Source organism: Emys orbicularis, chromosome 4 (assembly GCF_028017835.1).
Source record: "Emys orbicularis isolate rEmyOrb1 chromosome 4, rEmyOrb1.hap1, whole genome shotgun sequence".
NCBI classification, from domain to species: domain Eukaryota; kingdom Metazoa; phylum Chordata; order Testudines; family Emydidae; genus Emys; species Emys orbicularis.
This window is the reverse complement of record NC_088686.1, coordinates 154,089,337-154,371,398: the sequence shown is the minus strand read 5'-3', so window position 1 is coordinate 154,371,398 and position 282,062 is coordinate 154,089,337. Positions and strand designations below refer to the sequence as shown.

Genomic DNA, 282,062 nt, shown 5'->3' with positions numbered 1-282,062 from the left:
TCCCGCCCTGGCACTGGGGTGCTGTGCCGGGGGGCCCCTGGCTGTGTCCCGCCTCCCACCCTGGCACTGGGGTGCTGTGGGGGGCCCCCGGCTGTGTCCCGCCTCCCGCGCTGGCACTGGGGTGCTGTGGGGGGCCCCGGCTGTGTCCCGCCTCCCGCCCTGGCACTGGGGTGCTGTGGAGGGCCCCTGGCTGTGTCCCGTCTCCTGCCCTGGCACTGGGGTGCTGTGGGGGGCCCCGGCTGTGTCCCGCCTCCTGCGCTGGCACTGGGGTGCTGTGGGGGCCCCCGGCTGTGTCCCGCCTCCCGCGCTGGCACTGGGGTGCTGTGCGATGTCCCCTGTGCCTGGTCTCCGCTCCCTCACACTGTACTCACCGTCTTCACTTCCTGCCGCTCCCAGGCTAGCCCGGCCAGGAACTTCTGCGGCACCATCACAAATGCCGTCACCTCTGGCTGTTGGAAACTCCCGGGCAGCAGGTTCTCCACCTGCCAAAGAGAAGCGCCGAGAGCAATGGGGACGAGGCTGCGGACCAGGCCCTTATGGCCGGGCCATGACCCGGGCCACAGGGGATGTGGGGCATTAGGGGAGGGTGGGGGAGTTAAGTCTGGCATGGGGGGCGGTAACACGGGAGGCCAGGGAGTGGGACATGGGAGATGGGCAACGCAGGAGGAGGGGAAGGGAGCTGTGGAGAGAGGGCTGTGGCAGTCTGGGGGCAGTGGTACGAGACTGGAGGGGAGGGCGCCCCCTGTCAGATCCTGGCCTTTCCCCCTGGCCAGCATGGCACCCCTCCCACCCACACCTTGCCCAGCCTCGCCCAGTCCCTCACCTGGTACACGTGCTGCACGGGCTTGATCTCTGGGTTCGGGGAGCTGGAGCTGAAACTGACGTACTGGGTGGACCCATCCACTCTGTGATGGGGAGGGACATTGGTGAGAAGAGAAAGCAGGGCTGGCCCCGACCCACAGGTCAGGGGCGCAGAGAGGGGAAGAGGGAGCTTAAGGCATGAGGATCCAGGACTCCTGGGTTCTAGCCCCAGCTCTGGGAGGGGAGAGGGGGGATGGTGTCTTACCCCTTGGTGATGATGTTTATGGGGTATAGGACTGGGATCCTATGAGAGTGTCTGTTATCCGCAAGGGTCCCGTTCATGTCATTGTCACTGGGAGGGAGAGGCAGATGGACAAGAAGGAAACATGTTACAGCCCCCTGCAGCCACCCCCAGTCCCGAATGAGTGCTGGGCTCCCTGCCCCATATGCCAGCGACATCCTCCTGGCAGGCACCGATATTTATAGCACCTTAAACCACAGACATCCCAAAGTGCTTTACAGGTTCCAGCCCTTGCTCAGCTCTGAGATGCGGCCACCTCTGGGGTGAGGCGTGGGGGCTGTTTATACAGGGATCCCTCGCCCGGGGCTGACACAGCCCAGCTTGCTTCGGGCGGTACAGCTGAGGAACAACGATGCTCCCCGTGACACAGGACATGCCCCCCCCCAACCTCTCAGTGTCCAAGCAAGGGGGGCTGGGGCCCGTGCAGCTGGGGGGGCTGTGGGCCATGCACCCAGGATCCACAGGGATGGCCCCAGAGGCAGCTTGGTCCGGTTATTGAGAGGCTAGTCCAGAGCTCCGCTCCCACCTGCTGGCCATGACGTCCAGCTCCAAATAGTCCCCCCAGGAACTGTTGGTGAGAATGTCAAACAGCAGCTGGATCAGAACCTGCCCAGGGCAAGAGAGAATAGAGTCAGCACTGACTGCGAGGGGAGAGCGCCCCCTGCTGACCACCGCCCCTTCCCCCGCTCCCTGCAGCACAGCACCCCCCGCTGAGCCCCCCGCCCGCTCCCTGCAGCACAGCGCCCCCTGCCGAGCCCCCGCCCGCTCCCTGCAGCACAGCTCCCCCTGCTGAGCCCCCGCCCGCTCCCTGCAGCACAGCGCCCCCTGCCGAGCCCCCGCCCGCTCCCCGCAGCACAGCACCCCCCGCTGAGCCCCCGCCCGCTCCCTGCAGCCCAGCGCCCCCCGCTGAGCTCCCTGCCCGCTCCCTGCAACACAGCCCCCCTACTGAGCGCTGCCCCTTCCCCGATCCCTGAAGCACAGCGCCCCCTACAGAGCGCCACCTTCTTCCCTGCTCCCCACAGCACTGTGCCCCCTACTGAGCGCCACCCCAACCCCCACCCCCTGCAGCCCAGTGCCCCCTACTGACCACCGCCCCTTCCCCTGCTCCCCGCAGCACAGCACCCCCTGCTGAGCCCTCCGCCTGATCCCTGCAGCACAGCGCCCCCTGCTGAGCCCCCTGCCTGCTCCCTGCATCACAGCGCCCCCTGCTGAGCCCCCCGCCCGCCCCCTGCAGCACAGTGCCCCCTGCTGAGTGCTGCCCCTTCCCTGATCCCTGAAGCACAGTGCCCCCTACAGAGCGCCACCTTCTTCCCTGCTCCCCACAATACTGTGCCCCTTACTGAGCGCCACCCCAACCCCCGATCTCTGCAGCACAGTGCCCCCCCTCCCTGCTGCACAGCGCCCCCTGCAGCACAATGCCCCCTGCTGAGCCCCCCCCCCCCCCACTCCCTGCTGCACAGTGCCCCCTAGTACCCTTGTGGGCCATGAGGGGCGGCACTGACTCACCCGGCTGTTCCCCCAGTAGATCGGGTGGCTGACGTTACAGGAGAGGTTCCTGGAGTTAGTGTCTGGAGTCTCCAGGCCATTGCAACTCACCCTGGCCTGGACGCTGGACTGTGGGGGGGAAACACCAATGAGAAGTAAGGGGGGGGGACCCCAATCCTGCCCAGCAGTACTTGCGAGACCAGTCAGGAAACAAGACCCCCTGAGACAGCCAGTCCCCGAACACCCTGGGGCCGGGGTGGAGCTGGTACCCCTAGATGTGAAAGGCACCATGGCCCATTCCCCGCCCGCTTGAGCCAGCCAGTCCCCTGCCTTGGGCCCAATCAGCGATGGTGCCCCTTAGAGGGGAAAGGCCCCATGTCCTGCTCCCCTTCCCCATGAGGCAACCAGGCCTCCCTGAGATTGGTCCAGATTAAAGCTGTCCCAAATGTCACCTACGCAGGGGTGTCTGCCTGAGTCTGCCGAGAGCCTGAGCCCCCCCCTACCTCCAGCACTGAGGCCTTGCGGAAGGACAGTCCTGGCAGTTGGGGCAGGTGGACAGCTGTGTGGTAAGCATCTTCCCCGCCATTGGCGAGCTCCAGCACCACCGCCAGCCTGGTGGAGGGCGACACCAACAGCTGCTGCGACCTACGGGACGAGGGCGGGGGTGAGGGTGGTGCCCAGTTAGCAGCAACTCCCTGCACTGGGCACCAAATAATGTGAGGGGCAGGGGATTGTGAAGGACCCAGGTGTCCGGGCAATGGGCGGTACATGGGAGCAGACCCCCCACTCCCTCCTCTTCCTCAAATCCGTGAGCAGGATGAGAGAGGAGCAGGGGAAGTGGCAGTGGGGGAGGAGCCACTGGGAGATGGAAGGAGCAGCCGCTGGGGTGGGTGGGGACAGCTGGGGAGGAGGAGGACGTGGTCGATGGGAGCACAACTGAGGGCAGCTCTGAGTCCCTCCATGGTGATTAAAGGGTTAACAGAGCCATGGGGTGATGGGGGAAGTATTAGGGGAAAGCTCTGATACTGGGGCATTGGGGTCGTCAATGACTGCAGGGGGAGTGTGCACACTGCTGAGCCCCCCGCCCACCTCCCAGAGCACGGTGCCCCCTGCCGAGCCCCCTGCTCATCCCCTGCAGCACGGCGCCCCCCGCCGAGCCCCCAGCCCGCCCCCTGCAGCACGGCGCCCCCTGCCGAGCCCCCCGCCCGCCCCCCGCAGCACGGTGCCCCCTGCCGAGCCCCCAGCCCGCTCCCTGCAGCCCGGCGCCCCCTGCTGAGCCCCCCGCCCGCCCCCTGCAGCACGGCGCCCCCTGCCGAGCACCCCACCCGCTCCCCGCAGCACAGCGCCCCCTGCCTTACGTATTCTGGTGGAAGCGGATTTGCAGGTCGGCGTTGCACACCCCATCCTCCCCACAGTTCTTCTGAAAGGGGATCTGCAACAGAGACCAGAGCCCGATAGTTAACACCAGATCAGCTGGCCTGGGCTGGCTTCCTCCCAGATCAGCCCCGGAGCCCAGCCAGCCCCACAGAGCCGAGCGATGCCAGGCTGGGCTCCCCTCACCTCTGTCGCTGACGATTTGTACAAGGGGTTCAGCACCGGACGCGGGGTCCTGCTGGGGCCATCGTCCTCTTGGAGGGCAAAGCGCAGTGAGACCTTGATTGCAGTGACGTAATCCTCGAGGCAGTTCTGAAGGGAGAGTGAGCGCTCTGTAAACGCTCCACCCCAGAGGCTGCAGCAGCTCAGTGCCGGGCAAGGGATCCCTGTAGAACCAGTCCCTGCCCCCCACCCTAGAGGTGGCCACATTGCGGCACTGGGCAAGGGATCCCTTGTATAGACAGCCACCGTGACCCACTCCCAAGGCAGCTGCGCTATTATCCCAATGGATTCGCCAGTTCCCACTGCGGGCCACGGTGTGGGACCTTACTGATATCTGGATCATCTCTGCTGTGCAGAGCTCCTGCTCCGAGATCTCCATGGTCCCAGACGTGTTCCTCTGCCCGTTCCCGAACACTCCTCGGCTCCTCATGCGATTGGCGTCAATCTCCAGCCAGTAGGTGAGGTTGGCAGAGAGAGGCTCTGGCAGGAGAGAAGGGGGGGAATGCATAAAGGTTGGAGTACGGGCGAGTGAGGAAGAGCTGGGAGCCAGGACTCCTGGGCTCCAGCTCCCGCTCCGGGACAGGAGTGGGACCTAATGGGTTAGAGGAAGCGGTTCAGCCCCCGTCTCTGACCTTGGTAGCGCGTGGTGGCTCGGCTGGCACTGAAGCAGACGGTGAGATTACTCTGAACACCCTGCCGGGATGAAACACTCCCTGAACACTCCACCTGCTTTACCGGGATTTCCTCTGGCGAGAACGACATCCTGGGGACCACCGTCAAGATGGGCCGGGAGCTGGGGAAACAACGGACTGTCTCAACCAGCACCCCCCTAGAGGAGAAAGGTCTGGTGGCCCATTCCCCACCCCCTGATCCAGCCAATCCCCCTGCCCTCAGGCCAGACGGGACCCAGCAGCCCCTAGAGGGGAAAGGCCCCATGTCCCACTCTCTAGGAAGAGAACCCAGGAGTCCGGTAAACAGCTTCACCTCAGCATGATCACCTCTCCTAGAGCCCCAACGCTGAGGTCTGGTAGCCCGTCCCCATTGAGGTCCATCTGTCCATGAATGGATTGGCCAAAGTATTTCACACCACGAGAGACTGTTGCGCCCTCAATTCTCTGTGGAACACGGAGCGGGGGGAAATCACGACAGTATGAGAATGTGAATGTTGGATTCCTGCAGCACGGGGCCCCTGTAGTGCCAGATGTTACATGGCCAGGACTCCCCATGGCACAGCGCCCCCTAGAACCAGACTGGGAGATGGGACATGGCTGGGACCCCTCCCCTCCACGGCACAGCGCCCCCTAGTGCCAGGCTGGGAGACGGGACATGGCTGGGACCTAGGGTGACCAGATAGCAAACGTGAAAAATCGGGACAGAGGGTGGTGGATAATAGGAGCCTATACAAGAAAAAGACTCCTACTGGGACCCCTCCCCCCCATGGCACAGTGACCCCTAGTACCAGGCTGGGATATGGGACATGACTGGGACACCCCCCCCCCCCCATGGCACAGCACCCCCTAACTCCCAACTGGAAGACATGGCACGGCTGGCTCCCCCCCAGCACAGCACCCCCTAGTGCCAGGCTGGTAGATGGGATATGGCTGGGACCCCCATGACACAGCACCCCATAGTGCCATGGTGGGAGACAGGGCATGGCCAGGACCCCCTGTGGCACAGCGCCCCCTAGTACCAGGCTGGGACATGGGGCACAGCGCCCCCTATTGCCTCTCCTGACCTGGCTGTAGTGTGTGTTGAGCTCCCTCTGGTGGCCGTTGTATATATAGACAGCGCCGCGCTCCGCGCTCTCCAGCGGTGCCCCCACGGCGACATCAGCCCAGCCGTCCCCGTTCAGGTCAGCCAGGGCAGTGATAGCTGAGCCGAAGCGGCCCAGCGGGTTCCCCAGGGCTCCCTGGAGCACCGCAGTGTTGGTGAGCCTGGCCTGGGGAGTGAGCACAGAAAGGTTAGATACAGAGTCAGCGTCCCCTGCAGGGCCCCCAGCACTGCCCTGGGAACCCCCTAGGGAGACCCCCCTGCTGGGGAGACCCCCCCCTCCTCTGCGCTCCTAGCCCCAGGGCCCCCACAGCACTGTCTATGCCCCCTTACTCACCTGGTCCCAGCGATAGATGTGGACCCTGCCCCCACTCCTCTCCTCATAGTACAGGGGGGCCCCCACTAGGAGCACGTCCGTGTCCCCATCCCCGTCCACATCCACTGAGCACAGAACTGACCCGAAATAGGAGCCAATCTGCAAACCAAAGGGGAGTGGGGGTCAGAGAGGTCGGGAGCAACCACAGTGCCCCCTAGTGAGCCTCACACTGCACCCAGCAGCACAGCGCCCCCTGCTCAGCCCCCCGCCCGCTCCCCGCAGCACAGCGCCTCCCGCCAAGCCCCCCACCCGCTCCCTGCAGCACAGCGCCCCCTGCTCAGCCCCCCGCCCGCTCCCCGCAGCACAGCGCCCCCTGCTGAGCCCCCCGCCCGCTCCCCGCAGCACAGCGCCCCCTGCTGAGCCCCCCGCCCGCTCCCCGCAGCACAGCGCCCCCTGCTCAGCCCCCCGCCCGCTCCCCGCAGCACGGCGCCCCCTGCTGAGCCCCCCGCCCCGCTCCCCGCAGCACAGCGCCCCCTGCTGAGCCCCCCGCCCGCTCCCCGCAGCACAGCGCCCCCTGCTCAGCCCCCCGCCCGCTCCCCGCAGCACGGCGCCCCCTGCTCAGCCCCCCGCCCGCTCCCCGCAGCACAGCGCCCCCTGCTGAGCCCCCCGCCCGCCCCCTGCAGCACGGCGCCCCCTGCTGAGCCCCCCGCCCGCTCCCCGCAGCACAGCGCCCCCTGCTCAGCCCCCCGCCCGCTCCCTGCAGCACAGCGCCCCCTGCTGAGCCCCCGCCCGCTCCCTGCAGCACAGCGCCCCCTGCTGAGCCCCCCGCCCGCTCCCCGCAGCACAGCGCCCCCGCTCAGCCCCTCTGCCCGCCCCCTGCAGCACAGCGCCCCCCGCCGAGCCCCCCTCCCGCTCCCCGCAACACAGCGCCCCCTGCTCAGCCTCCCGCCCGCTCCCCGCAGCACAGCGCCCCCTGCTGAGCCTCCTGCCCGCCGCCTGCAGCACAGCACCCCCTGCCGAGCCCCCCCCCGCGCCCTGCAGCACAGCGCCCCCTGCCGAGCCCCCCGCCCGCTCCCTACAGCCCAGCGCCCCCACCGAGCCCCCCGCCCGCTCCCCGCAGCACAGCGCCCCCTGCCCAGCTCCCTGCAGCACAGCGCCCCCTGCTGAGCCCCCTCCCCGCTCCCTGCAGCACGACGGTCCTGTTCTCACTTGCTCGCCCATGAGGTGCTGAGTATCTGTCCAGTTGGAGCTGTCGGGATCTATTTCAAACACGACGACCATCCCAACGTGCTGATAGCGGGGGGCTCCCGCGGCATAGAGCGTTCTGTTCTGGTGCTGCATGGACTTCACCGCATAGCCTGGGGGCAGGAAACGTCTCAGGAGGGGAGGGGGATGGGCAGGCCTCTCTAGACCTGCCCATGGAGGTGGAGCGAGGTGGCAGGGTGTGCCCCGATCAGCCCGCCAAAGCTTCAGTAGCCGGAGCACCACACAGGCCCTCACCTCAGAGCTGTCCGCACAACCCAGTAATTCCCCTCTGTGAAAACCGGGTGAGGGATCCCTGTATAAATGGCCCCCGTGCCCCACCCCAGAGGCAGCCGCATTTCAGTGCCGGGCGAGGGATCCTTGCAGAAATGACCCCCCCCCGCCCCACCCCACAGATGGGGGATGCTGGGGCAGGCTGGGAGGCTCTAGGGGCTGGGGGTAACATACCCAGGTAGGCGTCCTTTATCTGCTCATTGGCTGAGGGGCTCCCAATGAAGGTCTCCGGCGCCTGGCTGCCCCGCAGCTCAATCAGCCCCCCCGCCCAATCATCTGCCCCCACGGCCCCCAGCACCACCCGTTCCTGCAGGGGGAGAGAGAGACACACCATGGGGCAAAGGGGAGGGCAGAGGGAATGGGGAGCCCCTCAACTCCCATGCCTGGGTCCCTCCTTGACCCCCCCCGAACTCTCATAGCCCAGCCCCCCCATAGTCCAAGTCCCTCCCCCCCTGAACCCCTATAGTCCTGTCCCATCCATGACCCCTCTGAACCCCCATGGCCCAGCCTCCCGACCCTCCCAAATTCCCGTAGCCCAGGCCCCTCCCCTCCCCCTCATAGCCCAGGCCCCTCCCCAACTCCCCCAAGTTCCCAAAAGTCACCCCCCCCACCTCTGAACCCCACAGGCCTGGCCCCTCTCCCAGCCTCCCTAACCTCAATGGCTCAGACCCCTCCCCCACCCCAGGCCCCCTCCTTGAGGCTCACTTTGGACAGGTCCGCACTGAATCCGCTGGAGGAGAGCTCCAGGTGGAAGGAGCTGCGGCTGCTGGTACCTGCAAGACAGAGGGGGTGGGAGCTCGGAGCAGTGACCCCTGTATGAAGAGCCCCCACGCCTCACCCCAGAGGCAGCTGCAGCTTGATGACAGCTGACAGAATGGCTGGTTAGAGCGGGGGGGCTGGGAGTCTGGACTCCTGGGTCCTATCCCGGGCTCTGGGAAGGGAATAGGGGGGTCTAGTGGGTTAGAGAAGTGGGGGGTGGGGGGGATTCAGGACTCCTGGGTTCTGATTATGTACCTCAGCTTTTCCTCCATAGAGTAATTGCTGAGTTCTGTGTCCAGTGTGTGCTCTGGGCTGCTGTCCATGTCCAGTACATCCACCAGGAGGTGCTGGGGGGCTGTATGCATCTAGTGCATCCACCAGGGGGCGCTGGGAACTGCGTATGTCCAGTGCATGCACTGGGGGGGGGGGGGGGGGCTGTGCATATCCAGTGCATGCACCAGGGGCGCTGGGAGCTGCATATGGCCAGTGCATGCACTGGGGTGTGTGTGTGTGGGGGGGGGTGCATGTCCAGTGCATGCACCAGGGGGCGCTAGGGACTGTGCATGTCCAGTGCATGCACCAGGGGATGCTGCCAAGCTGTGTCCTCCACACTCCAGGCCACACACCAGGTGGCGCCGGTACCTTCGATGGCGTAGATCTTGGCCTGCAGCTCACTGAAGAGGCCTTTGAGCTTTTCGAAGCTGTCGAGCACCTTGACAAACTGGCTTGTGGGCTCTGAGGCGAACAGTGTCAAGAAGGCCTGGGACTCGTTCCGGTGAAAGTTATTGCCAATCTGGAGAGAGCGAGAGAGGACATTGGAGCCCATGTCAGTCCCAATGGTCCAGGACACCTGGGTTCTCTCCTCAGCTCTGGGAGGGGAGTGGGGTCTAATGGGTTAGAGCAGTGGGGGGCCGGGAGCCAGGACTCCTGGGTTCCTTACCCCAATGATGTAGCGAACAATGTTCTTCTCTTTGGCAGCGTTCACATTCCCAGAGTCAGTGGGGTCTCCGTCCGTGATAATGATCATCACTCGCGTCACATCTTCCCGGGCGCCACGCTCTGGGGTGAACACCTGGTTTCTGCAGGACACAGGGAAATGGTGCAGACGAACTCAGAAGTAGCCACTTCCAGAACTGGGCACAGGAGCTGTTTCTACAAGGGTCCCTCCCCCAGCACTGAGATGCAGCCACCTCTGGGGTGGGGCGTGGGGGGCTGGTTATCATGGGTCCATCTCTCCCTCCCGCCCCTGGTTACTCACGCAACATAGTTGATGGCTTGGAAGGTGTGTGTCAGTTTGTTCATGTGTATCACTTCCTTCAGGAGTTCCCGGGGATTTCGGTTTCGTTCGTAATCGTTAAAGTCAAATTCTGTCTTCGCGTCCTGGGAAAACTGCACTGCGGCAAACTGGCGGGGAAGAGGGGCTGTCAGAACAGCTGTACAGCTCTCCTTAGAGCCAGGCTGAGACATGGGGCATGGCCAGGACCCCCCACAACACAGCGCCCCCTAGTGCCAAGCTGGGAGATGGGGCCCGGTCAATATTGGTAGGGCAGTGCCCCCTAGCACCAGGCGGGGCAGGAGTCTCTCACATACACGTATTGTGGAGTTTCCCAGCTTCTCCATCACTTCGATCATGAAGTCCTTGATGGCTTTGAACTGGGCAGTGTTCATGCTGCCTGATCCATCGAAGAGGAACACCAGATCCACATTCCCCTTTAGGCATTCTGTGGGGAACCACCAGAGAGGGTTGGAGCGTGGAGTGGGGGCTTGGAGCCAGGACTCCTGGGTTCTATCCCCAGCTCTCAGAGGGGAGTGGGGTCTGGTGGGTTAGTGCAGGGAGCCAGGACTCCTGGGTTCTCTCCCCAGCTCTCGGAGGGGAGTGGGGTATGGTGAGTTAGAGCGGGGAGCCAGGACTCCTGGGTTCTCTCCCCAGCTCTCGGAGGGGAGTGGGGTATGGTGAGTTAGAGCGCGGAGCCAGGACTCCTGGGTTCTCTCCCCAGCTCTCGGAGGGGAGTGGGGTCTGATGGGTTTGAGTGGGGAGCCAGGACTCCTCGGCTCTGTGGGAAGGCAACGGGGTCTCAGTGCTTTGAGTTTGTCAGTTCCTTACTTTCAAACCCTGGTGTCATCTCCTTGGGCTGCTCCAGGTGTCCCTTGAAGAGGTAGCAGATCCCACTCAGGTACTGGTTCCCATCACACGTTCGGCTCAGCCCAGAGCCGCAGGCCTATGGGGAGCACCGAGCAGGGCAGTTACCAGCCATGTATGGAATGGGGGGGGGGGGGGGGGGGAGCCCATAGGACTGGAAATCAGCATGTCTATGACTGAGCCAAACCCGACAGGGAGGGGAGATGGGGACGGGACCTGGGTCTCCAGGTATGAGCCCAACAGCAGGAGAATCCAAGAGGGGATGGCAGCGAGGGAGACGCCCCATCTAGCCTGTCCCCACCTGAGGCAGGAGCGTCCCCAGCAGAGCTGGAGACGTCCCATCAGGGCCTGTCCCGCAGCCAATGCGCCCCCCCGCACACTCACGATCATCTGGGCGTCTGCGCCACTGCTCGCCAGGGACATGCCGAGATGCGCTGTTTGAGCACTCGCTGCAAGGAGAGGGAAATGGGGTCAGTGCTTCGCCCTGTCCGGTACCCCGTGTCCCCTGCCACCCCGATTTCTCCCCAGACCCACCCGGCAATGGGATGGGCTGGCAGGAGCCTTTCTTCACAGCACATTGGTACAGCTCCCCGGTGGAGTTCTGGTCACCTGGCGCTCCCACGATGATACTGTAAAACAAGGCAGATCAGACGCCGGGGATGGGACATACCCGCTTGCCAGGGACCCCACACAGGGTGGAGCTAGAAGCCAGGCGTCCTGACTCCCAGCCCCCTCCCGGCTCTAACCCGTGATGAGTCCCCACCTCCTTCCTGATTTCTGGGTTCCAGTTAGTCCTTCATTGGGTCACACACACACACCCAGTGCTGCCAGCTGTGGCCCCTGACATGCTCTCACTTCCCAATTAGCCCTAGCGGGTGCCGCCTGCTTTCGGGTAGTGAAAGCGGAAGAGGGAGTCAGCATCATGGTTGGTGCATGATCCAGTGTGGACCATACACAGGCTGGGGGGATCCCACCGGGAACGAGCGGGCAGGGGCCTGGCCGTCCTGGACACTGAAATGCACCACAGTCTGGGGCCTAGTTACAGAACGGTGCCTCCTACGTCATAAACTAAACCTCACTGGCCTCCCAGAGCTGGGGCTAGAACCCAGAGTCCTGATTCCCAGCCCCCGCTAATCCATTAGATCCCACTCCTCCCTTCACCGGACGCCGGGTCTCTCTTGCAGTGCCGGGGGGGGGGGGGGGGGCACTTACCTTGCATCTTTGAACTGCAGCACCTGGTACCCAAAATTCCTACTCGCATTGGAGGCTAGCACCTCCGGGTGGACGGTGTCAATGTTGTACCCCAGGGTGGGGGCTGGTCCTACAGGGGAATGGGGTATTGAAGGAAACTGGGTCAGAGCAGCTTTCACCGAGCATCCTCCTGCGCAGCCACCTCCCCCTCCAGAGTGGGGACGCGGTTACTCAACCCCTCTAACCATAACCCTGCCCTAAGGCTTTGACCCCAACATCCCCCGTAGAGGCGACGCCTGGCTGCCAAGAACCCTGACCTGCTGCCATATCCTTTCGCTCTGCCTTTCACATGCACACCCGCTCTCTTGCATGGGAACCCTGCCCTGCTTATGTCAGCTGCGTCGTGTGGTTAGTGACTTGTGGGCTGAGGCCAGCCCCACTCCTGGCCTGGTCCTCCCGGTGTCGTTTAACACCTCTCCACCCTGCTTGCATCATGCTACAGTCAGTGTGTGACTAGCTGACAGGAGAGCTCCCAGGTCGCTGGGGGGCCCAGGGAGAGCTCCCCACATAGGCAGCCCTCACCCCAGATCCAGCCCCTCAGCGAGCAAGGGGGACTGGTCAGTGAAACTTGCAGGACAGGAAATTTGTGCAGAGACCCAACAAACTCACCTCACCCAGGGAACCACTGAACAGGTGTCTGCCCTGAGCCAGCCGCTCCCCTGTCTATTCCTGCCCCAGCCCATTCCTCCCCCCGACCTTGGATCTGGCACCCCCCAGCCTAGAGGGTCCCATTCCCTGTTCCCTGGGGCTGGATCAGAGCTGGGGCACCCTCAAGGGGAGGGGGAAAAAGGTGCCATGTCCCATCCCTAGGAGTAGGTTCCAGCCAGAGTAGTTTTTCAACCCAGATCGGACATGAACCCACAATCCCTGGCTTAGGAAGCCAATGCCTTATCCATTAGGTCACTGGGGCTGCTTACAAGGAATGACTCTGTGAACATGCTGTTGTCTGTACCTGCTCTATGCTAGGGCCAGCTGGATTGGCTAGGCAGGTAGGTTGCACCGTGATAGGAGGAGAGGGGCATCTGTCCCCAGGGTGATCAGGGACCCCTTGTTCCTGGGCTGATCTATGTGGTTTGTGAAGGGAGGGGAACGCAGTTGCCTCTTCTTGCTGTGGGGATGAGAAGATACGTGACCATGCACTGCAAGGCAGGGGGGAGTGAAGGGGTGCTCCCAGAGGCTCCAGAGGTTGGGGCATCTGGCGGGTCTGGGGTGGCCTGCACAGAGCAGGCGAAGTGGTCGGGCCCAGGCTGGGCTTAGCCAGCTGCTATTCACTAAGCCTGAACGTGGCCCACAGTGCTCCGTGCCAGCTGGGAGGAGAGCAGCACCACGTCTGCCAGGGGTGGGTTGGGGCATCGCTCCGTGGGGGCAGAGTTAAGGTTGCATTCGGGGGGGGGAGGGTGGCACGTCCCTTACTGCTGCGTGTCCCATGTGCAGAGGGTTACATTTAGCTGCTCTCCATTTCTGGGAAGCGCACGAGGGCAACCAGAACTCTGCCTTAAAGTATTTGAGCGGGAATTTCCCTTGTTTTTTGAGGAAGTTGTTTATAGGGCTTGGACACCAGAGATCACACCGCAGCTGCTTGGCTACCAACTCTAGCCCTTTCCTGGCCTCTACAAGCCCCCAGTGGGGTCATTTCCTCTAGAATTTGACATTTCTGTCAGATCTCCTTTCACCTGGAACCACAGGGGTGAAACTGATCAGTGGTGCAGACTGGCTCCGTTGCCGCAGGACGCTGAGTGCCGTTCCGTGTTCAAAGCTACCGGGTCGACCAAGGGCAGTAGCCTGGCAGTGCGTTGGTGATGTGGACTTCACAGCAGTTCTGAGAGCTGGGCTCTCTGCTGCGGGTTGATCCCTGATGTCGGCGGCCCCCTTCCCAGCCCGCCCGTGATGAGAGTCTCCCGGCCATTTGCTTTGTTTGATTGCACTCTGCCGCTGCTCAGAAAATGGACAAGGAGCCAGCAGCAGGAGCGCATGGGGCTAACGCTGGGGCAGCTCCGATGGAGCTAAGGTTGAGAACTCTTTTCTGTCTGAAGGCTGACTTTTCTCAGTGCTCTAAAACCTTTCCAGACGACTGGACCCCTCTCAGGAGTCGGATTTGTCTTGCGTACCCCCAAGTTACACCTCACTTCAAAACGACTGGCTTACACAACCACACATAAAAACACAAACGTGTCCCAGCCACACTAGGACTGAACAATTGCTGCCTTTCTCGTTTTTACCATGTAATTATGAAATAAATCAATTGGGATATAAATATTGTACTTACTTTTCAGTGTATAGTGCACAGAGCAATATAAACAAGCCGTTGCCTGTATGAAATTTTAGTTTGGACTGACTTCGCTAGAGCTTTGTCTGTAGCCTGTTATAAAACTAGGCAACTATCCAGATGAGCTGATGTACCCCCGGAAGGCCTCTGTGTACCCCTCGTTGGGAACCACTGCTCTAAAATCCATATGCTTATTCGTACTGCTTTGAAATCCGGTGCGCCTCATGGGCGTGCTGGGTAGAGTTAGTGATCCAAATCTGGAGTCATTTGAGCAAGAAGTTTCCGAGGTGCCACCCGCCCCCAAACCCAGCATTCCTTATGGTTGAAAGATTCTGCCGAAGTTTTTTGCACAGACCTGGGGCTCAAACCATGTGTCTGATTGTGCTCCAAATGGTCTTAATCGCTTGACATTTAACCCAACTACTACATAGGGCGACCAGATGTCCCGATTTTATAGGGACAGTCCCGATTTTAGGGTCTTTTTCTTATATGGGCACCTATTACCCCCCACCCCCATCCCGATTTTTCACATGTACTGTCTGGTCACCCTACTACTGAATGACATCCTCTGCCCCTACGGGGAATCCAAATGGAATCTGAAACAGAGTCTGGCTCTTTAGGTGGGCGTGTGCCTAACAGCTGTGAACCAATCGGATTCCACAGACTTGTGAAGAGGCTTGTCAGAGAGAAATTAGTCCCAGGCCCTGATTGGCCCCTGGGGGATCTGCTGAGGTCATTGATCTCCTGCCCTGCGCCCCGGCCCTATCGAGTCACACCCAACCCTTGGCAAGAAGATGAGCTGCAGGCGTGTGGCCCCTGTCCACGGGCTGTTGTTAGTTGGGGGACGGGCACTCTTGAGTTCAGCAGGGGCTCAAACTATTTTTTTTTTTTAAAGAAAAAGATGAAATATGTGAATGTTTGCTGGGAGGGGAGGGGGAAATAGGGGTAAAGGCATGGGGAGGAGGGGCTGTGGCAAGGAGTGGGGGGATTATGGGAAGGGGACCACAAGGGGTCGGGGAAGGGGGTGAGGACTGGAGAAGTGACATAGGGCTGGGTGGCAAAGTGAGTGAAGGGATTAGGAGAGGGGGCGCGCCTGCCCCATATTCTCCCCTCCTGTTTGTGGTCTGGGGTCTGGGGGTGTCTGAGCCATTCTAGGTGGTCTGAGGCGCTTTCTCTGCACACCCCCCCCCCCCCCCCCCGTGAGCTGCCATCCGGGGAAGCTCTGCTCTACCTTGTAAGTCTGAGCCCCTCTCCCTGATGCTCCCATATGAACCAGCCTCTGGGGCAGCCCTGCACCTCTGTGTGGCAGCTGAGAACAGGCCTATGGGGACCCTGCACCAGGACCACGCTGCTAGGGGCGTGGCTACACTGCCACCTTAAGTCGCCGTACAGCCACCACAGCAATTAAAGCGGCATTTCACGGCCACGCTAGCTCCGTCCATCGTCCTCACCAGGAGCGCATCCAATGACATTGTGGGGCACTGACCGCTGAAGCCCCCCTCCCCCGCACGGGGCTGACAGCCAACAGGCCAGGCAATGCAAGTAGCTGCAGTGGGCGACTTACGTCGGTGGGAGCTACATTTCAGTGCAGACGCTTACAGGGTTAGGTTGACATCAACGCCTTATGCCGACCTAACTCTATAGTGTCGACTAGGCCTGAGACGGGGTGAGGAGCTGAGAACAGGCACGCTCGATGCATATCACAGGCTCCCCAGCAGTGTGTGTGGGGGAACATCCACTGACATGAATGGGGCAGTTCACACTTCTCAGAGCTTATGTTTCAGGCTGGATTCATCTCCATGGGCTATTCTCCTTCAGCTGAGATGCCACTTCGCACCTCTCTGAGGTGCGTACCGCCCCTTCCCTCTAGCCTTCCCCCTTGCAGCATTATCCTGGGCTGCGGATCTGGATATAGCAAAGCACTTGCTGATTGAAGGGCCATGATCCATTTAATGGGTATGTAAAAGCTTAACCACAGTTTCTGTTAAAAACTTTTTACATAGGCCCAAATTCCACAGCTTGGTTTAAGGCAGGGGTCTCAAACACGTGGCCCGCAGGGTTATTTTCTGCGGCCCGCGAGCCCCTCACGGCCCTCCCGTCCTCCCCCAGTGTTTACCTAGAGCTGCTCCGGCCGGATGTGCACCGGGGACAGGGCAGGCTCCCTGCCTGCCCTGCCCCGCGCTGCTCCGGGAAGAGGCTGGAATGTGGGAAAGGGGGGGCAGAGGGGCTGTGTGTTGCTGTTGCTTCAGGCACCGCCCCCAGCAGTTCCCATTGGCTGGGAACTGGGAACCGCGGCCAATGGGAGCTGCTGGGAGTGGTGCCTGAAGCAACAGCAACACACACCCCTGCACCCCCCCTTCCCCACGTTCCTGCCTCTTCCCGGAGCAGCACGGGGGCAGGGCAGGCAGGTAGGGAGCCTGCCCTGCCCCCGGTACGCGCTGGGCCAGATCCTGCCCCCCGAACTCCTCCTGCAGCCGAACCCCTTGCCCTGAGCCCCCTGCCGCACCCTGCACCCCGACCCCCTGCCCTGAACCCCCTGCCTCGCCCCGCACCCCTCCTGCATCCCAACCCACTGCCCTGAGCCCCATGCCGCACCCCTCCTGCACCCCGACCCCCTGCCGTACCCTGCACCCCTCCTGCACCCTGACCCCCTGCCCTGAGCCCCCTGCCGCACCCTGCACCCCGACCCCCTGCCCTGAACCCCCTGCCTCACCTCGCACCCCTCCTGCATCCCAACCCACTGCCCTGAACCCCATGCCGCACCCCTCCTGCACCCTGACCCCCTGCCCTGAGCCCCCGCCGCACCCTGCACCCCGACCCCCTGCCCTGAACCCGCTGCCTCACCTCACACCCCTCCTGCATCCCAACCCACTGCCCTGATCCCCCTGCCGCACCCCACACCCCTCTTGCACCCCAAACCCCTGCCCTGAGCCCCCTGCCGCACCCTGCACTCTGACCCCCTGCTGTACCCCTCACTCCTCCTGCAACCCACACCCCAACTCCCTGCCCTGAGCCCCGCCACACCCCACACCCCTCCTGCACCCTCTGGGGGCAGGGAGTGGGCAGAGTTGGGGTGGGGATTTCGGGGAAGGGGTTGGAATGGGGGCAGGGAAGGGGTGGGAAGAGGCGGGGCAGGGGCAGGGCCTCATGGAAGGGGTGGAGTGGGGGCGGGGCCGAGGGTGGCGCGGGGGAGGTGTCAGCAATGCGGCCCTCGGGCCAATGTACTAGTCCTCATGTGGCCCTCATGGTCATTTGAGTTTGAGACCCCTGGTTTAAGGCCTAGCGAACTATGAACAATAAGGGTTAAGAAAACCTGGATAATAAAAAGAACAGGAGTACTTGTGGCACCTTAGAGACTAACAAAACTAAGGTGCCACAAGTATGCCTGTTCTTTTTGTAGATACAGACTAACATGGCTGCTACTCTGAAACCGGGATAATCATAGAATACCAGGGTTAGAAGGGACCTCAGGAGGTCATCTAGTCCAACCCCCAGACAGCTTTTTGCCCCAGATCCTTAAATGGCCCCTTCAAAGATTGAACTCACAACCCTGGGTTTAGTAGGCAAATGCTCAAACCACTGATCTACACCCCCCCTTCATAAACAAGAGACAACCTTGCTTTGTTACTAGATAAGCAAAGTCAGCAAATGGGGAGCAGTAATTGGTGTCCTTATCAGAGTTACAGACAGCATTGAGAGAGGCCTCAGTGTCTACTCCCCAGTTCCGGAAGGAGATAGCAAATACCCACCTAGAGGTTAGGGAGAGGTCCAACATGTCAGTATGAGATATGACATCCTCCCCCGTCACAGACGTATTCTACTTCATAGATGCCAACGCTAGTTTTTAAAACCACAATGGTAAACAATTTCTATTACCATGTACTTTTTAATGTCTTTTTGCTTTAACCCCCAGGAATGTACCTGTTGGCCAACCGGAAGAGCTACCTCATTCCTATGAACCCCAAATCAGGATTCAACTTATACCTTTAAAACAGTTTAAGGAAAAACACCTGTGTATTAGCAATATGTTGCATGTTAACCTGAACCATGGGCGGAGCCATTATGAATCTTTTAGACAATTGGCTTATTGTCTTGCTGCTAAAACCTATCCAGGGGCTCGGAACCTCCTACCCCATTGCTTCCCTCCGCCCACAAGCACCCCTATATAATCAATTGTTTAGCAGAGCCTAATAAGCAAAGTAACACTCCACCAGCGCTGTGCGTCATAAACCCTCGTGCTTGACTCTACGCGGTATCCATTTCTGTTCCTTCACTGATGACTAATTTCATACAATATTTGGGACATGACCTATGTCTGAGGTTTCTCTCACCCGCCCCGTTAGCAACTACACACGGCAAACATTTCAAAGCAGGACCATTAACCCCAGCGCTCCACACAGGGCCAGATTAACTTTTTATCGGCCCAGGCACCCAGACGATGGCCCTGCCCCCTGCTCCGCCCATGCCCCGCCCTGAGGCCCTGCCCCCACTCAGCCTCTTTCCCCCAAGGCCTCACCCATGTTCCCCCCCCCCCAAGACCCTGTCCCCAGCTTGGCTTCTTCCCCACAAGGCCCTGCTGACACTGCACCCCCAAGGCCTGGGGGAGGGGGTAGAGAGGAGTGAGGAGTGGGCGGGGCCTCAGGGGGAGGAGGCGGAGTGTGGCCGGGGCCTTGGGGCGCAGCATGGCCAGAGTGGGGTGGGGGTGGGGTCACAGTCTGGGTGCCAGGGCCCTTTCTGAGTGTGGGCCCAGCGCCCCGGTGCCATTGTAAACCCGATACTGCCCCCACAACAAACCATATGGGATGGGAATCACACAGCAACTGTGTGGCTGTGCAGTGAGACCCGTGGGCCTCAGGAGTCATGGGGCCCAGTCCCGGCTTGGCTGCTGAGTGACCTTGACCAGGTCACTTCACCTCTTTGTCCCTCAATTTTCCCACCTCTAATACGGGGCTAAAGATATTTACCTCCTTTCTAAAGCACTTTGCAATTGACCGAGCTAAAGCACCATGCGTGAGCTAGGTGGTGTCATTACATTCATTAACCACAGTAGTGTTACAACTGCCTAAATGACCACCAGCTCCTATTTATAATGCTTTTTTCTGTTCAAAAAACTTCATAAACACAGAGGAAAGGTCGCCGGAGGCTCTCTCGTGGCCTCCCAGAATGTCACGTTCAGCAAAACTTGAACCGCTACAAACCAGGAAATGCAAAGTGAAGGCAAATCATAGAATCATAGCATATCAGGGTTGGAAGGGACCTCAGGAGGTCATCTAGTCCAACCCCCTGCTCAAAGCAGGACCAATCCCCAACTAAATCATCCCAGCCAGGGCTTTGTCAAGCCGGGCCTTAAAAACCTCTAAGGAAGGAGATTCCACCACCTCCCGAGGTAACCCATTCCAGTGCTTCCCCACCCTCCTAGTGAAAAAGTTTTTCCTAATATCCAACCTAAACCTCCCCCACTGCAACTTGAGACCATTGCTCCTTGTTCTGTCATCTGCTACCACTGGGAACAGTCTAGATCCATCTTCTTTGGAACCCCCTTGTGCCCTCCCAGGGCTGGCAAGAGCCACTGGGAATTATTTAGTTGGGGATTGGTCCTGCTTTGAGCAGGAGGTTGGACTGGATGACCTCCTGAGGTCCCTTCCAACCCTAATATTGTATGATTCTATGATTCTAAGTCCCCTCAGATACCAGCATGCTTTACAGAAAGCACTAGAGACAAAACAAAATGTTCCTGACCTTATTCTATACACACTTCTCCTCATCAGTGCAACGAGATAAGATCAAGTTATGTCAAAACAAGAGCACACATTAACTTTGAAGTAACATTACAAGTAGGAACAGGCCCAGTGTTAGGATCACCTTGCCCCCATGCTGCTAGCCAACTAAGCATGAGCTGCTTTCAGGTTAGAGGGTGGATAGCATCTCCCAAACGTCCCGATGACTCTCCAAGAGACAGGCCTCTCACTCAGTAAAGTCACCAAGACGAGTCTCATTGGCAGAGGAGAATATGCTGCAGTCTATGATTCTATGATCTGCAGGCACTGCATTCCCTGTACTAGGAGTAGCTATGCTGAGTGATGGAGGGATTAGTTGGAGCAGCTTGGCAGAGCTGTGATGGTATACGCTGATCTGGTGGGGGGAGGAATTGTGCGCCCCTCTCCCTGACCCCCGTGTATGTGTGTCTTGGGAGAGCCAGTCGTTTCAGCCCTGTGGGGTGTAGTCTGTGTCAGTAGCAGGGCACAGGGGTCTCCTTGCCCTCGGGCTTGTCAGCAGCGAGGTGGGAGGTGAGTGAGCTCTGTGGGTTTAACGGAGGCTAAGTGAAAGCAGAGTGCTGGACGGCACCATGCGCATGAAGGTGACGGGGGTGCTACAGGGGTTGCAAAATGTAGCAGATGGGGGGATTCTTTCTGTGTTCGAGGCTAAGTGAGCATAGGGCAGGTGTAGGGAGCTCCTGGTCAGTACGGCACAAAGGCAGTGGGTCAGTGTGTGTGTTATGAGCACGTTGGGCATGGGCGACAGGTGAATGCACCGTTGGGGGAGGCTAGCCACAGTCCCCTCCCCCTCTGCTGGAGGCCCCACCCCTCCCACCCTTCTTCCCCCCTCCCCCGGAGCCAGGAGCACAGACCCCCCACGGCCGCTGCTCCCCCAACACGCCCCCAGCCCTGGAGTGCCAGGTGGGCGGCACGGACAGAGTTCCCTCAGCCAGAGCACTGGGTGGGTGGGTGGCGCAGCCGGAGCACCCCCAGCCCAAACCCGGAGCTCCCCCAGCCCTGGGCATTGTGTGCACCAGCCCCAGCCTGCCTGCCCCAGCCTCTCCTCCACAGAAGAGCACCAGAGGGAAGGTAACTGAAACAGGCAGGAGGGAGCCTGGGGGAGGAGCGTGGGCGGGGCCATGCCAGGCTGTTTGGGGAGGCACAGCCTTCCCATGCCTATGCTACCCGCCGCCCATGACGTTGGGGCATCACTCAAAGAGGGCAGAGTTAAGGTTATGTATTAACTCTGTATTTCCTGGTTTTCGGAGGTTGTGCTTTGCTGAACTCAGCATTCTGAAAGGGCATGAGACAGCCCCGGGCCACCTTAACCCTGAGCTCATGAAGGCGGTTGTCAGTGAATTTACTGGAATAAAATATCAATCTGCTTGTGGACTTTGAAATACCAGCTCTTAAACAGAAGCCAAACTTCCATTAGGCGCCTCCCCCTCAGACTGAGAACAGCTAGTGCACACACCATGTATTGCTCAGTCTGCTCCCCCAGGCCCGGCTCAGGCTCCGGCTACCCTAGAGAGCTCATAGTGGCGCAGCTCCACCGCTGTAATCTCTCTAATCTAGCTGCTCTAAACTGCTCTCCCGTCTGCTTCACTGCTCCAGCCCCCGCAGTGACGTGAGCTACACCGACACACGCTGTAGTGTGCAAAGAGCCTCCAACTCACAACCCGTGAGCTTCAAAAAGCTTCAAAAGCCACAAGGCAGCAAATACCTTGTACTGATGGTCTCAAGGGATTAAAGAGCTGGCTTTTACCCAGCATGCTGGCGGAGATCACGGCTCCAGATGCACTCAGTTTGGGGAGCGTTCAAGCCCTCAAAACATTAGAACCCCCCTCTCACATCTGGACCATTATCCCTACCCCGCAGCCCTCGGAGCAGAGCAGTTTTCAAGCCAAATCCAGTCGGTCTGGGGATTTTAGCGCATTTAGAGAAATCAGCTGCCAAATGCAGGCTCTCTGCTGAGCTCTCTTAGCTCCAGTGGTCCTACCGCCCCACTATATTCCGTCTTTCTAACCCCCCTACGCTCCCTCGCATTTCTAAGTGCTCTCCTCTGCGTTAACCACATGTCCCCAGCCCCAGGTGGTTTCCTAGCTGCAGGTGACAATAACTGAAAGAGGAAGAGGCCCTGCTATGTTGAAAGCCGGCGTGCGAAATAAACAACTGGCTAGTCTACGGTGGAAGCGCTGTCTACACTACAGCCTCAGTTGGCATCACTTATGTCACTTAGGGGTGCGAGTCTGCCGCTTGCAGCGGTGGGCTTTTTATGACAACGGGACAGTGGTGCTCAACCAGGGGTACGCATGCCCCTGAGGGTACACAGAGGTCTTCCAGGGGGTACATCACCTCATCTGGAGCTTTGCCTAGTTTTACAAGAGGCTACCTAAAAAACACTAGCGAAATCAGTACAAACTAAAACGTCATACAGACAATGGCTTGTCTATACCACGCTATACCCTGAAATGTAAGGGCAATAGTTATACCCCGATGGCTTTATTTTATAATTATATGGTAAAAATGAGCAAGGCAGCCGTTGTTCAGTACTAGTGTGGCTACGACACTTTTGTAGGTTTATGTCTGGTTTTGTAAGCCAGTCGTTTTTAGGTGGAGGTGAAACGTGGGGTACACAAGAGAAATCCGACTCCTGAGAGGGGTCCAGAAGCCTGGAAAGGCTGTAGAGCCGCTGGGCTTGAGCATCTTCACCAGTGCATTGGTACAACTGCGCTGCTGCGCGGAGAGATGTGGCCTTGCAGGCCGTGAAAGGCATTTTCATTCCATCGCAGGCCAATGGGAGACAAAACAGGGGTAGAACTCAGAACCCCTGCCCACTAGAGCCCACTCCCTCTCCAGAGCTGGGGACAGAACCCACGAGTCCTGACTCCCAGCCCCTCTGGCTACAACCCACTAGGCCCCACTCCCTCTCCAGAGCTGGGGACAGAACCCAGGAGTCCTGACTCCCAGCCCCCCTGGCTTCGACCCACTAGAGCCCACTCCCTCTCCAGAGCTGGGGACAGAACCCAGGAGTCCTGACTCCCAGCCCCCCTGGCTTCGACCCACTAGAGCCCACTCCCTCTCCAGAGCTGGGGACAGAACCCAGGAGTCCTGACTCCCAGCCCCCCTGGCTACAACCTACTAGGCCCCACTCCCTCTCCAGAGCTGGGGACAGAACCCAGGAGTCCTGACTCCCAGCCCCTCTGGCTACGACCCACTAGAGCCCACTCCCTCTCCAGAGCTGGGGACAGAACCCAGGAGTCCTGGCTCCCAGCCCCTCTGGCTACGACCCACTAGGCCCCACTCCCTCTCCAGAGCTGGGGACAGAACCCAGGAGTCCTGACTCCCAGCCCCCCTGGCTACAACCTACTAGGCCCCACTCCCTCTCCAGAGCTGGGGACAGAACCCAGGAGTCCTGACTCCCAGCCCCCCTGGCTTCGACCCACTAGAGCCCACTCCCTCTCCAGAGCTGGGGACAGAACCCAGGAGTCCTGACTCCCAGCCCCCCTGGCTTCGACCCACTAGAGCCCACTCCCTCTCCAGAGCTGGGGACAGAACCCAGGAGTCCTGGCTCCCAGCCCCCCTGGCTACAACCCACTAGAGCCCACTCCCTCTCCAGAGCTGGGGACAGAACCCAGGAGTCCTGACTCCCAGCCCCCCTGGCTACAACCCACTAGAGCCCACTCCCTCTCCAGAGCTGGGGACAGAACCCAGGAGTCCTGGCTCCCAGCCCCCCTGGCTCCAACCCATTAGCCCTCCCACCTGGTTTGCCCCAGTGCTGTTACAGGAAGTAAGTGTGGAGAAAGCAGCGGTTCTGCTTGTGCGCTTTCTTCACACGCTGCAAACCACAGGCCACAAGGAAATAACTGTTTGTAATTATCTGAGTACAGTCTGACAGAAAGCTGGGGTTGTTTTTTTTGTTTTAACCTCTAGGGCCCCGCCGCCGTATTGCCATTCCCAAGCATTCAAAAATCAGACACCAAGTCCCCTGAAATCGTAAGATTGGCTTCAAATATCTTGGGTGGGTATTTGTTTTACAGTGATAAATTTGTGGTTTTCCTTATTTGATTTCTAAGCTGGCAAGAGTTCCTGTTGCGCGTGTCTCTCCCCAAGACAAGGGCTGGAGAGCTGCCCTGTGTTTTAAAATACGACGGGGCCATTCGCATCGAAACACGGCTTCGGCCGCTGGGGCTTTATGTGAAATGCCAAATATTGTGAGTTGACAACATGGCCTAGCTCTCGGCCTGAGGGCACGAAGAACCCAGGTGTCCTGAAGGCTGGAGAGGTAAGATTCTCAGGGCTTGTCTCCACTGGCACTTTAGGGCACTGCAACTTTCTCACTCGGGGTGGGGGGGAGGGAAACACCCCTCCAAGCGCTGCACGTTTCAGCGTTGTAACGCGTCAGTGGAGACAGGAGCTATGCCCCTCGCGGAGGTGGGTTTTTTAGAGCGCTGTGAGATCTCGCTCCCAGCGCTCGGCCGCGACCACTCAAGCCATGTTAAAGCGCTGCTGAAGCATGGGGGCCGCGACCGCACTTTAACGTTGCCAGTGAAGACGTGTCCTTAGAGGGGGACTGGAGGAGGGCTCCCCGCAATGGGGGGGGATCACAGATAGGGGGTGCTAGTCGGGGTGGTGGGAGAGGGGTCCCCGCAATGGGGGGGATCACAGATAGGGGGTGCTAGTTGGGGGGCAGGGGGAGGGGTTTCTGCAATGGGGAGGAATCACAGATTGGGGTGCTAGTGGGTGGCGGGGGAGGGGTTCTTGCAATGGGGAGGGATCACAGATTGGGGTGCTAGTCGGGGTGGCAGGGGGGAGGGGTTCCCGCAATGGGGAGGGGTTCCCGCAATGGGGAGGGAGCACCGGTGGGGGCACACGTGGGAGCAGGATTGGGGGTGGACGCCGTGCAGCAGGGAGGCCAGTGGGGCTTGTGGCACGCAGGAGAGCTAGGCGGGGACTGGACCTTTTGGAAGAGGAGTCCATTCATCAGCTTAACCCGCTGACTCACCAGGGTAGATTCAGGGTGTGGGAAGGATTTGCTCTTGTGCCCCATGATTCCTGCGGTTCACAGGCTGCTCATGGCCGGGCACCCCTGCCTAGAGGGAGCCGCACACACTCAGAGGCCTGAGAGACACCCAGCCTGAGATCTGAGCTGTCCCCAGGTGTAGCTGTTTCCCCTCTGAACAGCCGCAGTGGCTAGGCTGGAGGTTTTGCTGGCAGGAGGGGAGCCCCCAGCCCCAAACACACACTAAAAAAGGATTGAAAAGTTGGGCCATGTTTAGGGGAAAACGGATTGGGAACAATGACAAAGTTGCAGGTGTCCAGCCTGGGGCATCACTAATGATTGAGGGCATCCAGCTGAAATTAACAAGGGTGTCTGGCCTAGGCTGTCTCTAATGACCAAGGGCACCCAGCCCAGGGTGTCTCTAACAATCGAGGGTGTCCAGGCCGGGGTATCTCTATCGACCAAGGGCATCCAGTTTGGGGCAACGCTGACAACTGAGGGCATCTGGCTGGGGGCTGTGACAGAACGTACCCCTATGCCCACCCCCTACACCCTATTGTAATAAGCTTTGTGCAACGTATGCCTTGTGAGGTATTTGAAATCTCATAATTTTCTGGTTATTGTCCTGATAAAATGTGTGTGGCAAAATTGTAAGTGAAGGTATAAGATTCCACTGTATGGCGTTCTTAACACGTATTGCAAACTGAGGTTGGCAAACAGGCCTGTCTCAGACAAAGGAAAGGGTGCTCGGCTTAATTTGCATTTATGCAGTAAACAGAGACATCAAGCAGGAAGGGAAACAAACCTCAGAGACATCAAGCAGGAAGGGAAATTCCTACCCCTGGAGGGTAGAGATAGGACACAGAGGGACCTAGACAAATTACAGGATTGGGCCAAAAGAAATCTGATGAGGTTCAACAAGGACAAGTGCAGAGTCCTAAGTGGCTAAGCAGCAGTTCTGCAGAAAAGGACCTAGGGGTTACAGTGGACGAGAAGCTGGATATGAGTCAACAGTGTGCTCTTGTTGCCAAGAAGGCTAACAGCATTTTGGGCTGTAGAAGTAGGGGCATTGCCAGCAGACCAAGGGACGTGATCATTCCCCTCTATTCGGCATTGGTGAGGCCTCATCTGGAGTACTGTGTCCAGTTTTGGGCCCCACACTACAAGAAGGCTGTGGAAAAATTGGAGGGAGTCCAGCGGAGGGCAACAAAAATGATTAGGGGGCTGGAGCACATGACTTACGAGGAGAGGCTGAGGGAACTGGGCTTGTTTAGTCTGCAGAAGAGAAGAATGAGGGGGTGTAGCGGGGTGGTCACCCGCTCCTGCCCTGAAGGGCTTGAAATCAGCCCTGGGAGAGGGCTGAGACTGCGAGAGGGCTGCTGCTAGGAAAGCAGCAAGCCTTGGCTGATTGGGGAAGTGGTCGCAGCTGGGCCACACCCCAGTCAGGCCAGAGCTGGCCTGTATAAAAAGGCTGGGAGCCAGGAACTCAGCAGTTTCTCTCTGCATTCAGAGAGAGAAGGGCCTGGCTGCAGAGAGCTAGAGACAGGGTACCTGAGTGGAGCAGGGCTGGGGAAAGGCAGAGGAGCTGGGGAGCTCCAGCCTGGAAAGCCCCAGGCTGTGGCCTAGCAGAAGGCCAAGGGGTACTGGGGGTTGCAGAGGGCAGCCCAGGGGTAGGCCAAGGCAGCAAGTCCAAACCCAACCTTGCCAGTGATGAGTGGCCTATACTGCAGTCTGCCCCAGAGCATGGGGCTAAACGATGACTGGCAGCAGCCTTATACTGAGGCGAGGTGGGGATAGTGGGTGGGGGTTCCCTGGGGAGGGGAGACCCTAAGATAACAGGGCACCAGGTCTGGGAGGGACACGGGGAGCCAAGCGGTAGCGAGACACCGGCCTGCAGATGGCGCTCCAATGGCTGGAGAGCTCATTCCCATGGATGACCAGCAGGAGGTGCCGCAGGGGTGAGCCCACACCATTACAGGGGGGATTTGAGCTTTGTTTCTTGTAACCATTTCTGATGTTTATGCTTCATTACTAGGGCCCTACCAAATTCACAGCTATGAAAAATGTGTCCTGGACTGTGAAATCTGGTCTTCCCCCATTTCAACTACCTGAAGCGGGGTTACAAAGAGGATGTAGCTCGGCTGTTCTCAGTGGTGCCAGATGACAGAACAAGGAGCAATGGTCTCAAGTTGCAGTGGGGGAGGTTTAGGTTGGATATTAGGAAAAACTTTTTCACTAGGAGGGTGGTGAAGCACTGGAATGGGTTACCTAGGGAGGTGGTGGAATCTCCTTCCTTAGAGGTTTTTAAGGTCAGGCTTGACAAAGCCCTGGCTGGGATGATTTAGTTGGGGATTGGTCCTGATTTGAGCTGGGGGTTGGACTAGATGACCTCCTGAGGTCCCTTCCAACCCTGATATTCTATGATTCTATGAAAAGAAGCTCCAACGGGTGAGGAAAAGCAGCAGGGAGCATCCTTCCACCCCCCCCCCCCCCCCCCACACACACACATTTTCCAAGTGGGGGACGGACACTGACACTCTCTACATCCATTGATTCACTGCACCAGAAGGCCATTGAACTGTAGAAGGGGTCCTGACCTAAGAAGTTTGGTCAGCAAGACTGCTGAGAGCATGTGATGAGAAAACTCTGCTTTGAATTTAACATAGTGTGTTAAGTTAGGCACCAGTTGCATTTGAGCTTTGTTTCTTGTAACTATTTCTGATGTTTATGCCTCATTACTTGAGTTCTACCAAATTCACAGCTATGAAAAATGCGTCACAGACTGTGAAATCTGATCTCCCCCTGTGAAATCTGTTTGGGTTTTTTGTGTGTGCTTTTTACCCTGTACTACACAGATTTCATGGGGGGAGACAAGTGTTTCTCAAATTGGGGGTCCTACATAAGAACGGCCGTACTGGGTCAGACCAAAGGTCCATCCAGCCCAGTATCCTGTCTACCGACAGTGGCCAATGCCAGGTACCCCAGAGGGAGTGAATCTAACAGGCAATGATCAAGTGATCTCTCTCCTGCCATCCATCTCCACCCTCTGACAAACAGAGGCTAGGGACACCATTCCTTACCCGTCCTGGCTAATAGCCATTAATGGACTTAACCTCCATGAATTTATCCAGTTCTCTTTTAAATGCTGTTATAGTCCTAGACTTCACAACCTCCTCAGGCAAGGAGTTCCACAGGTTGACTGTGCGCTGTGTGAAGAAGAACTTCCTTTTATTTGTTTTAAACCTGCTGCCTATTAATTTCATTTCGTGGCCCCTAGTTTTTATATTATGGGAACAAGTAAATAACATTTCCTTATTCACTTTCTCCACACCACTCATGATTTTATATACCTCTATCATATCCCCCCTTAGTCTCCTCTTTTCCAAGCTGAAAAGTCCTAGCCTCTTTAATCTCTCCTCATATGGGACCCATTCCAAACCCCTAATCATTTTTGTTGCCCTTCTCTGAACCTTTTCGAATGCCAGTATATCTTTTTTGAGATGAGGAGACCACATCTGTACGCAGTATTCAAGATGTGGGCGTACCATGGATTTATATAAGGGCAATAAGATATTCTCCCTCTTATTCTCTATCCCTTTTTTAATGATTCCTAACATCCTGTTTGCTTTTTTGACTGCCACTGCGCACTGCGTGGACGTCTTCAGAAAACTATCTACGATGACTCCAAGATTTCTTTCCTGATTTGTTGTAGCTAAATTAGTCCCCATCATATTGTATGTATAGTTGGGGTTATTTTTTCCAATGTGCATTACTTTACATTTATCCACATTAAATTTCATTTGCCATTTTGTTGCCCAATCACTTAGTTTTGTGAGATCTTTTTGAAGTTCTTCACAGTCTGCTTTGGTCTTAACTATCTTGAGCAGTTTAGTATCATCTGCAAACTTTGCCCCCTCACTGTTTACCTCTTTCTCCAGATCATTTATGAATAAGTTGAATAGGATTGGTCCTAGGACTGACCCTTGGGGAACACCACTAGTTACCCCTCTCCATTCTGAAAATTTACCATTTATTCCTACCCTTTGTTCCCTGTCTTTTAACCAGTTCTCAGTCCATGAAAGGATCTTCCCTCTTATCCCATGACAACTTAATTTACGTAAGAGCCTTTGGTGAGGGACCTGGTCGAAGGCTTTCTGGAAATCTAAGTACACTATGTCCACTGGATTCCTCTTGTCCATATGTTTGTTGACCCCTTCAAAGAACTCTAATATATTAGTAAGACACGATTTCCCTTTACAGAAACCATGTGGACTTTTGCCCAACAATTTATGTTCTTCTATGTGTCTGACAATTTTATTCTTTACTGTTGTTTCAACTAATTTTGCCGGTACTGACGTTAGACTTACTGGTCTGTAATTGCCAGGATCACCTCTAGAGCCCTTTTTAAATATTGGCGTTACATTAGCTATCTTCCAGTCATTGGGTACAGAAGCTGATTTAAAGGACAGGTTACAAACCAAAGTTAATAGTTCCGTAATTTCACATTTGAGTTCTTTCAGAACTCTTGGGTGAATGCCATCTGGTCCCGCTGACTTGTCACTGTTAAGTTTATCAATTAAGTCCAAAACCTCCTCTAATGACACTTCAGTCTGTGACAATTCCTCAGATTTGTCACCGACAAAGGAAGGCTCAGGTTTGGGAATCTCCCTAACATCCTCAGCCATGAAGACTGAAGCAAAGAATTCATTTAGTTTCTCCGCAATGACTTTATCATCTTTAAGTGCTCCTTTTGTATCTCTATCATCCAGGGGCCCCACTGGTGGTTTCGCAGGCTTCCTGCTTCTGATGTACTTAAAAAACATTTTTATTACCTTTTGAGTTTTTAGCTAGCTGTTCTTCAAACTCCTTTTTGGCTTTTCTTATTACATTTTTACACTTAATTTGGCAGTGTTTATGCTCCTTTCTATTTACCTCACTAGGATTTGACTTCCACTTTTTAAAAGATGCCTTTTTATCTCACTGCTTCTTTTACATGGTTGTTAAGCCACGGTGGCTCTTTTTTAGTTCTTTTACTGTGTTTTTAATTTGGGGTATACATTGACGTTGGGCCTCTATTATGGTATCTTTGAAAAGTGTCCATGCAGCTTGCAGGGATTTCACTCTAGTCACTGGACCTTTTCCCTTCTGTTGAACTAACCTCCTCATTTTTGCCCCAAAAGGGCATTGCAGGGGGGTCACAAGGTTATTTTTGGGAGGGTCGCGGTATTGCCACCTTTACTTCTGTGCTGCTGCCTTCAGAGCTGGGCAGCCAAAGAGCGGTGGCTGTTGTTCGGCCACCTAGCTCTGAAGGCGGTGCCCCGCCAGCAGCAACGCAGAAGTAGGGGTGGCAATACCGTACCAGAGCGGCGGCTGCAGACCGAGGGCCCAACTCTGCCGGCAGCAGCGCAGAAGTAAGGGTGGCAATACCATACCCTGCCTTCCTTACTTCTGCACTGCTGCTGGCAGCAGCGCTGCCTTCAGAGCTGGGCTCCCGGCCAGCAGCTGCTGCTCTCCGGACACCCAGCTCTGAAGGCAGCGCTGCTGGCAGCAGCAGCAGCGCAGAAGTAAGGATAGCAGTAAAGCAAGCCCCCTTGGAATAACCTTGTGACACACACACACACACACACACACACACACACACACACACACACACACACACACACACACACACAGAGCCCTAGGTTTTTGGCCGCCCCAAGCAAAAAAAATTTTGGCTGCCCCCCGTCCCAGCCCTGGGCTGCTCGCCTCACCCCCCTGCTGCCCCAGTCCTGGGCTCTCCCCCCCCCCACACACACCTCCTGCCGTCCCAGCTCTGGGCTCCCACATTCCCCCCCACACACACCTCCTGCCGTCCCAGCCCTGGGCTCTCTCCCACCCCCACCTGCACCCTCCTTCCGCCGCAGCCCTGGGTCACTGGTAACTCACTCCCATGGCAGGTCATTCAGCAGGAATTTTAGATGTGCACAGAACACAGACAGGATTGGTTCCCATATGGTTACAGAACTGCAGTAAAGTGGAACGATTTTCAGCTTGTGTGATTGGAGGATAGCTGGATGCATATTATAAGACTGTCCTACATAAATGAGGAAAAGTTGAGGTGCCTTTATTATTCTTTTGTTCCACTCTTTCTTTCTATGGGGAATTTGCCAATGCAATATCACTGTCTTCCTTTTAAACAAACAAACAAAAAAAGGCAATGGCTGTTGAAAATAGCAATTCCAGTCCTAATAACCACTGGGAAGCATTTCTTGCTCAATTTTATCCTACTTTTTCTACAGCAAGTTACAGTGGATCAGTATATTTGATTTGGGAGAAATGAAGTAACAGCTGCCCAAACTGAGCTTGAGCACTGGAAGGCAGGTGCTTGGGGGGGGGGGGGAGTCTGAGTGGCACGGTAAAGGGGCTGGGGGGTTGGATGGGGCGGAGGTTCGGGGGGCTGTCAGGGGCAGGGAGAAGGGGGGGATAGATGGGTCAGGGGTTTGGGGGGGCAGTCAGGGGATAGCAGTTGGATAGGCAGTGGTTGGATAGGCATGGGAGTCCCGGGGGTTTGGCAGGGGACAGGTAGGGGGTGGAGTCCTAGGGGGGAAGTTGGGGGGTCTCAGGAGGGGTCAGTTGGGGACAAGGAGAAGGAAGGCTTAGATAGGAGGTGGGATCCCTAGGGGCAGGGGTCCCGGGAGGGGGCAATCAGGGGACAAGGAGCAGTGGTGCTTAGATAGGGGGTGGGGTCCTGGGGGGCAGTTAGGGCAGGGGTCCCGGGAGGGGGCAATCAGGGGACAAGGAGCAGTGGTGCTTAGATAGGGGGTGGGGTCCTGGGGGGCAGTTAGGGCAGGGGTCCCGGGAGGGGGTGATCAGGGGACAGGGAGCAGGGGGGGTTGGATGGGTTGGAGTTTCTGTGGGGGGCAGTTGGAGGGAGTGGATGGTGGCAAGGTGGGGCTACCCTCCCTCCCTGTGGAGTGTCCTATTTTTTAATGTTAAAATATGGTATCCCTGCTCTTCCCAGTGCAGCTCTCCATTCAGGGCAGGCTGCAGCATGAGGTCTCAGCTACCTCACTCCCTCCCCCTCTTTCCTGTTGGTAGTGGTCAAGGGAATGCTGGGAAATGTAGTTCTTTCCCTGCTCCAGGGCTGGCTCTATAGGCAGGGAGCTAACCAAGGAACTACAGTTCCCAGGGCCCCCTGTTCGTTCTCAGCTCCCAGGCTGGATTCCTGCCGCCCCTGCAAATGGGCTGCCCCAAGCACGTGCTTGCTTTGCTGGTGCCTAGAGCCGCCCCTGCACACATACCGTTCCTTTTTGGGTCGGGACTCCTACAATTACAACACTGTGAAATTTCAGAGTTAAATATTTTCAATCCTATGACCATGAAATTGACCAAAATGGGTCGTGAATTTGGTATGGCCCTACTCATTACTTGTACTCACTTAAAATCTCTCTTTGTAGTTAATAAACTTGTTTTAGTGCTTTATCCAATCCAGTGTGTTTAAATTGAAGTGTCAGGGAAACTCCATTTAGGATAATAAGATGTGTGTAAATTATTTCTATTAATAAACTGACAGACTTTATATAAACTCGTATTGTCCAGGAGAGGGCTGGGCAGTACAGGACATAGATTTCTGGGGGGAAATCGGAGACTGGGAGTGAGTTGGAATCACCCTGCAGTATAACCAAGGCTGGTAAGAGCCAGGGTGTGGCTGGCTGGCTACAGCAAACACAGACCCAGCTGGGAGTGATTTGCATGCTGGAGGCTGTTTGTGAGCAGTGTTCAGGCTAGCAGGAAAGCATTGTAAAGGGCACTCTAGATTACAGGGCAGGGGTGACACAGCTACTCATTAGTCTAGATTGTACCCTGGGTCGGTCACAGGGGCATCGCTAAGGACAAAGGGCATCTGATCTGGGGTGACACTGACAACTGAGGGCATCTGGCTCAGGACATCGCTCATGGCCGAAGGCACCCAGCCCGGGGCGACTCTCACGATCAAGGGGATCCAGCCTGGGGCGTGTCTAACAACTGGAGTTTGGCATCAACCCCACTGCCCTCCCTTTATAGACACACCAGATGCTGCCCGGCAGCCATGACATTGCTAAGGGGTCTGCTTCTCTCTCGTTGCCCCTTCCTTTCCAATCAGTGCAGCCCCCCACCCTCCCGAGGCCAGCTGCTGGAGTGAGAGGAATCCACACACCAATTGCGGTGCCCAGGGTTGGTCCTTCCCATCCCCATTACCGTCTTCACCAAACCTACGCCATCCCCTGGGGCTGGTGCCAAACCAACCTCTCAGCCCGGCTGCCTCCCGCTTCAATCCGCTGCCCCACCAGGTGCTTTCAGTCCAGACACCCTCCAACCCCTGGGCCGTCCACGTGCACGGGGCTCCCTCAATTCAACCCACCTTTCAGAGGCGGCCCGAGCAGCAGCAGCAGCCACAGAGGGACGGCACATGGGGTCCCGGCCATGTCAGGATCGGGAGCGTGATGGATGCCCGGGGATCTGGGTTGTTAGATGGCGCGGGGCATGATGGCAAAGGAAGAAATCCGGCCGGGCGGGCTCGCCAGCCCGCTGGGGAGACAGCAACCGGGCGGAGGGGGGAGCAGCCGGCTCGAGGTGCTGGAAACAGAGTTTTGGGGAAATGATTATGCAGATTTCTATCACCCGCTTTTCCCACGGGGGTGGAGTCAGCAGCGGGCCTGCGGGGGAGGGGGAGAGGAGCGCAGAAGCATCTGCGGAGCGAGAGCATTTCCTTCCGCTCTTCGGGCTCGTTTCCAGTGACAAAATTCGAAACATCTGGTGGGGGAGGCGGGGGAGTGTCAGAAAATCCTGCCTTGTTCGGTCAGGTGTCTTCCGAGCAGCAGGTTCGGGGGGGAGGGTCATGTCAGGGGACCCCGACTGGAAAAGGGGGGCTACGTGTAAACTGTGGTACTGGGCTGCCCTTGCTTTGGGAGTAGGGGTTGTGCCTGTTGACGCCAAGAGATCCCACTGTGATGGGCTGAATGGAAGAAACTGAGCCCAGACCTTTCCCCCCAGGATCGGGGCGTGACCCCGCAGCCTGCTGGCACCAGGAGGGGGCCAGGTGCCTGTGCTGGAGACTTGCGTTCATTTCCTGGCTCCGCTATTAGCTCCTGGGTAACCTTGGTCAGGTCACCGAGCCTCTGAGCCTTAGTCTCCCCGTCTGAAAAACACTCCGTGCTCTGCTGAGAGCCTTTAAGTTCGCGGGGGACAGTGTGTGTCTGGACAGCACAATGGGGTTCTGAGCTCAGATAAAGCATCCGGCAGCTACTGTGATACACACAGCAATAAAAACAGCACCCCAGTTGGGTAACTGCGTTTCATTTCCCGCTATCCCCCATACCCCCCACCCCCAGTTGTGGCTTCAACTGCAGGATTCTCTTTCACTTCCCTCCTAAAGCACTGTGCAGTGTTCCTGTTAAACACCCCCACACTGCACTCCAGAAGCTGCTGCATCTCAGCGCCAGGCGAGAGATCCATGTATAAACAGCCCTCAACCCCCACCCCCACCAGCGGTGTCTCACAAGGAATCTACTGTAGACTTCAAGTTAGAATCTCCCAACCCCCTCACTTCCCCAGAGCAGGCCTGTAACCGTGCAGCCAGCCCCACTAACAGCACCTGCTGCTGGATTTCCCTTGCGGGATGGTCAGTAACCCCCTCCCCAACCCCAAGGGAATAATTCCCTACCCCCTCTGCACTGCCACAGAGGGCCAATGGCATAGGCGCCAACTTTCCCTGGCACCGGTGGGTGCTCGCGCCCCCTGGCCCCGCCGCTGCCCTGACTCCACCCTTTCCCCGCCCCTGCCCCGCCCCCATTCCAACCCCTTCCCCAAAGTCCCCGCCCCAACTCCGCCCCTTCCCTGCCCCTATTGGACCCCTTCCCCAAATCCCCGCCCCAGCCCCGCCTCTTCCCCGAGCGCGCCGCGATCCCCCTACCTCCCAGTCACGTGAAACAGCTGTTTTGCGGCGCAAGCGCTGGGAGCTGGGGGGGAAAGCGGGCACGCAGCATGCTCAGGGGAGGAGGCGGAGGCAAGCTGGGGCGGGGGGGCGGGGAGCTGCCAGTGGGTGCAGAGCACCCACCAATTTTTCCCCGTGGGTGCTCCAGCCCCGGAGCACCCACGGAGTCGGTGCCTATGACCAATGGAATGATTGAACCCTGGGCCTTGTCGATCTAACACAGAGTTGGGTCTTGTCTACACTAGAAAGAGCCTTCCGTGTAGCTTATGCAGTGTTGTGGTAGCCGGGCTGGTCCCAGGATATCAGAGACCAGGTGGGTGAGGTACTGTAATACCTTTTATTGGACCAACTTCTGTTGATAAGAGAGATGCGCTTACACTGAGCTTTTCTTCGGGTTTGGGAAACATGTAGTTTATAGCACAGAGTTTCTCAAACTGGGGGTCCTGGCCCAAAAGGGGGTCACAAGACTATTGTAGGGGGGTCGCGAGAGTGGCGGCTGCAGGCCTGGCGCCCAGCTCTGAAGGCAGCGCTGTTGCCAGCAGCAGCGCAGAAGTAAGGATGGCATGGTATGGGGGAGCATCACTTTTTTTGGGGAGGTCATCACAGCCTGAAATATTTTCAAAGGGGGTCCCTGTCCCAGCAAAAAAAGTTTGAGAACCCCGGTTATAGCAGGATAGTTATATTAGCAAGCCCCCTAGTGGTGACATAGCTTATACCACCAAAAGAGTTCTTCTAGCTTGGCTTATATCAGTTCCCCGGCCAGAATAAGCTATTCCAGCAACAGCCTTTTTCACCAGTATTACTGTGTCTCCCTAGGTCTTTTACCAGCAGAGCTTTGTTGGTCAGGGTGTGATTTACTTTTTTTTACTGATACAGTTACATTGCATAACAGGATCTAATGGCTGGAGGTTGCAGCTAGACAAATTCAGGCTGGAAATAAGGGGCAAAGTTTTGTGAGGATAATAATTAAGCATAAGAACAACTCTCCAAGAGTCATAAGAACAACTCTCCAAGGGTCATGGTGGACTCTCCATCACTGACCATTTTTCAATCCAGATTGGATTAACATTTTCGAACCAGCCCCTTTGTGCTTTCTTCCATGCTGAACCCTCACGCCGGGGAGGGGTTCCCCCTTCAACATCCTCCTCCTTCAAATCCCTCCTATGCCATCAGTCCTACCAAAAACTTGACAGTGGTGAGACTGCTGGTGCTGAGACCACAGTCAGTCATGCTGACCAGTAGTGTCCCATTGTTTCCTTGTACTCCACCATCATTCCGTCTGTATCCATCTGTGGTCTCTTGTTTTGGACTTAGATTGTACGGTTTCTGGGGCAGGGACTGACGTCTTGTTCCATGTTTGTACAGCACCACACACCTTGGGGTTTTGGTCCACAACAAGGATTCCTAGGCACTATGGTAAATAGAAATGAACAGCAATAATACAAAAAGGTCCCTTCCTAACAGTATAACTGAGCCCACACTACTGTAACTAGACCGGTGTAGTGAAAGAGCTACAAATGTTGTGTGTAGACATGGCTTTACTGCGGGACACACCCAAACCAAGCAGAATTTTTTAAAAAATAAAACGGCCAGACTTTTTTCATAAAAGATAAAGAAAAGGGGCCCAAACCCAGCCTTAATTTCCCCTCCTCCCCCTCTGCAGGTCACTTTAAACACTGACATTTGGTCCATTTACACGGCAGAAATGATGAGGTCTTGTTTTGGGAAATGCTGTTTCACCTTGTTAAATACCATGTCAAACAGACCTTGAAAAAGACAATTCGTACAGAGACAGGAAAGTACAATTACCACTGAGCAGATTCCGCACCTCCTGAATGTCAGTATATCATTGTGGTAGGCACAAGGACAGGCTGGGTGATAGTAATGGTCCCTTCTGGCCTTCCACATCTATGGTTGGGATTTCCAAGGGGGGATTTTGAATCTGGTCACTTGACACCATTAGGGTCATTTGAAAATTCCAGTCAATTTATCTCTGACAGTCCAGCCACATTCTCACACCAAAACCACGTTGACATTGGCCAATGGTTGATCTTCTCCTTGGGTTGATTTATCTACGATAATCCAGCCACATTCTCACACCAAAACCATGTTGACATTGGCCAATGGTTGACCTCCTCCGGTTGATTAATTTATGATCATTCAGACACACTTCTCACACCAAAGCCATGTTGACATTGGCCAGTTGTTGACATTCTCATCCATCTGATGAATCTATGATATTCCAGACACAAATGCACAATAACACCATGGTGATATTGGTCAATAGTTGATGCTCTCCTCCAGCCAATTAATCTACGATGTTCCAGCCATGCTGTCATGCCAATGCCACGTTGACATTGGCCAATGGTTGATGTTTCCTCCCGCCAATTAATCCATGATATTCCAGGCACCTGCTCCTACCAGCACCACTTTGATACTGCCCAATGGTTGACTTCCAACGGATGCACTCCCCTAGTAGCCTCTGTCACGTGTGACTTCTCTGATGCTGGATCAGGGCTGAGCTCTCGATGAAGCTTTTCCCACACTGGGGACACTTGTAGGGCCTTTCGCCTGTGTGGATCCTCCGGTGTCGGAAGAGGGTGGAGCTCTGGCTGAAGCTCTTCCCGCACTCAGAGCAGGTGTAGGGCCGCTCCCCGGTGTGAATTCTCTGATGCCTAATGAGGGTGGCGCTCTGGCTGAAACCCTTCCCACACTGGGTGCACTGGTATGTCTTAGCTTTCAGGTGGGACCCCTCGTGCTGAGCCAGGCCCGAGCCATCCCGGAAGCTCCGCCCGCACTGGGGGCACTTGAAGGGCTGCTCCCTGGCATGGAGGCGCTGATGCCGGAGGAGGTTGGAGCTGCGGCTGAAGCTACGCCCGCACTCGGGGCACCTGTAGGGTTTCTCTCCGGTGTGGATGCGCTGGTGGATGATCAGAGAGGAACTGTCCAAGAAGCTCTTCCCACAGTCAGGGCACTGGAAGGGCCTGACGCCCAGGTGAGCCCGGCAGTGGGCGGAGAGCTGGGAGCTCTGGTGGAAGCTCCTCCCGCAATCGGAGCAGGTGTAGGGCCGCTCCCCCAGGTGGGTGCGGCGGTGGGCCAGGAGGACGGAGCGGTGGCGGAAGCTCTTCCCGCAGTCAGGGCAGACGTAGGGGCGCTCGCCTGCGTGGGAGTGCCGGTGCTGCAGGAAGCAGGAGGCCTCGGCGAACCTCTTCCCGCAGTCGGGGCACTGGTGGGGCCGCAGTCCCCGGTGGGTGCGCTGGTGCCGGATCAGGTTGGAGCTGCGGCTGAAGCTCCGGCCACAGTCGGCACAGCGGTAGGGCTGCTCCCCGGTGTGGACACGCCGGTGCGTGAGCAGGGCCGAGCTGTCCACGAAGCTCTTCCCACACTCGTCGCACTTGAAGGGTTTTTCACGGACGTGGGTCTGCTGGTGCCGCAGGAACTGGGTGCTCAGGCGGTAGCTCTTCCCGCACTGGCTGCAGATGGTCAGCGGCTCCCCCAGCTCGGGTGGCAAGAGGGACATTTGGGGGGTTCCGGCTCCTCCTCGTTCTCACGCCCGTCCCCAGCACCTGCTGGGAGAGAGAGAATGAACCACACACAATATGACTCAGATCCAAGCTCTGATCTCCCCTGCAGCTTTACAGACACAGCCCTTTTCCAGCACTGCCCAGTCCTCTCTTCCCCCCGCTGCCATCCCGCCCTGCCCTGCCATCTGCCGGCATCTCCCCACTTGAGGCTCTGGGACCTCCCCTGCCACTCTGCTCCTGCAGGCCCTTCCTGCTGGGAGAGAGAATCCAGCTGGGGCTTCTTCCCTGTGCTGGGGAGAGAGGGGGAGGCAAAGGAGTTTGTCCCCGAGCAGAAAACCTCATGGGCAGGAAGTGAAACCACCCAAACCCTACCCTGAGGGGAGAGGAGGAGCCGGTTTTGCTGCAGTGGCCTATCTGAGCCCTGAGAGAAATGCTGGGGGAGGGGAGGGCTCTGGCCAGGGGTCAGGCAGGAGGGATGGGAGTCAGGAGTGATGCACGCTCTGAGTACAGGGCCCCAGCTGCAAATCGATGGCTAACTAGCATTTACTGGTTGTTGTTCCACTTCCTCGGGCTCATCTAAATGGCCAGGCTTGCGGCTCAGACGCTAGGCTGTGACTCAGGAAAGCTGGGTTCAATTCTGAACTCTGCTACAGACTGTCTGGGAGAGTCACTGCATCTCTCTGGGCCTCAGTTTCCCCATCTGTAAAATGGGGATAATAATCCTGTCTTTGTCTATTTAGACTGTGAGCTCTTCAGAGCAGGGAGGGTCTTTCGCTGTGGGTCTGTGCAGCTCTTTAGTGGAATGGGGGCCCTGATCTCGGTCAGGGTCTATGCAGCCCCCGCCACAATGCGGGACCCTGATCTTGGTTGGGGTCTGTGTGGTGTCTGGTACAATGGGGCTTGATCTCAGACTGGGTCTGGGCACAATGGGGGCCCAGATCTTAGTCAGGATCTGTGCACCACCCAGCACAATTCATAGATTCCAAGGCCAAAAGAGGCTGTTGGGATCATCTGTTGTGAACTCCCGCTTAACACAGGCCAAAGAACTTTCCTAAAATAATTCCTAGAGCGGCTCTTTTAGACAAAAACATCCCATCGATTTTAAAATTGCCTGTGATGGAGAATCCACCACGACCCTTGGTAAAATCGTCCAGTTAATTACCCTCCCTGTAAAAACGGACGTCTTATTTCCAGTCTGAATTTGTCTAGCTTCAACTTGCAGTCATGGGATTGTCTTATATATTTGTCCGCTCCATTGAAAAACCCATTATCAAATATTTGTTCCCCCTGCAGGTGCTTAACGATTGTAATCAAGTCACCCCCTTAACCTTCTCTTTGTTAAACTAAATAGACTGAGCTCCTTGAATCTATCACCATAAAGCCTGTTTTCTAATCCTTTAAGCATTCTTGTGGCTCTTTTCTGAACCCTCTCTCCAATGTATCAACATCCTTCTTGAATTGTGGACACAAGAATGGAACACACAGTGCTCCGGCAGTGGTCACACCAGTGCCAAATATAGAAGTAAAATAACCACCCTACTCCTACTCAAGATACCGCCGCGTATGCATCCGCTTATGCATAGAATCATAGAAGATTAGGGTGGGAAGAGACCTCAAGAGGTCATCTAGTACAACCCCCTGCTCAAAGCAGGACCAACACCAACTAAATGATGTCTTATCCCTTTCGGCCACCGCATCACATGGGGAGCTCATGGTCAGCTGATTATCTGCCATGACCCCCAAGTCTTCAGAGGCATTGCTTCCCAGGGTAAAGTTGTAAGCATCATCTACATTCTTTGTTTCTATACATTCACATTTAGCCAGGGTAAAGTAAGCTGGTACGGGCCGAGGTACGGCGTATTGGTAAAAAGTGGCTGTTGGTACCAGCCCGTATGCAGCCGACATTAAAGCGCTGCTGCAGCAAAGGACCCTGCTTTGAAGGCAAAAGGAGCAGCTGCCCCGGGGCCGGCGACCTAAATTGCCCCAGGCGGCACGGGCCAGGCAGCGTGGATGGGCTGGCTGGGGGACGCTGATCCCCCAGCCCCGCCCCTTCCGCCCCTGGCCCCGCCTCCTACTCCAGTAAGTGTTGAATGTTACTTTCACCCCATTTAGCCATATTAAAACACAGATTGTTCGCTTCCACCCAGTCTACCAAGCAATCTAGCTCGCTCCGCATCAGTGACTTGTCCTCCTCATTATCCATCGCTCCTCCCATTTTGTGTGTTGTCTGCAAACTTTATCAATGACGATTTTCTGTTTTCTTCCAGGCCATTGATAAAAATGTTAAATAGTGGGAGGCCATGAACCGATCCCTGTGGTGGAAAACCGCTAGAAATACACCCACTTGATGATGATTTTATAGTTACATTTTCAGACCCATCACTTAGCCAGCTTTTGGTCCCTCTCATGTGCGTCAGGTTCATTGTACATCATCTAGGTTTTATTCAACATGTCATGCAGTACCAATGCAAATACCTCCCAGAAGTCTGTCTTACATCAACACTAGTGCCTCTGTCATCTACATTTATAATCTCATCCAACCCCCCCCAACCCAAGTTCTGGCACAGCAAGGCCTCCTGCCCCCTGCCCCGTAGGGGAACCCCACTCCAGGGCTGTTAACGTGTTACTGATCTGACCTATGACACAGGGAAGAGGTGTTTTGACAAATGAGTCACACTTCGCAGTAGAACTTATTTTGCAAAGATCACCTAAGGGCCTTGAAACTACACAGTGTGTTAACCCTTTTCGCGCCATGTCCGTGCAGCACACAGCCGCCTAAACGTGCAGAGCGGCTGGGACTAGGGAGTGGTTTCTAGCAGATCCGGGGTTGACAGTTTGGTTCAATGGCTCACACACAAATTGTCTTCAGCGCACGTCTCCCCTTCACTGCCTGGGGTCAGTAACTTTGCTCCAAGGAAATGGTACAAACCTCAACCTCCAGTGGTGTCCCGGGGGCTCGCTGCTGGGCTGCGGGGGGGGGGGGGGGGGGGAGCCTGCTGGACTCAGCTGCACAGACCCACCTCCCCCACTACTGCCCTAGAGCTGGCTGTGTGTGGGGGGGGGTCCTCCGGTCCCAGCCCCCCTTCGGCACCGACCCCCCGGCCCTGCGGCCGCTTCCTCCAGGCAGCGATTTCCTGCCTCGGCTGCTGTTTCCCTCCCTCCCCTGCGCCCCCACTCACCGCCCGGCTGCAGCGCACGGGGTGGGGCGGGTTATTGGTTGGTTCCCTGGGGGAGGGGGGGGGGGTCTCATTGCAGACAGGGGATCCGGCCCCGTGGGCAGTCTCCAGCCCAGGCAGGGGGTTGGACAGGAAGGTCCCTGCGCTATTGCAACCCCGCTGACGGCACGGGCGGCTCCGCTCTGGGAAGATCCGCTTTGGGTAGCCCGGCCTGGCGGCTCCAGGAGCCGGGAAAGGCTCTACACGGGGCGGAAGGATGCAGGGTCCCCCGGGGGCGGCTGGGCTGGAGAGAGGGGGGTATAGATCCCTCCTGTGGAGGATGCACCATTCCCCACACCTTCAGGGGAAACCCCTGGTCCCCATTCCGGGCATACCCACATGCCCATCCGTTGGCTCCTCTTGCCCCATCTTTGGATCCCCCAGTCTCGCCGGGACGGTGGCCCTGCCCAGCTGCCCCAGTGCCCATCCAAGCCCGCCCTGGCACCAAGTCTTGGTTTGGGGGTTCAGCTGGGACCCCAAGGAGCCAGCGTGGGGGGAGATCAGCTGACTGGTGCAGATTCCCTGGGGCGGATAACACAGACACCCCAGCTAGGGCTGTGTGGGGCAGGGGATCCGGACCCTGCAGGCTCACAGTCCCAGAGAGAACTCACAGCAGGAGCAGATATTGGGGGACCCATTATTGGCCTGGCTGAACTTTAATGCAGCACCCCACAAAATCTACTGGGAATTTTGCCCCCCACAGGATGTTCCTAACGAGGGAACCATGCTCCCTCCCAAAGAACCCCCCGCTCGGCTCTTTCTCTGATGTATCCAAGGCCATTATAACTGGGGCTCCAGGACCAGAGCCAGGAGAGTGCAAAGCATTGGGGGGGGGGGTTAATTCCCTAGGGGCCACAGCGATCACAGCCAGCTGGGAACTAGAGCCTCACCAGGGGAGCAGGGGCCAGAGCTTGGGGCAGGGCCGCAGAATGCCTGGGAGCCTCCAGCATCTCCAGGCCCGGGAGGGGACTGTCTTCTGTAAGGAACAGGCCAAAACAGTGTCCCTCTATGATCTGGTCTGTAACCACTGCTCTAGACTCCACGCCCCTCCCAGCACTGCAGATAGAACCCAGGAGTCCGGGCTCCCAGCCCAGCCTGCTCTACCCCACCAGGCCCCACATCCCTCCCAGAGCTAGGGAGAGAACTCAGGAAAGCTGATCCGACATTCAGCGGTTGTCGACCAATTAATTATCAGGGGGTAGCCGTGTTAATCTGTATCCACACAAACAACAAGGAGTCCGGTGGCACCTTAAAGACTAACCGATTTATTTGGGCATAAGCTTAGAAGTGAGGGTTTTTTACCCACAAAAGCTTATGCCCAAATAAATCGGTTAGTCTTTAAGGTGCCACCGGACCAATTAATTGTGGGTCTTGTGGGCTAAAAGCGTTGCCACATCCCCCTCTAGTGGCTGGTCCACAGAACAAAAGGGGCTCAGGCCACGCCAGTCACCTATGTGATAAGAGTCTTAGGGTGGCACACGATGGAATTGTTTTTCCTAGTTTCCTTTAAAAAAATAATCCTGGTTTATTTAAGTCACACAGTGAGAAACCGCCCTGCAAAGACCAGGTTTGGCACTGAAAAGCCCATTGGAATCTGACAATGCTGGGGTGACGTGCAACCAGTCATGGATTCCCCTCCCCCCACATCACCCATTTTAGATTGAGATGGGGTGAGGCCGGATGCCTGTGAGCTTCTCGGGCTGCTCTGGGCCCCGGGGAACTAGCAGCTTGGTAAGCTCTGTGGAGAGAGGAGCTGGGTGCCAGAGATGCCTTATGGAAGAGATGGCTGCCCCCCACCTGGGAACATCTGTCTGGCCTCTCAGGGAGCAGCCCCTCCTGTTCCCAGCAGCCTATTGTGTTCACACACTCCATGACTCCCAAATGTGGCTGGGTCACTCTGCTGCTCAGATCTCCTGTGCTGCCCTGAAACTTGCTGGGGGAGGGGGGGGGTGGAGAACCCTTCTAGGCTCAGCGGCACAGACCCCGCCTCCCTCCATGCAGCTCCCAGGGCTGGCTGGGGGGATCTCTCTGGTCCCAGCTGTGGTTCAGGTTCCCATCCCCTTGTCCCTGCGGCCGCTTCCTCCAGGCAGGGATCTCCTGTCTCTGCTGCTGTTTCCCTCCCTCCCCTGAGACTCTTCTCTGCATCTCCCCTGTGCCCGGCGCCCCCACTCACAGCTCCAGCTAGGAGGGGTCTGTGGCAGTTGGAACTTTGAGGCTCAGGAGGTTCCAGGGTAAGTGGAGCATTGGGGCCTGGAACCTGTGACAGATGGAATCTTGGGGTCAGGAATGTTCCATGGCCATGGGGGCAGATGGAACACTGAGGCTTGGAAAGTTCCGTGACTGTTGTACATGGGAGCAGACTGGGTGCAGTTGGGATGGGGTTAGGGTGACCAGACAGCAAGTATGAAAAATCAGGACGGGGGTGGGGGGTAATAGGTGCCTATATAACATTAAATCCCAAATATCAGGACTGTCCCTATAAAATCAGGACCTCTGGTCACCCTAGATGAGGTTGTGTCCTTTGGGGTCTGCTGAGGAGAGGGAGGGACCCCAGCTGGCTTTCCCCACCACCACTCTAGAGATAGAAGCATTCACCTCCCTCAGATCCTTTTTCGAGATCCTCACTGTGGTGAGATGGGACCAATGCCAGCCCTTGCAGACTGAAGTCCCCTCACCCCGGGCAAGGGAGAGCAGCAAACAGAGAATGCTGGGAGAGATGGGGTTAAATAACAGGAACCTCCCACTAAGCAAAGGAAATCTTGCTGTGAACTTACACCCCTTCAACTTGCCCTGGTTATTCAGTATCTGCCATTGGCTGGGTGTGACACAGCCATAGGAGAAAGACTCCTACCCTCTGGACCATAATTCCTGAGCTGGCTGGGCAGGGTCAGGGGGGATCTTGATGGGTTTAGCCGAACTGACCTGTCCCCTAGACATAGCCCAGGGAGTGACACACCATAATTCACAAGCAGTTAGGTCCCATTCACCCACCCCTCCCGAAAGGTTGATGGCTCATTTATCCTTCTGGGAAATTCCTGAGAGTCCCAGGCAATGTGGATCTTACTGAAACAAGATTTGTTAGGAAAAACAAAGAGACAACAAAGGTATCCAAGATCAAGGTGTCCAAATTAGCCAAGTCTAAGGCACCCCACCCTTGCCCAAACTGGGCCACACAACTCTGTTGTGGTAGTAAAGAAATAGTAAGGTCTCCCACTCCCATTTCTTTGTTTGTATTACAGTAGCATCTTGGGGCCCTGTTGTGCTGGGTGTTGCAAAAACACAAAGTCAGAAACAGCCCCTGGCCTGAAGAAATTACAAACTAAACAGAGAAAGGGACAGATAGGGACATTGAGACAAAGATGCCCACGATCTCATGAAGAGGCTGGGGCAGAACCAGGAACCAAACCCAGATTTGTAGAGCTCTAGCCCAGTGACTTTCATGTAAACACTGTCTCTGAGCGCCTGGATAACTCATTCCCAGACTTACCATTGGGGACCCTGTTCTTCGGTAGTCACGTCTTTCAGCTCTACCAGTCCATCTCCTGCGGGGTTCCAATGATCACACCAGTTAGCCCTACAACCTGCCTCATAGACTCAAGGAGATCAGTCACTATCTATTTAGCTTAGCAAAGAGAAGGTTATAGACTTGATCACAGTCTAAGTACCTACATGGGAAACAAATACGTGATAATGGGCTCTTCCGTCTAGCAGAAGAAGCTATAACAACTTCCAAAGGCCGGAAGTTGAAGCTAGACAAATTCAGACTGGGAATAAGGTGTCAGTTTTTAACATTGAGAATAATTAACCTTTGGAACAATTTACGAAGTGATGGATTCTCCATCACTGGCAATTTTTAAATCAAGATTGTATGTTTTTCAAAAAAGCTCTGCTCTTGGAATTTTTTGGGGGAAGTTCTATGACCTGTGTTCTGCAGGAGGTCAGGTTGGCTGATGACAATGGTCCTTCTGGCCTTGGAATCTATGAATATTACTTTATCATTTTCACTTTTACTCTATATTAAAATTTATAATATAATACTGCCACACTCTTATATACAGTGCTTTCCTTCAAGTAGATCTCAAAGTGCTTTACAAAGGTCAAGTATCATCACCTCCATTTTACAGATGGGCATGTCATGTCACCCTTTCGTGCCTCAGTTTCCCCAAGGTCACTCAGCAGGCCAGTGGCAGAGCTGGGAATAGAACCCATGTCTCAGTGCAGTGTGCGATCCACTAGACCAGGGGTTTTCACAACTAATTTTTTGGGGACCTCAGAGTGCGACCACCAACTCTTGCAGGTGACCGCGCTGACAATTTTTCCTAAAATATTGAATTACTTTAGGAAAAACAAATAAATATGCACATATGTCCAAGTCATTGTAATTTATTTATGTAGGGTTTTTTCAGACTCAGTAATAAAAATAATTTACAGTTGTCTCTATTCTTTACTGGACATAAACAATAGAAACACAAATAAGGTGCTTCGCATGTTCTTGTCTTTTTTGTTGTTTCTTTTGCTTTTTTGGTTGCGCTTTTTCCCCCCCTAAGACTTGCTAGCTGGTAAGTCTTCTGCTGTGAAAGTGATCTTTGCATATTTGTTAATATCACTTTTCACAGCAGACTTACTCAGTCCGGGCAAGCCCTGGGACAGATAAAGCCCTGGATGGGGAAGGGGCAGGGAGGCTGTAGGGCCCAGGGATAATAGCGGGGGGGATGTAGGGGATGGTGAGCCTGGGGCCAGAGCCTGAACCAGAGCCTGCCACGGCGTGGATGGAGACCGAAGCCCCATGGCTGAAGCCTGCCCCCCCCACCCCTGGGAAAGTGGGGAATTCACCAGCTGCCTGTACCTCCAGCGTGTCTCCAGAGGGGGGCAGAGACCAACCACTGCTGGCGGCCCTGGCAATGGGGCCACTGCTTTGCGCCTCTCTGCCCCCATCACAGCCCAGGAGGCTGTGGCCACAAGAAAAGGCCTTGGTGGCGAAACACTGCCCAAGAGCACACTGCCTCTCGTATCATAGAAGATATAATTAGTCAAAGCAATAAATCCGATGAAATATTTTGCCCAATAATAATATTTTGTGAAAAATTCTGAGCTTTCAACAAATTGGGACGAAAAATCAATTTTTTAAAATCTCTGAATTTCAAAGTTTTCGTCCCATGGGAAATTCAATCAGTTTAGGGGTTAGCAGCAGACTCACAGAGTCATAGAAATGTAGGGCTGGAAGGGTCCTTGAGAAGTCATCTAGTCCTCCCCTCCGCATTGAGGCAGGATCAACTATACCTAGACCATCAATGAGAGGTGGGACCTGTCCGAGATCTGGAACTGTTCTTAAAAACCTCCAGGGCCACAAATTCCACCTAAATTCTGATACACGCTCCAGTCACCAGAGGGAAGGCAAGAGGACATCTCTGTGCAAGCAGGGGGTGCATACCCACTTCAGAAAGGTACCCACAATGCCCCTGTGCGGGCAGGGCAGGCCCCCCCCGCTGGCGTCCCTAGGCCGTGTGCATTTTCTGGTGCCTGGCGAGGTAGGAGCTGAGGCTGAAGCTCTTGCAGCAGTTGGGGCATTTGTAGGGTTTCTCTTCCGAGTGGATCTTCTGGTGCTGGATGAGGGTGCAGCTCTCGCGGAAGCCCTTCCCGCAGTCCGCGCAGCGGAAGGGCCGCTCCTCCGAGTGGGTCCGGCGATGCTTGATGAACGCTGAGCTCCAGTTGAAGTCCTTGCCACACTGGGCGCAGTGGTAGGGCCGCTCCCCGGTGTGGGTGCGCTGGTGCTTGATGAGAGTGGAGCGGTGGCTGAAGCTGCGCCCGCAGTCAGGGCACCTGTAGGGTCGCTCCCCCGTGTGGACGCGCCGGTGCTGAGCCAGCTGGAAGCCGTGGCTGAAGCCCTTCCCGCAGTCAGGGCAGGGGTGGGGTTTCTCGCCGGTGTGGATGTGCTGGTGCGAGCGGAGGTGGGAGCTGCGGCCGAAGCTCTGCCCGCAGTCGGGGCATCGGTAGGGCCGCTCCCCGGTGTGGATCCGCTGGTGTTGGATAAGCAGCCGGCTCAACTTGAAGCTCTTCCCACATTCAGCGCACTCATAGGGCCGCTCCTCGCTGTGCACTTTCTGGTGCCGGCTCAGGGCCAGCTTGGTGCCAAAGCTCTTCCCGCACTGGGGACATGGGTAAGGCCTCTCCTCCGCACCCATCCCACCGGCCAGGCCGGGGCTTTCCCCAGTGTGGGTGTGCTGGTGCTGGATCAGGTAGGAGCTGTCCCCAAAGCTCTTCCCACAGGCCGCACACCTGTAGGGCCGCTCCCCGGTGTGGGTGCGCTGGTGCTTGGCCAGGTGGGAGCTCTGGCTGAAGCCCTTCCCGCAGTCAGGGCATTTGTAGGGGCGCTCCCCCGTGTGGACCCGCTGGTGGACAACGAGGTGAGAGCTGACCCCAAAGCCCTTCCCGCAGTCGGGGCACTGGAAGGGTCTCTCGCCAGTGTGGGTGCGCTGGTGCTGGAGGAGGTGGGAGCTGCAGGTGAAACCCTTCCCGCAGTCAGGGCATTGATGGGGTCTCTCCCCTCTATGGGATCTCTGGTGCTCAGCGAGGTCTTTGTATTGAGAGAAGCTCTCCCCACACTGCCCACATATGGCCAGTCTCCCCTCCTGATGCCCAGAGGAGTCGTGGAGCTGCCAGGGATCTCCTTCCCGCTCAGCAGAGCTCTCCCTCGGGAGGTCTCCTCGCTGCCGTCCTGCCCCACCAACGTCTCCATGCTCAGGGCTCCAGGACGTCCCGTGTTGCTCTGGTTCTGCAGGCCCTTTGTACTGGGTATTCTCCTCCTCATTCTCACTGGTTGTCCCGGCACCTACTGGGAGAGAGAGAGAATCCAGCCAGGGCTTGTTCCCTGTGCTGGCGAGAGAAGGGAGGCAAAGGGGTTTGTCACGGAGCAGAAAACCTGATGGGCAGGAAGCGAATTCCCACAAACCCTTCCCTGAAGGGAGAGGAGGGGCAGGTTCTGCTCCATTGGCCCAGCTGAGCCCTCAGAGAAAGGCTATGGGGAGGGAGGGTTCCTGCCAGGCGTTAGGCAGGACAGGTGGGAGCTGGGAGTGACCTGCTAGGGATGATATTGAGACGAGACGATTAGGGAATTATTTATATTTGTATGAGACGAAGGGTAGGAGCGAAAACTCAAGAGCCTTGGATAATGAGGATAGATCTGAAACTCATTGCAATGCTCATTTAATCTTTTCTAACACGGACGAAGGAAGCGGGGAGTACCAGCTGGTATTTAAGGTGCAGATCAAGCTAGATCCCATGCTTGTGTAAATGGGCATCACTCCGATGGAGTCAATGGGGCCTGATCCCGAGCTGGTGCGAATCACCCGTAGCTCCACCGGAGTCAATGGGGCTGGTGGGAATCAACGAGCAACACTGATTGACATTAGCTGTGGATCTGGCCATACATTGCTAGGGCCCAATACTGGGAGATATGTCAAGCCAAACCCTTGTATGTTGCATCTCCTTCCAGCCCAGCACCCTTTGCCTTTTAAGAGTGAAAGTTCTTCGGGTCAGATGCCAGGTCTCTGTTTGTGCAGCACCTGGCGCAGTGGGGCACCGAACCTGAGCAAGGCGTGTACGTGCTGCCACACGAGCGGAGACAGACCTGGGGGGCTCCCAGCGGCTTTGCTGGGATCCCAGCTTTTCCCTTCGTTCCTGGATGGTCTCCAAGCTGGTGTCACTCATTCCTCACCTGCACCAGCGCCTCTCAAGATCGTCTTTTCCTCAGAGCCCTGGAGATCTGGGACCCTGGGCTCTTCCCCTCGCTCCATCTGGGGAATCGTGGCCAGGTCGAGGATGGGGATTTCTGTTCAGGAGAAGAAACAGGTGAGATGGGGCTCAGTGAAAGCTCCCCCCAGGGCTTGGTGTAGAGAATGCGCCCAGGCTTGGACCCCGGCCCAGCTCTCTGCTGGGGGGGGGGGGGGGGGAATGTTCCCAGGGGCCCTTGAGGCAGGGAGACCCCTGGGGGCAGCTGGGCCGCGCCCCCTGCAGGGGAATCGGGGATCTCCAGGCACACGGGGGGAGCTGGCCCCTTGTAGCGATGGGTCCGGACACAGCCGCGGGAAGAGCTGCACGTGGACCTAAGCACGGGAGGTTTATTGAACGTGCAGGCGGAGGGCAGGGCAGGCAATACCCCAGGGCTGGAGCAGGGACCCTGCCGGGCTCAGCCCCACAGACCCCGGGGCTGGCTGCGGAGAGGGGCGGGGGGGTTTCTCCGGTTCCAGTTCGGCTCTGATCCCCCCCCCCACCGGGCAGCGATTTCCTGCCTCTGCGGCTGCGGCTGCGTCTCCCCGGGGCCCCGCCGCCTCTCCCCGCTCCCGCCGCACGTGGGCCGGGGCAGCGCCGGCCGCTCCCTTCCGGCCCGGGGCTCGGAGCTCGCTGGTTTTAACTCTGAGCTCGCCAGGCAGCCGGCAAGCGGGAGACGGCTCAGCTGGGCCCCCACCCCCCGCCCGCCTAGAGCCGCTGATCTCCCCCAGCCAGGGCCTCCCGCACCCCCCGCCCCGACCAGACACAATAGACCCCCGGGGAGGAGCCGGTGTCTGAGCCCCCGCCGCAGGCAGATGGGGGATACTCTGCACCCCACTTGCAATGCGGGAACCTCGCGCCCTCCCGGGAACCCCGCATCCCCCGGGCCGGGCCCTGGCATATCCTGGGCTGTTGTAACCCCTGCCCCTGTAGTGGGGGCTCCAGGCAGGGCCAGATTGACACCTTACCCGCCCCTAGGCACAGCCTCTTCAGCCTCCACCCCCGCCCATGCCTACAGCCGACCTTCAGGTTTTCCATAAAAATATGAAACTTTTAACCCACTTTTGATTTTTAGGCGCCCCGAGAACGCCGGCAGCGCCCCTAGGCACGTGCCTCCTGTCCCTAACTGGAAATCCGGCCCTGGCTCCAGGAGTGTGGGAGTGGGATCTGGGTACACACTGGGAACTGATACTGGGGGTGGGGATGGTCAGACGTCTGGGAGCCTCCGGGCACAGAGGGGACATTCCCCAGCTGTCACTGGCTCCTGAACTAGCATTGAGGAGCCAGGCGCTGGAGAGGCCAGGAGGCGATGGTCTGGCCTCGCAGGGAGCTCTGGTTTTTAGCGGCCTTTGGGACTTGCGCCCCAACCTGAAGAATAACCCACACAGGGTGACTCGTGTGTCCCCATCTAGTGGCCAGACTATTTATGGACGTTTATGAGCTTCCTACAGCCTCTCAGCTGAGGGCTCTGATCCCATCACTCAGGCAGCCGTGCCTTCAGCTTTTAGATCCAGACCTCCTGGGTTCAATCCATGCAGATGTCCTGGCCAGAGGCATCATTAGAAGAGCCCGCAGCATTTGGATTCCAAATCCCGAAGCTGGGAATGGGCGACAGGGGATGGATCACTTGATGATTCTGGTTCTGTTCATTCCCTCTGAAGCACCTGGCATTGGCCACTGTCGGAGGACAGGATACTGGGCAACATAGGCGCCGACTCCATGGGTGTTCCAGGGCTGGAGCACTCTCGGGGAAAAATTAGTGGGTGCTCTGCACCCACTGGCACCCAAGCTCCCCACGCCCCACCTCCTCTCTCCCCCCCCAGTGCTTCCCACCGCCAAACAGCTGTTTGGAGGTGCTTAGGACTTTCCAGGAGGGAGGGGGGAGGAGCAGGGACGAGGCAAGCTGAGGGGAGGAGGCGGAGGAGATGCGGGGACTTGGGGAAAGGGGGTGGGGACTTTGGGGAAGGGCTGGAATAGGGGCAGGGCGAGGGCGGTGCAGGGGTGGGGGCAGGGGTGGGGTCAAGCACCCACCGGGAACAGTGGAAGTCGGTGCCTATGCTGGGCTAGATGGACCTTTGGTCTGACCCAATATGGCCGTTCTTATGTTCTTAATTGGGGACAGGCATAGATCTCTAGGTTACAGGCTGGGCCCGGGGGTTAATGATTCCTGCTGAGCAGGGGAGGGGAAAGTAACTCACTCTAATGCCGATAATTCCAGAACTCAGTTCCCTTTCAGCCTGGCTGAGAGAACCCTGTCTCTAAAACAGATTGCCAAATAATGTCAGCCCGTACACCTGGTCCCCTGCCATATCAGCCCGTCCCCTGGCACCCCACACGTGAAGGTTATAAGACATCTTAATGAGCAAGGGCACTGGCTTCTACCACGTATGGAAGAAAATGGAGGAGACCCAATGCGGTCAGACTCTCAGCTGGTGTAAAGTGGCATCACTCCAGTGATTTCAATGAAACTCTAGAGCCCATTATGTCTAGGCTCTGACCCTTCTCCCCCACCCCATGTAATTCAGGGACAGGGTCTCTCTCAACATGGTTTTCTTGGCATCCGATAAGATTCAAGCTCCCACCAAAGCATCTCCACACACATCACTACACTCAACTTTGATGACATTTCTCTGTTGGTCTGTAACGTGATCACTGTTGAATACCATGGCCGATCAATTCCGCAATTTCAGGCCATTTTCTAGGCGTCAATGGGCAGAACCCCATGGATGTGGCCAAAAAAAAAAAAAAATAAACCAGAATGGGGAAATGTGGGGTGCACACAGCCCTTGGTCTTTGGTTAGCGGAGCTACAGCTTCCACCATCTCTGTAATTGTCCATAGTTCAAAGAAGAGGTTGATGACAGCCGTTCACACCTTGCTGTGTCCCAGTACCCCCAGCTCAGTTTAAAAGGTTGACATCCTGCATGACTTAGCTGCCAGACAGAAAGAAAATAAAAACAGGGGGAAGGGGCAAAGGGGGGTGTGAGGGGGCATACAGCGCCCCTGGCATGAGGAGGAGAATGAGGGACCCTGGTAGAGGGGGATAGGAGCACAGAGACCTGGGAATGGGGGAATAGAGAACCCCTGGTAGAAGGAAAATGAGGGACCCGGATATGGGGGAAGTGGGGATACATAGAAGGGGAGAATAGGGGATGGGGAGGCAGATAGAGCCCCGGGAATGGGAGGTGAACAGGGGATAATTGTATGGGGGATGGAGTCAGCCGGGGCACACAGAGCCCCAGGCATAGGGCAGGGTGTGGTGAGGAGGGGAGTCCCAGAAACAGAAAGGGATGAGAGGGTGGCCCACCGGAGCTAGTAGGGGAAGTAGAGGAATGCAAGGAGCCCCGGGCTTGTGCAACGGACTCCGCCTGCAGAAGCAACAAAGCGTGAGACTCTCTAGTTTAAAGGCGATTTTAAGGCCAGAAGGGACCGTTGGCATCCTCTAGTTTGATCTCCGTAACACAGGCCAGAGACTCACCCAGAGATCTCTGCATGAAGCCCACAGCTCGTGGCAGGGCTACAGCATGTCTTCGAGGACAACCGTCCAGTTGCCATCTAAAGACCCCAAGGGATGGAGAATCCACCATGTCCCTTGGGAAGACTGCCCCAGTGGCTGCTTCCCCGCACCGTCAAAAATGTGCACCTTGGTTCCGGTCTGCTGCAGCTCCCAGCTGTGGATCTCGTTCAGACTTTGTCGATGACAGAGCCATCTGCCACCAGGAATCTCCTTCCCATGCAGGGGCGTGTAAACCCGAATCAAGTTACCCCTGAGCCTTCCCTTGGAGAAACCAAAGAGATCGAGCTTCTTCCGTCTTCCACTACAAGGAAGGTTTTTCCAGACCTGGCATCCTTCTTGTGGCATGGACTTCAGGCCACTATGCTCCGTTACAGTCCAGGCTGAGACCTAATGTGCGGGGCAGATTACCCCACATGTGCTACTGTAGGGTTCTCACACCTTTCTCTGCAGCAGCTGGGACACTGTCAGAGTTGGAATATGGCACTGGATGGTGCTAGGATCTGAGCCAGTCTGGCAAGGCCTATGAACCCACTCCAATGTGCCACCAGAAGCTGGGAGTGGACAACAGGGGATGGATCACTCAATGATTGCTTGTGCTGTTCATTCCCCAAAGCACCTGGCATTGGCCACTGTCGGAAGACAGGATACTGGGCTAGATGGACCTTTGGTCTGACCCAGTACGGCTGTCATTATGTACCATCCAGTTTGAACTGTGGGCACCAGAACTGGATATAGTCTCTGGGGATGGTCTCCTGGTTCCTATTCAACATTCCCAGGACCCTGGCCAGCCTTCACAGCCACCGCAGCACACTGGGAACTCACTTGATGGCAGAGGCTGAGTTACCATGTCAGTTTCTTTCCCACATAGCCTGTGGGTCAATTGCAAGGGCTTTCTTGGATGGGGATTCCCTGGTGCTGAATCACGACTGAACCCCTCTCCCCCAGGTGGGTCCATGGCAGGGCCCCTCTGAGCTGATTTCCTGGGGTCTAACTGTAGTCAATCTTCCACCCAAACTTCCCACCCTTCTCCCGCCCCATGTCATTGGCTGGCAGGGGTCCCCTCACTGTGGATCCTCTGGTGCCGGATCAGGTTGGAGCTGCGGCTAAAGCCCTTCCCGCAGCTGGCACAGCGGAAGGGCCGCTCTCCCGTGTGGCCGCGCTGGTGGTAGGTGTAGTGGGAGCTCTGGCTGAAGCCCTTCCCACACTGGGGGCACTGGTAGGGCTTCTGGCCGGCGTGGACCCGGCAGTGCTGGGTGTAGCAGCTGCTCTGGGTGAAGCCCTTCCCGCAGTCAGGGCATTTGAAGGGCTTGGCGTCCAAGTGGGTGCGCTGGTGGTGGATCAGGTTGGAGTGGCGGCCGAACCTTTTCCCGCACCGGGGGCACTTGTAGGGCCGCTCCCCCGAGTGCACCCGCTGGTGCTTGATGAGGTTGGAGCTCTCCCCAAAGCGCCGCCCGCACTCGGCACAGGCGTAGGGCCACTCCCCGGTGTGGGTGCGCTGGTGCTGGGCCAGGTGGGAGGCCTGGCTGAAGCCCTGCCCACAGTCAGGGCACCGGTAGGGGTGCTCGCTGGTATGGGTGTGTTGGTGCTGGATCAGGGCGGAGCTCTCCCCAAAGCGCTTGCCGCACTGGGCGCAGCGGTAGGGCTGCTCCCCAGTGTGGGTGCGCCGGTGCCGTACCAGGTTGGAGCTGCGGCAGAAGCCGCGCCCGCACTCCCCGCACCGGTAGGGCCGCTCCCCGGTGTGGATGCGTTGGTGGACCACGAGCGCAGAGCTCACCCCAAAGCCCTTCCCGCACTCTAGGCACGTGTAGGGCCGCTCCCCGGTGTGGCTGCGGCAGTGCTGGCGCAGGGAGGCACTCACGGCGAAGGCCTTCCCGCACTGGGGGCACCGGAAGGGGCGCTCCCCAGCGTGGATCCGGCTGTGCTCCGTGAGGTTTCCGCACTGCGTGAAGCCCTTCCCACACACGGTGCATCGAAACGGCTTTTCACCCGTGTGGGAGCGCTGGTGACGGAGCAGACTGGAGCTGCGGCTGAAGCATTTGTGGCACTGGGTGCACTGGTAGGGTTTCTCCCCCAGGCCGGCTTCGTTCTCCTCTAGGTGCTCTCTCTGCTGCTGTCCTGCCCCTCCCGGGCTCTCGCTGGCTCCTCCCCGCTGTATGGCTGACGTCCTGTGCAGCTCTGTTCCCGCAGACCCTTCCTGCTGGAGATTCTCCTCCTCGTTCTCACTCGCTGTCCTGGCACCTTCTGGGGGAGAGCGAGAGAAAGAGATGCAGCTGATGGGCAGGAAGCGAATCCCCCCAAGGCTGGAGGAGGCGAGGGCTCCTGCCAGGGGTCAGGTGGGAGCCGGGAGTGATGCCTGCCATGAGGCCAGGGCACCTGCAGGGGACAAGACAAGACAGACTGGGGAGCTCCCAGTGGCTTTGCTGGGATCCCAGCTTTTCCCTGCTCTCCCAGACAATCTCTGAGCTGGTGTCACTCATTCCTCACCTCTCAGGCCCTCCCTTTCCTTGGAGACCTGGAGAATCAGGATGCTTGGCTCCTCCCCTCGCTCCAGCCGGGAGATCATGGCAGGTTTGACTGAGGGTGTGAAAGCAGAGAGGAGCTGGAGTGTCGTACTGCAACAACTGGCCCCTGAATTCAGCTGATGGAGAATTTTCCATGGAGGTTTGCTCAAGGCTGTGGGGAGAGATTGGCAGACGTTCGTAGATTCTAGTCTGATCTCCTGCGTAACGCAGGCCAGGGAAACCAGCATAGATCTGGGTGAATAATTGAGGTTTTCTTGGTTCAGTGGGTGACCTGAGCCTGACTGCAGCGTTTAGTGCCGCTATTCTACCAACAATAGCAAGTGGCTGTTTCACCCAGCGAGACCCTGTAACGCACTCCTTACAGGGGGACACAATTAAATACTGTGCAAATGCTCTCCTGACTGTTGGGCTCAGCCCCGCCCGTGCTGCCTGGGTGGGTTCCCTCTGGCCCCAGCCACAGTTCAGCTACGCTCCCCTAGTCCTGGCAGCCTTTTCCTCCAGACAGCGATTTCCTGCCTCTGCCTGTTTCTCTCCCTCCCCTGGAGCCGCCTCTCCCTGTAATTCCCCTTTAGCCCAGAGACTCACCGCTTGGAAGCGTTATTCCCAAAGGTGTTCCCAGGAGAGCTCATCAATTGGATTCAACCCCTCAATGCACAAGGTACTGAGAGACTCCAGCCTGATACTTCCAGAGGAAACAGTTGAGAGCAGGAAGTTCCTGTCTTTATTAAGTTCCCCCCCTTATAGCATTGCCTGGTCCTCTCTAGACCTGGGGAAGGCTTAGGAGCTCTATGGTTATTTCTTTCAATTCCCCAGATACACTGAAAGGAGCACTGCCATTCAGCATATTAAATGCAAAGTGCCTGCATCCCTGCCTGGACAAGTCTAAGAAATTAACCATGCAAAGGAGCTAAATAAAAATCCACATAGCGAATGTTTGCCCAGCCAGGTCATTCCACCCTATTTCACACAGGTGTCTGGTTGCAGGTTAGGCTCTTAAATGTAGGTCTGAATGTCAGAGTCATCAGAGTTCATCAACTGGTTCCTAATCGATTTGAGCCGGCACCCGGCCGATCAACATGTAGGGCAAACTCCAGCTGCTGAATACGCAGAGCGTGGGAATTTCAAAAGCACTCGGTGCTGGACTTGTTCTTCCCCCATTGAAATCAAAGGTAAACCTCCCCTTGACTTCAAAGGCTATTTCGACACTACACACCTTACAGCGGCACAGCTTCTATCTCTCGCGAGCCTCCTGAGAGCCGAGTGATAAATGTTATAGTCTTGGCCTTCACAACATCCTCTGGCAAGGCTGCTGATAGTCATGTCTTGACTAATGATTATATGTTCAAGGAATATTATTTTGTTAACTGAAATGATATTTAGTGATATTAACTCTGATTTCATTTTCTCATCTCTTACTTATCAAAGGTCCAGTGTGCCCTGCCTTCCAGAGGAAATCAATGAGATTTCTGACTAAATGAGAAGAAAAAGTACAGGCTGCACAAAATGTGCATAGTTCAGTTGTTTATAAAAGATGTACATTGTGCAATTGTTTTGTAAAGAGAAATATTTTGGTTTTCTTGGAATAACACAGCTGGAATATAAAGGAGTAATAGAGAAGTTTAATTTGAATGTACATTTCAGTTAAGAACAAAAAACGTGTTACCTCTGTATAGTAAATATGTTTAGGTGCTTGTTTTTGAAGGGACCATTATGATCATCTAGTCTGACCTCCTGCACAACGCAGGCCACAGAATCTCACCCACCCACTCCTGTATCAAACCTGTGCCTGAGCCACTGAAGTCCTCAAATCATGGTTTAAAGACTTCAAGGTGCAGAGAATCTTCCAGCAAATGACCCGTGCCCCATGCTGCGGAGGAAGGCGAAAACCCCCCCAGGGTCTCTGCCAATCTGCCCTGGAGGAAAATTCCTTCCCGACCCCAAATATGGTGATCAGCTAAACCCTGAGCATGTGGCCAAGACTCACCAGCCAGACACCCAGGAAAGAATTCTCTGTAATAACTCAGATCCCACCCCATCTAACGTCCCATCACAAGCCATTGGGCATATTTACCGCTAGTAGTCAAAGACAAATTAATTGCCAAAATTAGGCTATCCCATCATACCATCCCCTCCATAAACTTATATTGCCACCCGTTTTCCCAATCTCTTCGGAGGGCACTGTTTTTTCAATCTCATCCAGAGCAGTTTCCATTTCCGTGTTTTCCTCTGATCTGTTTTCAGCCCCTAATGTTGGTGGCTCTTTAAATGGTTTTAAGTGGGAGACACAGTAAATAGATCCTAACAGTTTCCCTGAGATGGTTCCCAATTTAACTCTTTACCCACAACAGCGGTAACTTTGTATGGGCCATGATAGCCAGGTTGCAGCAGTCCTCCTTTTCTTGTTTTCCTTCTTGTATTCAGTAACATAACAGTCCCCAACCTCAAATGTTATTTCCCCATATTTAGAACGCTTTCCTTTAGCATACCGTTTGGTTTTGGTTTTTTCTGCTGCTTTAGCACTATTACTAAGAGCCAGTGCAACGTCAGCATCCTTTCGCATTTTCAAATTTATGCAGCACTCTTTGTAGAATTGTTCATCGTGTTCCTCGAAATCTGGTAGCTTTGAAACAAACGGAGACGGGGTTGTATTTGTGAAATGAAGATTCACAGAATAAGATATTGACGTGAAAGCTGACGGTACTGAAATACATGTACCGTATAATTCTCTGAGACTTGGTCTGGAAATCTTGCTTCAAAGCCATACAGCAGTCGAAAGGGTGACATTTTGGTGGTCATGTTCACTTGAGATCGCAAAGAAAAGAAAATGTCACCAAGAAATTCATCCCAGTTACTCCCAGTGTCATCAACCAACTTCTGCAATGCTCTGTAACAAATGGTGATGGATTAGTTTGTGGGGAAAAAAGTAAACGACTGAGACAGATTATATGGAATCAAAAAGGCACCAGGAGGAGGTCATCCCAGGGCACTGCTGTGCTTATTCTTCATTTCACATGTGATATGGTAAAAAGACTTGCAAAGTAATAAATTGACTTGCAAGATTTAGAACCTTCTGGCATGGTGCATTCTACTTGCCTTTAGTACTGTAATTTTCCCACCCCTAAAATTACCTTTTGATGGATTTGGTAGTGCTGTGAGCAAATCCGTTGGTTAGTGGGTGGCCTGGGCTGGTGAAGATACATTCTATTCCCCACTTTTTGCATATTTCCAGATTATACTGAAAGAAAATAAGTTACACCATAAGCTTTCCTTTGGACAAGTCTGTATTTATGTTCCTTCCCCTATTTGCCATTGATTGTGTGTGTGATTACTGTGGTTTACTTTTCGTTTACTACCTGGAATAATATGTTGGGGGTTATTTTGGTGGGTAAGAAAACACACACACACACACACACACACACACACAGACATGTTATAGCTAGCCTGATGGGGTGACCAACTACAGTGTTTGCAAAAATAGGGCGAGTGTTCAGAAAAAAACTCGTCAGCAACAATTTACATTAAAAAACAAAACAAAAACAAAACACCTCACAAGAGCAACGAAGCCCATGTTCACTATTGACTATCCATGACCTGATAGTGTGATTGAAGAAATAGTAAAAATAACCTCAAAAATAAATCTTTACCTCATTATTGAATTCAGGACCGCGATCTGTCAGTATCCGCTGTACATATCCATGCTGTATAATTATCTTGTGTATTTTCTTTACTACCTCATAGGCTGACTTAGTTCGAAGTGGAAATGCTTCCACCCATCTTGTAACATAATCCGTGGCTGTCAGTATGTACTGGTATCCCTTCTTTGTCGCTGGTAGTGACCCTGTTAAATGCATTCCCACCAGTTCCCAGGGCTGACTGACCTATGTGCAGGGGTACAGGTTAGTCAGACTTTGGATCTTTCTTATTAAATGGTCTCAATAAGCCCATATGTAGTAAGCAGAGGAAACACTATAATGTGGTTTCCACAACCACACAATCAGAATCTAACTTCCGTTTTTAAAAAATGGAACAAAAAGAAAGAAAGAAAGAAGCAAACAAATGAAAAAGAAATACAAGAATAGGGGTAGGAAAAATGATACAAGGCTAAACCTGCAGAAATAGACCATGCCAGTGCAAGGAGCTAGAGAGGTCATTGTTGCACTCCATTGTGCCACTCACCTGCACTGCATTCATTGTGGCAAATTCAAGGCCTCATTGTGTAGCAATAATCAAAATGAATAATGATAAATTATCTCTGACTCTCTCTTTCAAAGATTTCTTACTGCCTTTGAAGGAAGTGACTAAGACTCTATATCACGTATACGCAGTCTGCACTGAGAACATTCCTCATGCATTGACAATGGAAAAGCTGTAAAAGAAGATACGTAGCAGATGTCTCAGAGTCCAACATTTACCTTTAGGTTTTCCAAGGTGGCATCTTGATTTAATTCCTTTCCTGCCTTCTGGCAATGCAGACATTGCTCAACCTAGTTTGGACGGAATAACATGACGACATGAACATTCTTGTATGAAAACATTATTGCAAGGGAACGGAGTTCACGCTTTCACACCAACTGTATTAATATCATTCTTTGCACTGAACATTTCAAATCTGTATTTAAATTCTAAATCACCTATTTCAGGATTTTGTTTCATTACTTTACATACCCAGCCTGTGATGTCCTTTGTCATCCCTGGCCAATAGTATCTTGAGGTCAGCGCAATTCTCGTTTTGACTTTTCCTTCATGTCCACCCTGGGGACTGTCATGATACTGTTTAAAAAGTTGTAGGGCTTGATCCATGGTGTGAACAATGACCACCTTTCTCTCTTTGGCAGAATAGAAATGCGTCCCCTCTGCAAATCAGAACAGATGGAGACGTGATGATGACATCAAGTGTTGAACTTAAGCAATTATCAGATATTTTCAAAGTCACAGATTCATTATAAGGCATATGCATAGAAAAGATATCTGTATGCATAGGGGTCACCTTAACGTGAGTACAAGGGGGGAATTTCACTATATGGTTACAGGTCTGTCGCATCTTACGCACATTTAACATGCGCGATTTCAACTTTACGCGGTCGGCAAAAAAAAAAAAAAGAGAGAAAAAAATAACAATTTTAATACTATACCTGTAGTGCGGGCGATTTCGCCCGCCATTGAACTCAATGGAATTTTGACTATACGCGGTTTTCGCTTTACGCGCTAACCGCGGAACGGAACCCCAGCGTAAGATGAGACAGACCTGTATAATTAAATGTTGAAAATTTTTTAAAAACTAGAAATCATTGCTCAGTGAACATATATGGATTGTTGTTGTTGGATACACTGGATAACATACTTGAGAAATAAAGTTAAATCATAGGGAAATATTTATACTTTATACTCATTTGTCATGTAACTGACACATATGTTTGTTACACTGCCTATATATGTAGCAAGGAGATTTTCTGGGAAATTTGAAGAAAACTAGGGATACTAAACATGGTCCTATTGAAGGTAAGGTTAACACTCTTATATGCTGAAGATTCCACTGTATTCTGTGTCTTTATTACATGAAAAAAACAAGTATTGCTTGCCTTCCAAGGAAAAGTTGGCAGAAAATCGACGCAGGTTACGTCCGCCTGTTTTATTCATTCCTTCAGGATACATGTTACTCCTCTTATAGGCCAAAACGTGGGCAACTTTGTCCTCAAAAGCTGTCCCTGAGTATTGTTCACAGAAGAAAACATTTCACACTGTTAACATTTACACAATTGCAAACACGAAGTATCTACCTGTATAACAATCAGACTTTGTTTTGTAGGTGAGGTGTGACATGTGAATTGCAGACATGTAAGCAAGGTAAGGCAAACCCAACACTGCAGCATTCATAGACCAATCGCAAGAGTGACATAAGTAAATCTGAGTTATGTGCATAAGTTTGAAGTATTTGTGGCTTGCTCAAATACAGCCAGATTTTGTAATGAGATCAAATTGTATTTGATATAATTAGATCACATCTATAAGATTTTAACCACGTAAGATCATAGTGTGACGTGGTGGGAATAAGGGGATGTGACTTTTGTGGGGGCTGCTCCAGCTGCCCGCACAGATGCTATTGCCACCCCTTTGTACCCTGAGACCCAGGAGGGGGATGCGACCAGGTGACTCTTGGCCTGGGAAGCGAGACATGGCCAGAGGAGGAGCAACGGGCAGGGTAGGGGCCAGGCGGCTGGAAGCGAGTCAGTCTCAGCTGGCTTGGGGTGCAAGGGGAGGGCCAGAGCCCTAGCTCTGGGCTCCCCTCCCCCCAAGATGGACTTGGCTGAAAGTCACTGATTTCTGTGCTAACCAGTTCTGTCCTACGCTGTGTTCCCGTCAACTAATAAACCTTCTGTTTTACCGGCTGGCTGAGAGTCACGTCTGACTCCGGAGTTGGGGTGCTGGGCCCTCTGGCTTCCCCAGGAGCCCCGTCCGGGCGGACTCGCTGTGGGAAGCGCATGGTGTGGACGGGGATGCTGAATGCTCCGAGGTCAGACCCAGGAAGGTCAAAGCTGTGTAAGCTTCTTGCCCTGGAGACAGTCTGCTCAGAGAGAGGAGGCTTCCCCAGAGTCCTGACTGGCTTCATATTGAGTAGTTCCAGAGCATCGCCCCGGTGACTCCATGACACATAGTCACTCAGGACAGGAAATGTAACAGCACTAAAATGTGAATTTCAAAAAATAGCACAAGCCGGGGCGTTTGAAGATACTGTATAATATATTCATAAAACAACAAACTATGTATGGAAAGGAAACTCTCTCCTTACCTGCCAGACTGATGTTTATTACAGTGAATTTTTTGCCCAGTACAGCTTTTTTTGGGGGGAAAAAAAGAGTTTTCTGTAATTCTGAAGAATCTGAAATAAAGAAACCCATATAACAGACACATTTCAGTATCAGGATGATCACAGGCATGAACAAACATTTTAAAAGCCCAAAGTGACTTGAGAGTTTTTGTGAAAGTCCTTGACTATCACGCACTCAGCCAGGAGACCCGAAATCTTCGGGTGGTATGACTTCTATTGAAGGCTGCAAAGTGCTGAAGGGTAAGTGGTCATGGTAGGATAGTTATTACCTCACTGGAGAATGAGAAGTGGAGACATTGAGGTGTTTACCACAAGTAAGGAAGGTCAGTAGGTGCACTCTTGGATGGGTTCACCAGCCCTGTGTTATCTCCTAGTAAAACTAACCTGATGTCCATGATACGTATAGCTCACAAATCGTAAGTGATACTTGATCTTGCCTAGGTAGCTTGTCATAAAGCTAATCACAATACCTGCTAGAAACAGCTGATAAAACACAAGTTTGGGGAGCAGAGAGGACCCAGCCCACATGTCTGTGTTTTCGGGACATTTTAGAAAGTGTTCTACAGAGTTGAACTTCAGGACTATTGTCTGTAAAACCCTGATTGAAAGTCTGAATAGTTCTTTATTAGCCCCTTTCCACTGCCGAGTCAGTCACACAGCGTATTAGTAAAGAAACACCGAATGCCCACAAAACACTGAAAATAGTATAAGCCACTGGAAATAGCATTTGAAATACTTACAAATCTCCTTTTGAAAACAAGCTACTCGGCAGAAAACCTACCACGGTGCTTTATACAGACCCCCCAACCCTCCCTTGTGTCACTGTTACACAGACTGAGCAACAAGGTTTCAGCACAAAAATGACCCTTCTGTCCCATGGCACACGCACGTCAGCGCATTGCTCTGCGATCTTATTGTAAAGACGTTCTCTGGAGCCTTTTCCCTCACTGCTAAAAGGCAAGTGCCTTGTCCTCATTGTGTTGTTATTTCAGAATGGCTCAAACCCCCTTGTTACTGCAAGGTGGCAAAAAAAAAAAAATCAAACTTGTTTGGCAGTGAGGAAAAGGCCCATATCTCTATAATGTGGGCATATCTACTGTACACACCTGGCTTCTTCAGTTGTTGTTAACAGCACCAGCTCCTCCTCCTTTTCAAAATACCTCCCTGTTGTCACCAAGTGCAGCTCTCACACCAGACACCTACTTGCTCCTGCAGGGAAGAAGAGCCATGAATGGGACATGGCTCTGTTAAGGTGACTTATTTAGAACATTTCCCCCCTTGAGACCTGATTGGCTCAGCTATCAGGTGAATACACAGGGAATGACCTGCCAGAGGGATCGCTCACAACAGAAACTGTCTCTGCAAAGACAAAGAAAAGAAAAGAAAAAAAGAGAGAGGGGCCTGGCTAGTAACTCCAGCTCCCCCCTCCCGGCTTCTGGCTGTTTCTGGGGTATTGATTGCCCTGCATTCCGCTCATGTGCAGACACACATCACAGAGTTATGAGTTGAAAACATCCCCTTTGGGTCTATGGCCTCATCAACTCAGAAACACTGCTGTGGTAATTTAAGAAAGTTGTAAGAGACAAACCCGTCTGCAGCCCACTCACACTGCCTTGTTGTCCTATGATTGGAGAGGTGTGAACAGGCCATTTACCGTGGAATGGGCCCTAACAATATGGGTTAACTACTCAGAATAAAGAAATCTGCTCCACTTGTATGTAGCTGAGAGACCACTGCTCTAAGTGACTGGTAGCAATCTAGTGTTGCAAGTTTCCACAATGCAATCTAGAATCCCTTCTCCACGGTCAGAGCAGGGCTCATTTTGGCAAGTTTGGCACAGATCCAGGAATCTGCGCATCCAAAAGTTCTGCAGCTGCTGCTCGTCATCCCAAACCTGCATTATGCTGCCACCCCACCAAATTGCACCAACTGGAGCTTGTTTCTCAGGTCCAGAACGGCTATTCCACCATCTGCAGCCGCTCTGCGAGTGTCACCTACAAGTTTGAATTGGTTGTCACTATGTCCCACAGCGATCTGTGCTGCACACCAACAGCATCTCCTCCCCCACGTCTATCCTTGCAGCTTTGCAAATATGGCAGGATTTTGCACCCTGACCTTGCAAATTTCACACCAACAGTGCAAAGCAGTGCAGGCTCCGTGCTTCTGTCAGAGATAGCAGACAGCGAGGGGGGCCACGCAGGTTTGTGGGATTTAGGTGCAAAAATTATGTGTAATTTTACATATGGGATACACGGGAGTCCATGCACACAAGTGACATATTGTGGTGATTCTATGCTGACATAACTTGAGTTAACATAAGTTTGTGGTGTAGATCTGGCCTTAGGTGTATGAAATGTTTGGGAGAGTTAACAGGGAGAGTATGAGGCTAGGCCAAGATTCATTCAGGCATTTGTGGAAGTGGGCCTGCCCTACACAGCACAGCACAGACCCCTCCCTGCTCCCAGCTCTCCTCCACACAAACCCCCAGCTCCCCGCCCCGCCAGCACAGACCCCTCCATGTCCCCAGCTCCCTGCCCCGCCCCACCGCTCCCTGCCCCCCAGCAAAACCCCTCCCTGCCCCCAGCTCCCCCCGCACAGACCCCTCCATGCCCCCAGCTCCCCAGCAGAGACCCCTCAATACCCCCAGCTCCCTGCCCCCCACCGGCAGAGACCCCTCCATACCGCCAGCTCCCTGCCCCCCCCCCACAGACCCTTTCGTAGCCCCCAGCTCTCTGCCCCCCAAGCAGAGACCCCTCCATGTCCCCAGCTCCCTGCCCCACCCCACCGCTCCCTGCCCCCAGCAAAACTCCTCCCTGCCCCCCAGCAGAGACCCCTGCATGTCCTCAGCGCCCTGCCCCCCCAACACAGACCTCTCCGTGTCCTCAGCTCCCTGCCCGCACCCAGCACAGACCCCTCCATGCCCTCCCCACACAGACACCTCCATGTCCTCAGCTCCCTGCCCCCCCTTCGCACAGACCCCTCCCTGCCCCCCGCTCCCAACCCCCCCGCACAGACCCCTCCGTGCCCCCAGCTCCCTGCCCTGGGCTGCTGCAGCTCAGCTCCCTCCTGCGCTCTGTGCCGGGGCCCTGGGCTCGGGCTGAGGCTGCTCTGCCCCCAGCCCCACCCGGGAGCAGCCGGGCCCAGCCCCAGACACAGAGCAGGGGGCAGTCTGGGGGCTGAGCCCCTTCCCCCGGCGCGTTACCTAGAGGCCAGCCCGTCCCGTCCCGCAGCAGGCTCTGGGGTCGGAACAGCTGGTCCTGGGAGCGCCACGTGCTGGGTCCTGGGGGATCTCAGCGCCTGGCTCCACCTGGGTCTGCGCCACGGTCCTACCCCAGCTAGGAGGAGCCAGGGGGCGTTAGGTGGGGCCGGGAGCTGCCCTGCACAGCCCCCGGCACTGGGAAGGCAGGTGAGTCGGGGGCGGGAGGCAGCTGCTGCCCCAGCTACACCAGGGCTGGACTCCCAGGGCTGCTGCCGCTGTGAGATCTGGGGGTCCCTGTAAATCCCCAGCCGCTGGAGTCACGTGAGCCTGGGAGACTCACAGCCTGCCTTGAAAAAATATCAACTTTTTAGGGGAAACTAGAAACTTCCAGGGTGCTGCTGCTGGTGCATGGAGAGCCAGGCTTACCGCACACCCCTGAGCTGATTGTGCTGGGGAGAGGGGATCGCAGCAGGGCAGCTCTCTGTCAGGAGGGTTGGAGGGGCCTTTCCCATTTGTATGGGGGGTGGGGACGGACACTCTTGTGCATGTCTGGTTGAATTATGATCCCGACACAAATGCACACATGGGTGGGGGTTCCTGGGAGAAGTTTGAAAATCAGAAAACAGAGCCCCTCGCTCTGCAACCCGTCCCCTGACTACCACGTACATTAAAAAAAAATCTATGATCCTTCTGTAAACATGATTGTTTATGGTGGGAAGGGCCATACTCAACACCTGTATTGGGTACTGCCCTGGGGTAGGAAGGGCTTTCATGAGCTGGGGCTAGGGCTGGCTGTGTCTAAGAGGGGAGAATGTGTGTGTGGAGAGGAAACAATTCCCAGCTGCCTCTCCCCACCTAGGGATCCCACTCGCCCACCTTCTATAGCCTGAACAGTCCAGGCGTCGGGGCCATGGGCTCGGGCTGAGGCTGTTCTGCCCCCAGCCCCGCCGCAGGGGGCAGCGTGTGGGACTGTTTAGCCACTCTGCCCTAATCCTCCCTCCCCCATTAAGAATGGTCATGATTATGAGGTGTTTTGTTCCAATGCATGCTTTGGATTTTACAAGGTTTTCATGCCTGTTATCATTGAGATACGTAAATGTGTGTGTTACATGGTTTAAGTATTTCAGATTCTCCAGTTTCAGAAAACGGATTTTTTCACAGACACCTTGGCTAGGAAAGGAACTCCCTGTTCTAAACATCAGTATGGCAGATAAGGCAGGTAGGAAGAGGGTTTCCATATATATATAGTCTGTTGTTTTCCACAGTGTCTGCAAATACCCCGGCTTGTGCTTTTTAAAAAAATTCTCATTCTTGTGCTGTTCCATGTCCTATCCCGAGTGCCTATGATGTTACTGTGTTAAAATATTACAGGCGATCTCATTAGTTCTCACGAAATGTGGTCACCCTGGATCTAATGCTGCCAGACTTCGTAAGCTGGAAATACTCTGAACTTATGCACACAGCTCCAATGTACTTATGGAGCCCTTGTGATTGGCCCATGACGGATGTGGCATTGAGGGTTTTGCTGAGTTCGGCTTTCCCTGCTTATTTGTCTGCTAGTTTCATGTCATGCCTACACCACAACCACTGATTATTATGTGCATTGATATTTGGTGGTTGCAATTTTCTCAATGTTAACAGCGTGTAATGTTCTGTGATCAATACTCAGTGAAATCTTTCAAGGAAAAAATCGCACAGGTATTGGCCTATAAAAGGACTAACACGTATCCAGAAGGAATGAATAAAGCAGGCAGACTCAACCTGCGTCGATTTGCTGCCAAATTCTCCTTGGAAGGTAAGCAATTGTTTTTCTTCAATGGAAATCTTCAGCATATACATGATGTTCCTGATCTCCCAACACAGGCTTGACCTGAAGTGTTAAATTTACCTTCACTGGGACCAGGATTAGGATCACTAGTTTTCTTCACATTTCCAAGAAAATCTCCTTTGCCTACTGCAAGAGGATCTCCTCAGTCCCACTTGTGTATCAGTATACAAACCCCGCAGCAATCCTTGTTCTGCTTCAACACCCTGTGCAATTTATTGATCATTGAGTCCCACCTATGGTTGTCAGCTGTCCAGTTTTTGACAGGAACACCTGGTAGAAAAGGGACCCCGGCAGCTCCAATGTTGACCGGGCTGGTAAAAGTCCAGTTGGCGGCGCAGCAGGGCTAAGGCAGACTCCAAGCCTCCTGTGGCTCTGCGCACCTCTTGGAAGCAGTGCCATGTCCCCCCGTCCAGCTCCCTGGCTCACGGCCAGGTGGCTCTGTGTGCTGTGCTTTCCCTTCTGCAGTCACCGACTCCGAAGTTCCCATTGGCTGTGAACCATGACCAATGGGAGCTGCAGTGGAGGCACCTGTGGATGGGGCAGCGCGCAGAGCTGTCTGGATGCACCTCCGAGTAGGAGCTGGAGGGGGGCATGCCGCTGCTTCCAGGAGGCACCTGAGGTACGCGCTACCCAAAGCCTGCACCCCTCATCCCTTCCCATGACCGACCCCCAGCCCCAGCCCTGATCCTCCTCCTGTCCTCCAAACCCCTTGGCTCCAGCCCAGAGCACCCTCCTGCACGCCAAGCCCCTTATCTCCAGCCCCCCTGAGCCTGACCCCCCCAGACATCTCACTCTCTGCCCCAGAGATTCCTCCTGCACCCTGAACCCTTCATTTCTGGCACCACTCTGGAACCCACATCCTTAGCCCAGAGCTCACACCCCCTCCTGCACACCGACCCCCTGAGCCAGCCCAGTGCAAAGAGTGAGTGAGGGTGGGGGAGTGCGAGCCACAGAGGGAGGAGCCTTGGCAAAGGGTCCAGCAGGGGTGAGGCTGCGGTCTCAGAGCAGGGGCAGAGCGGGGCAAGTGTGTTTGGTTTTCCAGCGTACCTAGTGCCTTTACAAGCAAGGGGAGAGCAATCTCTCCCTCCCTCTCACTGCCCGCTTCCCCCCCATTCACCTCCTTCCTGGGCCTATCTGTGAGCCCTGACAAAGGGCTTAGACTTTCCGCCCCACCCCGCCCCACCCCACCCACAAACTAGGCACAGGGCTGCCTCCTCAGCTCCAATCTGCTCTGCCTGATTGGCGGGGCTGTGAACAGAGTGCGACTCTGGGTGCCTCGTGCCTTACCCAGCACTCTGCCGCACCTACATACGTCGGCACTGTAACAGCGTATTTCTCAGTGACACGACAAAAGAGTGTGAAATAAAGATAAAAATTAGGCTTTTTTCGCTAATATTTCTATTTCTCAAGTACGTTATCCAGTGTATCCTACAAACCACAGCCCATAAATGTTCATTGAGCAATGACTTGTGTGAAAATAGAATGAATTATATTGTAAAAATAGAATGGATTAAAGAAATGCTATATGTACCTTTAAGCAGAAATAAGGAATGTTGAAATACAGGTGTCAGGAAAAGAAACATTAAGGCATAAACAATGAGTCCACTTAAGCTAATGGTGGAACATTAACCGGAGATCTGTAAAAGTTAGTAAGGAAATTGAACATGTTCCCTTGCAATACTTTCATACAAGAAATGTAATGTCATCCTATTATTCTGTCTACACCACGTAGGTTTTGCAATGTCTGCGTTGCCAGAAAGTGCGAAAAGAAATAAATCTGGATACCACCTTGAAAAGCAAAAAGGTGAGTTTTGGACACTGACACATCTACATACTTTCTTCAGAATTTCCTTTTACCTTCCTTCTAGTGTCAAAGCATTAGGAATGTTCTTAGTGTGGACTGCTTATACATAATAGAAAGTCTCATTCTCTGCCCTGGAAAACCATTAAGAAATCTTATAAATAGAGAGTATCAGGGGGTAGCCGTGTTAGTCTGTATCTACAAAAACAACAAGGAGTCTGGTGGCACCTTAAAGCCTAACAGATTTATTTGGGCATAAGCTTTCATGGGTAAAAACCTCACTTCTTTAGATGCATGGAGTGAAAGTTACAGATGCAGGCATTATATAATGACACATGAAGAGAAGGGAGTATCTCGCAAGTGGAGAACCAGTGTTGACAGGGCCAATTCAATCAGGGTGGATGTGGTCCACTCCCAAAAATAGATGAGGAGGTGTCAATTCCAGGAGAGGCAAAGCTGCTTCTGTAATGAGCCAGCCACTCCCAGTCCCTATTCAAACCCAGATTAATGGTGTTAAATTTGCAAATGAATTTTAGTTCTGCTGTTTCTCTTTGAAGTCTGTTTCTGAAGTTTTTTTGTTCAAGAATAGTGACTTTTAAATCTGTTATAGAATGACCAGGGAGATTGAAGTGTTCACCTACTGGCTTTTGTATGTTACCATTCCTGATGTCCGATTTGTGTCCATTTGTTCTTTTACGTAGGGACTGTCCAGTTTGGCCAGTGTACATGGCAGAGGGGCATTGCTGGCACATGATGGCACATATCACATTAGTAGACATGCAGGTGAATGAGCCCTTGATGGTGTGGCTTATGTGGTTGGGTTCCTATAAACTGCATAATTTGTAACTGTCCATATAATTTCTGTGAAACCATCACACAAAAATGGCCGTCTTGGGTCACACCAAAGGCGTAGGACTTTTGTCAGTGTAGTTAGGGTGATGCAGTGCCCGTGTGGACACTGTGTGTTACTTACATTGGCTGGTGGTGTCATACTGGTCAATTTCCTGGGCTCCTGGCTCCACCGAGTCTCCCCGAGCATTGGGAACTGCCCATGAGCGGTGGGTATAATAGGCCGAGTTCAGCCGGTGCCGCAGGACCCTGGTTGTGGGCTTGGCGGGGAAAATTTTTGCTTTTTATTATGGGCCGGGGCAGAGCAAAAGCACAGGTTCTTCTTCTGGGAGAGACAAGAAGAGAAGAGCTTTTGATTTTTCACGGGGCGGCTTGAGGCCTACAGAGGGGAGGCGCGAGTGCGGGGGCTCTGGGCAGCCTGGGGCTCCTCCACGCAGGTTGGGTGGGGGGGGGAGGGCTATGGCTGGCGGGTGGGGGAAAGGGGCTCGGGTTATGGGGGCGGGTGTCTTGGGGCCACGGACTGGGGCCAAAGCATCTTCGGACTCTGGCCGCGGAGAGGAGGCAGGGGGACTCGGGCCTTGGGGGGGGGAGGAGGTCTCGGGGCTCCAGCCATGGGAGTGGGAGAGGGGCTCGGGCAGGGAAGGGGGACTAGGGGTTCCGGCCATGGGTGTGGGAGAGGGGCTTGGGCCACAGCGGGGAAGGGGGACTCGGGGTTCTGGCCACGGAGGTTGGAGGGGGGCTCGTGCTGCGAGGGGGCAGGAGTTCTCGGGGCTCCGGCTGTGGGTGGGGGCAGGGGATCTGGGGCTGCGAGGGGGTCAGGGGGTCTTATGGCTCCAGCTGCAGAGTGAGGCCAGCGGGTCTTGGGGCTCTGGCTGTGGGGTGGTGCAGGCGGGCTCTGGCTGCGGACCGGGGAGCAGAGGGCTGTGGCTGTGGGATGGACGGGGGCCTCTGGCCATGGGGGGGAAGGGGGAGGAGCTCGGACCGTAGGGGAGGGGCGGGCAGAAGGGGCAGAGTCGGGGTCTAGCCTCCCCAAAGTGGGGTTCCACCTGTTGCCCATGGACCCGCCCAGCGGGGAGCCAAGAGCCCAGAGAGCAGCCCCTGGACTCCTGAACGGGACCTGGGAGCCTCGGGGCAGCACCTGGGCTGCTGGTGGGGAGCGGGGAGCCTTGGTGCAGCTGGGCTCCCGGCAGAGAATGGGGAGTTGTCAGCCCGGCTGGGAGCAGGGAGCCGGGAACCCAGGCAACAGCCCGGCTGGGAGCGGGAAGCCCGGGCAGCTCTCAGCCCCCCCACCCCACCCCCATAGTGCTCCTGGTGAGTCCATGCACCACCGACAGAAAAAGGCCATGTGGACATGAACTGCCGCGGGAATTACTGCGGTACCTGTACATTGACCTAACATAGGTCGGCTTAAGTTTTTAATGTAGACATCTCCTCTGTAATCAAGACACCTCTGCTGACGGGGAATCTGCACCAAGACAAAGGGTCTTCTGGTTAACACACACGTGCACCGGGCGAACGTCAAAGCAAAGCAATTTCCCCAACACGATTGTTAGTCACTGTTGGACAGTGGGTATCACAATGCATAAGAGGGACGGCTACTTGAGGCTTGATTGTTACTTTGTATTATGGTGGCACAACCGAGATAGTAGCCCCATTGCGCCAGGTGCTGCACAAAAAACAGAGCAAGAGATTGTCTCTTTAGAATACAAGGTAGGGACAAAAGGTGGAAAAGGAATTTTAGGTAAAGTAACTTGCTATTGTAACAAGTTACTGGAATTGTCAGCTGAGCTGTAAAAACTGGGAGAAAGTTTCTAGGGTGTTACAACAACCTCATACAATAAATGCTGGTGGGAAAAGGTGTAAAATGCAAACTAAAAGACTGAACGAGGTGTCAACCGCCCACTTCAATTTAAGTGGTCCCCTGCAACCTGTGTGAATCCTTTGTTTAATCTGTCTCACCTAAATTGTATCACTGGACATTCAGGTTCCCTTCTCCAGAGAGCAGACATGAAAGAAGAGCTCTGTGAAGCTTGAAAGCTTGTCCCATCCACCAACAGAAGCAGGTCCAATAAAAGATACTACCTCACCCACCCCGTCTCTCTCATATCCTAGGACCAGCACGGCTACAACTACAGGGCAAACAAATGGGTGTTGTGACGGGTTGGATCACAGAAACCCCCTTGGGAGCTTCCACCTGACATACCAAGACTACCCCTGCTTCTGTTTTCCCTGCCAGCTCAGGACTCCAGCACCCTGTCTTGCTGAGCCAGACACACCCGTCTGCTCCAACACAGACCCAGGGTCTGAATCACTTGCCCCAAAGCTGCAAGTTTACCTGAAAACAGCTCACAGAAGTGTGCTTGTCTTTAGCACTCCAATGCCCAACTCCCAATGGGGTCTAAACCCAAATAAATCCGTTTTACCTTGTATAAAGCTTATGCAGGGTAAACTCATAAATTGTTCGCCCTCTATAACACTGATAGAGAGAGATGCACAGTTGTTTGCTCCCCCAGGTATTAATACATACTCTGAGTTAATTACTAAGTAGAAAGTGATTTTATTAAATACAGAAAGTAGGATTTAAGTGGTCCCAAGTAGCAACAGACAGAACAAAGTAAGTCACCAAGCAAAATAAAATAAAATGCGCAAATCTATGTCTAATCAAACTGAATACAGATAATCTTACCCTCAGAGATGCTTCAGTAAGTTTTTTCCTCAGACTGGACACCTTCCAGGCCTGGGCACAATTCTTTCCCCTGGTACAGCTCTTGTTCCAGCTCAGGTGATAGCTAGGGGATTCTTCATGATGGCTCCTCCCCGCCTTGTTCTCTTCCACCCCTTTATATATCTTTTGCATAAGGCGGGAACCCTTTGTCCCTCTGGGTTTCCACACCCCCCCCCCCACTGGAAAAGCATCAGATTACAAATGGATTCCAGGTCAGGTGACATGATCACATGTCACTGCAAGACTTCATTACCCACTTGCCAGCACACACATATACAGGAAGACTAACAGGTAAACACACCCATCTGCAGACAATGGTCCTGGTTAACGGGAGTCATCAAGATTCCAAACCACTATTAATGGCCCACACTTTGCATAATTACAAAAGGCCCTCAGAGTTATATTTCATATTTCTAGTTTTAGATACAAGAGTGGTACATTTATACAAATAGGATGATCACACTCAGTAGATTATAAGCTTTGTAATGATACCTTACCAGAGACCTTTTGCATGAAGCATATTCCAGTTACATTATATTCACTTATTATCATATTTTTATAAAACTATTCCAGTTACACTATATTCACTTCTTATTATGTTTTTATAAAACCATATAGACTGCACAACGTCACACCCTCCTCCTGAACTTACTCCCAGAGACTTGGACACTGACCATGGCGGAGGCAGTATACCTAAAATTCGTTTTTGGGCTCCCCTATGGGGCAGACACTCCTGTGTCCCCCAAAAGGGAAAGAGACCCTGATCCAGCTGTAGGCTCACAGCTACCAGCTATGAGAGGCCTTTCGCTGGCCAGCAAAATCCCCCCCCCCCCCGCCTTTTACTCAGGTTGGGTTTGCTTCCAGCTAGAGTCCTTGGGGTTTGTTCCCACCGCAGCAGTCACCAGGACCCCAACTTCCAGCTCCAGGATACATGTCTCTGGGCACCTCTTCCACTCCATTACAGCCAGGTCATGCTTCTGGGTCTTACTTGCTTTGTCTCTTAAGTCCAGGCTGGTGGGCAGCCTTTTCTTTTTCCAGGTCAGCCTTTTCCCAGGCAAATTGTACATCAGTTTCCATTTGTCTTCCCTTGAGACCATCACTGGATGAGCTGGGATACCACAGAGAACACCCTCCTGCCAGAACAGGCACCCCTCCCCTCCTGTCTTGCTAGGTTAGACACTCCAGTCAGCTTCAGCACAGACAGAGGTTGGGCCACACCCATCTGCAGTTCACTGAAACTGAGATGCACTCAGCTCAGGGGCTTCTTAGTTAACAGAGACTTTCCCAGCGCCCATTGTTCAGGCTTTCTGGGCAATTTGCAACTTGTGTAGTTTTAGCTTCTTTTGATCTTCATTCTTATTTATTTTGCTTCCTTTTCTGTCCCTACTTCCCTTTCCCGAAATAAGCAAACAGAAAATAACAAACCAGTAACCACTTTGTCTGTTTTCTGGCCACCACACTTAAAACTCACTTAAAATCACTACCAGTATCTCAAAGCAATCAGCTGTGCACAGATCCTGCCAACTACGCCACTGGGACGGGTTGGTTCACAGAAACTCCCTTGGAAGCTGCCACCTGATGTACCAAAATTACCCCTGCTTCTGTTTTCCCTGGCAGCTCAGGACTCCAGCACCCTGTCTTGCTGAGCCAGACACTCCCGTCTGCTCCAACACAGACCCAGGGTCTGAATCACTTGCCCCAAAGCTGCAAGTTTACCTGAAAACAGCTCACAGAAGTGTGCTTGTCTTTAGCACTCAGATGCCCAACTCCCAATGGGGTCTAAACCCAAATAAATCCATTTTACCTTGTATAAAGCGTATACAGGGTAAACTCATAAATTGTTCGCCCTCTATAACACTGATAGAGAGATATGCACAGTTGTTTGCTCCCCCAGGTATTAATTCATACTCTAAGTTAATTACTAAGTAGAAAGTGATTTTATTAAATACAGAAAGTAGGATTTAAGTGGTCCCAAGTAGGAACAGACAGAACAAAGTAAGTCACCAAGCAAAATAAAATAAAATGCGCAAATCTATGTCTAATCAAACTAAATACAGATGAGATCCTCACCAGTTCCAGAATGCTTCCTTTGACAGGCTAATCTCCTTTTAGCCTGGGTCCAGCAATCACTCACACCCCCTGTAGTTACTGTCCTTTGTTCCAGTTTCCTTCCAGTATCCTGCGGGGTGGAGAAGCTCCTTCTTTAGCCAGCTGAAGACAAAATGGAGGGGTCTCCCACGGGTTTAAATAGACTCTCTTGTGGGTGGAGAACCCCCTCCTCACTCCTATGCAAAGTCCAGCTCCAAGATGGAGTTCTGGAGTCACCTGGGCAAGTCACATGTCCATGCATGACTCAGTCTTTACAGGCAGAAGCCATTGTCCACATGGTATCTTGTATGACGGCAGGAAGACTTCTTATGTGGATTGGGGCATTCCAAGATGCATTGTTCCCCAAGTGTTTCCTGATTGGGTACTTAACCTTGTGAATTCCTTCCTAAAGAAGCTGCCCAAATGCCTCACAAAGCTTACTTAGAAATCAAGCCAGTATACATAACTTTGAACACACAAATGGTGCCTACATACAACTAGGATGAACATAACCAGTAGATCCTAACCGTTACATAGATATGTTACATGGCATATGTAGCAAAACCCTATTCCAGTTATATCATACATACATTTATAAGCACCCCGCCATAAAGCCTTATGGGGTACACTGTCACAGGCGTGTCAGAAATTAGGCCTAATTGGTGAAAACTATTACCAGGAGATGGGCTATTTTGCACTTTATTTTCTCTTGGGGGGGTTTAAAAAGAAAAAAAGTTTGGGGACAAAGTAGAGGAGTGGGAGTGAAGGCAACAACTCCTGACGGAAAGAAGCCGCAGTAGCAGCTGTCTGCCAACAACTGCTCCAGTGAACTTTACCACCACGACTGCGACCTCCCCCCTCACTTGAGACCCCAGATCTTCTTCATCTTAACCGCTAAGAAATTTCCTAATCAGAGCAGGCCGCAGAGAGGGAGCCAGAGGAAACTGACACCTTTACCAGCACTGGCTAAAGCCCAAAAACAACAGGGAATGTGAGACTTTCTCACATGCCCTCTCTCTCTGTGTTTTTCCTTCCCTACCTTATTTCTTCTCTGTCCTGTCCCTCTCCTTCTACCTTCTCTTTAATAAAAGTCTGTCTTAGCTGGACAAACTGTCATAGTTTGCAACATTGCTGTAAGCCTGTGATCACAGAGGCAGCCAAAAGCACTGCCCAGAACAGCCCAACACTGGTACACGTTTGCTAGTGTAGGGCTGATCAGACCATGTGCCAGGCCTGTGTTTTTCCAGCTGCTGCGGCTGCAAGTAAGAGTCCGCCAGAGACCGAAGCCGCATGTTCTATCTTTGCTGTTCTTTTCTCTTCCCTCTTGTGTGGGTTTGTCTTGTTTCGTCTCCTAGGAAACAGGATTGGACTTTATTAACAACAGCAACAACATTTCAACTAACTGCTTCTCTTTTCCCCAAAAGGACAGTTATTACCATCTTCAATACCATCTAAAAGCTGGTTAAACAGGGGGTTTCTTTCTAAAGACTCTCTCCAGCTAAAGGGAAAGGGAACAAGAGACATTGTTCAAATAGGAGCCTTATTTAATATTTCACGTTTCAAAGGCTGTTTTTCCTTCTTTTTCTGTATCTCTAATAAAATGTTAGAAAGAATTTTTTATGGTGTTTGCCATGGTACTAAGCAGGCTGAGATCTCCACATACCAAACGCCAAACCTTATTTAGCAGTGCTTAATGTCGGCCAGTGAAGGCTTATGTTAATACCATTGACTCCTTGGACTCAGACACTCTACCTGAATTAATACAACATTGCCCAAGTTCATAGAGCAGTTCAGTTAATATGAATAAGTTAAACCAGGAGTTACCTACTAATCAGGATGGATGAATCACTGGGTGAGATTCTCTGGCCTCGGTTATGTGGGAGGTCAGATTGATTGGTCAGAATGGCCTTAAAATTTTGGCCATTGTGATGCCCCTAGTGCTGTCTCATTTGATCGGTGTCAGCATGTTAACCAGCCAGGACAGCTTCAGGGAGAGAGTGTATAGAACAGGGCAATTCTGGAGATATCCACCCAGTCCCCTCCCAGCTTCTGGCAGTCAGAGATCTATTGTCACCCTGAGCATGGGATTACATCCCTGACCATCTTGGCTAATAGCCATTGATGGACCGATCCTCCATGAACTGATCTAGTTCATTTTTAATGCAGTTTACTTTCGGCCATCAGAACATCCTATGGCAATGAGTTCCAAAGGTTATCTGTGTGTTATGTGAAAAAATACGTCCTTTTGTTTGTATTAAACCTGCTGCCTATTAATTTCTTTGGGAGCCTCTGGTTTTTATACTGTGGGAAAGGGCAAATAACACTTTTATATTCACTTTTTCCACACCAGTTATGATTTTATAGATCTCTATCGTGTCCCCCCTTAGTCGTCTCTTTTCTAAGTTGAACAGTCCTAATCTTTTTAGTCTCTCCTCATAGGGAAGCTGTTCCATAGCTTTGATCATCTTTATTACCCTTCTCTGAAACTTTGCCAGGTCCACTATCTCCTTTTTGAGATGGGGCGACCAGAAAGAGATACCGTAGTCAAGGCATGGGAGCACCATGGATTTATATAGTGGCATTATGATATTTTTTGTCTTAATTTCTATCCCTTTCCTAATAGTTCCTAACATTCTGGTATGATTTTTGACTGCTGTTTCAGAGAACTATCCACGACGACTCCAAGATATCTTACTTGAGTGGAACAGCTAATTGAGACCCCATCATTATGTATATGTAGTTGGGATTATTTTTTCTAATTTGCATTATTTAGCACTTATTAACAATGAATTTCACCTCCCATTTTTGTTGCTCAGCCACTCAGTTTTGTGAGTTCCCTCTGTAACTCTACACAGCCTGCTTTGGGCTCAGCTGCAGCACCCCCACGTTTCACTGTGAAAAGTTTGCTGGTGTTATCAGAACAAACCTGGCATTATTTTTCAATTCTTGAGAATCCCGGAGCTATGCTGCACCCCTGTGGCGGGAGCAGGAATTGCACTTTTTCACATTGCGTTGGAACACACATGGTTTACAGGTTTCAGAGTTTCCTTAGCTGCAGGGCCGGCTCTAGGCACCAGCAAAACAAGCTGGTGCTTGGGGCGGCACATTTCTAGGGGCGGCATTCTGGTGCCGGCCATGCCGCCCCTAAAAATGTGCCCCGGCCACCCTAGCTCACCTCCGCTGCTGCCGCTCGCGCGCCACGGCGCACGAAACAGCTGATTCGCGCGCCGCTGCTCGCCCTCCCTCCCTCCCAGGCTCTCAAACCTGGGAGGGAGGGGGAGATCCCGAGCGGCCGTGGCGCGCGAAACAGCTGATTCGCGCGCCGCTGCTCACCCTCCCTCCCAGGTTTGAAAGCCTGGGAGGGAGGGGGAGACCCCGAGTGGCCGCGGCACGCGTGCTGCTTCTCCCCCTCCCTCCCTCCCTCCTAGGCTTGAGAGCCTGGGGGGAGGAGGCAGGGCTGGGGATTTGGGGAAGGGGCGGAGTTGAGGCAGGGCCGGGGGTGGGATAAGAAAAAAACGGGGGGGCGGCCAAAATTGTTTTTGCTTGGGGCGGCAAAAATCCTAGAGCCGGCCCTGCTTAGCTGACTTTCTGCACCCCCACTATAAAAAGTGTTCTAGCGCCACGGGGCTCGTTTCAGCGATAGGTTACATACTACAGATAGTAGTTCTGCAATTTCATATTTGAGTTCCTTCAGAATTCTTAGGGGAATACCAGCTGGTCCTGGTGGTGCCTTATTACTGTTTAACTTATCCGTTTGTTCTAAAACCTCTTCTACTGACACATCAGGGTGGGACAGTACTTCAGAACTGTCACCCACATCAGAGCTGTTCTTTTGGGGTATCTCCCCCATATCCTGCGCAGTGAATACCGATGCAAAGAATTCATTTAGCTTCTCTGCAGTGGCCTTGTCTTCCTGGAGTGCTCCTTTACCACCTTTGTTATCTAGTGGCCCACTGGCTATTCCACAGGCTTCCTGTTTCTGACAAATGTAAAAAAAATTCTTATTGGTAGTTTTTGCATCTTTAGCAAATTTGCTTCTCAAATTATTTCTTGGCCTGCCTAATTATACTCTGACACTTCACCTGCCAGCATTTGTCCTCCTTCCTGTTATCCTCACTAGGTTTTGACTTCCAAATTTTAAAGGTTTTACTTTGTTTTGTTTTTTGGGAGGGGTTGTTTGTTTGTTTTGCCTCTAACCACCTCCATTACTCTGCTGTGGAGCCAGGGTGGCATTCTTTTGGTCTTATTGTCTTTTCTGGTTTGGGGGATACATTTAATCTGAGCCTCTGTAATGGTGTTTGTAAATAGTCCCCAGGCTGTTTGCAGGCCTTGAACCTTGTGACAGCGCCTTTTAATTGCCATCTAACAAGAGTCCTCATTTTTTTGTAGTTCCCCTTTTTAAAGTTACATGTTACCACAGTGGGGTTTTGGTATTTCTCCCCCTACAAGGACGTTACATTTAAATACATTATAGTCACTATTATCGAATGGTTCATCTAGTTACCTCTTTGACCATTCAGTCTGGATTTGAAAATATCAAAAGATGGAAAATCTACCACTTCCCCTGGTAGTTTGTTCTAACAGTTAATCAGCCTCTTTGCTAAAAAAAAATGTGCTTTGTTTCTAATTTGAATCTGTCTGGCTTTAACTTCCAGCCATTGGTTCTTCTTATGCCTTTCTCCACTACATTAAAAAGAGCCCTTTAGTACCTGGTATTTTCTCCCCATGAATGTTCTTAGACTAAGGATATGTCTACACTACGGGATTACTCCGAATTTACAGAATTCGATTTTGGGCAACCGATTGTATAAAGTTGAGTGCATGCGGCCACACTAAGCACATTAATTCGGCGGTGTGCATCCATGTACCAAGGCTAGCGTTGACTTCCGGACTGTTGCACTGTGGGTAGCTATCCCATAGCTATCCCATAGTTCCTGCAGTCTCCTCCGCCCATTGGAATTCTGGGTTGAGATCCCAATGCCTGATGGGGCAAAAAACATTGTCGCTGGTGATTCTGGGTACAGCCTCACCCCTCCCTCCATGAAAGCAACCGTTTCGCGCCTTTTTTCCTGGGTGAACACTGCAGACGCCATACCACGGCAAGCATGGAGCCCGCTCAGCTCAAGACAGCAGTCGTGAACATTGTAAACACCTCGCGCGTTATCGTGCAGTTTATGCTGAAGCAGGACCTGAAAAACCAGGTGAGGAGGAGGCGGCGACGGCAGCGCAGCGACGAGAGTGATGAGGACACGGACACAGAATTCTCTCAAACCGCGGGCCCTGGCGCTTTGGAGATCATGTTGTTAATGGGGCAGGTTCTAGCCGTGGAACGCCGATTCTGGGCCCGGGAAACAAGCACAGACTGGTGGGACCGCATAGTGTTGCAGGTCTGGGATGATTCCCAGTGGCTGCGAAACTTTCACATGCATAAGGGCACTTTCATGGAACTTTGTGACTTGCTTTCCCCTGCCCTGAAGCGCCAGAATACCAAGATGAGAGCAGCCCTCACAGTTGGGAAGCGAGTGGCGATAGCCCTGTGGAAGCTTGCAACGCCAGACAGCTACCGGTCAGTCGGGAATCAATTTGGAGTGGGCAAATCTACTGTGGGGGCTGCTGTGATGCAAGTAGCCAAAGTAATCACTGAGCTGCTGCTACCAAAAGTAGTGACTCTGGGAAATGTGCAGGTCATAGTGGATGGCTTTGCTGCAATGGGATTCCCTAACTGTGGTGGGGCGATAGATGGAACCCATATCCCTATCTTGGCACTGGAGCACCAGGGCAGCCAGTACATAAACCCCAAGGAGTACTTTTCAATGGTGCTGCAAGCACTGGTGGATCACAAGGGACATTTCACCAACATCAACGTGGGATGGCTGGGAAAGGTTCATGACGCTCGCGTCTTCAGGAACACTACTCTGTTTAAATGGCTGCAGCAAGGAATTTACTTCCCAGACCAGAAAATAACCATTGGGGATGTTGAAATGCCTATAGTTATTCTTGGGGACCCAGCCTACCCCTTAATGCCATGGCTCATGAAGCCATACACAGGCAGCCTGGACAGTAGTCAGGAGCTGTTCAACTACAGGCTGAGCAAGTGCAGAATGGTGGTAGAATGTGCATTTGGACGTTTAAAGGGTCGCTGGCGCACGTTACTGACTCGCTCAGACCTCAGCCAAACCAATATTCCCATTGTTATTGCTGCTTGCTGTGTGCTCCACAATCTCTGTGAGAGTAAGGGGGAGACCTTTATGGCGGGGTGGGAGGCTGAGGCAAATTGCCTGGCCGCTGATTACGCGCAGCCAGACACCAGGGAGATTAGAAGAGCACACCAGGAAGCGCTGCGCATCAGAGAAGCTTTGAAAACCAGTTTCATGACTGGCCAGGCTACGATGTGAAAGTTCTGTTTGTTTCTCCTTGATGAAAACCCGCCGCCTTGACTGACTCATTCTCTGTAAGCAACCCACCCTCCCCCTTCCTTGCTTTCAAAGGAAATAAAGTCACTATCGTTTAAAAATCATGTATTCTTTATTAATTGATTATCAAAAGAGGGAGAGAACTGACAAGGTAGCCCGGGTGGGGTTTGGGAGGAGGATAGGAGGGAAGGAAAAGGCCACTAAAAAAGTTGAAAATAATGACAGCCTTTTGCTTGGGCTGTCCACTGGGGTGGAGTGGGAGGGTGCACGGAGCCTCCCCCCCCCCCCGCGTTCTTACACGTCTGGGTGAGGAGGCTATGGAACATGGTGAGGGGGAAGGGTAGTTATACAGGCGCTGCAACGGCAGTCTGTGATCCTGCTGCCGTTCCTGAAGCTCCACCAGACGCCGGAGCATGTCCATTTGCTCACGCAGCAGCCCCAGTGTTGCATCCTGCCTCCTCTGATCTTCCTGCCGCCACCTCTCATCTTGAGCATCTCTCCTCTCCTCACGTTGGTCCCTTCTGTCCTCACGTTGGTCCCTCCTGTCCTCATGTTCACTGGCATCTTTCCTGTACTTTGATACCGTGTCCTTCCACTCATTCAGATGAGCTCTTTCATTGCGGGTCGATTCCATGATTTCAGAGAACATTTCGTCTCGTGTCCTTTTTTTTTGCTGCCTTATCTGAGATAGCCTTCGGGACGGAGGAGGGAGGCTTGAAAAATTTGCAGCTGTGGAAGGCAGGGAAAAAAGGGAGAAGTATTTAAAAAGATACATTTTACAGAACCATGCTTATACTCTTTCACGGTGAACAACACTATTCACATTACATAGCACATGTGATTTCAGTACAAGGTCACATTTTGCATCTTAATATTGAGTGCCTGCGGCTTTGGTGTTAGAGATCACAGACGCAGGTCCGGGCAACAGAATTCGGCTTGCATGCGGCCATGGTAAACCATTGTCTTTCTGCTTCTGGGAGCTACTTGAGGTAAGCGCCGCTCAGAGCCTGCACCCCCTGAGCCTCTCCCCACATCCCAACCCCCTGCCCCAGCCCTGATCCCCCTCCCACTCTCCAAACCCCTCAATCCCAGCACAGAGCACCCTCCTGCACACCAAACCTCTCATCCTCAGCCCCACCCCCTAAGCTTATTTCTACCAGCTGACGTTAAAAACTTCCCCCAGCACAAATCCTCTCTTTGTCCTTGGACGGTATTGCTGCCACCACCAAGTGATTTAGACAAAGATTCAGGAAAAAGACCACTTGGAGTCCCTATTCCCCTCAAATAGTCCCCCAAGCCCCTTCACCCCCTTTCCTGGGGATGCTTGAGAATAATATACTAATCAATAGATTAACAAAGTGAGCACAGACCAATCCCTTTGGTTTTTAGGATACTAAAAACCAATCAGATCTTAAAAGAAGAACTTTATTATAAAGAAAAAAGTAAAAGAATCACATCTGCAAAATCAGGAAAGAAGGTAACTTTACAGGGTAATAAAAGATTTAAAACACAGAGGTTTCCCGTCTAGGCTCAACTTTAAAGTTACAAAAACATAGGGAAAATTCACAAGCTAAAACAAAAGATAATCTAATGCATTTCCTTGCTATTACTTACAATTTCTGTAATTTTAAATGTATAATTTCAGGATCTTTTTAGGAGCTGGGTTACCTGCTTGGTCTTTCTCTTTGTCCCGAGAGGGAACCAACAAAGAGCACAAACAAAACCTCTCCCGCACTCCCCGAGATTTGAAAGTATCTTCTTTCCTTATTGGTCCTTTTGGTCATGTGCCAACCAGGTTATTTGACTTTCTTAACCCCTTACAGGTAAAGGAGGGATTTTATGCTACCCTTAGCTGTATGTTTATGACAGCACAGATGAAGAGTTCTCCAAGTAATTTGAAAAGTAAAGGGTATTAAGCAAAGCCACACTACTACTGTGCAACTCTCCCAGCAACATTAAAGACTGGTTTAACTAGTTGTAGTGTGTGAGGGAATAGGGTAGTATCCCTCTAAGTTATTTGTGATTCCTTTAATGGTGCTCACTGTGATCTGTGTTTTAGAAGCCATCTGAAATCAGTCTGAGCACAGTGTACACTAAGCAAGGTCTTGTGTGTTTGTACATAAATAAACATGGTTTTGGGGGGCCATCTGTGCCTGTGTAGTTTCTTCATATAATTTTTGTTGTGCACCAAGCAAAAGACATGACACTAATCATAACATTTTAAAAAATATTTATAACACAATGAAACAAGTTCTGATAAATGTAGCCATTTCCCCTGCTCTTAATTTGTCTAAGAACCAATCAGGGTTAGTCCTATAAGAACGGCCATACCGGGTCAGATCAAAGGTCCATCTAGCCCAGTATCCTGTCTACCAACAGTGGCCAATGCCAGGTGCCCCAGAGGGAGTGAACCTAACAGGCAATGATCAAGTGATCTCTCTCCTGCCATCCATCTCCACCCTCTGACAAACAGAGACTAGGGACACCATTCCTTACCCATCCTGGCTAATAGCCATTAACGGACTTAATCACCATGAATTTATCCAGTTCTCTTTTAAACGCTGTTATAGTCCTAGCCTTCACAACCTCCTCAGGTAAGGAGTTCCAAAAGTTGACTGCGCTGTGTGAAGAAGAACTTCCTTTTATTTGTTTAAAACCTGCTGCCTGTCAATTTCATTTGGTGACCCCTAGTTCTTGTATTATGGGAATAAGTAAATAACTTTTCCTTATCCACTTTCTCCACATCACTCATGATTTTATATACCTATAGATTTCTTAAATTGTAACTGTCCATATAATTTCTGTGAAAACATTACCTCTGGATCTGTAACAATTTGGTTGACCATTGCTTTTGGTTGATTCCCCCCCTCCCCCCCATGCATGTGGTATGACTACTGTCAAATAGATACAAAATGGGGGTATGATATTTGGCAGAGTGTAGCCCAGAGAGGGAATTTCAGCTCCGGGTATGGTATATTCTTGTCTCACCACAGTGGCACTTACAGGCACTCTGATCCCGGATCCAGGTTTGAATAATTATTAAATAATGTATTAATTTACTAATAGACACTGTTATGACTCTCAATCCATATTGATTCTGGTAAAATGTTTGAAAAGGCATCTCACTCTGATGAATTACTAAGAAATGTTCTGTGAACGGGGGGGGCTGGAACTCAGGGTGCTGGGGGGGCAGATGCAGCAGCACCCCCTGGTTTGACGTGGTTTCCATCCTACACATGGTATCCAGCCCCCCCACTGTAACATAGTTCCAATACCCGCCCTTGCAGCAGGGATGGGAGGGACCGGGAGCCACCAACAAACGGGGAACCGACTTCACCTCGTCTCCCCTAGTGGCTCCCTCTGCAACTCGCTTCCCCGACCGAGATGCTTAAGGGTTAAACCCACAGAGCTCCGAGTCCTCCCCAGCCTAGACACGCCCAGTAATTGCTGCGGGGGCGGGGCGGGCAGAGGGAGGGAGCGTCTCGTGCCCGCCGCGGAGACCCGGGGGCCGAGCCCGGCCCGAGCTGCGCGTGCGGAGCGAGCCCCCTCTGCAGGCTGCAGCCCCAGCGCCCGGCGCGGTGAGCGGGGCCCGGGGCGGGAGGGAAACAGCCGCCGAGGCTGGAAATCGCCGCCTGGGGAGGGAGCTGCTGGGGGCGGAGAGACCCCCCCGGGGGCCGGTTTGTGCAGCGGAGCCCGGCAGGGTCCGCGCCCCAGCCCGCGAGAGCCCGACCGACCCTCTCCTCGCTCCTGGGGGCGGGCGGGCCCCTTCCCCGGGGCGGTGCTCCGGGGGCTGCCGGGTTCTTCCCCCTTCCCGCAGAGCAGGCACCGGCCGGGGCTGGAGGCGGGGCTGGGGGGGCAGGTCCTGGCTGACAGGTCCTCTGGCCTGTGCTCCTGGGGCTGTGAGCAGCCTGCTCGGGAGACCGGGTTCGGGGCCAGGCTGGGGCCGCTGCACACACTGGCAATGGGAGGCGCTGGGGGAGGCTGAACTCAGTCCCTGGGTACCGCGGGGGCGGGGGGAGGTTCCTTGTCTGACTGCCCCATCGGCCAGCGTGTTGGGGATTCAACCAGAGCCCTCCGGAGCTAAAAGCCTGGGCTGCTACTGCTTGAGCCACAGCTCTCTGGCTGGGGCTCCCAGGGTCTGTCTAGGCAGCAACTAAAAGCCTGTGGCTGGCCCGTGCCAGCTGACACCGGCTTGTGGGGCCAGGGGCTCATGGGCTGTTTAATTGCGGTGCAGACATTTGTACACAGGCTGGAGCCTGGCTCTAGGTCCCTGCTCTGCGTAGCTCAGGCACTTCTCTCTTTCACCAACAGAAGTTGGTCCAGTAAGAGATATTACCTCCACCCCCTTGTCTCTCTAATATCCTGGGACCGACAAGGCTACAACAATGTAACCTTAATTCCTGCCCAATGCAGATGGGAAAGCCCGGGGAGGGAGTGACTGGAGAGCGAAGCCACCCTGTACTCACCCCACAGTGCAGCTCCAGCAGCTCCTGTGTTCGGTACGGCTGAGTCCAGATCCCCACTCTCACCCCGCAGCAGTGGCTCCAGCAGGGTCTTGAGGAGCTGGGCCCAGTGCCCTGTTCTGGGCATTACATTGTGGCATGTGAGGTTGCAGTGCTGCCCAGGTTTGATCTGCCCAGCCCTCCAGCATGGTGACAGAGGGTCGGGTGTGCCGGCTAAATGTAAGTGGGGCTGTGACCCGGTTGCTCTGGGTCGCAGCAACACTCACTGAAGTTTGACCTGCCTGCTCCATCATGACAGAGGGTCAGGAGGACTAACCCTCAGCAGTGGTGCAACTCTTTGTGCCAGGATACAACACTCAGAGCAGGGGGGCGGGCTCACTGTGGGGTGAGTCACAGACAGAAAAAAAATCACAGGAAAACACTGTCCATTACTTTTTCCACACTGTGGCAAACCTGAACCCATAATAATGGTATGAACTTTCAAGCCTCCCTGGGCCCTCCCAGTTGCGTGGACCACTTGTACATCTGCATCACCTGCAACAGCTATTCCTCTATCGGTGTGTAAACTTTGCCATGCTGAGTTGGGTTGTTTGTCCTTTCAGATGTCGGTGACGTTTGAGGATGTGGCCATGTATTTCTCCCCAGCGGAGTGGGCGTTGCTGGGCAAGGAGCAAAGGCAACTTTACAGACACGTCATGTGGGAAAATTACCAGACTCTGGTCTCGTTAGGTGAGGAGCTGTGTCTGTGAGATCAGGGCCCCAGTGCATTGGGTGCTGCACAGAGACACAGTAACTGAGATGGAACATTGGTATGAGTGGTTGGGTGGAGAGGTGTCTGTGGGGTTGGAAGGAGGGGTGCATGGGTGTGGAGGGATAGAGGTGTGTTTAATGGAGCAGAGCAACCCTTTCATGGTGAGACAAGGTGAGTGTGAGAAGCTTTTGAGCCACACAGAGCTCTTCTTCAGGGCTGGGAAAGAAGTTGGTCCAATAAAAGATATTACCTCACCCACCTGGTCTCTCCAATATCCTTGGACTGATACGGCTACAACTACACTGCATAGCTTCAAGAGGATGCAGTTTCACCCATGGTCACTAGGGCTCCACAGTTTAAGGCAAGAGAATTCTGGCCCCAGACAGCATGTGAGCATTGGGTTGTGTGTTCTGCAGGTCTACAGGATGAAAGGCCAGCCAACACCACAGTTAAGGTGAAAGACAGACTGGGTTCATCTATGCTGGAATAAACGACCCACGGCACGGCCATGGCTGGCCTGGATCAGTTGACTCAGGACGTGGGGGTCAGGTTGTGGGGCTAAAAATTGCAGTGTAGATGTTCAGGCTCGGGCTGCAGTTCATGTTTCCATAGAAAACAAATGCAAATATGTAGATCAGCTCATTGCCTAATTGCCACATTGCATATGGAGCTGCGCAAAGTGCAAGAATTCTGTGGGTAGAAGTGCTCAGCTTAGATCTAATGGGTGGTGACGCTTTTCTCTAAGCAGGAATCCAAACTCCCAAGCCAGTGGTGATCTCCAGCATAGAGCGAGGGGAAGAGCTGTGGGCCCAGGGTCCCGCAGAAGATGGGGACATCCTGAGAGGCACCCGCCCAGGTGAGGAAGGAGTTAAAGTGATGTTCAAGGATCAAACGAGTAGCTTGAAGGCAGCTGAAATCCTGATAGATTGTGGCCAAAGTGACAATACATCCCAGAATGTTAGTCTTTTAGTCCAATGGTGTTAGGCTTTTTTGCAACAGTATCACATTGTCGGCTCTCATTCAATTCATGATCCACGGAAACCACCACATTCTTTTCTGCTGCACTGCTGCCAAACCAGTTATTCCCCATTTTCTAGTTGTGCATCTGATTTTTCCTTCCTAAGCAAACTACTTTGTACTTGTCTCTTGAATTTCATCTTGCTGATTTCAGACCAGTTCTCCACTTTGTGAAGATAATTTTGAATTCGAATCCCGTCCTTCAAAGTATTTGTAACCCCTTCCTGGCTGTCTGAATCATTGGCCGAGCAGCAATTGGGAATCTCCCTTCCCACTTCAGGCCCAACATCGGTCCATCGTTTTTTTTGGGCTCTCAGTTGACATTAATAAGGGATTTCCTTATTACTCCCCAGGACTGTCTGATCAGCCAATTAGAGGCCTACCTGGCAAACGTGTACCAGCATTGGGCTGTTCTGGGCAGTGCTTTTGGCTGCCTCTTTGATCACAGGCTTACAGCAAGGTTGCAAACTATGACAGTTTTGGCCAGCTAAGCCAGACTCTTATTTAATATAAAGCAAAGGGAGAAGAATAGGAAAGAGAAGAAATATGTTGGGGAACGAAAAGAAGTCACGGTGCTTGAGGGGGTAGGGGACAAAATCTCACATTCCAGGTGATTTGGGGGAGTTAGCCAGAACTGGTAACAGTGGCTGTATTCTCTGGATCCCTCTCTCTGGTCCAGTCTTGTTAGGACGTTTCTTAGGATAAGGATGAAGAAGATCTGGGGTCCCAAAAGAAGTTCAGCGTGGCAACATGATGGTATCGGTTGCTGCAGCAGTTTTTCACACACACCTGCTGTTGCTGCTTCTTTCAAGGGTTGCATTCAGTTCCCCTCCTTTATTCCCCCCCCCCAAAAAATGTTTTATTTTGAAACCCCCCAAAAGGAAGCCAGGGGCAAAATAGCTCAGCCCCTCATTGGGTTTTCCTCCAGTTAGGCCTAAATTCTGACATTCATTTTGGTTCATTAATTTCCAGTTCCACACTTGTCTTGTTTACCAGCCATAATTTTAACACTGTCCTTGATTTATATTAGTAGCTCTTTTTTGTTTGGACTAATTCCGTCATTTTGTTTATATTTTGCACCTTTTCCCATCGACATTTATTGTTGTAGGATATTGTAACACTTATAAACTTTCTCACAGTTTTTACAATTAAACTGCCAATTAGGGTAAATTTGTGGGCCCAATTATTACAACAGCAAGTTACTCCTTTGGCTCAGGTTCTCTCCCACCCTTTGTGTATTTAGTATATAAGCTCTTCAACATCAGGGCGATCTCTCTGTAATTTTGTGCAGCACCTGGTGCTATGGAACCGCAAACTCAGTTGTGCTACCACAATAGAAATTGAAAATCAAGCCCCCATTTTACGCATCATTTATGATGTTGATTTTCCAGATGCAGAGGAGACCTGGGACTGGCCAGCAATTGAAAGCTCCTTGGGCTTCTTCCTCACACAAAGCTCTTCCCCTGGAGCAGGTAGGGAACCAGCTCTGCCCTGTCCACCAGTGGGAGCCGGAGAGATCATTTCAGGAATCGTCCATCAGCTGCAAACTCTCCCCTCACAGAGCATTACAATAGGGATTGAAGCCCAAACACGAGAAGTGCTACAGCTCCTCTCTCCCCTTCTCTCCTCCATCTCTCCCCTTCTCTCCTCCATCTCTCCCCCATTTTCCATAGAACATGGAGACGTTGGGATCCCATCACAGTGTGAGTGTTCCCTGTAAAAAGCAACAGAGGGTCCTGTGGCACCTTTAAGACTAACAGAAGTATTGGGAGCATAAGCTTTCGTGGGTAAGAACCTCACTTCTTCAGATGCAAGTAAGGGAAATCTTCAGAGGCAGGTATAAATCAGTATGGAGATAACAAGGTTAGTTCAATCAGGGAGGGTGAGGTGCTATGCTAGCAGTTGAGGTGTGAACACCAAGGGAGGAGAAACTGCTTCTGTAGTTGGCTAGCCATTCACAGTCTTTGTTTAATCCTGATCTGATGGTGTCAAATTTGCAAATGAACTGGAGCTCAGCAGTTTCTCTTTGGAGTCTGGTCCTGAAGTTTTTTTGCTGTAAGATGGCTACCTTTACATCTGCTATTGTGTGGCCAGGGAGGTTGAAGTGTTCTCCTACAGGTTTTTATATATTGCCATTCCTGATATCTGATATCACTTCAACCTCCCTGGCCACACAATAGCAGATGTAAAGGTAGCCATTTTACAGCAAAAAAACTTCAGGACCAGACTCCAAAGAGAAACTGCTGAGCTTCAGTTCATTTGCAAATTTGACACCATCAGATCAGGATTAAACAAAGACTGTGAATGGCTAGCCAACTACAGAAGCAGTTTCTCCTCCCTTGGTGTTCACACCTCAACTGCTAGCATAGCACCTCACCCTCCCTGAATGAACTAACCTCATTATCTCCCTACTGATTTATACCTGCCTCTGGAGATTTCCATTACTTGCATCTGAAGAAGTGAGGTTCTTACCCACGAAAGCTTATGCTCCCAATACTTCTGTTAGTCTTAAAGGTGCCACAGGACCCTCTGTTGCTTTTTACAGATTCAGACTAACACGGCTACCCCTCTGATAGTGTTCCCTGTGTGACCCTCGGGAGAGGGGTGTCACTGCTGGTGTGTGGTGATGCTGTTCTCCCCACTGAGATGGGACTCAGAGTAGGGAGAGAATTGTGGGGGCTGATTCTCATGTTCATTGACTTGAGGGGCTATTATCAGGGCCTACAGGACACTGACCTCCTCCTCCTTCCCCAGCACTGGGGCCCCTGGGAGTTTGGCCTCTTGCACTCAACCGCCGATGGCCAGCCCTGTTCTGAGGGGAGAGGCATGGGGCTGCCTCAGGTACATCCCCCTGCTGGGAATGTTAGTGTTTTCCCTTTGTGAGCAGCACAAGAAATAACATCTAGATTCTCTTCCCCACCCAGCAGGGGCGAGGAACCTGAGCAGGGCTGAGGGGCAGACTCCTGAGGAAGGGCGTGGCAACCTGGAGTCACCCAGGCCTTTCCCAGGGACATCAGGGAAGAACCATTCCCAGAAATCTGAGCGGGGAAGGCACCACAAGAGGCAGGGGAGGCCACAAAGGCAGAGGAAGAACCTGACCAGGAAGGAGCCAGCAACCCCAAAAAGCCAGCAGAGGAGATCCAGGTCACATCAAAAGCCTCCTGCAGAGGGACAGTCTGAGCCCAGAAAGACCCTATATACCTGCCGTGTGTGCAGGGAAGAATTCAAAGTGCAGAGAGACTTGATAAGCCACCACTGGACGGTTCATAGGAGACATAAATTGTATCACTGTAGCGAGTGTGGGGAGAGCTTCAGGAGAAAGAAGGCATTCAAAGCCCATGGGAAAATCCACAGAAAGGAGAGAGCCCATCCCTGTTCTGAATGTGGGAAAATATTCAACCGGGCATCCCATCTCATTGCCCACCAGAGAATCCACACTGGAGAGAGACCCTATTGCTGTGCTGAGTGTGGAAAAAGATTCTTCCAAATATCAGCTCTTACCATGCACAAGAGAATCCACTCAGGAGAGAGACCCTATGCCTGCGCTGAGTGCGGGAAGTGCTTTATGTATTCGTCCACCCTTAACAGACACCAGAGAATCCACTCAGAAAAGAGACCCCATTGCTGTAACCAGTGTGGGAAAGGCTTCAAACTTACATCAAGTCTTACTAGACACTTGAGAATCCACAGTGGAGAGAGACCTTTCCTGTGCCACGAGTGTGGGAAAAGATTCAACCTGCAAGAACATCTCATTAGACACCAGACAATACACACGGGGGAGCGACCCCATCGCTGTGCTGAGTGCGGGAAAAGTTTCAGTCTCCTTCAAAGTCTCCGGAGACACCAGAGAATCCACAGTGGGGGGATCCCTCATCACTGCGCCGAGTGTGGGAAAACATTCAGTTGTCTAGAAAATCTCACTAGACACCAGAGAGTCCACACGGGGGAGAAACTGCATCGCTGCGCTGACTGTGGGAAAGGCTTTGTCCGGCTACATCATCTCACTAGCCACCAGAGGATCCACACTGGGGAGAGACCCCATTGCTGCACTGAGTGCGGGAAAAGATTCACCCAGTTGTCAGGCCTCACCACCCACCTGAGAATCCACACGGGAGAGCGACCCTATCCCTGCACTCAGTGTGAGAAGCGCTTTGCTCACTCGTTGTCTCTTGCGAAACACCAGAGAACCCATGGGGCGGGGACTCCTGACCCTTGAGTTTGATGGGGGGAAACCTCTGCCTGCTCTCACCTCACTCTTCTCCCCACAGCCAGTGCACAGGAGGGAGATCCTGCACCTGCCCTAAAATGCTCCCACCTCCCCATTAACCAGATACTAGATTAGAGTTTTATTGGAATGGATATTTCAGTTTTCCCAGAGGTGGTTCTGGACTTAACTGAAACCCAGGAAGGAAGTGTTCCTAAGCTTGTGTGTGGTAACCTTCATATTGCCAGTGAGGAAAGTTGCCGAGGGAAAGAGAGGGCCTCCAACCCGGCTTTAACCACGGAATGTAGCAGATTGCCAGAAAGGGGGTTCTGTGAAAATCCTCTTCATGTTCCAGGGATGATTCTGGGTGTAAGTGAAACTCCAAAGCAGTTTGTTGTGGCTCCACAGAACAACGCTTCTGTAGAGCAGAAAAAAGCTGGGTTGTTGCTTAGAGAAGCTCCTAGGGAGAAGAATCCTCATGGTAGTTTTTTCCAAACAGTTTGCTGCAACTGATGGGTGTAAAAGTGATTTGGGTGAGTTAACTCAGGGTGAATCACTATATAGAGAAAGCAACAGTTTGTTTGGGAGACTGGTTTCAGTTCCCAACTGCCAAAGTCTTTCTGAGGTGTCTACATCCACTGACCTTGCTTTAGAAAGACCCACTGTGGCTAGCTTAGAGGAGGTTTCAGATTGGGGTGGGGGAATTATTAGAGAAATTGAACGGCCCTGTAGCCAAGTGGCTGGGCTGGGCCATCATGTTCTCCAGGCTGATTCTTTGAGTAAGCAGTCTGGGCCGCAGAGTCTGAGGAAAGAGTGGGTTACTGGTTTTTCAGAGCAGAACAGCCTTATGACTGAACCTACAAGGATGCAGGGGAGAGCAGGCAAACTCTCATCTCTAGGCACTTGGGATTTGTTTGGTATCTCTTTAAAACAGAGTTCAGTCTCTAAGCTGGTGGTGGTGGATCCACAAGCAAGCATGCAGGAGAGTGTCTGTGTAGATCAGGGGTCGGCAACCTTTCAGAAGTGGTGTGCCGAGTCTTCATTTATTCACTATAATTTAAGGTTTCGCGTGCCAGGAATACGTTTTAATGTTTTTAGAAGGTCTCTTTCTATAAGGGTACGTCTTCACTACCTGCCGTACTGGTGGGTAGCAATCGATTTATCCGGGATCGATATATCGCGTCTCGTAAAGACGCGATATATCGATCCCCGAACGCGCTTACCGTCGACTCCAGAACTCCACCAGAGCAGGGAGGTTCAGTTCCCAACCTTCTAGGAGAAGGGGAAGGTGGGGGTGGGGAAGGGCCCAATCCTGCTCAGGGGAAGAATGAGTGTCCAGCTTGAAATTGGCAGCAGGTGAGAATTTGAAAGCTAGTGTCTGGGTTGATACAATCTACCTGGCTAGCAAGGGAGGGGGGAGATTTGCCCCATAGCAGGTAGCATTGAGGACACACCTGGCCAGCCAAGGGATCCAGTGAGACAAGAACCATGGTATGACCAAGATACTTATAAACACTGACTTATAACAAATGTGGTGCTACTGTTAAGGTTTAGCCTTCTAATGTATTTGATTTTGACGTCAACCCTGGTCAAAAGGTACAATGTGTGTGACTTTGATAAAAAGCTTGTAAACATATTGGGGATAATACCTAAAAACATACTGTATACTAGAGAGCTGTATAATAGTGAAATGTTACAACTGATACCTGTAAGCAATTGTAAAACTTGGCACAGCAGAGAAACCTTTACAAATCTAGTCTGCTGGATAGAAAGGGAAACTGAGGCACACTACCACATTGCTGTCATGGCTAAATGCCAAGGTAATTACACCCTTGAGAGCATTAATGCTCTCTACTAAAGTAACATCAGATGAGAATCAGAGGGGTAGTCATGTTAGTCTGGATCTGTAAAAAGCAACAAGGAGTCCTGTGGCACCTTATAGACTAACAGATGTATTGGAGCATAAGCTTTCGTGGGTGAATACCCACTTCGTCAGACGCATGTTTCTCCTCCCTTGGTGTTTGAGGTGTGAACACCAAGGGAGGAGAAACATGTGTCTGACGAAGTGGGTATTCACCCATGAAAGCTTATGCTCCAATACATCTGTTAGTCTATAAGGTGCCACAGGACTCTTTATTAGATGAGAAGACTTTCAGAAAATGAAGGTAGCTGTATATAAAGAGCCGGATTTAATCAGGCATGATTTTGATAAACTATTTCTGTTGTACACTAATACTTGTGATGTAAACCAGAAGTGTAATAATATAGGACCAAGAATGGAAAATTTTTGTGCTGCATTCAGCAGTGTCTAGGAACACCCCTTTCTGCATCAATTTTACGTGGGGTGTGTGATGCTGAATGGAATTTAGGGGACACTTTAGGATATTATGAATATCAATATTGTAGAATGGCAATGAATTATGCCAGATAGGCCATGTAAGATAGCTGAAAAAATGTCATCATTTGCCAGATATGATGATCTCATTTATGCGTTTGTATCGCCTTTGTATTATGAGTTACAGACATACCTACATATCTATATTTCAAACTTGTGCTATACTTCTGAGCGACACCCCCAGACAGTTTGGCATCAGCACTGCCTAGCCTGCTTGATGGCCCATTGAGGACCAACAGCTATACAATTGACACATTGAGAGAAGGCAGATATGCCTTATGACTCAGCAAGGCATGCGGGGACATGCCTATGAAGGGAACTGGGCTTTCAAGCCATGTACTGGGCAACTTGTGTTTGGAACAAAAGAAGCACAGGCTGCATGGCAAAATACTATAAAAGGCAGCTGCATCTTCTTCATGTTGTCTTCAGTCCTGCTTCTTACCTCTGGAGGAACTTTGCTACAAACTGAAGCTCTGAAGGACTGAATGACCCGTCCAAGCTGTGTGAATGTGCTCCAGAGGGACTTTCAAGCCAATAAACTCACCAGTCCTGCTAGGAACCTGATATATGGACTTTGAAGTCTTTGTATATATGTAACTGTTTTACCATTTAACATCTCTTTTTGTTCTTTCTTTTTTCTTTATAATAAATCTTTAGTTTTAGATACTAAAGGATCGGCTGGCAGCGTAGTATTTTGAGTAAGACCAGAAAATAACTGTTGGGGATGTTGAAATGCCTATAGTTATCCTTGGGGACCCAGCCTACCCCTTAATGCCATGGCTCATGAAGCCATACATAGGCACCCTGGACAGTAGTCAGGACCTGTTCAACTATAGGCTGAGCAAGTGCAGAATGGTGGTAGAATGTGCATTTGGACGTTTAAAAGCGCGCTGGTGCAGTTTATTGACTCGGATAGACCTCAGCAAAACCAATATCCCCATTGTTATTACTGCTTGCTGTGCGCTCCACAATATCTGTGAGAGTAAGGGAGAGACGTTTATGGCGGGGTGGGAGGTTGAGGCAAATCGCTTGGCCGCTGATTACGCGCAGCCAGACACCAGGGCGGTTAGAAGAGTACAGGAGGGCGCGGTGCGCATCAGAGAAGCTTTGAAAAACAGTTTCATGACTGGCCAGGCTACAGTCTGTTTGTACAGTGAAAGTTCTGTTTGTTTCTCCTTAATGGAACACCCCCCCCCCCCCGCTTGGTTCACTCTATTTCCCTGTAAGCTAACCACCCTCCCCTCCCCCCTTCGATTAACGCTTGCAGAGGCAATAAAGTAATTGTTGCTTCACATTCATGCATTCTTTATTAATTCATCACACAAATAGGGGGATAACTGCCAAGGTAGCCTGGGAGGGGTGGGGGAGGCGGGAAGCACTGGGTGGGGTGGGGGAGGAGGGAAGGACAAGGCCACACTGCACTTTAAAACTTTAAAACTTAAAATCTTTAAAACTTATTGAATACCAGCCTTCTGTTGCTTGGGCAATCCTCTGGGGTGGAGTGGCTGGGTGGCCGGAGGACCCCCCACCGTGTTCTTGGGCGTCTGGTTGAGGAGGATATGGAACTTGGGGAGGAGGGCTGTTGGTTACACAGGGGCTGTAGCGGCGGTCTATGCTCCTGCTGCCTTTCCTGCAGCTCAACCATACGCTGGAGCATATGAGTTTGATGCTCCAGCGGCCTGAGCATTGACTCCTGCCTTCTGTCAGCAAGCTGACGCCACCTATCCTCTTCAGCCTGCCACTTATTCTCTTCAGCCTGCCACCTCTCCTCGTGTTCATATTGTGCTTTCCTGCACTCTGACATTGCCTCCACGCATTCTGCTGTGCTCTGTCAGTGTGGGAGGACAGCATGAGCTCAGAGAACATTTCACCCCGAGTGCATTTTTTTCGCCTTCTAATCTTCGCTAGCCTTTGGGAAGAAGAAACATATGCAGCTGATGGAGGAAAAAAAAGGGAGAGTGGTAGTTAGACACATTTTATAGAACAATGGGTATTCTCTTTCACGATAAACCTTGCTGTTAACGTTACATAGCACATGTGCTTTCGTTACAAGGTCGCATTTTGATGGGTTCACCCCTCCCCCCACCGTGTGGCTAACAGCGGGGAACATTTCTGTTCAGCCACAGGCAAACAGCCCAGCAGGAATGGGCACCTCTGAATGTCCGCTTAATAAAACCACCCTTTTTCAACCAGGTGACCATGAATGATATCACTCTCCTGAGGATAACACAGAGAGATAAAGAACGGATGTTGTTTGAATGCCAGCAAACACCGGGACCATACGCTGCAATGCTTTGTTCTGCAATGATTCCCAACTACGTGCTGCTGGCCTCGCGTGGTAAAGTGTCCTACCGTGGAGGACGGAATAAGGCTGCCCTCCCCAGAAACCTTTTGCAAAGGCTTTGGGAGTACATCCAGGAGAGCTTTATGGAGATGTCCTTGGAGGATTTCCGCTCCATCCCCGGACATGTTAACAGACTTTTCCAGTAGCTGTACTGGCCGCGAATGCCAGGGCAAATTAATCATTAAACACGCTTGCTTTTAAACCATGTCTAATATTTACACTTACCAGAGGTCCCTTCTCCGCCTTCAGGGTCCGGGAGCCCGCCTTGGGTGGGTTCTGGGGTTACTGGCTCCAGGTCCAGGGTGAGAAACAGATCCTAGCTGTTGGGGAAACCGGCTTCTCCGCTTCCTTGCTGTGAGCTATCTTCAACCTCCTCCTCATCATCTTCCTCATCCCCAAAACCCGCTTCCGTGTTGCGTTCTACTCCATTGACGGAGTCAAAGCACAGGGTTGAGGTACTGGTGGTTGCACCCCCTAGAATGGCATGCAGCTCATCATAGAAGTGGCATGTTTGGGGCTGTGACCCGGAGCGGCCGTTTGCCTCTCTGTTTTTTTGGTAGGCTTGCCTGAGCTCCTTAATTTTCACGCGGCACTGCCGCGAGTCCCTGTTATAGCCTCTGTCCTTCATGCCCTTGGAGCTTTTTCAACTGTTTTGGCATTTCGTTTACTGGAATGGAGTTCAGCTAGCACGGATTCGTCTCCCCATACAGCGATGAGATCCCGTACCTCCCGTTCGGTCCATGCTGGAACGCTTTTGCGATTCTGGGACTCCATGGTCACCTCTGCTGATGAGCTCTGCATGGTCACCTGTGCTGATCAGCTCGCCACGCTGGCCAAACAGGAAATGAAATTCAAAAGTTTGCGGGCCTTTTCCTGTCTACCTGGCCAGTGCATCTGAGTTGAGAGCGCTGTCCAGAGCGATCACAATGGAGCACTCTGGGGTAGCTCCCGGAGGCCAATACCATCAAATTGCATCCACACTACCCCAAATTTGACCCGGCAAGGCCGATTTCAGCGCTAATTCCCTCGTCGAAGGTGGAGTAAAGAAATCGATTTAAAGAGCTCTTTAAGTCGAAAAAATGGGCTTCGTCGTATGGACGGGTCCAGGGTTAAATAGAGGTAACGCTGCTAAATTCGACCTAAAATCGTAGTGTAGACCAGGCCTTAGGGTTTGGCTGTAGACAATGGATTGTGTGATGTGTCCTGGATGGAAGCTGGAGGCATGTAGGTAATTATAGTGGGAGTGGCTGGCTCACTACAAAAGCAACTTTTCCTCTCCTGGAATTGACACCTCCTCATCAATTATTGGGAGTGGACTACATCCACCCTGATTGTATTGGCCTTGTCAACAAGGGTTCTCCACTTGTGAGGTAACTCCCTTCTCTTCATGTGTCAGTATAATAATGCCTGCATCTGTAATTTTCACTCCATTGCATCTGAAGAAGTGGGTTTTTTACCCACGAAAGCTTATGCCCAAATAAATCTGTTAGTCTTTATGGTGCCACCAGACTCCTTGTTGTTTTAATTTTATCCTTATCCTACATACAGTTTTACTTATAAATGTTTGACTACAGATTTTTTTCTCCCACTGCTGTAAAAGTTTATGCCCTTTCTGATTAACTGAAAACTTTATCCCCAAATTCCTCTCTGGGTGGGGGAGAATTTCCATGGAAAGGAGCTTTTTTTGAGAGAAATAGATGTTCAAAATCAACAATGTTTCCAACTGTAGTGTATAGGATTAGGGTTGTGTCCCTTTCAGGGCCGAAATGATAGTGTTCACTGTGTACTAGGTTTAGAAGTTGCCGGAAACCAGTCAGAGCAGCAGGTATCTGTAGTGAGGTCTGGCATGTATGTGTATATTCAGCAAACATGATTATTTGCCATCCAACTGTGCCTGTGTGGTTGGTTCATACTACTTTTGTTGTGTAAAGAGCAAAAGACACAACACCAGCTCTTGTGATTTTAATCACAACTCCTGTGATATGTGGGGATTTCCTTAAAGCGCCAGCTCCTGTAGTCATTTGATGATGTGAGAATCCCAGGTTTCCATTGAAGAAAAATGTCAATTTCCAGCTGTTGTGGTTGAGGAAAAAAGCTTGAAAACGTGACCCTCTGAAGGCTCAAAATATTTAAAAAACCCAACCAAACATGACGTTTCTTATTTTTTAAAATCTCATTATTTTTCAGTCAATCTTGTTATTTTGGGGTATTGACTCCTGAACAGTTGGGGCTGTCAATACTGGATGGGGAAGAAGAAACTCAAGCAAACAGGATTAGGGGAAAAGCTAAAGGAAAGCCTTGGGTGGGAGACAGTTGATAAATGATCCCATGTCTTGTTTTAGGTCCAGTGAATGCTGTCTGACACCCTGGGCCCCAGCCCTGCAAACACTTACACACCTGAGTGACTTTACGCATATGAGCTGTCTCAGTGAGCGCAGTGGGGCTGTTCATGCACATAAAGTTAAACACGTGTGTAAGCGTCAGCAGGAACAGGGCCACAGCCCTTTCTAAAGTGATGTGAGCAAACACCATGTGGCGAAGAAGCAACCTCCTAATAGCTCACTGAGCAAAAACAAATGTCACAGGGGTCCCAAGCTCCACCAACAACCCTTGGAAAACAGGGGGCCTGCGCTCTCCAGAATGGAACCTCTTCCCATTACTTCTGGCTCCAATCTCAGGCAGTGGAGATTCCATCCAGAAAAGACAATAGGCTGTTTGATAAAATAAGAAAATGGTATGAACTCCTTCCAGAAACGGCTCCAGAAAAAAGCCTGCTTTGAGTTCAAGCAGATGGAATGTGAATCCAGACGGGATGAGAGCCTAGGCCTCCGGCCAAGTATCCTGTCTCCAACAGTGGCCAGCACCAGATGCTGCAAAGGAAGGTGTAAGAGCCTTGCAATGTCGGGCCATGGGGGAACTTCCCTCCTCACCCTGAAGCAGGAAGGTCAGATCCCTGTCCAAGCTCTTCTTTATTTTTTTACCTTGACTATCCCAACTCTGGACTTTCCTCTTGTCATATAAATGTCCAATTTTTTCTTGAATCCTGCTGAGCTCTTGGGCTCATTGATATCTTGTAACAATGAGTTCCACTGGCTAACTATGTGTTTGTTTCCTTTTCCCAGTTTTGAATTTGCCCCCTTTCAGTTTCATTGACTGTTCCTTTTTTCTTGTGTTGTGAGATGGGGAGAACAGATGTTCCTGGTCTATTTTCTCCATCCCATTCATTATTTTGTATACATTCACCATGCCCCCTCTAATGTATTTCCACTCTAAGATTTCTGACTTTTCAATCTCTCTGCATAGGAAAGATGTATATAAAATAAATGTCCTGAATTGGTAGGTTAATAATAAAAAGGGTCTAATTCGAGGTAGCTTAGTAGAAATGAACTTTATTAAAAATCACATTAGAAAAGAAGCAGTTTCAAATAGCTCTTCTTTAGCTGATTGCCTAACAATCCACTTATTTTCTATAATTAATAGGAAAATCTTCCAGTAATCAATGGAACAATCAAAAAGAGGTGCTAGGTGATAGCTGCTAAGCAAAAGATTCTGCGCGCTGATAATTGTGATCATCTCCATTGTGGGTGAACGACTCCTTTCATTGTCTTGCTCTTTCTTCACAAGTCAAACTACAATAAGTAGATAAAGAAACAACCTTTAAATATAATTACGGGTGTAGTACTGTATCGCTGGATGATGTATCTGCAATTCTATAGCCTAATCTCATCATCCAGGTTCTAAGCATCTCATGTCTCGATTACTGCAACAGCACCTCTGGCTTCAAGAAATACCATCTTAATCTGCTCAGATCTACTGTGACTGCTGCAGCAAAGATCATTCTCCCGGCCTGTTGCTTTGACAGGTCACCACTCTCTTTGCACCCCTCCCCTGGCTCCCCCTTCTCTGTCGCATCAAACATAAGCTGCTTGTCTTCACCTTCAGGGCCCTTCAGAGCCTATCCCCTCCTACTTTTCCTCTCTCATTTACTATTGAGATACTAGTCCTACCTCCTATCAGTCCATGATCCCAGTCTCCATTGCCCTCCACTCCCTCTCCTCCCTCTATTTCCTGCTCCCTCTCCCTGTGCCTCTAGCTCTATTCCCTGCTCCCCTCCCTATGCATCCTCCTCTCCTTCTGTTTCTGCTTTCCTTTTCTTGTGCCCCCACCTTTCCCTGTATTCCCTCTTACACCTGCTCATGCCTCCTCCCCTCCCCCTATTCCCTCCTGCCCCTCCAGGTGCAAACATTGACAGCACTGAAATCCAACAAGTGCATCTCTCTTCACCCCTCCCCAGCCTGTCCTGCAGTTTCCATTGTGAGGTCTCAGCACTGTACCTCTTCCCAAGATGTGCTGAGGTCAGCAGGGAGGGTGAAGAGGAGCACTGTCAGGCCCAGTCGAGGAATGTTGTGGGTTTAACATGCTCAGATCTCTGCTGTCTGAAACCCCCCCATTACCTAGCGTTACCATACGCAGAGTCAGGTCAGTCAACTCACTGCTGATCAATGACCCTGATCAATGGTGCTGAACAAAGAATGGTGGGGGTGCATGGGCATGTGTCAATAGCAGTGCTGATGTGGAGTTATTGCGGGCACTGACAAACTGGTTGTTATATTCCAAGAGCCATATCCCCAGGGGCAGAGTTAAGGTTGTATGGGGGTGCTGGAGACATGACCCTACATCTGAATTTCCTGATTGTCAGAGGTTTAAGTTTAGCCACTTTCCATGTTCGGGAAGGGCACGAGGCAGTGCCGGCTTCCTATTTGTGAACATCTTTTTTGAAATGCGGACACCAGAACTGGACACAGTCTTCACTAACAGTCTCACCAATGCCGAATACAGAGGTGACCGCCCCCCTTTGCTCCACCAGCGATGCCAGGCCCCGGCAGCCTGTTTGTCTGCTTTGCTCACCGATGGCTTCTCATTTTCTTCTCTGCCACCACCCATAATGCTTGAAATTCCTCCCTGACATGATCCATAAGGGCGCTGTCTTCCAACTCCCGCCTGCCTCTGCTGTCATGCCTATGACATCAGCTGACAATGGCTAGACAGGTAGCCAACATGGGTAGCGGAGATTTATCTGTTTAGTTATATATATATTACACACACTCACATACACTTTTAAATGATGGCTTGGAACCATAAAGCCAGGCATGTCGCTGGCATATAGAACTACCTATTCCTGTTACTATTGCCCTCATTCCCATCCCCTCTTCCCTCCTCCTGTGCAGCAGATGCACCTGTTCTAGCTCAGCAGGAATTACACGTCACTGTGAGCTCTTTGCTCAGGGACTCTCTCGCTACGTCTGTGCAGGGCCGAGTGCAAAGAGGGCCCAGATCGTGGCACAGGCCTCTAGGTGCTTCTGATACATAAATGGGCACAGCCGGCTGAGCAAAGGGAGGCCCTGCCCGCAGCTGGAAGGCATTTCTTTGTCTGATCGGACGTAATGCGAAAACTTTTGAACACGGCAGCTGATCAAAACTGGGGCTACACAGAGCTTCAGGCATCTGCTTAGCAGAGCCAGCAGCTTCCTCCACCTCTGTAGCGGTCGGTAGCACCACAAAGAATGCAGCGATGGCACCAGTAACACCTTCTCGCGTAGCACCCCCCTCACCTCTGCCTAGCCTCCCATGCTGCCACCCTGAACGACTTCTGTCCCAGACGGAAAGGAAAGAAATAAGGGTATGTCTTCACTGCAGAGTTTAACAGGTCTGGGCACCCAAGTATGGACGGGGAGAACGGGGAGCACAGAGCGCCCCTGGCATGGGGGGGAGAATGGAGGAGAATAGTGTAGGGAAGGGAAAAATGGGGGACACAAAGTCTCTGGAGAGAGGGGCACAAAGAGACTCTGGTGGGGTGGAGAATGGGGTATCCAGGTATGGAGGGACTAGAGGACACACAAAGCTCATGGCATGTGGCACAGAAGAAGAAGGGGGGGCTGGCTGTGATGAAGCAGAGAAACTGCCCACCAGCATGGAAGGGGTTAAAGAGCCTTCGGGCCCCAGTTAGCCTCACCCTGTTATACCTGCAGCCAGTCCCAGGCCTGGAGGGGAGAGAAAAGGACAGAGCCTGGCTCAGTTTGGGGCTGACTGGCTCCGAGACAGGAGCTACCTGCCTCCCCACCAGAGGGGAAGGAGCACTAGCCAGGCAGCCACCAGGAAACAAGCGCTGTCTGCCTGGTCAAAGGAGACTGAGGAAAAGGCTTTGGCACCCCCGGCCAATGTGGTAACCAAATGTGGAGACCTTGTGGGGTTCAGACCCCTACCAAGCTTACACTGCCCTGCCTGGAGAAACCTGGGACTGCAACAGGACCCCGCCACGGGACCATGAGGGGGCTGCGAGAAATAAACCACCACAGCGACTTGGACTATAGGGACCATGCCCCGAACTGAAGGGATAGTGGTAGGAAGTGGCGCAGGGCAATGGATATAGATTCCCCGCTGGGAGGTCCCCTACTCAGGGGTTGTCTTACACAGGGTCCGGGGCTGGGACCCCCTACCCTTCCACCTCCGCTTTAAAGACTGAGATACCTTGACCAAGCTGGGGCCCAGAAATCAAGTGCTCCAACCACTCATCTGCCCAGCCCTCCAAGCCCCGTTACAGGGGCACACAGAGCTATAGCATAAGTGGGGAGGTGGGGTGGGGGTTGCAGGTAATTCTGGAAATAAAGGGGGATGGGAGCATTGCACACAGAGAGTGGGGGAGGGGGGGATGGAGGGATACGGAGCCACTGGGATATGCAATGAGCTTAGCTAACAGAAGCTGCAAAGGGCATTACCCCTAGTTCTGTAGCTTGGCCATTTTTGAATGATTGATTTCTTCCCATGGCGGTGCAGTGGGCTCAGGCAGCAGCAGCTACAGGGGTGAGAGGGAACGATGGGCTCAGGAGGATCAAACAGCTCCTGAATTTCTAAGGTTCCCAGTGAATGTTTCCTGAGGGGCCACAACGGGCTGCCCCGGCCTCAGCCCCTGAGAGGTCACTGCCCCCCCTACATCCTATGGGGCTGATCACACTTCACAGGGATTTATGAGATCACCCCCATTTCCTTTCCTGCCCATTTTCACCATTTTTGGCCAGGCAGCCCTACCCCATCTCGGTGGAGGGGCACCCCAGCTGAAGCTCCAGGGGCAGAGAAGCCTGTGACTCAGGATCAGGTTCCTAATAAATGATTCTGTCTGAGGAGTAAATAAAAAGGGCCATAATGATAAACTGACCCTGGAGCCCATGCTGATCACTCAGCAACTGTCACGTGAGCCCAGATACACACCAGGAGAGTCTGTCTGCTCAGGAAATTGCCAAAGCTGGTCGAGGGGAGGGATGGGGATGGCACTTAAGGGGTGGGAGGGGAGCAGGGGTTCAGGTTGTTTCCACTGTATTGCATGAGAATTTCAGCTTTCATTACAAAAGGTAAGTTTCTAGCCCTCATCGTAGCGGAGAAAACCTTGAAAACTTGAAACCAGTGCACCCTAACAGCTCAGAAACCTAAAGCAAGAAAAAACTTTTATTATTTTAGAAAAATCTCATGAGTTTTAATCATTAGGGGCTGAAAAACTGTTTCCCTAGCATGTACCCCTGGGGCAGTTCAGTCTCAGTACAGCTCAGAGTCACTAAGGGGAGAGAGAGACACAATAATTGCTATAAGCAATTAGAGTTTGATAGTGAGTCAAGATGTCAGATAACCAAACTCAACCGATTTATTGATTGGAAGTAAAATGAATGTAATACAGAAAGGTCAGTACATACCCAATCTGGAGACCTGTCTTGCAGCAGTTTACATCTTCACTCTGTTCCAAACTATGAGTTCAGTTTTGCTCATATTTGGATTCTCCTCATTTAGAAGACAGAAAATTCCAGATTCCACAGACCTTACACACCTTTTCTTATCTAATTATGCACACAACAGTTTAGCTGGCCGTAGACCATAGCACACAAGTAGCATTAGATCAAGGAAACATTTGCACTAACTGTACCTAGCACACAGTTCATATTTGGCAAACTTTAACAGAGTATACATCTTACGTCTGACATTCTGCATATACTATGAACAAAGATAAGAACAATTTAACAACTAGTAAATTTGCACAATAAATCTTAGCATGAGCACAAAGTATTCTGGGAGATTTTAACTAATTCAGTGCTCTAACACCCCCATTTTTAGAGTGCAGATAATGATTTAAAGCAGATAGCAACTGAGCTGAACTGCATGTGGCATAGCCAGCTCCAGTAAGAAAGGCAAGATGGCTGCTTCTCCCCAACATCATCTCCCAAGAGTGACTGGAACATGGCAAAGTCAGCACTGCACGGAAGATTGCAGGTCTTCACCTACACACATGGCAGCAGCTATTTCAGACTCATAATTCCATTGTATTATTTTATTCCCTCCAGGAATGATGACACAACAGTGAGATAAAGTTGCATCTCATCATCACCCTCCAAAAGAGAGGCACGGCCACGGATTTCCCCAGTTGGACGAACGAGGAGACACTGGCCCTGTGCTGCTGCTCAGTTTCATCTGTGAACATTGCTGGGACTAGTTTCTTTCCCTCTCTATTTAAAACTCCCTCTCCTCAAACAGTGCTCTCTGGCCTGTCTGTTCTCACACAGGATCCCATCTCTGTCCCTGCCCTATGACCCCTGGCTGTTTCACACCCATGTCACACTCTGGGCTGGGACTGCAACTCCACAAGTTGTTTATTGAAAACACCTACAACTAGCAGCAAACAAGTCCCAGCCTGGAAAGTAGAGCAAAGGTGCTCAGAGATAATTTCCCTCACTCCTTGGCATTACGTGTCAGGGTTGAGATCCAGGTACCTCTCAGTGTTAGTGGACTTAAAGTGCCACTTCCTCTTCCAGGAACACAAACTCAAATTATTCAGAAAACAAACCATTATAACAGGAAGCAGCTCTCTGAAACCTCTACTATATCAATCCCTCATCCCTGCCCTTGCCTTTTTTCTGGCGTATGGCTTCTGATGGCACAAACAATGAATTAGATGTTGGGTAAGTGATGTAGTCACACTATCATGGCAGCAGCATCCGGAGACATCAAGGGCATGCATCTACCATCAAGATGATAAAGGTGGCAGTCCATAACCAAATAGCATACTGTTTGTTCTTGAGTGCCACAGGAACAGGATGGGGAACTGAAGAAGCCCCAGTGGGTAAAGATGTAAGTTAAACCACCTGCCACCACAATGTATCCTGTTGTAATGAAGAAGGATCTTTCATTTCATATGGCTATTCCGAGGAGCATGTGAGAGCTGATTCAGAAAGACTAGGACAGTGGTTCTCAACATTTCCAGAATACTGGACCCCTTTCAGTAGTCAGATCTGTCTTGCATACCCCAAGTTTCACCTCACTTAAAAAATACTTGCTTACAAAACCAGACATAAAAATACAAAAAAAAGTGTCAGAGCACATTATTACTGAAAAATTGCTTACTTTCTCATTCTTACCATATAATTATCAAATAAATAAAATGGAATATAAATATTGTACTTACATGTCAGTGTATAGTATATAGAGCAATATAAACAAGTCATTGTCTGTATGAAATTTTAGTTTGTAACTTTCCTAGTGCTTTTTATGTAACCTGCTGTAAAACTAGGCAAATATCTAGATGAGAAGATGTACCCCCTGGAAGGCCTCTGCCTACCCTCAGGGGTACACGTACCCCTGGTTGAGAACGACTGGACTAGGGGATGCAAATCTGACTTGTCTATCCATCAAGAAGTGCATCATCAAAATAAAATATTATCCCACACCACCTGTTGCCGCTGTTTCTAAGAAATGTTGTGTCTGATGTACTGTCTGACAGGTTCAACTATTTCAGAAAAGTGGTGTCTTGACGTTAGCCGTATTATCATTGGTGTGACCCAGAAAGTCCAGTCTCCAACCTTCTGGTCCTAGCTGGTATTGCTTGCCTGGCAATTAGGTGTGAAGACAGGGCCCTGGCTGCATTATGCATACAGCCAACTATCACAACAGCTTGCGTCATAATTTTATCTCAAAGCCAAATCAAAATGCCCTTCCTTTTGATTCAGTAAATGCGGGGGATGTCACAGCCTTTCATTAACGCAGGAGAAGAAAGCTCCTTTTCAGTCTGTGCCAGAATCTTTGTCCATTTTTCCATTTTCCAAGGGGAAAAGAAAGAGGAAATAAAACAATAAATTCCATTAGCAGAGCCCGAGAGGATGGGAGCCGCAGTGAGTGAATGGCCTGGGCCTCTAAAGCACAGTCCCGACTCCAGTCATCCCTGTCCCAGCTGCAACCCACAATGATTGTTTCGGTGCCTCTAGGGTGAAATTCTCCCATCTCCAGGGCCACACAAATTATTTTAACAAACCCAGCACTGATCCTAATGTCTGGTTAGTGAGGAGGTGGGAGCAGTTCAGAGTGGGAGCAGGTTCCCTCTTTTACAGGCTTTGGGAAAAGAGTGAAATGAGAGATTGAAGAGGTTTCTCCAATCAAACACAAGAGTCAGGAGTCTCTATCCTATGTGGGTGCTCCGGTGTTTAGTGAGAGATGATGAGCGAGCAAAGCGCTTCCCACACTGAGTGCAGGAATATGGTCGCTCTCCTGAGTGGGTGCTCCGGTGTTTAGTAAGAGATGATGAGCGAGCAAAGCGCTTCCCACACCGAGCGCAGCAGTATGGCTTCTTTTCCAAATGGATTTTCTGATGTTTGGTAAGAGACGATGAGTGAGCAAAGACCTTCCCGCAATGAGTGCAGGGATAGGGTCGCTCTCCTGAATGGATTCTCTGGTGATTGATAAGACCTGATGATTGGGTGAATCTTTTCCCGCACTCAGTGCAGTAATAGGGTCTCTCCCCAGTATGGATTCTTTGGTGGACTCTGAGTTGTACTAGACGGACAAACTTTTTCCCGCATTCACCACAGTGATGGAGTCTTTCCCCAGTGTGGATCCTCTGGTGCAGAGTGAGACTTTCTGGATGACCGAATATTTTCCCACACTCAGCGCATCGATGCGGTCCCCCAGTACGATGGATTCCTTGGTGTCTCCTGAGACTTTGAAGGAGACTGAATTTTTTCCCACACTCAGCACAGCAATGGGGCTGCTCCCCAGTGTGGATCCTCTGATGTCTAATGAGATGTTCTCGTAGGCAGAATTGTTTCCCACACTCATGGCACAGGAAGGGTTTCTCTCCACTATGGATTTTCTGGTGTCTAGTAAGACTTGATGTAAGTTTGAAGCCTTTCCCACATTGGCTACAGCGATGGGGTCTCTTTTCTGAGTGGATTCTCTGGTGATTACGAAATGTTGATGAATCCATAAATCTCTTTCCACACTCAGCACAGGCATAGGGTCTCTCTCCTGAGTGGATTCTTTTGTGGATGGTAAGAGCTGTTATTTGGAAGAATCTTTTTCCGCACTCAGCACAGCGATAGGGTCTCTCTCCCGTATGTATTCTCTGGTGGGCAGTGAGCAGTGATAACTGGTTGAATATCTTCCCACACTCAGAACAGGGATGGGCTCTCTCCTTTCTGTGGGTTTTCCCATGTGCTTTGAATGCTTTCTTTCTCCTGAAGCTCTCCCCACATTCGCTACATTGATACAGTTTCTGTCTTCTATGAACTGTCCAGTGGTGGCTTATCAGGTCTCTCTGCACCTTGAATTCTTCACTGCACACACGGCAGGTATATAGGCTCTTTCTGGGCTCAGATTGTCCCTTTTCAGGCGGCTTTAGATGTGACCTGGATCTCCTCTGATGACTTCTTGGGGTTGCTGGCTCCTTCCTGGTCAGGTTCTTCCTCTGCTTTTGTGGCTTGCACTGCCTCTTGTGGTGTCTTCCCCACTCAGTTTTCTGGGAATGGTTCTCCCCTGATGTCCCTGGGAAAGGCCTGAGTGGCTCCAGGTTGCCAGACCCTTCCTCAGGAGTCTGCCCCTCAGCTCTGCTCAGGGTCCTGGCACCTGCTGGGTGGGGAAAAGAATCCAAATGTTATTTTCTGTGCTGCTCACAAAGGGAGGCCACTAGTATTCCCAGCAGGGGGATGTGCCTGAGTCAGCCCCACGCCCCTCCCCTCAGAGCAGGGCTAGCCATCGACACTTGAGTGCAAGAGGCCAAACTCCCAGGGGCCCCAGTGCTGGGGAACGAGGAGAAGATCAACGTCCCATAGGCACTGATAATAGTCCCCCAAGTCAATGAACATGAGAACCAGCCCCCACGATTCTCTCCCTACTCTGAGGCCTATCTCACTGGGGAGAACAGCATCACCACACACCAGCAGTGACACCCCTCTCCCGAGGGACACACACGGAACACTCACACTGTGATGGGATCCCAACGTCTCCATGTTCTATGGAAAATGGGAGAGGGGGAGAGACTGGGGGAATCTGCGTAAGGGGAGAGATGGAGTTTCTAGGGGGATATCAGGGTGAGGAGCTGTAGCACTTCTCGTGTTTGGGCTTCAATCCCTATTGTAATGCTCTGTGAGGGGAGAGTTTGCAGCTGATGGACGATTCCTGAAATGAGCTCTCCGGCTCCCACTGGTGGACAGGGCAGAGCTGGTTCCCTACCTGCTCCAGGGGAAGAGCTTTGTGTGAGGAAGAAGCCCAAGGAGCTTTCAATTGCTGGCCAGTCCCAGGTCTCTTCTGCATCTGGAAACCCTGCACGAAGACAAAAGGTCTTTGGTTGACAGCACATGGACCGAATGAATATCACTGAGAGAAGCCCTTTCCTCAACATCATAAATGATGCATAAAATGGGGGCTTGATTTTCAATTTCTATTGTGGTAGCACAACCGAGTTCGCGGTTCCATAGCACCAGGTGCTGCACAAAATTACAGAGAGATCGTCCTGATGTTGAAGAGCTTATATACTAAATACACAAAGGGTGGGAGAGAACCTGAGCCAAAGGAGGAACTGGCTGTTGTAATAATTGGGCCCACAAAATTACCCTAAGTAGCAGTATAATTATAAACTTTCTCACAGTTTTTATAAGTGTTACAATATCCTACAACAATAAATGTCAATGGGAAAAGGTGCACAATATGTACAAGACGACGGAATTAGTCCAAATAAAAAAGGCCTATAATGCAATTCAAGAACAGTGTTAAAATGATGGCTGTAAACAAGAGAAATGCGGAACTGGACATTAACGAACCAAACTGAATAAGTTATAATTTAGGCCTAACTGGAGGAAAACCCAGTGAGGGGCTGGGCTAGTTTGCCTATTACTTCCTTTTGGGGTTTTTCAAAAGAAAACACTTTCAGGGGGGAGTAAAAGAGCGGGACTGAATGCAACTCTTGCTGACTGAAAAAACAGCAACAGCAGGTGTGTGCCAACAACTGCTGCAGCGAGCGATACCATGATGTTGCCACCCTGAACCTCTTTTGGGACCTCAGATCATCTTCATCCTTATCCTAAGAGATCTCCTAACAAGACTGGACCAGAGAGAGGGAGCCGGAGGATATTACCACCGTTTCCAGTTCTGGCTAACTCCCCAAAATCACCTGGAATGTGAGATGTTGTCCCCTTCTCTCCTCCCCCCCCCCCCCCCCCCCCGCCCGCCAAGCACCATGAGTTCTTTTCCTTCCCCAACTTATTTCTTCTCTTTCCTATTCTTCTCCCTTTGCTTTATATTAAATAAGAGTCTGGCTTAGGTGGCCAAAACTGCCATAGTTTGCAACATTGCTGTAAGCCTGTGATCAAAGAAGCAGCCAAAAGCACTGCCCAGAACAGCCTAACGCTGGTACACATTTGCTAGATAGGTCTGATCAGACCACATGCCATGCCTGTGTTTCTCCGTTGCAAGGCTGCAGGTAAGAGTCAGCCAGAGACAGAAGCCGCATGTTCTATCTTCGCTGTTCTTTTCTCTTCCCTCTTGTGTGGGTTTGTCTTGTTTTGTCTTCTAAAAAACAGGATCAGATTTTAACATCAACAACAGCTCCAGCCCATTTCAACTAACTGCTTCTCTTTTCCCCAGAAGGACAGTTATTACCCTCTTTAATACCATCTAAAAGACTAGACAAAAAGCCTCTGTTTGAAAAAGACTCTCTTCAGCTAAAGGGCAAGGAAACAAGGGATGTTGTTAAAATAAAAGTCACACTTAACAGTTGACATTTCAGATGTCTTAACTCTTTTCCTTCTTTTTCTATATCTTTAATAAAAGGTTAGAAAGAATATGTCATGGTGTTTGCATGGTACTAAGCAGGCTACAGTCTCTGTATTCCAACCCCCAAACCTTATTTAACACTCTTTAATGTTGGCCATAACAGTGTCATGTTAACACCTTTGTCTCTTTGGGCCCATGTCGTCTATATGAATTAATACAACATTGTCCAAGCTCAGCCAGCAGCTCAGTGGCAGAATGAGGAATACAGTCCAGGTCTCCTCACTCCCACAACATGATGTTGCCTCCCAAGCAGTCCTGGAGAGTAATAAGGAAATCCCTTATTAATGTCAACTGAGAGCCCACAAAAGCGATGGGACAATGTTGGGTCCCTACAAAACTGGGCCTGAAGTGGGAAGGGAGATTCCCAAGTGCTGCTCGGTCAATGATTCAGACAGCCAGGGAGGGGTTACAAACACTCTGGTGGGCGGGATTAGAATTCAAAATGATCTTGACAAAGTGGAGAATTGGTCTGAAATCAACAAGATGAAATTCAAGAAACACAAGTACAAAGTAGTTTGCTTAGGAAGAAAATATCAGATGCACAACTAGAAAATGGGGAATCACTGGCTTGGCAGCAGTACGGCAGAAAAGAATGTGGTGGTTACCGTGGATCATGAATTGAATGAGAGCCGACAATGTGATACTGTTGCAAAAAAGCCTAACACCATTGGACTAAAAGACTAACATTCTGGGATGTATTGTCACTTTGGCCACAATGTATCAGGATTTCAGCTGTCTTCAAGCTACTCATTCCTTCCCTGCACATCACTTTAACTTCTTCCTCACCTGGGTGGGTGCCTCTCAGGATGTCTCCATCTTCTGTGGGACCCTGGACACACAGCTCTTCCCCTCGCTCTATGCTGGAGATCACCACTGGCTTGGGGGTCTGGATTCCTGCTTAGAGAAAAGCATCACCGCTAAGAACTTGTAGTGAAAGATCTGCTGCACTTTGCACAGCTCCATATGCAATGTTTGTGCCAATTAGGCAATGAACTAATCTATGTATTTGAATTTTTTTTCCATGGAAACATGAACTGCAGCTTATGGTCAGCACTCCCAGCGCCTGGCAGTGGCAGGATATTGAATTGCAAACAACCTGGCACCTGTGGAAAGGGGAGCTGGAGAGGACTGCGGTGTCTGAGGGGATTGGGGGGGACGGGACAGATGTGGCACATGGTGTATATTTCTCCTTGACCTAGGAGAGTTACTCTACTATGGCCCAGCATCCTCCTCCCTCCTGCGGATATATTTAAATAGGAATTAAACACCTGTAGCTGGCTTGGGTCAGATGACTTGGGCTTGAGAGACTTGGGCTGTGGGACTGTAAAATTGCTGAGTGGATATTTGGGAGGGGGGGAGGGTACGAGTGCCCAGGCTCCAGCCCGAGCCTGAACATCTGCACTGCAATTTTTAGCCCTGCAGCCTGAGCCCTGCCATGGGTCGTTTATTCCAGCATAGATGAACCCAGTCTGTCTCTCTCCTTAACTGTGGTGTTGGCTGGCCTTTCATCCTGTAGACGTGCAGAACACACAGCCCTTTTCTGCTCATGTGTTCTGTCTGGGGAACTACAAGAGACAGAATTCTCTTGCCTGTGAAGCCCTAGTGACCATGGGTGGAAGTGCATCCTCTTGAAGCTATGAAGTGTAGTTGTAGACGTATCAGTCCCAGGATATTAGAAAGACCATGTGAGTGAGGTAATATCTTTTACTGGACCAACTTCTGTTGGTGAGAGAGAGAAGCTTTCCTTTCCCAGACCTGAAGAAGAGCTCTGTGTGGCTCAAAAGCTTGTCTCTCTCACCAACAGAAGTTGGACTAGTAAAAGATATTACCTCACCCACCTGGTCTCCCCATGAAAGGGCTGCTCTGCTCCATTAAACATGCCTGTATCCATCCACACCCATGCACCCCTCCTTCAAACCCCATAGACACCTCTCCACCCAACCACTCATACCAATGCTCCATCTCAGTTACTGTGTCTCTGTGCAGCACTCAGTGCACTGTGGCCCTGATCTCAGGGAAACAGCTCCTCACCTAACGAGACCAGAGTCTGGTAATTTTCCCACATGACGTGTCTGTAAAGTTGCCTTTGCTCTTCGCCCAGCAGCGCCCACTCCGCTGGGGAGAAATACATGGCCACATCCTCAAACGTCACCGACATCTGAAAGGACAAACAACCCAACTCAGCATGGCAAAGTTAAAAACAGTGGTAGAGGAATAGCTGTTGCAGGTGATGCGGATGTACAAGTGGTCCACGCAACTGGGAGGGCCCAGGGTGGCTTGAAAGTTCGTACCATTATTATGGGTTCAGGTTTGTCACTGTGTGAAATAAGTAGTGTACAGCATCTTCCTGTGACTTTTTTTCTGTGTGTGTGACACCCCCCACAGTCGTGGCTCTGGCAGCTGGACCTGGCCCCCTGCTGTGGTGTTGTATCCTGGCGCAAAGAGTTGTATCACTGCTGAGGGTTAGTCCTCCTGACCCTCTGTTATGAAGGGGCAGGCCTCAGTGAGTGTCACAGCAACCTGGAGCTCCAGATCACAGCCCCACTTACATTTAGCCGGCACACCTGACCCTCTGTCACCATGCTGGAGGGCTGGGCAGACCAAACCTGGGCAGCACTGCAACCTCACATGCCATGAGGCAATGCCCAGAACAGGGCACCAGGCCCAGCTCCTCAAGACCCTGCTGGAGCCACTGCTGCGAGGTGAGAGTGGGGATCTGGACTCAGCCATACAAAATACACGAGCTGCTTGAGCTGCACTGTGGGGTGAACACATGGTGGATTCACTCTCCAGTCGCTCCCTTCCTGGGCTTGCCCTCTGTACTGGGCAGGAATTAGGGTTACACTGTTGTAGCCTTGTCGGTCCCAGGATATTAGAGAGACAAGGGGGTGGAGGTAATATCTCTTACTGGACCAACTTCTGTTGGTGAAAGAGAGAAGTGCCTGAGCTAGCAGAGCAGGGACCTAGAGCCAGGCTCCAGCCTGTGTACAAATGTCTGCACCGCAATTAAACAGCCCATGAGCCCGAGTCAGTTGGCACGGCCCGGCTGCAGATTTTGAGTTGCCCTCTAGACAGACCCCGGGAGCCCCAGCCACAGAGCTGTGGCTCAAGCAGTAGCAGCCCAGGCTTTTAGCTCCAGAGGGCTCTGGTTGAAGCCCCAACACGCTGCCCGATGGGGCAGTCAGACAAGGAACCTCCCCCCGCCCCCGCGGTAGCCAGGGACTGAGTTCAGCCTCCCCCAGCGCCTCCCATTGCCAGTGTGTGCAGCGGCCCCAGCCTGGCCCCGAACCCGGTCTCCCGAGCAGGCTGCTCACAGCCCCAGGAGCACAGGCCAGAGGAACCTGTCAGCCAGGACCTGCCCCCCCCAGCCCCGCCTCCAGCCCCGGCCGGTGCCTGCTCTGCGGGAAGGGGGAAGAACCCGGCAGCCCCCGGAGCACCGCCCCGGGGAAGGGTCCCGCCGGCCCCAGTAGCGAGGAGAGGGTCGGTCGGGCTCTCGCGGGCTGGGGCGCGGACCCTGCCGGGCTCCGCTGCACAAACCGGCCCCCGGGGGGGTCTCTCCGCCCCCAGCAGCTCCCTCCCCAGGCGGCGATTTCCAGCCTCGGCGGCTGTTTCCCTCCCGCGCCGGGCCCCGCTCACCGCGCCGGGCGCTGGGGCTGCAGCCTGCAGAGGGGGCTCGCTCCGCACGCGCAGCTCGGGCCGGGCTCGGCCCCCGGGTCTCCGCGGCGGGCGCGAGAAGCTCCCTCCCTCTGCCCGCCCCGCCCCCGCAGCAATTACTGGGCGTGTCTAGGCTGGGGAGGACTCGGCGCTCTGTGGGTTTAACCCTTAAGCATCTCGGTCGGGGAAGCGAGTTGCAGAGGGAGCCACTAGGGGAGACGAGGTGAAGTCGGTTCCCTCTTTGTTGGTGGCTCCCGGTCCCTCCCATCCCTGCTGCAAGGGCGGGTATTGGAACTATGTTATAGTGGGGGGGGCTGGACACCATGTGTAGGATGGAAACCACTTCCAGCCAAGGGGGGCTGCCGCTCCTGCCCCCCAGCACCCTGAGTTCCAGCCCCCCTGTTCACAGAACATTTCTTAGTAATTCATCAGGGCGAGAGACGCCTTTTCAAACATTTCACCAGAATAAATATGGATTGAGATTCATAACAGTATCAATTAGTAAATTAATACATTATTTAATAATTATTCAGATCCCGAACTGGGATGTGAATCAGTAGCGTAGCTAGCAGGGTTCAGGGGAAGCGGCTGCTTCCCCTGACCCCACATTCCCCAAAAGTGGCACTCCAGCCGGTCGGCGGAACGGGGCCACGGGGTGGCCGGCTCCCGGCGCTCCCGCCGGGACTCCGGCCCTGAAAGCATTGCCGGGGGTCTCGGTGCCCCGGACAGTGCTCTGGATGGGGAAGCGGGGCGGCCCTGCGCATGCGCCGCTCCATCTTTCGGTGGCATTTCGACGCATGCGCAGGGCCACCAAAGGACCAGCGCCTTTTTTCGCCGCCACTCCTCCTCGGCTGCAACCCTGGCTACGCCACTGATGTGAATGGCTGTAAGTAAGAAAATACTTTTCGGGATATTCTAAGTGCCATTAAGGTGAGAGAAGATAATTCCCAGAGGTGAAATTCCATGTCTGGGCTACGCTCTGCTAAATATCATACCCGAGTTTCTATTCTGTATCTGATTTGACAGTAGCGATACTACATACATGAAAAAAAAAATCAACCCAAAGCAATGGTCAACCAAATTGTTGCAGATCCAGATTTAATGTTTTTACATAGTTTATATGGACAACAGTTACAATTTAAGAAGTCTGTAGGACTAACCCTGCTTCCTTCTTAGACAAATTAAGAACAGGCAAAATGGCTACATTGATCAGAACTTATTTCATAGTTGTATAAATATCTAAAATGTTATCATTAGTGTCATGTCTTTTGCATGGTGCACAACAAAAATTATATGAAGAAACTATCAGATACAATTGGCCCCCAAAAATATGTTTATTATTTATATACAAACATACAAGAACTAGCTTAGTGCACACTGTGGTCAGACTGATTTCAGATACCTTCTAAAACATCGACGACAGTAAGTACCATCAGAAGGCTCACAAACAACTTAAAGGGATAATTCAACCCTATTCCCACACACACTACAATTAGTTAAACCAGTCTTTAATGTTGCTGGGAGAGTTGCACAGTAGTAGTGTGGCTTGGTATACATTACTTTTCAAGTTACTTGGAGAACTCTTCATCTGTGCTATAATATCTCCAATTCCGTTCCTTTTAAATTCCAGATTTCCATCACAGAAATGCCAACTCTCAGTTTGATCAAGTTTTTGGAAACGTACAAAATGGTTCCCAGTGTTGTATGTCATCCTACCAGTTTTGTGCCTGTAATGACAGCACCTTTGCTTTAATAAGTGCTAATGTTTATTCAAATCACTTTGATGTTCTCTACTGAACTAATCAATATTTGGAACACTACTTTTAATATTAATCTTATATCCAAGTTACATGGAAAGGAGTTAAAGAAAGGGCAGGCAAAGGATTTATCTGGCCTAGGCATATTTCTTTCTCTGAACAGTCAATGCACGTATCTGAAAAGATGCAGTACAGTACTTTAATATAACACCCCAAATGCATTTTGTTTTCTCTCAACTTACATGCACAGAAATTGCTGGTGGAAACAGCTGAAGGTCACATTTTAGAATTTTTCTGTGATTGGACTTAATCTCCAGTGTAATGAATAAGATGCATGGTTCACCATTAATGAGATGACACTTACTCAATTGACATATGTTGCACTTGTTCACTTCGACTCTGAAATTGTAAAATAAGCAAAAAAGCTGCTAGTTATTATACTACAGATATTTTAACTAACGAATTTATGCTTTTGTTGTTAATGCTGAACACTAGTGACACCTGTATTTACTCATTCCAAGGGGTTTTATTATAAGATGCAGTTTTGTGCAGAAGGGAATTTTCTTCACCAATTACGGCAGAGAATTCCTGCATAATTTGATGCTGTGTCTGCCTCTCCATAAAACGTTCTCCTGGTCTGTAATCTTGACACAACCAACTACTGCACCAAACATCCACATGGAGAGGGAACGTTGGTAAAGGTGCAGAAAGGTCAGGAAATGGCTTCAGAAATTCATAGATATTAAGGCCAGAAGAGACCAGTCAATCATCTATATCATCTGCATAACACAGGCCATGATATTGCAATGTATTACCCCAATATGGAGCCCAACAACTTGTGTTTGGCTAAAGCATCTTCCATAAAGGTGACCCGACAGGTTTTGAAGACATCGGGAGCTGGAGAATCCATCACTTCCCTTGGGAGTTTGTCCCAATAGTTGATCACCCTCACTGTAGAAAATCTGTTCTTATTTTCAGTTTGAATTAGTCTTTCTTCCACTTCCAGCCATCGGTTCTTTTTCTGCCTTTGTAGGAGGAATATTTCAAGGGGGGAGAAAGTAGGTTTTCAGGCACTGACCCTGGATACAAATGTTTATTAGCCAAGCTACTTTATGTGGGAGCCATTTCCCCCCCACCCCTCCTCCGCATACAGGGCTGTATTTATTTCCCAACTCCACATCCAACTACCATAACTGCCAATACAGGGTTACTGTTACCCCAAAAAATGGCTTTTGGGGCACTTCTTTATAAGCCGCCTATTCCCCCCTTAGTCTGTTATTAGTGAGGTAAAAGTTCCTGGGGTTGTTAAGGAAACACTAAAGCTCACGGCTATAACCTTCTGATAATGTAATTGGCATAGGCAGTATTCTTTTCAAAACAAAGTATCTGATTAATATAACTAATATTAATTAATATAAATAATCCCTAATAAAGTGTATCCTAAAACTCCTAATTAAGGCAGAAAAATCCTCGAGGCACAAATCCCATATTGCAAATTAAAGAGCAGTTAAACTACAATAGCATATAGTTCAAATGATTCTAAGCAAAGCAATTCATTGCATGTAGCCAGTTTGCAACAAATCACTGACAACAGGTCTTCAATTACTTTAAAGTTTATATATCTATACACTGGCGCTGCATGGGGGTCGTACCGAGGGCCACGTGCTGCCCCTGGCCAACTGCCTGAGCTCCGGGGACGGGGACAACCAGAGCACACAGACGCGTGGGCGCACAGCCTGGCCGAGCTCAGGGGTCAGACTTGGGATACCTCCCCGGCCCCAGGTATGGTAGGATGGGGCCGGGGCAGGGGAAGGGCAGGATGGGGAAAGCGTGGGGGTCCTGGGCTAGGGATGGGGCTGGGAGGAGTCACGTGGGGAGATCCTGGTCCCCAGGCTAGGGGTGAGGCGGGGAGGGGTCACGTGGGGAGGTCACGTGGCACCCTTAGGGTGGTGCCCCTTTAGCCTCCCTCCCCACTAGCTGCTGCTGTAAGTATACTTAAAACACACACACACACTTAAAGCATACACATACTAACTCTATATACTGCCCTATGCACTAAACCATCATTAAAAGAATATTAAGCTTACGCTATAAATCTGTTGCTGTTTTCTTTTAAAAGTCAAATCACTGCTGTCCAATTCCTGGTCAGTCAGCTCAGCCCTGCTCCAGCTTTCTTTTCTATCTCTGCCGCAGTTCTTCTTTGGCTTCTCTCGCTGGTTTCCCGGCTCTTCCTGCACGCCTCTCTCCTTTTCAGACGTAGCCTCCAGACTTCGAAACTATTGCTGGCAACTGGCCTTTATGGTTATGCTACATTGTACCTCTTTCTTTATGTATCTTCCTATTCTTAGAAACAGTTCCCTTACTTGCACATGCTCAGTCTTGACCACTACCCCAGAATTTGGATTGACCTTTAAAACAAGGTATGACCAGGACGAGTGGCTTCCGACCAACCAGCTGCTTAACTGACTGGCCTGTCTGTTACCCCCTACTGCACATGCTCCATAGCTGCCGATCACGCACATGCTCCCTGTTGTCCTTTACCCCCCCCCCCCCAGCTGTGATTCTGCAGAGACACATCCACACACACTTGGCTCTTTGCCAGCAGCCAGGGCAACTTTTTTTTCCTTTTTTCTGAAGAAATCCAAAGTTCTTATTGAGCCTGCTCAGGGCCCACAGCAGCCGTCGCAGGGAGCAGTGACTTCTCCTTATTCAGAATGGAGATCAGAGCTACAAAGCAGAGACTGGAGAATTGTCTCTAGTCACACACACACACACCCCTCTCTCCAACCTAAATCCCTGCTCCACCCCTACCCCCTGAGTCCTTCCCTACACACACACACACACACACACACCACTGTAAGGCAGGAGAATTTCAGCTCTCATTACAAAAGTTTCTACCTTGAAAACATGAAACCAGTGCACCCAAACTGCTCAGAAACCTAAAGCAACTTTCCAACTTTCATTTTTTTTAGAACAGTCTCATGAGTTGTAACCATTTGGGGCTGGCAAACTGTTTAGCTAACATGTACTCCTCAGGCAGGTTAGTCATAGTACAGCTTAGGTTCACCAGCAGGAGAGAGGGGCACAATAACTCCTATCTGCTTTAAAGTTTCATAGTGAGTCAAAATGTCAGATAACCAGACTCAACAGATTTATTGATTGGAAGTGATTTGAGTTTGAAATCCCTGGTCTAGATGGAAACCTTAAGCTGTTCCTTTGTTAAAATGCAGATTTCTCACTCACAACCTTTCCCCTACCCAAACAGCAGCCACTTAACCAGGTGATAGTCCATTAGATTTTGCTGATATTTGGCTGAGAGGTCAGTCTGCCTTTTTGTCTCTGAGGAACTGGTCCGTGGGTTTTCTCCAGAACTGTGACATGTCTAAGTAACATCATACGGTAGAATCATATAACTTTGCATAGAATGTTGCCTCCCATATTTTCACAAGATAATAATGTTCAACACATTAGGAGTTTTCAAATGATACTTCAAAAGGCTTTGTACAAAACTGATCATTATCCTGATAAGGGGTGAACATAGAGGTACAGACTGTCACAGTAATACAGAAAAGTAAGTATGTACCCACTCTGGAGAAATGCTTTGCAGCAGATATCTCTTCACTCTGTTCCAAACTATGAGCTCAGTTTTACTCATATTTGTATTCTTCTGATTTCGAAGACAGAAAATTCCAGACTCCGCAGACCTTACACACCTTTTCTTATCTAATTATGCACACAACAGTTTAGCTGGCAGTAGACCATAGCACACAAGTAGCATAAAACCATAGAAATATTTGCACCAACTGTACCTAGCACATAGTTCATATTTGGCAAACCTTAACAGAGTATACATCTTGCGTCTGACAGATTCCACATATACAATGAAAAAAGATTAGAACAACTGAACTACTAGTAAATTTGTATAATAAAGCTTAGCATGAGCACAGAGTATTCTGGATGATTTTCACTAGTTTAGAGTCCTAACACCCCCATTTCTTGAGTAGAAATAATTGTTAAAAGCAGACTACAACTGAGCTGAACTGCAGCTGGCATAACCAGCTCCAGAAAGGAAGGCAAGATGGCTGCTTCTCCCCAACATCATCTCCCAAGAGTGACTGGAACATAACAGAGTCAGCACTGCAGGGAAGATTGCAGGTCTTCACTTACACATATGACAGCGCAGCCATTTCAGACTCATATTTCTCTTGTATTATTTCATTCCCTCCAGGAACGATGAGACAACAGTGACAGAAAGTCCCATCTCATCATCGCCCTCCGACAGAGAGGCATGGCCACAGATTACTCCAGCTTGAGGAATGGGGAGACAATGCTGCTCAGTTTGATCTGTGGATGTTGCTGGGATTAGGTTCTCTCCCTCTCCATTTAGGAGTCTCTCTCCTGAAACAGTGCTCTCTGGGCTGCCTGTTCCCATGCAGGATCCCATCTCTGTGCCTGCCCCATGACCTCTGGATGTTTTATGCCCATGTCACACTCTGGGCTGGGACAGCAACTCTACAAGTTGTTTACAGAAAACACTTACAACAAGCAGCAAACCCGAGTCCCAGCCTGCAAAGTAGAGCAAAGTAGCCCAGAGAGATTTTCCTGCACTCCTTGCCACTTGGTGTCAAGGCTGAGATCCGGGTACATGTCAGGGCTTGTCTACACTACCGCGCAGGGTCGATCTAAGATACCACAACTTCAACTACATGAACAGCGTAGCTGAAGTCAGCGTACTTAGATCTACTTACCGAAGTGAAGACACCGCGGTAAGTCTATAGCTGATGCTCTCCCGTCAACTGCGCTTGCGCTCCTCATTCTGGTGGAGTACCGGTGTCAACCCCCGCTGGATCGATTGCTGCCCGACGATCCAGCGGGCAGTGTAGACAAGCCCTAAGTGTTAGGGCGAATGTACACTAGAAGTGCTACAGCTCCCGCTAGTGTTCAAGACACCAAGCTAGCATACAAGACACTCTAACCCAATGGGAGAGAGCTTGCCTGTCAGCATAACACCTCCACCTCTATGAGAGGCGGTAGCTATGTTGGCAGGGAAGCTCTCCCATCAACATAGCTCAGTTTACACCAGTGCTTAGGACGGTATATTCCACATACCTGCGCAATGTAAATGAGTGTTCTGGTAAGTGATAAGTTCTAGTGTAGACAAGCCCTAGGTGGCATTAAAGTGCCACTAACTCATCCAGGAACACAAATTTGAATTATTAAAAAAAAAAAGTGCCATTATAACAGGAAGTAACTGACATCTCTCATCCCTGCCCTTGCCTTTTTTCTGGTGTATGACTTCTGATGGCACAATGAATTAGATGATGGGTAAGTGATGTAGTCACGCTAATCATGACAGCAGCATCCATAGATGTCAAGCATTTGCATGTACCATCAAGATGATAAAGAAGGCAGTCCATAACCAAACGGCATGCTGTTTGTTGATCCGGAAACTCCAATCTCCAACCTTCCGGTCCTAGCTGGTATTGCTTGCCTGGCAATTAGCTGTGAAGACAGGGCACTGGCTGCATTATGCATGAAGCCAACTATCAGGACAGCTTGCTTCATAATTTTCTCTCAAAGCAAAATCAAACCAACCTTCCTTTTGATTCACTACTATGAGGGGCACACAGGGGATGTCACAGCCTTTCATTACCTCAGGAGACGAAAGCTCCTTTTCAGTCTCTGCCAGACTCTTTCCCCATTATTCCTTTTTCCAAATAGAAAAAATAAAATAATTAATTCAATTTGTGGACCCTACGAGGATGGGAGCCGCAGTGAACAAACAGCTTGGGAGAAACCAGGACCTCCAAAGTGTAGTCTTGGCTCTAGTCATCTCTCTCTTAGCTGCAGCCCATAATGCCCACAATGGAATGTTTCAGTACCTCTAGGGTTAATGCTCCCATCTCCAGGACCATGCAAATTATTTTAACAAATCCAGCACCTAAACTCATGTCTCCTTAGTGAAGGGTGGGAACATTTCAGAGTGGGAGCAAGTTCTCCCTCTTTTACAGGCTTTGGGAACAGGGTGAAGTGAGAGGTTGAAGAGGTTCCCTCCATCGAACACCAAGGTCAGGAGTCTCTATACTGAGTGGGTGCTCTGGTGTTTAGTAAGATATGATGAGCGAGCAAAGCACTTCCCACACTGAGCGCAGGAATATGGTCGCTCTCCTGGGTGGGTTCTCTGATGCTGAGTAAGAGATGATGAGCGAGCAAAGTGCTTCCCACACTGAATGCAGGAATATGGTCGTTCTCCTGAATGGATTTTCAGATGTTCAGTGAGAGATGATGAGTGAGCAAAGCACTTCCCACACTGTGTGCAGGGATAGGGTCGCTCTCCTGAATGGATTCTCAGGTGGTTGGTGAGGCCTGACAATTGGGTGAAACTTTTCCCGCACTCAGTGCAGCAATAGGGTTTCTCTCCAGTGTGGATTCTCTGGTGGCTCTTGAGATGATGTATATAGACAAAGCCTTTTCCACAGTCAGTGCAGCGATGGAGTTTCCCAGTGTGGACTCTCTGGTGTCTAGAGAGATTTTCTGGATGACGGAATATTTTCCCACACTCAGCACAGCGATGGAGTCTCCCTGTACTATGGGTTTCCTGGTGTCTCCTGAGACTTTGAAGGAGACTGAATTTTTTCCCACACTCAGCACAGGAATACGGCTGCTCCCCAGTGTGGATCCTCTGATGTCTAATGAGATGTTCTCGTAGGCAAAATTTTTTACCACACTCGTGGCACAAGAAGGGTCTCTCTTTGCTGTGGATTTTAAGGTGTCTAGTAAGACTTGATATAACTTTGAAGCCTTTCCCACATTGGTTACAGCGATGGGGTCTCTTTTCTGAGTGGATTGCCTGATGATTACGAAATGTTGATGAATCCATAAATCGCTTTCCACACTCAGCGCAGGCAAAGGGTCTCTCTCCTGAGTGGACTCTCTTGTGGATGTTAAGAGCTGATATATGGAAGAATCTTTTTCCGCACTCAGCACAGTGATAGGGTCTCTCTCCTGTATGTATTCTCTGGTGGGCAATGAGATGTGATAACTGGTGGAATATCTTCCCACATTCAATACAGGGATGGTCTCGCTTCTTTCTGTGAGCTTTCCCATGTGCTCTGAACTCCTTCTTTCTCCTAAAGCTCTCCCCACACTCGCTACAGTGATACAGGTCCTGTCCCTTATGAACCATCCAGTGGTGGCTTATCAGGTCTCTCTGCACCTTGAATTCTTCCCTGCACACATGGCAGGTATATAGGGTCTTTCTGGGCTCAGCTTTTCCCTCTGCAGGAGGCTTTAGATATGACCTGGATCTCCTCTGATGGCCTCTTGAGGTTTCTGGCTCCTTCCTGGTCAGATTTTTCCTCTGCCTTTGTGGCGTGCACTGCCTCTTGTGGTGTCTTCCCCGTTCAGATTTCTTGGAATGGTTCTTTCCTGATGTCCCTGGGAAAGGCCTGAGTGGCTCCAGGTTGCCACGCCCTTCCTCAGGAGTCTGCCCCTCAGCCCTGATCAGGTTCCTCGCCCCTGCTTGGTGGGGAAGAGAGTACAGATGTTATTTCTTGTGCTGCTCACAAAGGGAAAACACTAACATTCCCAGCAGGGGGATGTGCCTGAGAACGCTCCACACCCCTCCCCTTAGAACAGGGCTGACCATGGTCACTTGAGTGCAAGAGGCCAAACTCCCAGGGGTCCCAGCACTGGGGAAGGAGGAGAAGGTCAGTGTCCCATAGGCCCTGACAATAGCCCCCCAAGTAAATGTGAAAATCAGCCCCCACAATTCTCTCCCTACTCTGAGGCCCATCTCAGTGGGGAGAACAGTATCACCACACACCAGCACTGACTCCCCTCTCCCGAGGGACACACATGGAAAACGCACACTGTGATGGGATCCCAACGTCTCCATGTTCTATGGAAAATGGGAGAGGGGGAGAGACTGGAGGAATCTGCGTAAGGGGAGAGATGGGGTTTCTAGGGGGATATCAGGGTGAGGAGCTGTAGCACTTCTCATGTTTGGGCTTCAATCCCTATTGTAATGCTCTGTGAGGGGAGAGTTTGCAGCTGATGGACGATTCCTGAAATGAGCTCTCCGGCTCCCACTGGTGGACAGGGCAGAGCTGGTTCCCTACCTGCTCCAGGGGAAGAGCTTTGTGTGAGGAAGAAGCCCAAGGAGCTTTCAATTGCTGGCCAGTCCCAGGTCTCTTCTGCATCTGGAAACCCTGCACGAAGACAAAAGGTCTTTGGTTGACAGCACATGGACCGAATGAATATCACTGAGAGAAGCCCTTCCCCCTGCACTGTAAATTACTCATTTATGGTCACTGTTGGACAGTGGGTTCCACAATGCACAAGAGGGGAAGCTATTTGGGGCTCGACAGTTACTTTGTACTGTGGTAGCGCAACTGAGATCACGGTACCATAGCACCAGGTGCTGCACAAAATTACAGAGAGATCGCCCTGATGTTGAAGAGCTTATATACTAAATACACAAAGGGAGGGAGAGAGCCTGAGCCAAAGGAGTAACTGGCTGTTGTAATAATTGGGCCCACAAATTTACCCTAATTGGCTGTCCAACTGCAAAAACTGTGAGAAAGTTTATAAAGTGTTACAATATCCTACAACACTAAATGTTGATGGGAAAAGGTGCAAAATATAAACAAAAAGACAGAATTGGTCCAAATAAAAAAGGCCTATAATGCAATTCAAGGACAGTGTTAAAATGATGGCTGTAACAAGAGAAGTGTGGAACTGGACATTAAAGAACCAAAATGACCGAGTTAGAATTTAGGCCTGACAGAAAAACAATGAGTGGCTGGGCTATTTTGTCCATTACTTCCTTTTGGGGATTCTCAAAATAAAACACTTTCTGGGGAAAATAAAGGAGCGGAACTGAATGCATCCCTTGCTGACTGAAAAAACAGCAACAGCAGGTGTGTGCCAACAACTGCTGTGGTGAGCGATACCATCATGCTGCCACCCTGAACCTCTTTTGGGATCCCAGATCTTCTTCATCCTTATCCTAAGAGATCTCCTAACAAGACTGCACCAGAGAGAGGGAGCCAGAGGATATTGCCACCGTTACCAGTTCTGGCTAACTCCCCAAAATCACCTGGAATGTGAGATTTTTGTCCCCCTGTCCCTCTTAACTCCCATGAATCCTTTTCATTCCCTACCATATTTCTTCTCTTTCTTATTTTTCTCCCTTTGCCTTCTAGCAAATAAGAGTCTGGCTTAGGTGGCCAAAACTACCATAGTTTGCAACCTTGCTGTAAGCCTGTGATCAAAGAGGCAGCCAAACGCATTGTCCAGAACAGACCAACGCTGGACAGGTTTGCCAGGCAGGTCTCCAATTGGCTGATCAGACCGTGTGCTGTGCCTGTGTTTCTCCAGACATGAAGCGGCAAGTAAGAGTAAACCCGAGTCAAAAGTCACATGTTCTATCTTTGCTGTTCTTTTTTCTTCCATCTTGAGTGGGTTTTGTCTCCAAGGAAACGGGATCGAATTTTAATAACAACTCCAGCCCATTTCAACTAGCTGCTTCTCTTTTCCCCAAAAGGACAGCTATTACCATCTTTAATACCATCTAAAAGACTTTCAAACAGAGGCCTTTTGTCTAAAAATTAAGGGTAAAGAGAAAGGCAACAAGGGACATTGTCAAAATAAGAGTCCTTAGGTCATACCTGACATTTCAAATGCCTTAACTCTTTTTCCTTCTTTTTCTGTATCTTTAATAAAAGAATAGACAGAAATTTTTGTGGTGTTTTCCATGGTACTACGTAGGCTTCTGTCTCTATATTCCAAACCCCAAACCTGATTTAACACTCTTTAATGTTGGCCATAACAGTGTCATGTTAACACCTTTGTCTCTTTGGGCCCATGTCGTCTATATGAATTAATACATTGTCCAAGGTCTGCCAGCAGCTCAGTGGCAGAATGAGGAATAGAGTCCAGGTCTCCTCACTCCCACAACACGATGTTGTCTCCCAACCAGTCCTGGGGAGTAATAAGGAAATCCCTTATTAATGTCAACTGAGAGCCCACAAAAGCGATGGGACAATGTTGGGTCCCTACAAAACTGGGCCTGAAGTGGGAAGGGAGATTCCCAAGTGCTGCTCGGTCATTGATTCAGACAGCCAGGGAGGGGTTACAAACACTCTGGTGGACGGGGTTAGAATTCAAAATGATCTTGACAAAGTGGAGAATTGGTCTGAAATCAACAAGCTGAAATTCAAGAGACACAAGTAGAAAGTAGTTCGCTTAGGAAGAAAATATCAGATGCACAACTAGAAAATGGGGGATCACTGGCTTGGCAGCAGTGCAGCAGAAAAGAATGTGATGGTTATAGTGGATCACGAATTAAATGCGATACTGTTCTAAAAAAGCCTACCACCATTAGACTAAAAAACTAACATTCCCGGATGTATTGTCACTTTGGCCAAAATTTATCAGGATTCCAGCTGCCTTCAAGCTACTCATTTGTTCCCTGTACAACACTTTAACTCCTTCCTCCCCTGGGCTGGTACCTCTCAGGATGTCCTCATCTTCATCTTCTGTGGGACCCTGGGCCCACAGCTCTTCCCCTCGCTCTATGCTGGAGATCACCACTGGCTTGGAGATTTGGATTCCTGTTTAGAGAAAAGCATCACCGCTAAGAACTTATAAGAACACTGTGCAGCTCCATATGCAATGTTTGTGCCAATTAGGCTATGAGCTAATTATGAAGGCTAATAGGCAATTGTTTTCCATGGAAACATGAACTGCAGCTTATGGTCAAAACTCCTGGTGCCCGGCAGTGGCGGGATATTGAGTTGAAAACAACCTGGCACCTGTGGAAAGGGCAAATGGAGAGGACTGGGATGTCTGACGGGATTGGGGGGAAACATGTGGCAAAAGCTGGATATTTCTCCTTGTCCTAGGAAAGTTACTGTACTAGGGCCCAGCACCACTCTCCCTCCTGTGGATATGTTTACATAGGAATTAAACACCTGTACCTGGCCCGGATCAGATGACTTGGGCTTGAGGGGCCTGCGCTGTGGGATTGCAAAATTGCTGAGTGGATATTTCGAGGGAGGGTCCCAGATGGGGCCATCCCTACCTATATGCAAAGTACACAGCTGCATAGGGCACCAGGAAATTTCCAGCCCCTGCTCTGCCTCTTCCCCCGCTCATGCTCTACCGTAGGCCCGCCTCTTCCCCCCTGCTCCACCCCAGCCCCACTCCACTCCGTCCTCAAAGCCCCCATCCCTGCTCCACCCCCACCATGCCCAAGCCCCGCCCCCACTCCCCTGATCACTGCAGCAGGGTCAGGCTCCAACCCGAGCATGAACATATACACTGCAATTTTTAGCCCCCCAGTCTGAGTCCCATGTCCTGAGTCAACTGACCCAGGCAAACCACGGCCATGCCATGGGTCTTTTATACCAGCATAGATGAACCCAGTCTGTCTTTCTCCTTAACTGTGGTGTTGGCTGGCCTTTCATCCCGTAGACCTGCAGAACACATGGCTCTTTTCTGCTCATGTGCTCAGTCTGGGGAACTACAAGAGCCAGAATTCTCTTGCCTTAAACTGTGGAGCAGTAGTGACTATGGGTGGAAGGATCTCCTCTTGAAGATATGCAGTGTAGTTGTAGACGTATCAGTCCCAGGATATTAGAGACCAGGTGAGTGAGGTAATATCTTTTACTGGACCAACTTCTGTTGGTGAGAGAGAGAAGCTTTCCTTTCCCAGACCTGAAGAAGTGCTCTGCGTGGCTCAAAAGCTTGTCTCTCTCACCAACAGAAGTTGGACCAATAAAAGATATTGCCTAACCAACCTTGTCTCCCCCTGAAAGGGCTGCTCTGCTCAATTAAACATGCCTGTATCCATCCACACCCACACACCCCTCCTTCCAGCCCCATAGACATCTCTCCACCCAACCACTCATACCAATGCTCCATCTCAGTTACTGTGTCTCTGTGCAGCACTCAGTGCACTGGGGCCCTGATCTCAGGGAAACAGCTCCTCACCTAATGAGACCAGAGTCTGGTAATTTTCCCACATGACGTGTCTGTAAAGTTGCCTTTGCTCCTCGCCCAGCAGCGCCCACTCCGCTGGGGAGAAATACATGGCCACATCCTCAAACGTCACCGACATCTGAAAGGACAAACAACCCAACTCAGCATGGCAAAGTTAAAAACACTGGTGGAGGAATAGCTGTTGCCGGTAAGGCAGATGTACAGTGGTTCATGGACTGGGAGGGCCCTGGGGGGTTTGAAAGTTTGTACCATTACTATGGGTGCAGGTTTGTCGCAGTGTAAAAGAAGTAATGGACAGTGTTTTCTGTGTCTGTGACTCACCCCACAGTGGTGGCTCTGGGAGCTGAGCCTGGCCCCCTGCTGTGGGTGTTGTATCCTGTCACAAAGAGTTGTACCACTGCTGAAGTCCAAACCTCAGTGAGTGTCGCAGCAACCCGGAGCACCAGATCACAGCCTGACTTACATTTAGCCTGTACACCTGACCCTCTGTCACCATGCTGGAGGGCTGGGCATATCAAACCTGAGTAGCACTGCAGCCCCTCCAGCCATAATGCAATGCCCAGAGCAGGGCACTGGGCCCAGCCAGCCCCATAGGACCCTGCTGGAGCCACTACTGCGGGGTGTGTGTGGGGCACTGGAGTGGCATTGTGGGGTAAGTACAGGGTTGGTTTGCTCCCCAGTCACTCCCTCCCTGGGCTTGCCCTCTTTCTTGGGCGGAAATTAGGGTTACACTGTTTTGTTCCCAGGATATGACAGAGACAAGGTGGAGGAGGTAATATCTCTTATTGGACCAAATGTATTTGTTCTTGAGCTACACAGAACAGGGTCGTAAAGCCCAGGTTCCAGCAGGAGCCCAGATGTCTGCACCGCAATTAAAAGAGCTGAGCGCCATGAGCCGGTGTCAGCCTGCACAGCCCAGCTGCAGATTTTGAGGGTTGTTTTTTTTTCCCTTCGAAAACAAAAGAATGATTCATTTAAAGGAAACAAGTGATTATAATGTAGTGAGTGAAGCAAGAAAGGATACATAGAACATAGTAAAATGAACAGAGTTACATTAAAGAATTAAAGCGCCACAGCAAAATAAAAGACAAAGATTACATTGAATATTTTTAACACACAAGAAATACAGTGGTTTCAATTTAACAAGCACGAAGGGGTCCTGCCTACACAAAGGCTTTTACACTTAATGTTACAATTCATGTCGTACTTAATACTGACATCTAGGCCTGGTCTACACTACGAGTTTAGGTCGACTTTAGCAGCGTTAAATCGAATTAAGCCTGGACACGTTCACACGACGAAGCCCTTTCTTTCGACTTAAAGGGCCCTTTAAACCGGTTTCTTTACTCCACCTCCGACGAGGGGATTAGCGATAAAATCGGCCTTAGCGGGTCAGAATTGGGGTAGTGTGGACGGAATTCGACGTTATTGGCCTCCGGGAGCTATCCCACAGTGCTTCATTGTGACCGCTCTGGACAGCACTCTCAACTCAGATGCACTGACCAGGTAGACAGGAAAAGCCCCGCGAACGTTTGAATTTCATTTCCTGTTTGCTCAGCGTGGAGAGCACAGGTGACCACGCAGAGCTCATCAGCACAGGTAACCGTGATGGAGTCCCAGGATCGCAAAAGAGCTCCAGCATGGACAGAACGGGAGGTACGGGATCTGCTCGCCATATGGGGAGATGAATCAGTGCTAGCTGAACTCCATAGCAGTAAACGAAATGGCAAAATATTAGAAAAAGGTCTCCAAGGCCATGAAGGACAGAGGCCATAACAGGGACGTACAGCAGTGCCGTGTGAAAATTAAGGAGCTAAGGCAAGCCTACCACAAAGCCAGAGAAGCAAACGGAAGGTCCGGGGCAGAGCCGCAAACATGCCGCTTCTACGCGGAGCTGCATGCCATTCTAGGGGGTGCAGCCACCACTACCCCAACCGTGTGCTATGAGTCCCTCACTGGAGAAACACACAGGGAAGTGGGTTCGGGGTACGAGGAAGATGAGGATGGAGATAATGTAGATAGCTCACAGCAGCAAGGAAGCGGAGAAACCGGTTTCCCCAACAGCCAGGATATGTTTATCACCCTGGACCTGGAACCAGTAACCCCCGAACTCACCCAAGGCATGCTCCCATCCCCTGAGGGCACACAGGGGACCTCTGGTGAGTGTACCTTTGTAAATATTACACATGGTTTAAAAGCAAGCGTGTTTAATGATTAATGATTAATTTGCCCTGGCAATCGCGGCCAGTACAGCTACTGGAAAAGTCTGTTAATGTGTATGGGGATGGAGCGGAAATCCTCCAGGGACATCTCCAGAAAACTCTCCTGGATGTACTCCCAAAGCCTTTGCAAAAGGTTTCTGGGGAGGGCTGCCTTATCCCGTCCGCCATGGTAGGACACTTTACCACGCCAGGCCAGTCGCACGTAGTCTGGAATCATTGCATAACAAAGCATGGCAGCGTATGGTCCCGGTGTTTGCTGGCATGCAGACAACATCCATTCCTTATCGCTCTTTGTTATCCTCAGGAGAGTGATATAATTCACGGTCACCTGGTTGAAATGGGGCGATTTTATTAAGGGGACATTCAGAGGTGCCCCTTCCTGCTCTGCTGAACAGAAATATTCCCCGCTGTTAGCCACGCGGTGGGGGGGAGGGGTGAAGTGATCATCCCAGAGAATTGGGTGTGGGGGGGGAGGGGAGTTAGTTGGGTTTGTACTGCATGTTAACCCGGAAACCGCAGCCCCTCCTTTTACATTGCAAACCCATTTTAAATGGCCAACCTAACGGGTGCTTGGTATGGGAAATGAGAGCGCTACTGTTTGAAACCATTCCCACATGCTAACAAGGTTAAAAAAGCCAAAAGACTGTGTCTTATCATGGCTGCCTGCAAGCCGAAATCTGTGGCCTGGCACTGCGTGAGTGATCTCTCACACCAAACCGGCAGGCCCTCAATATAAGAGGAAAAATGCGACCTTGTAACGAAAGCACATGTGCTGTGTAATGTGAACAGCAAAATTTAACATGAAAGAGTGTACCCATTGTTCTCTAAAATGTGTCTTTTTTAACCACCTCTCCCTTGTCCTCCACCAGCTGCAAATGTTTCTCCTTCACAGAGGCTAGTGAAGATTAGAAAGAGAAAACGAAGGACGCGGGATGATATGTTCACGGAACTCCAGATGTCCTCCCACGCTGACAGAGCACAGCAGAATGCGTGGAGGCAGTCAATGTCAGACTACAGAAAAGCACAATATGAACGAGAGGAGAGGTGGCGGGCTGAATCGCGGGATGAACAGAGCAAGTTGCGGGCTGAAGATGATAGGTGGCGTCAGCTTGCAGACAGAAGGCAAGAGTCGATGCTCCGGCTGCTGGAGCATCAAACTGATATGCTCCAGCATATGGTTGAGCTGCAGGAAAGGCAGCAGGAGCAGAGACCGCTGCTACAGTCCCTGTGTAACCAACAGCCCTCCTCCCCAAGTTCCAAAGCCTCCTCACCCAGACGCCCAAGAACACGGTGAGGGGGCCTCCGGCCACCCAGTCACTCCACCCCAGATGATTGCCCTAGCATCAGAAGGCTGGCCTTCAATAAGAGTTACAGTTTTAAACTGCAGTGTGTCCTTTTCCTTCCCTCCTCCCCCACCCATCCCGGGATACCTTGGCAATTATCCCCCTAGTTGTGTGATGAATTAATAAAGAATGCATGAATGTGAAGTAACAATGACTTTATTTCCTCTGCAAGCGGTGCTCGAAGGGGGGAGGGGAGGGTGGGGTGGTTGGCTTACAGGGAAGTAGAGTGAACCGGGTGGGAGGGAGGGGGCGGAGGGTTCATCAAGGAGAAACAAACAGAAGTTTCACACCGTAGCCTGGCCAGTCACAAAACTGGTTTTCAAAGCTTCTCTGATGCGCACCACGCCCTGCTGTGCTCCTCTAACCCCCCTGGTGTCTGGCTGCGCGTAATCAGCGGCCAGGCGATTTGCCTCAACCTCCCACCCCGCCATAAATGTCTCCCCCTTACTCTCACAGAGATTGTGGAGTGCACAGCAAGCAGCAATAACAATGGGGATATTCTTTTCGCTGAGGTCTGAGCAAGTCAGTAAGCTGCGCCAGTGCGCTTTTAAACGTCCAAATGCACATTCCACCACCATTCGGCACTTGCTCAGCCTGTAGTTGAACAGGTCCTGACTCCTGTCCAGGCTGCCTGTGTATGGCTTCATGAGCCATGGCATTAAGGGGTAGGCTGGGTCCCCAAGGATCACGATAGGCATTTCAACATCCCCAACAGTTATTTTCTGGTCTGGGAAGAAAGTCCCTTCCTCCAGCTTTCGAAACAGAGCAGAGTGCCTGAAGACGCGAGCATCATGTACCTTTCCCGGCCATCCCACGTTGATGTTGGTGAAACATCCCTTGTGATCCACCAGGGCTTGCAGCAGCATTGAAAAGTACCCCTTGCGGTTTATGTACTCGGTGGCTTGGTGCTCCGGTGCCAAGATAGGGATATGGGTTCCGTCTATGGCCCCACCACAGTTTGGGAATCCCATTGCAGCAAAGCCATCCACTATGACCTGCACGTTTCCCAGAGTCACTACCCTTGATATCACCAGGTCTTTCATTGCCCTGGCAACTTGGATCACAGCAGCCCCCACAGTAGATTTGCCCACTCCAAATTGATTCCCGAATGACCGGTAGCTGTCTGGCGTTGCAAGCTTCCACAGGGCTATCGCCACTCGCTTCTCAACTGTGAGGGCTGCTCTCATCCTGGTATTCTGGCGCTTCAGGGCAGGGGAAAGCAACTCACAAAGTTCCATGAAAGTGCCCTTACGCATGCGAAAGTTTCGCAGCCACTGGGAATCGTCCCACACCTGCAGCACGATGCGGTCCCACCAGTCTGTGCTTGTTTCCCGGGCCCAGAAAATTGGCGTTCCACGACATGAACCTGCCCCAGTAACACCATGATTTCCACATTGCTGGGGCCTGTGCCTTGTGAGAGGTCTATGTCCATGTCAATTTCCTCATCACTCTCGTCGCCGCGCTGCAATCGCCTCCTCGGCTGGTCCTGGTTTTGCTTTGGCATGTTCTGGCTCTGCATATACTCCAGGACAATGCGCGTGGTGTTCATAGTGCTCATAATTGCCACGGTGATCTGAGCGGGCTCCATGATCCCAGGGCTAGCTATGGCGTCTGGTCTGAAAAAAGGCACGAAACTAGTATCTGACGGACCAGGGGAAGGAGGGAGGGAGGGTGGGGCGAGTGACGACATGGCGTACAGGTACAGGGAATTAAAATCAACAAAGGTGGCTGTGCATCAGGGAGAAACACAAACAACTGTCACACAGAATGGCCACCCCCAAAGATTGAACTCAAAACCCTGGGTTTAGCAGGCCGTTGATTTCACGGAGGAAGGGGGAAGCAAATGAATACAGAACAAATCTATTTTTTACATCTTAAGCTGGCAGACGACGCTGCAGCATGACTGATAGCCCTCGGCATTTTCTGGGTGCTTGGCAGCAAATACTGGGCGCTTGACAGTTAGTGTACTAAGACTGATAACCACTGCAGTATGACGACAATGGATACCAGTCATAATATACTATCTACTGCCAAAAGGCAAGGGGCTGCTGCTGTGTAGCAATGCAGCCCCACGTCTGCCAGCCCCCAGATCGCCCTCGGCCTCTTCTGGGTGCTTAGCAGAAAATACTGGGCGCTTGGCAGAAAATAGCATACTACGACTGATAGCCATCATCGTCAAGACAGTTCGATAGGACTGAGCATGTCTGCCCAGGTGCCCATGATTGACAGCCACTGCAGTATGACGACGACGGATACCAGTCGTAATAAATCATCTACTGCCAAAAGGCAAAAGGCAAGGGGCTGGTGCAATGCAGCCCTACGGCTGCCAGCACCCAGATCGCCAATGAAGGCTACCAATCATGCTGCACCGTCTACCACCAAAAGGCAGTTAGCAGCTGCTGCTGTGTAGCAATGCAGTCCCACGTCTGCCGGCACCCAAATGACATATGGTGACGGTGAGTTGAGCTGAGCGGGCTCCATGCTTGCCGTGGTATGTTGTCTGCACAGGTAACCCAGGTAAAAAGGCGTGAATCGATTGTCTGCCATTGCTCTGACGGAGGGGGAGGGGCCTGACGACATGTACCCAGAACCCCCCGCGACACTGTTTTGCATCATTCGGGCATTGGGATCGCAACCCAGAATTCCAATGGGTGGCGGACACTGCGGGAACTGTGGGATAGCTACCCATAGTGCAATGCTCTGGAAGTCGACGCTAGCCTCGGTACTGTGGACGCGGTCCGCCGACTAGAGCACTTAGAGCATTTTATGTGGGGACACACACAATCGGCTATATACAATCGATTTCTATAAAACCGGCTTCTATAAATTCGACCTAATTTCATAGTGTAGACATACCCTTAGACAGACCCTGGGAGCCCCAGCCAGAGAGCTGCGGCTCAAGCAGTAGCAGCCCAGGCTTTTAGCTCCGGAGGGCTCTGGTTGAAGCCCCAACACGCTGCCCGATGGGGCAGTCAGACAAGGAACCTCCCCCCGCCCCCGCGGTATCCAGGGACTCAGTTCAGCCTCCCCCAGCGCCTCCCATTGCCAGTGTGTGCAGCGGCCCCAGCCTGGCCCCGAACCCGGTCTCCCGAGCAGGCTGCTCACAGCCCCAGGAGCACAGGCCAGAGGACCTGTCAGCCAGGACCTGCCCCCCCAGCCCCGCCTCCAGCCCCGGCCGGTGCCCGCTCTGCGGGAAGGGGGAAGGACCCGGCAGCCCCCGGAGCACCGCCCCGGGGAAGGGGCCCGCCCGCCCCCAGGAGCGAGGAGAGGGTCGGTCGGGCTCTCGCGGGCTGGGGCGCGGACCCTGCCGGGCTCCGCTGCACAAACCGGCCCCCGGGGGGGTCTCTCCGCCCCCAGCAGCTCCCTCCCCAGGCGGCGATTTCCAGCCTCGGCGGCTGTTTCCCTCCCGCCCCGGGCCCCGCTCACCGCGCCGGGCGCTGGGGCTGCAGCCTGCAGAGGGGGCTCGCTCCGCACGCGCAGCTCGGGCCGGGCTCGGCCCCCGGGTCTCCGCGGCGGGCACGAGAAGCTCCCTCCCTCTGCCCGCCCCGCCCCCGCAGCAATTACTGGGCGTGTCTAGGCTGGGGAGGACTCGGAGCTCTGTGGGTTTAACCCTTAAGCATCGCGGTCGGGGAAGCGAGTTGCAGAGGGAGCCACTAGGGGAGACGAGGTGAAGTCGGTTCCCTCTTTGTTGGTGGCTCCCGGTCCCTCCCATCCCTGCTGCAAGGGCGGGTATTGGAACTATGTTACAGTGGGGGGGCTGGACACCATGTGTAGGATGGAAACCACTTCCAGCCAAGGGGGGCTGCCCCTCCTGCCCCCCCAGCGCCCTGAGTTCCAGCCCCCCTGTTCACAGAACATTTCTTAGTAATTCATCAGGGCGAGAGACGCCTTTTCAAACATTTCACCAGAATAAATATGGATTGAGATTCATAACAGTGTCTATTAGTAAATTAATAGATTGTTTATTTAATTAGTCAGATCTGGAACTGGGATGTGAAGGGCTGTAAGTAATAGAATATCCTGAGAGTATTTTAAGTGCCATTAAGGTGAGACAAGAAAATTTCCAGAGGTAAAATTCTCTGTCTGGGCTACATGCTGCAAATATCATACAAAATAGAAACTGGGGTATCTGATTTGACAATAGTCATACCACATGTATGGAAGAAAAAGAAAAAAATCAGCCAAAAACAATGGTCAACTAAATTGTGGCAGATCCAGATGTAATGTTTTTACATTGTTTATATGGACAACAGTTACAATTTAAGAAGTCTGTAGGACTAACCCTGCTTTATTCTTAGACAAATTAAGAACAAGAGAAAAGCTAAGTGTATCAGAACTTATCTAATTGTTGTATAAATATCTAAAATGTTATAATTAGTGTCACATCTTTTGCATGGTGCACAAGAATTCTATGAAGAAACTATCACACAATTGTTCCCCAAAACCATGTTTATTATTTACATACAAACATATAAGGCCTAGCTCAGTGTACACTATGGTTAGACTGATTTCAGATGGCTTCTAACACACCGATCACAGTAAGTACCATCAGAGGTCTCACAAACAACTTAAAGGGATAATACAACCCTATTGCCACACACACACACACACACACCCCCAGTTAAACCACTCTTTAATATTGCTTAGGGTGACCAGATGTCCTGATTTTATAGGGAAAGTCCTGATTTTGGGGTCTTTTTCTTATATAGGCTCCTATTACCCCCCACCCCATGTAGCGATTTTTCACATTTGCTGTCTGGTCACCCTAATATTGCTGTGGGAGTTGCACAGTAATAGTGTGGCTTGGTATACATTACTTTGCAAGTTACTTAGAGAACTCTTCATCTGTGCTATAATATCTCCACTTCCTTTCCTTTTTAATTCCAGAATTCCATCACAGAAATGCCAACTCTTGGTTTGATCAAGTTTTTGGAAAGGTACAACACTGGAAACCATTTTGTATGTCATCTTAACAGTTTTGTACCTGTAATGACAGCACCTTTGCTTTAGTAAGTGCTAATGTCTATGTTTATTCAAATCACTTTGATGTTCTCTACTGAGAACACTATTTTAAGTATTAATCTTATATCCAAGTTACATGGAAAGGAGTTAAAGAGAGGGCAGACAAAGGATTTATCTGGCCTAGGGATATTTCTTTCTCTGAACAGTCAATGCACTTATAAGATACAGTACAGTACTATAATATACACCCCAAATACATTTTGTTTTCTCTCAAATTTAATGCCATCATGCACAGAAATCCCTGTGGAAACAGCTGAGGATCACACTTTAGAAATTTTCTGTGAATGGACTTTACCTCCAGTGTAATGAATAAGATCCATAGTTCACCGTTAGTGAGATGACATTTACTCAATTGATATATGTTGCATTTGTTCACTTTGATTCTGAAACTGTAAAATAAGCAAAAAAGCTGTTAATTATACCACAAATATTTTAACTAAGCAATTTATGCTTTTGTTGTTAGTGCTGAACACTAGTGACACCTGTATTTACTCATTCCTAAGGGTTTTTATTGTAAGATGCCATTTTGTGCAGAAGGGAATTTTCTTCACCAATTAGTGCAGAGAATTCCTGTATAATTTGATGTTGTGTCTGCCTCGCCATAAAAAGCTCTCCTGGTCTGTAAACTTGACACAACCAGTTATTGCATCAAACATCCATGTGAAGGGGAAAGTTGGTAAAGATGAATGTGGAGAGGGATCATGTAACAAGGTTGGGACTCACCACCACGGCACCTCCTACTGGTTACTCTGGGAATTAGCTCAGTCCAGTGGAGCATCCCCTCTCGGTGGTATCCTACCCGAGGTCTTGCCCTCAGTTGGCTTCTGAGCCCACGTCGCTCACCAACTTGCGGCGTCCTCTTCTGGACCACTGCCCTCCAGCAGTGCCCCTTAGTCCTTCCACACCCCCTTCGGGGGGGGGGGGGGGGGCGGTGCACGGGGGTCAATCAGCAGTCTCTATGTCCAGCCACCGTAGTCAACCACACACCCCAAAGTCTAATCCCTCCTGTCAGGGATCTGACGTGGTCTATACTAGCCACTCCCTACGGCCAATGGCTGGGTGTACTACAAGGGAGGAAGGGTGGGACCCAGGCCCACCCTCTACTCTGGGTCCCGGCCCAGGGACCCTCTGGCGGCAGCCTTGCTGTCCTCCTTCTCTCCCCTCTGTCTGTCCACTTCCCTGGGCCGCTTTCTCTACAGCCCCTTGCACCCGCTAGGCCCTTCCCTTCAGGAACTGGCAGACCTCAGGCTAGAACTCCCTTTTTGCTCCCTGAACCTGGCCAGCACTGCGCTGTCCACAGTGCTAGTCTCCCCACTCTGGAGACAGACCTTCCCCTGTCAAAGGCCTGGGACAGACTGACTGCTTTCTCCCTGAGCAGCCTTCTTATAGGGCTGAGCCTGGCCCCGATTGGCTGTCTCCAACCTGGACCCTGATTGGCTCTCAATAAGCTCTTCTCCCATTGGCTGTGCGTCTGCACAGGCCCACTGGGCCTGCCGCAGCCCATACTCTCAGGGAGTGGGGCAGCCGCCCCACTACAGATCAGAAAAGGGCTTCAGAAATTCATAGATATTAAGGCCAGAAGAGACCAGTCAATCATCTATAACATGTGCATAACACAGGCCATGACATTTCAATGTATTACCTCTGTATAGAGCCCAACAACTTGTGTTTGGCTAAAGCATCTTCCATGATGGTGTCCCTGAGACACAAATCCCATATTGCAAATTAAAGAGCACTTAAACTACAATAGCATATATAGTTCAAGTGATTTTAAGCAAAGCAATTCATTGCAAGTAGGCAGTTTGCAACAAATTGCTGACAACAGATCTTAAATTACTTTAAAGTTTATATATGTATACACTTGCGCCACATAGGGGTCTCATCAAAGGCCACGTGCTGCCCCCAGCCCGTTGCCTGAGCTCCGGGGGCAGGGCTGGCCAAAGTACGCAGCTGCATAGCCGTGCTGCCTGGCCCAGTGCCAGATCTCAGGGCCCGGACCTGGAATAACTCCCCGGCCTCGGATAAGGAAGGATGGGGTCGGGGGGAAACATGCAGGATGGGGAGAGCGTGGGGGTCCCGGGCTAGGGATGGGGTGGGGAGAAGTCATGTGGGAGGTCACGGCCCCTGGGCTAGGGGTCTGGCAGGGACAGGTAATGTGGGGAGGTCACGTGGCCCCCTTAGGGTGGTGCCCACTTAGCCTCCCTCCCCACTAGCTGCTGCTGTAAGTATACTTAAAACACACATGTCGGAGAATAACAGAGTTCTCACTCTTTGTTTGGGTACAGCAAATCAGATACTTTATTCTCTTTAACAGCTGTGTAAAGGAAGAGAGTGCACTAGGACACAGGGTCTCCCCCTCCTAGGCAGGTCTCTTCTCAGGTAAACAATTACAGCAAGCATTTATACCTTTTGTTACAGACAATGAAAAGCAACGGCAGCATTTTGTTTATACATAAGTCATTCTGATATCTTGTTTTTCTCACTAATATAGACTCTTAGTCTACATTCCATATTGTTTACACATTATCTACACAAGGTCGAAACACTTCTCACACAGTTCTTTCCCACTCGCCTCACACAATCCTCGCTTCTACAAATCTCGCGTTATTAGGGTAACAGTTAGCCTGACTCTTGCTAACAAACTGTCATGCATTGCAATCCCCTTCCTATCAGTTCTTTCTCTGCTTCCACACACACACACTTAAAGCATACACATACTAACCCTATATACTGCCCTATGCACTAAACCATCATTAAAAGAACATTAAGCGTACGCTATAAATCTGTTGCTGTTTTCTTTTAAAAGTCAAATCACTGCTGTGGCTGCTCTCCAATTCCTGGTCAGTCAGCTCAGCCCTGCTCCAGCTTTCTTTTCTATCTCTGCCGCAGTTCTTCTTTGGCTTCTCTCGCTGGTTTCCTGGCTCTTCCTGCACGCCTCTCTCCTTTTCAGACGTAGCCTCCGGATTTCGAAACTATTGCTGGCAAGTGGCCTTTATGGTTATGCTACATTGTACCTCTTTCTTTATGTATCTTCCTATTCTTAGGCCTGGTCTACACAATGAGGTTAGGTCAACTTTAGCCTCATTAGGTCGATTTTATAATGAATGCGTCTACACAACCAACCCCGTTCCACTGACCTAAAGGTCTCTGAAAATCGACTGCTGTACTCCTCCCTGAGGGGAGTAGCGCTAAAATCGACCTTCCCCTGGGTCGAATTTGGGGTAGTGTAGATGCAGCACTGTGCAATTAGATGTTCTTGGCCTCCGGGAGCTATCCCAGAGTGCTCCAATGTGACCGCTCTGGACAGCACTTTCCACTCCGATGCACTAGCCAAATACACAGGAAAAGCCCTGGGAATTTTTGATTTTTCCTTATTCAGGATGGAGAACAGAGCTACAAAGCAGAGACTGGAGAATTATCTCTAGTGACACCATGTTTCCTCCACACCCCCTCCCCTATCCGCCCCCATGGGCAGGACAACAGGGAGCTGCCCCCCTGGGCTGGGGAGGGACCATTCTACCCTGAGACGGGGGGGATGGCAAATTATCCCGACTCAGGATTTTTAATCCCCAGATTAAAAGGAGCCAATAATGTAACCAGAGAAATTTTTCTTTAAAAATTCCTGACAGCAAAATAAAAACAAAAATAAAATGGGCTCCCCCGTTACTTTATCGCCCCTGCTCCTGCCACCAGCGAGATGGCCCTAAACTCCCGACTCATAGGACGAACCATTTCCCTTTTGGGCAGAGGGGCTCATGCTGCATAAAATGCCCAAGGTTCAGAATTGACCTGTTTAATTTTGTTCCTCTACATTTTTAAATTCGGAGCCTTTAAAAGGTTTCTCTTCTCTTTAGTGACAGGGGGAGTATTTACCAAGTCAATAGGTTTGAAGATTTTATTAGTGATCCCGCCCCCCTTTCCAGCTGAGAATGGGCCCCGCCAAAGTGGCAGTTATGGCAGTTGGACTGACCCTTCCCCCCGCCCCTCCCCAACTGCCCGCCCCAATGGGAAATGGCTCAGAAGCCATGGTCAGGCCTGGCCTGGGGGGACTTTAATCCCTTCAGTCTATGGCAGAGTAGAGGTTAATTCGGTCTGTCTGTCCTGTCTCCACTGGGGAGTTAAGGGCTGAGGAGGGGGAATCCACCGTAGACAGGGAAACCCCAGGCTGGTCAAGGCTGCTGATCCCCTTCACCCTCTCAGGGGGCAGTTGGGGGTGGGAAAGGGGGCTGGCCAACTGCCATAACTGCCACTTTGGAAGGTCCCACTCTCCCAGCTGGCAGGGGGTTATCCTTACACAATCCCCAAATCTATCACTGTGGTAAAAATCCCCCTTTGCTAAGGGGAACAGGGAAAATGAAAAGGATGTGATTGTTCAGAAACCCCAAACCAACATTAAACAGGTGAAATGTCAGCCTTTGCCACTTAATCCCCCTGTGACGTTGCACTCCATATGCTTTCTGAAAATATGCTTATGAATGTGAATATGACATTACTGGAATATGCTTTATGCTAAGTATGCCATGTAGCATATCTTTCAAAGGTTATGATCTACTGAATATATTCATCCTATTTGTATGCCTGTATCATTTTTATATCTGAAGTTATGAGCATTGGCTCTATTGTATTTTAAGTGTTTGCTGTGGGAAACACCTAAGGGAGGTTTGGCCAACCTATTATGAAGGGATTATTCAAGTAATTGGAAGTACTTGACTGACAATGGATTTAGGGAGGCACCAATCCACATCTGCTGAGCTAACATGTAAACAATGGCCTTGGCCTGCAAGAAGCTGTATCATTCATGGACATGTGACTTGCCCATGTGGCTACAAACGCCATCTTGCTGCTGTGATTTTGCACCAGAAGAACAAAGGGGTTTCCCCCTACAAGAGAGAGAATATAAAAGGTCCTGGAAGCCTCTCCATTTTGTCTTCAGCTGGCTCAAGAGGCTGCCAGTCAGGAGAACATCCCTGTTTATCACCTGAGATGTAAGCTGAAACTAACAAGGACTGTACCAGAGAAAAGGATCGGGCCCAGGCTAGGAAAGAATCCAGTCTGTGAAGAGCGGTGGCTCCAGGCACCAGCGCTCCAAGCGAGTGCCTCGGGTGGCAAGCCATGGGGGGTGCCCTGCCGGTCCCTGCGAGGGTGGCAGTCAGGCACCCTTCGGCAGCAAGCTTGTGGGAGGTCCTCCGGTCCCATGGCTTCGGCGGCAATTCGGCGGCTGGTACGCCGAAGCCGCGGGACCGGAGGACCTCCCGCAGGCTTGCCACCGAATCCACGGGCCCGGGGACCTCCCGCAGGCAAGCCGCCGAAGGCAACCTGCCTGCCGTGCTTGGGGCGGCGGAATAGCTAGAGCCACCCGTCTGTGAAGCATGTTTATTGGAACATCTCTGAGGATGAGATATTACTTGTAACTAGATCCTCAGTGTATTAAGTTAGCCTTGTGTATTTTATTTTACTTAGTAACTTACCTTGTGCTGTCTGTTATTACTTGAAACCACTTAAATTCTACTTTTTAATAATTTACTTAATAAAATCACTTTTGTTTACAAGTCTGTCTCATCTTACGCTGGGGTTACGTTCCGCAGTCAGCGCCTAAAACGAAAATCGCCTGTAGTCAAAATTACATTGAGTGTAATGGCGGGCGGAATCGCCCACACTACAGAAACAGTATTTAAATTGTTATTTTTCTCTTTTTTATTGTTTTTTGTTTTGCCGACCGTGTAAAGCTGAAATCGCACATGTTAAATGCGCCTAAGATGCAACAGACCTGTATTAATAAACGCAGAGTAAGTGATTAATACCTGGGGGAGCAAACAGCTGTGCATCTCTCTCTATCAGTTTTATAGAGGGCGGTCAATTTACTAATTTACCCTGTATAAGCTTTATACACAGTAAAACAGATTTATTTGGGGTTTGGATCCATTGGGAGCTGGGTGTCTGAGTACTGGGGACAGGTAACTTGCTGGGCTGTTTTCAGTGAAGCCTGCAGCTTTGGGGGCATGGCCCAGATGCTGGGTCTGTGTTGGGCAGGCTAGCGTGTCACAAGACAGGAGTCTGGGGGCCCCAGGCTGGCAGGGACTCAGAGGCAATTCCTGCACATCAGGTGACAGTCCCAAGGGGATCTCTGTGACCCAACCGCCCCCCCCCCCATAGTGAAATGGTTCAACCCCTCGGCTGGGAGCTTTTATCCTGAGTCTGGGGATAAGTCCTCTCCTCCCCCCTGCGTGGGTGAGAATGGTCCTTCCCCAGCCCAGAGTGGCAGTTGGTAATTAGGGGCAGGGGCGGGGTTGTGCAGTTTGAAAGTGGAGGGTGAATTGCCCACAGAAGAACCATCTGGGCCTGTATTGGCTCCATCCCACAATCCAAACCCCAGATGCCCTTTGCCCATCACTGCAGCATTAACCCTTGGGAGCAGCAACTGCAGGGGGTGAGAGGGGAAAATAGGCTCAGGAGGATCAAACAGTTCCTGAATTTCTAAGGTTCCCAGTGAATGTTCCCTGAGGGGCCACAACGGGCTGCCCCGGCCTCAGCCCCTGAGAGGTCACTGCCCCCCTGCATCCTATGGGGCTGATCACACTTCACAGGGATTTATGAGATCACCCCCATTTCCTTTCCTTGCCCATCTTCACACTTATGGCCAAGCAGCCCTACCCCATCTCGGTGGAGGGGCACCCCAGATGAAGCACCAGGAGCAGAGCAACCTGTGACTGCACATCAGGTTCCTATTAAATGATTCTGTCTGAGTAGTACATAAAAAGGGTCATAATGATAAACTGACCCTGGAGCCCATGCTGATCACTCAGCAACTGTCACGTGAGCCCAGATACACACAAGGAGAGTCTGTTTGCTCAGGAAATTGCCAAAGCTGGTCGAGGGGAGGGATAGGGATAGCACTCAGGGAGTAGAGGTGGAGTATGGTTTCAGGTTGTCTCCACTGTATTGCAGGAGAATTTCAGCTTTCATTACAAAAGTTTCTAACCCTCATGGTAGCAGAGAAAACCTTGAAAACATGAAACCAGTGCACCCAAACTGCTCAGAAACCTAAAGCAAGTAAAAACCTCCAACTTTCATTTTTTAGAACTGTCTCATGAGTTGTAACCATTTGGGGCTGGCGAACTGTTTAGCTAACGTACTCCTCAGGCAGCGTAGTCATAGTACAGCTCAGGTTCTCTAGCAGGAGAGCGAGGAACAATAACTCCAATCTGCTTTGGGGTTTGATAGTGAGTTGAGATGTCAGGCAACCAGACTCCACCGATTTATTGATTGGAAGATAAGTCAGTATCATTGTGACTTTAACCACGGTTCCATCTGAAATGTTGAACAGCTGTGTCCCATCTGTTCTCCACTCAGGGGTGCCTTTTACACTGCTTAGCTGTGAAAGCAACCACTCCTGGTCTGCTCTCACACAGCCTTCAGCATGTAAATTACTCCCAGCAATACTATGAGTCCTATAGCCAGTGACTCCTGAATTACACTGCAGAGCAACACCAGCAACTTCCTAGTTCCAGACCTTTCCCCCAGAAATGTACATGTACTGTCCAGCCTTCTCCTGATGCCATGAGCAGAGAGAAAGAGAGGACTATTTGGTGGAACCTCTTCCCCTTTCTTATAGTTCATTCTCTTGTGAAAGAATCATCCCCAGCCAAGTTTTAGGAGACATAAGGTCTGTCTAGACCAGGGGTCTCCAACATGCGGCTCATGGGGATATTTCCTGTGGCCTGCCAAGCTCCCTGCGCCTCTTTCCCCCCCCCCCCCCCCGAGTTATTTCCTGCAGCCACCAGGCTTCCCTTCCCCCGCTCCCCAGCGCCCCACATCCCCTGCTCCTCTGCCGACCTACAGGCACTTTTCCACCAAACAGCTGTTTGGTGGAACTTAGCCCTTTCCAGGAGGTAGGAGCAGGGAGCCGCACGCTCAGGGGACGAGGTGGAGAAGAGGTGGGGCAGGGGTGGGGAGTTGGGGAAGGGGTTGGAATGGGGGCGGGGAAAGGGTTGGAATGGGGGCGGGGCCTCACGGAAGGGGTGGAGTGGGGGCGGGGCCAGGGGCAACGGGGGGGAGTGTGTGGAGTGGGGTGTCAGTGATTTGGCCTTCAGGCCAATGTATTAGTCCTCATATGGCCCTCCTGGTGATTTGAGTTTGAGATCCCTGGACCTTAAGCTGTTCCTTTGTTAAAATGCAGATTTCTCATTCACAACCATTCCCCTACCCAAATAACAGCCACTTAACCAGGTGATACTCCATTAGATTTTGCTGATATTTGGCTGAGGGGTCAGTCTGCCTTTTTGTCTCTGAGGAACTGGTCTGTGGGTTTTCTTCAGAACTGTGACATGTCTAAGTAACATCATACAGTATACTTTACAGAGACTGTTGCCTCTCATGTTGAAACAGGACAATAATGTTCAGCGCATTATCAGTTTTCAAATGATACTTTAAAAAACATACTTTGTACAAAATTGATCATTATCCCGATACGAACAAAGAGGTACAGACTGTCGCAGTAATACAGAAAGGTTAGTATGTACCCACTCTGGGGAAATATTTTGCAGCAGATACATCTTCACTCTGTTCCAAACTGTGAGCTCATTTTTGCTCGCATGTGTATTCTCCTCATTTAGAAGACAGAAAATTCCAGATTCCGCACACCTTTTCTTATCTAATTATGCACACAACAGTTTAGCTGGCAGTAGACCATAGCACACAGGTAGCATAAAACCACAGAAATAGTTGCACCAACTGTACCTAGCACACAGTTCATATTTGGCAAAACTTAACAGAGTATACATCTTGCGTCTGACAGATTCCACATATACAATGAACAAAGGTTAGAACAATTGGACTACTAGTAAATTTGTACAATAAATCTTAGCATGAGCACTGAGTATTCTGGATGATTTTCACTAGTTTAGAGTCCTAACACCCCCATTTCTTGAGTAGAAAGAATAGTTTAAAGCCGATTACAATTCAGCTGAACACCAGCTGGCATAACCAACTCCAGAAAGAAAGGCAAGATGGCTGCTTCTCCCCAACATCATCTCCCAAGGGTGACTGGAATGTAACAAAGTCAGCACTGCAGGGAAGATTGCAGGTCTTCACTTACACATATGACAGTGCAGCCATTTCAGACTCATATTTCTCTTGTATTATTTCATTCCCTCCAGGAACGATGAGACAACAGTGACAGAAAGTCTCATCTCATCATCGCCCTCTGACAGAGAAGAATGGCCACAGATTACCCCAGCTTGAGGAATGGGGAGACAATTGGGAGACAATGCTGCTCAGTTTGATCTGTGGATGTTGCTGGGACTAGTTTCTCTCCCTCTTTATTTCGGAGTGTCTCTCCTGAAACAGTGCTCTCTGGGCTGCCTGTTCCCATGCAGGATCCCATCTCTGTCCCTGCTCCATGACCTCTGGATGTTTTATGCCCATGTCACACTCTGGGCTGGGACAGCAACTCTACAAGTTGTTTACAGAAAACACCTACAACAAGCAGCAAACCTGAGTCCCAGCCTGCACAGCAGAACAAAGTTGCCCAGAGAGATTTTCCTGCACTCCTTGCCACTTGGTGTCAAGGCTGAGATCCGGGTACATGTCAGGGCTTGTCTAAACTACCACGCAGGGTCGATCTAAGATACCGCAACTTCAACTACGTGAATAGCGTAGCTGAAGTCGACGTACTTAGATCTACTTACCGAAGTGAAGACACCGCGGTAAGTCTACAGCTGATGATCTCCCGTCACCTGCGCTTGTGCTCCTCGTACTGGTGGAGTACCGGTGTTGACCCTGCTGGATTGATTGCTGCCCGCCGATCCAGCAGGCAGCGTAGACAAGCCCTAAGTGTTAGGGCTAATGTACACTAGATGTGCTACAGCTCCTGCTAGTGTTCAAGACACCAAGCTAGCATACAAGATGCTCCAGTCTAACCCAATGGGAGAGAGCTTGTCTGTCAGCATAACACCTCCATCTCTATGAGAGGCGGTAGCTATGTTGGCAGGGAAGCTCTCCCATCAAAATAGGTCAGTTTACGCCAGTGCTTAGGATGGTATATTTTACATCGTGCAGGGATGTGGATGAGTGTTCTGGTAAGTGATAAGTTCTATGTAGACAAGCCCTAGGTGGCATTAAAGTGCCACTAACTCATCCAGGAACACAAATTTGATTTAAAAAAAAAAAAAAAAGCCATTATAACAGGAAGTAACTGACATCTCTCATCCCTGCCCTTGCCTTTTTTCTGGTGTATGACTTCTGATGGCACAATGATTTAGATGATGAGTAAGTGATGTAGTCACGCTAATCATGACAGCAGCATCCATAGATGTCAAGCATTTGCATGTACCATCAAGATGATAAAGAAGGCAGTCCATAACCAAACGGCATGTTCCGTTTGTTGATCCGGAAACTCCAGTCTCCAATCTTCCGGTCCTAGCTGGTATTGCTTGCCTGGCAATTAGGTGTGAAGACAGGGCCCTGGCTGCATTATGCATGAAGCCAACTATCAGGACAGTTTGCTTCATAATTTTCTCTCAAAGCCAAATCAAAACAACCTTCCTTTTGATTCAGTACTATGAGAGACACACAGGGGATGTCACAACCTTTCATTAACTCAGAAGACAAAAGCTACTTTTCAGTCTCTGCCAGAATCTTTAACCATTATTCCTTTTTCCAAACAGAAAAATCCCAGAGGAAATAAAAGAATTAATTCCATTTGTAGAGCTTGAGAGGATGGGAGCTGCAGTGAGCAAATGGCCTGAGAGAAACCAGGGCCTCTAAAGTACAGTCTTGGCTCCAGTCATCCCTGTCCCACCTGCAGCCCATAATGCCCACAATGGAATGTTTCAGTACCTCTAAGGTTAAATGCTCCCATCTCAAGGACCACACAAATTATTTTAACAAACCCAGCACCTAAACTCGTGTCTGTTTAGTGAAGAGGTGGGAACATTTCAGAGTGGGAGCAAGTTCTCCCTCTTTTACAGGCTTTGGGAACAGGGTGAAGTGAGAGGTTGAAGAGGTTCCCTCCATCGAACACAAGGGTCAGGAGTCTCTATTCTGAGTGGGTTCTCTGATGCTTAGTAAGAGTTGATGAGCGAGCAAAGTGCTTCCCACACTGAATGCAGGAATATGGTCGCTCTCCTGAATGGATTTTCAGATGTTCAGTGAGAGATGATGAGTAAGCAAAGCACTTCCCACACTGAGTGCAAGGATAGGGTCGCTCTCCTGAATGGATTCTCAGGTGGTTGGTGAGAGATGATGAGTGAGCAAAGCACTTCCCACACTGAGTGCAGGGATAGGGTCGCTCTCCTGAATGGATTCTCAGGTGGTTGGTGAGGCCTGACATGTGGGTGAAACTTTTCCCGCACTCAGTGCAGCAATAGGGTTTCTCTCCAGTGTGGATTCTCTGGTGGCTCTTGAGATGATGTATATAGACAAAGCCTTTTCCGCAGTCAGTGCAGCGATGGAGTTTCCCAGTGTGGACTCTCTTGTGTCTAGAGAGACTTCCGGGATGAAGGAATTTTTTCCCACAGTCAGCACAGCAATGGAGTCTCCTCGGAGTATGGGTTTCCTGGTGTCTCCTGAGACTTTGAAGGAGACTGAATTTTTTCCCACACTCAGCACAGGAATGGGGCTGCTCCCCAGTGTGGATCCTCTGATGTCTAATGAGATGTTCTCGTAGGAAGAACTTTTTCCCACACTCATGACACAAGAAGGGTCTCTCTTCACTGTGGATTTTCCGGTGTCTAGTAAGATTTGATGTAACTTTGAAGCTTTTCCCACATTGGTTACAGCGATGGGGTCTCTTTTCTGAGTGACTGCTCTGGTGCTTACGAAGTGTTGACAAATCCATAAATTGCTTTCCACACTCAGCACAGGCATAGGGTCTCTCTCCTGAGTGGATTCTCTTGTGGACGGTAAGACCTATTATATGGAAGAATCTTTTTCCGCACTCAGCACAGCAATAGGGTCTCTCTCCCGTATGTATTCTCCGGTGGGTAGTGAGCGATGATAACCGGTTGAATATCTTCCCACACTCAGAACAGGAATGGACTCTCTTCTTTCTGTGAGCTTTCCCATGTGCCCTGAACTCCTCCTTCTTCCTAAAGCTCTCCCCACACTCACTACAGTGATACAGTTCCTGTTTCCTATGAACCATCCAGTGGTGGCTCATCAGGTCTCTCTGAACCTTGAATTCTTCTCTGCACACACTGCAGGTATATAGGGTCTTTCTGGGCTCAGCTTTTGCCTCTGCAGGAGGCTTTAGATATTGCCTGGATCTCCTCTGATGGCCTCTTGAGGTTACTGACTCCTTCCTGGTCAGATTTTTCCTCTGCCTTTGTGGCCTGCCCTGCCTCTTGTGGTGTCTTCTCCATTCAGTTTTCTGGGAGTGGTTCTTTCCTGATGTCCCTGGGAAAGGCCTGAGTGGCTCCAGGTTGCCACGCCCTTCCTCAGGAGTCTGCCCCTCAGCCCTGCTCAGGTTCCTCGCCCCTGCTTGGTGGGGAAGAGAGTACAGATGTTATTTCTTGTGCTGCTCACAAAGGGAAAACACTAACATGCCTAAGAACGCTCCACACCCCTCCCCTTAGAACAGGGCTGACCATGGTCACTTGAGTGCAAGAGGCCAAACTCCCAGGGGTCCCAGCACTGGGGAAGGAGGAGAAGGTCAGTGTCCCATAGGGCCTGCTAATAGTCCCCAAAGTCAATGAACATGAGAATCAGCACCCACGATTCTCTCCCTACTCTGAGGCCCATCTGACTGGGGAGAACAGCATCACCACACACCAGCACTGACACCACTCTCCTGAGGACACACAAGGATGGGGGGGGAAGAGATAGCTCAGTGGTTTGGCCTGCTAAACCCAGGGTTGTGAGCTCAATCCTTGAGGGGGCCACTTAGGGATCTGGGGCAAAATCAGTACTTGGTCCTGCTAGGGAAGGCAGGGGGCTGGACTCAATGACCCTTTAGGGTCCCTTCCAGTTCTATGAGATAAAATAAATATATGGAGATATACCTATTTTATTTAACACTCACAGTGTGATGGATCCCAACAGCTCCATGTTCTATGGAAAATGGGGGAGGGGGAGAGACTGAGGGAATCTGCGTAAGGGGAGAGATGGAGTTTCTAGGGGAATGTCAGGATGAGGAGCTGTAGCACTTCTCATGTTTGGGCTTCAATCCCTATTGTAAAGCTCTGTGAGGGGAGAGTTTGCAGCTGAAGGACAATTCGTGAAATGAGCTCTCCGGCTCCCACTGGTGTTTTCCATGGTACTACGTAGGCTTCTGTCTCTGTATTCCAACCCCCCAACCTGATTTAACACTCTTTAATGTTGGCCATAACAGTGTCATGTTAACACCTTTGTCTCTTTGGGCCCATGTCGTCTATATGAATTAATACAATATTGTCCAAGCTCAGCCAGCAGCTCAGTGGCAGAATGAGGAATAGAGTCCAGGTCTCCTCAGTCCCACAACATGATGTTGTCTCCCAACCAGTCCTGGAGAGTAATAAGGAAATCCCTTATTAATGTCAACTGAGAGCCCAAAAATGCGAAGGAACGACGTTGGGTCCCTACAAAACTGGGCCTGAACTTGGAAGGGAGATTCCCAAGTGCTGCTCAGCCATTGATTCAGACAGCCAGCATAGGATTACAAACACTCTGGTGGACAGGATTAGAATTCTGAATGATCTTGAGAAACAGGAGAATTGGTGTGAAATCAACAAGGTGAAATTCAAGAAACACAAGTACAAAGTAGTTCACCTAGGAAGGAAAAATGAAATGCACAATAGAAAATAGGGAATAACTGTCTTGGCAGCAGTGCAGCAGAAAAGAATATGGTGGTTACAATGGAACATGAATAGAATGAGAGCTGACAATGCGATAATGTTCTAAAAAAGCCTACCACCATTAGACTAAAAGACTAACATTCCAGGATGTATTGTCACTTTGGTAAAAATGTATCAGGATTCCAGCTGCCTTCAAGCTACTGGTTGGATCCCTCCACATCATTTTAACTCCTTCCTCACCTGGGTGGGTGCCTCTTAGGATGTCTCCATCTTCTGTGAGACCCTGGACACACAGATCTTCCCCTCGCTCTATGCTGGAGATCACCACTGGCTTGGGGGTCTGGATTCCTGCTTAGAGAAAAGCATCACCCCTAAGAACTTGTAGCGAAAGATCTGCTGCACTTTGTGCAGATCCATATGCAATGTTTGTGCCAATTAGGCTATAAACTAATTGTGAAGGCTAATAGGCAACTGTTTTCCATGGAAACATGAACTGCAGCTTATGGTCTGCCATTTCCACAGGTGCCAGGTTGTTTGCAACTCAATATCCTGCCACTAACTGACAGTGGCGGGATATTGAGTTGCAAAAAAATCTGGCACCTGTGGAAATGGCAGACGGAGAGGACTGCGGTGTCTGAGGGGATTGGGGGGAACAATGTTGCAAAAGCTGGATATTTCTTCTTGTCCTAGGAGAATAGAGTTTTACTCTACTATGGCCCAGCACCCCTCTCCCTCCTGTGGATATGTTTACATAGGAATTAAACACCTGTAGCTGGCCTGGGTCAGATGACTTGGGCTTGGGCTGCGGGACTGCAAAACTGCTGAGTTGCTATTCGGAGGGAGGGACCCAGAGCCCAGGCTCCAACCCCAGCCTGAACATATACACTGCCATTTTTAGCCCCCCAGCCTGAGTTCCACGTCCTGAGTCAACTGACCCGGGCAAACCACGGCCGTGGTGTTTGTCTTTTATACCAGCATAGATGAACCCAGTCTGTCTCTCTCCTTAACTGTGGTGTTGGCTGGCCTTTCATCCTGTAGACCTGCAAAACACACGGCCCTTTTCTGCTCATGTGCTCTGTCTGGGGAACTACAAGAGCCAGGATTCTCTTGCATTAAACTGTGGAGCAGTAGTGACTATGGGTGGAAGGATCTCCTCTTGAAGATATGAAGTGTAGTTGTAGCCCTATCAGTCCCAGGATATTAGAGAGACCAGGTGAGTGAGGTAATATCTTTTACTGGACCAACTTCTGTTGGTGAGAGAGAGAAGCTTTCCTTTCCCAGACCTGAAGAAGAGCTCTGAGTGGCTCAAAAGCTTGTCTCTCTCACCAACAGAAGTTGGACCAGTAAAAGATATTACCTCACCCACCTGGTCTCCCCATGAACTGGTTGCTCTGCTCAATTAAACATGTCTCTATCGATCCACACCCATGCGCCCCTCCTTCAAACCCCATAGACACCTCTCCACCCAACCACTCATACCAATGCGCCATCTCAGTTACTGTGTCTCTGTGCAGCACCCAGTGCACTGGGGCCCTGATCTCACAGACGCAGCTCCTCACCTAGTGAGACCAGAGTCTGGTAATTTTCCCACATGACGTGTTTGTAAAGTTGCCTTTGCTCCTCGCCCAGCAGGGCCCACTCCGCTGGGGAGAAATACATGGCCACATCCTCAAACGTCACCGACATCTGAAAGGACAAACAACCCAATTCAGCATGGCAAAGTTTACACACTGGTACAGGAACAGCTGTTGCAGGTGATGCAGATGTACAGTGGTCCACGCAACTGGGAGGGCCCTGGGAGCTTTGAAAGTTTGTACCATTACTATTGGTGCAAGTTTGTCACACTGTAAAAAAGGTAATGGACAGTGTTGTGTGTTTCTGTGACTCAGCCCACAGGGGTGGCTCCGGCAGCTGGGCCCCCTGCTGTGGGTGTTGTATACTGGCACAAAGAGTTGTACCTCCTCCTGACCCTCTGTCATGATGGGACAGGCAGGCCAAACGTCAGTGAGTGTCACAGCAACCTGGAGCACCAGGTCACAGCCCCACTTACATTTAGCCGGCACACCCGACCCTCTGTCACCATGCTGGAGGGCTGGGCCGACCAAACCTGAGTAGCACTGCAGCCCCTCAAGCCATGATGCAATGCCCAGCCAGCCCCACTGGACCCTGCTGGAGCCACTATTGCAGGGTGAGAGTGGGGCACATTGTGGGGTGAGTACAGGGTTGGCTCACTCCCCAGTCGCTCCCTCCCTGGGCTTGCCCTCTTTATTGGGCGGGGACCAGGGTTTCACTATTGTAGCTGTTTTGTTCCCAGGATATTACAGAGACAAGGTGGGGGAGGGAATCTCTCTTACTGGAACAAATGTATTCGTTCTTGAGCTACAGAGCAGGGTCCTAGAGCCAGGTCCAGCAGGAGCCCAAATGTCTGCACTGCAATTAAACTGCCCCTGGGCTGAGTTCCATGAACCGGTGTCAGCTGGCACAGCCCGGCGGCAGGTTTTGAGTTGCCCTCTAGACCAGTGTCCCCAACCTTTGCCGTGTGGCGGGCACCGGACAAGCAGCCGCCAAAAAATCCCATCATCAAGAGGCGTCGCCGCCGAAAATCAGAGGCATTTCGGCGGCGACGCCCCTTGATGACGCTGCATTTCGGCGGCCGCTTGACCGGGAACCCCTGGGAGCCCCAGCCAGAGAGCTGTGGCTCAAGCAGTAGCAGCCCAGGCTTTTAGCTCCGGAGGGCTCTGGTTGAAGCCCCAACACGCTGCCCCATGGGGCAGTCAGACAAGAACCTCCCTCCCCCCCGCGGTACCCAGGGACTGAGTTCAGCCTCCCCCAGCGCCTCCCATTGCCAGTGTGTGCAGCGGCCCCAGCCTGGCCCCGAACCCGGTCTCCCGAGCAGGCTGCTCACAGCCCCAGGAGCACAGGCCAGAGGACCTGTCAGCCAGGACCTGCCCCCCCAGCCCCGCCTCCAGCCGCGGCCGGTGCCTGCTCTGCGGGAAGGGGGAAGAACCCGGCAGCCCCCGGAGCACCGCCCCGGGGAAGGGGCCCGCCGGCCCCAGGAGCGAGGAGAGGGTCGGTCGGGCTCTCGCGGGCTGGGGCGCGGACCCTGCCGGGCTCCGCTGCACAAACCGGCCCCCGGGGGGGTCTCTCCGGTCCCAGCAGCTCCCTCCCCAGGCGGCGATTTCCAGCCTCGGCGGCTGTTTCCCTCCCGCCCCGGGCCCCGCTCACCGCGCTGGGGCTGCAGCCTGCAGAGGGGGCTCGCTCCGCACGCGCAGCTCGGGCCGGGCTCGGCCCCCGGGTCTCCGCGGCGGGCACGAGAAGCTCCCTCCCTCTGCCCGCCCCGCCCCCGCAGCAATTACTGGGCGTGTCTAGGCTGGGGAGGACTCGGCGCTCTGTGGGTTTAACCCTTAAGCATCTCGGTCGGGGAAGCGAGTTGCAGAGGGAGCCACTAGGGGAGACGAGGTGAAGTCGGTTCCCTCTTTGTTGGTGGCTCCCGGTCCCTCCCATCCCTGCTGCAAGGGCGGGTATTGGAACTATGTTATAGTGGGGGGGGCTGGACACCATGTGTAGGATGGAAACCACTTCCAGCCAAGGGGGGCTGCCGCTCCTGCCCCCCCAGCGCCCTGAGTTCCAGCCCCCCCATTCAAAAAACATTTCTTAGTAATTCATCAGGGCGAGAGACGCTTTTTCAAATATTTCACCAGAATAAATATGGATTGAGATTCATAACACTATTAGTAAATTAATAGGTTATTTAATAATTATTCAAATCTGGAACTGGGATGTGAGTGGCCGTAAGTAATAAAATACTTTTGGGGGCATTGTAACTTGTGCCATTAAGGTGAGACAAGAAAATTTCCAGAGGTGAAACTCCGTGTCTGGGCTACACGCTGCTAAATATCATCCCCGAGTTTCTATTCTGAATCTATTGCACAGTAGCCATACCACCTGTATGAAAAAAAAAAAATCAACCAAAAGCAATAGTCAACCAAATTGTGGCAGATCCAGATGTAATGTTTTTACATAGTTTATATGGAGAACAGTTACAATTTAAGAAGCACTTTACAATAGTTAGCTAATGGTACAAACAATATTTGGAAAGACCGTTAAGTGGTCCGCCGAGACCCCCAGCGATTTTCAAGTGGTCTGTGGAAAAATAAGTTAGACTACAAGAACAATCAAGGTACCTCACTTTACTTTCATTTAGTTACTCCACTAACTCTAAATCTGCCACTGGGGCTGACCCCTCCCCCACAGCTCCCCACTCCACAGTCAGGGTCTGACCCCCCATTCCCTGAGCTCTGCATGCTGCTGCCAGGACAGGGGCTGACTCCTCCCTCGCCCCAGCTCCCCGCACCACTGCCAGGAGCTGGGGCTGACACCGTCCCCACACTGCTGCCAGGGGCTGGTCCCTAAGCCGCCCCCCCCAGCTCCATTCTACCTGGGGCTGACCCCCCCCAAGCCCTGCTGCCTGACACCTCGCGTTGCCACCCCCCCCCCACACACGTTCCTCTACACCCCACTAGGGGGCGTGCACCAGACTTTTTTGGTAAACTGGGCATTTGTTCATTTGCTCTTGCCAACTGATCTTCTGGACAATACAAGTTCATATAAAGTTTATTAATAGAAAATGATAGGCATAAATCCTGTTATCTGATATGGAGATTCTCAAACCCTTCAATCCAAACCCACTGGCTTAGATGAAACAATATTACAAGTTAAGTACAAGTTAAAACTACAGAGAATTTAAGTGATTTACAAGTAATGAGGGATTGTTCATGGGGAATAAAGAAAAATTCAGAGAGGCCCGTGACTCGTCCCTGACTTTTATAAAAATACCCATGATAAAATAGGAAGGGACTGGGCAGCTGTGGAGTGGCTTGGAGCTCTGGGGCCCCCGCCACTGGTGGGGGTTCAGAACTCCAGGGCCCTCCTGCCACCAGCAGCGGAGGGAAGCTGCAGGGTCCTCCTGCCCCCTCCCCAGCAGTGGAGAGCAGGGAATCCCCCTGCCATCGCTGCAGTGGGGAGCTGCGGGGGTCCACATGCCCCCCAAGGTGGGTCAGGAGCTGCAGGGTACCCCACCCTCGCGGCAGCGGCTACAAACTGCAGGATACCCCGCTGCCCATGGTGGCAGAGAGCTTGGGGGCCCACTGACTCAGGCAGTGGGTGTATCTCACATCCCTGCTGCTATGGCAGGCAATGGGACCCGGCCGCTCCCAGACGCCAGGGCTGAAGTCATGGAGGTCTTTGGAAGTCACAGATTCTGAGACTTTTGCAACTTCAGTGAAAAAAACGTAGCCTTAGTTATAAGAAAATAATAGGTAAAACACAACTAATAACTAACTTTACAAACTAAATGGATTCAAAGCAAAAGTCTCTCTCACCGCATGCTGTATTAGTTTTATTGGTGGGAATCCTTTCAGCTAGGGACCCTCCCCAAGTGCAGTTACTTTCCTTGTCTTTCAGATGTTATTGATGCCATGAGCAGAGAGAGAGGGAGGAACATTTTGGGGCACCTCTTCTTCCTTCTTATAGTTCATTCTCTTCTGCAAGAATCATCTCCAGCTGAATTTCAGAATCCATATACATCATTTCGGTATCCATCGCCCTTTTCAAGAATGCAACCCCGATGTATACAGGAGACCCCCTGCATTCTCATTTAGAAGACAGAAAATTCCAGATTCTGCAGACCTTACACACCTTTAATTATGCACACAACAGTTTAGCTGGCAGTAGACCATAGCACACAAGTAGCACAAAAACCAAAGATACATGTACACTAACTGTACCTAGCACACAGCTCATATTTGGCAAACCTTAAGAGAGCATACATCTTGCGTCTGACAGATTCTGCATATATTATGAACAAAGGTTAGAACAATTTAACTACTACTACATTTGTACAATAAAGCTTAGCATGAGCACGAAGTATTCTGGGAGATTTTAACTAATTCAGTGCTCTAACCCCCCCATTTTTAGAATACAGATAATGATTTAAAGCAGAGAGCAACTGAGCTGAACTGCATGTGGCATAGCCAGCTCCAGTAAGAAAGGCAAGATGGCTGCTTCTCCCCAACATCATCTCCCAAGAGTGACTGGAACATGGCAAAGTCAGCACTGCACGGAAGATTGCAGGTCTTCACCTACACACATGGCAGCGCAGCCATTTCAGACTCATATTTCTCTTGTATTATTTTATTCCCTCCAGGAATGATGACACAACAGTGACAAAGTCACATCTCATCATCACCCTCTGACAGAGAGGCACGGCCACGGATTTCCCCACTTGAGGAATGGGGAGAAAATGGCCCGGTACTGCTGCTCAGTTTGATCTGTGGATGTTGCTGGGACTGGTTTCTCTCCCTCTCTATTTAGGATTCTCTCTCCTGAAACAGTGCTCCCTGGGCTGTCTGTTCCCCATGCAGGATCCCATCTCTGTCCCTGCCCCATGACCGCTGGAGGTTTTATACCCACGTCACACTCTGGGCTGGGACTGCAACTCCACAAGTTGTTTATAGAAAACACTGACAACAAGCAGCAAACCTGAGTCCCAGCTGGCAAAGTGGAGCAAAGTTGCCCACAGATTTTCCTGCACTCCTTGCCACTTGGTGTCAAGGCTGAGCTCCAGGTACATCTCAGTGTTAGGGGTAATCTATACTAGAAGTGCTACAGCTCCCGCTAATGTTCAAGACACCAAACTAACATTCAAGATGCTCTAGTCTAAGCCATGGGAGAGAGCTTGCCTGTCAGCATAACACCTCAACCTCTATGAGAAGCGAAAGCTCTCCCGCCAACATCGCTCGGTCTACACCAGCGCTTAGGTTGGTATATTTTACATCTCTCAGGGATGTGGATTAGTGTTCTGGTAAGTGATAAGTTCTAGTGTAGACAAGCCCTGGGTGGTATTAAAGTGCCACTTACTTGTCCAGGGACACAAATTTGATTTTTTTTTTTTTTAAAAGGCATTTTAACAGGAAGCAACTGACATCTCTCATCCCTGCTGTGTTAAATGAAGGGGTTGGGGGGTAGCTCTTTTTTATGGACACCCAGCCAGCCAGTTAGCTATAAAGTCCCTCTTGGTGGCTGTTCTCTGCTTGCTTTACCTGTAAAGGGTTAACAAAGTCCCCCAGGTAAAAGAAAGGGAGTGGGCACTTGACCAAAAGAGCCAGTGGGAAGGCTAGAACTTTTTAAAATGGGGAAAAAACTTCCCCTTTGTCTCTGTTGTTGTTCTCCGGGAAAGAGGGAAACAGGGAGCAGTTATGCTATGAGAAGCTTTAAGCCAGGTATGATCATCAGATCATACTTAGAACTACTTATTTGGAACCCCCAAATGTGTAAGCGAATCAGGAATGTTTAGAAAGACGCAATTAGGTTTATTTCTGTTTTTCTTCTGGCTAGTGGACTCCTCTATGCTAACCGCAGATGCTTTTGTTTGCTTCTAAACTTTAAGCTGAACCCCCCAAAAAGCTATTTTGGGTGCTTAATTTCTGGAATTGCTTTTTTAAAATCTAGCAAAAGCCTAAGTTCCAGATGTATGTTCTTTCTTTTTGTTTTTAATAAAATTTACCTTTTTTTAAGAACAGGATTGGATTTTTGGTGTCCTAAAAGGTTTATGCATATGTTGTTTAATTACCTGGGGGCAACAGCTAATTTCCTTTGTTTTCTTTCTCAGCTCCTCCCCGGAGGGTGTGTGTGTGTGAAGGGGCTTGAGGGTACCCCAGGAAAGGAAATCCTAACTGCGCTTTCCTGGGTTCCCAGGGGTTTGCATTTGGGTGGTGGCAACATCTACCCATCCAAGGTCAGAGAGAAGTTGTAACCTTGGGAGTTTAATACAAGCCTGGAGTGGCCAGTATTAATTTTTTTAATCCTTGCGGGTCCCCACCTTCTGCACTCGAAGTGCCCGAGTAGGGAATCAGCCTGAACATAAGAACGGCCGTACTGGGTCAGATCAAAGGTCCATCTAGCCCAGTATCCTGTCTACCAACAGTGGCCAGTGCCAGGTGCCCCAGAGGGAGTGAACCTAACAGGCAATGATCAAGTGATATCTCTCCTGCCATCCATCTCCACCCTCTGACAAACAGTCTAGGGACACCATTCCTTACCCATCCTAGCTAATAGCCATTAATGGACTTAACCTCCATGAATTTATCCAGTTCTCTTTTAAATGCTGTTATAGTCCTAGCCTTCACAACCTCCTCAGGCAAGGAGTTCCACAAGTTGACTGTGCACTGTGTGAAGAAGAACTTCCTTTTATTTGTTTTAAACCTGCTGCCTATTAATTTCATTTGGTGACCCCTAGTTCTTGTATTATGGGAATAAGTAAATAACTTTTCCTTATCTACTTTCTCCACATCACTCATGATTTTATATACCTCTATCAGATCCTCCCTTAGTCTCCTCTTTTCCAAGCTGAAAAGTCCTAGCCTCCTTAATCTCTCCTCATATGGGACCCGTTCCAAACCCCCTAATCATTTTAGTTGCCCTTCTCAGAACCAGTATATCTTTTTTGAGATGAGGAGACCACATCTGTACGCAGTATTCAAGATGTGGGCGTATCATCGATTTATATAAGGGCAATAATATATTCTCCTTCTTATTCTCTATCCCCTTTTTAATGATTCCTAACACCCTGTTTGCTTTTTTGACCGCCTCTGCACACTGCGTGGACATCTTCAAAGAACTATCCACAATGACTCCAAGATCTTTTTCCTGATTTGTTGTAGCTAAATTAGCCCCCATCATATTGTATGTATAGCTGGGGTTATTTTTTCCAATGTGCATTACTTTACGTTTATCCACATTAAATTTCATTTGCCATTTTGTTGCCCAATCACTTAGTTTTGTGAGATCTTTTTGAAGTTCTTCACAGTCTGCTTTGGTCTTAACTATCCTGAGCAGTTTAGTATCATCTGCAAACTTTGCCACCTCACTTTTTACCCCTTTCTCCAGATCATTTATGAATAAGTTGAATAGGATTGGTCCTAGGACTGACTGTTGGGGAACACCACTAGTTACCCCTCTCCATTCTGAGAATTTACCATTAATTCCTACCCTTTATTTCCTGTCTTTTAACCAGTTCTCAATCCATGAAAGGATCTTCCCTTTTATCCCATGACAGCTTAATTTACATAAGAGCCTTTGGTGAGGGACCTTGTCAAAGGCTTTCTGGAAATCTAAGTACACTATGTCCACTGGATCCCCCTTGTCCACATGTTTGTTGACCCCTTCAAAGAACTCTAATAGATTAGTAAGACATGATTTTCCTTTACAGAAACCATGTTGACTTTTGCCCAACAATTTATGTTCTTCTATGTGTCTGACAATTTTATTCGTTACTATTGTTTCGACTAATTTGCCTGGTACCGACGTTAGACTTACTGGCCTGGGATCACCTCTAGAGCCCTTTTAAAAAATTGCTGGGATCACCTCTAGAGCCCTTTTAAAATATTGGCATTACATTAGCTATCTTCCAGTCATTGGGTACAGAAGCCGATTTAAAGGACAGGTTACAAACCTTAGTTAATAGTTCCGCAACTTCACATTTGAGTTCTTTCAGAACTCTTGGGTGAATGCCATCTGGTCCCGGTGACTTGTTAATGTTAAGTTTATCAATTAATTCCAAAACCTCCTCTAGTGACACTTCAATCTGTGACAGTTCCTCAGATTTGTCACCTACAAAAGCCAGCTCAGGTTTGGGAATCTCCCTAACATCCTCAGCCGTGAAGACTGAAGCAAAGAATTCGTTTAGTTTCTCCGCAATGACTTTATCGTCTTTAAGTGCTCATTTTGTCTCGATCATCGAGGGGCCCCACTGGTTGTTTGGCAGGCTTCCTGCTTCTGATGTACTTAAAAAACATTTTGTTATTACCTTTTGAGTTTTTGGCTAACCGTTCTTCAAACTCCTCTTTGGCTTTTCTTATTACATTTTTACACTTAATTTGGCAGCGTTTATGCTCCTTTCTATTTACCTCACTAGGATTTGACTTCCACTTTTTAAAGCAAGTCTTTTTTATCTCTCACTGCTTCTTTTACAGGGTTGTTAAGCCACGGTGGCTCTTTTTTAGTTCTTTTACTGCCTTGACACCTGCCCTTGCCTTTTTTTCTGGTGTATGACTTCTGATGGCACAATGAATTAGATGATGGGTAAGTGATGTAGTCACGCTAATCATGACAGCAGCATCCATAGAGGTCAAGCATTTGCATCTACCATCAAGATGATAAAGAAGGTAGTCCATAACCAAACGGCATGCTGTTTGTTCTTGAGCCCCACAGCAACAGGATGCGGAGCTCAAGAAGCCCCAATGGGTAGAGATGTAAGTTAAAGCACCTGTCACCACAATGTATCCTGTTGTAATGAAGAAGGATCTTTCACTTAATACGGTTATTCCGAGGAAGATGTGAGAGCTGATTCGCAGAGAGTAGGGGATGGAAATCTGACTTGTCTATCCACCAAGAAATGCAGCATCAAACCAAAGTACAGTCCCACACCACCTGTTGGTGCGGTTCCTTAGAAATGTTGTCTCTGATATATTGTCTGACAGGCTCACTATTTCAGAGAAGGAGTGTCTTGACTTTAGCTGTATCATCGTTGTGTGACCCGGAAACTCCGATCTCCAAACCTCTGGTCCTATCTGGTATTGCTTGCCTGGCAATTAGGTGTGAAGACAGGGCCCTGGCTTCATTATGCATGAAGCCAACTATCAAGACAGTTTGATTCATAATTTTCTCTCAAAGCCAAATCAAAAACAACCTTCCTTTTGATTCAGTACTATGAGGGGCACACAGGGGATGTCAAGCCTTTCAGTAACTCAGGAGACGAAAGCTCCTTTTCAGTCTCTGCCCATTTTTCCAAACCCCAAAATCCCAGAAGAAATAAAACAATTAATTCCATTTGTGGAGCCTGAGAGGATGGGAGCCACAGTGAGCAAACGGCTTGGGAGAAACCAGGGCCTCCAAAGTGCAGTCCTGACTCCAGTCATCTCTGTCCCACCTGCAGCCCATTATGCCCACTATGGAACGTTTCAGTACCTCTCGAGGACCATACAAATTATTTTAACAAACCCAGCACCTAAACTCGTGTCTGCTTAGTGAAGAGGTGGGAACATTTCAGAGTGGGAGCAAGTTCTCCCTCTTTTACAGGCTTTGGGAACAGGATGAAGTGAGAGAAAGAAGAGGTTCCCTCCATCAAACACCAGGGTCAGGAGTCTCTATCCTGAGTGGATGCTCTGGTGTTTAGTAAGATATGATGAGCGAGCAAAGCGCTTCCCACACTGAGCGCAGGAATATGGTTGCTCTCCTGAGTGGGTTCTCTGATGCTGAGTAAGAGATGATGAGCGAGCAAAGTGCTTCCCACACTCAATGCAGGAATATGGTCGTTCTCCTGAATGGATTTTCAGATGTTCAGTGAGAGATGATGAGTGAGCAAAGCACTTCCCACACTGAGTGCAGGGATAGGGTCGCTCTCCTGAATGGATTCTCAGGTGGTTGGTGAGGCCTGACAATTGGGTGAAACTTTTCCCACACTCAGTGCAGCAATAGGGTTTCTCTCCAGTGTGGATTCTCTGGTGGCGAGTGAGATGATGTATATAGACAAAGCCTTTTCCACAGTCAGTGCAGCGATGGAGTTTCCCATTGTGGACTCTCTGGTGTTTAGAGAGACTGTCTGGATGACGGAATATTTTCCCACACTCAGCACAGCGATGGAGTCTCCCTGTACTATGGGTTTCCTGGTGTCTCCTGAGACTTTGAAGGAGACTGAATTTTTTCCCACACTCAGCACAGCAATGGGGCTGCTCCCCAGTGTGGATCCTCTGATGTCTGATCAGATGTTCTCGTAGGCAGAACTTTTTCCCACACTCATGACACAAGAAGGGTCTCTCTTCGCTGTGGATTTTCTGGTGCCTCGTAAGATTTGATGTAAGTTTGAAGCCTTTCCCACATTGGTTACAGCGATGGGGTCTCTTTTCTGAGTGGATTCTCTGATGATTACGAAATGTTGACGAATCCATAAATTGCTTTCCACACTCAGCGCACGCATAGGGTCTCTCTCCCGAGTGGATTCTCTTGTGGATGGTAAAAGCTGACAAGTATAAGAATCTTTTTCCGCACTCAGCACAGTGATAGGGTCTCTCTCCAGTGTGGATTCTCTGGTGGGCAGTGAGCAGTGATAACTGATTGAATATCTTCCCACATTCAGAACAGGGATGGTCTCTCTTCTTTCTGTGAGCTTTCCCATGTGCTCTGAACTCCTTCTTTCTCCTAAAGCTCTCCCCACACTCGCTACAGTGATACAGTTCCTGTCCCTTATGAACCATCCAGTGGTGGCTTATCAGTTCTCTCTGCACCTTGAATTCTTCTCTGCACACACGGCAGGTATATAGGGTCTTTCTGGGCTCAGCTTTTCCCTCTGCAGGAGGCTTTAGATATGGCCTGGATCTCCTCTGATGGCCTCTTGAGGTTGCCTGCTCCTTCCTGATCAGATTTTTCCTCTGCCTTTGAGGCCTGCCCTGCCTCTTGTGATGTCTTCCCCATTCAGATTTCTTGGAATGGTTCTTCCCTGATGTCCCTCGGAAAGGCCTGAGTGGCTCCAGGTTACCAGGTCCTTCCTCAGGAGTCTGCCCCTCAGCTCTGTTCAGGTTCTTTGCCCCTGCTTGGTGGGGAAGAGAATCCAGATGTTATTTCTTGTGCTGCTCACAAAGGGAAAACACTAACATTCCCAGCAGGGGGATGTACCTGAGGCAGCCCTATGCCTCTCCCCTTAGAGCAGGGCTGCCCATCGGCAGTTGAGTGCAAGAGGCCAAACTCCCAGGGGCCCCAGTGGTAGGGAAGGAGGAGGAGGTCAGTGTCCCATAGGCCCTGATAATAGCCCCCCAAATAAACCTGGAAATCAGCCCCCACAATTCTCTCCCTACTCTGAGGCCCATCTCAGTGAGGAGAACAGCATCACCACACACCAGCACTGACACCCCTCTCCTGAGGGTCACACACAGGGAACACTAATACTGTGATGGATCTCCATGTTCTATGGAAAATGGGGAAGGGGGACAGACTGGGGGAATCTGCGTAAGGGGAGAGATGGAGTTTCTAGGGGGATGGCAGGGTGAGGAGCTGTAGCACTTCTCATGTTTGGGCTTCAATCCCTATTGTAATGCTCTGTGAGGGGAGTGTTTGCAGCTGATGGACGATTCCTGAAATGAGCTCTCCAGCTCCTACTGGTGGAAAAGACAGAACTGGTTCCCTACCTGCTCCAGGGGAAGAGCTTTGTGTGAGGAAGAAGCCCAAGGAGCTTTCAATTGCTGGCCAGTCCCAGGTCTCCTCTGCATCTGAAAAATCTGCACCAAGACAAAAGGTCTTTGGTTGACAACACATAGACCGAATGAATATCACTGAGAGAAGCCCTTCCCCCTGCACTGTAAATTACTCATTTATGGTCACTGTTGGACTGTGGTTCCACAATGCACGAGAGGGGAAGCTATTTGGGTCTGGACACTTATTTTGTACTGTGGTAGCACAACTGAGATCACGGTAACATAGCACCAGGTGCTGCACAAAATTACAGAGAGATCACCCTGATGTTGAAGAGCTTATATACTAAATACACAAAGGGTGGGAGAGAGCCTGAGTCAAAGGAGTAACTTGCTGTTGTAATAATTGGGCCCACAAATTTACCCTAATTGGCCATTTAATTGTAAAAACTGTGAGAAAGTTTATAAAGTGTTACAATATCCTACAACAATAAATGTTGACGGGAAAAGGTGCAAAATATAAAAGGGACGACAGAATTAGTCCAAATATAAAAGGCCTATAATGCAATTCAAGGACAGTGTTAAAATGATGGCTGTAAGCAAGAGAAGTGTGGAACTGGACATTAAAGAACCAAAATGACTGAGTTTAATTTAGGCCTAACTGGCAGAAAAACAATGAGGGGCTGGGCTATTTTGCCCACTACTTCCTTTAAGGGTTTCTCAAAAGAAAACATTTTCGGGGGACAATAAAGGAGAGGAACTGAATGCAACCCTTGCTGACTGAAAAAACAGCAACAGCAGGTGTGTGCCAACAACTGCTGCAGTGAGCGATACCATCATGCTGCCACCCTGATCCTGATTTTGGGACCCCAGATCATCTTTGTCCTAATCCTAAGAGATGTCTAAACAAGACTGGACCAGAGAGGGGGAGCCAGAGGATATTGCCACCATTATCAGTTCTGGCTAACACCCCAAAATCACCTGGAATGTGAGATTTTTGTCCCCCTGTCCCTCTTAACTCCCATGAGTTCTTTTCATTCCCCACATATTTCTTCTCTTTCTTATTCTTCTCCCTTTGCCTTCTGGTAAATAAGAGTCTGGCTTAGCCTGCGAAAACTGCCATAGTTTGCAACCTTGCTGTAAGCCTGTGATCAAAGAGGCAGCCAAACGCATTGTCCAGAACAGACCAACGCTGGACAGGTTTGCCAGGCAGGTCTCCAATTGGCTGATCAGACCGTGTGCCGTGCCTGTGTTTCTCCAGCCGTGAAGCAGCAAGTAAGAGTAAACCCGAGATATAAGCCGTAGGTTCTATTTTCCTGTTCTTTTCTCTTCCCTGTTGAGTGGGTTTGTGGTTTTTTGTCTCCTAGGAAACGGGATCGGATTTTAATAATATCAAAAACAGCGCCAACAGCTTCAACATTTCAAAGGGACAGTTATTACTGTGTTTAATACCATCTAAAAGACTTTCAAACAGAGGCCTTTTGTCTAAAGGCTCTCTGCAGCTAAAGGGAAAGGCAACAAGGGACACTGTCAAAATAAAAGTCTTACATCATCCCTGACATTTCAAATGCCTTAACTCTTTTACCTTCTTTTTCTGTATCTTTAATAAAAGATTAGAAAGAATTTTTCATGGTGTTTCCCATGGTACTACGCAGGCTACTCTCTCTCTATTCCAAACCCCAAACCTTATTTAACATTCTTTAATGTTGCCCATGACAGTGTCATGTTAACACCTTTGTCTCTTTGGGCCCATGTCGTCTATATGAATTAATACAACATTGTCCAAGGTCTGCCAGCAGCTCAGTGGCAGAACGAGGAATAGAGTCCAGGTCTCCTCACTCCCACAACACGATGTTGTCTCCCAACCAGTCCTGGGGAGTAATAAGGAAATCCCTTATTAATGTCAACTGAGAACCCAAAAAAGCGATGGAACGATGCTGAGTACCTACAATATTGGGCCTGAACTTGGAAGGGAGATACGCAAGTGCTGTTCGGACAATGATTCAGACAGCCAGGGAAGAGTTACAAACACTTTGATAGACGGAATTAGAATTCTAAAGGATGTTGACAAACTGGAGAACTGGTCTGAAATCAACAAGGTGACATTCAAGAAACACAAGTACGAAATAGTTCACTTAGGAAGGAAAAATGAAATGCACAACTAGAAAATAGGGAATAACTGACTTGGCAGCAGTACAGGAGAAAAGAATGTGGTGGTTATAGTGGATCACGAATTGAATGGTAGCCGACAATATGATACTGTTCTAAAAAAGCCTAATATTAGACTAAAAGACTAACATTCTGGGATGTATTGTCACTTTGGCCAAAACATATCAGGATTCCAGCTGCCATCAGCTACTCCTTCAATCCCTCCACATCACTTTAACTCCTTCCTCACCTGGGTGGGTTCCTCTAAGAATGTCCCCATCTTCATCTTCTGTAGGACCCTGCACACACAGATCTTCCCCTTGCTCTATGCTGGAGATCACCACTGGCTTGGGAGTTTTGATTCCTGCTTAGAGAAAAGCGTCACTGCTAAGCATTTCTAGGCACAAAAGTGCTGCACTTTCCACAGGTGTTTGTGCCAATTAGGCAATGAGCTAATTGTGAAGGTTAATAGGCAATTGTTTTCCATGGAAACATGAACTGCAACTTATGGTCAACACTCCTGGTGCCCGGCAGTGGCGAGATATTGAGTTGCAAACAACCTGGCACCTGTGGAAAGGGCAGACGGACATGACTGCGGTGTCTGAAGGGATTGAGGGGCACAGATGTGGCAAATGCTGGATATTTCTCCTTAGCCTAGGAGATCTGGGGTCCTCCTTAACTCTACTATGGCCCAGCACCCCTCTCCCTCTGACGGATATGTTTACATAGGAATTAAACAGCTGTAGCTGGCCTGGGTCAGATGTCTTGGGCTTGAGGGGCTCGGGCTGTGGGACTGTAAAATTGCTGAGTGGATATCTGGGGGGAGGGTCCCAGAGCAGAGGCCCAACCCAAGCCTGAACATCTACACTGCAATTTTTAGCGCCGCAGCCTGAGTCCCACATCCTGAGTCAACTGACCCAGGACAGCCAGAGCAGCATAGATGAACCCAGTATACACCAGCTTAGATGAACCCAGTCTGCCTTTCTCCTTAACTGTGGTGTTGGCTGGTCTTTCATCCTGTAGACCTGCAGAACACACAACCCAATGCTCATGTGCTGTCTGGGGAACTACAAGAGCCAGAATTCTCTTGCCTTAAACTGTGGAGCAGTAGTGACTATGGGTGGAAGGATCTCCTCTTGAAGATATGCAGTGTAGTTGTAGCCCTATCAGTCCCAGGATATTAGAGAGACCAGGTGAGTGAGGTAATATCTTTTACTGGACCAACTTCTGTTGGTGAGAGAGAGAAGCTTTCCTTTCCCAGACCTGAAGAAGAGCTCTGAGTGGCTCAAAAACTTGTCTCTCTCACCAACAGAAGTTGGACCAATGAAAGATATTACCTCACCCACCTTGTCTCCCCATGAACTGGCTCCTCTGCTCAATGAAACATGCCTCTATCCATCCACACCCATGCACCCCTCCTTCCAACCCCATAGACACCTCTCCACCCAACCACTCATACCAATGCTCCATCTCAGTAACTGTGTCTCTGTGCAGCACCCAGTGGACTGGGGCCCTGATCTCACAGACACAGCTCCTCACCTAATGAGACCAGAGTCTGGTAATTTTCCCACATGACGTGTCTGTAAAGTTGCTTTTGCTCCTCGCCCAGCAGCGCCCACTCCGCTGGGGAGAAATACATGGCCACATCCTCAAACGTCACCGACATCTGAAAGGACAAACAACCCAACTCAGCATGGCAAAGTTTACACACTGGTACAGGAACAGCTGTTGCAGGTGATGCAGATGTACAGTGGTCCACGCAACTGGGAGGGCCCTGGGAGGCTTGAAAGTTTGTACCATTACTATGGTTGCAGGTTTGTCGCAGTGAAAAAAATTAATGGACAGAGTTTTCCTGGAGCGGCATTCTAGGGTGTGTACAGGGTTGGTTCACTCCCCAGTCGCTCCCTCCCTGGCCGTGCCCGCTCTCTTGGGCGGAAATTAGGGTTACACTGTTGTAGCGGTGTTAGTCCCAGGATATTAGAGAGACAAGGTGGAGGAGATAATATCTCTTACTGCACCAAACTTATTTGTTCTTGAGCTACACAGAGCAGGGTCCTAAAGTCCAGGCTCCAGCAGAAGCCCAAATGTCTGCACCGCACTTAAACTGCCCCTAGGCTGAGCCATATCAGTTGGCACGGCCCGGCTGCAGATTTTGAGTTGCCCTCTAGACAGACCCTGGGAGCCCCAGCCAAAGAGCTGTGGCTCAAGCAGTAGCAGCCCAGGCTTTTAGCTCCAGAGGGCTCTGGTTGAATCCCCAACACGCTGCCCCATGGGGCAGTCAGACAAGGAACCTCCCCCCGCCCCCGCGGTACCCAGGGACTGAGTTCAGCCTCCCGCAGCGCCTCCCATTGCCAGTGTGTGCAGCGGCCCCAGCCTGGCCCCGAACCCGGTCTCCCGAGCAGGCTGCTCACAGCCCCAGGAGCACAGGCCAGAGGACCTGTCAGCCAGGACCTGCCCCCCCAGCCCCGCCTCCAGCCCCGGCCGGTACCTGCTCTGCGGGAAGGGGGAAGAACCCGGCAGCCCCCGGAGCACCGCCCCGGGGAAGGGTCCCGCCCGCCCCCAGGAGCGAGGAGAGGGTCGGTCGGGCTCTCGCGGGCTGGGGCGCGGACCCTGCCGGGCTCCGCTGCACAAACCGGCCCCCGGGGGGTCTCTCCGCCCCCAGCAGCTCCCTCCCCAGGCGGCGATTTCCAGCCTCGGCGGCTGTTTCCCTCCCGCGCCGGGCCCCGCTCACCGCGCCGGGCGCTGGGGCTGCAGCCTGCAGAGGGGGCTCGCTCCGCACGCGCAGCTCGGGCCGGGCTCGGCCCCCGGGTCTCCGCGGCGGGCACGAGAAGCTCCCTCCCTCTGCCCGCCCCGCCCCCGCAGCAATTACTGGGCGTGTCTAGGCTGGGGAGGACTCGGAGCTCTGTGGGTTTAACCCTTAAGCATCGCGGTCGGGGAAGCGAGTTGCAGAGGGAGCCACTAGGGGAGACGAGGTGAAGTCGGTTCCCTCTTTGTTGGTGGCTCCCGGTCCCTCCCATCCCTGCTGCAAGGGCGGGTATTGGAACTATGTTATAGTGGGGGGGGGGGGGGCTGGATACCATGTGTAGGATGGAAACCACTTCAAACCAGGAGGTGCTGCCTCTCCTGCCCCCCCAGCACCCTGAGTTCCAGCCCCCCTGTTCAAAGAACATTTCTTAGTAATTCATCAGAGTGAGATGCCTTTTCAAACATTTTACCACAAGAAATGTGACTGAGGTTCATAACAGTGTATATTAGTAAATACATACATTATTTAATAATTATTCAAATCTGGATCTGGGATGAGAGTGGCTGTAAGTGATAAAATACTTCTCGGGGCAGCCTAAGTGCCACTGTGGTGAGACAAGAATATGCCATTCCCAGAGCTGACACTGCGTGTCTAGGTTACATTCTGCCAAATATCATACCCCTGTTTCTATTTTGTATTGAATTTGACAGTAGCCATACCACATGCATGGGGAAAAAAATCAACCAAAAGCAATAGTCAACCAAATTGTTGCAGATCCAGAGGTAATGTTTTCACATAAATTATATGGACAGTTACAATTCAAGAAACCTCTATGACTAACCTTTCTTGGTTCTTAGACAAATTAAGAACAGGAAAAATGGCTAATCTAGAGAACTGTCTTGCGGGGGGGGGGGGGGAAAGAGGAGTCCTTGTGGCACTTTAGAGACTAACAAATTTATTTGGGCATAAGCTTTCATGGGCTATGACCCGCTTCATCAGATGCGTGGAGTGAAAGATACAGTAGGCAGGTATAAATAGACAGCACATGAAAAGATGGGAGTTGCTTTACCAAGTGGGGGATCAGTGCTAATGAGGTTAATACAATCAGGGTGGATGTGGCCCATTCTCAACAGTTGATAAGAAGGTATGATTTGTGTCCATTTATTCTTTTTCACAGAGACTGTCTGGTTTGGTCAATGTACATGGCAGAGGGGCATTGCTGGCACCCTGACTGAATTGGCCTCGTTAGCACTACAATAAATATTTTTTTCCTCTGCTGATATTCACGCCTTCTTGTCAACTGTTGGGAATGGGCCACATCCACCCTGACTGTATTACCTGATACAGACTAACACAGCAACCCTCTGAAACCTGTCTTGCAGCAGTTACATCTTCACTCTGTTTCAAACTATGAGCACAGTTTAGCTGATATTTGTATTCTCCTCATTTAGGAGACAGAAAATTCCAAATTCCACAGACCTTACATACCTTTTCTTATCTAATTATGCACACTGCAGTTTAGCTGGCAATAGACCATAGCACACAAGTAGCATTAGATCAAGGACACATTTGCACTAACTGTACCTAGCACACAGTTCATATCTGGCAAACCTTAAGAGAGCATACATCTTGCGTCTGACAGATGTCGCATATACAATTAACAAAGGTTAGAACAATTGAACTACTAGTAAATTAGCACAATAAAGCTTAGCATGAGCACAGAGTATTCTGGGAGATTTTTACTAGTTCAAAGCCTAACACCCCCATTTCTAGAGTGGGAATAACAGTTTAGAGAATATTACAACTGAACTGAAATGCAGCTGGCATTGCCTTTCTTTTTGGAGCAGGTTGTCATGGATAAAGTCAGCACTGCAGGGAAAATTGCAGGTCTTCACCTACACACATGGCAGCGCAGCCATTTCAGACTCATCATTCTCTTGTATTATTTTATTCCCTCCAAGAACGATGAGACAACAGTGACATAAAGTCGCATCTCATCATCGCCCTCCGACAGACAGGCACAGCCACAGATTTCCCCACTTGAGGAACAGGGAGACACTGGCCTGGTACTGCTGATCAATTTGTTTTGTGGCTGTTTGATTGATTTGTGAACTCCAAAGTGCAGTCCTGACACCAATCATCTCTGTCCCAGTTGCAGCCCATAATGCCCACAAGGGAATGTTTCGGTACCTCTAGGGTTAAATGCTTCCATCTCCAGGACTACACAAAATAATTTTAACAAACCCAGCACCTAAGCTTGTGTCTACTTAGTGAAGAGGTGGGAACATTTCAGAGTGGGAGCAAGTTCTCCCTCTTTTACAGGCTTTGGGAACAGGGTGAAGTGAGAGATTGAAGAAGTTCCCTCCATCAAAAACAAGGGTCAGGAGTCTCTATACTGAGTGGGTGCTCTGGTGTTTAGTAAGATATGATGAGCGAGCAAAGCGCTTCCCACATTGAGCGCAGGAATATGGTTGCTCTCCTGGGTGGGTTCTTCGATGCTGAGTAAGAGATGATGAGCGAGCAAAGTGCTTCCCACACTGTATGCAGGAATATGGTCGCTCTCCTGAATGGATTTTCAGATGTTCAGTGAGAGATGATGAGTGAGCAAAGCACTTCCCACACTGTGTGCAGGGATAGGGTCGCTCTCCTGAATGGATTCTCTGGTGGTTGATAAGGCCTGACAATTGGGTGAAACTTTTCCCACACTCAGTGCAGCAATAGGGTTTCTCTCCAGTGTGGATTCTCTGGTGGCGAGTGAGATGTTGTAGACGGACAAAGCCTTTTCCACAGTCAGTGCAGCGATAGAGTTCCCCAGTGTGTACTCTCTTGTGTCTAGTGAGACTGTTTGGATGACCGAATATTTTCCCACACTCATCACAGCGATGGAGTCTCTCCGTGCTATGGATTTCCCAGTGTCTCCTGAGACTTTGAAGGAGACTGAATTTTTTCCCACACTCAGCACAGCAATGGGGCTGCTCCCCAGTGTGGATCATCTGATGTCTAATGAGATGTTCTCGTAGGCAAAATTTTTTCCCACACTCGTGGCACAAGAAGCGTCTCTCTTTGCTGTGGATTTTCAGGTGTCTAGTAAGACCTGAAGCAACTTTGAAGCCTTTCCCACATTGGTTACAGCGATGGGGTCTCTTTTCTGAGTGGATTGCCTGATGATTACGAAATCCTGAAGAATTCATAAATCGCTTTCCACACTCAGCGCAGGTATAGGGTCTCTCTCCTGAGTGGACTCTCTTGTGGCTGTTAAGAGCTGATATATGGACGAATCTTTTTCCGCACTCAGCACAGCAATAGGGTCTCTCTCCCGTATGTATTCTCTGGTGGGCAATGAGATGTGATAACCGGTTGAATATCTTCCCACATTCAGAACAGGGATGGTCTCTCTTCTTTCTGTGAGCTTTCCCATGTGCTCTGAAATCTTTCTTTCTCCTAAAGCTCTCTCCACACTCGCTACAGTGATACAGTTTGTGTCTCCTATGAACCGTCCAGTGGTGGCTTATCAGGTCTCTCTGCACCTTGAATTCTTCCCTGCACACACGGCAGGTATATAGGGTCTTTCTGGGCTCAGCTTTTCCCTCTGCAGGAGGCTTTAGATGTGGCCTGGATCTCCTCTGATGGCCTCTTCGGGTTCCTGACTCCTTTCTAGTCAGGTGCTTCCTCTGCCTTTGGAGCCTGCACTGCCTCTTGCGGTGCCTTCCCCGCTCAGTTTTCTGGGAATGGCTCTCCACTGATGTTCCTGGGAAAGGGCTGGGTGACTCCAGGTTGCCAGAGTCTTCCTCAGGAGTCTGCCCCTCAGCCCTGCTCAGGTTCCTTGCCCCTGCTTGGTGGGGAAGAGAATTCAGATGTTATTTCTTGTGCTGCTCAGAAATGGAAACCACTAACATTCCCAGGAGGAGGATGTGCCTAAGGGAGCCCCATGCCTCTCCCCTCAGAGCAGGGCTAGCCATCGGCAGTTGAGCGCAAGAGGCCAATCTCCCAGAGGCCCCAGCGCTGGGGAAGGAGGAGAAGATCAGCGTCTCATAGGCCCTGATAATAGCCCCCCAAGCAAACGTGAAAATCAGCCCCCACAATTCTCTCCCTACTCTGAGGCCTGTCTCATTGGGGACAACAGCATCACCACACACCAGCAGTGACACCCCTCTCCCAAGGGACACACACGGAACACTCACACTGTGATGGATCCCAACGTCTCCATGTTCTATGGAAAATGGGAGAGGGGGAGAGACTGGGGGAATCTGTGTAAGGGGAGAGATGGGGTTTCTAGGGGGATGTCAGGGTGAGGAGCTGTAGCACTTCTCATGTTTGGGCTTCAATCCCTATTGTAATGCTCTGTGAGGGGAGAGTTTGCAGCTGATGGACGATTCCTGAAATGAGCTCTCCGGCTTCCACTGCTGGAGAGGACAGGTTCCCTACCTGCTCCAGGGAAAGAGCTTTGTGTGAGGAAGAAGCCCAAGGAGCTTTCAATTGCTGACCAGTCCCAGGTCTCCTCTGCATCTGGAAAATCTGCACCAAGACAAAAGGCCATTGATTGACATTATATGGACTAAACGAACATCACTGAGAGAAGCCCTTTCTCCTGCACTGTAAAGCACTAATTTATAATCACTGTTGGACAGTGGGTTCCACATAGGGTGACCAGATGTCCCGATTTTATAGGGACAGTCCTGATTTTGGGGGCTTTTTCTTATATAGGCACCTATTATCTTCCACCCCCAGTCCCGATTTTTTTTTTCTTTTTTTTTTTTTTACACTTGCTATCTGGTCACCCTAGTTCCACAACACACAAGAGGGAAAGCTATTTGGGGCTTGACTGTTACTTTGTATTGTAGTAGCACAACTGAGCTTGTGGTTTCATAGCACCAAGTGCTACATAGAGAGATCACCCTGATGTTGAAGAGCTTATATACCAAATAGATAAAGGGGGGAGAAACCTGAGACAAAGGAGTAACTGGCTGTTGTAATAATTGGGCCCACAAATTTACCCTAATTGGCAGTTTAATTGTAAAAACTGTGAGAAAGTTTATAAAGTGTTACAATATCCTACAACACTAAATGCTGATGGGAAAAAGTGCAAAATATAAACAAGACAACGGAATTGGTCCAAACAAAAGAGGCCTATAATGCAATTCAAGGACAGTGATAAAATGATGGCTGTAAACAAGAGAAATATGGAAATGGACATTAATGAACCAAAATGAATAAGTTAGAATTTAAGCCTAACTGACAGAAAAAGAATGAGGGGATGGGCTAGTTTGCCCATTACTTCCTTTAAGGGTTTCTCAAAAGAAAACACTTTCGGGAGGAAATAAAGGAGCGGAACTGAATGCATCCCTTGCTGACTGAAAAAACAGCAACAGCAGGTGTGTGCCAACAACTGCTGTGGTGAGCGATACCATCATGCTGCCACCCTGAACCTCTTTTGGGATCCCAGATCTTCTTCATCCTTATCCTAAGAGATCTCCTAACAAGACTGGACCAGAGAGAGGGAGCCAGAGGATATTGCCACCGTTACCAGTTCTGGCTAACTCCCCAAAATCACCTGGAATGTGAGATTTTTGTCTCCCTGTCCCTCTTAACTCCCATGAATTCTTTTCATTCCCCACATGTTTCTTCTCTTTCTTACTCTTCTCCCTTTGCCTTCTAGTAAATAAGAATCTGGCTTAGCTGGCCAAAACTGCCATAGTTTGCAACATTGCTGTAAGCCTGTGATCAAAGAGGCAGGCAAACGCATTGTCCAGAACAGACCAACACTGTTACAGGTTTGCCAAGCAGGTCTCCAATTGGCTGATCAGACTGTGTTTGCCTGTGTTTCTCCAGCAGTGAAGCAGCAAGTAAGAGTAAACCCGAGACAGAAGCCGCATGTTCTATCTTTGTTATTCTTTTCTCTTCCCTCTTGTGTGGGTTCGTTCTGTTTTGTCTCCTAGGAAAAGGGATCGGATTTTAATAATATCAACAACAGCTCCAGTCCATTTCAACTAACTGCTTCTCTTTTCCCCAAAAGGACAGTTATTACCATCTTTAATGCCATCTAAAAGACTTTCAAACAGAGGCCTTTTGTCTAAAGACTCTCTCCAGCTAAAGGGAAAGGCAACAAGGGACACTGTCAAAATAAAAGTCTTACATAATACCTACAATGACTCAACTCTTTTTCCTTCTTTTTCTGTATATTTAATAAAAGATTAGAAAGAATTTTTCATGGTGTTTCCACGGCATAGAGCAGGCTACTCTCTCTGTATTCCAAACCCCAAACCTTATTTAACACTCTTTAATGTTGGCCATCACAGTGTCATGTTAACACCTTTGTCTTTTTGGGCCCATGTCGTCTATATGAATTAATACAACATTGTCCAAGGTCTGCCAGCAGCTCAGTGGCAGAATGAGGAATACAGTCCAGGTCTCCTCACTCCCACAATATGATGTTGCCTCCCAACCAGTCCTGGAGAGTAATAAGGAAATCTCTTATTAATGTCAACTGAGAGCCCAAAAATGCGATGGAACGATGTTGGGTCCCTACAAAACTGGGCCTGAACTTGGAAGGGAGATTCCCAAGTGCTGTTCAGCCAATAACTCAGACAGCCAGCGTAGGATTACAAACACTTTGGTGGACAGGATTAGAATTCTAAATGATCTTGACAAACTGGAGAACTGGTCTGAAATCAACAAGGTGACATTCAAGAAACACAAGTTAAAATGAGTTCACCTAGAAAGGAAAATGAAATGTACAACAGAAAATGGGGGATAACTGGCTTGGCAGAGGTGCAACAGAAAAGAATGTGGTGGTTATAGTGGATCATGAATTGAATGAGAGCTGACAGTGTGATACTGTTCTAAAAAAGCCTAACAACAATACACTAAAAGACTAACATTCTGGGAAGTATTGTCACTTTGGCCACAATCTATCAGGATTCCAGCTGCCTTCCTTCAATCCCTGCACATCAGTTTAACTCCTTCCTCACCTGGGTGGGTTCCTCTCAGGATGTCCCCATCTTCATCTTCTATAGGACCCGGCCCACACAGATTTTCTCCTCGCTCTATGCTGGAGATCACCACTGGCTTGGGGGCTTGGATTCCTGCTTAGAGAAAAGCATCACCACCCACTAGATCTAAGCTGAGCACTTCTACCCACAGAATTCTTGCACTTTGCACAGCTCCATATGCAATGTTTGTTAATTAGGCAATGAGCTAAATGTGAAGGCTAATAGGCAATTGTTTTCTATGGAAACATGTACTGCAACTTATGGTCAACACTCCTGGTGCCCGGCAGTGGCGGGATATTGAGTTGCAAACAACCTGGCACCCGTGGAAAGTGCAGATGGAGAGGACTGCGGTGTCTAAAGGGATTGAGGGGAACAGATGGGGCAAATGCTGGCTATTTCTCCTTGGCCTAGGAGAGTTACTCAGTTACCCAGCACCCCCTCTCTCCTGTGGATATGTTTACATAGGAATAAAACACATGTAGCTGGCCTGGGTCAGATGACTTGGGCTTGAGCTGCAGGACTGCAAAATTGCTGAGTGGCTATTTGGAGGGAGGGTCCCAGAGCCCAGGCTCCAACCCCAGCATGAATATCTACACTGCAATCTTTAGCCCCGCAGCCTGAGCTCTATGTCATGAGTCAACTGACCCAGGCCACCCATAACCATGCCGGGGGTCTTTTATACCAGCACAGATGAACCCAGTCTGTCTTTCTCCTTAACTGTGGTGTTGGCTGGCCTCTCATCCCGTAGGCCTGCAAAACACATGACCCTTTTCTGCTCATGTGCTCTGTCTGGGGAACTACAAGAGCCAGGATTCTCTTGCATTAAACTGTGGAGCAGTCGTGACTATGGGTGGAAGGATCTCCTCTTGAAGATATGAAGTGTAGTTATAGACGTATCAGTCCCAGGATATTAGAGAGACCAGGTGAGTGAAGTAATATCTTTTACTGGACCAACTTCTGTTGGTGAGAGAGAGAAGCTTTCCTTTCCCAGACCTGAAGAAGAGCTCTGTGTGGCTCAAAAGCTTGTCTCTCTCACCAACAGAAGTTGGACCAATGAAAGATATTACCTCACCCACCTTGTCTCCCCATGAACTGGCTGCTCTGCTCAATGAAACATGCCTCTATCCATCCATCCACACCCATGCACCCCTCCTTCAAACCCCATAAACACCTTTCTGTGTCTCTGTGAAGCACCCAGTGCACTGGGGCCCTGATCTCACAGACACAGCTCCTCACCTAATGAGACCAGAGTCTGGTAATTTTCCCACATGACGTGTCTGTAAAGTTGCTTTTGCTCCTCGCCCAGCAGCACCCATTCTGCTGGGGAGAAATACATGGCCACATCCTCAAACGTCACCGACATCTGAAAGGACAAACAACCCAACTCAGCATGGCAAAGTTTACACAATGATAAAGGAATAGTTATTGCAGGTGAGGCAGATGTACAGTGGTCCACGGAACTGGGAGGTTTGAAAGTTTGTACCATTATTATGGGTGTGGGTTTGCGCCGTGTAAAAAAAGTAATGGACAGTGTTTTCTGTGTCTGTGATTCACCCCACAGTGGTGGCTCGGGAGCTGAGCCTGGCCCCCTGCTGTGGGTGTTGTATCCTGGCACAAAGAGTAGCACCACTTCTGCAGCGTCATCCTCCTGACCCTCTGTCATGATGGGACAGGCAGGCCAAACTTCAGTTAGTGTCGCAGCAACCTGGAGCACCAGGTCACAGTCCCACTCACATTTAGCCAGCACTCCTGACCCTGTGTCACCATGCCGGAGGGCTGGGCAGACCAAACCTGAGTAGCACTGCAGCCCCTCCAGCCATGATGCAATGTCCAGAGCAGGACACTGGGCCCAGCCAGCCCCAATGGACCCTGCTGGAGCCACTACTACGGGGTGAATGTGGGGCACTGGAGTAGCATTGTGGGGTGAGTACAGGGTTGGTTCACTCTCCAGTCGCTCCCTCCGTGGGCTTGCCCTCTTTATTAGGCAGGAATTAGGGTTACATTGTTGTAGCCGTGTTGGTCCCAGGATATTAGAGAGACAAGGTAGGGGAGATAATATCTCTTACTGGACCAAGAGCTACATAGAGCAGAGTCCTAAAGCCCAGACTCCAGCAGAAGCCCAAACGTCTGCACCGCAATTAAACTGCCCCTAGGCTGAGCCCCATCAGCTGGAACAGCCCAGCTGCAGGTTTTAATTGTCCCCTACACAGACCCTGGGAGCCCCAGCCAGAGAGCTGTGGCTCAAGAGTAGCAGCCCAGGCTTTTAGCTCCGGAGGGCTCTGGTTGAATCCCCAACACGCTGCCCGATGGGGCAGTCAGACAAAGAACCTCCCTCCCCCCCCCGCGGTAGCCAGGGACTGAGTTCAGCCTCCCGCAGCGCCTCCCATTGCCAGTGTGTGCAGCGGCCCCAGCCTGGCCCCGAACCCGGTCTCCCGAGCAGGCTGGTCACGGCCCCAGGAGCACAGGCCAGAGGACCTGTCAGCCAGGACCTGCCCCCCCAGCCCCGCCTCCAGCCCCGGCCGGTGCCTGCTCTGCGGGAAGGGGGAAGAACCCGGCAGCCCCCGGAGCACCGCCCCGGGGAAGGGGCCCGCCCGCCCGCCCCCAGGAGCGAGGAGAGGGTCGGTCGGGCTCTCGCGGGCTGGGGCGCGGACCCTGCCGGGCTCCGCTGCACAAACCGGCCCCCGGGGGGGTCTCTCCGCCCCCAGCAGCTCCCTCCCCAGGCGGCGATTTCCAGCCTCGGCGGCTGTTTCCCTCCCGCCCCGGGCCCCGCTTACCGCGCCGGGCGCTGGGGCTGCAGCCTGCAGAGGGGGCTCGCTCCGCACGCGCAGCTCGGGCCGGGCTCGGCCCCCGGGTCTCCGCGGCGGGCACGAGAAGCTCCCTCCCTCTGCCCGCCCCGCCCCCGCAGCAATTACTGGGCGTGTCTAGGCTGGGGAGGACTCGGAGCTCTGTGGGTTTAACCCTTAAGCATCTCGTTCGGGGAAGTTTTGTTACTGGCCCAGCCAGCGGTGAACACGAAGTGAAATCGGTTCCCTGTTGATGGTTCCCATTCTTTATTCAAAAGAGCATTTTGTAGTAATTCATCAGTGTGCGATGCCTTTTCAAACATTTTACCATAAGAAATCTGATTGAATTTCATAACAAAAACAACAAGGAGTCCTGTGGCACCTTAGAGACTAACAAATTTATTTGGGCATATGCTTTCGTGGGCTATAACCCACTGGTTCATAACAATGTATATACATAATTATACATTATTTAATAATGCAATATTCAAATCTGGAATTGGAGTGGCTGAAAGTGACAAAATATTTCTGGGAGTGCCCAGAGTGCCATTGTGGTGAGACAAGACTATGCCATTCCCAGAGCTGAAATTCCCTGTCTGGGCTACTCTCTATCAAATATTACACCCCTGTTTCTGTTTTGTATCTCATCTGGCAGTAGCTATAGCACATGCACAAAATAATTAACCAAGAGCAATAGTCAAATCAAATTGTTGCAGATCCAGAGGTAATGTTTTCACATAAATTATATGGACAGTTACAAATTAAGAAGTCTATGGGACTAACACTGCTTGCTTTTTGGATAATAAATCAATAAATTAATAAATCAGACAAATTAAGAACAAGAGCAATGGCTAAGGAACTTTTGTATTGTGTTATAATTAGGAAAAATTGTTATAGTGTGTATATTTTGCTTGGTGCATAACAAAAAATATATGAAGAAACTATCAGGCACACCTGGCCACCAAATAATCATGTTTATTATTGATATAGAAACAAACAAGAACGAGCTGAATGCAGACTATGCTCAGACTGATTTCTGATGGCTTCTAAAACACAGATCACAGTGAGCATCATTAGAGGACTCTCAAACAACTTATAGGGATACTCCCGTATTCCCAAACACACTACACTACTAGTTAAACCCTTCTTTAATGTTGCTGTGAGAGTTGCACAGTAGTAGTGTGGCTCTTGGTATACTTTTCAAGTTACTTGGAGAACTCTTCATCTGTGCTGGAATATCTCTCCACTTCCTTTCCTTTTAAATTCCAGAATTCCATCTCTCCATTTGGAAACATATAAAATGGTTCCCAGTGTTCTATGTCATCCTAACAGTTTGTACATATAATGTCAGCACCTTTGCTTTAATAAGTGCTAATGTTTATTTAGATAACTTTGATGTTCTCTACTGAACTAATCAACATTTGGAACATTATTTTAAATATGAATATTATATACAAGTAACACTGAAAAGAGCTAAAGAGAGGGCAGACGAAGGATTTATCTGGCCTAGGAACATTTCTTTCTTTGAACAGCCATAGAATGTATCTGAAAAGATGCAGTACTGTACAGTACTTCAATATAATACCCCAAATGCATTTTGTTTTCTGTCAACTTACTTGCCACCATACACAGAAATCTCTGATGGAAATAGCTGAGGGTCACATTTTAGAATTTTTCTGTGATTGGACTTAACCTCCAGTGTAATTAGTAAGATGTATGGTTCACCACTAGTGAAATGACATTTACTCAATTGATATATCTGTTGCACTTGTTCACTTTGACTCTGAAATTGTAAAATAAGCAAAAAAAAGTTGCTAATTATTATAACACAAATATTTTAATTAATGAAGGAATTCCTGCTTTTGTTGTTAGTGCTGTTCACCAGTGAAACCTTATTTACTCATTCTTAAAGGTTTGAATTATAAGACCCTATTTGGTACAGAAGGGAATTTTCTTCACAAATTACTACAGAGAATTCCTGTATAATTTGGTGCTGTGTCTGCCTCTCCATAACAACTTTCATGCTCCATAATCTTGACGCAACCAACTACTGCACCAAACATCCATGTGGAAGGGGAACATTGAGGAAGGTCTACACTGGCAGCGCTTTAATGTGCCTTGTGTGGTCACGGCGCAGCGCTGGGAGAGAGCTAGTCAGTTGAAAGACCGATTTCACCTGTTCTTAATTTATATTTACAGTGTCTTCCTTCCTTTCTAATCATTCAAATATATATATTTTTAATCTTATTGAAGGGAAATTTCATAAAAGGAGTATCTCAGTTGAGGAAGGAGTATGTGCAGAAGGATAGGAAAAGGGCTTCAGACATTCATATATTTTAAGGCCAGAAAGGATCAGTAGATCATCTAGGGCTTGTCTACACTACCCACTAGATCGGCAGGCAGCAATCAATCCAGCGGGGGTTGAGTTATCGTGTCTATTATAGACGTGATAAATCGACCGCTGAGTGCTTTCTCATCGACTCCGGTACTCCACCAGAATGAGGAGCGCAAGCGAAGTCAACGGGAGAATGTCAGCTGTCGACTTACCGCAGTGAAGACACCACGGTAAGTAGATCTAAGTACGTCGACTTCAGCTACGCTATTCACATTGCTGAAGTTGCGTATCTTAGATCAACCCCACGCGGTAGTGTAGACAAGCCCTTAGTCTGACCCCTGTGTAAGACAGGCCATTAAATTTCACCTAGTTACTCCTGTATTGAGCACAATATCTTGTATTTGGCTAAAGCATCTTCCATAACAGTGTCCCAACAGGTTTTGAAGACACCAGGAGCTGGAGAATCCACCACTTCCCTTGGGAGTTTGTCTTAATGTTTAATCACTCTCACAGTGGAAAACTGGTACCTTATTTCTAATCTGAATTCATCTTTCTTCAGCTTCCAACCATCGGTTCTTGTTCTGCCTTTGTAGAAGGAGCATTTTGGGGGGAAGAAAGCGGGTTCTCAGGCACTGACCCTGAGAAAGCCCCACTCCTGTGGTACAAATATCTATTAGCCGGGGACACCTGAGTCTACTTCATGTTGGGGCCATTCATGCTAACCCCCCATTCCATGCAATATAAGACTGTGTTTATTTCTAACTTCCTCTTTGGAAGGTCCCATTTCACCCTCACCCCTAATATAGAGCTTTGTTTAAGTGGAAGGGAAACAACTAACTGCCACTGGAGGCTGGGGAAGGCCCATTCTTACCCTGAGAGGGAGGATGGAAAATTATCCCCAGACATAGGAATTTTAACTTCCATATTGAAAAGGAGTCACTAATACAAGGGGAGGGGTTTTTCTTTTAAAATTCCTGACAGGGCAACAAAAACAAAAATAAAATGGGCTCCCCAGATACTTTATTAACATCTGCACCACCAGCAGCAAGATGGTTCCATTCGGAGCAAAGCAAGACACTAACATGTCAATGAACCATTTCAGTGGTGGGTGGAGAGAAGAGAGGGATAAAATGCCAAAGGCTCAAAATTGACCTGCTTAATTTTTCTTTTCCACATTTTTAAATGCACAGATTCATAGATTCCAAGGCCAGAAGGGACCAGTGTGACCATCTAGTCTGACCTCCTGTGTAACACAGGCCAGAGAACAGCCCCCAAATCATTCCTAGAGCAGAGCTTTTAGGAAAACATCCAAACTTGATTTTAAAAAAAATCGATAGATTTGAGGGTTTGGTGAGAGATTCCCTCCCCCCCACCCCCCATGAGAATGGGACCTTCCAAAGCGGCAGTTATGGCACTTGGCCAGACCCCTCCCCTGCCCCCACAATGTCGGGGGAGGGCTCAGCAGCCCCGGCCATGCCTGAACTGGGGGTAATTTAATCCCCACAGTCTATGGCAGGGTGGGGTTTAATTGGTGTGACTGAATGCACTCCTGTATTCACACCCTAAACACTACTGAAATTACCTTTGTATAATATATGTCTTGTAAGCTATCATTTAAAATCTAATATCTTGCTGATCAATAACATCTTGGTAAAATGTATGTATGTAACAATGTTATATGTAAAGTTATGAACATAAGCTGGAATCATGTGTTTACCGGACAAGTCTGGGAAGTGGGCAAACCTATCTTTTAAAGACAAAGAGCAAGCTGATGTCCCAGCCAGGTGCCATCAAAAGTGATAGTCCATCACCTACCAAGTGGCCATTCTTTGGCAAGGATAGGGGTAGGAACAAACAGATCTGATCTGGGCAAACGATAGCGTAAAATGTCCCCCTCATGAAACTCCATGTCTCCTTTCTTTCAGCTGCAAAGAACTTTATGTAGGGGTCATTCTCAGGGAAATGCATTTCAAAGGGTGACTGAAGTATAAAAGTGAGGGGCAAAACCACTCCAAGTTGTCTCTCCCTGACCTTCTCTCTCTTTTCCACCTGAGAAGACAAAAGAATTCAGCTCTTTAACTTTGGGAGGAATCCTAACCTGAAGATTGGTCAGTAAGGCAGCTGGAAGCATGTAGTACAAATTTTACCTTAAACCAAACCTACTTTGTAAAGATTTAGTACTACAAAGCATTTTATTTTTATTTTTCTTCTAACAATTTCTGACTTTAATACTTGTACTCACTTAAAACCTATCTCTTTATAGTTAAATAAACTTTTTTGTTCTTTAATCAAAATTAATCCGGTGTTGTCAGTTGGTCTGCTTGTCTGTCCTGAATCCATTGGGGTGAGGTGGGGCATTATTCTGGGGACCAGCTCAGGGACAAGGAACAGGGCCGGCTCCAGGTTTTCTGCCGTCCCAAGCGGCAAAAAAAATAAAGCCAATCAGCGGAACTTCGGCAGCAGTTCGGTGGCGAGTCCTTCACTCCCTCTCTTCCTCTTCGGCAGCACTTCGGCGGCAGCTCAAAGAGGAAGAGAGGGACCCGCCACTGAATTACCATCGACGATCCGGACATGCCGCCCCAATAGTGGACGGAATGCCGCCCCTTTGTATTGGCCGCCCCAAGCACCTGCTTCCTTAGCTGGTGCCTGGAGCTGGTCCTGGCGAAGAGGGGGAATCCCCCATTGACAGGAAAATGAGCAGTCAGGCCCAGAGCGAACTCTTCCCAGGTGATAACTCCCCTTTAAATCACTGCACAGACTGAGATGGTCCCCAGCATCAGGGATTGGTCAACTGCATCTCCATGTGCAAAACATTCCTTGCACCCAGTGTGAGCTCACAGCATCCCTGTCCCCAGCACTGAGAGCTCTCTGATGGGCATGTCTCATCGTCCTCCTCAGACACAGAGATGGGGCCCATGAGCCTGAATTTTTTGTACATAAAAATGTCATTAGGACTATGGTGAGGCAGAGTGGCCTCTCATTGAGCCAGAGGGGGAGGAGCCACTCTCTGATCCTTGGTGGGTGGAGCCTGGCCAGGCCCACTTCTCCTGCCATGCCCTGCCCCTACAGGAGACTGACCCTGGGGAAGAGTTGCCAGGACTGCTGCTTACTGTATACCCCAAGAAGACAAAGGACCCCTGGACTACCCCTTGCCCAGACCATAGTAGGAAGTAGCCCAGGGGAACCAGTCCATGGTCCGGTTTTGCTGTTAGACCCCAAGTCAGCGTGTTGCAGTAGGATCCCTGCTGACCCAGTGGCGGAACACTCTGCCACTGTTAGAGCCCTGGGCTGGGACCCAGTGGAGTAGGTTGGGCCTGGGTCCCCCTACCCCCTGCTGCCAACTCCACCTTTTGGTGGCAGGCTCCCCACCTTAGGCCAAGAGGCTTGCATTTGTCTGCTGTCTGTCAGGCAATAGACTGTCCGTTTGCTCTGCCCTGCCTAAGGACCTGAGGGGCCTAGACCATGTTATTGCTCAGCCCTGTCCAACCACTGAGGTCACAGATTCTCATGCTCGATTGGCTAATTCCCCAGTAGTGGGCAGTGCCCCAGTGACGTAGTGAGGTGGAGTGGCCTCCCACTGAGCCAGAGAGGGAGGGATGACCACTAATCCACTATAAGGACAAGCTAAGGGTACGTCTTCACTTACATCCGGGTCCGGATGTAAGCAATCGGTTTTCTGAGTTCGATTTATCGCGTCTGGTTAAGACGCGATAAATCGATCCCGGATCGATCCCGGAAGTGCCCCGGATCGATCCCGGAAGTGCTCGCCTTCGACGCTCGTACTCCAGCTCGGCGAGCGGAGTACACAGCATCGACGGGGGAGCCTTCCTGCCGCGTCTGGACCGCGGTAACTTCGGACTAAGGTACTTCGAATTCAGCTACGTTATTAACGTAGCTGAATTTGCGTACCTTAGTCCGAAGTGGGGGGGTTAGTGTAGACCTGGCCTAAGAATACCAGGCCCTGAAGCAGAGTGAGGTGCCTGGAGACAATGTCCCCACTCCCTGCTGCTAAATGTCAGAGCTGAGACCCTAGAATATCTCAGTGTTAGTGGCATTCAAGTGTTGCTTCCGCTTCCAGGGACAAAGACTTGAGATATTCAGAAAAAGAGCCATTATAACAGGAAGCAGCTCTCTGACCCGCTGTAATGTATCAGTCCTTCATCCCTGCCCTTCCCTGTGATCAGTGCAGTGAGGGGCACGGAGGAGGCATCACAGTCTTTCGGTTACTCAGGAGAAGGAAGCTCCTTGTCAGTCTCTTTACCAGAAACTTTCCTCATTTTTCCATTTTGCAAACTGAAAAAACCCAGAGGAAATAAAATAATACATTGCATCTGTGGGGGCTGAGGGGAAGGGGCTGCAGTGAGTGACTGGCCTGGGAGAAACCAGGCAGCTCTCACTCCAGTTGTCTCCTCTGTCCTAGCTACAGCCCATAATGCCCACTCAATGGGATGTTCAGATGGTTCCTGGGTTAATGCTCCATTTTAATGCTCCCAAATCATTTTAACAAACTCCGTGCTGCCTGGTTAAAATGGGGAGGTGGGAGCATTTCAAGGCAGGTTCAGGGTCTAGCTCCTGTCTAAAGGCTTTGGGGAGAAGGATGAGGTGAGAGTTAGCAGAGGTTCCCCCTTATCACATACAAGGGCCAGGTCTCTCTCCCCTGTGCATTCTCTGAACAGATTACTTTTGGGAGCGAAGGCATATTTAAGCCTGACAGAAGCCTGTTGTGGATTTTACAAGCCTGTTCTGATAATGCTTAACAGCCTATGCATAAGTAGAACTGTGTATGTGTAAAAAAATGCAGAGTAATCATGTCTGTGAGAATAAGAAAACATAAAGTAATTAAAAAGCCAGAAAAGACCAGTTTTAACTAACACTAAACCTGTACTGATGGGGTAAGGGGTGAGGAATTAACATGGAAATGAGATTAATACATATATATATAAGAAAAGATACCAAAAAGTAATTAATAAGTTTGTGTAACAAAGGGAGGTTGAAATTGTATTGTCCAGTGCTGGAGGTGATGATGATGAGATCGTCCTAATGAACTTCTCACTTGTAAGTAATTGATCACAGCTTGCTGAGTGCTTTGCTTGAATAAATATTTGTTAGATCCATCTGCTTCGTAAATGAACCTCAATACAACATTCTGGTGAGCCAGCCAAGCACTCTGCAGATTGGGCTAACAGCCAATATCCCAGGAACCACAACCTACGGCTATTGAGGGGTGTGACAGAATGTATCTCTATGTCTACACCCTATACACTATTATTGTAATAATCTTTGTACAAAGTATGCATTGAGAGGTATCATTTGAAATCTCATAATTTGCTGGTGATTGTCCTGATAAAATGTGTGTGGCAAAATTGTAAGTGAAGTTATAAGATTCCACCGTATGGTGTTCTTAACACATATTGCAAACTGAGGTTGGCAAACAGGCCTGTCTCAAACAAAGGAATGGGTGCTTGGCTTAATTTACATTTTAAGCAGTAAACAGAGTCATCAAGCAGAAAGGGAAACAAAAGAAGCTCCAACAGGTAAGGAAAAAGCAGCAGGGAGCATCCTTCCCTATAAACTCTCTCTCTCCTAAATCTCATCTGCAAATGTTTTCCAAGAGGGTGACTGACACTATAAAATGAAGGGACAAACACCCAAGGCCCCCCACTCCTCCTTTCTCTCTACATCAATTGATTCACTACACCAGGAGGGAAAAAGGAAGCGGCCATTGAACTGGAGAAGGGGTCCTGACCTAAGAAGTTTGGTCAGCAAGACTGCTGAGAGCATGTGGTGAGAAATCTTTGCTTTAAATTTAGCATAAGTTAGGCATCAGTTGCATTTTATTTTTATTTTTTTGTAACCATTTCTGATGTTCATGCCTCATTATTTGGACTCATGTAAAACCTCTCTCTTTGTAGTAATTAAACTTCTCATATTGTTTTATCCAATCCAGTGCATTTAAATTGAAGTGTTTGGGAAACTCCTTTTGGGATAACAAGATGTGTGCATATTATTTCTATTGATGAAATGACAGACTTTATATAAACTTCTATTGTCCAGGAGAGGGCTGGGCAGAACAGGACATAGATTTCTGGGGGAAAATCTGAAATTGGGAGTAAGTTGAAATCACCCTGCAGTATAACCAAGGCTGGTAAGAGCCAAGGAGTGGCTGGCTGGCTGCAGCAAACACAGGCCTAGCTGGGAGTGATATGCATGCTGGAGGCCATTTGTGAGTAGTCCAGGCTGGAGGCTACAGCAGCAAAGCAGTGTAAAGGGCACCCTAGGTTAGAGATCAGGGGTGACACAGGTATTCATTAGTCTGGACATAGCGCTGATTTCCCCTCTAGCCAGGGGGTGCTTGATCCTCCCCTCTGCCCCATGCTCTGCCCCCTCCAGCCCTTCCCCCAAGCTCACATCCCTACTTGATCCCTTCCCCTAAACGCCCTCCCCTGCCCGCCTCTTCTCACCCCGCCTTTTCCCCATCTCTTTCTCCCGCCTCCTCCGAGCGCACCCCCACCCCGCTCCCCGGAGCCTTGACTGCCACGAAACAGTGTTTATGGTGGGCAGGAGGCGCTGGGAGGGAGGGGGAGGAGTTGAGGAGCGGGGATGCCAGCAGGCAAGAGGCACAGGGGGAAGGGGGTGTTGGCTGCCAGTGGGTGCTAAGCACCCACTAATTTTACTCCCTTGGTGCTCCAGCCCCAGAGCACCCACGGAGTCAGCGCTTATGAATCTGGATTGTACTGTGGGTCTGCCAAAAGGGGTTTAAGGCATTTTTCAGGGACAATGGAGTTGCTGGGGAGATCTGCAGATAAGTATCTAGCCAGACATGGTGGGGGTCCCCTTAAGGAGGAAGACAGCCTCACAAGCCAGAATCCACTTGCACTGGTGACTAATCTGTTGGAAAGCAATTTTTTTTTGGCAACAGAAGGTTGCTAAGAAAAAGACAAAAGCCACAGTTGTTCAGAGTTTGATAGTAGCAGTCAGAGCTTTTGTGAAACAATGAAGCATTGAAATGGGAATGTAGAAAATACAAAATGTCTGAATTCAAGGATGTGCAGGAGGGTGGAATGCAAGGTCACAGAGCTAGGGGCACAGTGTGTTACAAGGTCTGAGGCTTTGATTGAGAAGCCCCAGGAATGCGAGTCTGTTGTGGAGCAGAATGACATTCTGCAAACACAGCTAGAAGCAATACAATGGTAGAATACAGAAATGACAGGGCTTTTAATTAGACAGTGAAACGTTTGAAAGGAAAAAGCATTAATGTGTAGAGTGTTGTAGTGTCTAAAGAAGTTCCATTTCTTTATAGTCCACTTTATCCTTCCTTGACCCCTCTGGATTCTAAAGCCCCTACAGCACCTGTTCCTGTGAACCCTATAATCATGTCGACAGTCCAAAACAATCAGAGTGGTACATGTGCAGAAGTGAAAGTTAAAAACCTTTTACCAGAGGAGATATCAGCCAAAATGAAAGAAATAGATCCTTGTCCCAAAGAGCAGAGGTACGGAGGAAGTATTAAAGTGGTTTATGACAAGTAGGGAGCAGGTTGAATTTTGTGATCTGACTAGAGGGAATTGGGAGGGAATTTTGAAGAAGGAACTTGGCTCTGGGTTTGGCTGCATTCTCCACAGGGCTATAGAGGTCAGGGACAGTGGCAGTTCTTGTGTTCAGAGATTATCCAAACTTTATTAGGGTCTGACACAGCAATCACCATTGTCAGTACTGTTAAGCAGAAACCTAAGGAGCCCCATGGATAATATGAAGGGCAACTATTTTTGCTTAATCTCTAATAATATTGATATAGGCTACCAAAAACTTGTAGATGGGCTACTTCCATAGATTAACAAGGCAGTTAAAATTATGTTTGATAGGGATTGTACTAATGTTCAGACTTTGGGTGAAAAAGCAGAATGGGTTTTTGCCATGCCCCCTTGAGGTAAGGCTAGGGACCCATTGGAGGAGGCTAAAGCATTCAGGGTTGAAAGTGGCCTGCCAGAAACCCAATTCAGAGGGTAGTCCAGAGACCTCTGAATATTGGAGAGGGTACAGCTGAGGGAAAGGCGATGGCCGTGAGCGTCCATGGCTCACATTCTAGGAGATACAGAGGCATCATGAGTAACTGGAGGAAGATGTGCAGAGGCTTAAGGAGCTGATTTTGGAGGCAAGGAGCTGTGCTCCAACTGGAACTGCTTCCTTCGTCCCCCACTTTTCCTGGATTGTTACCTGCATTCCCTTGGATAAGTGGGGATGCCCCGCTCTGTCATGGGTTATAGAAGGCATTCACAAGCAAGCTTTGCTTGATAGTGGATGTCTGTCTCTTTAACATCTAGAATTCAGATGGGGGACATCACACAAGACAACAGTGTATACTATGACTGGAGTTACAGGGCAAGGAGATACTCACTGGCGTAAACCCTTAGATGTCCCAGTAGGGAGCTTTTCTGTTACTCATGTCTTTCTGGCTGATGCTTCTTGGGAATTTTAGGAGCAGATTGGGGGTCGTATGGTTAATCTTTGGCTATGGCATACCTCACAGGTTGAGAACATGTCTATACCAATAGCTTTCAGTGTTTACAATTCATTCTTTATACTGGAGGGAGTATGTGACAGATGCTGAGGTTTTGGAGCTGTGTTTACCATTTGCCCAAGTTTTTGCAAAGTCTAAACATGAGTATGAGACCCTGGATGTAAGTATCAGGTTCAGAGAATGGATCCTAGAGAGGCAGTGGACTCAATGCGTGTAGCTTCAGAGAACAATTTAAAAAAAATTTTTTTTGGAGAGGGGGTGTATGTAAAATATTTCACGAAATCAAGTTTGTTTTAGTAACTTGATACAGCATATCAGATAGGGAAGAGCTGCCTTTTCTAGGCATTGGGATGCACTGTGCCTTTAAGAAAGAACACAGCTCTGGGACTCCTTCTGCTCTTCCCCCCCACCCCCCCATTTTTGCAGCCACAGATGGTTTGGCTTGGCCTCTGACACTGTCTGACAGCACCTTAGCCCTGTTCTCAACCCAAGCTCCTACCCCATCCCTGATTTTGCCCCTTCCTTGGCCTATCTCCTTCCTCTGCCTTCAGCTGTTTGACGCTCCTGTGCAATGTGCATTCAGTTTCCACCCTGCACAGACTGTTCCCCTCCCTCCCCCGTGCACCCCAGAGCAGCAGGGAGTCCAGGGAGCATGTTGTATGGGCCGAGTAGGGCAGCGGCTTCAGCAGATGTTACTGAGGCTGCTCAGTACCAGCACAGCGGCAGATTCTGACGGGCAGCAGCATTTGTGACAATTAGGTGTCCAGGGGCCCACAGCCCCACGAGCAGCCCCCCGCCCTGTGTCCAGGAGCTAGGCCCAGGCCCCAGCCTCCACTCCAGAGTGGGGCTGGGGGCAGCGGTGCAAGAGCAGCCTGAGCCTGAGCCCATGGGTCCAGCCTGGCAGCTGAGTGCAGGAGAGAGTGGAAGGGAGCTGAGCTGCAGCAGCATTGCCCTACCCTGAGCGGGCAGGGAGCTGGGGACATGCAGGGGCCAAAGGGGATGGGCAGGGGGTCAGGGACGGGCCTGTCTGTATTGAGCACACACGTATACAGGAAGACTTACAGGTAAAACACAGCCATCTGCAGACAATTGTCCTGGTTAATGGGAGTCATCAAGATTCCAAACCACCATTAATGGCCCACACTTTGCATAATTGCAATAGGCCCTCAGAGTTATATTTCATATTTCTAGTTTCAGATACAAGAGTGGTACATTTATACAAATAGGATGATCACACTCAGTAGATTATAAGCTTTGTAATGATACCTTAGAAGAGACCTTTTGCATGAAGCATATTCCAGTTACATTATATTCACTCATTAGCATATTTTTATAAAACCATATAGACTGCAACATCACAATCCCCTGGTCCAGACACTCCAGCGGAGCACACTCCCTCTCAAAGGCAGGGGGAGCGGACGTGAGGGCCTGGTTGTAATTTCCAGCTGTGGGAGAGAGTGTGCAGCAGTGGTTAGCGAAGGGGCCTGGAAATAAGGACTGCTGGGTCCCATCCATACTTCTGACACTCGGTGTGACCCTGAGCCAGTAGCTTCCCGTCCCCAGGCCTGTTTCTCATCAGTGGGATTGGAGTCGCAGTCCCGACAGCCCAGGGGGGTTGGGAGGCTCCAGGAAGGTGTGTAAAGTGCTGGGATGTCAGGATCCTGGAGGCACTGTCACCCCCGCACTAGGGCAGTGTCCTGCACCCCCTGCTGCTGGCCGAGTTTCTCCGTCCCTTGGCAATAAGACAGATTCTTGTTTTCACAGCCAGGCGATCGCCTAGTGTCATCACCCTGCCTGCTGGCTGGGCAGGGTAACTCCTCAGGTCACCACCACCCTCTCCAGCCTGCCTTGGGCTTAGAGAGTGAGGAGAAGGACGAGGGACGACCCTGAACATCCTCCATCCATTGCTCCGTCACCAGAGCAAGTGAGTGGCATTAGGGTTCCTCGGTGGTGTTCCCTGTCTGTCTGGGGAGAGGGAGAAAGAGGGGGAGAGAATCTCTCCCGAAGGAGATTGGATTTGCAAACAGCCCCCAGGAGCCCCTCACTCTCAGACCGGGGAGGGGTTTCTCCAGAGCCATCTGCAGTGTGTTTGGAAAGGTCCCAGCAATGGGGCTCCCAGCCCTTCCCTTGTGGGAGACTGTTCCCCAGGCTGAGAGTCTCTGAGGTAGGTCAGACCCTGTGAGCTGCTGAGCATGGAAATCAATGGGAAATTAGGGGGCCCTGGCCTTGCTATGCCTAGGGACTTTGAAGTGGGGAATGGTTTCCCAGGAGAAATCCGGACTCCTGGGTTCTGTTCCTTCTCTAGCCTGGGCGGGAGGGAGGGGGTGTTGAGTGTGGCCTGGGCTGGCAGGAGGGAGCTGCTTGTCCAAAGTGACGATGGTCTTTGTGACTGACCCCAGTGCTCGAAAAGGACGAGACTCCCCGGTTATTGCAGCCCCAGGGATGACGAGGGGGAACATTGAGGGGGAGCAGATCATGCAATGAATTCCTGCCAGTGTGTGTAGCTTGCCCTCCCTGTACCCCTGTGGGGGGAGGAGGAGCTGCTCTGGCTGGGGCAGGGATGGGGAGGGAGCAAACAGGCTGGTTAGTGAGAGGCTGCCTTGACCGCAGACTCACGCCTACTCCCCGCTGGGTTCCAGGATGGCCAGGCTCTTGAGGATGTTCAGGAAGAAGGCTCTGCAGGTGGCCCCAGAGCCTGAGGGAAGCAGCTGCCATCTTCCCCAGGAGCAGAGCAGCCCCTCCATCCCCGCTGGCGGGGAAGGAGCTCCCGGCCGGGCCAGGAGGTGGAAGTGCCCAGCCTTCTGGCACAGGAAACCCGTTCCCAGCGCAGGCGCCGAGGTGGGAGAGGCAGTGGCCAGGCCAAAATGGAGCTGGGCCAGGATGCGGCTGGGCAGGCAGGACCCAGCCCAGGAGTGGAAACGGGCAGGGTGGCTCTGGGGCTTGTTGTGTGGGCAACAGCGGCCGCAGGAGCCCAGCCCTGATTTCCAGCAGGAGACATCGCCCTGCCCGGTCACTGAGGAACTTCCAGCCTTTCCAGGGCAGGAGGTGGAGGATCCCTCTCCCAGCCCCAGCAGCTCGGCCCGCTCCCCATGGGACAGCAGCAGTGCCTGGGACTCAAGCAGCTTCGTGGCCGATGGACGCTTCTGCTTTGTTCCAGGTGAGGAGCCAGGCTGGGCTCAGGGAGGGGTGAGGAGGGGGCTGTGAACACCCTGGGCCCAGGCCCTCGACCAGTGCTATGGGGGTGGGTTGCTAGCCCAGGTTTCTGGCCTGAGCCACGTGAACCCCACTGACACTAGATGCTGCCACTTTGGTCCTTGGTGCTCCATTGGGCGGGGGGTCTCCCAGGGAGTCCAGGACAGTGTGGGGGGTCTCTTTGCTATGGGCTCCTGAAGGAGTTGGGGGCTGAAGGCATCACTAAGAGGGGGGAGTGTGCGGCCCGATCTGCCCTAGGTCCCGGAGGTGGGAAGGGGGCACATTGCCCCACCATGCCCCTGTCCTTCGCCTGAGTGGCAGCAGGAGTCACCCTGTCCCCTTCTCTCCCTGGTGCAGGGACCGCCAGGGACTCAGAGGAGGAGGAGGAATGGGTAGACGTGGTAACAGAGGAGGCTGCTCTCAAAAACATCCGAGAGCAGCTCCATGGCCGAGAAAAGGTACAAATGTTTCCCAGCTGTGCTGGAACCGAGATTGTCCTGCCCCTTCCCAGCACCCTGACCCCCGGCAGAGGGTCTTGGCCCTCATGAGCCACCACCCCTAATGGGAACCTTTCTCCTCCATGATCTGGGACCCCCAAGATGGGGGTGTTTGTCACACACCAGCCGGGGTCTCCTCTCCACACAGGCACTGTCCCAGTTCCTGACCCTGCTTGTGTAGGAGTTGTGGGTGATTTGGACAATGGGTAGGTCCCCACTATCCCACATTCAGGCCTAAGTCCTGCAGCTGGTGTGGCTGGGGCAGGGAGGTCCCTGGCTAACTGTCTCTCTCTCCCCTAACCCCACGCCTGGTGGGCGCAGGACGAGGCCCAGCAGCTAGTGTTCCTGCACGCCATCCACCCTGCGTGTCTCGCTGCACAGCAGAGGGGGCAGGACACACTGGAGCCGCACTGCTCCAAGGCAGCTGTGGTGGAGAGGATTGTGGTGAGCGAGACACGGCGCCCGGCAGCTGGAGGGTGGACAGAGACATAGGAGGGGCAGGGGTCTCCCCGGACTGATGGTTGGGGGATGGCTGGTGCTGGAGGGCAGCTGAGGGCAGGGATTGCTGGGGCTGAAGATTGGGGAGAAGAGACGGGAGAAATAGTGGGCAGAAATCAGAGGAGCGGGAGGCAGGTGGGGGGATTCTGCTGGCTGTGTGGGGTGCTGGCTGTGTAATCTCCTCATTGGGAAGTGTCAGTGAGGCCCAAATTTCACACACTCCTTTGTCTCCTTTGTGTCTCACAGGAGCTCATTGAGGAGCTTCCTGATGACTCTCCACCCGGCGCCGTCCTGGCCAACTCCCTCATTGCTGTGGCCAACCTCAGGTACCGAGACCCTCTTGCCCGGTTCCCCTAACCCCGGTGCTGCTCAGGCCCATGGCTGGGAGTCACTGCCCCTCCCACTCCCAGGATACTTCTCAAGGGTGGATCCTCTGGCAATGGTGGCAGGAAGGTTCACTCCCTCTCCTGGCTGCTCTGTTCTTTTCACTCCAGTCACATTGCAATGGCTTTGGGGAGAGGCTGACTCCCAGGATCAGATACAGGAGGGTCAGCAGGGTCCAGGGAACAGGCGCCATTCCTGCCCTGCCACTGTCTGTCTGGGAAACCTTCGCCTTATCATTCCCTGGCTCGGTGCCTCAGTTTCCATTCTCGCCAGCCTCTGCCTATTTTCCTGCAGTTTCACGTCTGTGTCGGTGCCAGTCCCACCCCCGCACTGCACAGTCTAATACCGGCCCCTCTCTCTTGCCAGCACCATGACACCTGCCCTGGAACCAGAACTGGAGACCCACCTCCTCCGAGCTACCCTGCACGCCGTCTTCATCCTGGGCACGCAGATGGACACCAACCAAGTCCAGGTAGATCAGCTAAATCATGGATTGAAGAGCCAGCTGTCATCCTGCCCGAATCCTTGCTAATTGCCTACAGTGGGATGTGAATGAGAGAGGCCAGGATACGTGTTTGGGGGTCTCACCAGTGCTTCCCAGAGACCCCTCTTCCCATCCTGTGGCAGGTGTAGCCCCAGTTTCCCTAACTCTGACCCATGACTCTCCCTTGCTTTGCAGGATCTGCAGAGGGTCATACCAGACCTCCTGGACGCCAAGCTGGGGAACCTGCTGGCAAAGTCCCCAGACACCGACAAGCTCCACTACATCTTGGAGGTGAGCCTGATGAGAAGGGTGGGGGCAATTTTACCTTAACTCTTAGATCCCCTGGGGATGGGGAGGGGCTCATTAGCACAACACATGCACCCACCCATCAATCCTGAGCTGCCTCCTTTCCCCACAGCACATTAACTACTGGACCGTGTCCAGGGTGCCACAAGAGAGAGCCAGGGCCATCAGGAGCAGCGCGGCCCTGCTCACATCCACCATCACCGTCCCTGAGTTCGACGGAAATGGCCTCTGAGCCCAGCTTCCTGACTCCAGGCGTAGGCGGGCTGGCTCCAACAGCCAGGGCCGGCTTTAGGCCGATTCAGCCGATTCGGCTGAATTGGGCCCCGCGCCTAAGAGGGCCCCGCAGCTGTCCACCCCGCCCCCAGCTCACTTCCCCCTCCTCCCCGCCCCTGAACGCTCCGCCCCCTGTTCCTCCCCCTCCCCTGCTTCCCGCGAATCAGATGTTCGCGGGAAGCCTGAAAAGCAGGGGCAGGCGGCGGCAGCAACAGGTAAGCTGGGGGGGGGGGGGGCGCGAGGAGGGCTCCGGGGAGGGGAGGCGCGGCCCAGTCCAGCCCTGGCCGAGCACCCCCAGCCCCGGCCCCAGCAGCTCTGGCTCCAGCCCGGCACGGGCCCCGGGGCAGCGGCCCCGGTTCCAGCCAAGCGGCTCTGGCTCCAGCCCGGCTCGGGCCCCGGGGCAGTGGCCCCAGTTCCGGCCGAGCACCCCCAGCAGGGCCCCACGGCTCCGGCCCCGGCCGAGCACCCCCGGCCCCGGCTCGGGCCCCGGGGCGCCGGCCCGAACACCTCAGGCCCTGGCGGCTCTGGCTCAGGCCCCGGGGCGCCGGCCCGGCCCGAACACCTCAGGTCCCGGCGGCTCTGGCTCAGGCCCCGGGGCGCCGGCCCCGGCCCCGGCCGAGCGGTGCTGGCCGAGCACCCCCGGCCCGGCTCAGGCCCCACGGCTCCGGCCCCGGCCGAGCACCCCTGGCCCGGCTCGGGCCCCGGGGCGCCGGCCCGAGCGGCCCCGGCCCGAGCCCCTCCGGCCCCGGCGGCTCGGGCTCGGGCCCCGGGGCGCCGGCCGCGTCCCTAGCCGAGCGACTCCGGCCCGGACCCAAACCCCGCGACCCCAGCCCGAGCGGGGCTGGCAAGCCCCGCCCCCAGGAATCAGGCCCCGCTCTCGCTAAGGCCGGCCCTGCCAACAGCTGTAGGATCTGCTGCTGCAGGGGCTGTGGGTTAGGAGTGTTCCTCTTGGGGAGGCAGAGTCAAAGCAGAGAATAAGCCTGGCTTGAGTAAAGTTCTTCTTATCCTGGTTAAGTGGCAACTCTCGCTTTTAAGGGGAGCATGCTCCAGATTCCTGCCTTCCTGTCATCCTGCAGCAGCTGGGGAAGCAAATCCTCATGGAGGGCCCTGCCCGCATCCCTGTGCTCCAGGCTCCCTTGCGGGCAGAGAAAATTAAGGATCCAGCTCTAGCTCCTATCCTCTAGCATCTCCTGCAGAGGGGCTGAGGGGAAGGAGAGTCCTGGCCCGGGGGGGACTGGGAGCTGACAGGAAAATGCTGATGGAGTCCCCTCTCCCTCTCCCTTCCATTAGAACTCAGCCGAATTCCCCACAATGGGTCACCACGTGGCACAGCTGGCTCTGTTCGTTGGTGACCCAGCCAAGGACATCAGCCGGCAGGACAGGGAGGGGGTTTACCGGCTCTACCAGCTGCTGCTGCACCAGAGGGGTAAGGAACCCAGCTGGGAAATGGCACCCGCTAGACGAGTGAGACTGGGACCCCAGCCAATTTCTCTCAGACTGAGCCCAGCTGGAGGATGAGTCTCTCTCTATCTCTTTCTGTGTTCTCCACCACCCCCGCAATTCTGTTGGGCCGGGCACACAGCGAGGACTCTGCCCACTGTGCAGCCACTAATGGGATTGGAAGGACACAAGCCCTGCAACCAGAATGACAAATGTGTGTGTCTCTCTTTCCCAGAGCTGACCATCCACGAAGCCGAAGACCTGTGGGTGTGCGACTGGCACCAGGACAGCAGGCTCCTGGCGTACAAAAACACAGCCAGGGTCGGGGAGGTAAGGACACTCTGCCAGGGCATGGCACAGCTCTGGCAGTGCGGGTGGCTGCCTCCTGGAGCCACTCGACGGAGATGCCGTTCTAGGCCAGGATTTGGAACATGGTCCTGGGCAATCTGCTGAAGCCTCACATCCGGTTGGTTTCAGGTCTTTGGCAAATTCTTCTCGGAGGGGCAGAGAAGATTCTTCCTCCGGACAGCAGTGCTGGCCATGCACGACCCCCTGCTGCGTGTCAGCCAGGCTGGGCTGCTCCTCACCTACTCCCTCCTGGGGGAAGCTCAGCAGCTGATGGGGGACAAGGTAAGCAGCTGCATTAGACTCAGGAGATTGGGGCGGGGCCCAGGCCTCATTCCCATCGTATGGCCATTCACTGGCCTGGCAGCAAGGCGACTGGTGGGGAATGAGAGTAAGAGCAGGTGCTACTGGGAAGGGAGATGAATTCACCTCCATGAGCAGGAGGGAGCCAGCTTCTCCCCGGAGCAGCTCCAACCCAGCTTGTGAGCAAGGGTAATTAATGACAAGCATTGCCTCAGCACGGACTTATGTTCTTGGGAAGGGCAGCAAAGTCCTCTAAGTGCCCTCTGCGAGCCTCTCCTGTCACCCAAGCCACCACCCAGAGTTGTTCCCATCATTGGCAGCCCGGGAGGCCAAGGACTGACGGGTGAAAGCGACTGACGGGGCAGTTCTGAGGCACATGGGTGGGGGAAGCTTGTCCTGCTGCCGGCAGGGCTGGACCCGCTCTAGAGAGAACGGGAGGATTCAGTCAGCAGGGGCTGCTGATCTGCCCCATTCACCAGGGCTGCCATCCTGCGGCTTCAGCATTAGTGGCTGGGATGACTTGGGGAAAGGTCTCAACCTCCCCACATCCCACTTCACTGCTGCCAGAATCCCTCCTGCCCCCCCCCACCCCGCTAGAGCCTCCTCCCTGCCCAACCTGGGTGGGGGTGGAGGAGAGGGGTCTGAGAACTTGAGCTGTGGATTGGAGGTGGAACAGCTGTCAGGGGCACTGGGGGGGAGGTAGCAGGAGCTCACCCTACAAGTAGGGGGGGTTGGCACTGGAGGTCACTAGAAAGGACAACAAGACTCAATTCTGGGGGTTAGGAGGGGGAATCCATCCCTCAGAGGTGGGCAGGTGCTGGGTGGAAATGCTGCTGGTTCCAGGTGCCCTTAATGCCCCCTGATTCCGTGGGGGCGTCTGAGTCTCTGACAGGTCCTCATTCCTTTGCAGCAGGAGGACGTCACGGCCAACATCATGCAACAACTTCACATCATCCGGCACTTGCGCCAGGTGCCTGAGGCGCTGCAGGGGCTCTGCCTCTGAGGCCACCAGCAACTCCCGCTCCCTGTAAACAGGGAGTGTAGTGAGGCTGAGTGGCCTCCCTCTGAGCAGGAGAGCGAGGGCCCCCCACACGCCCCTTGGACGGCGGAGCCTATATTGCCCCGCCCCCCTCGCCTGTAGGACTGTTTGTTGGCTGGCAACCAGGGCTTCTAGGAGACTGTGTTGACACTGAGTGGCCTCCGTCCAAGCGGGAGAGCCAGGGACCCCCTACACGCCCCATTGGAGGGCGGAGCCTATATTGCCCCGCCCCCCTCTCCATAAGGACTGGGGTGTGGCCGGAAGTATAAAAAGCCAGCCCTGCAGCACAGTTGGGGGAGAGCCTGCAATAGAGGAGGATGCTCAGCCTGTTCTCCAGAGGCCCCGAGAGGAACCTGCTCCTGGCTGTTCCCAATCCCCAGGCGTGGACGAGGACTGGCCTGGAGTATCCGCTGCGGTTTACCCCGAGGAGCCGGAAGAGGCCTGGAGGCCGCAGGTACCAAACTCCGGGGAGGCAGGAAGTAGCCCAGGGGCAGCCCCGGAGCAGCTGGCTGCAGAGCCCGGCGTGGCTCAGTCGGTGTGTTGCGGCTGGATCCCTGCCAACGCAGAGGCAGCCAATCCTGCCCCTGCCAGGGCCCTGGGCTGGGACGCAGTGGAGTAGGGTGGGCCCGTGTCCCCCTGCCACCCCATCCCGGGTGGCTGACCCCCTACACGGTGCAAGGAGGCTCTAGCCCAGGACAGGAGCTCCCTTATCACTCACCTGGAGGACTGTTTGTTTGCTGGCTGCCTGAGCCCTACTTAGGCTAGAGCCAGCCCTGTCAAGACTATTTGTTTGTGGGCTGCTTGGGCCCCACCCAGGCCGGAGCCACTCCTGATAGACTGTATTGAGGGGCTGACCAGTTGAGCGACCCTAGCCCAGGTCACAGCCTGGTAGCAACAGCTGATCGCCCAGCCCTATTGTGGGCCCCCGGCTACCCTGCAGACTCTAGTCTGGACCAGACTGGACCAGCCGGAGTGGCCTCCCTCTGAGCGGGAGAGCAAGGGACCCCTACAGGGAGCTAGTGGAAGGGGAAATGGAGCCTCTGGAACTCACAGAAACTCTCTCTCCCCTCTCTGTGGAGCAGGGTCCTTCCCTCTGCCCCCCCCAAATTCCTTCATCTGGGGCAGGAGCTCTTTCCCTCACACCCACTCCCCTCCCCCCTTTCCTTGATCTACCCCATCCCATTCCCCTGTGCCCAGGCAGAGCTCTCCCTGCCCCATATGGTGCAGAAAGGCCCTTGTGTCAGGGCCACAGCTCCAGCCCCACTGAAGCTCGGAAAGCTCCACTTTTGAGGAGGGGCTCATTAGCACAACACATGCACCCACCCATGTGGAGGTGGGGGTGGGACAGAGGCTCAGGGCTAGCTTCACCTCCTGCCCTTTATTCTCCCCTTGGCCCTTCTATGGGGTCTCTGGGTGTGAAAGGAATAGGAGCCTCCTTCCCAGCTGTCTTCCAGGCCCTGGGATCTGGCACAGCTTCCCAGATGGGCGCATCTTGTAACGGAGCCACGTCAGGGAGCAGTGGGGACAGGTCACCTCGTCCCATCCAAGCAAGCAACGCTGGCTCTCAAATAGGCTTAGATGGAAGACCCCACTCCCTCATGGAGGTAAGAGCCATTTACTCCTTGGGGCCTGTGGGTCTCTTGGGGAAGAAATGTATAGGATGATAAAAAAGCAACTCACAGAAAGCAGCGGTGCCCTTTCAGATTGCAATGGGGAGGGGCAGGAGTTCAGCAGGAGTCCAGAGGCTGTTTAGGTCCCTGGAAGCTCTTGGATTATTTGAAGAATAAAAGTGTAAAAACGAGTCTATTTCAAGAGCATTTGTTGTGATTATTTCCTATACATTTAATAATTCATGAAGGTTTACTACAACAAAATGACCAACACAGGACAAACAGGAAACTTTGGGTACGTCTACACTTACCTCCGGGTCCGACGGCAGGCAATCAATGTTCTGGGATCGATCCCGGAAGTGCTCGCCGTCGACGCCGGTACTCCAGCTCGGCGAGAGGAGTACGCGGCATCGACGGGGGAGCCTGCCTGCAGCGTCTGGACCAGCGGTAAGTTCGGACTAAGGTACTTTGAATTCAGCTACGTTATTAACGTAGCTGAATTTGCGTACCTTAGTCCGAAGTGGGGGGGTAGTGTGGACCAGGCCTAAGCAAGCTAAGCCATCTGCACCTGTGGCACGTAGATCCAGCATCAAATAACACCTAATTTCAATTTCAGAAAAAAACAAGCATCGGAGCACACAGAATTTCTTCCATAGGAATGACACTCAAAGCAGACATCCCAAACCAATAACTAACAAACAAAGTCAACTAATAAAATCTAAAAGAAAACCCTCCAAAAACAACCACTCTCCCCCAAGCAGAGTTTTGATGCTGAAAAGGGTGAAGTGCCAGATTGTCCATATAATTCACTAGGGACTGCGCTAATGCTCTTAATTTTATGTGGAAGGCGCTCAGATATTACGGTGAAGGGCGGCAGTATAAAACCGATACGTAGGAACACAGACAGGTGTTACCAGTAGTCATACTGAACAGAAAACTGTGTTTAGTCCAAAATGCTTTTGTGCATAATGAGCAGAGAATTCTGAATCATTGCTTGTTTGGAAAGTCCCTAACGTTCATTCGTGGGCTGGCCCTTGTCAAACATATTCAGCTTAACCACGAGATCTTGCATGATCTACAAAATAAAAAGGAGTCATATAAAAAATGGAAACTAGGACAGATTACAACGGATGAATATAGGCAAACAACACAGGAATGCAGGGGCAAGATTAGAAAGGCAAAGGCACAAAATGAGCTCAAACTAGCTACAGGAATAAAGGGAAACAAGAAGACTTTTTATCAATACATTAGAAGCAAGAGGAAGACCAAAGACAGGGTAGGCCCACTGCTCAGTGAGGAGGGAGAAACAGTAACAGGAAACTTGGAAATGGCAGAGATGCTTAATGACTTCTTTGTTTCGGTCTTCACCGAGAAGTCTGAAGGAATGCCTAACATAGTGAATGCTAATGGGAAGGGGGTAGGTTTAGCAGATAAAATAAAAAAAGAACAAGTTAAAAATCACTTAGAAAAGTTAGATGCCTGCAAGTCACCAGGGCCTGATGAAATGCATCCTAGAATACTCAAGGAGCTAATAGAGGAGGTATCTGAGCCTCTAGCTATTATCTTTGGAAAATCATGGGAGACGGGAGAGATTCCAGAAGACTGGAAAAGGGCAAATATAGTGCCCATCTATAAAAAGGGAAATAAAAACAACCCAGGAAACTACAGACCAGTTAGTTTAACTTCTGTGCCAGGGAAGATAATGGAGCAAGTAATTAAGGAAATCATCTGCAAACACTTGGAAGGTGGTAAGGTGATAGGGAACAGCCAGCATGGATTTGTAAAGAACAAATCATGTCAAACCAATCTGATAGCTTTCTTTGATAGGATAACGAGTCTTGTGGATAAGGGAGAAGCTGTGGATGTGGTATACCTAGACTTTAGTAAGGCATTTGATACGGTCTCGCATGATATTCTTATCGATAAACTAGGCAAATACAATTTAGATGGGGCTACTATAAGGTGGGTGCATAACTGGCTGGATAACCGTACTCAGAGAGTTGTTATTAATGGTTCCCAATCCTGCTGGAAAGGCATAACGAGTGGGGTTCCGCAGGGGTCTGTTTTGGGACCGGCTCTGTTCAATATCTTCATTAACGACTTAGATATTGGCATAGAAAGTACGCTTATTAAGTTTGCGGATGATACCAAACTGGGAGGGATTGCAACTGCTTTGGAGGACAGGGTCATAATTCAAAATGATCTGGACAAATTGGAGAAATGGTCTGAGTTAAACAGGATGAAGTTTAACAAAGACAAATGCAAAGTGCTCCACTTAGGAAGAAAAAATCAGTTTCACACATACAGAATGGGAAGAGACTGTCTAGGAAGGAGTACGGCAGAAAGGGATCTAGGGGTTATAGTGGACCACAAGCTAAATATGAGTCAACAGTGTGATGCTGTTGCAAAAAAAGCAAACATGATTCTGGGATGTATTAACAGGTGTGTTGTGAGCAAGACACGAGAAGTCATTCTTCCGCTCTACTCTGCTCTGGTTAGGCCTCAGCTGGAGTATTGTGTCCAGTTCTGGGCACCGCATTTCAAGAAAGATGTGGAGAAATTGGAAAGGGTCCAGAGAAGAGCAACAAGAATGATTAAAGGTCTTGAGAACATGACCTATGAAGGAAGGCTGAAAGAATTGGGTTTGTTTAGTTTGGAAAAGAGAAGACTGAGAGGGGACATGATAGCAGTTTTCAGGTATCTAAAAGGGTGTCATAAGGAGGAGGGAGAAAACTTGTTCACCTTAGCCTCTAAGGATAGAACAAGAAGCAATGGGCTTAAACTGCAGCAAGGGAGGTCTAGGTTGGACATTAGGAAAAAGTTCCTAACTGTCAGGGTGGTTAAACACTGGAATAAATTGCCTAGGGAGGTTGTGGAATCTCCATCTCTGGAGATATTTAAGAGTAGGTTAGATAAATGTCTATCAGGGATGGTCTAGACCGTATTTGGTCCTGCCATGCGGGCAGGGGACTGGACTCGATGACCTCTCGAGGTCCCTTCCAGTCCTAGAATCTATGAATCTATAAAACATGATGATCATCTTGTGCCCGGCGGGGTTCTGTGGCATGACCCTCAAGGCCGGGGCCACTGTAGCTGCTGTCTACATGATCCTAGTGACCAACATCTACCTGATCTTTGAGGTTGGCCACTTGGAACGAGCAATGACGGACATGGCACAGATCAAGCCCTTCAACTTAACCGAAGTGGGGAAGATGCTACCGTATTGCTACTATACAGCCATCACGCTGGCTGTCAGGACCTACTTGGTGTGTGTCTTCCTCATCTACTCAGTCCAGAAGCGGCTCTACATAGGCATGTTCGCCTATGTCGCATGGATCACCTTCTATGACCTCGCTAACTGCCTCATCGTGGCCCTGGCTTACCGGGTCTCGAAAGAAGCCTGGTTTTCCCTCAGCCCCCTGGAGTGGTTTGGGCTGGCCATCAGGATCCCCATGGATTGTTTCTGGCTCTCCTTCGCTGTCACATATGCCCTGATGGTTATTGAAAGCAAAGGGCAAGGAAGGCTGTCGCTCAGGATGAGGCGGAGCTCTAGGAACGTGTCAGAACCACCCAGGTTTAGGTTGGGCTCCACTGCTAGGAAAGGCGTGTGAGGGGAGGTATTGGAGCAGTACGTTGGGCCCCATTTTCACGTGTTTCCTACTGATGGAGATGAGAGACCATTACCTGTGTAATCTCCTTCCTCTGTTGTGTAATTCAGTGTTTCTCTTGCTGTTGCTGCATTTTCCAGGCTCTGAGTTCAAGTCCTGAATAAATACCCCAAAAGCCCATGATTTATATTTGTGTTTTAGGTTTTCCCCCTGGCTTTTATTTTGCATCAGGAAGCCACAGGACATGGGAGTCAGCAGAACTGGGTCTATCCAGTTCTGCTACCGAGTCACCAAATGACCTTGAGCAAGTCATGTCATCTCCCCCTACCTCAGTTTTCTCATCCGTAAAATGGAGAGAAAGATATTGTTGTATAGTATATATGTAAGGCACTTGAAGCTCGAGGGATGAAAAGCCTGACATAAGGCCAGATTTTGAAAGATATTTAGGCATTGCGGTGCTCAGCGTTGAAACACCTAACTGATTTAGGAGCCTAGCTCTCATTTTCAAAAGGGATTTAGGTGCTTGGGACAGCTGTAAGTTATGATCAGGGTATCGTAAGAGCACTGTAGCAGATGCTGCTGAGAGGATGCATTCAAGTAGACCATGCTGCATATCTTTGGCATCCAGCCTAACTAAATCATTGCATGGTTGCCATGTAAGAGTAAACAAATACAGCATCACGCTACTGATGTAACTACAGCAGCTCCTCTATATAGGACGTAGGCTGCCACAAAGCTATTTACATCACTTCCCAGGAAGCACTCGCTTTTGAGCAGCACCTCCTGTGGGACAGTGTAGGAACTGGAGCTTAGCAGCGCAATTGCACATCGTGGGCAATAGCCAGGCAGAGTGAGGTTAGCAAACACAGGTGCAAGCCCAGACTGCGGGTGCCCCTTGCTTTGCGGAATAACCTATCTCATAAAGCACAGGAACCTCCGGTGCTGCCGAAGTGGAGAATAGTGCCAATAGGTTTTGTTGCATCTCTGTTGCCCATCAGGGCTCTTGACACTGTGTTGGGGACGTTCCCCACCTAGATGCCAAGATTTTGGGACAACTGAAGAAGAGACCGGCTTCCAGAAAATCCAGTCCAGTGCATGCTGGGGCAGGACTTTGGAATTTTTACCTGGTGCTGGCAGAGGCTCCAGCTAGCCACCTAAGCTCAAGCCCATTCTACCCCCGGGGTCTAAGATCGTGTGGCTAACGCTGGCCTCCACCGGTACCAAGACATCCACACTGCTATTTTCTAGGGTGCTCCCAGCTGCAGTGTAAACATACCCATTTAGGTGCCATTGACTTCCCAGGGCTTCAGCACATGTTTAAATGTTTTTCTGAACCAGGATCTTAGATGGCTTTAACTCCCAACCTCAGTGAGAGTTATGCCTACCTGACAAATGGCCGTATTAGGCTGTGTGCTCTCCTTGGTACTTTGTGCCATTTGGATGTCATGTCTCCCTGACAGCATTTCCCTCCTACTGAGCTGGCCTGGCCGGGAAATAGACATAAGCTGCAGCAGGAAGCATAGTGACTATCACTGCATCGGTCCCTGCGGGGCTTGACACTCTGATCTTACTTGGCCTTTCTGTGGTGAGGTTTCTAAGAAGTGGAGTAGCAGTTGAGCAGTGTTTATGGGAACGAGGGAGAGCCTGCACTCAGTGGGGAGCAGTTTGCTGTGATACTGTAACTGCGCCCGGCTAAATTTCACTCGCTGCGAGAGACTCATTTGCTGCTATAAATGTGTGAGATGGACTTTCTCGAAATAAGGAGCTATAAAGTTTGTTTTGGTCCAGCACAAGAGCCTGCGGTTGAACGAAAACCACAGAGCGGAGTAGCCCCCAGCCTTTGAAGACGTGGAGCTGAGCTTTCTTGTTCAGCCCACCTACAAAGGAAAATTAACTCACTAATGCCTTTCCTCAAAGGGACCTGCAAGGGCTGTACAGAGGGGCTCTTTACGGATGGGGAATCTGAGGCATAGAGCAGCAAATGACTTGGGCCAGGGCACACAGCAAGGAAGTTGTGGCGCAGGAATAGAACTCCTATATCCTGCTGCTCATGCTAGTACTCCAGACCCATACCTAGAAGTCTCTAGGCAACTCCAGCACCTTGCTGGAGATTAGCAGCAGCAAATAGGTAGTGCACCGAGAGGGTAAAATATTTCCCCGGGAGGCTACAACCAACAGGGTTTTAAAAAGAAATGCACTGTGCAAACAATGCTTGCAGTCACTGCTCTATCTCTTAACATTACACAGCCCCACACTTGAACCAACAGCCTAGGTTTTAGACAACGCCATGAATATTACAGCCAAGTGGAGCACGCTGTTCCATTCAACCCGCAGGCAGACACCCTGAAACGTAACAGTTAAAGAATAGATCCTCCACCAGGGTAAAGCAGAGTTTGCCTCTCAGTATGAACAGTAACTTGTGCAGCACTGAATCTAACAGCAGTCGCGTGCAACATGTGGGCGCTTTAGTTTAATGAGGGGAAGCCCACGGAAGGTCCCGCCCCAGAAATGCTGCTCCCGACAGAGGCGGTGGAAGGTCCCACCCCCGAAATACCGCCGACGACCAGAGTGGCAGAAGATCCAGCCTCCGCAGTCACCGCCCCCCAAAGGTTAGCGCCCTAGGCAACCGCCTAGGTTGCCTAATGGGTTGCGCCGGCCCTGGGTTTGGGGCATGTAATTCAGACCCTGGGTCTGTGTTGGAGCAGATGGGAGTGTCTGGCTCAGCAAAACAGGGTGTTGGAGTCCTGAGCTGGCAGGGAAAGCAGAGGGATAGAAGTAGTCTTGGCACATCGGGTGGCAGCTCCCAAGGGGGTTTCTGTGATCCAACCCATCCCAGTGGCATAGTTGAGCAGGATCTGTGCACATCTGATTGCTTTGAGATACTGATAGTGATTTTAAGTGAGTTTTAAGTGTGGTGGCTGGAGAACAGACAAAGTGGTTACTGGTTTGTTATATTCTGTTTGCTTATTTCGGGTAAGGGAAGTAGGGACAGAAAAGGAAGCAAAATAAGTAAGAAGGAAGATTAGAAGAAACTAAAACTGCACAGGGTGCAAATTGCCCAGAAAGGCTGAACACTGGGCACTGTGAAAGTCTCTGTTAACTAAGAAGTCCCTGAGCTGAGTGCATCCCAGTTTCAGTGAACTGCAGATGGGTGTGGCCCAACCTCTGTGTCTGTGCTGAAGCTGACTGGAGTGTCTAACTTAGCAAGGCAGGAGTGGAGGGGTGCCTGTTCTGGCAGGAGGGGTTCTCTATGGTATCCCAGCTCATCGAGTGACGGTCTCAAGGGAAGACAAATGGAAATTGATGTGCAATTTGCCTAGGAAAAGGCTGCCCACCAGCAAACCCTGGACTTAAAAGACAAAGCGATTAAGACCCAGAAACATGAACTGGCTGTAATGGAGTGGAAGAGGTGCCCAGAGACATGTATCCTGGAGCTGGAAGTTGGGGTCCTGGTGACTGCTGCGGTGGGAACAAACCCCAAGGACTCTAGCTGGAAGCAAACCCAACCTGAGTGAAAGGGGGGGGGGATTTTGCTGGCCAGCAAAAGGTCTGTCATAGCTGGTAGCTGTGAGCCTACAGCTGGATCAGGGTCTTTCCCTTTTGGGGGACACAGGAGTGTCTGCCCCACAGGGGAGCCCAAAAACAAATTTTAGGTGTACTGCCTCCGCCACGGTCAGTGTCCAAGTCTCTGGCAATAAGTTCAGAAAGAGGGTGTGACGTTGTGCAGTCTATATGGTTTTATAAAAATATGGTAATGAGTGAATATAATGTAACTGGAATATGCTTCATGTAAAAGGTCTCTTGTAAAGTATCATTACAAAACTTATAATCTACTGAGTGTGATCATCCTATTTGTATAAATGTACCACTCTTGTATCTGGGACTAGAAATAGGAAATATAACTGAGGGCCTATTGTAATTATGCAAAGTGTGGGCCATTAATGGTGGTTTGGAATCTTAAAGGCTCCCATCAATCAGGACAATTGACTGGGGCTCTGTTTTCAAGCAAGCCTTCCTGTGAGTCAGGCTGGGAGGAATGAAGGCTTGGGGGTCTTACAGTGACATGTGATCATGTCACAAGAACTGGAATCCATCTTTAACCTGGTGCTTTTCCAGTGGGGGTGTGTGTGTGGAAACCCAGAGACAGACAAAGGATTCCTGCCTTATGCAAAAGATATATAAAAGGTGGAACAGAACAAAAGAGAGAGGAGCCATCATGAAGAATCCCCTAGCTACCACTTGAGCTGGAACAAGAGTTGTACCAAGGGAAAGAATTGTGCCCAGGCCTGGAAGGTGTCCAGTCTGAGGAAAAAACTTACTGAAGCCTCTCTGAGGGTGAAATTATCTGTATTCAGTTTGGTTAGACATAGATTTGCACATTTTATTTTATTTTGTTTGGTGACTTACTTTGTTCTGTCTGTTACTACTTGGAACCACTTAAATCCTACTTTCTGTATTTAATAAAATCACTTTTTACTTATTAATTAACTCAGTATGTATTAATACCTGGGGGAGCAAACAACTGTGCATATCTCTCTATCAGTGTTCTAGAGGGCGAACAATTTGAGTTTACCCTGCATAAGCTTTATACAAGGTAAAACGGATTTATTTGAGTTTAGACCCTATTGGGAGTTGGGCACCTGCGTGCTAAAGACAGGAACACTTCTGTTAGCTGTTTTCAGGTAAACCTGCAGCTTTGGGGCACGTAATTCAGACCCTGGGTCTGTGTTGGAGCAGACGGGAGTGTCTGACTCAGCAAGACAGGGTGCTGGAGTCCTGAGCTGGCAGGTAAAGCAGAGGGATAGAAGTAGTCTTGGCACATTGGGTGGCAGCTCCCAAGGGGGTTTCTGTGATCCAACCCGTCACAACCTCCTCTAATGAGACCTTGCTCTGAGACAGTTCCTCAGATTTGTCACCTAAAAAGAATGGCTCAGGTTTGGGAATCTCCCTCCCATCCTCAGCCGTGAAGACAGATGCAAAGAATTCATTTAGTTTCTCCTCAATGGCCTTATCGTCCCTGAGTGCTCCTTTAGCATCTCGATCGTCCAGTGGCCCCACCGGATGTTTTGCTGGCTTCCAGCTTCCAATGTACTTAAATTTTTTTTTTGCTATTCCATATTATTTTTGAGTTTTAGGGCTGTTCTTCAAATTCTGTTTTGGCCTTCCTAATTATATTTTTACACTTCATTTGCCAGATTTTATGCTCCTTTCTATTTTCCTCAATAAGATTTAACTTCCACTTTTTAAAGGATGCCTTTTTGCCTCTCCCTGTCCAAAAGAAGGAACATCCTGCAGCCCAGCCAGTGAGCCGAGCAGTGATGGTCCCTGAGGCCGTGACAGGACCAGTTTAAATCCCTGTCCAATTGTTGGTGTCACTAGGCATAGCTACCAGGTAACTCGGGGGGGTGGAAGGCCATAAGTGCCGATGAAACCCCCCTGCTCTGGGTCTAAGTGAGCTAAAGCAACTCTATCTTCTGTTGCCCCCTCGGGCCCTCTGGGCCGGCAACACAATGAAGCTCCTTAGTTTTTAATTGTGGGGCCGTTAATCATGGGGCCATTGATCAAGTTGAGTTATTTGCTAATAATGTCCCAGGATGTCTGATGGCTCATGGGGGAAGCAGGGATGGGTGTCGCCATCTGTGACTTTCTGTGACAGAATTGGGGGATAAAGGGGCTTTTCAGCAGTAGCTGGGGGGGACAGGACTGTCCCCTGTTGCCCTTATGAAGGGGGGGGTTCTTCCCCCAGAGCTGCTTCCAGAATCACCCCCACCTGCCCCAATAGAGACAGGACAAACAGACCTGAATAACCCCCACCCTCCCCTACCCCACCAGAGACTGAGGGGAGTAAAGTACTGCCTGGCCAGGGCTGTTCAGCCACCTGCCCCTGGGCCAACTGCCATAACTGCCACTGTGGAAGGACCCATTCTCACTGGTGGAACAGGGGACGGCATGTTTGACACAATTCCCAAATCTGGTGCTTTAGTAAAAATCCCCCCTTCATTAAGAGAGCAGAAAAAAATAAAAGGTTTTCAGTGACCAGGCAACAAAAATGAAACTTCAAATCGGAGCCTGTTGCCCTCTCCCTCCCCAATACTGAAGTGGTTTGTCCCATCAGCTGGGCGTTTTTATGCTTTTTTTCCCCCCCTGCCACTGGGAGAAACCATTTCCCTGTGTGGGGGCTGTTAAAATATCTGGGGAGCTTGTTTAATTTGGGATTTTTTCCTGTCAGGAATTTTAAAATAAAATCTCTCCCCTCACAACATTAGCTCCTTTTCAATCTGGAGGATAAAAATCCTGAGTCAGATGTATACTGTCCTCCCAGAGCATTCCATCATAGGATCGTGTCTTCCTGATGGAATATATGGGTCTGATGGAGAATTTATGGCCTATTCATGCCGAGCAAATTTGAAACTTCCCAGATCCACAGATAATTGGCATAGATGGCATTTCTCTGTGGGGGCCTGACACTTTCCCCCCAAAGTTTGTGCCTATGAGCAGCTCAGAGATGGGATTTGTTCCTTAGTGGCCCCTTCCCTCCCTGCCATGAAGCTTTTACTGCCCCAGTGAATTCCCTGTATTTGGGATATTTCCAACCCCTTGCTTTGGTTCCCCTCTAAATGCTCCTGCAGCATCCCCCACAGGATCCTTTTTCATAGAGCACCCAGCACTGCTCTCATGGGGGAGGGCACTTGCTGTGCTTGAGGCAGATGCTGTCCTGCCTGTTGGGACTGTTTCTGGCCTGGGTGAGTGACTTCTGAATAAAAAAATTTCTGAGATGCAAAAAGTGGTTCAGCAGGCTCCAGCCCAGAAGAATCCTATGCAGAAACTAGGATAAAATATGAAACTCCCAGATTAAATTACTGAGGAGTAAATGTATTGGTGAGTAAATGTGTGGCAAGGAGTAAGATGATGGAGATGGGCTGGATGCCTCAGCTGGATGGGATACAGAGCCTTTCACTTCTGGGGCATCAGTTCAACTTCAACCCCGGCCTAGTCAGCAGCACCCAATTTAATTTGATTGTGTGTGAGGCTATGAATGACTTGGTGGGGGTCCATCCATTTGCTAGTGGGCAGGTATCCCTGTCCCCTCCCAAACCCATCAGCACTAATAGCCCATTGCTGGGTTCAGTAGAGAATCCAGGGGGCTGAATGGGCCGCGGAGACTGAACTCTCCCCTCACTCCTCGGGGCCGCGTGATGAGCCCATCACAGCTGGGGGAGCCCACAAAAGAGCCCATGGCCAAGGGAGAGTTTAGACACCAGCAGGGAGTGAGTCGCTAACAGCCAAGGGGAGATAACCAGACTTGCCCCTATAAAGACAAGACTGCCCCAGCCACAGGCCAAAGGGAAAGGGCTAAACTGGGGCATGTTTGAGCCCAGCCCTTTGGTGCCAATCTCCAGTGTAGCCCCCTCCCCGGTGTGGCAGCACGAGCGCTCCAGCTAGGGTGACCAGATAGCAAATGTGAAAAAATCGGGACGGGGGTGGAGGGTAATAGGAACCTATATAAGAAAAAGACCCAAATATCAGGACTGTCCCTATAAAATCGGGACATCTGGTCACCCTAGCTCCAGTCCCTGGGGTCTGCCCCTTGCTGTGCTACTCAGACCCCAGCCCCAAACAGTCTCTCCCTCCCCTAGTGTGTGTGGGGAGGAATTTATGCCCCAGAGCTGCCCAGCCCTGACCCAGAGGGAGCCACTGCAGAGGGCAGACACAGAGCTGTGTCTACTGCCCCTCCTCCTGCCTGCCTGAGGGGAAGAGAAACAACCAACTGCAGTTCTGGGCTTGGAAAAACCATTCTCAAGCGGGGGGGGGGGGGGGGAAGGGAAATTATCCTCAGACTCAAGATTTTTATCCCCCAGATTGAAAAGGAGCTAATACTGTGAGGGGAGGGGTTGTATTTTAAAATTCCTGACAGGAAAAAATCCCAAATTAAACAAGCTCCCCAGATATTTTAACAACCCCCACACAGGGAAATGGTTTCTCCCAGTGGCGGGGGGGGGGGGGGGGAAAGGCCCCAAAACACCCAGCTGATGGGACAAACCACTTCAGTATTGGGGAGGGAGGGGGCAACAAAGGCTCAGATTTGAAGTTTCATTTTTGTTGCCTGGTCACTGAAAACCTTTTATTTTTTTCTGCTCTCTTAATGAAGGGGGGATTTTTACTAAAGCACCAGATTTGGGAATTGTGTCAAACATGCCGTCCCCTGTTCCACCAGTGAGAATGGGTCCTTCCACAGTGGCAGTTATGGCAGTTGGCCCAGGGGGAGGTGGCTGAGCAGCCCTGGCCAGGGGGCTCTTTACTCCCCTCAGTCTCTGGTGGGGCGGGGGAGGGTGGGGGTTATTCAGGTCTGTCTGTCCTGTCTCTATTGGGGCAGGTGGGGGTGATTCTGGAAGCAGCTCTGGGGGGAGAACCCCCCCCCCTTCATAAGGGCAACAGGGGGCAGTTCCCCCCCCCCCCCCCCCCGCTACTGCTGAAAGGCCCCTTTATCCCCCAATTCTGTCACAGATGGCGACACCCATCCCTGCTCCCCGACGAGCTATCAGACACCCAGGGACATTATTAGCAAATAACTCAACTTGATCAATGGCCCCAGGATTAACAGCCCCACAATTAAAAACCAAGGAGCTTCATTGAACAGGGATTAAAACTGGTCCAGCCGTGGACTCAGAGTCCATTGCTGCTCAACTCACTGGCTGGGCTGCAGGACGTTCCTTCTCTTGGACAGGGAGAGGCAAAAAGGCATCCTTTAAAAAGTGGAAGTTAAATCCTATTGAGGAAAATAGAAAGGAGCATAAAGTCTGGCAAATGAAGTGTAAAAATATAATTAGGAAGGCCAAAACAGAATTTGAAGAACAGCTAGCCAGACTCAAAAAGTAATAGCAAAACTTTTTTAAAGTATATCGGAAGCAGGAAGCCAGCTAAACATCCGGTGGGGCCACTGGACGATCGAGATGCTAAAGGAGCACCCAGGGACGATAAGGCCATTGAGGAGAAACTAAATGAATTCTTTGCATCTGTCTTCACGGCTGAGGATGGGAGGGAGATTCCCAAACCTGAGCCATTCTTTTTAGGTGACAAATCTGAGGAACTGTCTCAGAGCAAGGTCTCATTAGAGGGGGTTGTGACGGGTTGGATCACAGAAACCCCCTTGGGAGCTGCCACCCAATGTGCCAAGACTACTTCTATCCCTCTGCTTTACCTGCCAGCTCAGGACTCCAGCACCCTGTCTTGCTGAGTCATACACTCCCGTCTGCTCCAACACAGACCCAGGGTCTGAATTACGTGCCCCAAAGCTGCAGGTTTACCTGAAAACAGCTAACAGAAGTGTTCCTGTCTTTAGCACGCAGGTGCCCAACTCCCAATAGGGTCTAAACTCAAATAAATCCGTTTTACCTTGTATAAAGCTTATGCAGGGTAAACTCAAATTGTTCGCCCTCGAGAACACTGATAGAGAGATATGCACAGTTGTTTGCTCCCCCAGGTATTAATACATACTGAGTTAATTAATAAGTAAAAAGTGATTTTATTAAATACAGAAAGTAGGATTTAAGTGGTTCCAAGTAGTAACAGACAGAACAAAGTAAGTCACCAAACAAAATAAAATAAAATGTGCAAATCTATGTCTAATCAAACTGAATACAGATAATTTCACCCTCAGAGATGCTTCAGTAAGTTTTTTCCTCAGACTGGACACCTTCCAGGCCTGGGCACAATTGTTTCCCCTGGTACAGCTCTTGTTCCAGCTCAGGTGGTAGCTAGGGGATTCTTCATGATGGCTCTTTCTCTCTGGTAGTCCCATCTCCAAAAGATATATTGGAATTGGAAGAAGTACAGAAAAGGTCAACATAACGTTTAGGGGTATGAAACAGCTTTCATAGGAGGAGAAATTAATAAGACTGGGACTTTTCACCCTAGAAAAGGGATGACTAAGGGGGGGGGGGGATATGATAGAAGTCTATAAAATCATGACTGGTGTGGAGAAAGTAAATAAGAATGTGTTATTTACTCCTTCTTATAACACAAGAACTAGGGATCACCAAATTAAATTCATACGCAGCAGGTTTCAAACAAACAAAGTCAGTATTTCTTCACACAGCGCACAGTCGACTTGTGAAACTCTTTGCCAGAGGGTGTTGTGAAAGCCGAGACTATAACAGGGTTCAAAAAATAACTTTATAAATTCATGAAGGACAGGTCCATCAAAGACTGTTGGCCAGGATGGGCAGGGATGGTGGCTGTAACCTGTTTGCCAGAAGCTGGGAAAGGGCTACAGGAAATGATCACTTGATGATTATCTGTCTGTTCATTCCCTCTGAAGCACCTGGCATTAGCCACTGTTGGAAGACAAGATACTGGGGGAGATGAACCTCTGGTCTGACCCAGTTTGGCCATTCTTATGACCCTTGTTGGCCCCAGGCTCGTTGGCTCCAGCTGCCTCCATCCCATAGCCAGTTGCTGTGTCCCTGGCTCTGCCTTGGCTTTTCGTTTCTTTCCCCCACATGATTTGTTGTTGGCCAGTGCAGCTTCCCTATGGGGACTGTTGGCTGCAGCACATCAGGATCTTTGCTCTGGCCCTGTGTGGAGAGTATGACACATTGGCCCTTTGCTCTCAGAGCTTCAGAGTCTCATTTCCCCAAGGCAGCACAACTAGCAATCTCAGCATTTCCCTCTCACTATGCACATATCCCAAACCCATCAACACTTTCATAAGAACCTGGTTACAGCATGGGTCAATGTTCCAGTGCAGAGAAGAGCCATGTCCTTGTGACCTTGGCTGGGCCGAGATTGTAACCCTGTTACATGGATACAGTTAGGACTAGGCTACAGTGCAGCGTTTAGCAGTTACCAGGACAAAGCCAAGATGTAATGGGTCCTCGTGACTAAGATCTGATCTACACCTAAAAAATTTGATTGACCTAGATACATCACTAAAGGCCGTGAAAAAATCTGTGCCTTGTGTGACGTAGTTAGATTAATCTAACCTCCAGTGTTAGATCAATTCTTCCATCGCATTAGCTACTGCCACTCGGAGAGGTGGATAAATATTGATGGAAAAACCCATTCTGTCGATGTAGGAAGTGTCTACTATGTTACTGTGCCATTGTAGTGTAGATATGGCCTGGGAGCTGCAGGGTAGCAGAGTCCCAAGTGAGGATAGAAATGGGGCAGATGCAATGTAAAGCTGTGGGGAGCTCCAGGCTGGGAGCTGGGGAAGAAGCTTTAGAAGAGACAAGGGAGCTCCTACCACAGTTAAAGCAGCATTTGCATTTTCACTGCTCTGGCTGCTCCCTCCCAGCAGCCGAAGCACAAACACCTGCAAAGGGAGTGTCTGGAATAGAATGAACCCCTGATTTGGGGCCTTGTTTACAGGGAATTCAGGGTTCCAAGGCAGGTTCCCAGCAGCCAGGCAAAAGGAAAACACATGATACTGCTACCCCTAAAGCCCAAACAAGCAGAAAGGAGCCTGCAGGGCCAAGTGCAAGACACAGAGGAGTTCAGGGCCTGGAAGTCTATATTTACAGCCCAGGGATGTTCCTTTAGATCTAGTTGCTCAGCACCTGCGGGTGAGATGGAGAGAGCTGTGGGGCGTTGAACCCTTCTGCCCTGCTGGGTCCCCAAACCCATGGGGTGCTCAATTAGAAATGGACTTCAATTCTCTGTTGATCTCAGGCACTTCTCCTCCCATCTTGAGTCATCACCTCTGTATCAAGCCACCTATTGGCTGCAAATACATCCCTGTCCTTGAGCCCCTGTTTACTTTTCACTACTTAACAGTGTTTCCACCCAGGGAGCCAAAAGCCTTTTACAAATAGAGGGTGTGGGCATGGGGAGAAAACATATCTGTAGCCTCAAAAACAGACCTCAGGATCTCCCAACTGACAGTCCTGCTCCAACTCTAGATGTCACACTTCTCCGGGAGCTGGGAACAGAACCCAGGAGTCCTGATTCCCAGCTTACCCTCGCCCCAACCTCTTAGTATGCAAGACCATATCTGCTTTTCACTATGATCACCCATCACAATCCCTCCTCGCAGAATTCAGTCACCCCAAGAAAATGCTCCCTAAACTTCTCCCCAACCCTTTCCCATTCTATATCTGTGAGACCAGGGCAGAGGCCCAGATACCTGACACATGCTAGGCCACAAGACCCCCTGCCATGGGGCTGCTCTGGGGCAGTGGCTGCTCAGGACCTGCTGTGCAGCTGTGCCCATGGTTATGAGACGTGTGGGTCCTCTGATGTCTCGTGAGATGTGAGCTCTGGCTGAAGCGTCTCCCGCAGACGGTGCAGATATAGGGTCTCTGGCCCACATGGGTTCTCTGGTGCCGAGTGAGGTTGGAGCTGTCGCTGAAGCGTCGCCCACACTCCGTGCAGATGTAAGGTCTCTCCCCGGTGTGAGTTCTCTGGTGCGTCATGAGGACCGAGCTCTGGCTGAAGCTCCTACCACAGGCAGTGCAGACAAAAGGTTTCTGGCCGGCGTGCATCCTCCGGTGTTTTGTGAGAGCCGAGCTGTCGCCAAGTCTTTTCCCACACTCATCACAGGTCCAGCGTTTCTTGCTCGCGTGGACTCTTTGTGGTGTAATAAGGGCAGAGCCGACACTGATGCCCTTCCCACTCTTGGTGCGCTTATGAGCTTGTTCTGCTGGGTTGTGTTCCCCAGGGCGATGCTGCCCATTCTTTGACTTGTGTTTTGGTTGCTCTCCTGAGTGACACGTTTCGCCTTTGTCGTCACCACTGGCCTTGCCATCGGCTGGAACGAGAGAAGAAGGTGGGATTAATTCCCTGAGCAGGAGAAGGAGTTTGGGGCAGGGGAACCACAAAGGGCTCCTCACCTGCTCACCCCATCAACAGGGCTGGGGATCAAGGTTTAGGTCCCCCAAACCCTCCCCCAGGGGGGGCTGGTTCTGTCTCAGTCTCCTCAGGTGAGAAGAAGGGTCATTGAGAATGGGAGGGAGCATGAGTAACATGCACCCTGATGGGATGACGCCTGCTGGGGGGTGACACTGAGCCAGGGATGCAGGAAATGGCCCAGGAAATATCTGACCCCCCCCCCCGAACCTTCCAGAGACATTTGCCCCCCAGCAAAGCTGCCACAAGCTCACCCTCCCTCCCTACCCCTACCCCTCTCATCCTGCCTCTCCCTCAACAAACCAGATGCCCTACCAGAGAGAACACCTTCTGGGAAAGCAGCTGCCCTCTCTGAGTTTCCCCCATCCTCCCCAACGTGCACATGAGTTAATTAACTTCCCACTAGCCCTGCGAGGGGCCTGACACGTCTGATGGCACCAGGCCTCATTGTGACCCACCCCTCTCACAGGATACATCTAATCTGACCTCCTGGCCATTACATTTCACCCAGTTACCCCATTCTCAACACAATAACTTGTGTTTGACTAAAGCATCTTCCAGAAAGGGGTCCCTCTGGATTTGAAGACATCGAGAGAGGGAGACTCCATCTCTTCCATTGGGAGTTTGTTCCAATGGTTAATCATCCTCACTGTTAAGAATTTGCAAAAATAACAGGAGTACTTGTGGCACCTTAGAGACTAACAAATTTCATTACAATCTACATATCACACAGACTATGCTGAGAGACTGTGTCACACACTCTCAAAGAAACTGCGAAACCACCTGATCAGCATCCTATACAACAAACAGGGAAAGATTAAGAATGAGCTCTCAAAACTGGATACTCTCATAAAATTTGTTAGTCTCTAAGGTGCCACAAGTACTCCTGTTATTTTTGCGGATACAGACTAACACGGCTGCTACTCTGAAACCTGTTAAGAATTTGTGCCTTATTTCTAACTAGAATTTGCCAGGGTTCACCTTCCAGCCATTGGCTCTTGTTCTGCCATTCTCTGTTACATTAAAGAGCCCTTTAGAACCCAGTATTTTCTTCCCAAGAAGGTACTTGCACACTTTAATCAAGTCACCTCTCAATCTTCTTTTATACAGGGAGTCCTCGGACTTACGACACAATTCGTTCCTCAAAATTGCATTGCAAGTCGAAACCGTTTTCCCCATAGGAATCAATGGTATAAAGGGGGGATTGGTTTCTGAACCAAGGCTTGATACACTATTTTCACCACAATCATCCAGATGTTTGTACTAAATGAATTATAGATGACTAATGTTGCAACATCAATGTATTTACTGTACGCTGTATTTTGTAAACAGCATTAAAATAAACATATAAATTCACATATGCTTTGACCCAGAATATCCGCAACACAGGCTCAGAAAGCCAGGGAGATCGGCACACATGCTGAGCCTCAGCCAATCACCAGTGATTGACTGAGCCCGGGGCCAGGAGCCAATCAAAAACAAGCGGCAACCCTGCCAAGCCACAAGCTACCCTGCTGCCTTAAAGCCAATCAGAAGTGACCCCTTCCAGCTCCGCACCAGTACTGTATAACAGCAACCAGGAAGTGATTTCAAGAGAACTTTATGCAACGTAAGGGCGAAACAAGTGTTGTAGGGGCGAAACGGGTCAGTCAATTGAAAAGCGGCATAAGTGGCGTCCGACAAAAGTTGGGTATCGTAAGTCCAAGGACTCCCTCTATACGTTAAACACTGAGCTCTCACGGTCAGGCATTTTGAATAACTTTTCAGAGTGGTAGCCGTGTTAGTCTGTATCAGCAAAAAGAACGAGGAGTACTTGTGGCTTTTTGAATAACTTTTGTGGCTCTTCTCTACACTCTCTCCAATTTGTCAACATTCTTTTTCCAATGTGAACATCAGATCTGGCCGCTGTATACCAGCATCAGTCTCACCATTCCCTGCTCCTACTTGTTACTCCCATTTATACATCCACGGATCATATTAGCCCTCAGGAGGAAATGGGAGACACATAGAGCCCCTGGCATCTGGTTGGCAGAGCTTCAAGCCACCTCTGTAACGGTTAATAGTTGAACGAACCTACAGTCACTAACACTCTGCTCAGCATAAACCCCTCCCCCTCCCCCACCAGTATTCTGCAGAGCAGCCCCCTCAGCTCTGCCCATCCTCCCAGTACAGTTCAAAATGCTGACACCCTGAATGACTTCTTTCCCAGACCAAAAAGAAATAAATAAATAAAGGGAATAGGGGTCTCAGAGAGAAAAGGAAGGAAGATGCAGGAGGCACAGATCCCATGGCATGAGGGGAAGAAGAATCTAGGGGGGCACACAGAGCCCTCAGCATGGGATTGGGGGGTTCAGATGGCCCCAGACATGGGGCTGCAGACAGTCTCTAAAATAGAGGGGGATGGGAGAGCGGCATCCAGGGAGCTTGTTGAGGGGAATGGGGAGGGCTGCAAGGAGCCATTGCTCTCCCCTGAGCGAGCCAGCAACCCCATTCCTCAAACATGCTCTGCCCTGGGCCTTCCCCTTTCTGCCTCCCCATCAGTGACCCATAGCCCACCATGCCCTGTACCCAACTTATTACCTATTTCCTGGAGGGGCTGGTGCTCCTCTTTGGGGATATGAGGCAGCTTGTACAGGGATCCTGAAGCTTCATTCCATCCCCCGTCCTGGGATGCACACCCGGGATGGGGCTGTGGCTGCTCTAGTCTGGAGCCAGCAGATTCCCATAGTGCCCCAGGGGACGCCTTTTCTTCTGAGGCCACTTCCTCAACCTTTACACGCACCATGACCTGGGTATGAATCAAACATGTAATGAGAGAGCCAGGGCCTGGGGCCTGCTGTGGAGAGTGGGGTCTGAGAGGGGAGACACCAGGGAATGTCCCCCAAGGACACAGCGACAGGGGAGGGGAGCACAGATCCACCCACAAACCCATGGGTTGACAAGAAGTGCTGCAGGGGCTAATGGGGATGAGTGGCCAATAGTCCTGGCTCTGCTACTCCATGCTTAGCAGCTCCCATAGGGCTGGGCCGGCAACACAGGGGGAACAGGGACCACAGAAGTGAGCCCCATGGTCCTGGTCCATACACAGATGTAGCATAGTCTGTCTCCCACCCCCCATCCCCTCAGTGGAATAATCAGGGTTAAATGCTCTCACCTGTAGCCCTGGCCCCTCAAACTCTGGCTGCCTCAGCTGGAACCCCTCTGCCAGGGCCACCGCCTGGGCACAGGTTTCAGGGCCACGTTCCCAGACCCAGCTCTGCATTTCCTCTGGCAGTATGGTTAGTAACTGCTCCAGGATCAGCAGCTCCAGGATCTGCTCCTTGGTGCGGCTCTGCGGCTCCAGCCAGCCATGGCAGAGCTCCTGGAGGTGGCTGTAAGCCTCCTGGGGCCCCTTGGCCTCCTGGTAGTGGAACTGCCTGAAGCGCCGACGCCGCGTCTCTATGTGGGTGTCATCCCCACGGAGGGTGGCTGGCTCTTTCTGTGGCTCCTGCTTGACCCATCGTGGTGCTGCCCATCTCAGTAGCCCCCCAATGGTACCAGCCTGGATGACACAAAGGGCTTTTTCTGCCCCTTCCGCTCTCTCCCCTGGCTTGGGGCTGACTGGGTTCTGCTCTTCCATTTTCACTGGGGGCTGCATTCCCTGCTGTAGTGGTGCCTGGAGCTGGAAACCCAAAGCTGCACTTGCACCCAGCTCAGCAGCCATTGTCTGTCCTTGGAACGACTGCAATTCCAACTCAGGAACAAACCCTGTCGCTCACTTGTAGGGCCTGTAGGAACATCCGGTTCTCCAGGCAGCCTGCAGCAAAGGATCCAACATGGATTTTTCTGTGTGATGGAAGAATGAGAGCCGACCCATAACCCCAGGTCCCTGCTCTTGCTCAGAACAGACAGGCCCCTCTCTGACCACCCTGGCCCATTCCCCCACATAACCCAAGCTCCCTGGCCCCACTCAGCATGACAGGCCCCTCCCTGAACCTCTTGCAGAGTGGGGTGCATTTGGGTCCCTCCCCCAGAGCCAATCCATCAATTTTGTTTTGTGTCTCATCACAGTGATGAGCATGTGAGATCTCAGGGGGATGTTGGGCTGCTTGCCGGGGGTCCTGACAAGGTGGTAGGTCACCCGCTGAATTTATTAGTAAGTCTTATAGGGAGCACCGGGAGGACGCTCCTGAACCATTTGCCTTCCCTGACGGGTATTCCTGCAAGAGGTGACGATTTGGCCCCTTTAGGAAAACCAGGCACTGAACCTTACATTTAGCCACAGAGGTCAGGCAAAAGGCCTTGTGGTCTTGACCATTTTCACTTCCTCTTTATTCTTCTTTTGTTTAGTGTTTACACAGCCCCTAGCACAACATGGTCCTGGTCCATGACTGGGGCTCCTCATAGTGCTACTTCAATACAAATAATAATACTTACAAAAAACACATGAAAAGAACTTTATTTAGGTTCCAAAGTTGAGTACTCAGGGTTAGGAAATGCTGGGTTGTACGAACAGCCTGAACTTCATCCTCTTTGTGTGCCGGATGAGGCAGGGGGTCCTGTGGAATAAATAGCACGTGATCATGTACCATAAAGAAGATTGCACCATCACGCCCACGGCTTGGGAACAACCACCCATCATGACCACCTGGGCTCAGTCTGAGAGGAAAGTGTGCTCCCAGCTGGGTTTCGCCATGATGAAACGTGGTAATATACACAAGTCAAATAAGGCCTGGAGTTGCAGTGGTTTAACTAGTGGTAAGACTCCCAGCTCAGATACTGCCCCAGTCTTCCCCTGGAGTGCTGGCAGCAGCCCCTCTGAATCATTTGGTGCTACTTCAGACGCCATGGGACACAGAGGGGGCAGAGTGCCAACTCACTGCCCCAACTCACAGCCCCCGTGCTCTCTGGCTCTCCAGACCAGAGGTTGGTCTCACCCAGAGAGGAGCAAGGACAGAGCAGGAACTAGCATCTGGGGACTGGGCCCTGCACCCACAGTGCCACGCTCAGTCTCCGAGTTCCTCCACCTACCTAACCACAGGGATGTGCCAGGCTCTGCTCCAGGGTGAAAAGTCCCCTAGGGCCTCCGGAGAATCAGAGCCAATCCACAAGGAGCTTTTGCAATGGAGGGCACCCAGTTCTGTTGCTGTGGCAGAAACTGTCTGTCCAGGCAGATTGTAATCAGCAGCTGAATGTGCTCCTCCCCTCTGCAGCCAGCACTGGCGAGGGGAATGTGAAAGTGAAAGAGCAGAGAGAGGCCGGAGAAATGGAATGATAACAGGATGTTCCTGGCAGGAAGGGGAAGTCTCGTGTGTCTAGACACGCCTCTGTAGGATTGGTCCCCAATCCCCATCAGCACCAGTAAACCCCTAGTTTGATAATCTAGCTGGGATCATTGTAGTGTCTCAGAATGATACAATGTAGAAGCAAATCCTCTCCCTGGGATGGTTGGTGTCTCTGCTTCTGTCCCACAGAGGCAGGATTTCCCCACCCTCCTATTTCTCGAATTGACTCAAACTGCCCCATGGCCACTTTTTAGCTAATTGTCCAGAAGGAAAATACTTTAAATTCTGTTATGCTCTTTGTGCTTTGTTTCTGATAAATAGTAGGACGAAGCTGTTACATAGAGAGATTAAACTGAAACACAATTCCCCCCATGTGGTACTCAAAACCAGCGCCCTTAAGGTGCCTATTCTACCAACTGAGCTAGCCACGCTGCTACTTACCAGCCTATCAGCCAAAAGATGACATCTGACAATGGTTTGTGAGCACCACTTTCCCTCTTGCCACATCTCCCAAGATCACTGATTTTTGCATGTCAGACACTTTAGCAAACACAGGTCCAGGGCCGGGTTACTCCCAGACTCTGCTGTGACGAGGTCTTTGCTGGTTTGTGCTGTGAGATTTATCTTTGGGGCAATGTGTGTGACTAAAACTGTACTAAAGAGGGCAAAAGTCTGGCCAGTTTCCCCAGTGTGGGGGATGTTACCAGCGACAGGCTGGAGTGTAGAGACTGGGACATAGTTTCTGAAACAGGGATGTTTATGTCTCTTGATGCTGTTATTTAGAGGAAACAGTGATTTTTTAGAAACAAAATTTAAAAAAATCACTGAACCTTCTTTGATCAGCCATAAAAATTTACTGTCACCTTATTTTTGCCTCAGTAAGGAAAAAAACCCTGACCTTTTGGCTGGTTATGTTCTCCCAACTGAAGTAGCAGAGTGAGCTGGAATAGCCGGCAGCTTCAGCTCAGGTTGCAGGGCTGTCAGCAGAGTGGGGTGTGTGGAAGAGCCCAACATCTGAATGTGTCTGACCCTCCCTGAGATTCACTAACTTGAGACCCGGGGGAGGTGGCCCTAGCTCTGGGCTAAAGCTCAACAGAGCAATGTTTATATAGAGGGACATTTTAGGTCTATTTCATAAAGTGCTGAGTCACCGCTAGGCATGAGCACAAAGCACTGTCTTGGGGGAAGATGGGAACATTCCCACATGAATGGAAGGCCAGCAGAGAGGTGTGGGCCATTTGTGCCCTGATCTCAGGATGTAAAGAAACAATCAGCCGCCAATGACAGGAATCAAAACAAGCATTTTCAGAAGAGGGCAGGGATTGAAACCCAGCAGCTTCTTACAGACAAAACAGGCACTCTGCCACTGAGCTATATCCCCACATTGCCTGAAGTGCTCAGATCCTTAAAACAAGAGCGAAGCAGACACCTGTTCACCCTGTGTCAAGCTGGGATTGAAATCACTCCTCCATCAGTAGATGATACATACAGTCTGCCATAGCATCATGTACCCGTTCATCGCATCAGCCCTTTTACTAGCAGTGCTGGGCCAGGCACTATGCCCCCTGAAATACTCCCAAATTCCCTTTCATCTGCCCTTGAAATGTGTTTAAATTTAAGTTTCCCTACTGGAGAAATAAATGAATCTCTCTATGAACAGAGGAGAGTGAGTCCATCCCTTTTCATAATCAATGTGCAGACTAGCAGCCTGTTGTTTCCCATTCCTGGTGTTCTGGTGCCGTCATGTAGCTATTTCATGTCACTCCTTTTTTTATTCAAAAATGGTGTTTTTCACAGAAAACATTATTTTCCTTTTAGAAATACAGATGCAGTTTATTTAATGTACAAAAGTAAAGCAAATTCCTGCTTCTGATGCCACAATTCTGGAGAGAGGCGGGAACACATGCACGGAGTGGCACAACTTTCAGCATTACTGACAGAGCCCAGGGTGGTACATCACTCTCAGAGAGGGCAGTGCTTTCCTTTTTCTCCGAGGCAAAAAGGGGATTTCTCCATCTTTCCCACAAATAATCCCCAGCAAAATAGGTAGGAAACAGCTCTCTGCTATGTGGAATAAAAAAGTTTCCAGTTCCATCCCTTAGTGGGAGTTTGTATCTGCTTAAAAAAATTAAGGAATATCCCAATGGGAGCGTGGGGGAGCCCTCAAACCAACAGGCCTGAGAGTAAAAGTCTCATGTGCTACCAGCTGTGCTACCCAGGGACTACAGCACATATTACGATAGGAAAACATTGATCTGAAAAAACCCTTTTTAATGCTAAAGGGCTATGGTTCAAACTGGACAGAGGGAATCAGTTCTCCTCAGCATTTTGCCACTTTTCCCCTTCTCAAATTAGCCCAGAACACTCTTGAGGTTTTATAAATTAATTTCTTTTTTCAAATTCTGTCACCCTCCAGGCCAGTCACAGATCCTTTAATGGGCCACCTGTGTAATTCATCTTCTTAGCCCCTGGCTGCTCCTTTTGCTCCCTGCATGCCTGGGGAGAGTCATTATTATCAATGGTTCATTCCAGGAGACTGGAGTGAAATCAGTTCTCAGCCTGGGTGCTGTTCTGAGTCCTTCACCCTCATTCCTTAGGTTATCGTGCCACCAGGTGGTCATTTCATGTCCCTCCTGGATTTTACACAGAAATACAATTTTCCGTGCACAGATCAATGGACAGCATATCTCAGATGGCTGCCCTCGGAGCTGGCGCAGGGATGTTGGTGGGAGGTGACTGTTGTCTCCATGACAGGGACATCTTTGCCCTATCCAGCACCCTCATCCCCCAGGAACCAGCCAAGTCATACACCTTTTGATGACCATAACAGGGGGCAGGGTGGTAAAAACCCATCCAAACCCAGGTCCCTTTATAACATGCCCAGAAACGATGGCTTCTAAATCAGCCCTCAGCTCAGTTATCAGCATATGGGAAAGAATGGTCTGAAATTGGTAAGATCTTGTTATTTTTACAACATATTCACTGCATGCTAAGGGGCATTAACACAGCAGGATGGACTTCTCCATGCTACTTCATGGAGGGAAATCTGACAAAATATTGGCTCTACTGAGATTTGAATATTTCAATCTTTCTCTGTTTTTGGAGGGGTGAGGGGGTAGATTAAATGAATGTTAGTCTCTCCCAAAGAAGTAACGTTTCTGTGGAAATCACTAACATTTTAAAAGAAAGGAGTGAAACCAAATGGCCACACATTGCATCAGAACCTAAGAAATGAAAAACAACACACATCTTTAATACACCAAACTTGTTGATATGGAACTCAACTCAACAATGCGCATCATCACAGGAACTCTCCAACCAACTCATCTTCCATGGCTTCCAGTTCTGAGCCACATCGCCCCCCCATACCTCAGGAGGGAGATTGCAGCTGGCAAGGTGCTTGGGAAGGTATGTGCCAACCCAAGCTTGCCCTTGTTCAACAATCTTTTTAACCCACCTGCCACACGTCTTTCATCACAACACCCACTGTGGTCGAGGCTGCCATGCCAGGAAGTGACAGAGTCCCTGTGGTGGGAAGAGCAGTGCTTAACACCAACCACCAATCAGTTCCTCATCACAAACCCTACTGCTCGCCTGCTCAGCTTCAACCTGCCATGTCATCACTGGGTCCTTCTAATCAATTCCAGACTGGACAAGGCTTATGTGCAGCCAACCAGCACTGTTGGGGTCTTCAAGACAATCCAAGCTGCAGCTGAGGCACAGATCAAACAACGATACACGTTGTTGAGGAATGCCCACCTACCAAATTCAGCAGTGGGCTCCGAGAGCTCCACTTGGCCACTGAGAATGTTATTGCTTGGCTCGGCGGACACACAAATGCTAAATAAATAAATAACTATTGACTCTGAAAAGTGATTTAACTTGACTCCTTTATATTTAAAGACATATTTATTTCTATGCTAGGCAAACTATAAGGATAAAGCAATTTCAGTTATTGTGACACTAGGTTGAAGGATTATTGAATCTTATACCAATTGTAAAAATGTATTCCTAACTTGAGCTTCCTGTTATTAAAGGCCAGGTTTCCAAGTTCAGGTCCAAATGTTAGCAGTTTATTCCTTCCAAAGATGGGGGATGTTGGTCATCTGAGAATGTCACTGTGGGAATACGACCCGGAAACATTATCTACAGTCACCTATCAGGATCACTCAGCTTGCTACCGGCCACTATAAAAGCATAAGCTGAGCAAGGTGGACTAATGTATTGTCCATCCATTTAGGATAGTCGTGACACTTCCCATCTGTGAATATGATTTTTTATCTTAATGAGCTGGGGGAAAAATAAATGAAAAGACTACATTTAAAACAAGAGCAATTGAAAAAAATAAGGAAAATTTATCATCTCTGCTTTGTTTCAAACCAGGGACCTGTCAGATGTTAGACCAAGATGCTAATCACTACATTAGAGAAACCATCTGTGAGTTTATGTCCCTTGTGCTGCACAAAAATATCGATCATGAAGTCTCATTCTCCCATAGAACTGGAGAAAACAATGTTTTAAAATTTGAATGAAATCTGATTATACAAAATACTTCCTGTCTCCATTTTTATTTCATTCCAGATAAACTTTCGTTGCCAATTCTTTGATTTGATCTCCCCTTCTCATATTATGATCTTTCTTTTCCTTCAAAGGAGTTGTGTGGTTAGAGGGATTGGCTGCTAAACTAACCAGATCCCTTCTTGTGTCATTGGGACAGATTTGGCATGTGACCCTACACTATAGCAATGCCCCTTAAAAACCTGGACTGTAATTTGCTCTAGCTCTGAAACTGAAAGACAGGAAAAACAAACAAAAATTGTAGACTCCTCACATCTCCACAAAACCATCTGTGATTTCTCTTCTCTTTCTCTTTCTTTTCTAGTGGGTGCCACTTCGATCTAGCCTCAGGGCAGGGGATTGGTAGGCTGATGGGGGTGGGGAGTAGGACATGGGGCCTTTCCTTTCTAGGGGGCGACAGCTTCGTTCCAGCCCCAGGGTGGGAGATTGGCTGGCTCAGGATGGTGGGAGATGGGGTTGGTGGAGGGGACAGTAGTGGAGGGCACAGGGGTTCCCTCCTCTGTCATTGTCCCATCGATATCCAAATCTTCGTCATTGTCTGTGTCCCCTGCTTTGCCACAAGCCTGCTTGAACTCGAGGACAGGGCTCCCGTGGTGTCTGTGGAGCGCATCGCACACGGGGCTCTGGGGATCATTCTTGGTCAGTAGACCGTCTGGCCCCTGCTCCTCAATGTAGATGCTGTCTCTGTTCTCAGCGATCCAGCCCCGCAGATAGGCCAGGCCACAGTCACAGCGCCAGGGGTCCCTGCCAGGAAGATGAAGGCAAACATGTGCTCCTCGGGGAAGAAGCCGCTGGGCAGAGTGCGGAGCTGGTTTCCAGACAGCCTCAGTGTGTCCAGCTCCAGCCCAGCCAACAGCCCCTGCGGCAGCTCCTCCAGGGCGTTATCAGACAGGTCCAGGTCCTTCAACATGGCCAGGCCCTCAAAGGCCTCTTCTGGCAGCGTCCGCAGCTGGTTCCCCCGTAGATTCAGCTCCTGCAGCTGCCCCACATCCCGGAAGGCCCCTGGCAGCAGCCCTGAAATGTTGTTGTGAGCCAGGGCCAGGCGGGTGAGGGCAGGCAGGCCCTGCAGTGTGGGCAGCACCCCCAGGGCATTGTGGGACAGGACCAGCTCCTGCAGCAAGGGCAGGGGGGCCCAGTGTGCAGCGCACCCAGTCCATTGCCTGACAGGTCCAGCTCAGCCAGCTCAGGGAGGTGCTGGAAGGAGGCAGTGGAGACGGACGCCAGGCGGTTGGTGCTGAGCAGCAGGATGCCGGTGTTCCTGGGCAGGGCAAGTGGCACCACGCTGAGCCCCCGCCCAGAGCAGTTCACCCGCAGTCGGTCCTTGATCAGGTTCATCTCGGACGGGCATGGCTCCCCTGGACCCACAGCGCCAGCCACAGAGAGCAGGGCCAGGATGGCTAGGTGAGGTGAGGTGGGGCACAGCATGGTCTGCAGGGGAGACAAGAGCATGCTCAGGACACAGACATCACAGGGCATGTCTACACTAACCACCTCAGACTACAACTGAGACTTGTGACTCCCCAGTCTGGAGTGCTGGGGACAACTCCTGGTGGGATATCCCACAATGGTCCCATCTACACCAACCCAGCTGGTGCTGCAACAGAGTTGGGTCCCCTGAGCAGATACTAGCTCTAATAACAAGGGCTCCCTAGCTCCCCAGTGCCCTCTGGCCCATCAGGCACCTGCACCCTGACCATGCTGGGGACCAGCTACACTAACCCCGCTGGTGCTGTAACAGTGTCAGGGAGCTGCCATTAGCACCACGTACAAGGAGTTGACTCCCCCACACCTCCAGGCTGGACTAAACTCAAAAGGTTTGGATCAATCCCTGTAGTTTCCCTTCCTCCCAAACCCGGAACTTCTGCTCCCTTATAGCCACGGCAGCTGGTCCAGTTCTCAGGGTTAGGAATGCTGGGTTGTACGAACAGCCTAAACTTCACCCTCTTTGTGTGCCGTATGAGGCAGGGGGTCCTGTGGAATAAATAGGACGTGATCATGTACCATAATAAAGATTGCACCATCGCGCCCACAGCTTGGGAACAGCCACCCATCATGACCACCTGGGCTCAGTCTGAGAGGAAAGTGTGCTCCCAGCTGAGTTAGGCCATGATTAAACTTTGTAATATGCACAAGCGAAATGAGGCCTGGTGTACCCACAGAGCTGCAGTAGTTTAACTAATGGTAAGACTCCCACCTCAGACACTTCTCCAATCTTCCCCTGGAGTGCTGGCAGCAGCCCCTCTGAATCATTTGATGCTACTACAGACCACCACCATGGGGCACAGAGGGGACAGAGTCCCTGTTGCAGAGCTGCTGCCCCAACTCCCAGCCCCCATGCTGAGATGGAGTTTGGGGTGGGAGGGTTGCTCTGGCTCTCCAGACCAGAGGTTGGTCTCACCCAGAGAGGAGCAAGGACAGACCAGGAACTAGCATCTCGGGACAGGGCCCCTGCACCCACAGTGCCACACTCAGTCTCCGAGGTCCTCCACCTACCTAACCGCAGGGATGTGCCAGGCTCTGCTCCGCCGTGAAAGGCTCCCTAGGACCTCCTGAGAATCAGAGTCAATCCACAAGGAGCTTTTGCAATGGAGGGCACCCAGTTCTGTTGCTGTGGCAGAAACTGTCTGTCCGGGCAGATTGTAATCAGCAGCTGAATGTGCTCCTCCCCCCTGCAGCCAGCCAGCAATAGGGAGGGGAATGTGAAAGTAAAGAGCAGCCCCGAGAAATGGAATGATAACAGGATGTTCCTGGCAGGAACGGGAAGTCTAGTGCAGCGGTTCTCGCAACAAATTTTTTGGTGGCATCAGAGTGCGGCCACCAGCTCTTGCTGCTGGCCGCACTGACACTTTTTCCTAAAATTATTGATTTTTCCTAAAGTTAATAAAGTAATATGCACATACAGTATGTACATCCAAATCATTGTAGTTTATTTATGTAAGGTTTGGGGTTTTTTTGCAGACTCAATAATAAAAATCATGCACAATTATCTCTATTCTTTACTGGACCTAACAGAATAGAAACACAAATAAGGTGCTTTGCATGTTCCTGTCTTTTTTATTATTGTTTCTTTAGCTTTTTTGGTAAAAGTGGTTGTCTATATAACAATTTTGAAGTAAATTTAAAAATGCTTTGACATAATAGAAGTCCAAATAATAATGAAAAACATATCTGGGTGGCTTGGGTCTGGGGAGGGGAGGATAGGTACGGTTGCGGCTGCAGCTGGCCCAGGGCTCCTCCGGGCAGGTGTGTGTGTGTGACAGGGTGGTCTTGGGGCCTTGGCCAGCTGCTCTGGCTGCCGGGGGGGCTGGGGAACGCAGGCAGAAGGGTTCGAGTCGGGGACTAGCCTCCCCAAAGGGGGGCTCCACTAGGGTTACCATCCGTCCGTATTTCCCCAGACATGTCCGGTTTTTGTGTCTTTAAATAGCCGTCCGGGAGGAATTGGTAACAAAGTTAAAATGTCCAGGGTTTTTTTCTCCCTCACCTCCCTCCCTCCCTTCCATGCAGAGTGCGGCTGCTGTTTGGGCGGCTGTGCCGATTGAGCCGCTCCCATTGGCCTCTAGCAGCCAGAGCCCTCCCCTGCTCCCCCCTCCCTCTGTCTGCAGCCCTGTGTAACACACAAACCGACCCACCGGGCAGCGTGTTTTGCAAACATGTGGAGCCAGAATGGTAAGGGGAGTCCGGGGGGGGGGCAGTCAGGGAGCGGGGGAGTGTTGGATGCGTCCCCGGCCTCCACCTGCCACCCCCCTCCGCGCGTCCCCCCCCCCGTGGACCCCCCCTCCCTGCCTGCCTCTCCCTTGCCTGCTTGTGCTGCCAGAGCCAGCAGCAACTGCTGTCTGCTGCCCCCGGGTCCTAGCGTCCCCCATCCACTAATGGGAAGACAGGCTGCCCTTGCCCTGCCCTTCCACCCTAGCCCTGAGCCTCTCCAATGCCCCAAACCCCTCAGCCCCAGCTCTCATCCCCCCGCATCCTAATCCTCTGCCCCAGCCCTGAGCCTCCTCCTGCATCATGAACCCCTCATCCTCAGCCCCAACCAGAGCCCTCATCCCCCCGCACCCTAATCCTCTGCCCCAGCCCTGAGCCTCCTCCTGCATCATGAACCCCTCATCCCCAGCCAGAGCCCCCATCCCCCCACACCCTAATCCTCTGCTCCATCCCTGAGCCCCCTCCTGCATCATGAACCCCTCATCCTCAGCCCCACAGCCCTCACCCCTGCATCCCCTCCTATCCCCAAACTCCCTCCCCCTTCCCACACCCCCCCTCCTGCCCACAAACTCCCTCCCAAAGCCTGCACCCCTCACCCCCTCCTGCACACCCACCCCCTGCCCCAGCCCGGAGCCTGCACCCAGCACCCCAATGCCCAGCCCAGGACCTGCGCCCCAGACCTCCTCCCCGCACCCAACCCCCCCTCCCAGAGCCTTAGGTAGGTGGGGGTGGGGTTCTGGGCACCACCAAAATTTCTACAACCCTGCCTCCCATGTGAGTGGATAAGGGTCGGGGCAGTCAGGGGACAAGAAGCGGGGGGGGTTTGGGGTTCTGAGGGGGGCAGTCAGGGGGTGGGAAGTGGGAGGGAGTGGATGGGGGGCGGGGCTAGGGCGGGGCTTCCCCCCCCCCAGTGTCCTCTTTTTTGATTGTGGAAATATGGTAACCCTAGGCTCCACCCGCTGCCCATGCGCCCGCTGCTCACCTTCTCACCCGCACCCACCGCTCGTCTCCTGCATCCATCCGCAGTCCCCCACCTGCTGCTCATCTACTCTCACCCCCCCAACCTGCCGCTCGCCTCCTCACTCCCCTGCCACAGACACCCCCCTGCCTGCCACGAGAACTTCCGCTCGCTGGTGACTCACCGCTCACCTCCACACTCCCCTGCTCGCAGCCAGACCTCCTCCCGCCTCCTCACCCTGCTGCTGGCTCGCCGCTCACCTCCTTACTCCTCCGCCAGGCTCCCCCTGCCTGCCTCACCACTCACCCCCCCACCCACTGCTCACCTCGCCGCTCGCCTTCTCACCCCCTCCTTGCTGCCTCACCTTGTTCCTTAAGCACTGTATGCCCCACCTATGTGTCCCACTTGTGTCTCCAGAGAAGCAGCGCATGCAGGAGCAACAGAGAGGGAGGGAGGGATGGGAGGGGCTGATGTTTGCACCCACTGCCCAGGCAGGGAAACCCCGTGGTGGCCGCATTTGAGAAACAGTGGTCTAGTGTGTCTAGACACGCTTCTGTAGGACTGATCCCCATCAGTAGCAAAAACTCCCCAGTCGGATCATCTAGCTGGGACCATTCTTGTGTCTCAGAATGATATAAGGTGGCAGCAGACTACTGAAACGGAAAGACAGGAAAAACAAACAAAAATTGTAGACTCCCTGCCTGCCTGCCTGCCCTGCCCTGCCCCCGCAAGAGGCTGGAACGTGGGGAAGGGGGGGCGGAGGGGCTGTGTGTTTCTGTTGCTTGAGGCACCGCCCCCAGCAGCTCCCATTGGCTGCGGTTACCCGTTCCCGGCCAATTGGAGCTGCTGGGGGCGCTGCCTGAAGCAACAGCCACACACAGCCCCTCCGCCCCCCCTTCCCCACGTTCCAGCCTTTTCCTGGAGCTGCGCAGGGCAGGGCAGGCAGGCAGGGAGCATGCCCTGCCCCCGGTGCATGTCCGGCCGGAGCCGCTCTGGTAAACACTGGGGGAGGGCGGGGGGGCTCGCGGGCCACAGAAAATCACCCTGCAGGCCACGTGTTTGAGACCCCTGCTCTAGAGCATGCTGTCTCTGATCCACCTACAAGGCAGGGGAACTGGCTGGCCCAGACAGGTCAGGGAATAGGATATGGGGCCTTTCCCATCTGGGGGAGCATGCAAAACTGAGCATCATTATTCACCTCCAGCAAAGACCACAAACAGCCTAGTGTTTTTGAACTGTGACCTAGTTGCATCCAGGGAAGGTCTTTATTCTGTGATTAGCCAATGGAACTACCTGCCACAGGATTCAAAGTAGGATCAACATTTATGTGGATTATAAGAACAGCCAGAGACTTGATACAGAGAGGAGGAAATATCGACAAGGCTCTGCCAGGGCACAAGCCAGCCCTGAACTGCCTGGTTTTAAGGGGAAACTGCCCCTCTGGACAGTTATTCCAGATCTGGCCTCTGCAACAGGTGTGTGCATGGGGGAGCTCTACAGGGTTAGAAGAGCCCATTGGTCTGAGGCAGGAGGGGCATCTGGGAGCCAGAATATATGGGTTCTACATATATTAAGGGAGCCTCCCAGCTACTGCAGCAGTGGGAGGAATCTTATCCCCGGTGCACAGTGGGTGAGATCACAGCAACAGAACTGGAACTAGAACCCAGGCATCCTGGCGAGCAGCACCCCCTGCCTTAGCCCACAGGACCCTGCTCCCCAGCCCCAGCAATAGAACCCAGGTGTCCTGCCCCCCTTAGAGGGTGGTGGTTGAATATTTCACCCTGACAGCCCCGATAGCTGCTTCCCCCCTGTCTAGGCTGTAGGCGGAGGGAGCTCGCCAGGGGCCCAGCCCCCCCACACTCAGCAGCCTCCTGGTAACACGTCGGAAGGAGGGCACAGGGGGGTCGCGGTGGATCCGCAGCTCCTTGGTGGTGCAGAAGGTTGGGGGCTCTATGAGGCTCTTGAAGCTGCTAAGATGCATCATGGGGGGTGCTGCCCCCTCCCCCTTTCTCAGCAGCTGGTACCGCACCAGCCGTGCCCCCGGGGGACTCCTCAGAGCTGGGCGATACCAGCCCAGATATACCCAGCCCATCCAGCCCAAGAGAGCCAGCATGGGCAGCAGCAGCAGCAGCAAGGAGGCCAGGTAGAGCGCCAGGTGCAGCAGGCAGCAATGGGCTAGCACCCAGTGGCCCCACTGTGGGCCCTCCCTGCCCTGCTGACGCCCAGCCACGGGCATCGCTGGGGGTGGGGTGGGGCATGTGCAGAGGCGGGGAGCCCCATTCGGAGGGGGTGGCTGGTGGCAGGGGGTGATGTGGAGAGGGCTGGTATGGAAGGGAGGCGAGGGGATAAGGGAGGTGGTGGGAGTCATGGGGGTGCTGGGGAGCCGTGGGGGTGCAAGTTCTGGGGCAGTAGTGGGGGGCATGGTGGTGGTTGGGGGCAGGGTGGTGGAGGAAGAAGTAGTGGGGGGCACAGGAGTGGTTGGGGGCTGGGTGGTGGAGGGGGCAATAGTGGGGGGCACAGGAGTGGTTGGGGGCTGGGTGGTGGAGGGGGCTGTAGAGGGAGGCACAGGGGTGGTTGAGGGCTGGGTGGTGGAGGGGGCAGTAGTGGGGGGCACGGGAGTGGTTGGGGGCTGGGTGGTGGAGGGGGCAATAGTGGGGGGCACGGGAGTGGTTGGGGGTTGGGTGGAGGAGGGGGCAGTAGTGTGGGGCACGGGAGTGGTTGGGGGCAGGGTGGTGGAGGAGGCAGTAGTGGGGGGTATAGGGGTGGTTGGGGGCAGGGTGGTGGAGGGGACAGTAGCAGAGGGCACTGGGGTTCCCTCCTCTGTCATTGTCCCATCGATATCCAAGTCTGTGTCCCCTGCTTTGCCGCAGGCCTGCTTGAACTCGAGGACAGGGCTCCCGTGGTGTCTGAGGGGCTCATCGCACACGGGGCTCTGGGGATCATTCTCAGTCAGCACCCCATCTGACCTCTGCTCCTGGATGTAGATGCTGAAGTCGTTGTCTGCGATCCAGCCCCGCAGATAGGCCAGGCCACAGTCACAGCGCCAGGGGTTCCCTGCTAGGTAGACATAGGCTATGGGCTCCTTGGGGAAGAAGTTGCTGGGCAGAGTGCGGAGCTGGTTCCCTGACAGCCACAGCTTATCCAGCTTCAGCCCAGCCAACAGCCCCTGCGGCAGCTCCTCCAGGGCGTTATCAGACAGATCCAGGTCCTTCAACATGGCCAGGCCCTCAAAGGCCTCTTCTGGCAGCGTCCGCAGCTGGTTCCCCCGTAGATTCAGATCCTTCAGCAGCTGCACATCCCGGAAGGCCCCTGGCAGCAGCCCTGAAATGTTGTTGTGAGCCAGGGCCAGGTGGGTGAGGGCAGGCAGGCCCTGCAGTGTGGGCAGCACCCCCAGGGCATTGTGGGACAGGACCAGCTCCTGCAGCAAGGGCAGGGGGGGCCCAGTGTGCAGCGCACCCAGTCCATTGCCTGACAGGTCCAGCTCAGCCAACTCAGGGAGGTGCTGGAAGGAGGCAGTGGAGACGGACGCCAGGCGGTTGGAGCTGAGCAGCAGGATGCCGGTGTTCCTGGGCAGGGCAAGTGGCACCACGCTGAGCCCCTTTCCGGAGCAGTTCACCCGCAGTCGGTCCTTGATCAGGTTCATCTCGGACGGGCATGGCTCCCCTGGACCCACAGCGCCAGCCACAGAGAGCAGGGCCAGGAGGGCTAGGTGAGGTGAGGTGGGGCACAGCATGGTCTGCAGGGGAGACAAGAGCATGCTCAGGACACAGACATCACAGGGCATGTCTACACTAACCACCTCAGACTGCAACTGAGACTTGTGACTCCCCAGTCTGGAGTCCTGGGGACAACTCCTGGTGGGATATCCCACAATGGTCCCATCTACACCAACCCAGCTGGTGCTGCAACAGAGTTGGGTTCCCTGAGCAGATACTAGCTCTAATAACAAGGGCTCCCTAGCTCCCCAGTGCCCTCTGTCCCATCAGGCACCTGCACCCTGACCACGCTGGGGACCAGCTACACTAACCCCGCTGGTGCTGTAACAGTGTCAGGGAGCTGTCATTAGCACCACGTACAAGGAGTTGACTCCCCCACACCTCCAGGCTGGACTAAACTCAAAAGGTTTGAATCTATCCCTGTAGTTTCCTTTTCATCTAATCCCGTACCTTCTGCTCCCCTTATAGCCAAGGCAGCTGGTCCAGCCAGGAGACCCCCCCTCCACCGCCAGGTAATTACCACATCCAGTCCCCACCTGCCTGTATCACCTGCCTTTGCTTCAACCACTTCCCCCAGTGGCATCTGCGTGAGGGGAGCACGATTAAAGCATCTGGCATTTAGTGCCTTCAGCACCAGGTGAGGGATCACTGTGTAAACAGTCCCTGTGCCCCACTCCAGAAGTGGTACATCCCTGGATTAAACAGCTTCCCCCCACCCGGAGTTTCCTGTACAAACAGCTGCCCCACCCCAGAGGTGGCTGCATCTCACTGATGCTTACCCGTCCCTATGGACTCACCTGGGGTCTCTGCTGGGGTTGCTCTCCCACCTGTGTCGCCCTCACTCCCAGCTGTGGATTGAGAGGTTGCTCTGGGTGTAGCTTTTCCCACTGTGCTGACTGACTGCATCAGGCATCCTGAGCCCAACCCCTCATATCAGCCTCTGCAGCTGCTGGGTGGTGGGTATGTGGTTTCCTGTGACATCAAACAGAGACACTGATCCCGCCTCCCCCATTCCTACCCTCAAGGCATTAAAAGCCCCCATAGAAGTCACATCAGAGTCCAGCCAGATTACACACTGCTTTCTGATCCACTCCATAAACTATTACCCCACTCCAGAAACTGTATCTCAGAAGCGGGCAAGGGATCCCCATACAAATAGCAGGTATACTCCAGAAGGGGACGTATCTTAGTGCGAGGCAAATGATGGTTGTACAACCAGCTGTCCCACCCCAGAGGCAACTGCATTACAGCACTGGGCAAGAGCTCCTTTTATAAACAGCCTTTGTGCCTTTCCCCAGAGGCGGTTGTATCTAGATTAATAAATTCCAAGGCCAGAAGGGACCACTGTGATTATTTAGTCTGACCTCCTGGCTAACACAGGCCAGAGACCTGCTCCCAAATAATCCCTAGAGCAGAGCTTTTAGAAAAATATCCAATCTTGATTTATAAATTGTCAGTGATGGAGAATCCACCACTACCTTTGGTAAATGGTTCCAGTGGTTAATTACTCTCCCCCTGCAAAATTGAGGCCTTATTTCCAGTCTGAATTTGTCTAGCTTCCACTTCTAGCCATTGGATCTTGTTCTACCTTTCTCTGCTAGTTTGAAGAACACATGATCAAAGATTTGCTGCCCATACAGATACATATAGAGGGAACCAAGTCACCCCTTAACCGTCTCTTTGTGTGAGGTGAGGGACCCTATGTAAATAGCCCCGGACACCCACACCAGAGGAAGCTGCATCTCAGTGGTGGGGGACGGATTCCCTTATAAAATAGCCCTCATTCCGCACACCAGATCCAGCTTCCAGGTCCGTGTCAGTGGCAGACAGTGATCCCAGTAGAAACAGCCCCCACCACCCACTGGAGAAGCAGCTCTTTCTCAGTGCTGGGTGAGGGATCTCAGCTCTACAGCTTCTCAGCATGGCATGGGTTAACTGCATCAGGAGATTGTGGAGGTTATTATTAACTGCGGAAGGAGTGACTGGGGTCTGGGCAAGGAGATAAATAGGAGCAGGAAGGGATTGTCCTTTGTCATCCCTACCACTCTTGGTTCCTCTAGCAACGTCCCCGTCCCACAGGGATGTTAGAAGCACACGCAGTCCAGTGGCTACAGTCCTGGGGTCCTGTGAGTGATCCCACTGGGGTTAGCTGTCTCCTCCCCACTAGATGTGCTCTCTGGCCTGTCAATGCTTTGATGTTTTGGGAGTAGGTGTTGGAGAGTTGCAGGGGTGTATCGGGGTCAGCAGGGACCTCCTGATTCCAACTCACATAAAGGGTTAGTAAGAGGGGTTCAGGCCCTTCCAGACCGGCTATGTGGGGGAGTGAACAGGGAGGGTCAGGCTCTCATAAATGGGCAAGGGGCCCCAGATCCTGGCACACATACACAGGGGGAGGGAGCAGGACTCAGGTACCCCCAGAGAGGCCAGGCCCCCTATATCCCAACTAACATGTGGGGGCAGGAAAGGGGCTTAGACTCCGTTGCTGGGGCAGAGGGCTCCCAGATCCTGCCAGATCCTCCCAGATACCTCGTAAAGGTAGGAAGAGGGGCTAGCCCCCCCCCCCAGGTCTTAGCATACACACAGAAGGGGGGGAATATGGGGCTGACTTGATAGGCACTCCGGCTGCTATTCTCTTCCAGCCCTCCTGCCACTCACCCCATAGTCCCTCTTCCCTGTGTCCTTCCTCCTCACCTGAGTCCCCCAACCTTCTCGCCACCCCATCCCCATTTATCCCCTTCCCACAATCCCCACTCCCCTCAGTGCAGCCCCCAAACTCTCCCCCTATTCCCCCCACTCCTCCACCTAATGCACATCAATCTTTTTACAAAAATACTTTGATTACTTTGCCTCCAAATAAAATAATAAAAATCCTAGACAGCGACAGATTTTTTTCTCCAACATTTTCTAGATTTCTGCCAAGTGTGGGACTTAAATGGACAGGGAGAGGTGGGTCTTGTTTAAAGGCTTACCTACAAGTAGCCTTGTGCTATCCTGCTGCAATTAAATCTATAGTCTATAATCACTGTCTGTGCATGCTCAGTGTACTCTATTTGGCGTGTGAGCCAAGGCATGGTGACACACCTAACAGAAGAACCAAACTCTTTGGCTGATAACACTGTAATTTGATTTCCCCCAAAGGGCTGGTGTGTAACATGCATTGGGGTAACTTTCAAATGACAGAGCCTGGTGCGATGACCTCAGCAATGTTTTGATCTCAATCCCTGTGCAAAAAATCATTGCCAAAACATGTCAACTTTAGTCTGTTTTGTGTGTGTGGAGGGCCAGTATCTTGTGAGCCGCTTGTTCAAATGGCCCTAAATTTGGGTCACTAACCAAACCCCATGCCACCATGAGGAACACAAAATGTCATAGAATCATAGAAGATTAGGGTTGGAAGAGACCTCAGGAGGTCATCTAGTCCAATCCCCTGCTCAAAGCAGGACCAATCCCAACTAAATCATCCCAGCCAGGGCTCCATCTTCTAGTCCCTATTGCAACAAACTATCCCTGGCTAGCTCACCAAATCTGTTACCTGGGATTATCTGAACCTGAATCTGTAGTAATTTACAATTTTCTCTCAAGGCAATTTCAATCAAGGGGGGAGGGGTGTCACAGTGCCAGTGGTTGATAAATGAGTGGTTGTTGCGGTGCGTGCAGGGTTTAAGGGTGGAGGGGCACCGCCTAAAAGTCCACTCCCCGGCTTCTCAGACAACTGGGTCGGGGTCTGAGGCCTGAAACACAAGTGATGTCCCCTGGGGTCAGGGCAGCAGGGCCGGCTTTAGGCCGATTCGCCCGATTCCCAGGAATCGGGCCCCGCGCACTCACCCCGGTGGTGGTCGTCTTCGGGGCTCCCGCTCCCCTGGCCAGAGCGCCGGCTGGGGCGTGGCAAGCCCCGCGGCCCCGCTCTCCTGGTTGGAGCTCCGGCCGGAGTGTGGCAAGCCCCGTGGCCCCGCGACCCCGGCCGGAGCGCCGGCCGGAGCACGGCAAGCCCCGCGGCCCTCCCACCCCCAGCCGACAATCGGAAGTGCCGCCCCAGGAATCAGGCCCCGCACTTGCTAAAGCCGGCCCTGCAGGGCAGCGTGGCCTATCGGCCAGAGTCCAATAGAATAGCCCTTTGGGTCAGGGCAGCATGGCCTAGAGGCCAGAATCCCATAGGTGGGGTTCACTCACACAGGAATGTGGTGGCCCCAGTAGGGGGGCCCAGGCCCACCCAACTCCACCAGGCCCCAACCCGGGGCCCTAACAGTGGCCAAGCAATTTGCCACTGGCTCAGCTGAGCGTTCTCGAGTGTGAAGTACCACTCCTTCACCCTCCCTCGGTCACTTCCTAGCAGTATCTGCATGGAGGTCCCCCATGAGGCTTTGGCTCCTCCATGGTCCACTGTGCTGGTCGCCTCCAGAGACTCCTCCGATCACAGGGGTTCAAGCAGGTCTCAGGAGGCTCTGGTCCCCAGCACATACAGGGTCTGTGGCTGGTCCTCCCCAGTAGCTTCCAAGACCAGTCCTTCCCCTGCAGCCACAAGCCCAGAATGAGCTGGGCTTCCTCCCTTTATACTGCTAGAGCATTTGGAGCATGCCCAGTCCCACCTGGGAGGTGGGACTTCTGCTGTCAATAATATGGGCTTAACCCTGTCTGAGCTAGTGCAGGGTAAGCAGACCCTGTCACAGTGGTACAAAAAAGAGTGCTTTCAACCAAAGCTCCTTCTTTATTGAGTTTTAAGCACATATGCAATAGCAATAGTCTAGAGCACCCCAGATATAGTTACCCAAAGTCTGAGATGGTTTTGAGTGGCAATAGAATATTTCAGGTGATCAGCCTTCCTCCTAGCTGCTGGGGAGTAAGATGTTAGCCCCTTGCTTGTAGAAAAACTTCTCTGAACTCATCTACATTACATACTCTTACTTATCTTTTTATAGATTATTCAAACAAAGCACATAACTTCTAGTTACCCCAGTGGGCTAACTATTCTCCTAGCATTAGCAAAAACAACTCATCATTTTATTTGTCAGCAAAACAACTTTTAGTCATAGCAACAGCATGGAACTCATAATCAGAGGCATCCAGCTCCAAGGTCAGTTATCCACAATCCTTCCCATTGTCATGAATCTGTTACTTTCTCTATTCTTATTAGCAGAGCTGCAGCTGTTTTAGCTGCTCATGAGATCACAAATCCTTTCTGACTTTGTGGTGTTCCCACTTAAATGGTCAGTGGTGGCTGTATACCCAAAATGGCTGCAATTACATCAAGTCCAGTTCCCTCATAACAGGGAGACCGGGGCTCAGTTGTTTGCTCTGCACAAGACTCCCTTTGTGGCACTGGGCAGGTCACCTGGGCTTTCTGTGCCTTAAGTCCCCATCTGTATAGGACTCTGAGGATAAATACACTAAAGAGTGTGAGGCACTGAGATACTCAGAAAAAGGGATGGGTATTGTCAAGGCTGATTCCCCACTCTGGCACTTCGAGTGCAGAAGGTGGGGGCCCGCAAGGATTCTAAAAATTAATACTGGCCACTCCAGGCTTGTATTAAACTCCCAAGGTTACAGATCCCCCTGGCCTTGGGTTGGTAAATGCTGCAACCACCCAAGAGCAGAACCTTTTTGAGCACCCAGGAAGGCGCATTTGGGAATTCCTTCCTGTGGGGTACCCCCAAACTCTTTCACCCCTTCTCCAGGGAAGAGCTGAGAAAAGGGAAGAAAAAGAAATCACCTGTTTCCACCAGCTATCTGAAAACATATGCCCAGACCTCTTACCTCCTAAGAGACAGGACTCCAGTCATGTTCTTAAAAAAGGTAAATTTATTTAAAAAACGGGGAAAGAAAATACATCTGGAAAATCAGGTTGTTGCTAGATATTAAAAGAACTGAAAGGATTAAACACCAGGAAGGGCTTTCTTGGGGTCCAGCTTAAAGGTTACAAAAGCACCTGTGTTAGCACAGAAGAATCCACAAGCCCAAAATAAAGAGATAAACCTGATCACGTCTAACTAAACATTTCCTGACCTACTTACATATCTGTGGTTCCAAATGAGTAGTTTCTAGGTATAATGCTGATGATTTTTCATACCTGGCCCAAGCCTTACAGCATACCTGCTCGCTCTCTCCCCGAGAGAACAACAACAGACAGACAAAAGGGAAGTTTTTTTTCTCAATTTTAAAAAGGTCTAGTCTTCCCATTGGCTCTTTTGGCCAGGTGCCAACTCACTTTCTCTTACTTAAGCATTTCAGTGAGACTTCTTAACCCTTTACAGGTAAGGCAAGTAGAGAACAGCTACTAAGAATGATTTTTATAGCTAACTGACTGGCTGGGTGTCCACAAAAGGGTGCTACCTTGGCCCCTCCATTCCCCTTGCACCTGGAAGCCCTCAATGAGCTTCTGTACATCCTAATCCCCCCTGCATCCAGAAACCCCCACTGAGCCACTTGCACCCAAATTGCCCCACACAGAACTCTCTCACTCCACGCTAAGCCCCTCCACACTTGGATCCTGCTGGGCTGAGCTTGTCTGCCCCACACCTGGATTGGGGGCCAGGGCTAGACTCTGTCCCTCTCACTTGCTATCTTGGTGTGCCTGGCGTGGTGGGGCAGGGCCCGAGGGTGCTTCTGGGGCAGGCCCGGCCCTTGCACTGTGTCAAGATCAGGTGCAGCCTCACTGGTAAGTCCGTGTCCTGGGGAGGGGTGGTGCTGCAGGGTGATCTCCCACCTCTGTGCAGCCAGTGGCCTGTGCTTCCCCAATGCCATGTTGTGGGGATTTATTGATTGATTGACAAATAAAATATGCAGAATTTTTCAGAATTTTAAAATATTGTGTGCATAATTCTTTTTGGCACAGAACTCCTTCAGGAGTACTTTTACAAGAGGAGGCTGGAAGAGCTTGTTGTGTTTAGCCTAATAAACTGCAAGCAGAGAGGCGATCTGCTCTCTATCAATACACTGGGGAGGGAGAAGAGCTATGGAAGCTAAAGGACAATGTTGGCTCAGGAAGAAATGGGGCTAAACTGGCCATGACTAAATGTAAATTAAAAGGTTTCTCACCATCAGAGGAGTGATGTTTTGGAACAGCCTCCCAGTAGGAGCAGCAGGGACTAGAAACTGAGCTGGTTTTAAGCTGGCCTTTGGATTATATGACAGGGTTGCCTGAGAGAGCTGAGGACTGAACCTGATGACACACAAGCTCCTTTCTAGTCCTTTGTTTGTCCCTGCACTGAGCCTGGGATAAGGCTCCTGTTAACAGACTAGCACCAACCTCCACGTACAGCGGAGATGAGCACAGAGGGGTGATTCTGCAAACTGGGCTGAAGCTATTGGAGATGGCTCTTGTGTTCCATTGGACATAGCATTCCCGGTGTGTTAACAGGAAGAGGCACTAGTCAATGGGGCCCCAGTACCAAGGGTGTGTGGATACACTGTCATGGAAAGGGGATTATGGTGGGGAGGAGGGAAATAAGCATGGTGGTTGTTGGTGCCTTGCATTGGATGGCTGGGCCTGGCACATGTGTTTGAAATTCTCCAAGGTATGCAGGAGCGGGCAACGGATGAGACTTTTCCATTGCACCCATGTGAATTAGGAACACAATTCCCAATGAAAGTGGACATGGCCTGTGCACCTAACTCAGGGCAGGTCTACACTACCCGCCTGAATCGGCGGGTAGAAATCGATCTCTCGGGGATCGAATTATCGCGTCTCGTCGGGACGCGACAATCGATCCCCGCATCGACGCTTCTACTCCACCAGCGGAGGTAGGAGTAAGCGTCATCGACGGGGGAGCCGCGGAGGTCGATTTGCTGCTGTCCTCACAGCGGGGTAAGTCAGCTCCGATATGTCGAATTCAGCTACGCTATTCACGTAGCTGAATTTGCGTATCTTAAATTGACCCCCCTCCCCCCCCCCGTAGTGAGGACGTAGCCAAAGGCTTGTCTATGCAGGTACATTTAAAGGCATTATTAATCCAGTATAATTATACTGGAATAGTTAAACCAGATTAAACCCTTGTGTGGATGAACCTCATTCAGAATAAGGGTACGTCTAGACTACCCGCCGTATCGGCAGGTAGCGATCGATTTATCGGGGATCGATATATTGCGTCTTGTTAAGACGAGATATATCAATCCCCGAACGCGCTCTCTGTCGACTCCGGAACTCCACCGGAGCTAGCGGCGGTAGCGGAGTCGACGGGGGAGCCGCGGCCGTCGATCCCGCGCCGTGTGGACCCCAGGTAAATCGATCTAAGATACTTCGACTTCAGCTACGTTATTCACGTAGCTGAAGTTGCGTATCTTAGATCGATCCCCCACCCTAGTGTAGACCAGCCCTAAATGTGGCCTTAATTAGATTGATCTTAATTCACACAGGAGTTTAGTCCAATTCAGCTAATCCAGTTTAAATTAATCTCTAGTTAATTTTGATTAATTAATTTTCCTGAGTGTAGACAAAGCCTTCAGAACTTTGGACAATCCCACCCACATGGATGAGAGCAGTGCCACTGTGTTGCTCAGGGCTGGGGGGGGCAGGGCAGGGGCTCTTGCTCTACTTCATATGGCCCTAGCTATGAACTCAGTCCTGGGTGTCTGCCAGCCAGAGAGAAGGGTTTCGGCAGCCTCTGAACAGAGGCAGGGAGGTAGCTGGGCGCTCCATGGGGAAGCCAAGAGATGCCACACTCAGAGCATGCTGCCAGAGCCCCAGACATTCGCTCTAGGCAGCAGGAGCATGGGATTGGAAACACTTCATTCACACAGGTGCTAGCTGCATACAGGAAGCACGGGGGCTACATACAGCACCTTTGTCCTTGTGAAAGTAAACTGCTGAATTAGTTGTTGTGTGTTTAGAGTTGTGGGAAGTAAAACCTGTGGGTGGATGAGACAGTGATGTCACATCTGAGGACTCTGAAGGCCCACGGGGTTGCTAGAAGCCACCATGGGACAAGGACTGGCAGAAGAGAGAGTTGAGGTGCTCTGGCCCTATGGGGTTGTTCTGGGGTCTCAATGAAGGTGCCAGGAATGGACTTTCAAGAGTTGTCCATCAGGGACTGTATGGTTCCAGCTACTTTGTCTCACTGTCTCTTTACCAGTTCGGAGCATACAGGACTCAGCAGCTTCTGAGAAGGAAGTTGGGCTGGGATTGGTAGTAAGACTTTCCTGTGCTTGGGAGGGTAAAGGGGCCACCTCTAGTTGAATAGTAACTGAGTTCATTCACCGGTTTACTGGTACGTAAGAGTTTGTCCAGAGGGGAGTTATGGTGACTGGGGGTTTCTGGCAGTGGCCTCCAGAAAGCACCTACTATATATATCAGCGAGCCCCCTGCTTATTGGGACAGGGCCCTCAGAATAGGGGAGCTGAGTGAGGGGTGATCTGAGGTAAAATTTACAAATGCAAAACTCAGAGTTGGCAGCAGCTGCCCAAGCCTGGGGCGTAGGAACCCTGGGGCCGTACAAGTTCTCATCACCCCTGCCTGATCTGTTATTCAGGAGGCTGTTGGGTTTGGATACAGCATAAAACTTTCCTCATTACATTTTTTTTTTCTAAATTACCAGTTTTGCTGTTTGCATGTAACCACTGCGTCTTAAAGCACAAGCCTCTCCAACCTGAGCTAAAAGGCCTCCCTGTTAACCAAGTCTGTAGCCGGTTCATCAGCCGCTGTATGGGTCAGTTACCACTAGAGGGGGCCAGTGTGCTGCACTGAGCAGGTGTCGGGGGGGAAGTCACACTTTTTTGAAAAGCTAAACATCCCTGGGAGTCTGTCAGTGGAGATGGGGCGTCTCTCTCAAAGCTCCGCTCCAGCTCTGGGTCAGAGGCAGGAATCACTGGGGGAGATTCTCTGGCCTGGATTAGGCAGGAGGCTGGGCTGGATGGGCACAACGGGCCCTGCTGGCCTTAAAATTTACAAATCTGTGAAGTGTGGGGTTTTCTTGTACCTTCTTCTGCAGTATCAAGTGCTGGGCATTGTCAGCGAGAAGAGACTGGGCTAGACGGACCACGGTGCTGAGCCAGTCCAGTAATCCCAATGGGCCAATTTATTTGCATCAAACAACTCATTCACCCCCGTGTTGCCAGCTCTGGTGATTTTTACTACGAGCTTTGTGATACTTAACTATTTTTTCCCTTAAAGCCCCAGCACTTGGGGCCATGTATATATGGGAGAATCTCAGCTTTTATGTTTGGGGAAAATAATAGTATGTTTCCAGCCCTAGAGGTTGGGGGGGGAAAGGTAAGTGCTAAAGATTAAAACAACAGAATTTAAAAAATGTATTTAAAATAATCTCATTTTTAAGCTGCTCTGATATTCATCGTTTGTTAACTTTTTGGGTTGGCAAAATTATGGGCCAATTTATTTGCAGCCATCAATTTGTTCCTCCCCGTTATTCTCTGTCCCAATCTCTGGAATTTGTTCCTTGTTGTTCCAGCACCGCAGGCCGTGTGGGAACCCCACCCTGTGCGGTTAGTGCAAAGGAGTTGGTTAGCGCCACCTTGTCCAAGGCGCGGAGTTAAAGAGCCAGAATCTCTTCAGTCATCTTGGAATTTAGGGCCAGGCCAAAGCAGCCTCCCAGCTCAGGGATCAATGCTCATCATAAGGCACTTGCTGTTAAGTGCTCTGTGGGACAATCTACCCCCTGCCCTCCATCCCGGCTAGACAGACGCCTTCTATTTGCACTGATGGAGTCTACTTAGAAGCAGAGTTAAATTGGTGCAAATCTTGGTGGTTTATGGAAACAACTTGTTCCCTGGTTTACATGGGAGATTTGCACCAGGGCTGGAATTGGGGCTTAATCCCCAATATAGCTAAAGCCTGAGTCACAGAGGATGGGCTCTAATCTACATGTGTGGGCCCTGATCACGTGATCTGATTCTTATATCTGTTTGGAGTTGATGCTTTGGAATGACTAGGGCCAAGCACAGGGAAGAGCATCCATCTGTATTGATCCACATGCAGCGCTGAGAGTCAATGGGGTCTAATGACTAGCGTGCTGGACTGGGACACAGGACAGCCGGGTTCATTCTCAGCTCTAAAACTGGTTTGCTGGGTGACCTTAGGCAAGTCACTTCCCTGCTCTGTGCCTAGTGTCTTGTCCTCCCTTAGTCTATTTTGAGTATAAGCTCTTCCAGGCAGGGGCTGTGTGCAACTATAACGCAAATTACAGGCTGCATTGTATGGTTGTGTAATGGCCTCCACAGCTCCCCCTTGAGGCATGGCACGGCCCTGAAGCCACAGTTTCTCTTTCCTCAGTAATTTCTCAAAGGCTTTCTCGTAACCAGTAACTCCCATATTGGGCTGGCTTGTTATCATAAACGGCTACAAAATAACGCCATCAAAGTCCAAGTCTGAAGTTGATATATTTTATGGTTTATATATCCATCCTTCCCGACTCTTCATCCAGACACTCCCAGTCCTCCTGCCACGAGTCTCCCCTACCATGCTGGAGTCTTTTCTCCACTGGTGTCCTGGAGCAGGGGTTCCCAGACTGTGCGCTGTGGCCCAAAGGTGAGCCACAACACAGTCCCAGGGTGCTATCTGGTCCCTAGGGTGACCAGATAGCAAGTGTGAAAAATTGGGGTGGGGGTGGGGGGGTAATAGGAGCCTATATAAGAAAAAGCCCCAAATATTGGGACTGTCCCTATAAAATCGGGACATCTGGTCACCCTAGTCCCACGTGGTCTGCCATAGGTGGAGTTTGGGGGCAAATGAGGGGGTGTTGCCCCCACCAAAAAATACTGTATACGTTGGCGGAGTGGCGGCCGGTGATGGCCCTAGGGTTGCCAACTTTCCAATGTCCCAAAACTGGACAGTACAGCAGGAGCGCTGGTACCGCCCCCTACCCCCTGCTCTGCCTCTTCCCCCAAGGCCCCACCATGCATTTACTCCTCATCCCCTCTCCCCCTGTCACTCAGTGCTCTCCCCCTCCCCCTTTCCCATTGAACGGTTACATCTGTACTGTTCTCAAGGTTGTGGATTTTTTTTAACATAATGGAAATATAATGAGCCAAACAATATGGTTCTATCATGAGAAAAAATTCTATTTGGGAAGAAAAATTAAAATAAAAAAATTGGTTAAATTAGGCTTGTAAAAGTACTTTTTTTTCTTCAGTACTTTTTTAAAAAGTGTTTGTTCTGTGATTATTACTGTTCCATGTGACAACACGACTAAGCCCATTATACAAGGCTACACTGCACAATGGACCATGGGGGACACTTTAGGAATAATCTGAACTATCCTGCCATGATTCAGCTCAGACTAGGTTGTCATTTCAGGAAATACAAAATAATGGAGCTAATTTGTCTGTGGAATGAGCTTTACCTATGTATAGAAAACTAGAACAGAGGATGGAATTTGCTGCTACCGTCCAGCTGTGACGCAGCAGCCCAGAACGCTGTCCTGGGGAGAGAGACAGCCAGTGACGGGGCAGCTCGAGCTGGGGAGGGGGCTGGGAATCCACTCAAAGGGGCAGTTGGGAAAAGCTGTTACAGAAGGAGAAGAATCGAGATGCGGAGCTAGCGGATGAACTGGAGCTTGGGTAGAAGGGGAGGTGATTTTTTAAAACAAGAACAAGAGAATAAAAGTGGGGGACTGGGAAGTGAGAAGAAGGAAAGAAGGAAAATAGAAAAGGTGTCAGGCCACGAGAAGCAGAAAAAAAATAGACCTGGGTACATGAGCAGGCACTATGAGAGAAGGGAAGTGAAGGGAAAGAAAATCTACAGACTTACTCAGAAAGAGAGGATCAAGGGAAAAACTGGAAGGAACTGCCACTGAGGGAAAGGGGGATTGATCTGGGTTAGATGCAAAGAGATCCTGAAAAGGGTAAACAAGACGCCCACCCACAAAGGACTAAATTACACGAGCAGAGAGAATGGCGGTGTGAACGTCTGTTGATGGAATACAGTTCAAAGGTGCCTAATGGAGAAGTGAGGCCCACTAGGTGAAGAAACCCCGCTTGTGGATAAACTCAGTGCAAAGAGGTACAGCCACAGGAACATCGACTCTATGGAGCACTTCAGGCTGAAGAGAAGGAAAGAACAGGACAGCACGAATGGAACTGGACTTACAGCCAAGGAGAGGAAAAGTTGATTCTTCTCTGAAGTGACACAGTATATAGGAGAGTCAACTCTTGTTCTTGTTCATAACAATGCACTTGGTACTAACTACACAGCGCGTACAAGCTCACAAAGGTTAATGAGCAACAAAGAGTCCTGTGGCACCTTTAAGACTAACAGATGTATTGGAGCATAAGCTTTCGTGGGTGAATGCCCACTTCGTCAGATGCATGTAATGGAAATTTCCAGGGGCAGGTAGAAATATGCTGGCAAGAACCAGTCTGGAGATAACGAGGTTATTTCAGTCAGGGAGGGTGAGGTCCTCTGCTAGCAGTTGAAGTGTGAACACCAAGGGAGGAGAAACTGCTTTTGTAGTTGGATAGCCATTCACAGTCTTTGTTTAATCCTGATCTGATGGTGTCAAATTTGCACATAGTTAGTGTATGTTCTTCATTTTCCGAGTGCTCAGCTTTAGAGAGCTGGGTCTGATTTACAGAAGTGCTGGGTACTCACAGCTGCAACTAAGGTCAATGGGAGCTGGGCTTGAATATATAAAGTGCTATAAAAATGCTCAATGCTCTGAAAAATCTGGCCCTAGGCATCTCCAATTGGGCACCCAACATTTCTGGCACTTTTAACAATTTTGGCTTTCATTTTGGTGTAAAATAGGGGAAAAAATGATTCCTTACACTCACAGAGGATTTGTGAAGATATAAATGTATTAATGTCTATAAAGAAGTAAAAGGACAACATCATAAACAAACTAGGTAAATACAACCTAGATGGAGTTATTATAAGGTGGGTGCATAACTGGTTGGATAACCATTCCCAGAGAGTAGTTATCAATGGTTCACAGTCATGCTGGAAGGGAATAATGAGTGGGGTCCCACAGGGATCAGTTCTGCTCTGGTTCTTTTCAATGTCTTCATCAATGATTTAGATGATGGCACAGAAAGTACACTTATAAAGTTTGAGGACGATACCAAGCTGGAAAGAGTCGCAAGTGTTTTGGAGAATAGGATTAAAATTCATGTCATGTTAAACTGTCTTGGAATAAGAGAGAAGGTCCTCTCATGGATCAGTAATTGGTTAATAGGAAACACTGGTCAGTTTTCAGAATGGAGAGAGGTAACCATGGTGTCCCCCAGGGGTCTGTTCCGGGACCAGTACTATTCAACATATTCATAAAAGATCTAGAAAAAGGAGCAAACGATGAGGTGGCAAAATTTGCAGATGATAAAAAACTACTCAAGATAGGTAAGTCCAAAGCAGGCTGCAAAAGGGATCTTACAAAACTGGGTTAGTGGGCAACAAAATGGTAGATGAAATTCAATGTTGATAAATGCAAAGTAATGCATGTTGGAAAACATAATTCCAACTATACATATAAAACGATGAGGCCTAAATTAGCTGTTACCACTCAAGAAAGAGATCTTGGAGTCCTTGTGGATAGTTCTCTGAAAACATCCACTCAATGTGCAGCGACAGTCAAAAAAGCAAACAGAATGTTGGGAATCATTAAGAAAGGGATAGATAATAAGACTTAAAATATCATATTGCCTCTATATAAATCCATGGTACACCCACATCTTGAATACTGTGTGCAGATGTGGTCACCCCATCTCAAAAAAGACATATTTGACTTGGAAAAGATTCAGAAAAGGGCAACAAAAATGATTAGGGGCTGTCGTATGAGGAGAGATTAATAAGACTGGGATTTTTCAGCTTGGAAAAGAGACGACTAAGGGGGGATATGATCATGACTGGTGTGGAGAAAGTAAAGAAGGAAGTGTTAGTTACTCCTTCTCATAACACAAGAACTAGGGGTCACCAAATGAAATTAATAGGCAGCAAAAGGAAGTATTTCTTTACACAATGCACAGTGAACCCATGGAACTCTTTGCCAGAGGATGTTGTGAAGGCTAAGACAATAACAGGGTTAAAAAAAGAACTAGATAAATTCATGGAGGACAGGTCCATCAATGGCTATTAGCCAGGATGGGCAGGGACGGTGTCCCTAGCCTCTGTTTGCCAGAAGCTGGGAATAGGCGACAGAGGGTGGATCATTTGATGATTACCTGTTCTGTTCATTCCCTCTGGGGCACTTGGAATTGGCCACTGTCAGAAGATAGGATAATGAGCTAGATGGACCTTTGGTCCGACCCAGTATGGCTGTTCTTATGTTCAAAATGATCAGGAGAAATGGTTGGAAGTAAATATGATGAAATTCAATAAGGACAAAGGCAAGCTTAGGAAGGAACAATCAGTTGCACACACAAAAAATGGGAAATGACTGCCTAGGTCAAGTACTGTGGGAAAGGATCTGGGAATCATAGTGGATCACATGCTAAATATGAATCAACAGTGTAACACTGTTGCAAAAAAAAAAAAAAAGCAATCATTCTGGGATGTATTAGCAGGAGTGTTGTAAGCAAGACAAGAGAAATAATTTTTCCACTCTACTCCATGCTGATTAGTACTCATCTGGAGTATTGTGTCCAGTTCTGAGCACCACATTTCAGGAAGGATGTGAACAAATTGAAGAGAGTCCAGAGAAGAGCAACAAAAATGATAAAGGTTTAGAAAACGTGACCTATGAGGGAAGATTTAAAAAGATCATAAAAAGCCCAGGAGGAATCAATAACTGTGGGAGCAGAGCAGGGGGTGGATGGTGTGCAGTAAATCAGGCCTGGGGCCACACACTGAACGATGAGGATATGATTGACAGGGGCGGCTCCAGGCACCAGTGCTCCAAGCGCGTGTCTGGGGCGGCAAGCCATGGGGGGCGGCCTGCTGGTCACCGTGAGGGCGGCAGTCAGGCTGCCTTCAGCGGCATGCCTGCGGGAGGTTCACCGGTCCTGCGGCAATTCGGCGGCGGGTACGCCGAAGGCGCGGGACCGGTGGACCTTCTGCAGGCATGCCACCGAAGGCTGCCTCACTGCCGTGCTTGGGGCGGCAAAATACATAGAGCCGCCCCTGATTATTGAGCAGCTACCCATAATTCAGTGAGCACTGTCTATCCTGTGCTCTAAATAAGGCAGGGGTCCTGTGGAAAAAATATTATGTGATTATGTAATTAAAGACTGTAATCATAATGCATACACACAAAGGAACTGAAATAAGAGTGCATCGACAACCTTAGTTCTGGTGTTTCCTAACTTTGGAGTGTTTGACCTTGCAATTTTAACATTCTTTTAACATAGGTTTTTTGGATGTAATGTAGAAAGACTTAGAAACTGACATACACAGCAGCCAAGATCAGTGCCCCATAGTGCCAGGCCATGGGTGGCAGGTTTGTAGAAATTTTGGTGGTGCCCAGAACCTGTCCCCCCCAAACTCCTCCCCCCCCACCTGCCTAAGGCTCTGGGAGGGAGTTTGGGTGGAGGGAGGAGGTCTGGGCTGCAGGCCCTGGGCTGGGGATTAGGGTGCAGGAGGGGTGCAGGCTCTGGGATGGAGTTTGGGTGGAGGAGGGGGTCTGGGGTGCAGGCTCTGGGATGGAGTTTGGGTGTAGGCTCTGGGATGGGGAAAGGGGTGGGCGTGCAGGAGAGGGTGAGAGGTGCAGGCTCTGGGAGGGGGTGCAGAGGGAGGGGGTGCAGGCTCTGGTAGGGAGTGCAGGGGTGAGGGCTGTGGGGCTGAGGATGAGGGGTTTGGAGTGTGGGAGGGGGCTCAGGGCTAGGGCAGAGGGTTGGGTGAGGGCTGTGGGGCTGAGGATGAGGGGTTCATGATGCAGGAGGAGGCTCAGGGCTGGGGCAGAGGATTAGGGTGCGGGGGGATGAGGGCTCTGGATGGGGTTATGGGGTTTGGGGCATTGGAGAGGCTCAGGGCTAGGGCGGAAGGGCAGGGTAAGGGCAGCCTGCCCTGCCATTAGTGGATGGGGGCACTAGGACCCTGCGGCAGCAGTTGATGCCCTGGGGGAGGTGAGCGGGGGCAGCAAGTGTGAGCTGGGGGACACTCGGGGGAGGCACGTGGGGGCGGCAGACGGGGCTGGGGGAGAGATCTGGCCCCAAACATTGGTGGAGCAGGGCCCCCGGGCCTAGGGTGACCAGATGTCCCGATTTTATAGGGACAGTCCCGATTTTTTGGTCTTTTTCTTATATAGGCTCCTATTACCCCCCACCCCCTGTCCCGATTTTTCACATTTGCTGTCTGGTCACCCTACCCGGGCCCTGAATATTGCTGGAGCCCGGGCACCACGAGTGTATATAACTCGCCGCCCCTGTGCCAGGCACTGCACAAACACACGGTGATTGAAATTGGTGCCCCGTTGTGCTGGGCATTGCACAGAAACCCAGTGACAGAGATCAGCACCTCCTTGTGCCGGGTGTTGTACAGACATCCTGTGAAAGAATATCCCGTTCCTGAAGAGCAGACACATTAAACAGACCTGATAGATAAAGAATGAGAAGGGAAACAGAGGCACAGAGAGAGGAAATGAGAACTCGGTTACAGAGCTAGAAACAGAAGCCAGGTGCCCTGGATCTCTGTCTAGCACCGTTACCCACTTGGAAACAACTTGTTCCCTGGTTTACATGGGAGATTTGCCGCGGGGGGAGGGCGGCCAGAGCGCCGGGGGGGGTGGGCGGCGAGCCCGGCTGTGGCCCCGCTCTCCCCGGCGGCCCGAGCGCCGCGCCGCCCCCCTCCAGGTGCCGCCCCAAGCACCAGCTTGGTTGCCTGGTGCCTGGAGCCGGCCCTGGCTACAGCTGTTGCCGGGGGGGAGGCTTGAAAACTGAGCTGGGAGTGCTGGAAATTCAATAGTCCCACATGATCCAATCCCAATTAGGGGCTGGCCGTCAAGGCAGGGGAGGGATTCGTCCGGACTGACAGCAAGCCCAGCCAGTCCTGGTTTTGCAGAGGTGGGATTAACCCTTCTCCAGGATCCTTGTCACTTCCTAGGTAGGACCAGCCCCTCAGCATCGGCTAGGGCTCCCCCACTCAGGGACACCCCCTCCCAGTGTCCCAGCGCCCCAGCATCTGCGGGCTCCAGGGGAAGCCCGGGCACAGGGGAGGGGAATTCAGCAGTTGCTGGATACACAGAGAGAACAGGGCAGACGGAGGCGCTGGATCGGAAGAACAGGAGCCCCCAGCCCCAGGTATGTCCCCACTGCAGGAGCCACAAGGGAAAAGGGCTGATGCCCCCTGCCCTGCTTTATAGGGACTCCTCCGTCACCCCGATACTCAGGGGGACGTGCCCATTCAGGACATATCCCCCAGGTGGGGGCTTTTCTCTTTGCAGCTCCCTCTGTGGGGAGGGGAGGGGAGGGACCTGTCTGTGCTGATTGGAGGCAGGGGGCGGGGGCATGGGCAGGGGGGTCAGGGAGGGACCTGTCTGTGCTGGGGGGGGGGGGGGCAGTGAGCTGGGGGTACAAGTCGTGGGTCTTGCCCTCACTACATTTACTGTGGGGGGCTCTAGTAGTGGCCCTTCTATTTAGGTCACCAAACACTTTCCCTTACAAAATAATTCTTGCCACTTCTTCTTTGAGAAGCTCCCATTCCCCTGCTCTCTGCAGCAGGCTGGAGAAGCGCCTCGTCTTTGTCCCGTGAAATTCCGTTCAGGTCTGGCTGAGGTATAAACTGCTAAAAATGGCCATTTCCCTTCCCTTGATTTTGTTCCTCAGGAAAACGTCAGCAGCTTGCCAGAATAAGAGCTGAACACAAACATTATAAGGCTGGGCTCACGACGACCCAATAGCAGCTGGTACTGTACTGGGAATGTCTGTATTAAAATAAAAATATCTGGAAATTACATACAAAAATCTCTGTTAAAAGAACATTATTTAGGTAGCAAAGTCAAGCAGCACTCATAAGTTAGGAAATGACAGATTCACAGTTACCTGCTTTATTCATCTGCATTCATTTAATTAGATAGTTACATACTATTTTTTTCCACAGGACACACTCAGGACACCAGATGGATGCACAAGTGGGCAGAGTTAATGTTGAGTGGGCAGATCTTGGAATTTCCTAACATTCAAGTGGTTGGCTTTGCAACCTAAATAACGTACTTTTACTGTAGTGTTTCATATGGATCTTTTGCTGCAGGCTGCGCAGGAGGAGGCTGGATGCTCTCGACAGGTCCCATGCATGTTTATTGAGATTGGCATCTGAGAGTGCAGCCGCTCCTGAGACAGACCATGGCCACAGAACTACGTACAAGTGCAGATTTGGGTCTCCAGTTACAGGTGCCTTTAGAGCAGGGGGTGCAGCCCCCAGTAAAAAGGGAGGAACAAGATCCACCAGGCCCCGAGCCAGGGCAGGGAGTGGAGCAGGGAGAGAACCTTCCCTTTGTTGTCTGTTCTGGGACCATCGGGGAATTATTGAGATGGGCGGCTCCACAACAGTCCAGGCCTCAGAGGCAGGACGAGCCGCCCCAGCGCTGGGAAGTCCAGTGGCAGGAGGTGCTGCAGGCCCTATGGACCCCTCCTGAAGTTGTGCCGGCCCCGGTGACGCTACAGCTGCCTGAGCTGGCACCAGGGGACGATATTGAGGCCTATCTGGCCAACTTCGAGCATGTGGCTAATGCCTGCCAGTGGCCGAGAGGAGAGTGGGTAACGCGACTCGTGCCGGCACTCAGCGGAAAAGCCCGACAGGCCTACAGCAGCCTGGAGGCTAGAGACAGCAGAGACTATGGGAAGGTGAAAGCTGCCATCCTGCAAGGGGAGGACACCCGCCTGGAGATGCGGCGTCGATGCTTCAGGCAATTCCGCTACCAGGAGGCCGAGGGGCCCCGGGAGGCTTACAGCCGCCTCCAGGAGCTCTGCCATCGCTGGCTGGAGCCACAGAGCCGCACCAAGGAGCAGATCCTGGAGCTGCTGATCCTGGAGCAGTTCCTGACCATCCTGCCAGAGGAAATGCAGAACTGGGTCTGGGAACGTGGCCCAGAGAACTGCGCCCAAGCGGTGGCCCTGGCAGAGGGGTTCCAACTGGGGCAGCCAGAGGCTGGATTATGGGAGCAGCAGGTAAGAATATTTTAACTTGATAATCCCAGTGGAGACTGGGTGGGAAGGGAAGAAGATGCCAAATATATAGATAGGCTCCAGATGGGACTGGATGTTCACAGGCCAGATTACTGTGCTGTAAACTCAGCATCCAGTCCTCCTCCCTAGAGCAAGCAGAGAGCAAAGGCTGTTTCTGTTAGGCGGGGAGTGATGGCTGGATGTAGGAGCTGGTACTGAAGGGAATCAGGGCTGCAAAACTCTCTTTGGGTCACGATCAGAGCTAGAGGAAGAAAGGGATCAGGATACCTTTGAAAGGAGAAGAATAAGAAGGGATATCATAGTGGCATTGAACTGGGATCTTTTATTCGCCCTGTCTCCTATTACACGAATAAGGGGATGGCAAGCCACTAGGCATAAAGCAAAATGTAAAACTTCAAGTCCGTTTCCACCCAACACCATATGCCATTTCAGGCCTAGAATGGAGCAGGGTACAATAAATGGATTGGATATATTTAGGGATAGAAAGACTTTCCAGGATTCTACTACAAGTTGTACTTCTTTAATCCGGACTTCCCTTGTCCGGCAACATCCGTGGTCCAGCATCCACTGTGACCCCGGGGGTGCTCCGGGGATGGAGTACTCACGGGGAAAAGCCAGTGGCCCCGGGCTTAGAAACTCCTCCCCTGCCCTCCCAGAGTTTCTGGAGCACCGCAAACAGCTGATTTGCGGCGTTCAAGCTCAGGGAGGGAGGGAGAGGAGCAGGGAAAGGGTGGCGCTCAGGGGACGAAGCGGAGCAGCTGCAGAGCCCCGTGGCCGGGGGCAGGAGCGCAGCCTGGTGGCTGGGGGCTAGGAGCGCTCCCGGCACCTGGGCTCCATTGCCGGTTGTGGGGCTCCACTCTGGGCCCCCGGCCAAAGAGCTCTGCAGCTGCCCCGCTTCTCCCCCTGAGCACCACCCTGTCTCCGCTCCATCAATGCCAGCCCCTCTGCTGCTGCCGGAGCACAGACCCGCAGCCGGCAGCAGCAGAGGGGCCGGCATTGACCTGACCTCCCCTGGTCCGGCAAATTCCCTGGTTCGGGACCGGTCAGGTCCCAAGCGTGCCGGACCAGCAAGGTACGACCTGTAGTATATATCCAACTTCATCTACCTCAGTTGACCTCTAGATACTGGGGCTCAGGAGGGATCTTTCCTGGGGAGAAGATTTTCCCATAGTGATGGGGTCCTTACACTTTTTTCTCAAGCGTCTGGTGCTGGCTACTGTCAGAGATGAGATACTGGGCTAGATGGACCACTGGTCTGATCCAGTCTGGCAGTTCCTGGGTGCCTAATTGCACAAGTCTCTGACAATCTGTTTGTTTGACCTGGTAGAACCTGGTTGTGTGGGCGTCACTTCATTTAGCTTATTACTATTCTTATTATTAATTGGCTATTTGACATGGTGCCTCGGGCCCTGCACAGAGTGTGTTCAAGGGGCATCCTCTTTCTTATGCTCCTGTGTTACTGTAAGGGTCTCTGTTTTGTTACTTGCCCTCCACAGTACCCCCTGCTGAGCCTGGAAATCTAGCTTGGGTCTGTGGTCCCTTCCACCATCTCTGTGTTTCCTGAGGACGTTCCCTGACGTCTCCCCTCTCAGACTCCACTCTCCCCTGTGGGTTCTAGGGACCAGCTACAGTGTGATGTGTTTGGCTCATCCTCAGGTCACGGTGCGTGTGAAGGTTGAGGAAGTGACTTCGGAGAAGATGGCTTCCCCTGAGGCATTATGGGATGCTCCCGGCTCCCAGCTAGAGCAGTTGCAGCCCCATCACGAATGTGTATCCCAGGAGGAGGTGGGACGAGTTGAGACCCCAGGACACCAGTATGAACCACTCTGTGTCCCCAAAGAGGAGCCCCCGATCCTCCAGGAAATGGATAATAAGTCAGGTATGGGGAAGGCTCGGAGAGGGGCTGAGGGGGCAGCAGAGAGGTGAGCACCCAGGGCTGAACATTTTGGGGGACTGGGGAGTACTGGCTTGCTTGGGGGTGGGGAGCGATGGAATATGAAACCCCCCTGCCACTTCCAGTGTTGGAGAGCAATACAGGGGATACTCAAAATACAAACTGAAATTTATAGAAATAAAGTTTTCAAAACAGATTTTTTTCTTTTTTCTGTCCAAATTTTTTAATGAAAAAAATATAAACAAAATATTTCTAATTGAATAATTTCACTGTGATTTTTTTTTCTTAAAAAAATGAAGGGGAAAGTGAAAAGTTTTGAATGAAACTGAAACTGTTAATTTTCTTTCCACATTTTCCACATATACCCCTCCCCAAATCTTTGACCAGCAGCATTTCATATGTTGTTAGATGCCAGCTGGGGCAAAGATATGTGGAAGTTTTTAAGAACAAGTTAGATAAAGACGTGTCAGGAATCATTTAGGATCCTTAATCCTGCCTCAGTGCATGGGGATGAACTAGATGGCCTCTTGAGGTCCCTTTCAGCCCTATATTTCTATGATTCTATATGGGGAGTTTTCTCTGACAACTGTGTGGGAATTGGATTATATTCCTGCCTCTACCATGCAGTTCTCTATGATGTTGGGCAAGCCACTTAAATCAAACTTTTCACAGACTTCCCTAACACAGGTCAACTGACTCGAGTCTCTCTCACCTTGGGATTACATTGCAGTGTAGACGTACTCTGGGTGTTCCTCATTTTCTGGGTGCCCAATTGAGAGCCTGGAGTCTGATTTGCAGAAGTGCTGAGCACCCACAAATGTGACTGAGGTCAAAGGGCGCTGTGCTTTGAACAGATATGGTGCTATGTAAAACTAAGTAGTCTGAAAAATCAGGTTTTCGGCACCTCGGACTGGGCATGCAAAATTAGAAGACATTTTTGACAATTTTGGCTTTCATCTCTGTGTTTCAGTTCCCCGTGCATAAATCGGATAATAACTCCATATCCCACAGGGTTGTTGTGAAGATAAATTCATTAACGCTGGTAAAGAACTAAGATACTACGATGACAGCAGCATTGAAAAGGAGGAATCAGTAATTCTGTATTCAGTGCATGGTTTGAATGGTGTGCAGTCAATAACGCATGCGACCACACGCTCAATGTGGAGGATAAAAAGAGTTATTGAATAGCTACCATTCAATGAACACAGTCCATCCTGTGCTCTGAATGAGGAAAAAACAGTTTGTGATCATAGAATTAAAGACTATAAAAATGCATATGCACAAGGAAGCTGAAATAAGGTTGCCTGGGCAAGATTAATTCTGGCATTCCCAACCTTTGAGTGTTCATCTTTGCAACCTTAACAGTGTGTTTACATGGGGGTTTTGAATGTAATATGGAAGTCCCTGGAAAGTCACACACACATTAATCAAGCTCAGTGCTCCAGTCCTCTGCATCTCATTTGCTCCTGCTTCTCTCCCCTTCACCTGGCTCCTCCTTCATTTTCTCCCTTTCCCAAGCCCATATCCCCTGCCATTCATCTCTGCCCCCTCTCCCCTGTTCCTCACTCCTCTTGAGATTTGTGAGAATAATTGTGATTTTTAAGAAATCCTGGAACACCGAGCTTTTTTCCAGTCCTCTGGAACTCCCCAGTGTCAAACCAGTATTTAAAAGTGTAAACCTGAGTATCTCTAGGTCAGTTAGTCTGACATCAGTACTGGGGAAGATCACAGAGCAGCTGCTATGGGATGCAGTCAATAAAGAATTAAAGGATGGTAGCATAATTAATGCCAGTGAGTCAGTTTGGTTTTGTGGAAAATAGGTCTTGTCAAATAAACCTGATGTCGCTTTTTGATGAGATCACAAGTTTGGTTGATAAAGGTAACTCTCTTGACTTGATGTACTGAGACTTCTGTAAGGCATTTGACTTAGCACTGCACGGCATTCTGATTAAACAATTAGCACCATACAAAATCAGGGCACCCATATTAGATGTAGTGAAAACTGGCTAGTTGTTAGATGTCAGAAAGTAATTGTAAATTAGGATTCCTCATGTGCATGTGGGTGCTTGTTTGTTTTTTTGGTGGGGTCCTGCAGAGATCTGTTCTTGGCCTAATGCTATTCAGTATTTTTATCAGTGATCTGGAAAGAAATACAAAATCATTGGTAGTAAAATTTGCAGATGACACTAAAATTAGGTGCAGAGGTAAATAACAATGGGGACAAGCCATTTATACAGAGCAATCTGGATTGGCTTATTTGAACACCATGCATGTATATACAGCCAAATACATGATCACGCATCTAGGAACGAAAAATGCAGGTTACATTTCCTGGATAGGGATAGTATCCTGGAATGCAGCGACACTGAAAAGGACTTAGGGGTCATGATAGGTAAATAAATGAACATGAACTCCCAGTGCAATAGTGTAGCTAGGAGGGTGAATGTGACCTTCATATATATAAGCAGGAGAATTTGAAGTAGGATCAGGAAAGGGATGTTGCTTTTGTATATGGCATTACTGAGACCATTACTGGATACTGTGTGTCAGTTCTCGTGTCCACACTTCATACAGGACTTTGACAAACTGGAAAGGATTCAGAAAAGAACAACAAGAACAAATGTAAGAAAAGGAATACAAGATTGTAAGAATTATTTGAGTTCTGGAAAATGTCTTACAATGGGAGGTTCAAGAAGCTCAATCTGTTTTTTATTACATTGTTGATAAATTGTATAGTCAATTGCTTGACCATACTTTGGCTTGTTACTGTGTTATGAAATATACTCCTGAGACCAAGTAATCCATGTCAGACTGGTTTATCAATATGGTACAGGAAAAAGGTTCTATGTGATACCAGTTTCTGAAGATCAGTCCCATGCAGCGATGTTACATTAATCTCATGCAGGTGTCCTCCCCAGAGTTACACCCCTAAAGCCATTCTTTTGTACCCTACTTTTTTACCAGTAAAAGGCACCGCATATATAATTTGAAACTGGATTTAATTAGTCAGCTTTCTACCTTGTTTGGTTTTGATACCAGGTTTACCCCTTTATCTTTTGTTCCGAACCCATGTCTTTCAGGTCATGATGCACCATTATTTTTGTTTTGAGCACATGCATTCCAAGTACTAAGGGACTTGAAAGCACCTCCTAGCTTTGTGTATAACTCCTTTCCTACGGTCATGAAGATGTAATCATCTGTCTGGATACTGACAGTTTTTCTATCTACTCAAGCCAAGGTTACTTCAGCTAATGCAAGATCTTAGGGATACTTAGCATAAGTGTACAGAATTTTGGTATAGGTCAGTTTAGGCTATATCACTGTTACAATATTTGTGCTTAATGGTTCTTAATACATTATGTATGTATTAATCAACAATATAAAAAAAAACTGTTAAAAGAACATTAAAATTACAAAGTCCAGCAGCAAAAGCTAGGAAATGCTGAAATTAAGGTTGCCTGTTCAAGGGTGTCAAGGGACTCCACCAATCTGGGGAAGCAGGTAGCTAAGGAGAACTGAGGTAATGACTCAAGGCAACATTTCCCCTCCAAAATAAGGAGAATTTATGGCACTTTAAAAGTGTGGGAAGCCCCCAAATCTGAAGGTGCTTTGCTATTCATATCAAATATGAATATTGGATAATTAAACAGAAAATGGCAGTCTGAGGAGATGTCACATAACTGATTGATATGTAGAGTGAAGGAGCACAATCTGAGGGGACTTTATATTGATATTTAATCATTGGGGGGATCTGAGGGATTTGATTAATGTTTGGTAATTACTTAGAAAAAAGCACATTGGGATTTTCTACCAATATTCGAGAATTAGACAAAAATGGCAAAACCTGAGGGGAAAATGGAGATTTTTCCATCAATATTAGATGGGGGAGAGAGAGAGGGTAAAATCCCAGGGGATTTATATTAATAACTTATTAATTTAAATTAATAGTATATTTCTATTAATGCTTTTCGGCCTTTGTCACATAGTGTGTCTTATATTTGGACCTTGGCAGGCTAAAAGATATGTCAACTAAGGGCAATTGTTTCCCTCTAAAACCAGAAGTTAAAAAGGGGGATATAGAAAAGTGGTAAAATATGAGGAGACTTTACATCAGTTCGATAATTAGAGAAAGTGAGGATTTGCTCCCAATCAAACATTTGCACAGGCAGCCAGGAGCACTGGGCAATATGGCTTTGACAGGAGAAGGGTAGGGAGGATGGAGCAGGAAAACAGTTGGGAGGGGACAGCAGCATGTAAAGGGCCGTTGTTTGGCAGTTGGGAGATGAAGCCAGAAAGTTCCGTGACAGGTGGGAGAGGGCAGCAATGAGGGAGCAGCAGCAACAACAGTCAAGATGTTTGTATGCCAATGCAAGGAGCCTGGGTAACAAAATGGAGGAACTAGAGTTACTGGTGCAGGAAGTGAAACCGGATATTATAGGGATAACAGAAACATGATGGACTAGTAGTCATGACTGGAGTACAGGGATTGAAGAGTATGTGCTGTTCAGGAAAGACAGAAATGAAGGCAAAGGTGGTGGAGTAGCATTGTATGCTAACGATGAGGTAGACTGTAAAGAAATTAGAAGTGATGGAATGGATAAGAAAGTTAGTTTGGGCCAAAATCACTTTGGGGAAGAAAGCTACTAGAGGTTCCCCTGAGATCGTACTTGGGGTGTGTTACAGACCCCAGGATCTGATTCAGATATAGAGAGAGACCTCCTTAATTGTTTTAATTAAATAAATACTACTGGGCATTGTGTGATTATGGGAGACTTTAACTTCCCAGAACTAGATTGAAGGACAAGTGCTACTAATAATAGTAGGGCCCAGGTTTTCCTGGTTGTGATAACTGACCATTTTTTTTCACCAAATAATTGCTGAACCCGCAAGAGGTGATGCCATTTTTAATTTGGTATTGGTGAGTACTGAGGATCTCAAAGAAGAACTGGTAGTAGAGGACAACCTGGGTTTGAGTGATCATGAGCTAATTCAGTTTAAACTAAAAGGAAGGATAAACAAAAATAGAACTGCAAGTAGGGTCCTTGATTTCAAAAGGGCAACCCTTAAAAATTAAGCTAATTAGTTAGGGAAGTGGGCTGGACTGAAGAACTCAAGGATCTGAATGTGGCGAAGGCTTAGAATTAATTTCTGCAACTTTCACTTAAAGTATCTGAAGCTGGCACCCCATGCAAGGGGGAAAAAATCATAGGGAAAGGTTGCAGACCAACCTGGATTAGCAAGCATCTCAAGCAGGTGATTAAGAGAAAGCAGAAAGCCTACAAGAAATGGAAGATGGGATTGATCAGCAAAGAAAGCTACCTCTGGGAGGTCAGAAAGTGTAGGGATAAAGTGAGAACTGCTGAAAGCCAATCAGAGCTGGACCTTGCAAATGGAATTAAAACCAATAGTAAAAAGGTTCTATAGCCATAAAAAGAAAAAGAAAACAAGGAAAGAAGATGTGGGAGGGCTGAACACTAAGGATGGGTGGAAATTAAGGATAATCTAGGCATGGCCCAACAACCCAAACAAATGCTTTTCCTCAGGTTTTAATGAAGCTAATGAAGAGCTTGGGGGTAGTGATAGGATTGCTAATGGAATAAGGATATAGAAGTAAAAATTATCACATCCAAGGTGGAAGTCAGACTCAAACAGCTTAATGGGACTAAATCAAGGGGCCCGTATAATTGCCATCCAAGAATATTAAAGGAACTGACACATGAAATTACAAGCCCAATAGCAAGGATTTGTAATGAACCTATAAACACGGGGGTGGTACCCTATGACTGGAGAATTGCAAATATAGTATCTATTTTTAAGAAAGGGAAAAAAAGGTGATCCTGGAAACAACAGGCCTGTTAGTTTGACCTCAGTTGTATGCAAGGTCTTGGAACAAATTTTGAAAGGGAAAGTAGTTAAACACATAGAGCTTAAAGGTAGTTGGGATAAACTACAACATGGTTTTACAAAGGGTAGATCATGCCAGACTGACCTGATCTCTTTCTTTGAGAAGATAACTGATTTTTTTAGACAAAGGAGATGCAATAGATTTAATCTACCTGGATTTCAGTAAGGCGTTGATATAGTTCCACATGGGAAATTATTAGTTAAATTGGAGAAGATGGGGATTACTATGAGAACTGAAAGGTGGATAAGGAACTGGTTAAAGGGGAGACTACAGTGGGTCATACTGAAAGGTGAACTGGGAGGCTGGAGGGAGGTTACTAATGGAGTTCCTATGGGATTGGTCTTGGGACCAATCTTATTTAACATTTTTATTACTGACCTTGACACAAAAATTGGGAGTGAGCTAATAAAATTTGCAGATGACTCAAAATTGAGAGGTATTACCAATAAGGAGGAGAACCAGAATATCATACAAGAAGATCTGGATGATCTTGAAAATGGGAGTAAAAGAAATGGGATGGAATTTAATAGTACAAAGTCATGCATTTAGGGACTAACAACAAGAATTTTTACTATAAACTGGAAACATATCAGCTGGAAGTGACAGAAGAGGAGAAAGACCTAGTTGTATTGGTTGATCACATGATGACTATGAGCCACCAATGTGATGTGGCCATGAAAAAGCTAATGAGGTGCTAGAATGCATCAGGCGAGGTATTTGCAGTAGAGACAGGGAAGTACCATCATACAAGGCACTGGTGAGACATCATCTGGAATACTGTGTGCAGTTCTGGTCTCTCATGTTTAAGAAAGATGAATTCAAACTGGAACAGGTGCAGAGAATGGCTACTAGGCTGATCCGAGGAATGGAAAATCTATCTTATGAGAGGAGACTCAAAGAGTTTAACCTAACCAAAAGAAGGCTGAGGGGAGATATGATTGCTCTCTATAAATACATCAGAGGGATAAATTCCAGGGAGAGAGAGAAGTTACAGTAGAAACTCAGGGTTACGAACACCTCGGGAACAGAGGTTGTTCATAACTCTGAACAAAACATTATGGTTGTTTTTTCAAAAGTCTACAACTGAACATTGACTTATTACAGCTTTGAAAATTTATTATACAGAAGAAAAATGCTGCCTTAACCATCTTAATTTAAATGAAACAAGCACAGAAAGAGTTTACTTGTCAAATCTTTGTTTTAAACTTTCCCTTTTTTTTTTTTTTTTTTTTTTTTTTGGTAGTTTACATTTAACACAGTACTGTACTGTACAGTATTAGCTTCTTTTTTGGGTCTCTACTGCTTGATTGCATACTTCCAGTTCCAAATGAGCTGAGTGGTTGACTGGTCAGTTCATAACTCTGGTGTTCGTAACTCTGAGGTTCTAGTGTATTTAAGTTAAGCACCAGTGTGGACACAAGAACAAATGGATATAAATTGGCCATTGACGAGTTTTGGCTTTCACTTTTCTTTAAGTGAAGCTTTCTAACCATCAGAGGAGTGAAGTTCTGGAACAGCCTTCCAGAGGGAACAGTGGGGGCAAAAAAATCTAACTGGCTTCAATACTGAGACTGATAAATTGGAGGAGGAATTGGTATGATGAGACTGCCTACAATGACATGTAGGCAATCTGCAACTGCTAGCAGCAAATATCCCCAATGGCCAGAATGGGAGGGCTCTAAGTTACTACGGAGAATTCTTTCCCAGGTGTCTGATTGGTGGATCTTACCCACATGCTCAGGGTCTAACTGATCATCATATTTGGGGTTGGGAAGGAATTTTCCTCCGGATCAGATTGGCAGAGACCCTGGGGTTTTGTTTTTGTTTTTTGCCTTCCTCTGCAGCATGGGGCATGGGTCACTTGCTGGTTTAAACTAGTGTAAATGGTGAATTCTCTGTAACTTGAAGTCTTTAAACCCTGATTTGAGGCCTTCAGTAATTCAGCCAGAGGTTAAGGTTCTATTACAGGAGCAGCTGGGAGAGGTTTGTGGCCTACAATGTACAGGAAGTCAGACTAGATGATCACGATGGTCCCTTCTGGCCTTAAAGTCTATGAGGGGGTTTTCTATCAATATTCAAAAATTAGAGAGAAATGGCAAAATCTGAGGGGGAAATTAAGATTTTCCAACAATCATTGATAATTAGAGGAAAAAGGGATGAAATCACTCTCCTCCTGATCTCCCATTTCCCCATAGAGATTTCAATCAATAGCTAGACAGTCCCTGCCCCATCCCCTGCCACCGTGGCTTGGCCCTGTCATTGATATGGGAAACAAGGAGTCCTGTGCTTTGAGAAAGGTTTATTTGGGGAATGCATTGTACAATCATAGAAATGTAGGGCTGGAAGGGACCTTAAAAGTTCCGGAGAATTCTATGGCAGTTGGGAGGGGATATCAGAGGGGGATGGGTGAGTGAATGGCAGGTGGAGGTGGGGAGCTGGGTTGGGTTGTTGGGGTCTGGGGAGCAGCTGGGATGGGTTAAATTGGGGCCAGGCAGACTCATCAGGGCTTCTCTACACTTGAAAGTTAATTGGGATTAAGACAGGAAGTGATTTGAAAGTCTATTCCAGAATAACTCTTTAAGTGGACACTGTTATGCCAGAGAAGAGTGCCTCCTTGTTCCTGTTTAGCTTAAGCCATTTTCAAAGATGGATTGGACTATACAGGATCAAGGTACTCTTTTCTGGAATAATAGTTTCCACATATGAAAGTATTCTGGAATAACTCCTTGGGTAGCCAATCCCGCCTCAGGGACTCCTGCTTTCCCTTTCTCTTCCTGTGACCCTGCCTCGAAGATAAGAGAAAAAGTTGATCCTTAGGGAGTTTAAGCCCCTCTGCTCCCACTTCGGGATAATTAAATCAGGGCAATAGTTTCCCTCAAAAATGAAGGGGATTTTATCTCCTTCACTAATTAGAGAGGGAAAATGTGAATTTTGAGATTTTTCTATCAATATTTAATAATTAGACAATGAGGGAAATTTGAGGGGATTTTCGGATCAATATTTCATTATGAGGAAAAAACATCAAAGTCTGGGGGATTTATATCACTATTCAAAAATTAGAAAGGAAAAGTTAATACCCAAGTGAGCAGCAATTGCTCAAGCCAAGCTCCCAGATTACAAGGGGGGCATCCACAGCATCTGATGTAGGAAGCTAAGCCCCCAACATGCTGACTAGAGATTCACCCGCACAGAGATTCAATGCAGGAATCACTGGGTGAAATTCTCTGACCTGGGTTACGCAGGAGGACAGACCAGATAATCATAACAGTCACTCCAAGCCTTAAAATCAATTAACCTATAATTTGTCCTCATGCATACGCATTATGATACACTCTTTAATTACATTATTGCATACTGTTTTTTTCCACAGGCCCCCGGCCTCATTCAGAGCACATGATGGATGGTGATCACAGGATGGGTAGGTTAATATTTCTTTTTATCCTCCTCCTTCAGAATGGGGCTTCAGTCATTATTCACTGCACACCATCCAAACCCTGCATTGAATACAGAATTATTAATTTCCTCATTTCCTTATTTTCTATGCTGCTTTCATCATATATCTTAGTTTTTTACAAACATTGATGAATTTCTCTTCATAAACCCCCGTGAGGTGAAATGGCATTATCCCCACTTTACATCTATGGAATGAAGGCCAACGTTGTCAAAAAGTCTCTTCCAAATTTGGGTTTCAAATTTGAGATTCCCAGGCCCAGATTAGTTAGCATTTTTAAGGCACTTGCTATTATCAAAGCACAGCTATTGATCCAAGTTGCAGCTGAATGCTCAGCACATCTGCAGCTCTGACCCCTGGTGACTCAGGTTGGGGACCCAGAAAATGAGGAACACACAATGGCTACCTGTGAAAATTTGGTTTAGTGATTTGCCCGGCATCACATAGGAACTCTATAGCAGAGGCAAGAACAGAATCCATTTCTCTAGGGCAGCATTTAACTGCCTCAACCAAGAGACCTTCCTTTCTCTTCCTTCAATCCCTTGCCTCATTCTCTGTACACCTTCCAACTTCGGCGACAAATGAGCCAACTGTCGTACAGCCTCCTTTGTTACAAAACCCTGACTCATCCCCACAGCACAGACCATCCTATGCACTAAAGGAGGCAGGGGTTCTGTGGAAAAAAGTGTATGTGATCGTGTAATTAAAGACTGTATCATAATTAGGCTTCGTAGAATTTGATTTTCATTTTTTTTTTTATAATTTGGACTGATAATATCAGTTTGTTTTTAAGCATTTTTTGTTTTTATCGATTTAAATTTTCAAAGTTGCAGGAAATTATGAGAGAGTCAGACAACTTGGGCAGCAGGCAATAATTATTAAATGACAATAGACACAAAGATTCAAAAAGTTAAAGCTTATAACAGTTAAAACACAAATTATCCACACATGTCAAAATATACAAAGTAGGGCTGTCGATTAATCACAGTTAACTGACGCAATTAACTCAAAAAATTAATCACGATTAATTGCAGTTTTAATCACACTGTTAAACAATAGAATACTAATTGAAATTTATTAAATATTTTGGATGTTTTTCTATATTTTAAAATATATTGATTTCAGTTACAACACAGAATACAAAGTGTACAGTGCTCACTTTATATTATTTTTATTACAAAGATTTGCACTGTAAAAATGATAAACAAAAGAAGTAGTATTTTTCAATTCACCTCATACAAGTACCATAGTGCAATCTCTTTATCGTGAAAGCGCAACTTACAAATGTAGACCTTTTTTTGTTATATAACTGCACTCAAAAACAAAACAATGTAAAACTTTAGAGCCTGCAAGTCCACTCAGTCCTACTTCTTGTTCAGCAAATCGTTCAGACAAGTTTGTTTACATTTACGGGAGATAATGCTGCCTGCTTCTTATTTACAGTGTCACCTGAAAGTGAGAACAGACATTCACATGGCACTGTTGTAGGCAGGGTTGCAAGATATTTATGTGCCAGATGCGCTAAAGATTCATATGTCCCTTCATGTTTCAACCACCATTCCAGAGGACGTGTCCATGCTGATGATGGGTTCTTCTCGATAACGATAAAGCAGTGCAGACCAACACATGTTCATTTTCATCATCTGAATCAGGTGCCACAAGCAGAAGGTTGTTTTTCATTTTTGGCAGTTCGGGTTCTGTAGTTTCCGCATCGGAGTGTAACTCTTTTAAGACTTCTGAAAGCATGCTCCAAACCCCATCCCTCTCAGATTTTAGAAGGCTCTTCAGATTCTTAAATCTTGGGTTGAGTGCTGTAGCTATCTTTAGAAATCTCACATTGGTATCTTCTTTGCGTTTCATCAAATCTGCAGTGAAAGTGTTCTTAAAATAAACAACATGCTGGGTCATCATCTGAGACTGCTATAACATGAAATATATGGCAGAATGCAGGTAAAACACAGAGCAGAAGACATACAATTCTCCCCCAAGGAGTTCAGTCACAAATCTAATTAATGCATTATTTCTTAACGAGCGTCACCAACATGGAAGCATGTCCTCTGGAATGGTGGCCAAAGCATGAAGGGGCATATGAATGTTTACCATATCTAGTGCGTAAATACCTTGCAGTGTCTGGGATATAAGTTATTTGGGAGGTTCACATGCTGTGAGTGTCAGGAATGGGGAATACCTCCTTGCTTCTTCAGATACATTAGGATGGCACTGTCCTATTATAACGATAACACTTCTGGGTTTTGACCTGTAGATGAGGGTATTCACATAGTGGCCTTAAAATCTACAAATAAATTCTTTTTTCATTCTCTGAGCAAACCCTTAAACTCATAGAATCATAGAAATGTAGGGATGGAAGGGACCTTGAGAATCATCAAGTCCAGTCCCTTGTGCTGAGGCAGAACCAAGTAAACTTACACTATCCCTGACAGGTGTTTGTTCAACTTGTTCTTCTAAACCTCCAATGGTGGGGATTCCAAGCCTCCCTCAGAAACTTATTGCAGAACGTAGCTACCTTTCTAGTTAGAAAGTTTCCGAATATCTAACCTAAATCTTCCTTCATGCAGATTAAGCCCGTTACTTGTTCTCCATGTCCACTGAAGGTAGGACAAGAATTGATCACAATTCTCTTTATAACAGCCCTTATCATATTTGAAGACTGTTATCAGGTTCCCCTCTCAGTCTTTTTCAAAACTAAACATGACCAGTTTTTTAACCTTTCCTCATAGGTCAGGTTTTCTAACCCCTTTGTCATGTTTGTTGCCCTTCTTTGGAAATATTGACTAATGATGGACCCTGAAGGAGTCAGTCGCCCAACCCCCACTGAGTTTTGGAATAGCTGAATTGCTCCCTTCTCTTTGAAAAAGGTTCAGTATGTGTGGTGGGGAGGGGGGAGTGAGTTTGGCTGTAGATTTCAGATCTGTTAACAGTTGCAGTTCCCTTTACAAATATCGCTAACCCCAAAATCATGTGAGTGGCTTAAAAAACATGATTTTTAAAAAATACTAGTACATTCTGGGTTCAGTTTATTCACTGTCTGGATTTTGAGCTATTAGGGGTTAACATTTTCCAGCTTTTCTCCTCAAATAGTAGGGCTAGAAATTGACTCACTTTAAAAAATGAAGATTTTCCAATAATCACATGACTCCAGGAACTGGGCGCTTTGAGAGCAAATATCATGAAAGCTGACAACACATCTCCCCCCCACATACACACACACTTACCTCTGGATTCTCTCTCCTCTCATTCCATCAGGTGACGTGGTGCTGAGCGCAAGTCCCCAGCTGGAGGTGCCAAGCGCAAGTCCCCAGCGGGAGGAGACAGAGATGGCAGGGCCACGCAGGGTGTCCCTGGGAAGATACAATGGGAAGGCGTCACGGACTCAGCGCAGGGTGGGGAGGCAGCATGGGAGCCCCATTGGGAAAAGGCAGGTGGAATCAGCCCCTCCCCTACCAGACTTGGGGAAGCCCGAACCCCAGCCCAGGCCTTTCAAATGTGCTGAGTGTGGGAAAACCTTTTGCCGCAGCTCTGACCTGCTGAGACACAAGCGGATCCACCGGGGGGACCGGCCCCACCACTGCACTGAGTGCGGGAAAAGCTTCGTCCGGAACTCCCACCTCCTGATCCACCAGGTGATTCACCGTGGCGAACGCCCCTTCACGTGCAGCGAGTGTGGAAAGAGCTTTAGCCAGAGCTCCACCCTAACAAGACACCAGCAGATCCACACTGGCGAGAAACCCCACCGCTGCCACCAGTGTGGCAAGAGCTTTGGACGCAACTCCAACCTGACGAGGCACCAAAGGCTCCATGCGGCCGAGCGGGTCTACCGGTGTGCGGGATGCGGGGAGGCCTTCCGCAGCAGGGGTCTGCTCATTTCTCACCAGCGGTGCAGCAAGAAGGAGAGGCCAGAGGCTTGCAGAAAGCGCACAGCGCCAGCTTAGTTGGGGACAAGAGGCAGAGTTTGCTATAACAAGGTGTTGTGATGCAGCTGGGGGTTCCCAGTACATGTGAGATGGGGATGGCCCCAGCACCACAACTTAACAGCAGTACCGCAATGCAGAGATGATGGGACTACTGCGTTGTTCTCCTGGATAGAGAAGGAGACAGGTTACCCAGCTCCAAAAACACTGTCTGTCTCACCTTAGCATTGTTCTTCTATCCAACCCCAGACATGCTTTATCTAATCTATCTATCTAATCATATGTTCCCCCACTCTCTCTCTCTCTCTCTTTCTCCATCCATCACTCCCTATACACACCATCCCCTTGTCTGTCCATCCATCCATTCCATAACAACATAACAAGCCCCTCCATCTATTCATCCACTCGTCCCCATAAACTCTACACTGTCTGTCTTTCCTTAGCCTTACTCTACCTGTTCATCCCCTTACTGCCCCTCTGTCTTTTTATCACCATATGCACCTATCTATCTAACTGTCTCTCCCCATACATCTCACCCCTCTGCCTGTCCATCCACCCCCTAACACACTCCAGGCATTCACCTGCCCTGAATCTCATTCTGATCATTCTGCCAGATAGATTAAGCGGACTACGATCCCAGCTGGTTGAGACTCCAGCCCAGTGCACCAACGGGATTGCTATGGGATTTTCAAAGCTTTTGTTTCCAGGCTTCTACAGCTGAGTAGGTTGTGGGAGGTTGACTGGTGGCAGACTTAATTTATGATTGCTATTATTTATAGTACAGTTGTGCTTGAAAGGTCCCATGGAGACTGGGGCCCTGTCATGTGAGGTCCTGCACAGACACATCTATCTGAGGGACATATGGCACCCATTGCTGTAGTATTTGAGCGCTTTGCGTGGTGACAGAGATCAGGGTCTGGCCGTGCTGGGCAGTGCACAGACACACAACAAGCAGGGGCTGCAAAGCACACGATGAATGATATGTTGGCTCTGTTGCTGCCAAGACGCTCTGTGGCCGAGATTAAGGCTTCATTGTTCCTGGTGCTGCATCGACACACGGTGACTGAGGTTGGGGCCCCCTGGCTGCACAGACACAAAGTGAGATACAGTCCCCGCTCAAAAGAGCTCACTGTCTGAATAAACAAAGAGTGGGCCACCGAGGGGACTTGTCCAAGGTTATATAGCACTTCAGTGATAGAGCCAAGAACAGAACTCAGGTCTCCTATATCCTGCTCAGTGCCTGGCCTTTCACTTGGAGTGATATTTGGGTGATATCAGCGGGTTGGTTTGGAAAAAGCTGGTGGGGTGCGTAGAGTCCCAGCTGTCAGGGAGGGACAAGGAAAACAATGTTAATACATTGGAAACAAAATAAATGTACTAGTTGGGAATACACAAAGATGCCCCTCCTTGGAAATCCCACCTGTCTGATGGTTTGGTCTCTGTCCCAACACTCCCGACCTGTCTGCATAACAATTGGGACAATCTGTAATAGCAAAGACATTAACAAACCCAAAGACAGACTTCGAGGAGGAAGGCTGAGCTTTCTACAGCTGCATCTTCACTGCCTCTGCAAGGAAATCAAGGTTAGTACAAACCCTAGAGGTATCCTTCCCCATATGCACTATGTTGGAGCACCTGCTCCATAGGATTCATAAAGTGATGGGCTCAAAGCTGCCTTGTTTTTCTTACTCAGCATATCCAGCAGTTACTGAGATCTGTGGTAAACACAAATGTAATAATCTGTAGGCAGAGCACTTTACAAGGAGTATCATTGTCCCGGTTCTATAGAAAGGGAAACTGAGGCATGGAGAGGGGACATGACTTGCACAAGGTCACAGGCAAGAGCTAGGACTCCCAGTTCCTACTTCTCTAACCTACAGGACTGCACTGCCTATCCCAAGAGAGGGATAGAATCCAACAATCCTGAGTCCCAGTCCAGTGCGCTAACAACTAGAATTCACCTCTTTTTAGAGCTGGGAGCTCAGGCATCCTGACTTGCACCCTACCCCTCTGCTCTCACCCACTAGATTCCACTCCCCTCCTTGAGCCACAAATAGAACCCAGGAGTCCTGATTACCTTAGACAAGGAAAAGAAACCAGCAGATCACTATTAGGACCACACACATCAAAGTAAATAACTTTCGTCTGACACATAGATATTTATTTCAAAGCCTGGATTCAAATTCCACTGGAGATGTTGGGGTCATTACTACCCCACATGTTGAAATTTCTGGGTAGTTTTGTGTCATTTTTCTAAAAAAATCTAGGAAACTATATCCCCCAGCTACATTGCAAAATTGTATTAAATGGATTTTCTTAAAGTTACAAAGTCAAGCATTCAAAAATTAAGAAATATCAGAATTAAGGTTGTCTGTGCAACCTTACCTCTGCCCCAATTGGGGGGAAAGTATATGATGCATTAATATGTTATTAATATAATTAATATTAAAGTTGATTAACAACTAGGACTGATAAAAATCCATTTTAAGGAAAGATGTCAATTTTTTGTTTCAAAATATTTGAAACTGATACAAATTTAATTTGTATTTTTTGCAATTTACAGATGCTCCCTGGGTTACGCAAACCTGACTTACACAAATCCGGACTTACGGGAAAAGTTCCAAAAGTTCCGTAAACTTTTATTTTTGTGTGTGTGTGTGCGTAATTGTCAGGTATATGTTCCCGACTTACGCAAAATTCGATTTACGCAAGGCGTTCCGGAACGGAACGCTTGCGTAAGTCGGGGAGCGTCTGTATTACAAATTCTTTACAGTTTATTTTTTTTAATCAAAAATATTACTGAAATTTTTTGTTTACCAAATGCCTAGTTTTTGGAAAACAAAATCAGTGTTTTTGATAAAAATGTTGAAATAATTTTTAAGAATTTTTAAAATAAATAAAAATTAAAAGGAAAGAGTATTTTTTCACCAAAAAATCAACATTTTTGACAGTGTCAATTTTTCACAACATATATATATATTTCTAAAGGCAGTTTCTAACAAAAATGCTTTTTGCTTGAAAAAATTCAACTATTGCTATTGGTTTTATTTAACATTTATATTGTGGTAATTCCTAAAGGTCTCAATCACATTGGGCCCCATTACAATTATTATTTATTAGTTGCATTTGCAGTAGGTGCTGTACAGACAGATGATAAGTGGCAGTCCATGTCACAGGAAGTATAAATGCCGAGAGAGCACCTTGGAGAGATTGCACTTTAATGCATGTGCACAAAGGGGCAGAGTTAATGTTCAGGTAACTTTAACTCTGGCATTTCCTAATTGTTGTGTATCTGACTTTGCAATCTTAAGAACATAGTTTTCATGTCTATCTATCTCAGATACTTTACAGGGTCCGCCTTCACCGTAGTAACTAAGTAAATCTTTAATGTATTTATCTTCACAACACTCTTTTGAGGTAGGGAGATATTCCTATTTTTACAGATGGAGAATTGAGGCACAGAGAAACTGAGGGCGAGTATACAGTAGAAACTTTTGCTGGCATAGTAACACCAGTTAGGGGTGCAATTAAAAAAAACATTTTCTATACAGGCAAAAGCCCTAGTCTAGACACAGTTATATTGGCATAAAAATGCTTTTGTCAATTAAGCTTATTTCATTTGTGGAACCAGTACAAGCTATGCCAGCAAAAGCACCTATTTGTCAGAATAAATTGTGTCTGCTATTACAGCTATATCAGCAAACAATTTCTAGCCCAGACTTGGTCTAAGTGTCTTGCACAAGGTCTTACAGGGAGTCTGTAATGCAGTCGAGATTTGAACCCAAGTCCCTGGGTTAACCATTGCACATGCATCTAGAAACCAAAAAGAGGCAGCTCACTACCTTGGTTAGTGACCAGACACACGAGAATATTTTGGAGTAGACTAACTGCACCTGTAGCTCAGAGCACTGGATTGGGGGTGGAACATAGTAATTTTGTGGCTTTGCCTAGACTACACTTTAAAGGTGCAATGACACATGGAATTAGGGAGCTCAATCTAATTAACTCCAGGTTTGCTTTGTTTTGGCAGGCGTTAATTAAATTCAGCCAGACAGCAAGTGCTAACAAACAGCCTGTAAGGGCTGGTAGAGAAGCCACTGGAGTGATTCAGCCTGGGGACTGTGTGCAGAAGGCACTGGTTGGATGTATTGCGGAAGTGAAGTGCCTAGAGGCTCTAGGCCCTCTGGTGCTAGACAATCCCTGCCCTGAAGAGTTTACACTGTTCATAGACCAGACAGACAAAGGAGTGGGAGGGGAAATGGAGGCACAAAGAAGGGAAGTGACATGTCCAAGGTCACACAGCAGGTCAGTGGCGGAGCTGGAAATGGGCGTCCCCACCCAGTACCCCAGTTAGTGAATGGGAGGGGACACACACGGGCGCTGGGGACTCACTGATCTCCCAGAAACGTGGGGGGCACGGGAAGAAGCCAGGGCAATAGGGGCATTGGAGCAGACGCGCTACGCAGGCAAATCAATCGCTCTGCCTGCTCCTGATGGGGCCGGGAGATCTGCCAATGGCATGAGCGGGGAGGAGGAGCCTCTTCCCTCCCCCCCCCAGCCCCCTTCCTCCCAGTCCCAGCATTGTCTGTGGATTTTAACCCCTCGCAGGCTGTGGCGGAACGGGCCCTGGCGCTGAGCACGGGGGGATATGGAGACGGTGAGTCCCATGCACTCAGCACCCAGGTTCAGGGCCCCGGGGAAGGGGGGGAGCGGGGCGAGATGCCACGACCTCAGCACCTGGATTCAGGGCACCGGGGAGGGGCCCATGTGCGGGGGGAGACGGGAGGACTCGGACACCCCGATTTGAGTGCACTGGGGGCCCCATGTGCAGCGGGATCGGAGTGCGGGGCTGTAGCGGGGAAGCTGCGGAGACCCCCGGACTCGGTGCTCTGAGGGATCGGCCTGGGTGGGGGCTAGGCCAGGCCACCCCCGCTGTTCTCCTCTAGCCAGGTTCGTACCCCGGGCCTGGCTCCGCGCGCCCCGGGCCAGGCTCCGCGGCGGGGCGGGGAACGCCCCGGGCTCGGGTGCGCGGCGGGGAGGCCGCGGGGCGAGGCGAGAGCGGCGGCGGGGCAAGCGCGGATGGACAAAGGGGCCGGGTGCTGGCTTGGCCCTGCGGCCTGCTGGAGCCTGTCGCGCTGCCCGGGGCCGGGGCCTGTGGAAGGGGCGTGCGGGGGGGACAGGACCCGCCCGCCCCCTGCGTGCCACCCGCCCCACACCAGGGTGTGTGTGTGTGTGTGCGCGAGAGAGAGATTTGCCCCCAGGACCCCTGTGTGTGTGGTGTGTGCGCTGTGCCCCCAGGACCCCTGTGTGTGTGTGTCTGTCTGTGCGCTGTGCCCCCAGGACCCGTGTGTGTTTCTGTCTGTGTGCTGTGCCCCCAGGACCCGTGTGTGTGGGTGTGTGTGCTGTGCCCCCAGGACCCGGGTGTGTGTGGGTGTGTGCGCTGTGCCCCCAGGACCCATGTGTGTGTGAGATTTGCCCCCAGGACGTGTGTGAGAGAGAGAGAGAGATGCAGTGTGTGTCTGTGATAGACCCCTGGGACGTGTGTGCTCCTGCAGCTGTGTGATTTACCCCAGACCCTAGTGTGTGTGTGCACGCATGCATGATTTCCCCTGGGACTCGTGTGTGTGTGTGTGTGTGTGTGTATGATTTACCCCGGGATGCATGTGTGCACACACCTGTGTGATTTACTCCTGGGACCACAGTGTGTCTGCACACATGCCTGTGTCGTTTACCCCCAGAACTCCAGTGTGTGTGATTTACCCTGGGACCTGTGTGTGCGTGCACATCCATGCATATGCATGTATGATGTATTCCAGACGCCAGTGTGTGTCTCTCTGCAGGTGTGTGTGATTTGCCCCAGACCCCAGTGTGTGTAACTTATCCCAGGATGCTTGTATGTGTGGTCCTTCCACATTGGAGGAAGGGTCTGTGTGTATGTGCATGTGATTGTGATATTTACCCTGGACCCTGTGTGTGCGCTTTCCCTGTGGGGCAGGGGCCAGTGGTGTGTGTGGGCCTTTCCAGCACAGAGGTTCTTGGTGCTGGGAGCGACCCCTTTCTCTCTCTGAGGAGCTGGCTCAGTGGGACATCTCAGCTGGGCCGCCCCGTCCCACCAGGCCAGTGTAAATCCCTCCACACTCCCTTGTCTCTCCTGTCTTAGGTGGAGTCTGTGACGTACCCCGACTTTCTGGTTGATACTGAGAGCAATGGCCCCTTTCCACTGGAGGATCCCAGCGAGGAGAGGTAATGGCCCAAGCCCGTTTGCCCTTTATAGGACCGAGAACATGATGGTCTTGCTGCTCTACCAGGGTGGCCTTGGGGTTAAGGTCTAGGCCTGGGACTGTGGAAACTTGGGTTCAGTTCCTGCTGCCACATGCTTTCTGGGTGACCTCAGACAAGTCATGGACTCTGCCTGGGCCTGAGTTTCTCCAACAGTAAAGTGAGGAGAATGGTTTTGGCTGGTTACACAGGGAGCCCTTATTGGACCGATTCCAGGTCTGTGCAGCGCTAGCAGTGACAGGACCCTGATCTCAGTTATGGTCTCTTGTGCTATTATATCAATAGTAAATATGAGTAATCTGTCAGGCCCCTGCATACATTTTAGATGCAGGAGACAATCTTTTTGTTGTTCTATATTTGCATTACAGTATAGTCTAAATCTCCGCTGAGATTGGGCCCTGTCATGCACAGGCACTGCACAGGCACACAGTGACCACATATGGAGCCCAGTCTTGCTGGGTGCTGCACAGACACGCCGTGGCCGAGATCAGGGCCCTGTTATGCCAGGCACGTCGCAGGCTGACTCAGTGACCGAATACGAGACCCAGTCGTGCTGGGCGCTGCACAGACATGCAGTGAGAGTCCCTGCCCTGAAGCGCCTACAGTCTAACTAGACACACCAGGCACACAATAAAGTACAGATGACATACCAGCAAAATGCTAGGGCCAAGGGGACTCTGTGTTAACTGTTCTCAGTGGGAGCTGCTGCGTGCTTAGTGCTCTAGGAAATTTAACCACTGACTTAAGTGCCTGGAAAACCCGCCTCCAATTGTGGGTGCTGGACAGGCACCCGCAGTATAATAATAATACAGGCATCTTTACGCAATCTGCTTGTGCTCTCCATTATTACCAAGGAGTGGAGGCGTCTATCCCTGTCTCCTCTAACTGAAACTCTAATTGCAACATGAATCATAAAGAAAATATAAAAATCACTGCTGACAAAATGTGTAGACGACACAAGGGTAGGTGGGAGTGGTAGATAGTGGTGGGGACACAGAAAGACCCATGTTCCTTGGTAAGCTGGGCTCATTTGAACAATGTGCGTTGGAACCCAGCCAAATGCATGGTCACATGGGAACGAAGAATATGGGTCCCACATCCAGGATGGGAACCTGTATCCTGGAAAGCAGAGACTCTAGAAAGGACGGGTGAAAACATCTGGCATAGGAGATCCCGGTGCAATGGTGTACTGAAAAGGCAAACTTGATCTTTGGCTGTGTATGTAAGCAGGGAAATATCGAGTACCTCTGTCTCTGGCATTGCTGAGACCACTCTTGGATACTGTGCCCACACTTCAGAAGGGATGCGGAGAAATTGTTAAGGTTCAGAAAAGAGCTACAAGAATGATTCACGGTCTGGAAAACCCGTCGTCCATGAAGAGACCAACGGCGCTCCATGTATTCGGGTTACTCAGAGAAGGTTAAGAGCTGACGTGATCCTGGTCTTTAAGCACCAACACGGGGAGGGGATTTCTGAGGGCAGAGGGCTCTTTAACCTCCAGGCAAAGGTAGAGCCAGGTCCAATAGCAGGGAGCTGAAGGGAGACTAATTCAGGGTAAGACTAAGGAGCCAGTGTTTACCAGGGAGGAGAATTAAGGGTTGGAACAGCTCCATTAGGGATGGGGTGGATTTTCCATGTCGGTGGAGAAGGGGCGTCTCTCTCTCAAAGCTCCGCTCTAGCTCAGCCAGGAGTTACTGGGCCAGAGGCAGGAATCGCTGGGGGAGATTCTCTGGCCTGGGTTAGGCAGGAGGCCAGGCTGGATGGGCATGATGGGCCCTGCTGGCCTTAAAATTTATGAATCTATAAACGGTGGAGTTTCTTGCACCTTCTTCTGCAATATCAAGTCCTGGGCATTGTCAGAGAGAAGAGACTGGGCTAGACACACCATGGTGCTGAGCCAGTCCAGTAATCCCCATGTGCTGTAGCTGGGCCAATTTATTTGCATCAAATAACTCGTTCACCCCGTGTTGCCAGCTCTGGTGATTTACTATGAGCTTTGTGATATTTAACTGTTTCTCCCCCCCCCCCCCCCCCCTTAAAGCCCCAGCAACTGGGTCCATGTATTTATGGGAGAATCTCAGCTTTTATGTTGGTGGGGAGGGTGGGGGAGAGTATATTTCCAGCCCTTGTAGTTTGGGGGTGGGGGTCCTAAAGGTTCAAAAAGCAGAATGAAAAAAATGTAGCGATATAAAAATAATCCCATTTTTAAGATGCGCTGATATTTTGGGGGCCTGACTCGTCATTTTTTAACTCCTTGGGTTGGCAAAATTATGGGCCAACTTATTTACAGCCAACAGTTTGTTCTTCCCCATTTTTTCCTGTCCCGGTCTCTGCAATTTGTTCCTTGTTCCAGCCGCCGCAAGCTGCGTGGGAACCATGCAAAGGGGCTGGTCAGTGCTACCTTGTGCAGGGCGTGGATTTGAAGCGCCATAATCTCTTCAGTCATCTTTAACCTTAGGGCCAGGCCAAAGCAGCCTCCCAGCTCAGGGATCAAATGCTCATTGTAAGGCACTTGTTGTTAAGCGCACGATGATCTGCCCCCTGCCCCTCATCCCGTGTAGACAGAGACCCTCTATTTGCACTGATGGAGCCTGCTCAGAAGCAGAGTGAAACTGATACAAATCTTGGTGGTTTATGGAAACAACGTGTTCCCCGGTTTACATGGGAGGTTTGCACCGGGGCTGGAATTGCTGCTTAACCCCCAAGGTAGCTAAAGCCTGAGTCACAGAGGAAAGGTTCTAACTACAGGTGTGGGCCCTGATCATGTGATCTGACCCTTACACCTGTGTGGACCCCCACTTCGAAATAACGGGGGCCCAGTGCAGGGTGGAGCATCCATCTGTATTAATCCATGTGCAGCGCTGAGAGTCAATGGGATCTAATGGACTGGGACACAGGACACCCGGGTTCATTCCCAGCTCTAAAACTGGCTTGCTGGGTGACCTTAGGCAAGGCACTTCCCTGCTCTGTGCCTAGTGTCTTGTCCTCCCTTTGTCTATTTTGACTGTAAGCTCTTCTGGGCAGGGGCTGTGTGCGATTATAATGCAAATTACAATAATAATAATAATAATAAAGGATCAGGCTGCGTTGTAGGGGGGTATAATGGTCTCTGCCTCCACAGCTCCCCCTTGAGGCGTGGGGTGGCCCTGCAGCCATAGTTTCTCTTTCCTCAGGAATTTCTCAGAGGCTTTCTCGTAACCAGTAACTCCCATATTGGGCTGGCTTGTTATCATAAACGGCTACAAAATAAAGCCCTAAGCGTCTAAGTCGGAAGCTGATATATTTTGAGGTTTATATATCCATCCTTCCCGACTCTTCATCCAGGCACTCCCAGGCCTTCTGCCTGGAGTCCCCCTTACCGAGCTGGAATCTTTTCTCTACTGGTGTCCCCTGCAGCAGCCTTCTCACTGCTTACAGCCCCGCCAATCCCCCTCCCACGCCTTCCTGCCTTGATTCTCCCAGGCTTCTTCCTTATCTGCCCTAGAGGCCTGATTGGGTCACATGGCCTTTTCCATTCCTCCTCCCCCACCCTCCTGGGACAGTTGGGTGGGGCCGAGACCCATCTCCCTTTAAAGAGGCAGCTGCCCTGTGACGGTGGTTTCAAGGCCTGAGCTGGCACGGATTTATGGCTCACAATAAAAATGTGTCAACTTTGTCAGCTCCCCCCTGGGTGCCGGGTCTCCTGCGGGGACCAGCCTCGATCTGGGGTCCAGTGTCTCACCCATGCTAATCGCCGTCTCCTGTCTTCTTTTCCCATGCCCAAGCTTCCCGATGGCGCACTCGGCCGAGTTCTCGTGGATGGAGCGAGGGGAGGAGCTATGTGACGCCGACTCAGATGAGCGGGAGGAGCTGAGAGTTGTCCTGACAGGTGAGGAATTCTGGAAGAGAAACTGCAGTGGGAGCAGAACCGTAGGGAGTCGCCAGACCGGATCAGCACCCAGGTCTGTCCAGCCCAGTCTCCCATCACCGACCGCGGCCTGCACCAGATGCTGCAGGGGAAGGGGGGAGAACCTGCAGTTGCAGATTGGGGCTAATCTGCCGCCATGTTAGATCCTATCGTGGTCTGTAATAGTTAGAGATCGGCTCAAGCCGTTAGCATTAAGTAGCTCTGTATGTTCCTGTTATCCTCACAGACACCCAGTCCTGCTCTGAGTCTTGCTAAGCTTCGGCCTCCAGTACATCTGGTAGCAATGAGTTCCATGGGCTATTTATACACCGTGGGAAAAAGGTTTAGAATTTGCTGCCTTTCACTTTCATTGCATGACCCCTTTTTATTATTTACTTTTTGTACTGCAGTAGCTGCCAGCTCCTCCAGGAAGCCTACGAGCCCTGGGACTGCACCTTTAAAATTCCCGACCAACCCTAGAGGTGTCTTCCTCCAAGCTCCGCTCCAGCTCAGCCAGGAGTTACTGGGCTGGCGGCAGGAATGGTTGGGGGAGAGTCTCTGGCCTGGGTTAGGCCGGAGGCCTGGCTCAATGGGCACAGTGGGCTGTTCTGGCCTTGACACCTATGACTCTCAGTGCCAGGCCCTCCCTCCCCATTAGATACTTCCTCCCCTGGGCGTGACTGACGTGTGTCTGGACTCCCTCTCTCTTTTCCTTCTGCCAGATGACGGGGCCCTGAGTGAGGACGAGGAGGCTGACGATGTGCAGGAGCCGGACGACGACGATGGGGAGCCAGAAGGGCCGTTCTCAGCCCGCTCCGAAGGGGACGATTCCTGCGGGAGCTCTGAGAGGCCACAGGGTAGATGGCGTGATGCAGGTGCGGGTGAGCAGGCCTGCGATGCAGAGGATAAGCCGTTCCGGTGCTCCGAGTGTGGCAAAGGGTTTGCCCAGAGCTCCAACCTGATCAAACACCAGCGGGTCCACACCGGGGAGCGGCCCTACCGCTGCCACCAGTGCGGCAAGGCCTTCACCTGGAGCTCATCGCTGCTGGAGCACCAGAAGTCTCATGCTGGCGAAAAGCCCCACAGCTGTCCGGAGTGCGGGAAGAAGTTCAGCCGTGGCTCCACCCTGCTGGAGCACCAGCGCATCCACACCGGCGAGAAGCCTTTCCGCTGCCACCAGTGCGGCGCCCGCTTCAGCCAGAGCTCCACACTAGTGCACCACCAGCGCACCCACACCGGGGAGCGGCCCTACCGCTGTGACGAGTGCGGGCGCAGCTTCGGCCGCAAGTCCACGCTGGTGACCCACCGCCGCACCCACACTGGTGAGAAGCCGTACCACTGCCTGGAGTGTGGACGCAGCTTCGTGGTCAGCTCGGACCTGGCCAAACACCAGCGCACCCACACCGGCGGCCAAGGCCCCTACCGCTGTGGAGAGTGCGGGGAGGGCTTTGGCTGGAGTGCCGCCCTGGCTGCCCATCGGGCCAGCCAGCACAGCGCCGAGAAGCCCTACCGATGCTCCGAGTGCGGGGAGGCTTTCCACCAAAGCGCCACGCTGCTAGTGCACCAGCGCACCCACGCCGGCGACGAGGCCTTCACCTGCTCCGACTGTGGGGAGTGCTTCCTGGAGAGCGCCAAGCTGGCCCGGCACCGGCGCATGCGGCACAGCGCCGACGGGGAGGAGAAGCCTTTCAAGTGCTCTGAGTGCGGCAAGGGCTATGCCCAGAGTGCCGGCCTGCGACACCACCAGCGAGAGCAACCCTTCCGCTGCCCGCAGTGCGGCCTGAGCTTCCTCTGGAGCTGCCGGCTGGCTGAGCACCGCCGCAGCTGCCGCATGGCGGAGAAGCCCTACAAGTGCCCCGAGTGTGGCAAGAGTTTCGGCCAGAGCTCCAAGCTGCTGCGGCACCAGGTGACTCACACCGGCGAAAAGCCCTACAAGTGTCCGGAGTGTGGCAAGATCTTCAGCCAGAGCTCCAATCTGGCGGAGCACCGGCGCACGCATGCCGGCCAGAAGCTCCACCGCTGCGGCATCTGCGGCAAGAGCTTCGCCCTGGGCTCCTATCTGGCCAAGCACCAGATCACCCACACCGGGGAGCGGCCCTACCGCTGCACCGAGTGCGGCAAAGGCTTCCGGCAGAGCTCCAACTTGATCCAGCACCAGCGCACCCACACCGGCGAGCGCCCCTACACCTGCCCCCAGTGCGGCAAAAGCTTCTGCCAGAACTCCCACCTCATCAAGCACCGGCGCACCCACACTGGTGAGCGCCCCTACCGCTGCCCCCAGTGCGGCAAGAGCTTCCGCCAGAGCGCCAACCTGCTGGAGCACCAGAACACCCACACCGGCGAGCGCCCCTACCAGTGCGGCCAGTGCGGCAAGAGCTTTTGCTGGAGCTCAGCCTTCAGCAAACACCAGAGGACTCATCTCAGCTAGGGGAGCTATGCTGGGACCTACCTGAGCCGGGGGCCCTGTATTGGGACTCTGCAGGCCCACCTGAGCTGGGGTGCCCCCCATATGGGGTCACCAAGCCCCATCTCCAGTTATGGACCCCATATGGGGATCCCCAGGAGCCAGGGCAACACTGGGACCCCTCCCTGCTTCCCCCCTCTCCCCTCCGAGCTAGGGGACCCAATATGGA

The 282,062-nt window shown here is 50.7% G+C and overlaps 12 protein-coding genes across 12 annotated transcripts in view; 2 read left to right on the top strand and 10 right to left on the bottom strand.

Moving 5' to 3' along the window:
• LOC135877333 (integrin alpha-L-like) overlaps positions 1–33,562 on the bottom strand; it is a 37,346-nt gene extending 3,784 nt beyond the window's left edge. The window contains exons 1-25 of the mRNA XM_065402761.1: positions 33,360–33,562; positions 11,917–12,025; positions 11,239–11,333; positions 11,089–11,153; positions 10,669–10,783; positions 10,155–10,285; positions 9,823–9,968; positions 9,505–9,643; positions 9,207–9,357; positions 8,511–8,578; positions 7,980–8,112; positions 7,479–7,627; positions 6,291–6,428; positions 5,919–6,122; positions 5,168–5,298; positions 4,816–4,976; positions 4,512–4,663; positions 4,148–4,273; positions 3,946–4,019; positions 3,091–3,232; positions 2,609–2,716; positions 1,629–1,708; positions 1,067–1,153; positions 824–905; positions 372–482 (exon numbers count right to left, since the gene is read on the bottom strand). Coding sequence (XP_065258833.1) covers positions 372–482; positions 824–905; positions 1,067–1,153; positions 1,629–1,708; positions 2,609–2,716; positions 3,091–3,232; positions 3,946–4,019; positions 4,148–4,273; positions 4,512–4,663; positions 4,816–4,976; positions 5,168–5,298; positions 5,919–6,122; positions 6,291–6,428; positions 7,479–7,627; positions 7,980–8,112; positions 8,511–8,578; positions 9,207–9,357; positions 9,505–9,643; positions 9,823–9,968; positions 10,155–10,285; positions 10,669–10,783; positions 11,089–11,153; positions 11,239–11,333; positions 11,917–12,025; positions 33,360–33,423 — 2,961 coding nt within the window. The 5' untranslated portion in view covers positions 33,424–33,562. The remainder of the gene's footprint in view (positions 1–371; positions 483–823; positions 906–1,066; positions 1,154–1,628; positions 1,709–2,608; positions 2,717–3,090; positions 3,233–3,945; positions 4,020–4,147; positions 4,274–4,511; positions 4,664–4,815; positions 4,977–5,167; positions 5,299–5,918; positions 6,123–6,290; positions 6,429–7,478; positions 7,628–7,979; positions 8,113–8,510; positions 8,579–9,206; positions 9,358–9,504; positions 9,644–9,822; positions 9,969–10,154; positions 10,286–10,668; positions 10,784–11,088; positions 11,154–11,238; positions 11,334–11,916; positions 12,026–33,359) is intronic.
• A 3,854-nt stretch (positions 33,563–37,416) lies between these two features.
• On the bottom strand, positions 37,417–55,516 carry LOC135877952 (zinc finger protein 11-like). The gene is made up of 7 exons (XM_065403474.1): positions 55,438–55,516; positions 54,362–55,194; positions 54,019–54,280; positions 48,913–48,915; positions 47,172–48,214; positions 37,691–38,430; positions 37,417–37,606 (listed from the first exon to the last, which is right to left on the bottom strand). The coding sequence occupies exons 1-7, from the start codon at positions 55,514–55,516 to the stop codon at positions 37,417–37,419; spliced, it is 3,150 nt and encodes a 1,049-aa protein (XP_065259546.1).
• A 51,198-nt stretch (positions 55,517–106,714) lies between these two features.
• On the bottom strand, positions 106,715–114,183 carry LOC135877951 (gastrula zinc finger protein XlCGF26.1-like). Its single transcript, XM_065403473.1, has 5 exons — positions 114,151–114,183; positions 112,546–112,672; positions 111,301–111,408; positions 108,916–109,005; positions 106,715–108,309 (listed from the first exon to the last, which is right to left on the bottom strand). Exons 2-5 carry the CDS (start codon positions 112,670–112,672, stop codon positions 106,868–106,870), a joined length of 1,767 nt encoding a protein of 588 aa, XP_065259545.1. The 5' UTR covers positions 114,151–114,183; the 3' UTR covers positions 106,715–106,867.
• A 7,821-nt stretch (positions 114,184–122,004) lies between these two features.
• LOC135877950 (zinc finger protein 436-like) lies at positions 122,005–128,427 on the bottom strand. Its single transcript, XM_065403472.1, has 5 exons — positions 128,395–128,427; positions 127,923–128,049; positions 126,440–126,541; positions 124,046–124,135; positions 122,005–122,627 (listed from the first exon to the last, which is right to left on the bottom strand). The coding sequence occupies exons 1-5, from the start codon at positions 128,425–128,427 to the stop codon at positions 122,005–122,007; spliced, it is 975 nt and encodes a 324-aa protein (XP_065259544.1).
• A 19,126-nt stretch (positions 128,428–147,553) lies between these two features.
• Positions 147,554–148,660, bottom strand: LOC135877949 (zinc finger protein 154-like). Its single transcript, XM_065403471.1, has 2 exons — positions 148,276–148,660; positions 147,554–147,942 (listed from the first exon to the last, which is right to left on the bottom strand). The coding sequence occupies exons 1-2, from the start codon at positions 148,658–148,660 to the stop codon at positions 147,554–147,556; spliced, it is 774 nt and encodes a 257-aa protein (XP_065259543.1).
• Positions 148,661–161,491: 12,831 nt separating this feature from the next.
• Positions 161,492–168,440, bottom strand: LOC135877948 (zinc finger protein 3-like). Its single transcript, XM_065403469.1, has 6 exons — positions 168,408–168,440; positions 167,216–167,342; positions 165,927–166,040; positions 163,526–163,615; positions 162,112–162,363; positions 161,492–161,865 (listed from the first exon to the last, which is right to left on the bottom strand). The coding sequence occupies exons 2-6, from the start codon at positions 167,340–167,342 to the stop codon at positions 161,492–161,494; spliced, it is 957 nt and encodes a 318-aa protein (XP_065259541.1). The 5' UTR covers positions 168,408–168,440.
• Positions 168,441–170,164: 1,724 nt separating this feature from the next.
• Positions 170,165–177,178, bottom strand: LOC135877947 (zinc finger protein 883-like). Its single transcript, XM_065403468.1, has 5 exons — positions 177,146–177,178; positions 176,648–176,774; positions 175,391–175,504; positions 172,848–172,937; positions 170,165–172,254 (listed from the first exon to the last, which is right to left on the bottom strand). Exons 1-5 carry the CDS (start codon positions 177,176–177,178, stop codon positions 170,813–170,815), a joined length of 1,806 nt encoding a protein of 601 aa, XP_065259540.1. The 3' UTR covers positions 170,165–170,812.
• A 25,269-nt stretch (positions 177,179–202,447) lies between these two features.
• Positions 202,448–203,029, top strand: LOC135877370 (transmembrane protein 217-like). Its single transcript, XM_065402798.1, has one exon. The coding sequence runs from the start codon at positions 202,448–202,450 to the stop codon at positions 203,027–203,029; it is 582 nt and encodes a 193-aa protein (XP_065258870.1).
• A 12,131-nt stretch (positions 203,030–215,160) lies between these two features.
• LOC135877352 (zinc finger protein 397-like) lies at positions 215,161–219,575 on the bottom strand. Its single transcript, XM_065402780.1, has 3 exons — positions 219,027–219,575; positions 218,453–218,660; positions 215,161–215,774 (listed from the first exon to the last, which is right to left on the bottom strand). Exons 1-3 carry the CDS (start codon positions 219,573–219,575, stop codon positions 215,161–215,163), a joined length of 1,371 nt encoding a protein of 456 aa, XP_065258852.1.
• A 5,441-nt stretch (positions 219,576–225,016) lies between these two features.
• Positions 225,017–230,436, bottom strand: LOC135877946 (platelet glycoprotein Ib alpha chain-like). Its single transcript, XM_065403467.1, has 3 exons — positions 230,407–230,436; positions 226,930–227,142; positions 225,017–226,825 (listed from the first exon to the last, which is right to left on the bottom strand). The coding sequence occupies exons 1-3, from the start codon at positions 230,434–230,436 to the stop codon at positions 226,355–226,357; spliced, it is 714 nt and encodes a 237-aa protein (XP_065259539.1). The 3' UTR covers positions 225,017–226,354.
• A 1,691-nt stretch (positions 230,437–232,127) lies between these two features.
• On the bottom strand, positions 232,128–234,991 carry LOC135877944 (platelet glycoprotein Ib alpha chain-like). Its single transcript, XM_065403466.1, has 2 exons — positions 234,888–234,991; positions 232,128–234,110 (listed from the first exon to the last, which is right to left on the bottom strand). Exon 2 carries the CDS (start codon positions 234,105–234,107, stop codon positions 232,128–232,130), a length of 1,980 nt encoding a protein of 659 aa, XP_065259538.1. The 5' UTR covers positions 234,108–234,110; positions 234,888–234,991.
• An 18,251-nt stretch (positions 234,992–253,242) lies between these two features.
• Positions 253,243–281,857, top strand: LOC135877943 (zinc finger protein 665-like). Its single transcript, XM_065403465.1, has 6 exons — positions 253,243–253,491; positions 253,744–254,067; positions 255,742–255,964; positions 268,600–269,212; positions 278,266–278,293; positions 280,334–281,857. Exons 1-6 carry the CDS (start codon positions 253,243–253,245, stop codon positions 281,855–281,857), a joined length of 2,961 nt encoding a protein of 986 aa, XP_065259537.1.
• Positions 281,858–282,062: the final 205 nt, after the last annotated feature.

Bases quoted from the DNA above. Each gene is read 5' to 3' on its own strand.
- LOC135877952 (XM_065403474.1), bottom strand. From the start codon at position 55,516: ATGATCTCCCGGCTGGAGCGAGGGGAGGAGCCAAGCATCCTGATTCTC. The intron at 38,431-47,171 runs GCCTAGGGACGC...TTGCCACCCGAG, and splicing joins GGCACCAGAAAATGCACACG to CTGGGGGAGCCGCTGACCAT. The intron at 37,607-37,690 runs GCACGAGGGGTC...CACCCTCATTAG, and splicing joins GATGGCTCGGGCCTGGCTCA to GCATCAGAGAATTCACACCG.
- LOC135877951 (XM_065403473.1), bottom strand. From the start codon at position 112,672: ATGTCGGTGACGTTTGAGGATGTGGCCATGTATTTCTCCCCAGCGGAG. The intron at 111,409-112,545 runs GTGAGGAGCTGT...TTCTCTAAGCAG, and splicing joins CCAGACTCTGGTCTCGTTAG to GAATCCAGACCCCCAAGCCA. The intron at 108,310-108,915 runs GTAGGGAACCAG...CCCACCCAGCAG, and splicing joins AAGCTCTTCCCCTGGAGCAG to GTGCCAGGACCCTGAGCAGA.
- LOC135877950 (XM_065403472.1), bottom strand. From the start codon at position 128,427: ATGGTGACAGAGGGTCAGGTGTACAGGCTAAAT. The intron at 128,050-128,394 runs GTAAGTCAGGCT...TTGTCCTTTCAG, and splicing joins GTCAGGTGTACAGGCTAAAT to ATGTCGGTGACGTTTGAGGA. The intron at 124,136-126,439 runs GTACCAGCCCAG...GTCTTCGTGCAG, and splicing joins AGATGAGGACATCCTGAGAG to GGTTTCCAGATGCAGAAGAG.
- LOC135877949 (XM_065403471.1), bottom strand. From the start codon at position 148,660: ATGGTTCATAGGAAACAGGAACTGTATCACTGTAGTGAGTGTGGGGAG. The intron at 147,943-148,275 runs GCTTCAAAGTTA...ACTGCGGAAAAG, and splicing joins CTGTAACCAATGTGGGAAAA to GCTTTGTCTATATACATCAT.
- LOC135877948 (XM_065403469.1), bottom strand. From the start codon at position 167,342: ATGTCGGTGACGTTTGAGGATGTGGCCATGTATTTCTCCCCAGCGGAG. The intron at 163,616-165,926 runs GTGAGGAAGGAG...GTCTTGGTGCAG, and splicing joins TCTTAGAGGAACCCACCCAG to ATTTTTCAGATGCAGAGGAG. The intron at 162,364-163,525 runs GTAGGGAACCAG...TATACTTGTCAG, and splicing joins AAGCTCTTCCCCTGGAGCAG to CTTTTACCATCCACAAGAGA.
- LOC135877947 (XM_065403468.1), bottom strand. From the start codon at position 177,178: ATGGTGACACAGGGTCAGGAGTGCTGGCTAAAT. The intron at 175,505-176,647 runs GTGAGGAGCTGT...TTCTCTAAGCAG, and splicing joins CCAGACTCTGGTCTCATTAG to GAATCCAAGCCCCCAAGCCA. The intron at 172,938-175,390 runs GTGAGGAAGGAG...GTCTTGGTGCAG, and splicing joins CCTGAGAGGAACCCACCCAG to ATTTTCCAGATGCAGAGGAG.
- LOC135877370 (XM_065402798.1), top strand. From the start codon at position 202,448: ATGATGATCATCTTGTGCCCGGCGGGGTTCTGTGGCATGACCCTCAAG.
- LOC135877352 (XM_065402780.1), bottom strand. From the start codon at position 219,575: ATGGCTGCTGAGCTGGGTGCAAGTGCAGCTTTGGGTTTCCAGCTCCAG. The intron at 218,661-219,026 runs GTGAGAGCATTT...ATTCATACCCAG, and splicing joins TTGAGGGGCCAGGGCTACAG to GTCATGGTGCGTGTAAAGGT. The intron at 215,775-218,452 runs GTAATAAGTTGG...CTCTCGTTCCAG, and splicing joins CCAGCCCCTCCAGGAAATAG to CCGATGGCAAGGCCAGTGGT.
- LOC135877946 (XM_065403467.1), bottom strand. From the start codon at position 230,436: ATGGATGCAGGAGACGAGCGGTGGGTGCGG. The intron at 227,143-230,406 runs GTGAGAAGGTGA...TCTCCCCTGCAG, and splicing joins GAGACGAGCGGTGGGTGCGG to ACCATGCTGTGCCCCACCTC. The intron at 226,826-226,929 runs GTCTCCACTGCC...CCCTTGCTGCAG, and splicing joins GCACCAACCGCCTGGCGTCC to GAGCTGGTCCTGTCCCACAA.
- LOC135877944 (XM_065403466.1), bottom strand. From the start codon at position 234,107: ATGCTGTGCCCCACCTCACCTCACCTAGCCCTCCTGGCCCTGCTCTCT.
- LOC135877943 (XM_065403465.1), top strand. From the start codon at position 253,243: ATGGCCACAGAACTACGTACAAGTGCAGATTTGGGTCTCCAGTTACAG. The intron at 254,068-255,741 runs GTAAGAATATTT...GCTCATCCTCAG, and splicing joins CTGGATTATGGGAGCAGCAG to GTCACGGTGCGTGTGAAGGT. The intron at 255,965-268,599 runs GTATGGGGAAGG...TCATTCCATCAG, and splicing joins GGAAATGGATAATAAGTCAG to GTGACGTGGTGCTGAGCGCA.